This window comes from Balaenoptera physalus (assembly GCF_965194825.1).
Source record: "Balaenoptera physalus genome assembly, chromosome: 1".
Taxonomy (NCBI): Eukaryota; Metazoa; Chordata; class Mammalia; order Artiodactyla; family Balaenopteridae; genus Balaenoptera; species Balaenoptera physalus.
The window spans coordinates 177,191,907-177,479,463 of record NC_138882.1 but is presented as its reverse complement, the minus strand read 5'-3'; the positions used below and the strand labels follow the sequence as shown (position 1 = coordinate 177,479,463).

Genomic DNA, 287,557 nt, shown 5'->3' with positions numbered 1-287,557 from the left:
CAGGCAAATGCCTGATTAAACTCCCTTCTCCTCCATGAAGTCTAAAGTACCTCCGGCTACACCAGCCCTTATGCGTCTCGTTCTCTCCAAAGGTTCCCACATGTGGAACCACAGCCTCTGAACTTCTTCCAGTTTTCTGGAAGACTGACAGTGGCTAATACTATGTAGCACTGCCTACGTGACAGGCACCGGAGTAAACCTCATTTGAATGTTAACTCATTTAATCTTCATGACAACTCTGCTCTTATTCCCAATTTACAGATGAATAAGGTGAGTCCAGATTGGTTATGTAACCTGCCCACAGACACACAACAAGGATGTGTTGAAGCTGGGATACAAGCCCAGGCAGTGTGGCTCTAGGGCTGTGCTGTCCCATAGGGGAGGCTCCAACCACATGTGGCTATTGAGCCCTGGAAGTAAGTTTAGCCTGAACTGAGATGTGCTGTAAGCATCCAATGCACAGCAGGTTTTGAAGGCATGGTATGACACAAAGAATGTAAAATATCACATTAATATTTTTTGCATTGATTACATGATGAAATGGTATTTTAGACATAATGAGTTAAATAAAATAGATCATTAAAATTAATTTCACTTTTCTTGTTACTTCTTGATGTGACTACTCAAAAATTTAAAATTATGTATGTGGCTCATATATATTTCTATTGGACAGTGCTGCTCTAAATTCTGTGCTCAGAAACACTGTGTGGAACTACTGTCTACTTCTTGGGTGAAGCGGGTGGGGCAGGTGAGGAGAGTGGTGATGGTGGTGATGGTGGTGATGGTGATGGTGGTATGTTGATGGTGGTGGTGGCGATGGTGGTGATGGTGACGGTGGTGGTGATGGTGGTGACGGTGGCGATGGGGATGGTGATGGTGGTGGTGGTGATGGTGATTGTGGTGATGGTGGTGATGATGTTGGTGATGGTGATGGTGGTGATGGTGATGGTGGTGGTGATGGTGGTGATGGTGGTGGTGAGGGTGGTGATGGTGATGGTGATGATGGTGATGGTGGTGGTGATGGTGATGGTGATGGTGGTGATGGTAGTAATGGTGATGGTAGTGATAGTGATGGCGATGGTGGTGATGGTGGTGATGATGGTGGTAATGGTGATGGTGGTGATGGTAGTAATGGTGATGGTAGTGATAGTGATGGTGGTGATGGCAATGGTGGTGATGGTGGTAGTGGTGATGTTAGTGATGGTGATGGTGGTGATGGCGATGGTGGTGATGGTGATGATGGTAGTGATGGTGGTGGTGATGGTGATGATGGTGGTGATGGTGATGGTGGTGATGGTGATGGTGATGGTGGTGATGGTGGTAATGGTGATGGTAGTGATGGTGATGGTGGTGATAGCAATGGTGGTGATGGTGGTGATGGTGGTGATGGTGATGGTGGTGGAGGAGGTAAGGACAGTGGGATGGAGGTGATAGTGGGGTGGTGATGGATGAAGCCATCTCATTTATAGCATCTAATATTTTAAAAGAAACATCTGTTTTTCTTAAAAAAACATATCCCTTGTAAAAAACAATTCAAACAATAGAGTGAAAATCTCCCTCTATTCTTTTACTTCAGAGATTGCCAGTGGTTTAATGGGGTGCAATCTTCCAGCCTTTCTGTAAACAGAAACATGAGGAGGATATAAACTTAAAAAATTGATGGTTTGAATTTGTAGCAGCATGGATGGACTCGGAGGGCATTATGCTAAGGGAAATAAGTCAGATAGAGAAAGACAAATACTGTATGATATGACTTATATGTGAGATCTAAAAAATACAACAAACTAGTGAATAGAACAAAAAAGAAGCAGACTCACAGATGTAGAGAACAAACTAGTGGTTACGAGTTGCAGGGTGGAATATAGGGATGGGGGAGGGGGAGGTACATGTTATTGGGTGTAAGATAGGCTCAAGGATGTATTGTACAACATGGGAAATATAGCCAATATTTTGTAATAACTGTAAGTGGAGTGTAAAAATTTTAAAAATTGATGGTTTGATAATATATATGCTGTTCTGTAACCTGGTTTTTTCCCCTCACTTAGCCATATATTGTGTCTATTTTTCTCTATCAGTACAGATGAACTTAATTCATTCTTTTTACCAGCTATATAGTACCATTGCATGGTTCTGTCCAAGTTATTTAACAAGCCCCCTATTAGTGTCTATTTGAGTTGTTTCTAATTTTTACTATTTTAAGCAGTGATACAATGAGTATCTTGTATACCTGGTCTATCTTTGAACTTCTGTGCCAACATTTCTGTAGGATTGATTTGTCAAAGCAGAGCTACTTCACTGAGGTGTCTACACATTTACTATTTTGCTCAGATTGCCAATGGCCCCACAGAAACTACCCTCCAGAACACAGCACATGCAAGTTTCTGCCCCTCGTCGTAGCTTTATCAGCTTTTGCTAGGATGTGTGTAGAGCCTCTCAACTGTCTTCCCACATTCACCCTGCTACCCTCCAGTTTTTCTCCTCACAATAGCCAGAGATCCCTTTTCAAAATACAAATCTGATCATGTCATTGCCTGCCACCTCCCCCAAGAAAGCGACTTTGAGGTCACACTGCCCTTGGGTTAAAGACAGAATCCTTCCAACACCCTAGAAGGCCCTGCAGGATCTGGCCCCCGCCCACCTCCCCAGCTCCTTCTGCTGCAGGTTCCACTCAATCTCTGCAGCCACACTGGTTCTCTTTGAGTGCCCTGCATTCTCTGTGTTCCTTCCCACCTCAGGGCTTTTGCACGAGCTTTATCCTCTGCCTGGAACACCCTTTCCAGCCCTCATTCCACCCCTTCACCTATTTAACTCCTGCTTATCCTCCATCTCCCAGCCCAAATGGCACTTCCTCAGGGAAGCCCTCCCTGATGCACCCCCAGACTAGGGTCTCAGAGGACACCCCACCCCCACTCCTCACTATTGATAAGCGCACATCTGTCTATGTGATTATCCTCCTCTTTGAAGGCCAGAGCCGCTCCCCATGGCACCCCCAGGTCCCAGCACAATGTCTGGCTTCCAGACATTCAGTAAAGATTTGTTGGATTTTTTTTTTTTTTTTTTTACCACGTGCTTGTTCATAAAACCCTAACCCGTATAATGTGTTCTTGTTTGACCCTCCCTGTGACCTTGCAAAGTAAGCAGGGTTTGGAGTATTGTAGCCATTTTACGCAGGAGGAAACTGAGGGTTTTTTTTTTTTAATTAATTAATTAATTTATTTATTTATTTTTGGCTGTGTTGGGTCTTCATTTCTGTGCGAGGGCTTTCTCTAGTTGTGGCAAGCGGGGGCCACTCTTCATCGCGGTGCGCGGGCCTCTCACTATCACGGCCTCTCTTGTTGCGGAGCACAGGCTCCAGACGCGCAGGCTCAGTAGTTGTGGCTCACGGGCCCAGTTGCTCCGCGGCATGTGGGATCTTCCCAGACCAGGGCTCGAACCCGTGTCCCCTGCATTGGCAGGCGGACTCTCAACCACTGCACCGCCAGGGAAGCCCGAAACTGAGGTTTTGAAGAGCAAACGTCTTTGGCTAAGATCCCTCAGCAGGTAAATGATCCGGGCACGGGATTTGAACCCAGCTCTCCCACCGATACTTCTCACACCTCGACTCTCCCGGGGTTCCCAGTCCTTCCTTTACTATCTGCAGAAAATTCCATCTTTTAAAAAAAAAAATTTATTTATTTATTTATTTATTTTTGGCTGCATTGGGTCTTCGTTGCTGCACGCAGGTTTTCTCTAGTTCCAGCGAGGAGGGGCTACTCTTTGTTGTGGCGCGTGGGCTTCTCATTGCGGTGGCTTCTCTTGTTGCGGAGCACAGGCTCTAGGCGCACGGGCTTCGGTAGTTGTGGCACGCAGGCTCAGTAGTTGTGGCATGTGGGCTCTAGAGCGCAGGCTCAGTAGTTGCGGCGCACGTGCTTAGTTGCTCCGCGGCATGTGGGATCTTCCTAGGCCAGGGATTGAACCCATGTCCCCTGCATTGGCAGGCAGATTCTTAACCACTTGCGCCACCAGGGAAGTCCCAGAAAATTACATCTTTATCATTTTTCTTTTGCATCTATTGCTGATCTTCCATCTGGGCTTTCATGGCTCTGAACAATCAGAGAGTCACAGCCAGTGTTAGAGGTGAGGGGATCTTGCAGGTGAGGCTCAGGTGCCTCATTTTCCTCACAACAGAACCAGGGTGCAGAGAGGGCCTGCGACCGGCCTGCCATGACCCCCTCGGAGCTTCTTCATTCCCTAGTGAACAAACACACGCTGAGCACCTGCTCTACCTCAGTGCTAAGGACACGGCAGGGAACGAGACTCAGTCCTTGATCTCAAGTTGCTGACATTCTACAGGGGAAAGACAATCAATAAACCTGATCATTTCAGAATATGAGAGGCTTTATGCATTTTTTTACAGAAAAAAAGGGACAGGGAGTGATTGTCCATGGTGGTTGTAGAGGGTCTCTCCGAGGAGATGAGACATAAATGATGGAAAGGAGGGAGCCATGGGAAGTTCTGCGGGGAGAGCATTCCAGGGAGAGGAGACAACGTAGAAGGCACGGACAGCAGGCCCACATGCTTAGCGCTCAGTGAGCAAGAGTGACGGGGGAGGGAAGGGGGTGTTGATGCAGAAGGAGAGGTGAGCAGGGACCAGATCAGACAGGATCTTGAGGTCGTGGTGAGAAGTGTGGCTTCTATTTCTAGTGTGATGGGAAGCCAGGGGGAAGTTCTGAGCAGTGGAGTCATACAATCTGATTTATAGTCTTACAGTACCACTCTGGTCACAGTGTGCAGATGGACTGTGGAAGGGCAAGGGTGGATGGGAGAGCAGGTTAGAAATGACTGGTGATTCGGACTGGGCTGATGGGGGTGGTAAGGAGTGGTGTCAGATGTGGGGTACATTTTGACAGCACACCTACAGGAGGTGCTGATAGATAGGATGTGGGGCATGAGGGAGAGAAGAATGACTCCTGGACTCTTGCCCTGAACACCACTTGCTGGGCTGCAGAGCCTGGGGAATGATCAGGGATGGGGTGATGATCAGAGTTTGGTTTGGGACAAGTTTGAGATGCTAATGAAACATCCAAGTGGCCCAGTGAGTGGGCAGGTGGATATATGAACCCAGCCTGTGGCGGGGGTCTGAGGAGGTATACACTCGGGAATCATCAGCTTAGAAGCGGGATCAGGGGGGTTACCTGCCTCCTGATTCCTGGCCCAGTCCTTTTGCCACCGTTTCTCTCTCTGTCTGGCCCTGTCTTGCTTTCTCAGCTCCCTGGCAGATCCTCCCAGGAGCAGGCAGCCAAGGTGGGCCTCTGGGGTGACACAGAGCTCTGCCCTCTGTTTTCCCCGCCTGCCCTGGCCCCGTTCCTTTGGCAAACAGCCCTGGGCCTCCTAGGCTGCTGTATTTCAGAAAAGCGTTCCAGTTTGGCAAAGCAAATACAGCTGAGGAGAAAGGCAACACCTTGCAAAATAGCACCAGGCCCCCAAAGGAGAGTTTTCTTGGTCTTTTCTTTAACTTTCTCAACTGGCCTCAAGCCAAGAATGTGTCCTGTATTTTCTTCCTTGGTCCCTCCCCACCACCCACCCCATCCCTGGTGTCTACAATTCCCAGAGTGTTATGTTAATCTCCCATCGTAAGAGTGGGAAATCTTAGAAACAGCCTGGAGGTGCACAGCTGTCCTGGGCCCTCCTCTGCCCTCCCACAAAGCCCTGGGCTTCCAGTGGAATGGTGGGAAGGAGCGTGGGTTCTGAAGTGGGATTTCCTGGATTTCAGTCCTAGCATGACGGCTGTGTAACCTTCGGCAAGTTACTTCCCTCTCTGTGTCTCAGTCTCCTAATCTGTAAAGTGGGGCCAATAATAGTACCACCTGACAGGATTGTCGTGAGGAGTGAATGAGTTAGTATGTGTAAAGCTTAGAATGGTGATGATTATGATTTCCCTGGGCTGGTCAAGATAAAGAATACAGGCCCCAGAGCAGCACTGCCTGAGTTCAAGTCCCAGCTCCATGACTTACCACTTAACCCCTGAGTGCCTTGGGTCCTGTGTAGAGCAGAAATGTCCTCACAGGTGTGGGGGCCTTGTGCAGGTGGTGCAGGTGGAGCCCTTACCAATGCCTGACATGGAGTCCTGAGTGCTCTGTGGATGTTGACTTGATGGAAAATCAGTGCACTTCCTTACCTGGGCTTCCTAAATCTGGCCCAGGCCTCTGACCTCTTCAGCCCAGGCTGAGATCACTCACTGGCAGGCTTCTCTGCCTGGACTCATCCTGATGATGCCTGAAATTCCACCATTATTGCTTCACTTCTTTGGCTGAACACTTTGCCATCATTAAAATACAGATAGCCCAGGAAAGGGTCACCAGTTCCGTCTTCCATCATCTATCACTTGGTGTGAGGACATTTATCAGCCGTTTTCCTGAGAGGGATACGGGAAGGAAAAGCATGCTCTCGCATTGTGCCCCGCCCCTGGGCTTGACCCTCAGGCCCTCCTGTTGCCCTTGAGCGGAGTCCAGGTTCCTTGTCCTGGTCCATGAGCCCTGTCAGGATCTGGTCCGCACCCACCTCTCACTGTGCATGCCCCACATGACCCCTTGGCCAACCTGGATGTCTTCTCACCCAAAATTTGGGCTGTCTGGCCCCAGTGCCTTTGTTCATTCGAGTCCCATCACCAAAATCACTGCCCCCATCTTCCCATCCCCACTCACACTGTTCTTTGGCTCTCTTGGATGGTCTGTGTCAGGGTCTCTGACCCTCAGCGCGCCTGACGTTTGGGATGGGGTAACTCTTTGTTGCAGAGACTGTTCTACAATGTGCGGGACGTATAGCAGCATCCCTGGCTTCTGCCCACTAGGAGACTGTTGCACCTATCCAGCTGTGACAGTCCTAAATGTCTCCAGACATCGCCCAACGTCCCCTGGGGTGGGGTGGGGTGGGGTGGGGTTGAGAACCACTGGCGTATAATGTATGGCAAGGGGCTGGGAGTCGGCTAGACCTTGGGTTCCCATCCCCCTCTGCTCCTGCTAACTGGGGAACTGGGCGGGAACTACCACAGCCTTGGTTTGCTTGGCTGCAAATCGGGCACCAGAGAGCCTGTCTCACAGATGACGTTGTTTTAAACAACTGCTGCAAGGTTACCGTGATAGCTGCTTGAAAAAGTGAAGCTAAAACTCAAATGATGGGGCTTCCCTGGTGGCGCAGCGGTTGAGAATCCGCCTGCCAATGCAGGGCACACGGGTTCGAGTCCTGGTCTGGGAAGATCCCACATGCCGCGGAGCAACTAAGCCCGTGAGCCACAACTACTGAGCCTGCGCATCTGGAGCCTGTGTTCTGCAACGGGAGAGGCCATGATAGTGAGAGGCCCGCGCACCGCGATGAAGAGTGGCCCCCGCTCGCCGCAACTGGAGAAAGCCCTCGCACAGAAACGAAGACCCAACACAGCCAAAAATAAATAAATAAATAAATTTATTTAAAAAGAAAAAAAAAAAAAACTCAAATGACAACCTTGCCATCCGCTCGGACTAAATTCCTCCTCCCAGTTTCCTGATTTCAGGAAATGGCAGCCCTGGGCCTCCACCCTGTACAGGCAGGCCCCCAACTCTAGAGTCTTTCCACACCCCTCATCTGTCCATCAGCAAATGCTTTGGGCACCTCCCAAACCAGCCCCGGTCCAGCCTTCTCCCGACTTCCACTCCTCTCACCCCAAATCTCCACCGTGGGCGTCACAGCAGCCTCTTCACCGGCCTCCCGATTCCACGCCGTCTAATCCGCGGTCCACACAGCAGCCAGCGGGTCCTTCTTCCAGCAAACTCGAGTCAAACCCTAGTTAATCGCAAACTCCGCACCAGGGCCTCTACAGCCTCGCTGGCTGGCCCTGCCTCCCCTCCCCCCTGCCCAGGGGGCACCATCCTCCCTGGTCTCTCCCTGTTCCTCAGACAGAATTGCGACCACCGCTATCTCACCCTGGCCCTGACGCTGATGGACACCCTGCCCGGCCCGTGGGCCTCGGCGCTCACCTGGCCGGCACCTTCGCGCCCATCACACCCCTGCTCCAGCGCCGTCTGGGGGCCTCACCAGACCCCACCTACAGCAACCTTCCCCCCCCTCCCCAGTTACACGTGGTCCCCTTAGCTCACTTTATTCTCTTCACAGCATTTATCAGGATCGGAAACTATGCTCTTTATTTACGTAGAACCTTGCCTATTAATAGTCTTCCCCAACCAGAATGGTTAGCTTCTTGGGAGAGGAGCCATGTTCTGTCCACTGCTGCATCCTCAGGGCCAAAGACAGTACCTGGCACACAGCAGGCATCCGATAAATTCTCGGTGGATATGTGAATCCAGCTGTAGAGTGTTGCCATCTTTAAAATGCAGCTCAGAGGCCACCTGCCCCACCCTATCCCCCCATGGAAGTCATATTTCCCCCCCGTGAGCCTCCAAAGGATCTGTATCTCCCTCCCCTGGCCGAGTCGCTTGGCCCTGTTACTTCTTTATGGAACACGGCCCATTTTCCCAGACCCGCTGTGAGCTGCCGGAGGGCAGGGACTAGGAAAGTCTTATTTCTGTGTCCCCCACAGAGCCTGGCACAAAGAAGCTTCTGAATAAATACATATGGGGACAGTGGGTGCCTAGGGAGGGGCAAGAAGGGTCCTGTCGATTTGCTGATTATTTCTGGAGGTTAGCAGACAAACTTTATCTCCCCTGCTATAGCAGTTTAAAGATGACTGCAAATTCTCTGACATTTCTCCTGTGGAGAGGTGAGGTCGAGGTCCCCTTCCCTTGAACCTGGGTGGGCCTGTGACTGCTTTGACAAACAGAAGACAGCAGAAGCGGTGCCCTTCTAGGTCCTGGCTCAGGCCTTGAGAGACTGCAGCTTCTACTTGCTGGCACGTGGAGTTTTGAGCTGCCGCGTGGACAGGTCTTACTACACTGGCCGGTGAAATGACGCGCAGAGGCTCCAAGACCTTGTGGAGAGGGAGAGCGGCCCAGCTGGGCCCAGCCTTGCGGCAGTCTCCACCCAGCTGCCAGGAATGTGGGTGAAGCTGACGGACCCTTCAGATGAGCCCAGCTGCCAGCTGAATCAAGCAACCTCAGTAATACCATGTGGAGTCAAAGTACTGCCCCGCCAACCCCTGCCTGAATTCCTAACCCACAAAATCATGAGATGTAATAAAATGCTTGTTTTAAACCACTAACTTTGGGAAATTCTCTGGCGGTCTAGCGGTTAGGACTCTCACTGTCAGGGCCCGGGTTTGATCCCTGGTCGGGGAACTAAGATCCTTCAAGGGGTCTGTGATCTATTAGTGAGGTCTGCCATGGGTACAGGCGAGAAGAGGAGGAGCTTCCTGTGCTACACTTTTCATATTCCTGGCAAATTCATGTTGAATACAGCAAGACATGATTTCATTTAATCCTCACAGGTAGGGCTTATCATCTCCATTTTATAAATACGGAAACTGAGGAACAGAAAAGTTACATAGCTTGCCTATTAGTTTACTCAGCTAATAGGGGCAGAGCAGATTCTGGGGCTCCAAAATCCACTAAACAAGGCAAGAACACAGGTGTTTTCTCCCATCTGTCCTGATTGATGGCTGACCCCTCACCCCATCTTCTGTTTGCTAGCCCTCATTCTGGCTTTACTCTGGGGCTGAGGATAGCTGGCACTAAGCCAGCATCACCAGGGCCCCAGAACAGCTGGGTTTCCCCCTCTGTCATGGGAGGCTGGTGCTTAGGTATCTCTAAAGGGTGGAACCATCTAAGTTTGTAAAGAGCTAAGGAAATACCAGTTTCATGGCTCCTGAAACCAGGAAAAGACAAGCACTCCATTCAGGGTTCTTAGCAGTTACGCAAAGCTTTCTTGGGGAATTCAGGAGCCCAGGATGGGGGAGGGTGTGGGAGGGGTTGAGAGCTCAGGCCCAGCTCCACCCCTTCCTTGAGGTGTGATCCTGAACAAGTGATTTCACCATTCTGACTCTCAGTTTTTTCATCTGTCAAGTGGGTATTATTAGACTTACCCTGTGTGGTAATTTTGAAGATAAAGGGATTTAATGTAAGTAAATTCCCAGAGCCATGCTTGGCACACATGGGTGCTTATTAAATATTTCTCGATGAATTAGGGAATGAATAATGAACAGTTGGATAACACTTTACCAAGCTGAGGTGTGTACTCAGTTCTGGATCTCAGCTGGCTGGCTGGCTCCCTGTACCCACTGTGCCTGGCACAGTGTAGGCACCTAATGTGTATTTGCCAAAATAATTCTTCTAAGTCCAACCTAAGGAAGTCGTTTCCAGGCACCAAAAAAAAAAAAAAAAAAAAAAAACCAATACAGTACATTCCAAAGCAGACAGAATTTATTCAGGTGATGATAATACCTACCCTCTTCAGACTCCATATCAGGCAGCCTCATCTGTGAACCAGGAAATAAGCAAACAAAGAGCTCTGAACACACGAAACAGACAGTATAAAGTTCATGCTCCAGTACCTACGACTTTTCTCCTAGAAGTACCCTCTGGTCTTCATTTTTAACCTAGTTACCCTTGGTTTACAAACAAATCCAATAAGCATCACATGGTGGTTTTGAAGCCCACCTTTCTCAGACGAGAAGAAGCAAGCTGGAGATGAAGAAGCCCTCAAAGATGGAGAAGCACTCAGGCAGAAATGATTCCAATGGGAAATTGGGCTTCTCATCCATAAGACAGGAATGATAACGAAATTCAATAATACCCATGATAATGCAAATTCTGGTCAATTGCAGCTGGCAATTGGCTCCAGGTCGCCTGGAAGCTACGACCAGCTAGCTACGCAGACAGCTCTAACTTTGCAACACACAATCTTGCATTTCACATGATTGATTCTAACCCCCACCACCAGCCCATGAGATGGGTTTTATCATCCCCTTACTACAGAGCAGGGTTTCTCAACCTTGGCACTATTGACATTTAGGGATGAATAATTCCTGGTGGGGGCCGTCCTGGGCATTGTGGAATGTTTAGCAGCATCCCTGGCCTCTCCCCACTAGATGCCAGAAGCACCACCCCACCCCTGAGTTGTGACAACCAAAAATGTCTCCAGACATTGCCAAATGCCCCTGGGGCGGAATTGCCCCCGTGGAGAACTTCTGTTAGAGATTTAGGAATTGAGTCTCAGAGAGAGTGAGAGTTCCCCAAGGTCACACAATTCCATGGGCAGCCTAAGCTCTGAGCCCCTAAAAATTATGCCAGGTTACCCCACAGAGACTGTTGTGAGGCTCCAATGAGATCATATCCTGGAATAAAGGTCACAAATAGCTGTTCTTAAGCCATCAGTGACTGACCCGAATCCTTGCAGATGACCTTTGTACTTGGGGATGAATTTCCCTGAGCTGCAACCTTGGCCTCCCTGGCCCTCTCCTCTCCTGCCTTGACAGCATCTGCATCCCTCTGGGCCGCACTCTCTGTGATCTGGACCTGGAGGAGTCTAGGTGGAGCGTTCTCTTGGGGGGTGGAGTGGGGGCCTCTTGCACACAGAGGTAGACAGGGAGCTGGGCATTTACCGAGGTCACTGAACCCAAAGCTGAGGGAGCATGGCATGTGACACAGAGAGCTTAGCAGCGTGACGCTGTCTGTGCTTATTTCCCTCTGATCCCCCCGGCCTTAGTAGCATCTTGTTTAAAGGGTCTCAGCTGTGCTGTGGGGAATGGAGGCGAGAACTCTAAGGCCAGGCTCTAAGCAAACCATCAAAGGGAGCACTATGGTTCTGTCCCCAAGACAGCAGGGATCTGTGAGAGGGTGAGTCTAGAACCACAGGACTTGGAGCTGCCCTGCTCTGTGGCCAACTTTAGAGGCTGTGGGCTTTGGCAGGCAGATTCCTTATAAAACACCGCCCTCCCCCAGATTAGGAGCTAGTTCAGATCTTGAGTGGGAGGGATCTGGGAAGTGTCTGAACACAACTGTACCCTTATGGCTCCATATACACATCACAGCCCCAGGTGAACATTTTAAACAGTTCACTGGGTATGGTGGTCACAGACCCTGGATATTCAGTGCAGCTGCTTTCAAATAGTCAGGTGTTTTATCCCAAATTGTTAAATGATAAAAGTTTTAAAACAGTGATAAGCATGATGTTTTTCTTGATGTGAATTGTCATTCAACAATTCATTAAATAACTGTTTATTGAGCATATCTGTATGATGTATAATATTAGGCACAGCAGTGAATAGAACAGACAAAAATCCATACCCTCACGTAGGTGACAATCTGGTGAGAGAGACGGACAATACCAAGCAAGAAAGTAAAATGGAGGACACGTTGCAGTGATGGTGTTAAGGGGAAAGAATAAAGCAGAGAAGAGTTGGTGAGGGGGGAAGTAACATTTTAAATGAGGGAAATGACAATGAGAAGGTGATTGTTGAGTAAAATCCTGAAGGACATGAGGGTGCCAGCCAAGGGATATGAGGGGAAGAGCATTCCAGGCAGAGGAGACAGCAAGTGCAAAGGCCCTGGGGTGGGAGTGTGCCTGCCTCATAAGAGGACCATCTGGAAGTCTGAGCAGAGTGAGTGAGGGGGAGGGTGGGTGGGTGGGGGCAGAGAGGTGACAGGCCCAGGCCATGTTGTGACCACAGGGTGTGGTAGAGAATCTGAATTTTCCTCTCACTACAGAGGCCATGCTACACAATGTTAACAGTGTTTTTTCCTAGGAAGTAGAATTGTGGGTAATTTGTCTTTACTTTGTGTGTTTGCCTCTTAATATAATGAATATATATTGCTTTTAGAGAAAGAAAGGAAGCCAAATAGCTTTTTAGTTTTAAAAATGTATATTTTTGCTGAGTTTTGTGTTTTCCCCTTGTTTTAAAGCAATTCTTAAGCACACCACAAAATTTAACTTGTATTTTGAAAGATTTTTCACGTAAGTAAAAACCACCTGAAGTCTTTTATGGAATGAAGTGGGTAAAAATAATTGTATTAAGAATACAAAGTAGAGTACACTTATAAGGCAGGAAATATGTTTTCCTCCAATCTAATTATTGAGGGTGTTCCCAGAGTATAAGGAATGCCTAGCAAGGTGAATGGAGCTGGAGAGAGTCTGGGGCAGTGGCTAAGGGCACTGCTGGGAAGCTGGCTGCCATGATCTAGTGCTTATTCCCACTCTGTGACCATGGTAGTTTTCCTAACCACCTGAGGCTCAGTTTTCTCATCTATAAAAAGGGAATAATAATTATGCCAGTATTAGTACAGGAAACAAAAGCCATTCAATGTATATTAAACAAGAGGGATTTAACACAGGGAACGGGGGGCTTACAGAATTGCTGGAAGGACTGAAGGAAAAAGCTCTAGGCTGGAATTCTGGGAACTGTGTCCATAATTGACTCACCAGGAGAGCTATAGCCTCTAAGACCATGTTCAAGCCACACACCCCTAATTGCCAATCACAGGACAGGAAGGCAGATTTTGAAGCCACCATTGCAGTTGCTTCCTGGCACCCATGCTTAAGGGGCACAGAAAACTGCTGCAGAAAACCTCGTATTTCCCCAAACTTTGCTGGCCAGAAGAAAAAACTAAAAGCAGAGGAAAAGGGGATCCTGTCTCTCTTCCACCTGCAAATATCTCACTAGAGCAACTAATTGGCAGAATCTAAGTCATAGCCAGAACCTTAGGTGCAAGGGAGTCTGGGAAATATAGTTTTTAGCTTTCCAACCTTTTCACAAAAGGTGAGGTAGTCTGGGTCCTCTAAGAAGCAGAGGCCAAGACAGAATTAAACATGCAAGGGTGTTTTATTAGGGGAAATGCATGAGGAGAGAAAATAGGTAAAGAGCCAGGTGAGGCCAGGAGAGCTGTCAGGTTGCAAAGCAAGTTGACTCAAGTGAAGGGGAGATGGAGAGAAAGTTGGGTGGAAGCATCTAAGGAAGTTTCAGCAAATCCATCGGAGGATACTTGAACCAACGTTGGTCTACAAAGTAGTTCATGTCTCCAAGGAAGGAGTCTGTCGTAGTATCCCCATTACAGTCAGTCATTAATGGAACCATCCCATGGGGATGGGTTTCAAAGCACTACTGTTGGGGCCCTTAGGCAATTATACTCCCTGTAGTAAGAAGTTTTCTAGGCATGTTCTCATGGCCACCCCAGAATGGTGGAATGGAGGTCAATCCACAGAGCCTACCCTGATAACAATACCTGTTTCCTAGGGTAATTTGAGGATTAAATGAGATAATAGAAGTAAAGCACTTAGAACAGTACTTGCCACAGAGTAAGTGCTCAGCAAATGTTAGGAGCAGGTTGGAGATTGAAAACCAAGGAGGCCCCTTCTGGCCCTCAAGGCCCTCTCTGCCCTCTCAGGGAGACCATGCCAAGCATCCTGGAAACAGATAATGAGAGGCTGCTGTGCTACAGGCAGGGATGGTGTACATGGCTGTACGTCGTCATCAATAGGGACGCCTTTATCATGATACAGGTTCTAGGCCCCACCCTGGAAGTGCTGATTCAGCTGGTGGGAGGTGGGACCTGAACATACAGAGATTGATCATGAGGCCTGGGGTTCTGAGACCAGCCAGGCTTGGGATCCCAGTTGTAGGTGTCAGAGGAAGGCGTGCTTAGCTGGGTAGAGGGTGAGGAAAGGAAGGTAAGAAAGACTTTGAAGAAGAGATGGAGCCTGACTAGGGTCTTGAAGGATGTATAGGAGCTGAAAGTGAAGGAACAGAGGACATTCCAAATGGAGGGAACAGTGCACATGAAGGCAGAGTAGCTTTAAGGACCTCAGGGTGTTTGGGAACCCACAAGGTTTGGTGTGATCAGGTCAAGGGTATTTTTTTCTTTTATTGAACATTTACTAGTGGCCAGGCTCAGTGCTAAGGATTTAACACACTTTACATCACTGAGTCCTCACAACAAGTCTATGAGGTCGGTATTATTATCCCTCTTATTTTGCAGATGAGGCTCAGAGAGGTTGAGTGACTTACCCTAGGTCACAGAGCTATTTTAAGATGAAGTCAAGGTTGGAATCTATTTGTGTCCAAAGCCTGTGCTGTTGACATTCCTGGGAGCAGAGGCTGAAGGAACAGGTAGGCATCTGTTGGGACACATGTGCATGTACAGTGTGGCATCTAGGAACTCAGTCTTTGGTGTCATCAGAAGTGGGTTCAAACTGCCCCTACTGTCTCTGTGGCTTTGGGCAAGTTAGTTAGCCTCTCCAAGCCTTGTTTTCTTCATCTGTAAAATGAGGAAATAATGCCCACCTTAGGGTAGGTCATGAGATGGAATGAGTTATGATATGTAAAGCACCTAACACAGTGCCTGGTTCTTAGTAAGCACATGGTAATTGGGAGCTATTATTATTAACTCATGCAAATGTGTTGGGACTTCAACTTGTAGAAGATGGGGAACCTAGAGGGTTTTAAGCTGGAAGATTGTAAATATCTCGAGAAGGTACATTAGGGAGCAAAGCCCTAAGTTCAAGGAATGCCGCTCAAATGGTGAGTTTTCAGCCACTAAGCAGTGGTCCAGGAGGCTTTGGGGGTAGATGTGATCATGGCAGCACATGGCTTTGTGGGTATTCTGGAAGTCTCACCATGTGGTCAGGTACCCACTGCCTGGTCCATCAGAGAGCAACTTATGTTACTTTGGAAAATCTCAGAATGGGCTTCCTGGGCTGAGCTGGGGGTGAAAGACATCTCATGGTGCCCACTGCTATAATGTTGGGGTCACGACTTTGTAAAGACTCAGTTCCCCAAATATTAGAACAAACACCAAAACGTGACATATATGTATTCCTTGGGTGTTGGAATCATTGAGGATTCCTTTTCATCCCCTTGTGTTTTTGCATGTTTTCCATCCTGAGTTTGTGCTGATTTCTGTTTTTTGAAATAGCAAAATAAGTGTTATTTAAAAGGAAGAAAAGTAGCCCTCGCGTAGGGAGACTGACATACATCTCCTGCAGTAGCCCAGCGAGAAGGACTGATCACAGCCTGCCCCGCCCAGAGCAGTTCCATCAGAACCACCGGGGCTGGCAACTCCTTTGTCCTTATCTGCAAGCCCGTGGTGGAGTGTGTGTGTGTGTGTGTGTGTGTGTGTGTCTGTGTGTCTGTGGTTAGGAGAGCAGTTCTCAGACTTAGTCTCAGGACCAATTTACGCTCTTAAAAATTATTGAGGGGCTTTGCGGGTTATATCCATTGCTAATTTTCAAAATAGAAATTGAACCTGAGACATTTTAGTAATATTTATTTATTAATCCATTCAAAGCAGTGGTTGCCAACCAGGGGCAATTTTGCCTCCCAGGGGGACACTTGGCAATGTCTGGAGACATTTTTGTCTCCCACCGGGGGCTGGGGGTTGCTACTGGCATCTAGCGGGCAGAGGCCAGGGATGGTGCCAGCATTCTACAGTGCACAGGATGGTCCCCACAGCAGAGGATTGCCTGGCCCAAAAGGTCACTGTTGCCAAGGCTGTGAAACCCTAAATTAAAGTAAGGATGATAATATCATTACATGCTAACATAAAAACATATTTTCATAAAAAAAGCAAAATTTTTCCAAATTAAAAAAAATTTAGCGAGAATAGTGGCATTGTTTTAGATTTTTGCAGATCTCTTCCATGTCTGGTTTAACAGAAGATGGCTGGATTCTTGTATCCACAGCTGCATTCACTCTGTTGTAACATCACATGTCATGTAGCTTCTGGAAAATTCCAGAGAATGAGTTTTGTCAGAGAATGAGAATGAAAAAGACAAATAACAACTCAAAACTATTATGAAAATAGTTTTACCTTGTAGACCCCCTCGAAGGGTCTCTGGGACCCCAAGGAGTCCAGAGACCACCTTTTGAGAACTGCTGCTGTAGGCAGACTCTCCCAGACTATTTCCAGAAAGAACCATTGTGATTTGGGTGTGAACACATCTGGCCCGCTGTCCCAGGGGGAGGGCAGTGGGGGAAGGGATTGGTGAAAAGCCAAATGTGTGTTCGGTGCCCCCAAACGCAGCCCCCTTCTCTCACCGCCTTACCGTGTCAGCTGCTAGACCATCATGGTAATTTCTAATGACAGCTCTCACGTTTCACCTCGGGTGAGAAAACAACAGGCCAGACAAGTGGGGATAAAAGGAAAGAGGAGAAAGGGTGGAGGAGGTGGGCTTTGCTGGCTGTTCTGAGGGGCAGAAGGTGGGGGGGTTCTCTGTGGCTTTGAGGTCCCTGCGGGGTGTGGGTGTGTGTGGACGGCCCACGCCTTGGCCTTGCCTGGGAGCCCGGCCCTGCGAGCAGCCGTCGAGGTGGCCCGCCTTGTCTCTGAGTCACCCACCGGAGTTTCACAGGATGCAATAGGCTACTTTTGGGAAGGAGAGAGGGAGCCCCAGCCTCGGAGGCCCAGGTGGGGTGAGCCTCACCCCTTGTCTCAGAAGGAGCCATGAATCCAAGTCAGGAAGCCTGGCTCCCCGGGTCCCCCCTCTGGGCCGCACCCTTCACTGTCCCCACGCCCCCGAGGGGGTGGAGGATTCCAGCTGCCGCTCTATGGGGGCCGAGGAAACAGGAGCCCGAGGGCATTTATGGAGTGCTTGCTGTGTGCGATGGGCTCTGAGCTAATCCCTTCCAGCGCCTGGTGCATTTAACCCTCAAAGTAACCTGCACTGTGGGAGCTGCTATTATTCCCTTTCCATCTGTGAGGATACAAGGCCCAAGGAGGAAATAACTTGTCCACGCGCCAAGCCAGGGACTGGAGCTGGGACTGGTCTAGGTTTCTCTAGATCCACAGCCCAGACTCGTAACCTCTCCTCTCTATAAATCGCTGTGCTAAGAGTCAGGCATTTACTAATGTACCAGATTACTGAACACTGTGCTAGATGCCCCGACACAGATGAATGAAACACTCCCCCGCTCTCCTCCCAGCGGGCCATCTCCTTGGCCGGGATGTGCGGGGTGTGTGAGGGCTGAGCAAGCAAACAGGCGATGGCACCTGGTTGTGCCAACTGCTGTCATGGGGTGAGCAGTGCGAGGGAGCCAGAGGATGTCCTGACCCAGACTGGGGAGGGGGTGGGCAAGGATGGCTTCCTGGAGGAGGTGGCATGTAAGCGAGAGACAAGTTGGGGACCCACAAGCAAGGAGGAGGAGGCTCCGTGGAGGAATAAATAGCATCTTAGGGGCACACAGCTGGTAACCCTGCTCCCCCTTTTGACTCATTACTGGGACACTGCCTCCTAGCCCAGGAGTTCCAGGATTTCTACCACAAGCCCCGTCCCCTGTTTACGTTCTATTTCTGGGGTAAGAACCAGATGGGGCACCAGCTGGGACAGTAACAGCAGCCCCTTCCCCTTTATGGAAGCTGGGGCCAGTGGTGGCGGATGGGGTCTCAGGGTGGCTTCCAGGCCCCAGGGTCAGGAGGTCAAGCCACTTTTAGAAATAAATATTTGTACATGGAGCCTCCTTTCATGCCAGGCACTCACCTAGGCGCTGGACATAAAGTATCTCATTGGAATTTGACAATCTCGTGAGATTCAGGATGAATTTGTTTTAGGTGACAATCTTTTCACTGAAGACCTTACATAATTCCAAACTCGCGGGGTACCAGATCAATGCTGACAAAGCTGTCTCAGGCGTTTTCGTTTACCATCCAAAGTGCACAGCCGTGAGGCTGCGGTGTGAAGAGGTTACAGTTTGCTTGCTCAGCCTGCTGTGAGATCAGGTGGGTTTTGATAAGTTTTTCACGTGGGAAGGAGCCATGTATACTCTTTCATAGTTTTGTGATGTTTTGTTACTATGTCCTTCTATCGCCTAACCTCCTTCTTGGTACCATCACTAACATCATTCTGCAGATGAGGAAACTGAGGTTTTGAGAGATTAAGGAACCAGTCTGGGGTAAATAGCGGAGCTGGAATTGGGGCTCAGGCAGCCGGACCCCCAATCTCCCAATTTTCGCCCTGCTTCTCTTGTTCTAGAAACATCCTTGAATCTGGGAAGGCCTCCTCCTTTCAGCCTGCCTGAGCCACGCCTGGTCTAACTCTTGGATCACTTTTCAAATCTTTCTTTCCTCCAAGAGAGAGCAGCAGTGGAAGAGGGAGAAAAGTGTTTGGAACGTGTTTAAGATTTTCCCAAGTGACTCGGGCTGGGCCCCCAAAGAAAGCCCAGCATGCCTGGGCAAGCCCCCCTGTCTCGGTGGCCCCTTTCCCCAAACAAGGAGATGAGTGTGGTGCCACTTGGGGAGAGAGGGGCTGTAAGTGGGGGGGGGGGGTGCCAGTTGCGGGGGTTGAATAAAAAAATCTTAAAACTGATCAACGGAAGTGAAGTAATTTCTTATTGTTTCAAAATAACTTCTTCCTGTTCCAACACTACCAAGCGTAAAATGGATAGCTAGTGGGAAGCAGCCGCATAGCACAGGGAGATCAGCTCGGTGCTTTGTGACCACCTAGAGGGGTGGGAGAGGGAGGGTGGGAGGGAGGGAGATGCAAGAGGGAAGAGATATGGGAACATATGTATATGTATAACTGATTCACTTTGTTATAAAGCAGAAACTAACACACCATTGTAAAGCAATTAAACTCCAATAAAGATGTTAAAAACAAACAAACAAAAACAAAAAACAAACCAAAAAAAAACCAGGGTTCAAATCTCTGATCTGTAATTTGGGACTCATTTATTAGCTCCCTATTTCTCATCCTGAAAATAAGGATAATTACAATATTAAAAAAAAAAAAGAGTAATAAAGAAAACTTGGAAACTCCTGAGAAGCCCAAAGAAGAAAATGTAAAAACCCACAATCCCATCACTCATGCATAAACACTGTTAGTATTTTGGGTGTGGCTCCTTCCATTCTTTTGTCTCTGCACCTGTCTATATACATATTTATAGTTATAATAAAAATGTATTCATAATAACATTTTATTATTGTCAAAATAATACGTGTTCACCGTAGAATATTTAGAGAGTAGAAAGGAACAAAAGAAGAAAGTAAGAAAAGTTAATCTCGGCTAGTATGACTTTCTAGGTTTTTCTCATTTTTCTTGTGATTGTGTTATAATGAATATTGTTAATAAAAAGGTTTTCAGCATGTAGGCAGGCTTATTTATTTATTTTTTTTAATTTTATTTATTTATTTATTCTATCTATCTATCTATTTATTTATTTATTTATTGGCTGTGTTGGGTCTTCGTTTCTGTGCGAGGGCTTTCTCTAGCTGTGGCAAGCGGGGGCCACTCTTCATCGCGGTGCGCGGGCCTCTCACTGTCGCGGCCTCTCTTGTTGCGCAGCACAGGCTCCAGACGCGCAGGCTCAGTAGTTGTGGCTCACGGGCCTAGTTGCTCCGTGGCATGTGGGATCCTCCCAGACCGGGGCTCGAACCCATGTCCCCTGCATTGGCAGGCAGATTCTCAACCACTGCGCCACCAGGGAAGCCCTAGGCAGGCTTATTGAAATCATTTCTCCAAAGAAACAATTTAAAGATAAAACAAAGTTGTGGATTTTAACTTCTTTCAGGTCACAGAGGCTCTTGAGAATCTGAGAGCTATGGACACACAAAAATGCACGTATAATGTCTTCCTAAAACGTCAGGGGGTCTGCAGACTCTCCAGAGCCCCTGCCTAGGCACGTGGGCCCCAGTTTGAAAATTCCCCAGTTCTTCATGAATTATTATCAAATGAAGAAGGGCTTTCGATTCCCTCAAGCTGAAAGGAAAGTCACACCCAACACCTCTGCTGCCCTTCACCCTCCTCTTTTTCACCTGAATATTTTTTATGGGGGACATTTCAGTTTAGTTGACAGCTTAGGAAGGGGTTTCCACTGGTTTAGTATTTCATTTCTCTTTTAAATGTGAGTTTGATTTTATTTATTCTTTTGGCTGCGTTGGGTCTTTGTTGCTGTGTGCGGGCTTTCTCTAGTTGCGGTGAGTGGGCTTCTCATCGTGGTGACTTCTCTTGTTGCGGAGCACGGGTCCTAGGCGCACAGGCTTCCGTAGTTGTGGCGCATGGGCTCAGTAGTTGTGGCTCACAGGCTCTAGAGCACAGGCTCATTAGTTGTAGTGCACGGGCTTAGTTGCTCCGCGGCATGTGGGATCGTCCTGGACCAGGGATTGAACCTGTGTCCCCTGCATTGGCAGGCGGATTCTTAACCACTGCGCCACCTGGGAAGTCCTAGTATTTCATTTCTTGAAAAAAAAATTTTTTTTTGTTCTTGTTTTGTTTTTAAATAGTCAAGTTTTAGACTGTGATGTAATTTCAAACTTACAGACAAGTAGCGCAAATAGTACCAGGAGCTCCTATACCTTCTGTTTTGTTTTGTTAATTACAAATAATAATAATAATAATATAATATATGCCAGTCGTAACACGTCAAACGATGCCAAAGTGTGTGAAGAAAAAGTTAATAAGCTTCCATTTCCCCCTCCAACACAAGGAATATAAACATTCTCTAAGTCCCTGTTAACATATACATACATGCATATGTATTTACATGGATATGATCCTTTTGCCTTAAAAAAAAACCTCACTTTATATATACAGTATAGTCTCTATGTCTGAGATTTATGCTTTTGTTCCTTGAAGGCCTAGATACAGTTATACGGGGCTGGCTTAATTACTTCCAACCATCAGCAGAAGATGTTCAGAGAAACATGAGGGAAAATGAAATGTAAGCAGAGAATCACGGGAATGACTGGGCAACTTCCAAGGAGTGCGAGTGGAGACATGGCAGCTCAGAGCCCAGCATTCCACAATTTGCTTCTTACATTTAACATTCTTTCTGATCTCTCTCTAGGTCAACTCACGTTGACTTCATTCTTGCTAATAACGTCATACTTTTTCATTGTATTGCTGGGCAGGACTTTCTTCAACCCTTCCCCTATAGGTAGACATCCAGGGTGACTGAAATGGTCACAAGGCCTTATCTCTGTGTGGCTGGCAAATCCCTGGGGCTCAGCTCTCTGGCTTGTTAAAGGCAGCTGGAAGCAGAGCTGGCGTTAGAACCAGACCCTGTAATAGGTACCCCACTGCCCTTTGGAAGCACCAAGAAGATCTTTCTAGTGTGGGCATATGATATAGATTGGGGTAGTGGTGTGTTGGTAAGTGTTTCACAACCAGCTGTCCAGGGGAAAAAGTCTGATTTCTATGCTGTAAAGACTCCCTCCATTGCTGGTTTCAGGCTACCAATCTGATATCAGTAAATGTAGAGTTAGGAAGAAGTGCACACACTGGCTCTTGAGAGCTGGTACCAGATGGCTTGCGCACACTGCTGGATCAGACCAATCAGCCTGTCTCACTGATGAGCTTGACTGTCAGTCACATTCACTCTGGGGTTGTCTATGGACAGCGCTGTGGGTCCGTGTAGCCACTGGGGCAGGGCTGCCTCTTTCTCAGCCTCTGCAAGTCTCCTGACCCGCAGCCCAAGAGACCTGAAGTAAGACTGATAGTCCGTTACCTGTTGGCCACCCTCAATTCCCCTTCAGTAACTCTTTCTTAAAGCTTTTTTTTTTCTTTTTAAATTAATTTATTTTTAATTTATTTTATTTATTTATTTTTTGGCTGTGTTGGGTCTTCGTTTCTGTGCCAGGGCTTTCTCCAGTTGTGGCAAGCGGGGGCCACGCTTCATCGCGGTGCGCGGGCCTCTCACTATCGCGGCCTCTCTTGTTGCGGAGCACAGGCTCCAGACGCGCAGGCTCAGTAGTTGTGGCTCACGGGCCTAGTTGCTCCGCGGCATGTGGGATCTTCCCAGACCAGGGCTCGAACCCGTGTCCCCTGCATTGGCAGGCAGATTCTCAACCACCGCGCCACCAGGGAAGCCCAAGTAACTCTTTCTTAACATCAGAGTTTATATATATGTAATACTTTCTATTTTAAAATAGTTTAAGACTCACAAGAAGTTTCAAAAATAGAGAGTTCCCTTCGTGTTCTTCACCCAGCTTTCCCAATGATAATATCTCACACAACCATAGTACATTGTCAAAACCCGGAAACTGATATTGGTGCAATACTATCAACTCAAAAGTAAGCCTCTTTGGATTTGACAAGTTTTTACATGACACGCACTGTGTGTGTATGTGTATGTGTGTGTGCACGCACACATGCATGCCCCTAGTTCTATGAAATTTTATCACATGTTTAGAGTTTATAACCATCATCCCAATCAGGATACAGAACTTTTCCATCACCACAAAGAAACTTTTAGAGCTTTTTCTAGCAAAACTGTCCAGCACTTTTTGAGTGGAAAGAACATGGGTTTTGAGTGGAATCAGACTCATTATTTTCAAATCCTAGTCTCCCTACTATGTGACCTTGGGGTACATAGCTTAACCTCTCTGAGCCTTACTTTCTTCATTTCCAAAATGTATGGTTGACGTGAGGACTGAATTTAAAAATGATGTTTGAAAGTGTCAGGAATCTTGTAGATGCTCAACAAATGTTAGTTCCCTTTCTGGGTTCAGAGGAGGTTTGGACCCTCGCTCCCGCTGAAGAGTCAGGGACATTAATGAATTCTCCCTTCAAGACCCTGTTTTGCATTTACTGACGTAATATTTGGGGTGTCATCTCCTGGTAGACAAACTCCAAAATCCAAGACATGTGGTCATTTGCTATTTTGGTGAAACTACGATTTGAACCACATGCACAAAGAGGCTGGAGTTGAGGGGAGAGAGAGGTTCATTCAGCTAATAAACCAAGTGAATCACCCAGGATCTGCTTCTTAGCCGTGGCTTTGTTAGCACCTTGCTACTTGTGCTGGCCAAGTAAATGCAAAGAGAGTGAAGAAGTCTAAGAAAGTGAAGATCCCTAGGTTTTAGACACATTCAAGAATTAAACGCCAAACTGAGGAGGAAGTTGGATCTACACGAATAACAACAGCTACTTGCCGGGTACTGTTCTCTGCTTTATTGTGCGACTCCAACGAATCTTTACAACCACCCTTTGAAGTAGGTACTATATTCACCCTCATTTTATAGATGAGGAAAATGAAAGCACAGAGAGATTAAATAACCTGCTCAAGGTCACACAGTGAGTAAGTAATAGAGCCAAAATTTGAATTCAGGCAGTGGGGTTCCAGAGTCCACACCTACAATGACCATCCCCCACCATTCATGTGAACAAGCCCTCCTTGTGAACTCTACAGAAAAAATAAAAAGTTGTTAGAGAAACTATTTCAGCCAGGGTCGCTCCAGTATGCAAAACAAGACAGTTTTGTTGTTCCTAACACACATTTATTTAGTACCTATTACGTGCACACATGTGCCAGAATAGAATGAAGAGGAAAACAGATGTGATTCCTGCCTTCCTGGAGCCCACGATCCAGTGGAGGTGCCAGACACCAATTAAGGAGTCCCGGCAATCAGTCTAAGATCATAAAATTGCCACAGCTGTGGGATGCAGTCCAGAGTGTTCTAAGAGCAAGTGAAGGAAGGTTCTGACCTCGTTGGGAGGGTCATCGTTGAAGAAGAGATAATTGAGCAGAGATCTGAAGGATAAGCAAGAATTATCTAGGCAAAGGGGGAGTTAGGGGGCACCTCTGAGAAAGCATTCCAGGAAGAGGGAACAAGAAGTGCCAAGATCATATGATGGGAAGAAGCAAGGTCTATGGAGGGAGCCATGAAAGGAGCCTGGAAGGCCACGGTGGCAGCAGGAAGTCTTTAAGAGCAGTGGAGAGCCTTTGAAAAAGCTGAAGTGTGTGTGGAGGGGTGTACGGAGGAGCCCCAATCCAACTTATGTGATGTCAAAAATGCACTGAGTCCTGACCACAACCTTACGAGGTGAGCTCTGCTCTCCCCACTCTGAGATGACACGACTGTTGATGTACATATTACAGGAGTACTGATGATCTGGGAAGTTCAGAAAGTCTCCGTGTGTGGCCCTCATCCTGACAGTATTTCTCCACCTCTTCTCATCATAGTCCCTCTTGAAATTTGAAGAAAGCTAGTGGCCACTCTGGTGAAACCCTTGCCACCAGAAAACCGAACCAACACACTTTTGAAAACTTTGCGTACAGTTTTAGGGGGACTCTGAACCTCCTGAGACCCTTGAGACCCCAGGTTAAGAGCCCCTGACCAAATGATCTTTTTTTTTAAAAAAATCTCAAACTCCAGAGGGACAGGGCTAGCAATGATGAATCCAAAACGATGAATTATCAATGAGGGAATTTCAGGCAACAGCCTAGATCCACTCAGAGGAAGAAAGAGTATTGGGACAGTTTCCTCTTGGGAAGTGAGCTCCCAAGTGTCTAGGCTCAAATGAACGAGCTGTGTCATCTATCCATCCACTTCTCAAGTAGTCAAGGGCCTCTACTCTGTACAAGGCCTTGTGCTCAACCCTGGGAACACAGAAATGAATCAGACACAAATCCAGTCCTCGAGGAGACCACAGGACAATGGTGGAGGCAGATCCACCTGTGGGTCATCACTTTGGGGTTAACATTAAAATAAAGGTAATTACAAAATGCCGAGCAAAGCCCAACAACACTTTCCTTGCTTGGGCTCTTAACATATATCTCATAAATGAGAATATGGTGACAAACAAGGGGAGTGCCAAGCAGTGATGAAACTTTATGCCAAGTTGTGGAAGAACTAGTCATATTAGAAGCTTCCTTTGCCCATAAGATGCCTGGGGGTGAGTTGGGAGAGAAAGGCGTCAAGAAACATTGAGTTAAAGGGTTGGAAACCTTTGCATGTCCCTAGGCTGCTGACTGCCTCCTAATGAAAGGCCACAAAGGGTAGGTGTCAGCTTCTCTCTTCCTTGTCCATTGACGGGGGGTCCATCTTATCTGGTGAAAGATTAGCCCCAGATCACCACCTGCAGGAAGTCCAGGGCGCAATCATCAATCGCATCTCAGACCCGCACATGTCAGAGCCAAGAGGGAGGCTGGCCTCAGGGAGTCCCCTGAGCCTTCGCTGCTTCACCTGGGGCCGCAAGCAAGGAGGTGTGAAGTTGAGTAAATGCCTGTTTGCAGTCTGCCCACTTCATCCTCTCTACTCAGCATTCAAGGAGAATCGCAGGCCTTGGGAGATGGGATGGTGGCTGGGAAAGGGAACAGTCCACAGTTCCAATTCTGTCGTGATTTCTACAGTTTGTGCTATGCTGATTTGAGAGCATGTGATTATTCATTGGAGAATAATAACCATTCTTCCTATAGGCCAGGCACTGAGCTGCTTTCATTATCTCAAATAAACGTCTCAAACCTGGGAGGTTGGTGGGGTAAGATCACAGAGCTAGGAAACTGAAGAACAGGAATTTGAAACCAAGTGGACTGACTCCAAGGCTTGTGCTCCTAACCGCTATACTCCCCTGCCTCCTGTTGAGAGAGAGAGACAGATCTTGGAGCACCGGGGGTTCATCCCCAACACTCAGTGATGGCCATAATGGCATCATCCTAAGGAAGCATCTGCTCCATCCTTCCTGCTCCAGAGTTCCAATGTTACTCCATGAAGCTGTCCCAGAGCGTCAGAGCACCCAATCTTCATCTCTTTTGAATCACAGGTCCTTTCTACTTTGTATTCTATTTCTGCAAAAGTCTTTTTCTTTCTCCAAGGCAGTAGATGCTCTTTGTAGACACGGGTCGCTTCTGGATCATCTTAATGGTCTTCTTGGTGCTGGTAACCAACCAAAACGTCCTGTCTAGGCTTCCACTTCTTGAGCATCCGAAGTAATTTCCCCAACCTGGCCCTGGGGTCGGTTGTGCTGCTGGGCACATAAACTCTGTTCCAGGGCCGCGGACAACACCACTCTGGCCAGTGTCTCAGAACTGTGGGCATGAAGTATGGACTCGAGTCCATCTGCAAGGCCAATGGCCCTGAGGAAGTGGCACATTAAGTCAGGGAAGTGAGCTGTGACTCCAGGAGTCCAGAAAGTTCTGGAAAATGGCTTCTGCCGGGCCGTGTCTGGAGGCAAACCGGTCCCTTGGGTGACCCGCAGCCCTGGCTCAGCTGATTGGGTCAAGGCACAGGGAGAGGCGCGTGGGTGCGAGGCTCTGCCCAACAGGAGAGCTCAGTGTTGGACGGTGGTAAGTGGACCCAATCAGAGCTTCCCACGATCAGTACGACCACGCGGGGCACCCTGGGACCGGAAGTTCACATTCGGGGACCCAAAAGGTGGTTCTTCTGGGCCTCCATCTTGTCTCTGGAGGAAGGGGGCACTCCTCCTCATGCTTTCACGTGAGGCCCCTACGAGGTTGTTTCAAGGCTGGTGGCATTTCCCCCCAACCCCCGAGTCTTTCTTTAGTCCAACTTGGAGGTCACAGGTGTGCCCCTTGGTGGCCTTGTCCGGGGAGGTTTGCTATTCCTTTTCCCTGACATGGTCTTTCCTGTGATCATACACAAGCCCCACCTGCTCCAGGAAGCGTCCTAGCACCGCATTCGCTTCTTATAAGAAACGGAGTCCTCTGAGAAGCTGACTTGCACAGAGGCGCACAGCTAGGACAGAACAGCTAGCACTCAGTCCTTGGTCTGTCACCATAGCCTGCTCTTAGCCAGGCACCTGTAGTGTCTCCTGGAAGCGGTCCTGAATCCCATCCTGTTTTGCCCAACCCAGCAGCAGTATCAGCCGTCGTTACTGAGTAGATTTCTCTTAGCTCCAGCTCACAGGCTCAGAGGGGTGAAAGGACTTGCTCAAAATTACCACAGATGAGAGTATCAGAACACAGTTTTGAACTCAGATCTGTATGAATCCAAGATCATAATACGGTATTTGGACTTCAAAGTAAAACTTAGCTTCTCATTAGTGTTTTGTGTTGCTGAATATTTGGCCAGTGTTTGCCTTGGCTCCTCACAAACCTGAAAGAATAGGAAGGGCATGATATCTATATGCTGAGGATTTAACATAGGGCTGAACACACAATAGGTCATAAATATGCGCTGGCTTGGTGAAAGCATTTTCTCTCCACTCTCTGCTTCACTGCATAGTGTCATGATTAGGTCACCCAAGAGACACCACTACCCGCGTATGAATCCATCAATTCCAAAAGAGTGATTGAAGGAGGAACAATGAATGGTCAACCTATTGCTTCATTGGCAGACCTGTGGTGAATTTCCAACCCTTCAAGGCTGTTGGCGGGGCACAGCACATGGGAGAGAGTACAGGCAACTGAAGCAGAAGTAAACAAGTGGGACTACCTCAAACTAAAATGCTTCTGTGCAGCAAAGAGAGCCCATGGGACATAGCCCTTGCTGTGAAACCACTCGTGGTTCCAGAGCAGGAAAAATTCCTTCCTGCCCACCGTGGGAAGGACGGGCTCCCAGGGGCCGAACACCCAGGAGTCGAGGATGTTAATAGGGACAGATGCAGGTGTGGTAGGTGGTCACGAAATTTTCCAGTCCCTTCCCCTCTCCTGGTCCTGTGACCGTCTCCACAGCCAACAACCAGTCATCCTACGTGCTGGAGTTCACAACACGCTTTCACATACGTGAGCCCATCTCTAGCCTCACAGAAATGCCTTGCAGGTAGGCATAGGTGGGAGGTAGCTTGGCCTGGTGAAAGGATTCAAGTTGTAAAGTCCTCAGACCTGGTTCAGATCCCAGCTCCTCCACTTACTAACTTTTAGACTTTAGGAAATTTACTAAACTTCTCTGAATCTGGGCTTCCTTTGTCTGTAAAATGGGGATAAGAATAGTCCCTTCATCATAGGGTGTTGTGGGAATTTGTGTTAAAATTAGGTATGCCTTACACCATGATGATAGAGTCTGTTGCCCATTGGATACATGACTTACCCAAGGTCATCCAGCTCTTAAGTGGCAGATCTGGGGCTCACACTCAGTTCTCCTGGTCCCGCCTCAGGGACAGTACCAGGAGGTGCTTATTATATATTCCAGCCAAGCTGTATAGGATTGGAAAAGGGATTCAGGCCGTCCTTCAGCTTTTATCATGCTTCTCAGGGACAGGAGAAGGCATCAAGCTAGGAAGTAGTTTGGCACTCAGAGGAGGCAGTGTGGGTGCAGGGCAGGTGGAAGGAAGCAGGGACTCCCTATGATGTGCTTGCATCCTTTCCAGCCCCCGCTGCCTAAGGCCTCCTTCCTGCTAGTCTTCTGCCTGGTGCTGGAACTTTCCAGTCTCTTGGTGATTTCCCAAGATGAATGCACCACACCTCAAATAAGCTATTTGCCTAAATGATAGGATGCTCTTGGTTCATCCAATGAATGAATATTTATGAAGTCTCTACAAAACCCTATAATCAGGGCTGGAGGGCGGAGGTGCCAGACAAAAAAAGATCTGGGCCCGCAAGGGTCTTCCAATATAGCAATGGATCCAGGCAGCAGTACTGGGTGGCTGTATTGCTGTCCCCTCCGCCTAATTCCTGGTTCACACACACTAAGGTTCTTTTAAAATCAGTGTCAGTCCCTCTGTTTAACTTGCATGCAGTGGGTGGAGTCTGGCTTCTTTTAGTCCCCAGGGGCTGTCTGGCTGGGTGGGTTTTGAGAGAGCCAAGAGCAGATAGCTATTTAACATTCCCTGGGAGAGGGAAGAATGAATCATAGGTTGTCTTGGGCAGTGAGTGCCAACTGGCCCTGTATCATATCAATACTCGGCAGTGGTAGACTACCAGAGAAGAGGTCACTGCAGCCTCTATGCCCCTGGTTCTCAGGCCCTACCCAGAAGGCAGCTGGCGTTCTGGGAAGGTAAGATGTCAGGCAGAAGCTCGGATGCTTTTGGCCTCGTATTGGAGTCTTCTTGAGCCTATGATCTCCTTTGTTATAGGTTATCACCTCTATGGGATGTGACAAATTTGAGAAAGTGCTATTTTCAAGGCCTCTTTGGCCCACTTTCTTTTTCTTTGCCCCCTTAAAAAGAAATGAGTCATTTTATTATTAAACAAGTAATACACATCTAAACAATTTGGAAAAGGGAAAATGTAAAAAGAAATTTTAAAAACCATATTTAGACCCACCACCCAAAGTCAACCACAAGTTTTAATATATTTTATTTGAATCCCTTTTATAATATCATTTAATAAAGACTCCCTCCCCTTTTCCCTTGACCTGCACCCACTGCCCCAGCGCAATTCTTGAGTATAGGAGAGAGGCCATGGGTCAGATTTTGCCACCAGAGCCACCAAACCCCCAGAGAGGCCCTGAGACCGGCTTTGGCCCAGGAAGTGGGTCAAAAGTCACTGCCTCATTATCCAAATAGTAGCAAAGGCCTGAGATGTTTAATCACCACGCTGAGCTGATAGCATCTTTGCCTCCCAGTGTGACAGGTATCACGGGAGGAGGGGAGGGAACCGAGGGCCTATCTCCAGCCCACACTCCCTTGGGAGGGATAAAGGAGAGGATGCACTCAAACACTTAGCGCAGGACCTGACCCATAGTAAGCGCTCAGTAGGTGGGAGCTGCAATTATTTGTGTTATCAATTATCATTAAAGAAAATTAACTGCTACTGAGGGGGCGCTTTGCTCTGGCTACATCGAGAAAGGATTTGAAGCCCATCGTTTCAAATCTGAGTCCATGTCACACCCCACAGAGGTGACAATAAAGATAAAAAGGAAGGATTGGGTTTGGTGCCAGGCAATCTATAAAATAGAGTGCTGGGCAGCTATTAAAACAATGCAAGGGCTTCCCTGGTGGCGCAGTGGTTGAGAATCCGCCTGCCAATGCAGGGGACACAGGTTCAGTCCCTGGTCCAGGAAGATCCCACATGCCGCAGAGCAGCTAAGCCCATGTGCCACAACTACTGAGCCTGTGCTCTAGAGCCCGTGAGCCACAACTACTGAGCCTATGTGCCGCAACTAATGAAGCCCGCGCGCCTAGAGCCCGTGCTCTGCAACGAGAAGCCACCACAATGAGAAGCCCGCGCACTGCAACGAAGAGTAGCCCCTGCTCACCGCAACTAGAGAAAGCCCGCGTGCAGCAGCGAAGACCCAATGCAGCCAAAAATAAATAAATAAAATTTAAAAAACACAAAAAACCAAAAACCATGTGAGTTGCTGTATTTATTGCCAGCATTTCGACTGCCGTGTTTAAGTGTTCAGGTGTGAAGTCGAGGGGACCTGTGAGCTTCTGTGAGTCACTTATACTCCCAGAGCCTCAGTTCTCTCTCTGTCAAAGTCCTCCCTGTGGGCTTGTTGAATGATTCTATGAGTGCTGGTGTCCCCAGGTCTGGCAATTGAATGAGAATCTCGGGAATAATGATATAAATACAAATCCCTGTATCTCCAGCAAGCCCTCAGGCAGGTCTAATGCAGTGGACGGCAAACCTGCTTTGGGGAACCGTGGAGTCAAGGTTTGTAAATGAGCTTAGCACAGTTCTTGGCATTAGTAAGTGCTCAGTAAATGAGAACGATTGCTGTCACCAGCAGCCTCTGAGCTGTCCTTGAGCTCCCTATTCCTCACATCTGCTGGCTGACTTCATAATTAAGTCTAAATCCATTCAGTGCTCACCATGTCTACTGCCACAACTCTAGCTACTCTAGCGCATGCCACGTGGATTCCTGCACCTGGTTTCCTTGCTTCCTCACTTGGTACCCCCTAGTCTAGTCCTCACCACGCAGCCACAGTAATCCCGTTTTTCAAATGGCTAAAAGCAGATCTTGACACTTAAAACAAAATCCAAACCCTTCTCCATGATTTGCAAGATCTGGCTCCTGCGTGTCTCTCCAACTGTATCGTGATGTCTCACTCAGCTCCAGCCACACTAGCCTTCTTGCTGTTCCTAAAACAGACCAAACTTGTTCTTACCTCAGGACCTTTGCACTTGCTGTTTCCTCTGCTGGATCCAGTCCAAGCCCGGCCCATTCTCATCACTCAAGACTCAGTTCAAATGTCACTTCCTTAAAGAAGGTTTTTATGACCACCTTTTCAAAGGTTGCCCCGACATATTGCATTTTCTTTTTTAAAAATTTTTTATTTTTAAAAAAAATGTTATTGGAGTATAGTTGATTTACAATGTTGTGTTAGTTTCAGTTGTACAGCAAAGTGAATCAGTTATACATATAGATGTATCCACTCTTTTTTAGATTCTTTTCCCATATAGGCCATTACAGAGTATTGAGTAGAGTTCCCTGTGCTATACGGTAGGTCCTTATTAGTTATATATTTTATATATAGTAGTGTGTATATGTTAATCCCAACCTCCTAATTTATCCCTCCCCTGCCCCACCTTTCCCCTTTGGTAACTATAAGTTTGTTTTCTACATCTGTGACTCTATTTGCATTGTTTTCTTTACAGCAGTGGTCCCCAACCTTTTTGGCACCAGGGACCAGTTTCGTGGAAGACAATTTTTCCATGGACCAGGGCGGGGGATGGTTTCGGGATGATTCAAGCGCATTACATTTATTGTGCACTTTATTTCTATTATTATTACATCAACCCCGCCTCAGATCATCAGGCATTACATCCTGGGGGTTGGGGAACACTGCCTTACAGCACTATCTGAAATGAACTTTTAAATTTATTTTACTTTTATTGGTTTATGGCCTGATAACTCCAGTGAGGAAGAGACCTTGTCTATTTTGTTCATTTTTATTCTCAGTGCCTAGAGAAAGGGCCTGGAAAATATTTATGGATATCATAAATATCTTCTTGAATGAATGAAGGTATTGTTACTCTTGTTATTAATATATTAAAATGTCTGTAGTAGGCTAAGGGTAAAATGTGGGTTTCAAAACAGTAGGTCGTGATTCTCCTTTTTCTAAAATTTCATTTCCAAAAGCATATACACACATGCAAAATTATACTTACCCAAATGTATATGTAAATCTACAAGGGGATACATCAAAAAGTTGAGTTTTTTGTTTAGAGTTAAGATGCATGTATTTAAAATCAGAAATAATCTATAAAACAATTTCTATTTTGAACAAAAGAGTGTTTAAAAACTCTTTTTTTTTTAACAAAGAGAGCAACCAAGAGGAAAAAGAGAGGGCTCATTGTACCTAGAACTTGGGCTTACAACATGAACCTCATATTTCACTTCATTTCCAAATTTTTCACTGCCAAGGAGGTATTGAGCTGCCCCAAGACAGCATATGTGTTTGTCCCAGGAGACACAGTCTCTCCTAGTGTTTGGCTCTGGGAGGAATAAAGCATGGGAGGAATCTCGAGGTAAGGGGCATTGTGTATCTTGGTGAATAACATCCTCGCCAGTGACACCGACACATTCTTCAGTGGCTGCTTATCACATTCACCCTCTATAAAAACCCAGGGAGAACATCATATCACAACTCAGCAAAGATATTTTTGCATGCAGCAAAATTAAAGTAACTTAGGTACATTGCCTAATACATGGCACTCTCAGACGCTCCTACGTTGCTGACAGCAGCATCGTGCCAGGCTGCGCTCCAAGCACTTTATATACATTAACTGCTTTAATCCTCATAGTAACCCTATGAGATAGATACTGTTATACAGTATCCCTATTATACTGAAAAAGTTCAGCAACACGTCTAAGCTTGCACAGCTAGCAAATAGTAAAGTTGTGGTTTGAACCTAGGTGGGCTGGCTCTAGCATCCTGCATTCTTCACCACTAAGCAATACCACCCCCTGAACTAGGGGCTTCTGGGGCACTTATGCATCTCTTTCGACTCACGGTGATTTCTTCGTTTCCTGTCCACCCGGATATTTTGACGCTCAACTGCTTTCATCGTTCGAGCCAGCTATGTCCCATGTGGTCCTGTTCTTTATTGAGGCATGGCTGAACACAGCTGGTCCAGTAGGATGAGATGGTAGGAGTGTGGGTTTGGGGGACAGACTGCCTAGTGTTTGAACCCCAGTTCTAGCACTTTTAGCTGTGTAACAAGTTATTTAACTGCTCTGCGCCTCAGTTTCCCCATCTAGGAAATGGGAGAACTTACACCTACCTCTTGTGGGGGCTGTGGAGATTAACTGAGATCACCAGTATGAATGTGCCTGTTCTGATGCCCGGCTCTACTGAGCAGGCACGTGATAAGGACGAGTTCTTCTCTGGGAGCCAAGTCCAGCAGCCATTCACTTATTCAGCTTCCTCTTCCATGGGGAATAATCTTAATACCTATTTCATAGAGTAGTTCTGGTGATTTAATACAATAATGTACGTAGAATGCTTAGCAGGGTACCTGCTACATCCTCCGTACTTAACAAACGTTAGGTACCCTCATTGTCATCATTGTGGTGCTAGCATAACAAGGTCGGTAAGAGAAGGGGCTCTCCAGAGTCACCTCACCTGGATTCTGGGGCAAAATTCCTTCACCTTTCTAAGCCTCGGTTTCCTGGTCTGAGAAATGGGATAATAATAGTACCAAATGTGACAGTGTGTGTAATGCTTTGGCACACTGCCCTGCAATGAAACCCTCAGCTACCGCACTTGCTAATGTATGTTTACCCAGTGCCTACTTGGTCCTAAGGACCCGGTCCTCTGGGGCAGGAGTTGTGCTGATTCTCCACCTGAGGGTCCTTGGCTTGTAGACCACTTGGCCCGTGCCTGCCACACGCTCTACAATAACCGGCTGTCCCCAGGAAAGCCAGCCGGGGCCCTGGCCGAGTGGGCGGGTGGAAGAGATTCTGGCTTGAAGCTCAGGAATGAGCACATCCTGATGATTCTGTGCTTGGCAGACGCTGTTGGAAAGCAGAGGCCTACCTTCAGGGCTGGGCCCTGGCCGAGGTCCAGAGGAAGCCCTTGGTCTTGCCGGTGCCCTGAGCGCGCACCGGCTTTGGGGCTGAACAGAGCTTCCTTTGTGCAGTGACAGCGGCAGGTAGCTATTTCTGGGCGGCAAGTTCCTCACCAAAGGGCAGCCATTGACTTAGTAACTGGGGAACTGCCGGGCTGAGCCAGCTGGGCTCAGGGGCTGTTACTGCACCGAGGGGGGACCCCAGGACCTCACAGCTAGGACCCCTCCACCCCAGGATGTCCGGTCCTCACACAAAGCCTGAGGAGAGATGAGCCAGAAGCAGCACAGGACCAGGTGACAGATGTTATCCCCACAGTGGGCTTTGGAGACTTCGAGGAGGGGAGGATTCTCAGAAACCCCCTGGGGTCCTCAAGCCAGCAAGTCTCAAGTTCATGAAGTCCTCACAGCAACTCTGCCAGGCAAGGATTTTTTTTTTAGTTAATTAATTAATTTATTTATTTATTCATCCCACAAGCCGCTCAGCTTGTGGGATTTTAGTTCCCCGGCCAAGGATTGAACCTGGGCCCTTGGCAGTGAGAGCTAGGAGTCCTAACCGCTGGACCACCAGGGAAGTCCCCAGGCAGGGATTATTATCTCACCTTAGACGATGAAGACATGATTCTCAGAGAGGTTGAAGTTGAGTGGTCCAAGGGTACCCAGCTGACTTCAAAGCCCTCCCTCCTGCCCTGCCTGGTGGTGTTGAAAGAAGAGGAAGACGAAGAGAGCTGGAGTCACTATTTCATCCTACTGAACATTTAGTGAGCATTTACTATGTGACAGGTGCTGAGCCAAGCAATGTATGTGCATTGTCTCATTCAGTCTCAACATTCCCACTCTGAGGTGGGTACATTATCATGCCTCTAACAGATGAGAAAACTGAGACCCATGGAGGTTATTTGTCCCAGGGCACACCACTAGTAAGTGGCAGAATCAGAATTTGGACCTGAATTTCTCTGGCCCCCAAAGCCAGGATCTTTCCTTTCCATTTTCCATTACTCTTCCACATGCTGTAGAACCTGGAAGAATGCATTTCAGACTCAGGGGTGGTGGCTACAGTGGTTGAGGAAGTGATGGGGTGGAGGGTGCTGGGGAAGAGGGGAAGGAATAAAGGCCAGAGGAGGCAGGATAAATGGGGAATTATTACTGTATACTGATTGAAGCAGGTTGGTAACATGGCGAGTCTCTCTAAAACCCATTTTAGTAACGTACTATACACTTACGTACAGAAAAGAGTAATGTACATTATAGAGACGTGTAGCGACCATGAACTTTCACAGATTGAACACTCGCATCAGCACCTAGATGAAGAAGCAGATTTCCAGTGACCCAGACCCCTCATGCCCCTGTCCTGACCACATCTAACCTCATCAATTGATCATATCTATTTTGTTCTTTTGCTAAATGAAACCACACATCATGGATTCTTTTGTGCCTGGCTTCTTTCATGCAACACTATGTTTCCGTAGAGCAAGTGTGTTCTTCAATGTTTTATTTTAAACATTTTCAAACATACAGCAAAATTGAAAGAATTTTACAGTGATACCCACAAATCTGCCACCTCTATTCTGCTATGAACATTTTACTGCACTAGCTTTTCTTACATATAAAGCTATCCCTCTATCCATTCATTAACATGTCTATTTTATTATACATTTCAAACAAAGTTGCAGAATTCAGTTTCCTTCCCCTAAATACTTCAGCATGCCTGTCATTAAAGAGTTTAATGTTTGTTCACAATGTTTGTCTTGTTGATACAAAATTTATATATAATGAAATGCACAAATCTTAAGTGTGCAGTTATTGAGATTTGATAAACGTATACATATGTGGAACTCCCAACCCTATCAAGATACAGAATACTCCCATCACCCCAGAAAGCTCCCTCCTGCCCTATCCAAGTCAATACTTATGCTTACCACCTCCCACTCCCCCACCCCACACCTCTAGGCAACCACTCTTCTGATATTTTTCTACAATAGATTATTTTGCCTATTCTAGAAGTTCATATAAATGGAATCATACAGTATATACTCTTTTGCATAAGGCTGCTTTCACTCAGCTTAATGTTTTTGAGATTCATCTATGCTGTTATACATATCAGTAATTTGCTCCTTTTCATTGGGTAGTATTCTGCTGTAGGAATGTACCACAGTTTGTTTGCCCATTCTCCCACTGATGGATACGTGGGCTGTTCCCAGCTTGGAGCTATTGTGAAGAAGATGCTATGAACACTCTTTTACAAGCTCGCTTGGAAATATATGCTTTTATTTCTCTTGAATAAATACTTAGGAGTGCACTTTGTTATTATAAAAAACTGACATCCTTTTCCAAAGTGATTGATCATTTTCTGTTACCACCAAAAATGAATGAGAGTTCCAGTTGCTCCAATATCTTGTCAACATTTGGTATTGTCAGTCTCTTTAATGTTCCAGATAGGTATGTACTAATATCTCATTGTGGTTTTAAGTTATATTTCCATGAAAAGGTGGATATAGCTCTTTGCCAAGGGTCACAGTTTACCAAGCAGAGTACATGCTCTCTTGCGCAGACCACATCCTGTCCAACTGTACATGGCATCCCTGCTTCCCATCTTCCTGTCTAGTGGGCACAGTGAATAAGAGCCAGCCCTTGAAGTACCATCTTTATTTTAAAGAAAGATAGCATTTATAGTGGTTGAGAATGGCCTCTGCAGTCAGACTGCCTGGATGCAGATCCCAGCCTAACCACATACCAGCTGGGTGGTGATGAGCAAATTACTTAACATTTCTAGCTTGTTCTCTCAGATCTACTCATAGGTTTGTTGTGAAGATTAAGGAGATAATACACATAATATGCTTAGCACAGTGCCTGGCACACAGTAAACACTAGTAAATGTTAGCTGTTTTGTTATTGCTGTATCTGACTAGAAAAGTTATATATGATTATTGTAGAAAACTTAGAAAGTAAATAAAAGTAGAAAGAAGTTTAAAGTCATCCTAACCCCACTACTCAAAAATAACTGTTATTAACACTTGGTGCTTTTTTTTTTTTTTTTAGTATTTCCTGTGTAAAAATTTTTAAAAAACAGTTGACATCATACTCTATGTACAGTTTCATATCCTCTTTCCTATATTTAACTCGACATCATTAACATCTTGCCATGTCATTGCATATTCTTTGAATATTCTACACTTAAAGGGTGTGTAATGTTCCAGCAACAGATGTACCACATTCAGAATGTGTCCTACGTGTGTAAGGTGATAAGGCAGTGAGTTCAGGATCAACGACTCTAGACACAGCCTTGATTACATGGGATATTTCCTTAGGAAATTTTTTTTTTAATATTAATTTATTTATTTTATTTATTTTGGTTGTGTTGGGTCTTCATTTCTGTGCAAGGGCTTTCTCTAGTTGCGGCAAGTGGGGGCCACTCCTCATCGTGGTGCGCGGGCCTCTCACCACCACGGCCTCTCTCGCTGCGGAGCACAGGCTCCAGATGCGCAGGCTCAGCCGTCGTGGCCCACGGGCCCAGCCCGCTCTGCGGCACGTGGGATCCTCCCAGCCGGGGGCACGAACCCGTGTCCCCTGCATTGGCAGGCAGACTCCCAACCACTGCGCCACCAGGGAAGCCCTCCTTAGGAAATTTTTAAAGCCATTGACAAACATTGCCAAGTTGGAGCACCATGTTAAAAACATATCTTTTCACTTTTCCCTGAACATAAATGTATGTGGCAATAAAAAACGAAAAAAAAAATGTTGTAAAGAAAAAAAGTGAGACAATACACGAATGTGAAAAAATACTCTACAATATAGAAAGTAAAAGCCTCTCCTCCCTCTCTTTATAATCCCACTAGTAAAGGACAATCACTTTGACATACACGCTTCCAGACCTTTTTTCCGTACATATACAACCATGGCTGTAAATATACTAACCCAAGGGTATGGGGGTTCTGGATCCTGCCCAAGCCTGCTTCCAGTCCTGACTCTGCCATGTGTAACTGTGTGACCTTGGGCAAGTTAACTAGCCTCACGGGGCCCTGTTTTAAAGGTCTCAGGCTATTGTTTCTGTAGGGATTTTCAAACATCTCCAAGGCCCTCAACCTCCTCAACCCTGGATAGCAAAAGGAAAGTGGATGAGAGCCCATTCTGGAAGCTGGGAGTCACCTGAGCCCCTTGGGCCAGACTTCCCTGCTGAACTGCTTCCCCAGACTCCCCACACCACGGGCAAATTTGGGGCCCCCGAGAATTGCAGCAGCTAGAATGGATTCACCTGGGCAAATGGGAAATTGCACAAATTTCCTATGCAGGTGGGTGGCTTACCGAGTTACCCAATGCTCACCCAGGAGGGTGTGGTTACCTGGGAATAGGTGGGTGTCTGGGCCTCACGTACCACTTAGAGGCCCAATCAAAGTCACCCTGTCCCTGTCGTGGGGGTGGGAGGGATACCACCACTTAGAGCTTCCTCAAAAACACACATCACCCTCTCCAGCCCAGGGAGTCAAGCTGTGCTTGTCACTGTGGCACAGGGGGACAGCTCACCGGACTTCTTTTTTTAATTTAATTTTTACTTTACATTGGAGTATAGTTTATTTACAATGTTGTGTTAGTTTCAGGTGTACAGCAAAGTGATTCAGTTACGCATAAACATATATCCACTCTTTTTCAGATTCTTTTCCCATGTAGGTTATTACAGAATGTTGAGTAGAGTTCCCTGTGCTATACAGTAGGTCCTGCTGATTATCTCTTTTATATATAGTAGTGTGTATCTGTTAATCCCAAACTCCTGATTTATCCTGGACTTTTAAATAAATGTGCAGCAAGTCACACTGAGCAACCCTCACCTCGCTTAGGTCTTCACCAGGAATTGCCAAATGCCGCCTCCAGTTTACTCGCCCAGGATTCCAGTCACATGGGTGTTTTCATTACCTCTCCAAGCTGACCTTATTCAACAACACAAGGAAAATCAATGGTGTGATTAATTATTAATCAGTGGTGTGATGAATTGAACTAAAACCACAAGACACGCCCTGTTTTGTCTGGAGACTCCGCAGAGCTGCCTCCTCCAGGGGGAGGGAACTGGGCCACTTGTTTGGCTTATTTACTTACGTGCACGCATCTGGCCTACTACATCGCATAGTGATTCATTTCAGGACAGGTCCATCGGATGGGCCAGCACCCAAGGTGGAAGCAGGCTGGGAAAGGATGCTGGAATCCGGGAATCAGCTTCCCTGTAACCTCAGCAGCAGAATTCTCCTGTTTTCCATTCACCCTCTCTCTCCTTCATGATGTGTCTCCTCCCCGGAAATCTCATTAACCCTGAAACTTTCTGAACATTTTCCCCAGGTAGATGGGGCTGGCCTTTGGAGGGAGGGGTTACTCAGGTTGAGTTTCCAGGAAAACCCCACGTGCTCAGGATGCATCTGTGGACCCCTGGGAAGGTTACATAACCTCCTCAAGCCTGTTTCCTCATCTGCAAGAGAAGTTTCCGTTTGGGGCGTTGCAGGGTTTCAATAAAATGACACCGTGTGCCAGGCTTGCTTCCGGGCCTTTGCACATGCTGTCCACTCTCCCTGAGACACAGTTCCCCTCTGCCCACCGCAGCCCTAGCCCCTCCACTTGATTGACACCAACAATCTTTCCAGCGGGAGGCAGATGCTATTTCTTCAGAGAACACCCACAGCGTGGTCAGGTGCCCGGTAAAGAGCACCACGGCTCCTCCTACTTGCCCTCCCCAGCCTCATCACCGCTATGACTTAAGTAATGTCCACCTCCTCGGCCCATACTGGGGGTCCCACAGAGCAGGGCTGGGTCTGAGTGGCTCATCCCTCCGTCCCCAGTCCCTGCACGGGTCGGAGGCTCGGTGGGCACTCAGGGAACATCAGAGGCCTTTTCAGAACCACGGCCTGTGGATCTGAAACCTCCGACACCTGCCTGAGGCCCTTAGGCTTGGCATCTTGTGGGATGAAGTTTGGGCGGAGGCCAAGGAGACTGTGGCAGAAGCCTCGGAGTACAGCCTGGGGTGCCTCGTGGCTCTGAGCCCCAGGTTGAGCTCCCCTAGAACTTGGGGTTCAGTCTGTTCCCTGATTCTGTGGTCAGATTAGGGGTGGGCAGGCTCAGACAGGCCAGTTCTGAAGCACAGTCCACCGGGGCGGGCAAACCCTGGGCCTCACCCTGTACCCAGCGCACACGCAGGCTGCTACACGCCTGGTGAAACTCAGAGGGCTGCTTTCCCCATGCAGTTCCACCTTGTGTCCATTCCGAGAGAAAGGAAAGCGCCTGACAGAGAGTGTGGTCCCATCAGGCTCCTGCCCAGAAGGGAAAACACACAGACGCACAGGCTAATAAGCACACACGTGCACACACACACTTGACTCAGAGAAAACTCTGGAGCCAGGCCCAGCCCTCTGCTGTGGTTTTTCACGGGCCCAAATATTTCTCCTCCTTGGGTTATGGGCTGAGGAGGGTGGGAATCCTGATAAACACGGCCCAGGGCCACGGGGACCTGGTTGTCTGTGTGCCCTGGGCAGTTACACTGAGAATAAGAATAATGCCAACAGCATCAGGCCTTTTATCAAAGACTTATTATGTGCCAGGCACTGCGCAAGGCTCTTGGGAGCCAGCAATGAACAAAAGAGGTAAGAAGCTCTGCCCTTGTGCAGCTTATGGTTGGAGAAGACAGCTGATAAATGAACTAAATAAGTACCTTATATAGCGGGTTAGGTGACAAGTCCTACGTAGGAAAATAAAACAGGAAAGAAATGTGGGGCTGGGCAGGGGATGCTGAAAGTCTAAACAGTGTGACCAGGAAAGGCCTCCCTGAGAAGGTGACCCCTCACAGTCTCATGTAACCTTCTTAACAAGCTCTTGAAGTTATTACTATTTCATCCCCATTTTATGGATGAGGGAACTGAGGCTGAGAAGGGAAATGAACTTGCTCTGTGAGGGCAGAGTCGGAATTTGAACCCAGGCCTTCCTGACATCAAAGCCCTAACCTGCCCTGAGAGCCTGCCTGCCGGCCCTGAGGCCCCAGCCTGCCATGCCCCTTGAAGTGCAGGCCTGCAGGACCCGGAGCTGTGTTCAAAATTCCAGCTGCTGTGTTACCTGAAGAGGGCCGGGCATGTGTCTCCAAGTCAGACCTGTTTGGGCTGGACAGCCAGGCCCCTGAAAAAGTTCTTTTGTGCTTTCTCAAAGGGCCTCTCAAGAGGGTTAAACACCCTCACATTAGTGCTAATTTGGGGCTGCCTTTCCTATTCAGCCAGTGACAAAGCCGGGTGTTTGCACAAGGGCCTGAGGAATGGGACCACACGCACTGCCAGGGAGCAGACTCCGTGCCCGCAGCCACCCTGCCCTCCCAGGCACCTGTTTCTCTCTGCAGAGATTCCTCGTCCTCCTGCTCTAGCTCTGCCCCGCCACCATCTGAACAAGCCTTTGTCCCCCCACCCATCCCCGTAAAAACCCGCTGGGGAACAACAGAAGCCCCATGGACAAAGGAGACCGTTGGATCTTGATTCAGTTACGAACCCCCATTGACATGAACCAAAAATGTTTGTCATAACGAAAAATGGAAACAACCTCATTGTGCATCAAAGGGGGAAGTGGTTAAATAAACGAGAGAACATGCACACCAACAGATATTTTAAAAGAGTGAGGCAGATCTGAGGGTACAGAAACACAGAAAGTGCTGCGCAACCTGCTGTTATGTGAAGAAAGAAAACTGCAAAATAATATATATATATAGTGGGCTCTTATTTAGGCTGATTTAAAAACAGTCCCAAGTAGGTGCCTATAGCCTTTGAGATGATTGTAAACACATAGGAGTCTGATGAAGAAGATTTAAATATCATTGCACTTTGGTCAGAAAAATAATAAAAATATGCTATAAATGCTTAAAAATATAGAGGGTCTGAAAAGAATCCATCAAATTGTTAATGGGGAAGGAGCAACTGGCTGCAGGTGGGGATGGAGAAATGAAGGCAGACTTTCAATGTTTTGTTGCATTTTCCTCTGAAAGTTTTAAAATAATGGGAATATATGTGTGTATATATATGTATTTATGTATGAATATATCTGTGTGTGTGTGTGAGAGAAGTACTTTTTTTAAAAATAAATTTATTTATTTTATTTATTTATTTTTGGCTGTGTTGGGTCTTGGTTGCTGCGCGTGGGTTTTCTCTAATTGCTGCGAAGGGGGGATACTCTTTGTTGTGGTGCGCGGGCTTCTCATTGCAGTGGCTTCTGTTGCGGAGCACAGGCTCTAGGCGCGCGGGCTTCAGTAGTTGTGGCACACGGGCTCAGTAGTTGTGGCACACGGGCTCAGTAGCTGTGGCACACGGGCTTAGTTGCTCCGCTGCATGTGAGATCTTCCCGGACCAGGGCTTGAACCCGTGTCCTCTGCATTGGCAGGCGGATTCTCGACCACTGCACCACCAGGGAAACCCGAGAGAAGTACTTCTAATGAAGAACTCCCATTTTGTTATGCGCAGCCAATTCTCGTTATTTGTGACAGTTACATCCTATGACGTTGCCACGAACCAATGAATTGAATGAGACAGTTCTGAACCAGTGATCCTACAGGAAATACAGGGTTAAGTTCCTGTAAGCCTCTGATCACAATATTTTCATCCACTGATTAACATACAACCTTGTTTTGTGTGTTTCCGTTTAAATGCATCTTATTTAATATAAATCGTTGACTCACTAACATCCACCCCAGCCTGTAACTCGTGGCCGATTGAAGCTTCTGACACCTGTGTGTTCTCCGTCAGCCCCCTCACGGCTTTCCTGCTGTAGGACACCGGACAGAACTTCAGCACTATGCTTGGGAGCCATTTTAAACAGCGAAATCAGCAAGAAAGAGCACAAAAATGTGAAAAGCGCAATACCAAATAGCGCACAAAAAGGATCTGTGTTTATTTATTTATTTTTTTCTTTTCCAGCCGCACTGAGTGCTTGTGGGATCTTAGTTCCCCAACCAGGGATTGAACCCGGGGTCCTCGGCAGTGAGAGTGGTGAGTACTAACCACTGGACTGTCAGGGGATTCCCCAGGACCCGTGTTTACAGTATAAGAACTGACATCAGAAGGCAGAGCCACGGCTGGGAATGCGCTGCTGGGCGACTCAGGTTTTTGTCACTTTGTGCATGTCCCAGGATGATCACGAAAGTGCCTTGAGTATTGATTTGGGGATTACAAAGAAAGTTTAGCGAGTAGGCATGTTCACAAATGGGGATTGAGTGTATATACTTCAGCCTTCCTCCCACACCTGGGATCACTCTCATCTTGGGGTTTTTAAGGTTCCATTTGGCTTCTGCAAGCTCCCTGGTGCTCACGCCAGACCACTGGCAGGCTGTGTGATCAACATCTGAGCTCAGTTTCCTCTCCCTTGCAGGGTGGCACATCTGCACACTGCCTAACAGAGTGCCTGACATGTAGCAGGTGCTCAAAAACGGCCACTGTTACCATCACCACCACCGCCCCGTGATGGGCACTGGGGGTTCCACTGAGGTTTGGCAAAGGGCTGTTTACACCAGAACTCCAGGCTGGCATCCTTTCCATGTATTCTTTGTCCCACCTTTCCCTTCTCTGGCTGCACCTACAAAAGCAGACAACAATCTGAATATTGGAACATTGAAGGCAATAAAATTACTTCCTGACACCAGGTTGAATGGGAACTTTTCTCCTTTGAAATGATGGTCCTCTTCTCTTCTCTCCCATCACCTCAGGTGTGACCCTGGGGCTCTGCTCTCTCCTTGGGATTCCCATGAGACTGCTTAGTACAGATCTCACTGGCTTATGGTTAACAGTCAAAAAAAAGCTTCAGGCTCGGAGCCAGGATGGCAACTCACTAGGGCTCGGCTGCTGCTTACTCATCAATATTCCCTGTGCTCAGCACAGATCAGTGCCTCCTGAAAGGCTATCAGTTGAAAAACTAGGGCCCAGGAGTGAACGGAGCTTCCCACTCCAAACCTCCCCCAGTACCAAGTAGAAGGCAAAGAGCATGTGTCAGCGGTGTGTGCTCAAGAAGCAGTATCTCACTTACTGATATTTTCAGCTTAGTCTAGTGTATCTAAACCTCCTAAATGGCCCTAGACAAATTTTTTCACTCTAACGAAACTGTGATTTCATTAGAAATTTCACCCTAATGCAACCTGGGAGAATAATGTAAATTTCAATTTTTAATTTTAAGAAACTTTTAATACTGGAGAGAATAGTCAAGAAACAAAGGGAACAATGGACAGAGTTAGCACTCAAAACATATTTGTGGAGGGGTAGGAAAAGGGAGGAGGCTAAATGCCTGACAACTGGGTGACCGGACAAACTAGCAAATGAACCAATGCATGAATGAAATGGAACCACTGTATCTCCCCCACACCTGACCACGGCTGGAAAGGGAGAGTGGTGAAGTGAGTTGGCCAATATAGAACAGGCATTCGCACAGCAGGTATACTTGCTATGTGACTGGTTCTGTGCTGTGCCTTTTGAATGTATTAACTAACTGAAACCTCAAGCCAATTCTAGGAGATAAGTATTACTGTTCCCGTCTTACAGATGAGCAAACTGAGGCCCCTGAGATGCAAAGCAACTTGCCCAACCTCACAAGGCTGGTTAGCAGGGCAACTGGACTTGAACCCACACGGCTGGCTCCGGAATCTGCCCTCCCAGCCACTACGAGACACTGTCCCTCTGGGCTGTGATGGCTCTGGTCCCTCAGAGACACTCCCAGGAGGCCAACACCCTACCCGGTGGTGTGAGAGAGGGGTTGTGCCCTGCTCAGGATGGTGCCTAGATCCTGCTGCCCAAATCACTGGGTCCGGACTCCTTTGCTGCCTCTTTCCCATTTCTCCACAGTCTGGTTCCAACAGAACTTTTTGCATCTTATCTCCTTCTTCTTCTTTTCCTGCACCGAATGCTGCGTCCCAGCCCGGCTGCTCCCTGGTCACACCCATGAGTTCCTGTCTCTACGCCTATCCTACTGCTGCTCCTGCCCTGGCCCAGAATGTGTTCTGTTGCAATCCTCCCCACGTCTCCAAGCCAAGCTTCGATGCGACCCAGCCCATGAAGCCCTCCTTGGTTGTCCCTGCTGGAATGCATCACACCTTGCCTGCCTTTAGGCGTCAGTAGCTAACTCTTATCATACCCCCAGCTCCCCCCCACCGACCTGGTCCTCTCCCCCTCCGCCCACCATTCCCACCTTAAGAAAGTCTCATTGACCAACAGCCTGCGCTGCACCTTCACACCCCTCCCCGCCCCAGACCTTAAGATGCTGGAGAGCAGGGAGCTTAGACAGCCTCATGCCCTTGTCCCCACAACCTGGCACTGCAACTGACATAGTAAATGAATGTACTTCTAACCTCTTGGATACAATGAGGGTATTAACAGTAAAAGTCGATGACAGTTTAAAAGTCATCTGCTCCATGAGTCCGTGTTCCGCTGCTAGCTGCTAATAACATGCTGGCGTCCCAAAGTCCTTAATTCCAGGACTCCTTAAGGCTCCCTCAGTACACACCACTTTTCATCACGCTTCTGTGCCTTTGCCATGCTGTTCCAATATTTGGAATGTTCTTTCCCATCTCAGTTGCTCAGAGAGAGAATCCAATCCTTGTAAACTTGGTTCAATGTCCCCTCCTCTAAGAAGCCTTCCCTGACCACTCAGGGCCCTCTTTTGCCCCAGAGTGAACCACTTCTTCTTTCGAGTTTCTCTGCACGTCACACCTACCTGGGTGGTTACCAAGCTTGCTGCTGTACTGCAATGGCTATTTCCGTGTGTCTGTCCCCTGATAGCTCTTTGAGGCCAGGAACATGTCACATCATCTCTATGGCCCCAGGACCGAACATGGTAATGTTCAAGCATATTTTGGGGTAGATTTCTCCAAAAGAAAATCTATGTGTATCAGGATAAATTACTACACATGTAGTGCTTAGAACAGTGTCTGGCACATAATAACTGCTACAGACATATGAGCAATTGATACAGCCCAACGGAGCTGTGGTGAGGATTAGATCAGATCATACTTAAAATGTGCCCTGTCCAGAGCCTGGTGTATGGTAAGAGTTCAATTGACAGAAGCTGTTATTTAGTATGAATTTAGCTCAAATTCAGCACGTTACATATGAGCTCTTGGGGGAAAAAAACAAACCTGGACAGAAACTCCAAGGCTTTCGATCTCACTCTGCAGTCTCCTGTGAAAGGGAAGTGGGTGTGTCCTGCCGCCTGACTCAGAGAAGGGCGCCCCCTCCCACCTGGTCCTACCCGTCTTCTTGTGTCTGCCCATCCGTGCGGTGATCAGACTTGACCCTGGAGAGTAGCAAAGATCCTATCACTGCCCCAGGGTGGGGGCTGGCAGGAGGGGTTATAATTATGGGTTTCACTGAAATCGTGGATATAATGAATGCTGCTTTCTGCGGCTCCTCTAAGGGTTCTGTGGGCCCCTCCACGACCCCTCCTGCCTGGGTGCCCCCAGAAGCCGGCACTCCCAGCCCAGCGACTAACTTAACTCACTGTGTGTGCTAAGCACTTTATGTGAAGTATCTCATTTAATGCTCACAAAGGGCATTCTTTTCCCCATTTCACAGATGAGGAAACCGAGGCTCAGGGAGGCAAAGGGGGTGGCCAAGACAGGCTCCAAGGTCTTTTTGACCCTCGGGCCTGTGATCTTAACCTCTACCCCAGTTTGCATCCCAAATGGTACCAAAATCTGGTAGTAATCATACAGTTAAGAAACTGGGCTCTGGACCCCAAGAGCCCTGGGTTTGATTCTTGGCTCTGACCTGTGTCATCCTGGGCAGTCACATCACCTCTCTGAGCCTGGGTTTCCTTCCAGGTTTGTTGTGAGGACTAGCTGAGAAAATGTATGTAAGTGTCCGTAAGTGCCTGGGACAGATGAGGGTTCAGTAAGAGTCGGATAACATTCATTCACTGTCATTGTCGTTGTTAGGCTGCAGAGTCCTGAAATCACCGTCTACATACATACAGACATCAAGGCGTTAAGAAACCTCTTGGTATTAGAGATGCCGCATGTGACATTTCCAATTTTGTCCAGATCCTGAGTCATGAAAAAATGCACTGAGTCCTGGGGTTTCCATTTCGCTTTTATTAAGCCATCAAGTTGTGGGATGTATAGTAAGCAACAGGATCTTGAATGGAAAGCAAATGAAATGGATCCCCCGATTTGCTGTGTGAGTTGCATCCAGTCAATGAACCTCTCCGTTCCTGAGTTTCTCTCTGAGGCTCGTAGTGACCATAGGGTAGAGCCTGGAGCTCTTGGAGGGAAAGGGGTTTTAGAAGCCCTGGGTCATCCTGTCCTTGTTTCCCTTTTCCTGTCACCTGTTTCCGTGATGAATGCCTGGGAGGGGAAGATGTGCAACAGGGAGGAGGAAAGGGAGGGGACTGTTATTTACTGATCTGGGAGCACCTCTTCAAGACAAAGCACAGAGCCTCATGTCTCCTGTGACCCACTTCCCTCTGTGGCCCCGAGCAAGTATCACCCTGGCTCGCGGTGACTATGCTACGATCACCTCCCTCCAACTTACTCACCTCTCCCGGCGAGGCAGGAAGGGAATACCGTGCCTGGCATTGGGCAACGCCAAGGCCCAGGCAGGGCTCCATTAAACCCTGAAATGAACCCTGGGTCCCATCTGCCGGGCCCCATCCCCAAGTGTGCTGAGGCTTCCTAGGTAATTTGTGAGTTTCTTCACTTTGCCTGTTATTATGTTCCTCTTATTAACGAGAGGGCTTAGGACATTCAGGACTTCCTTAATTATGGCTTCCTCCTTCCTGAGCATTCTGTCTTAGGATTTTTGACACTGTACCGGACAACTTGGTCTTTCCACTGGAAACGGCAAGGTGCGGGATGAGAGATGGAGATGCCCGGCTCTTTCCAGTGGGCAGACAGGGAGCTACTTCAGCTCAGGCCCAGATGGGCTCTTGCTCCCAAGGGCCACCAGCCCATCACCACCTGTCCCCGGCGGGCAAACCCCACACACAACCAGAGTGGAACTGGGGAGATTCTGTACACACATTTCTTTTAAAATTCAGAGGCCCAGCACTTGGTCTCTAAAGGTAGTAGAGTTCTATCTGGTTCACTGCTCTTTTGAGCTTCCTGGTTTCTGAGGTAGGTCTGTGGGGCAGCTTTTAACTTTTGAGGCACTTTTCCCTCAATTTCTCTCGGGCTGAGATCGGTGGGGGGAAGGGTTGGAGGTGAGGGGACACAGTCCCAGTGAACAAAAACGCCTTTCTTTTCATTCCATGGCATTCGACACACCAGCACGCTTAATAAAACAGGTGGCAGGCCCGGCGAATCCAGGTGCTGATTCAGCCCTGACACCACTTCCCTTTCATCTTGGGCCTCGACTGTTTAACAGCCGCTTAAGGAGAAGAGATGGAAGAGTTTATCTCCTTAATACGCCATCCTGAAACTGCTGTGTGTAATCGTGCTCGTCTCCCCGGAGGCTGGGGGCATCATTTCTGGTTATATTAGTAATTTATCTGGTGTGTCTAAGAACTATTGATAAGGTCATCCTAAAAAACAACAACAAAGATGAACCATTGATATGGTTTTTTTGGGGGGAAAAAAAGCAAGTTTATGAAATACAGTATCTGGTGTGCAATTCCATTTTTTGGTGGAAAAAAGATCCACTTATGGACAGAAATACAGTTTGGAAGGTTTAAAAGATAGCATTGAATGGTGGTATAATGCGGTTTTTAATTTTTTTAGTTATTTATTGCCTTTGGCAATTTTGAAAAATTTCTCCAACAAACATACATCATTAGAAATTTTCTTAAAAAAAGAGAAACCCACAACCCCCAGGATATCCATGGTTAATCAAACCCAGGCTTAGCTTAAACTGTCTCTCCAACGCAGACAAAAAATCTAGATGTCAGTAGCTAATTTCCACTTTTATCCCTCATTCCTCAATTCAGGCCCACCTCCCCCCAAGCCCGGGGGGTTGAAGCTAATGAGAAATTATCGTTCATCATTTGTGTTTGACTCTGTAGCACATTTTTTCCCCTAGACCTGGCTTCTCCCCATAATGAGAGCTGTCACCGAAGTACGCAGGGGTGGGAACGGCTGTCTTTCCACAGGTCTAAAATGTTTAGTTTCCCCAGCCTCTGCTTTCTCCTGAAAGGCCAGGGATTAGAACTACTGTTCCGTTCTCAGAGGGGGTTTGTTTATAACAATTTTCTGTTTAAACCTGGGTTGAGGCAACCAGAACCTCGAGTGTGGAACCAGCCTTCTCTCTCCCGTCTGTCTGGGGCTGTATCCTCTGCAGAAGCCAGGAACAAGCGAGGCCTCAAAGAGAGGCTTCTGTTACGGTCTCTTCAGCTTTCTCGAAAATGGCCTGCCTCCCCCCTCACCTGAAGTTAAGCCTGGAAAGTCTTGACATCACGTCACTTTAAGGAAGGAGAAGGGCTTATAAAAAAGATCGGGAAGATGACAACCGGTCGTTTGAGAGTAAAACAACATTTTTGGCTGATGAAGCTTGAAAACTGATTTTGAAACCCCAGATCCTAGTTCCCAGGGGAAGGGGAGAAAAAGCCTCCAGGCAGGAGTCAGCTACCGCGGGCCATTGCTCCTCAGCTGTTCCCCAGAGCCTCGCTTCCACTCACGGTCACAAAGCACCGCGGCCCGTGAGAAGGGCCTTCCGAGTGGCCCAGCGCTCCCTTGGGCCTGCTGCCCTGCTGCTGTTTCAGATGACAGGATGCACGCTTCAGAGGGAGGCAACCTCCCAGGAGATTATATTCACCCCAAGGAAGACTTGTGTGAGGAGGGCTTGGGGGAGACAGAGTATTCGAATGCATACCACGTGCACGGTGGGCACTCGATAAATGAACCTTGGAAAGCTGTCGTGAGGAACGTGAACTTTGGAGCTGGTGGATCGGTTCACAGCCCGGTGCTGGCACTGAGACCTGAGCGGTCCTGAGCAAAGGAGAGCTGAATGCCCATGACCTAGGGCTGCTGGGGAGATGAAGTAGGAAAGCTGTCATGCGGTGCAGAAATGAAAGCGTAAAACAATACCTGGCAGCACGAGGGAACTTAGGGAGTGTCAGAACTGTTCTGTATCTTGATTGTGGTGGAGGGCACACAGCGTGATGCATTGTCAAGACCCACAGAACTGCACACCGCAAAGAGTGAAGTGTGCTTGATGTAAATTTTTTAAAAATTGGTTATCTCAAAGATTTCTTCTGGTTTTGACATTCTGTGGATTTCCTCACCTGTAAGACAGAGTTGTTACTGGAAAGGAATGATTAAACTGATATGTTTTTGCATTGTGATGGGAAAAAAATGTGTATTCTTTTATAATTTCATTCTTTCACCTCAGTGTCCTGATACCCGTCTGCCTCTGGTCCCTTTGGGATTTACCCAGGCCAGAGACGGCCAAGGATGCCACTCAGAGCCTCCTGTGGTCACCTGGAGCAGCAATACCTCAGAGCTGCACCGTCCAGTATGGTAGCCCTGGCGTATGTGGCTATTGAGACTTGAAATGTGGCTACTGCTACTGAAGAACTGAATATTAAATTTTACTTAATTTTTAATTAATTTACATTTAAACTTGGAAACCGAATCAGTGTAAAATATTTTCCTATTAAAGACAACTTTATTCAGACAGAGAAAGACAAATATCATATGATATCACTTATATGTGGAATATAAAAAAATGATACAAATGAACTTATTTACAAAACGGCAACTGACTCACAGACTTAGAAAACAAACTTATGGTTACCAAAGGGGAAAGGTGGCAGGGTGCAGGGTGGAGGATAGATTAGAAGGTTGGGATTAACATACACACACTACTATATATAAAATGGATAATCAAAAAGGACCTAGTGTATAGCACAGGGAACTCTACTCAATACTCTGTAATAACCTATACGGGAAAAGAATCTGCAAAAGAATAGATATATGTATATGTATAACTAAATCACTTTGCTATACACTTGAAACTAACACAACATTGTAAATCAAATATATTCCAATATAAAAAAGAAAAAAAGGACAAAAAAAAGACAACTTTATTGCTTTGGTAGGACTACATTTTTATTTTTAATATATTGTATAATTAATTTTAAAAATTGAGATATAATTCCTATATCATTAAATTCACTATTTCAACGTATACAACTCAATGGCTATTCATACATTCGCAAGGTTGTGCAACCATCACCACTAATTCTAGAACATCTCTTCACCCCCAAAAGAAACCCTGTACCTATAAGCAGTCACTCCACAATCCCCCCGACTCCCAGCCCCTGGCAACCATCATCTACTTCCTGTCTCTATGTATTTGCCTATGCTGGACATTTCATATAAATGGAATCATGCAATATATGGTCTTTTGTGTCTGGTTTCTTTCCCTTAGCCTCTGTTTTCAAGGTTTCCTCATGTTGTACTTTATTCCTTTTTAAGGCTGAATAATACTCCATTGTATGAATATACCACCTTTTGTTAATTCACCAATTGGTGGACATCTAGGTTTTTCCACTTTTTGGCCATTAGCCCTTGAAAATGTAGCATCCAAATTGAGATGTGTTATAGTATAAAATATATACCAGATTTCAAAGACTTGTACAAAAAAAAGGAATATAAGATCTCCTCATTAATACTTTGTTTATACTGACTACACATTGAAACTATTTTTAATATGTTGGGTTAAATAAAATATATCATTTTTTTAAAAGAGAGCCTAAGACCAAGGCAGGGGAGGTGTGAGCTGTTGAGGAGGGAGCGGGGCCTGTCCCCCCAGGATCTCGCCCTTCAGTGCCCCCTGCCCAGTGGTGAGCCTGAATGAGGAGCAGGGTGGGCCAGGCAGCAGCAACAGTCACTCTTGGAGTCACCCTGCCTTGGCACCGAGGGGAGCTGCAGAGAGGACAAGTCCAGGCAGGAGGTGGTGAATGATCTCCCCCCTGGGAGGGGAGCCGGGACTGCAATTATTGGACAAAAGGAGTAATTGGAGCGGCCAGTGACAACAGCGGCGTCTCCTTGCATCTGGCCTGTGCCGGCCCACAGAGTTGCTCAAGTCCCCACGAGCCCCTGGGCTCCTCTCCTCGCCTGGGAGCAAGGGCAGCTATGGGAGAGGCTTTTTTCCTCTGGGCACCAGGTGGCTGGCTCCTGAGCAGCCATTGCGAGGCTGGAGCCCAGGCCCTGCTCTGTCACTACCTTGCTGTGTATCCCTGGGCAAGTCCCTTCCACTCTCTGGGCCTTGTCAGAACTGGATTAGATGATTTGGAAGGTGTTTTCCAGCTTTAACTTTTTAGGGCTCTGCAAAAAGTCCTGAGTTAGATGGATGTGAGCTCAGTCCTGGCTTTATCCTTACCAGCTGTGTAACTTCTCTGCTCCTCATTTCCCTGTCTTTAAGATGGAGAAAATAGGGACTTCCCTGGCGGTCCAGTGGTTAAGACTCCGCGCTTCCAATGCAGGGGGCGTGGTTTCGATCCCTGGTCGGAGAACTAAGATCCCTCATGCTGCATGGCGTAGCCAAAAAAAAAAAAAAAAAAGATGGAGAAAATAATTGTTACCTCACAGTAATACTGCAAGTGTTAAATGAAATAGTCATTGCTGACACTTAGCACTCACTATGTACCAAGCACTGTCATAAGTGCTTTGCACGGATGAGTTTATTTAATCTTCCCACCAAACCCTCTAAGGCAGGTCTCATTAGTCCCATTGTCCAAATTCATATAGTGAGGATGCTTCAGAGCAAGGGTTTTGAACCCACAATGCCCAGCTCCAGAGTCTGTTTCCTTATCCGCATGCCAACCTGCCTCCAGCACAGATGGGAAGCATAATAAATCCTCGATAAATGTTGGAAGGGAGAGGAAGGCAGAATCCCATGATTGTTAAAATACCTCTGTTGGAATCACTATTGAGCAGATGAGGACACCAAGCCCCAAAGGATAAGGTGATGTGTCCTGGGCCACCGCCAAAATGGTGACAGTGTGAAACCCGAGTATCCTGGCTCAGAGCTCCCCTAAGTATTTGAAACTGGAGTGGATCTCTAGTTATACATGCAAATCTGCTGGCAGATACAGAGCCCCGGCCCAGGCTGATCTCAGAACTTATCACATGGCTGATTAATATCTGAATATCAGGGCAGTGCTTCCGGAACTGCCTTTGCCTTCCTCTGTGCATAGTCTCTGAATTTCCTCCAGGTACCATTCTTAGTTGTTAGGTTTTGCATTATTAAGAACTGGCTGTTCAGGGCACTTAAAGTCACTCTGTCTTCTGAGACTCAGTTCAGATATTTCGTGAGTGTTTATTATGAATAGAGCATGTACTAGGCATGGGAGCTACACATAGAAGGAACTGCCTCCCTGCCCTGCCCTCTGGGAGTTCCCAGTTGAATCAGACAGATAGAAGAAATCTCCTTGCTCAAGAATAATTGTTTATAGATGGACAAAAATGATAAAAGCCAGTGTTGGTGATGGTAGAGGGAAACAGCCACTCTCATTCCTTGCTGATGGGGAAGGAACTTGGTGCAAACTTGCTGGAGGGCAGTTTGGTAACCGGCATAAAAAATCATAAGATTGTGCCTACCCTAAAACCCCCTGCAATTCTACTTCTTGAAATTGGCCCCAAGGAAATAATGATGGCTGGGCACAAAGATTTAGCCATAGTTAATTTCACGCAGCATTGTTTATAATAATGAAATATTGGATATGACCTAAATATCCATCAGTGGGGGACTGATAAATGAGGTCAGTCTTCCATATAAAGGTCGTCATGGAATATCTGATGTTGGAAAGAGATTCACATTGTTGGCTAGTAGGGGTAAAAAAGCAGGTTACAAACAGTATCTATGGTGTGATGGCACTTTTTTTTTTTTTTTTTGGAAGAATATGCATTTGCTATAATAAGAGCTAACATTTGTTGAGTCACTTTTAGGCATTGTTTCAACCCTATAACATAGATACTCTGTTTAAAATTTAAAACATTTTTTTATATCATAGATGCTCTTTTTATTTTCATTTTACAATTGAGGAAACGAGGCTCAGAAAGTTCAAGAGACTAGCCCACAGGTATATAGCTAGGATTAGAGTCCAGCCAGAGAGGCTGTGCATTTAATTGTGGGGCGATGGTCTTCCTCTAAACAGAATAAAGGGTAGGAAAGAACAATGGTGGTTCTCTTTGGATGGAAAATTATCAGAATTTAATTTTTTTCTTCATTATATTTACCTGCATTTTCATTTTCTCCCCCTCTCAAAGACCAAGGGTTGCTTTTGAAATGAGAAAAATCATTATTTTCTTTCAAAAAACACTGACCTGTTGAATTCTACAAATCAAAGAAACCAAAAGCTTGACCTGTCAAGAGGGTTTTTCCCTGGCAAGTCCTCCACTTGCCAGAGGGTTGTTTCAGGCTGAGGGCAGAAAACCCTAAGTTCTGATCTTTAGAACTGTAATGGGGGAACCTCATCCCCCGCCAGCCCCCCTCAGGCAGAATCCCAAAGGGCAAGGTTCCAGTTGGTGGGTTCCAGTCTTCCCATCAGCCCATGAATTCCAAGGCCTGGACTTCACCAGCAATTCAAAGGTGGGCACTCAGGTCATAGTGGCCCCATTCTTCATATTGCAAGGCTTCCAACCAATCCATTTCAGAATGAGGTAGGCAAGGAGAAGCCCAAAGCAGGTGGCAAAGATACTTAAAAAACAAAAGAAAGATTTTTTTTGTCCCAGATCAGCTAGGGATCCCCTGGAGTCACCCCCACCAGGGAGTTAGCTGACATTTTTTTCCTCTTGGGCTGACTGGCTGCTGTGATGTGTTTATGATGAAAGTATCTGTCACAACAGCTCTTAGAGGACTATAGCCTGTGTTTCCACCCTCTGAGGAAGGGAGGGGTTGGGAGCAGGCCAAAGCACTGTTGGGGGAGGGGGAGGAGGAGGCAGGGAGTTGTAATCATAATAAAAATAGCAAAATGATAATAATAATACGCTCAACAAACATTTACTGAGAACTCACACGTTCTGAGAGGTTTACATGCATTGTCTCATTGAATGAACCCTCCCTTAAAAGCCATGAGGTAGGCACTGTTATTATACCAGTCTCGAAGGTGGGAGAACCCAGGCTGAGTGATATTAAATAACTTGCCCATGGTCATGTTGTGCGGCTGATAAATGGTAAAGTTAGGGTTATAAACCCAAGTCCTCCTCTTGTTAAGTACCCACTTCCTGGAGCTGTGGGAGCCCCCCAAAGCCTTTACATTTCCCAGAAAACATACACACACACACACACACACACACACACACATTTTCAATTTCAGGGAAACTGCTGTTTTCAAGTCTCTTGGCTAGAAAGATGTCACATTTCTCCTGGATTTATGTGATGCCACTTTGGAGACAGTCCAGCTAAATGGCTCTGAGATCAGGCAGTCCTGGGTTTGCATCCTATTTCCAGCACGACACGTTTCTGTGACCTTAGGTCTCAGTATTCTCGGTGTACAATGGAGACTCATAATAATAATACACACACACACACACGCACACACACACACGCATACGATCACATAAAGCTTGGAAACAAAGATACTATTAATTTGCCTGTATTATAATGTAACACAGCTAAACCATTCACATTTGTTATGCATGTTTTTCTGTTTTCAGACTTAATGGCTACTCTGAATTTATCTCATGGGGGTTGTGTGTGTGTGTGTGTGTGCGTGTGTGTATACCTATATATACTTGTGTAAACACATGCATATATATATAATTAAATATATGTGTAAGGAACTTAGCACACAGCTTGGCACACAGTAGGTGCTTAATACATGATAGCCGTTTTTGTTGTTCTTTATTTTTATGAATCTAGCCTCAACTCAATCTCGCAAACATTTGTCAAATACTTGCTGTGTGAGGGTCTTCCATGAATAATTCTCATGGAAGGCTGTCTATGTTGAGTGATGGGCTGCCAGTATAGACAGAGTGCTTTGAGAGAATGACAGACAAAGGAGTGCATTCTTGGCGGGGAGATCTAACTGGTAAGATTTTAATTTTTAGATTAAATTTACAATACAGGGAAATACACAAATCTTAAATGTACAATTCAATGAATTCTGACAAATGTACACACTCATATAACCACCACTGGAGTCAAGATATAGAGTATTTCCATACCTCAAAAGCCCCTTTGCATCCCTTCCAATCAATCCTACTCCTCAAAGGCAACCACAGCTCTGACTGTTGTTTTCCACAATAGATTAGTTTTGCTTATTTTTGATCTTTGTATAAATGGAATCGTTTATAATGTCCTCTTTTTGTGTCTGGCTTTCATTTAACATGGGTTGCGGGTTCTGAACTGAGCCTCGTTGCTAGGATTGAATAAGTATCAGTGGGGGCAGGGGAGGGAATCTGAGGCAAAAAGAATAGCCTGAGAAAAGGCAGGAAGGGAGAAAGACAAACATAATGTGTTTTGAGGGAGGTGCTGTGACTAGAATAAGGGGTACTCAATGGGAAGTAGTAAGAAAGAAGGATGAAAAGGTAGGTTGGAGTTTTACTTTGCAGGGTTTTAAATGCCAGGTCAAGGCATGTGGACTTGATCCTGAAGGAAGCAGGTTGCCACACAGGATTCCTGGACAGAAAAGTGGACTGATGAGATCTGGGTTTTGAGACGATATATACACAGCAGGAAGCATAAAATGGAGTAGGAAGAGTCTGGAGGCCAGGAGACCAATTATTTGATCATTCATTCATTCAGCCAAAAAGTATTTATCTGATTCTGGGCTCTGGACTTTGATTATTCTCCAGTACATTCCATCCCTGGCTCTGGTCCTTGGAATAGGAAGTGAATAAGTGTTGTAAACCCTGTCTGCTGGTTGTTTCAAATTCTACTCCTCCTCTTCCCAAATTCTGAAAAATCCCTGATCTTTTTCTGAAAGTAGCATCCTCATCAAATCTTGTTAACAGAATCTTCAACCCCATTTAGTATGTATTTCTTAAAGACCCTACTGAGCAGACATCACCTTAGATTATTTTGCATGTTAGACTAGCCCAGAGAAATATGAAGGTCAATCTTCTGCTTTGGTGGTGGGCTGGGGGTAGCATTTCTCTAAGTGTGTTTCACAATGGATCACTGGTTCTATGGGTTTTATAGGCATGTGGTGGAGATGGGGGCAGGGGGAGATGATTTCATGGTCATCTCAGTTTGGGAAACCTTGGGTTGAAAAAATAAACAAAACAGGATTCCTAACTGCAGAAATTTTCAGAGACTTGACTTGATAGCTGTACATTGTTAATTTCTAATAAGAGCATCTGGTATGAAGCTTTTCCCAAGTATTTCGATCCCAGAACCTTTTCTGCCTGGAGCATCTTTGGCATTCTTGGGTCTCCCAGAGTGCATTTGTAAGATTCCCTGACATGACTTGAGAGGACTCAGAAGCAGTCTGGGTCCAGGAGAGTTACAGAGCAAACTGCCCAGGAAGGTTGAGCCAGAGCAGGGTAGAGCCCATGGCTGTGAAGAAGAGGGAGCTACTTCCTCAGGAAGGCATAGGGAAAGGAGCAAAGGAAGTGGGCTTGAGCTGGGCCTAGCAGTTACACAGAAGTAGGAAGAGGAAAGAAACTTCCAGCTAGAGAAGGAACTGGCTCAGGGCTAGACTGGAGCCTGGAAAGGACATCCACACTGCAGAATTCTTACAGAAACTTTTTCTTCAAAACTGGCTGCATCTGGACCCTGCATTTGCTGGACAGGAGGAAAAGGTCCATGGTTACTGGCCATTGGACATGACAGTGATCAGGAAAGAGCGTCCCCCATCGCAATATCTATCCCTAGAACCAGCCTCTTTCCCACAGACAGAGGAGCCCTGAGCTGTCAAAGGACTAAAAGATGATCAGGTGGGTCTTCCAGAAAACAGAGTCTGAGATTTCATAAAAGGTGAGCAGATCTCTGCCTGGGCAGACTTCACCAAGAAAGCTTCACTTAAGTTTGCACACTGAAGTCATGGCTGCAGCAGATGTTCTGCAATAACACAAGTCCCAGCACCACCACTTACTCTAAGCAAATCACTTTACTTCTCTGGACCTCAGTTTTCTCACCTGAAAAATTAAAATCATATTTTTTCCCCACAGTGAAGCCAATATTTTTTTTTAAGTAAGATAATGGGTATAAGATGTCTGGTACGCTGTTGGGTACTCAGGGCTTCATAAAAGATACCTCTGTTTGTTAGTTACCACCAATAAATTCCTCTTAGGCCCACTGTCTCTGTAGAGGGAAATTTGTTACGTTAAAATGGTTAAGTGATGTTTTACTATAGAGGGTAAAAACTGGTAGAACGAGTTGAAACCAATTGCTTTTCATTTTCTGCAAATCCCACACATCTCATCCCCCTGCGGGTTCAAACAGAGCATAAGAATAACTCAGTGGGACTCTGCACTAACGGAGACTCACTGGGGAGGGACTCTTGTTCTTAGGGATGCTGCTGAACGCCTCCTCCATTCCCAGCATCTGTCTCCTGCAGGGGGTGGCTCAGACTGCTTGGGGGGCCAAGAAGGGGGGTAGGGTCAGAGGTCACTAGACCAAAAAGAAAGCGTTCTAGTTCCCTGGCGGGGCCTGTTTTACGACAGATCAGAACATTCCCAGGCTCCAGAGGAAACATCCTTCCCTTGTCATAAACTAATCCATTCTGGTAGAGTGAAGGGTGATGCTTGCTCAAGGCACAGAAGGGTAAAATCCCCGGGTATGATGTTGGGGGCTGGCTAGTTCATTGTGACGCTTGCTTTGCTGTCTACACGGAGTCCTGGCTGTGGCTCTAGAAAGCATCTTGGGGTCTTTTTAACAGTTCCTTGGGTCGAGAAGCTTCAGCCTAGAGGCTGCTGGATGGGGTGGCTTTTGAAGATGGTGTCAAGGTCCTGGGATTTGTGAAATGTAGTCTTGGCAGATAAAGTCATCTGGTACTATTTCTTTTTTCCTTTCTTTTTTTTGTACCTTCGAAGTCACAGTTCACAGATCTTACACAGCTAGAAAGAACCCAAGTGACCTTCAAACCCAAAACTTTCATTTCACAGTTGAAGAAACTGTGGCTCAGAGAAGGGAGTTAACTTGCCTAAGGTCAACACAGCCAATGAGCAGCAGAGTTGGAACTCAAACCCCAGTCTCTTGACTCTGGGTCCAGCACTGTCTCCCCCACTGCAAGACCATAGTACTGATAACAACTACGTGCTGGGCACTATATTAAATGCTTCACATGCATTTAATCCTCATAACCACCCTATGAAGTAAATACTATTATTATTCCCATTTTACAGATGAGGAAACAGACTCCGAGACACAAGTTATGAAGTTCAGGGTCCCAGCTAACAAAAAGCTGAGCCAGGTTTTGAACCTGGGTCTAGGGCTCTAGAGACCTGGAGCTTGTCATCACGAACACTAAACTATCTAATGCACAGCAAGTCTTTAAATTGAGAGCTTTAACTTTCAACACCCCAAGCCACCTCATAGGCTTCCGGTAACCCCCAGGGACTGGAGAGTGGAAGAGACTGAAACATAAGCTCCCGAGCTTGTCCCATCCAGACAGGGCTGTGTCTGAGATGCCACTTAGTCCAAATGAAATAGTGTGACCCTCTATTGCCTCATCAATCCAGAGGCCACTAGTAGTTTGGAAATATGTACAAACAGCCAAAGCCATTGGCTAGAGAGTCAAGTCACTGTCATCTGCCTATCAAGACTCTTATCTCCATGGAGATTTCCCTAGGGCCCATCAATGGGTAAAACTGTGGGTATCTGCACATGACCTCGGAGGGTACGAATGACTGAGTTTATTGTGAAAGGGGAGTAGGTTGAGGCTGAAGGAAATCTCTCTTTAGGGAGAGCTGTCAAGCCGTGACTCAGATTTCAAAGGCTCCTGGGCAGAGGGGAACACTTATGCTCACGTCCCCTGTGAGGCTGGGGAACCTGGTGACTAAGTTCCATCACCAGGCACACCTGCCCTGGGCTGAGTGGCAGGAGCAAAGGAAGAGGCAAGAGAGGAACTCACTGTTTCACTGGGGAGGCCAGATAGGCCCATCCCTAATGATAGCAACAATAGCTCACTTTATCAGGACTTAGTGTACAAGAGTGGTGTAAATGTTTGGCATGTGTTACCTCATTTAAAACCCTACAGGGACTTCCCTGGTGGCGCAGTGGTTAAGAATTCACCTGCCAGTGCAGGGGACACGGGTTCGAGCCCTGGTCTGGGAAGATCCCACATGCCTTGGAGCAACTAAGCCCATGCGCCACAACTACTGAGCCTGCGCTCTAGAGCCTGTGAGCCACAACTACTGAGCCCACGTGCCACAACTACTGAAGCCCGTGCGCCTAGTGCCCGTGCTCCACAGAAAGAGAAGCCACCGCAATTGGAAGCCCGCGCACCGCAACCAAGAGTAGCCGCTGCTTGCTGCAACTAGAGAAAGCCTGTACACAGCAACGAAGACCCAAGGCACCAAAAAAAAAAAAAAAACCCTACAAGGTAGGAGTGACTTTAAAGATGAAGAAACTGAGGATCAAAGAGATCAAAGACTTGCCCAAGGTCACAGAGGCAGTAAATGGTAGAGTCAAGATTTGAACTCAAGTAGTTCATCTCCAGAATCTAAGCTCTCAACTAGATGTGCTCTACCGTCTGTGCGTGTGTGCGTGCGTGCGTTTGCATGCGTGTGTGTGTGTGTGTGTGCTGGGGCAGGTGCTCTGCAGTACAGACTCCTGCATCACCTGGAGGGTGAGATTAGAGAACTCTCGTGGAATCCTCCAACACACATGAATCCGTGAAATTCGATAGCAAAAAAGATTTAGCAAAACTCCAGTTGTAGATACAGAAACGAGGAAAGGTTTTCCCCAGTAGAGGGATTTGATGAAGGTTCACCCACCAGGCTTCCTTGTGGGCAGAAAGAGACAGTATTCGTTTCTCTCCACAGCCTGTGGTACACATGCTTGACCAGAGCAGGTCCTCACTAAATTGACTGAATGACTGCTTGTTCAGGCAACAGAAAGTGGTGGTTCGGAAATTGAGCTTTTGAGCCAAACAGCCTGAGTTCAGTTCCCAGCATGGTCACTCTAGGGCCGCGTGACATGATGAGGTTCCTTCGCCTCTAAGCCTGTTTCTACACCTGTAAGACAGAGGTGATGGCTATACCTAAATCTTTGGGCGTTTGTGAGGATTGAGTGGAACAGGGTGGGTAACGTGCTGAGTACAGTCTGGCACATCGTTAAGTATTAAAAAAATGAGAGCTACTCATTAAAGAATACCTTTTTTTTTTTTAAGGCTTTTAAATTAATTAATTTGTTTATTTTTGGCTGCGTTGGGTCTTCGTTGCGGCACACGAGCTTTCTCTAGTTGCGGCAAGCGGGGGCCACTCTTCATCGCGGTGCGCGGGCCTCTCACTATCGCGGCCTCTCTTGTTGCGGAGCACAGGCTCCAGACGCGCAGGCTCAGTAGTTGTGGCTCACGGGCCTAGTTGCTCCGCGGCATGTGGGATCTTCCCAGACCAGGGCTCGAACCCGTGTCCCCTGCATTGGCAGGCCGATTCTCAACCACTGCGCCACCAGGGAAGCCCAAGAATACCTTTTTTTAATAAGTATTAAAAAAATGAATAATGTGTGAACACAGCTGGGTCAAGAAGTGGAGGAGGTTCCAGAGCAATCGGGGAATGCAAGGGGGGAGGTGATGGAGCCAAATAAATGAGCCCAGTCTGGGAGGGAAAGCTGGCCACAGCATGGCACGTGCCCAGGCAGCGTGGGCAGCCTGTCCAGAACACCGGCTGAAAGGTGAGTTGGGGCAAGTGAGGGGCGGTGAATGGTTGGTGACCTGTGAGTGACCGCCTTCCCAAGGGAAGAGCCCGAGGGGCCTGATCCTGGTGTAAGACATGGCTCTTAGGCCCCTCTAGGCCACAGTTTCTAAATCATTCCCCCTTCCCTTCCCCACTGCTTGACCACCTTACCGCAAACTGAGGGACTTCAAATTCTTCTGGGCAGGCCAGCCGTGGATTCAGAAAAACCTTCCCCTGAATGTCCAAGGTCCAAGGTCAAGCACTTAACCTCTGACCACATGGCCTCTGCCTTCCCCAGAAGGTACTGAGCTCAGAAGGCCCTAGCAAATCCCTTCCCCTCCTACCACATCCCCCTCCAGTGAGATCAGATCTAAACAAACACCAGAGGCAGCCTTGGAAGGGAAACCCTTAAGGAAAAGGAAGGGACCTCATGGGTTAATTGTGCCTATTTGAACCTCCCTGAGCCTGAAGCAGGCCACACCCGGCCCATCCGCCCCACCCGACCCCACCTCACTCTAACCTAGGAAGGCAGCCCTGACCCCAGACACTAACTTCTTCCATTCAGCACTGGGGTACCAGGCCCCCTCTGTCCAAGCCAGGCCTTGGACATTTTTCCTCTGTAGTTCCTCAAGGAAATCCTCATCTGAATCCCAAGTCCCCAGTTTGACCCCTTCAGATAGATGAAAGAGAGGGGGAAATACATTTTTAGCCTTGTTGCCAGGGTGGTAGGGATTAACAGGTGTTTCTCAGCGAACCTCTCTTATTTGGAAGTGGGCAGTATCTTGTTTAATGGCCCTTTTCCGATGCAGGCTGATGACGGCCCACAGTAGCAGGTGGGCTACTAGGGCCCGAGGCCAGGTCCCTGGAAAGAGTGGACCTCAGGGGCTGAGCCAGCTGGGTTCTGTTCTTTCCAGTGGGTCTTCTCCTTCCACGATTGAGGCTACATTCTTCCTGGCACCCCTCTCTCTAGCTGCCTCCTGTTCTGTCTGGTTCCTGGCAACAGAGAAAGAATCTCCAGACAGCACTCTGGCTGCTTCTTCCTTCTCAGCTCAGGGATAAGCCTTCTCTGATTTATTACTCTTTAATAACTGTAAATAGTTTCTTTTTTTTTCTCTATTAACGGAAGAAATAATGTCGACAGATAAGCAAAAAGAATAAGCTATAAATCACCCCTGAGCCTATCACCCATGATACTCTCTGGTGTGTATCTTTCCTCTTCTTTCTCTATTCATGTAAATGGATTTTAAAAATAGGAATGGATTAATTTACTAAAGGTAGAGTAAGTGAAAGACTTAAAGTAGGGAATCAGACCCAGGTTCAAGACCAGCTCAGAGACTCCCTGGAAATGACCTTGGGTAAGTCACTTCACTCCTAGGCCTCACTTTCCTCATCTGTAAAATAAGGATAGTAGTACTTACTTCACAGCGTTGTCTTGAGGATTAAATGAGATTAAACAACTGAGCCCGGTGCCTTGCACACAGCAAAGACTCAAAAATGCTAACAATTGTGCTAGGAAGTGTAGGAAGTAATTTCCATGGTGCTAAGGGGCCTTCTGTAGCATCCTTTTGAACCATGACTCAGTATCCAACTACAATTCAAGTATCTTAATTTACTTCACTGAGTCTCTGCTGAAGGGTATTTATATTAATTCTGATTTTTCAGGATTGTAACAATGCTCTGATGCATATCCTTGCAGATAACTCTTTGCACACAGATTATTTGCTTAGGCTAAATTCCTATGAGTGAAACTGTTAGGTCAAAGGATGTGCTAAAATCTAAAGCCAAAGTTTGGACTGATTCACACTCACTCTAGCAAGGAGAGAGCCTGTTTTCTCTCACCCTTGCCAACACCAGGGTTCAGCATCTTTTCTTTCATCTTTATCAACTTGATAAGTGGAAAAAACAAACAAACAAACCCTACTTGTTTGCTTGTTTCCAGGGTTTTCAGACTTTCTCTTGGTTTCTTTAAGGGGAGCTTTCAGGATGACTTGAGACCCCGTGATTCCTCATGTCCTTCCATTCCTCTAGAAGGAATGTAGGTCATGTTATTGGCAGAACTGTGATAAAAATCTAAAGTACAGAGTGTAAAAGGGCCTGGAGGCTGCCCACTCCTCGTCCTGACTCTTCATGAGCACAACTTCCAGGTCCTTCCATGCCTTCAAATCAGGGCTATATTCTCTATGTCTGGTGTGTGGCCTATCCCTCCACTTAAGTCCAGGGACAGGGTAGAGAAGAATATTAGGATGAAACAGAACTTTAGGTGAACATCCAGGATGGTACTTACGGGACCCACAGGATCCATAATGGTGTCTATGGTAACGCTTTATCCCAAATTTGAGGTTCCAATCCAAACTCCTTTGCTTAAATAGGGGTGCTTTCTCTGAACCTCAGTTTATGTATCAAATGGGGCCAGTAATACATTCTGCCCCCACCTCTCTGTGGCCTTATCAGAGGAGATAAAGCATAGGAAAACACCTTGTAAACGGAAAAGAGCTTTACACGTAGAAGGGGCTGTTTCTAAGGGAGGTTGAGTGCTGAGTGCTGTGAGCTAAGCTGTGTATTGAGGCTAGAAATGGGTGGTGGCTGGGGACCCCTTCCTAAGCTGGGTGTTCACCTGTAATACCAGCTACCTACTCCTTGCCACTGGCTCTACATTGAGATCTCATTTAATCCTCAGGTCAGCCCCACTGAGGGATGATGGGGACACTGAAATTTACAGAATTGAGTCACTGGCCCAAAGGTATAGGCTAATAAAAGGGAGGGCAGGGATTCAAACTTTGGAGGTCTTCCCTGTGGGGTGGGGGTAGAAGGCCACACAGCTGATTTGCCCAGAATGTCACTGATCTTGTGTAAATTATACACATTCACTCATTTTTCATTTATTCAACAAATATTTATTGAACGCTTGTTGAGACCTGGGACAGGTGCCATGTGAGATTTATTTTTCCTTGTAGAGTTTCTGCAGTCCAGAAGCTAACAAATCCTTCCCATCTTGCAAGTGTTATCAACCGACCTATCTTTCTTCCCTCCGTCCCTCTTTCCTTCCTTCCTTCCATCCGTCCATCCATCCATCCATACTAGGCTTTGTTCTAAAAAGGAACTCAGGAGGCTGACTGTTTCCATGGCTTTGGGGTCAGGTAGAGGTTGCTTTGATCCTACCTCTGTTACTAAGTAGATAGCCAAGTGACCTTAGATGAGTTACCTCACCTCTCTGATTCTGTTCCTCTTCGGTAAGATGGGGATAATTATGACCACTACTCCATAGGACTCAAGAGAATTACATGATATGCAATAAAGCTCTGGGACTGTGCCTGGCACGTACTAAGGACACTGGGTTATCTCCTATAACCCTCACAGTGATCATTTCACTGAGGAGGAAACGTGGGTAATGAGGAGGTGAAGTTGCTTGTCCAAGGTCTCGGGCAGTTGACTCCAGAGTTACTCCTTCAGTAACCTGGCCAGTCTCCAGGAGTTTGCCAATCTCTGTCTGGGATGAATTATGTGATCCCATAATGCAGGGAGGAGTGAGATAAAGCATCTAAAGACAGTATCATAGAGTAAGTGCTCAGTAAATGATAATAATTCTAATTAAGATCCGATCTGATTCCTGAGCTCACTGCCTAGAGCCTGCAGGTTGGACAGCCCCCCAATCTCTATCCATGGACCTCACAGGGAAGCTCTGGGCAAGGACTGAGTTTTTACTATCTTTATCTCCATCTTTACTCCAGGAAGAATAGGGACAGGATGACCATTTAGTCAAAGGGCATTTATTTTGGTTTAATGACATTTACACTGGGGCTTTGTTTAGAATTTCTAATTACAAAAGCACCATCAATGCAGAAAATTTGGTGGGAGAGGGGAGATAGGGAAACAATTAAAATCCTGTCATTTCGGCACCCACAGAGAAGCACTGTTGACATTTGGGTATTTGTCCGTTCTATATTTTTATATAGGCCAACAAATTTTCATTAAGTTTGGGATAATCATGAAGTGTTTTTTCTTTTTTATAAATTTATTTATTTATTTATTTTTGGCTGCGTTGGGTCTTCGTTGCTGCGTGCGGGCTTTTCTCTAGTTGTGGCGAGCAGCGACTACTCTTCGTAGCAGTGCGTGGGCTTCTCATTGCACTGGCTTCTCTTGTGGGGCCTGGGCTCTAGGTGTGCAGGCTTCAGCAGCTGTGGCTTGTGGGCTCTAGAGCGCAGGTTCAGTAGCTCTGGCGCATGGGCTTAGTTGCTCCGCGGCATGTGGGATCTTCCCAGACCAGGGCTCGAACCCGCATCCCCTGCATTGGCAGGCGGATTCTCAACCACTGCGCCACCAGGGAAGCCCAACCATGAAGTTTTAATGTGTTAGAAAAGGAAGGGCTGTTAGCAGGACCATCATGCCCAATAGTGCAGGTCTCCTGCTGTAAACAGCCCTGTGACTGTGCAGTGCACAACCTTCACAGATGTACAAAGCAGCCCTGGCTCTCAGCACTCACTTAACTCATGGTCCTAACCTTTACTCCTCCCCAACATGCCAAGAATGTCACACTCTTTTGGAACAGTGGCTCACGGGCAGTCATGACCCTGGAAAGCAGAGGGAGGAATGAAGGACTTTGCCATCCTCCAGGGGGGCAGAGTACGATGTCTGGAGGTGGAATATTTCTTTTACAGAAGTAATCTAGAAAAGAAAACCTAGGTGACAGTATGTACCTCTGCCCTTACAGTGATTCACTCATCTTGTCTTATAGAGAGGGAAACCAAGGCTCTGAGAAAAGAGATTTACCCAGTCACACAAGCTGGCAAGCAGCCAGTGGTTGGGCAGAACTTGAACCCAGGATAATTCCTAACTTAGTCTAGTTCTACAAGAGTGGAGGTAGAAAGATGTGGGTTCAAATCTCAACTCTTTCACTTAATTAGCTTTTGCCTTTTTCCAAATCATTTAACCCCTCTGAGTCTCAGTCTCTCTGCCTGTGAAGTGAGGTAACAGCTTCCTCACTGGGTTTAAATGTGAATTAAATGAGGGAAAAAAAGCTTTCCTAACAATTACTGAGTGCTCTGTGCCAGGCGCTGCACAAGGCACTTCACATACATCATCTCATTTAACTCTCACAATAAGCCTATGAGGGGGATACTATTTTTATAACCATTTACAGGTGAGGAAACAGGCTCAGAAAGCTTAAGTCACTTGCCCAACATCACACAGCCAGTAAGTGGTTGGGCTGGGATTTCAACCCAGGTCTGCCAGTCTCAGAGCAATGCTATCGGATGACAGGTAACTCTTAGCACTGTGTTTGCAAAATACAAACATGAAATAAATAGCAGCCATCATTATTTACTATTATTGTGAATATAATTATTATGTCACATATGATTGGATAGTCTCTGTTTTCAATCTCCTCTGCCAAGAAACCAAGAACTGGGCCAATCTGAGAAGGGGAAGAGATGGCAGCCCAGCCAAGCCCTGGCCACGCCCATGCTACAGAGAAGAAGGAGGGGGGCAAGAGCGGGAGCAAAGCCTGGGTAGTGTCTAAAACCTTGGCGGCTTTCAACGAAGGCCTACAACAGGCAGTACCTCCATATTGGGAGGCTTAGCTCCTGCTGGAGGGGTCTGGTGACCTTATAAACTGGCTCATGGTACCCTGCCTACCTATCCCAGACCACTAGTCCCTCCATCTCATCCAGGGTGCCTTCTGGAGCCTTCCATGTGTGGAGACATAGAAACTCTCTGCCCCATGATTTGGGCCTCTGCTGATCTCTGCAGATGGGTGCGGGTGATTAAAGACGCAAGATCCAGAGGTAGAGGGAAAGGACCCATTTTAAAGAGCCCAGCGAGCACAGACACGCTGCCTGGAATCCCAGCCTCCACCTGAGCCCAGCCAGCATGAGTCACCCCCACGGCCCTTTACCTGTGAGTTGCAACACAGCTGACAGAAACTCCACAGCCATTCAGGAGGTGGGCGGACAGGTACACAGACAAGTGTGCCATCCTTTGGGCTACAGTAAGCTTTGCAGTTACAACTGGCACCAAATGGCCCTCCTGCCACCAATAACCCCTGTCGAGTGCTTGGGTACCCAGGCTCTGCTGTCACATCAGATCCCAGCTCTAGCTCGACCACTCCCAGGCCCTGCAGCTTAAGTAACTTATTTAATCATTTCGTACCTCAGTTTCCTCATCTCTAAAACAAGCATAACAGAAGTGCCCATCGCATAGGGTGGTTGTAAGGATTAGATGAGACAATGTACGCAAAGGCTTAGCACAATGCCTGACGCACACGGTACACTGAGTGCCCACCACGTGCCAGACACTGTGGAAGGCGCTGAAGATACAACAGTGAACAAGACAGACAAGGTCTCTGCTCTTATGGAGTTCACACTCTAGAAGAAGGGGAGAAAGACGATAAACAATTAGAAACATGTCCAAAAGTCATAAGGGATTTGCAGAGAACCAAAATTAAGTGGTGGGATACAGTGACTGAATGTCTACTTTAACAAGGGTGGCAGGAGAGGCCTGCTCTGAGGACGTGGCTGCATTAGCAATTATTATTATTATTTACTATTATTTGTCAGGACCCCCTTGGCTATCCCCAACACAGCCTCCAGTGAGAAACCAACCTCTGACAGTTCTCAAACCCGGTACCCCCTTTCCATAGGCCTGACTGCACCCCAAGGGGGCTCCTCTGGATCCTTACTTTACCTTGAAAACCTCCATCAAATTGGCAGGAGTAGCTGAAACCCCGCCTTTCCCTGAGAGAGGAAGAAGTGGGCCAAGGTGAGGCTCCCAGGAACACAGAGCAAAGAGATAATTTGCCAAAAGGGGGGTGGGGGGTGGGGGGAGAACAGAAAGAGAGAGAGGAGAAACAAAAGATACCAAGATTGGCTTAGATTCAATTTCAAATTAATCCTGGTGGAAGCTCTAAAAAAAAGCTCTAGCATTCTCCTGTTTGTGTTTGTGGATCTTCTGGGTTTACCAACCTTGTTTTTTACAGGAGACAGCTCATGGCAATTATTCCACAATTACTTAGTCTAACGGGCATCTGATTTCTCCTGCGTTTCCAACACAGAACGAAGCACTTATTAGAGTTTGTGAAATGACTGGCGAGCTAAGGCTTTGGAGGTGACCGACTTCGACTTTTCCATCCCTTCTGTGCTGGCCGGAGGTATGTGGTTTGCTCACCCCTCATTCAGATCTGTATCACACCAAATAACAGGCTGCCTCCCACCCTACTGCCCCACCCCCCTGCCACCAACACACACCCCCCCAGACTATAAACTCCTCTAAGAGCAGTGACCCTGTCTTTTTGGCCTCTGTCACCTCAGAACCCAGAGTAGGGCCTGGCACACCACAGGTGCTCAATAAATGTCTGCTGAATTGTGGCCACTGACTTCAGCTCAAAGGGAAAGCCAAATTTGCAGTGGGATGACTGAAGATTCAGATCTGGGCTCTGACACTCACTAGCTCATGCCCTTGGGCAAGTCACGTTACCTCTCTGGCTTCCATTTCCTCACCTGTGAAGTGCGTGTATTGGGGAGGAAGAGAGCGTGATAATAACAGCTACCACAGTGGGTCACTGTGAAAGTCAAAAGAAATCACCCGAATAACTGTAGAAGACTATTCAGAAATAAGATGTCGTTATCTTAAAGGGAAGCTCTAGGAAAAAGAAAGGGAACTTCTACAGAGACCCACAGGGGAAGATCTGCTCGCTCCTTTGAGAATTCCCCGGTGGCTGTGAAGTAGCTGATGCTGGGTAGCGGAGGGGCCCAAGGAACTAGCGGGGGTGGGGGGATGTTCCGGGCCATCCACAACACTAACTAGAAAGAGGAATCGAGATTTCCTGCAGCCAAGTATCTGTTTGTCCCTGTACTTTTCCTCTGGCTATCTTCTCTCCAACATTTTTTTCTCCTCCCTCCTCCTTAATCTCCACCCCCCACCCCCTCACCAAGGAAGGAATTGGCCAGCTCCACCCATGGCCCCGCCCCCAGCTCGGCAGGCCAAGAGTTAACAGCTGCACCTGTTGAGGTATACCTGCTGTCGCCGGCACCTGTACCTGTAGCCAATCAGCGCCAGAGCTGCCAGGAACCTACCTGTCAGCAGAATCCCGACACTGAAACCTCAACATAAATCAAACACTTCCCTGGGCAGGGAATGTCTGTGTCAGGCAAGAATTAGAGACGAGCGGTCAGCAGAGCCTCGGTGCCCGGTGCCGATCCATCCGTCAAGCCTGGGAGCAGGAAGATGTCGAATGAACTTGAGTGAGTAAACACCGGTGGATGCCTGGCGCGCTGTGAGCATGGAGGCTGGATGGGGTTTCTAGAAGGGGAAAGAGCAGGGAGGCTGGCGCCAAGATTCACAGAGCAATTTGTAAGGGCAAATGAATGGGCTGACGATCTCATCTTGGCGTGCTGAGGCAAGCCCCGTCTCAAGCTAGAGCTGAGTGTTTCCCTGGGAAAATAATTTTTTTTCCCCTTTCTCTCTCTGCTGAGCAGTTTCGAGCCAGGTAGGGAAACACAGGACTGAAACTGTGAAGGCTTTCAGCACCACTTTCTGATACTGTGAAGGGGGCCTTGGAAATCAGAGACAGCTCCAATCCCATCTAGGGTTTCTATCTTCTTGCCAAAAGGAACTTCTTTGAGGTGGTTCTAAGAACTGTCTTAGGCAGAGAGTTGGGTTTCTCTAAAGGGACTTGTTTGTTGGGTTGGAACAGTCCCAAGTGGGAAGGTGAAGTTGCTGGTTAAACATGTGCACTCTTTAGTCAGCTTGACCTAGGTTCAAATCCAGGCTCCATTCCTCATGGGCTGTGAGATCTTGATTTGGGCAAGTCATTCAACTGACCTGCGCTTCATTTTCCTCATCTAGAAAATGGGTACAAGAATGTTTTGTAGGATTCTTGAGAGAATTAAGTGTGATAAAGGCTGTAAAATGCTTAGCACAGAGCCAAAGTCTGAAGATGCATTCAATAAAATGTGGTTGATTTCACTCAGAGGCGGTTCTAAGGCTGAGGAGGCTGAGATGTGGTTTTCAGTGAGGTCATCTCTATTGCCTGACAGGACACAGGTGCCTTCCTGCCCATATCTGGGATTTAGAATCCCCGCTGGCTGATGATGACTTTCACCATGGACCCCTGGCTTGGGGTCCAGACCTCAGAGAAGGTGGGATGAGGCTGGGATTCTGGGCTGCTGTAGCCTGGGTTTGGGAAGCTGGCAGAAGCCAGGCTTCTAAAATACAGACTATCCTCTTCCTGCCACCCTCAGAGGTGAGTAGGCAGAGTCAAGGATTGAACAATCTTTTTTTCTAGCTACTCCTTAATAGACTGTTTTAAGAACTTGAAGACCTGAGAGTAGAGCAGTTGGTGGGTCCTGACTGCAGACAAGTTTCCATGATACCAGTCAGCTCTTGGATTCTCTGGGGTTAGCTAACTATGTTCATGGTACAATAACTGGGCATCGAATTTCTCTTGAATGGGCTCCCTGGGGCTGATAACGTGTTAACAACTAGGATAAGAACAGGGGCAGTGGAGCCAACACCTGGGTTCAAGTTCCAGCTGCCACTAATTAGCTGTGTGACCTTGGCAAAGTCACTTCACCTGTCTGAATGTCAATTTCCTCATCTGTAAATTGTGGCCATATTGGGACCCCCTTAATGGAGCTGTTGGGGTATCCAGTAACTTTAGACAAGCAATTGACTTAAAGGCTGGTAAGGAGCAATCTAAAATAGCCTTGTTACTTCATACAGAAATAACCAATCAGTGAGTATTTCTGAACCTCTTGCTTTGTATTTTTCCATACTTTGAAAACAAAAAACATCTTCTGATGTGTCTCCATCCCAGTCAGATCTGTTGGTTGAAACAGCAGAGGCTGCGGACAGAAATGTATTCATTGGTGCCCCTTAGGGGGTAAATGTCCTGAAGCTGGGTTACTTGAACAAAAAGGTTTCCTGCATTTCTCCTCCTTAATGATTTGAGTTTGAAGTCAGAACTCCTGACAGTAGAGGATTCTCCGGTTGGGGTGGGGTGAGGGGAACCTGTGCCTGCTGTGTAATTGCTGGCAGACTCTGAAGTCACCACTAAAGATTACAATGACAGCGTCTCAGTGCCTGGGGGCTCAAGTGCCTTTACTGATAAGGGGGGTTGAGGGGTGGAATCCGCTGCTTGGCTTGCAAGTTTTGAGCTCCTGCTGCTGCTGCATTGCCCCCGCCGTGTAGAGTTAAGAGGACTGGTCCTAGCATCCATTCTGATCCCGACAGAATGACCACCTCTTGCTGGGCCTCGGTGTAGTAGGAAAAGCCGGACTTGCACATGACTCTAAATTCTGCCACTTAGCAACTTCAGGATCCCGGTGAATCTGCTTCTCCTCCCTGACCCTCAGTTTCCTCCTCTGTCCAATAAGGACTATAAACACCCACCTGGTCAGGGAAACAGTGAGCTCCCGTATGCAGGCCAGCCGGCCCGGAGGAGAAGCTCCATACACGTGAGCCCTATTACTAGGCCACTTCAAAGGCCGGCGCTTGAAGAGCATGGAGGCCAAGGTGGTGGAGTTAAAAGCCAGCTCGAGGCAGCTGGCGGGTGGAGCGCCCGGGACTTTTATGTGGTCGGGCTGGGAGCATCTGCCAGCCTCCAGGACTCCGCAAACCTCCGGTGCCTCCATCCCGCTGTTCTCGGCGCCTCGGGGGCTAGAGCCGGTCGCAAGGGATCCTGGGGCGGCGAGGGCGCAGGAAGTCGCTGCCGGACGCCCACTTCTCGCGGGAAAAGAGCTTCCAGAGCGGGCGACGGGCCCCAGGCCGGCCGCCATGTTTGGAGTCTCATCTTTAGAGTGCGCGAGGGCTTGCTGGGTGCCCGGCCGGCCCGCGCTGTCCCGTCCAGCCCGTCGAGGATGTGAGGGAATTAAGATTAAGTGATCAGCACGTAGTAGATCTATCGAATGGAGGAGAGAGAGGGAAGTGAGCGAGGCGCGCCAGGATCCCCCTCTGCAGCCCCGCTCGGGCCGCAGTCTGGGCCCCCAGCCGCCGTCTGGAATCCTCTTCCTCCCCGAAATCTTGGAGAGCCGAAGCGGAGGGTGGGAGGGGGACCCGACCCATCCACCGCTCCACCCAAGCTCCGGGAGCGCTGAGCTGCAGACTGCCTGCAGCGCTGAAAGAGTTAACTAGGAACGCCTCCCGCTGTGGTTTTGTGGTCGAAACCATGATTGCCAGGAGCAAATTTTTGTCGTGCACGAGGTGTGTTATTAAAAGTCGGAGCTACGCTGCTGGTGAATGAAAAGTTAAAAATCCTCGTTAAGGCCGGGCTGTAGAACAGGCGGACTGGACCCACAGTCCGAGAGGCCCCTCGACGACCCAAACGGCGGCGGTCCCTGCCACTCGGCCCGCTACCCTCGCCCAGGAGGCCCGGTCGGTGCCTGGAGCCAAGAGGGTCTTCAGGGCTCCACAAAGAGGAGGAGGAGGGGGAGGAAGGGCCGCAGGGCTGAAAACACAAGTAACATACCCGAAGCGCCCTTCGGTTAAAACAAAAATAACAGCCAAGCCTTTGCTTGAGCGCTGAGTCCACATCGGACACAGTGTCCAGTACTTGATAAATACATCACCTCCTGTAACCCTCCCAGCAATCCACTGAAGGATGGGAGTATAAATATAAGGATGAGGGGATTTCAGCTTGCCCCTGGCAATATCTTCCCAACACCTCGCTGAAGAGCTGAGATCTTACCAGGGGCCAAAAGACATCTCGCTGAAGAGCTGAGATCTTACCAGGGGCCAAAAGGAGGCCCACACCAATGTGCTACCCTGCTTCCTACCAGCACAGATGTTGAAAAAAGACTAGGAGATATGCCAGACTGCTGACAATACTTATTTCTGAGCAGAGGAATGCAGGTGAATTCTAGCCTCTGCTTCTAATTTTTCTGTATGTTCCATATTTTATATATTGTGTTTTACAAATCCGTGTTACTTTTGAAATGAGGCAAGGAAGGAAAGAGTCATTATTTTTAAAAGAGAGAATTGTTGGTTCCCCTAATTAAAGAAAAAACGGTGTTCTCGAAGTGTGGTCCTTGGACCAGCATCCTCAGCATCATTACCCGGGAACTCCTTAGAAATGCAAATTCTCAGCCCCACCCCAGACCTACTGAATCAGAAACTCTGGGGGTGGGGTTCAGCAATATGTGTTTTAACAGGCCCTCCAGGTGATTCTGATGCATGTTCAAATTTAAGAAACATCGGCCTAGAAGACCTGGCAGAGGATTGGAAGGCAGGAGATTCCCAGATCCACCGCTGACCTACAGTGTAGTAGCTGAGTCAGCAGGCCGAGAGCTTTGCTATGGGGTCACACCTGTGTTTGAGCCCAGCTCTGCCATGTACGGACTGGGTGACTTTTGGATGAGCTCCTTAACTCTGTAAGTGAGCTCTCTGAGCTCTGTAAGTGTCAGTTTCTGCATATGTAAAATGGTGATAACACCCACCTCACGGCATGTATGAGAATGAAAAGGCACAAGGCCTGACACATAAAATAACTTAGCTCCTTTCCTTCCCTTGTCTTCTCTCCCCTTTCTGGAACTCAGCTTTTCCATTTGTAAAATGGAGCAAATAATCCTGGCTGGCTGCCCCCTTCTTCTATTCCTTTTGCCTCCTTAAAAAGGTCAGAGCAACTGATCTAGTGAAAGTCTTGAAGGGAAATTCTCTCACAAACGTTTGATGTTATTTCACTGGGCCTTCCTAGGAGGTCAGCAAGAATTGGGAACTTTTGAGGGTGGGGACAGCATGATATTTACCTTTGTGTCCCAGTACCCAGCACAGGGCCTATTCAGCGGAGTGAATGAATGAATGAAAGGATGTGGTGCCCTGGGTCTAGAGGTAGATTGCAACTTCTTTCACATCTCAATTGAACAATAGAGGAAAAAAATAGGAAAATTGGACAGGAAACCAAGAGGAGAATATAGCATGAAAGAAAAATTCCCATCGAGGAAGGAATTTTCAAAGGGGAGAAAGTGAGTTTCTGGTATAATTAGAAAATGGCATATGATTAATTTACATGCAGCTAGAGGCTTTGGCTGGAGCCTGACGGCTCTCAGTTAACTTGCCCACCTGGATCCAGATGATGGAGCTGGCAATGCTTGCCCCTCTTTATCTGGGAGTCTCCAAGCATCAGGTCTCCTTCTGCCACTAGTAGAAGGAGAAAGTGAGGCTGTGAGTTGTCATGCAGTTTTCTGGGGGCTACCCCACAAAGTGAGTATTAGTAGTAATAGTTCACGTTATTATGTGCTGGCATTGTGCTCATCACTTTGCCTCCATTATCCCGTTGCATTTTCCAACAGTAATACTTCACAAAGTTCTCAAGATTAAACAAAACGATGACTAGAAATTGTTGGGCCAGCACCTGGCACTTAGTAAGCCCTCAGTGAACAATAGCTATCATAATAACTCTGTGAGGTTAGTGCTCTCATCTTCCCCCATTTTTTTACGGGTCAGAAAATTGAGGCACAGAGAGGTCAAGTTGCATAAAGTCACACAGCTAGTAATAGCAGAGCTGAAACTGGAACCCAGATCAGCATAGCTCTGGGGCCCACCCTGTAACTATTAGTTCACACTGCCTCATTCAAACTGGAGTCATTATAGAGCCATGCCCTAGGCGCTGCCATTTCCCAGCTGAGGCCCCCAAGTGAGCCCCAGCATGTGATAAGGCACATTTCACAACCTGTGCATCCAGAAACCAGATGGGTCACTGTCAAGCACAACAACCCCGGAGCGCTCCTGTCATGCCCAGGGAACACCTTCCATGGGGATGACTGAAAAATGATTCCTCCATGAGCAGCTGTGGCAGGGCCTCCCTGTGGGTAATTAGTGAATGTGATTGATCACTGCTGATGAGGCTGGGTGGCGCACAACAGAGTTTGACAAGTCATTGGGTGTATCTGGGTGTCAACACCCAGCTCAGGCAGCCCCTGGAACTCTTCCTCCTCAGGCTGGAGGGAAGTGGGGCCCAGATCACTGGATCTGTCCTGTGTCAGGCACCTCCTCTGGTGGGGTTTGAGGCTGCCCCCTTGGTGGTGAGTTTTCTTCCCCCATCTGTAAGATTGAGTCAGAGGCCTTACTTTTCCATCTCTGAATTACTGAAATGCCTTTGAGATAAGGTAGTGATTGAGCTGAGTACTGGACAGGAAGCTAGGAGACTTTTGAGTCCCAATCCTGCTCTGTGCTGTGTGTCCTTAGGCAAGTCACACCTGCTCCCAGAGACTAGATTTCTAGGGAATTCTCTGGCGGTCCAGTGGTTAGGACTCGGCTCTTTCAATGCTGAGGGCCTGTGCTCGATCCCTGGTCGGGGAACTAAGATCCCACAAGCTGCGTGACGCAGCCAAAACAAACAAAACTCCAAAAAAAAAAAAAAAAAGACTTGATTTCTAAAGTCTCTTTGCACCCTAACTGGAACCAAAAAAATCTCAACTAGTGGCTGAGACACATTCACTTACTCTCACTGGGAGTTTTAAGTGGCTCAGCCAGAATGCAGTGAGCATTAGGGTCTGAAAGGACTTGGGATGAAACCCTACTTCACCACTCTAGGCACTTCACCACTCCAGGCTTCTGAGGAGGCAGCCTTGTGAAGGTTCTTGATGATGGAAGACAGAGACCTCTGTTCTAGGCCTGGCACCATGAGATGCCAGCTGGGTGGCCTTAGGCAAACCAGTGGCCTTCTCTGTGGCTCATTCTATCCTGCTATCAAATGGGGATAGTCATACCTTCTCTCCCTACCTTACAGGGGCGTTGCAGGATCAGAGGTGATGACAAATGTATGAGAAGCATGTTGAAAACTATAACATGCTATGCAAATGTGAGGGATTATCAAATCTCAGACTTGAGTTTCCTTCTTAATGGGCTGGCCTTCCTTGAAACAAGGCAACATATGCAAAAAACCTGGCTCACACCTGTCACACAGTAGGCAGACAAGCTCTGGGAGCTGTCCCAGGCTTATGCCTTTGTCTTGCCTTTCACCTGGAAAGTCCAAGATCCTCCCCACCCATCTTCACGCCCCTCTCCCCCTCCACCCCTCTTCTCAGCCAACATCTAGCCATTCCCCAAAGTTTAGGCAGGTCAGAAGTCCTCCTGCTTCTTTTCCTTCATAGCCTTCTTCACCTGATAGTAGCTGTCCATTTGTTTTTGTGGTCATGTCTGTCTTGCCTGCCACTAAAATGCAACCTCTATGACAGTAGGGATCTTGTTGTCTTGCCCGCCTAGGACAAAGCCTGGCACATAGTATAATAAATATTGATAAATATTTATTAAAATGAAGCGTAGATGGTTAGGTGGATGGATGCCACCCAGATTTATTGTTTTTTCCCCTCTCTTCTACATCCCTTCTTGGAAACTAGTGGTTGGTGGAAAAGTGACTAGTCATGGAATTAGATTCCAGGAGTCTGGCTTTGTAACTTCCTCAGCCGGTCCCCTGGAACAGGTCACCTAACGTCTCTTTCCTTTGTCTATTTCCTGGTCTGTAAAGTAGCGATAATAACACGTCATATATGTCGGGAGGCTCCAAGAGATAATGAATGTGAAAGTCAAGGCAAGGGGTTATTACAGTGTCTCTTTTGTTTTTGATGTGGAACCTGGTTCACAAACAGGAGGCTTGGAGAGGATGTTAGTTTAAGAACCTCAGGCAGAGTCTCCGCTTTACTTTCATTTGGGGTTTCTAAGAAGATGATGATCATGATGATGATGACGGTGATGATGCCAATTATTTACTAAGCGATGATTCTCTGGCAGGCTCTGGGCCAAGCACATTTCTTATGTTAATGTACTTAATTCTCCCAACAACCCATGAGATTATCCCCACTCTAAAGTAGCCAGCCCTGGTAACTCCATCACGTGACTGTGCTCTAATTTTCTTCACAGCACTAATCACTAACTAAAATTAACTCATTTATCTACTTGTTTACGGTCAGTCTTCCCCAATTAGATTGCAAATCCCAAAGGGAGAAGAGCCTTATCTGTCTTGTTCTTGGCTGATTCCCCAGTGCCCAGAAGAGTCCCTGACTGGCACAGAGAAGATGCTCAATAGACCCATTTAACAGATAAGGAAATAGGCTTGGAGGGGCTAAGTACCTTACCCAAGGACACACAGTTACTCGGGTCTGTCAGGCTATGACCCTGTTGCTCCTTCCTCCCATGGTGCTACAGATTCTTCTGTGCTGCGGCCTGGTGGAGACCTGATGGCTAGAAGGCTGCCCAGAGCCACTTCCTCTCCCTATACCCTCCTCCCCGGTTCCCCTTTCACCTTCTGATGGCTGAGGAGTTTGGCCTTGGACAGGGACACCAACAGAGAGTTTGTGGAGGCCCTCGGGGAAGGTGACCGCATAGGTTGCAGTCAGCTGGTTTCCCCTCTTTGTTCTGGCTCTGTCTCCCATTAGTAGGGCTCACTCCTTCCTGGAACACTTTTCACATCCTCACCCACTGGGCCCTCAACTCTCAATTCTAATCTTTAAGAGAACAGGGAGGCAAAAGTTTTTGGATCAGTATTTGGCACTGAGTCAATGCTAACTAACCTTATCCATAGCCAAGACTTTCTAGAAGCCAAATGCCTAGTCTTGGAACGTGACACTGATTGGTAGCATACTTGGGAACCAGGACTCTAGAGCTCCCAGCGCCTGGCCAGAAACTCTTCCACTCATCACGCTTCCCCACTTAGTCCCTCTTGACTTGTGTGGGTGGCAAATCCCTTTCTGTCTTGCAGTGGAGGATTGGTTCAGTTTATTCCAGGGGAGGGGAATTGCCAGAATAAAAGAGGCATTTAAAAGGAGACTAGCATGGGGTTAGGAGCTGCATCTTGGAGTCCAACAAGTCCAGGTTCAAGGTGAGCCTCTGCCACTTACTAGCTGAGTGACCTTGAGCAGGTAATATCACCTGAGTCTCAACTTCCCCTAAACCTATTGTGCAGAGTAGATATGATGATGCAGAATAATAGGTGGAACAGTGTCTGCCTATGGTAAATTCCTGAGGTATGGTAACTGCTGTGTATCAAGGAATCAGACTTTGGGATCCCAACAGGATGGATTGGAGACCACTGTAGACCAGAAGAACCCCCCAAATGAACAGCAAACATTGCCTGTCCTTTCGTTTCTGATGTGACTTTATCATTGTCTTCTAAAAATTAACTTTTGAATAGGGTAAGATAACTGATAGCTCATCAAAGCTGATAATGGTCATTCCACCAGAGTCAGCAAATTGGGGCTCCAGGCCCAGATCTGCCAGTGATTTGCAGGGTGACCATGTCTTGTACCACGTTGCAAGCCTTTGATGTCTAGCTCCAAGCTGGACCGAGAGCACAATTTTTTTTTTTTGGCATATTACTCCTTTATTAGAAATTATAAATGAGGAATTATTTCAACACCTGAAGACCAAACTACAGCATAAGATTCCATAGGCTCAAGATTTTTGACATTCTGGAAAGAGTGTTCTGTAAAGTATATCCTTTCCGTGGCATGGCAACATCATTCTTTTTGTATTAAGCGCTTGTTGTGTGCCAGAGACAGTTTTAAGCATTTTTCCTGTGATGTTGCACTCAATCCTCACATCCTACATGGTGGGTGCTTTTATTAGACACATTTTATAAACAAGGAACGGTGCTAAGCGCTGGGATTCCTTGTTGACCCAGAGAGTGGTCCACCAGGCCTTTCCCTGCTTCTCCTATGCCCCCTTGGCTTAGGAGTTCCGTGTAGGCTGGGACTGGGAGGGGTTAGGGGCAACCACCTGGGCTTGCTCTGTGAGTTCCTCTAACCCCAGGCCCAGGAGGCAGCTGGGAGGGGCCTTTTCTCACCTCTCCATCTTAAGGCCCTTGATTTATAGAAGCAGAAACTTGAGGTGTGCCTCCCTCTACATGCCCCTGGAGCAGGAAGGTTTCTGTCATCTCTCTTTCCTGTGTGACAGCTCCCTCTCCCTCCCTTTCAGAGCCCAATACCCCACACCCTGGCGCTCAGTGAGATGGGAGACACTGCCCTGGAAGAAGCCCCTGGTTGAGTGCCACTCCCGGCCTGTCTGGCTGTGGCCTGTCTGCTGTTCCCTCTGTGTCTGAGAATGCAGGCTTGAGCCGCGGGGCAGCGGGAGGGCACTTCCTGTGGTGTGATTTGTGACGGTCCTTGCCCACCCACCAGTCTGCCACAGTGCCTGCGATTCCACAACTAGAGCATTTCTCTGTTGTGGTAGGGATTGCCCTCTTGCACTATGGTAAAGCTGTATGGCTTAGTGGAAAATGTGTGGCTTTGGTACTAGACAAGCCTGGGTTTAAATCCTGGTTGTGTCATGGACTAGTTGGGTGATTTGGGGGCATTTTCTTATCTCCTCCGAGTCTTGGGTCTCTCCATCTGTGAACTGCAGCACATGATCCTTACCTCTTAAGTTCTTGTAAGGAGCAGAGCTGATGAGTGGAAAGTGTTCATATATAGTGTAGTAAACGGCAGCTGGCATTACTCCTATGTCTCTAGCATTAGAGAATCTATGAGACTCACCTAGAAAGGGGGGCACCGGGGCACCAGGACACCAGTCTCAGGAGTTCTCTTTTCTCAGCCTGGCTGTCCCCAGCTTCTCACCTACCAGTATCCTTCACACATTCTTTGCTCTAAAGTGAACATAAGCAGGACTTTCCCACCTCTATGCCCTTGCTCATGATTAAGAGCATGTTCTACACCAGTGATTCACAAAGCGTGGTCCCCAAACCACCAGCATCAGCATTACCAGGGAACTTAGGGGTGGGGCCTGGAAATCTGTGTTTTAACAAGCCTTCCGTGTCATTCTGAGGCAGCGAAAGTTTGAGAACACTATTCTATATTACAGCATCATCCTGCTCAAGCTTGAATCCCCTCTGGGCCACTCACTAACCCACTAACTGGGACCTTGGGCAACTCCCTTAACTTCTCGGAGCTTCAGTTTCCTCATGTACAAAATAGGAAAAATAATACTACATGCCTCACAGTGTTGTGGTGAGAATTAAATGAGATAATCCATGAAAAGTGCTTAGCTCAGTGCCTAAAACATGGTCAGTGTTCAATAAAGATTAGACATTATTTTTATCATCATCATCATTAATCTGTATTATGTTCCTATTCCTGGGACACTCGCCCTACATATCTGAGTGATATAATCCCCCGTGCGGAGTGTCCCCAACTAAAATGTCTGCCTCCTCCAAAGAGTCTTTCCTGATCTCTTACCTTTAAGCCTGTGTGGCTTGTATTTGTCCAAGTTCTCAGCGCGGTGCCCAGGTTCTGCCTGCCTAGGGGTGCCCTGCAGCATTCCACTCCAGTTCCTGGCATCTGAGCAGCTGCTTGGGTGCTCTACAATAAATGTTGGTCTGAAATGCCATTTCCCAAGACCAGGTTCTGCCTGTGGGCTTCCTTGCTCGGGCTCTTTCTGTCCCTCACCACACTCTCTAAGTTGAAATGATCTCCAGCCTTCTGTGTCTTTCTCGGTCTTGAGGAGAATTTCATCTGAAGAACTCATGCTGAGTTACCTGGAAATTTTATTCTCTGCAGCTTGTCATTGTTACTTCCCATCCTTGTTACACTAATTCCCCTTGAGTAAGTATCTACCATGGAAGCATTTTATTGAATCTTCTCTGAAGGCTTGCAAGGTTGGGATTACAGTCTTCATGTTGTAGACGAGGGAACTGAGGCCCCAGGTCTATGGCTTCTACGTGGTAACATTTGGTGGTGACCCAAAGCATCTGGCTCCAGAGTGTGGATACATTCTACTGCTCCATCTGCCCAGTGATGACAGAAGAAGCAGTTTCAAGTGTTCAAGGCTGGTAACTCTCTGAATTCCTGGGTGTTGCTCTGAGGCTGACCATTCACGGAACTTCTGCTGGGACAGCCTAAATTTGACCTTCCCTACTTGCCTTTCAGTTTCAGATCCGTACGGCTGCTAAAGAACGACCCAGTTAACTTCCAGAAATTCCCCTACACTAACGAGGATGAGGCCTGGAAGACCTACCTTGAAAATCCCTTGACGGCGGCCACGAAGGCCATGATGAGAGTCAATGGAGACGATGAGAGCGTTGCGGCCCTGAGCTTCCTCTACGATTACTACATGGTACGTTCACCACCTCTGGGCATGCCCCCCTCTAACGGACTGTGTGTCTTCGCTTTCAGGCCTCATGGCTCACTAGCCCACCATGACCACCCCTAACCCCTCACCATGTTCTTTCACACCTCTGGGCCTTTGCACATGCTGTTCCCTCTGCCTGGTACCCTCCCCTTTCCCCTAGCTAAACCGTGCTCTCAGCTTTGGGCCTCAGCTTCAATGTCAGCTCATTCCACCAGAGGCGAGGAAGGCTTTCCGGGGTCTCCCATTCTGTGCCTCCTCTGGGCACCCTCAGCAACCACCATCCTTTTCCTTGAAGCTCTCCTTAGAAACTTGCTGTTTGTGCATTTATTCCTCCATCTCCCCCATGACACTGAGCTCCTGGAGGGCAGGAATCATGTCATGATCATTACTGAGCCCCTAGCACCCCATACTGCCTGCCACACAGTGCTCAATACGTATTGATTGAATGGATCAAGGCCTTGGCCTTACACACCACAGCAATACCCCCAACCTACCATCTTCTTTCTGCCCCTGTACCTTAGGTCATCCCAGTTGCCCTGTCATCCCCCCCTGCCTATTCTAACCCCACCACCTAGAACATGCCTTTTCCTCTTGAATCCATTCCCTTCTTTCAGGACCCTTCCCAAGGCCCACCTTCTCTTGGAAGCCATGCTGCCACATCACCTCTCCCTCTCCTGAGTGTCTCACTATCGTTCATACCCTCGCTGCCATTATATGCATTGTAATACCTCCTGACAGACCATCTTTTATTGTTCTCTAATTGTTTCCTGGGCCTTGGCCTTGACTCTGGGAGACTGTCAGTTCCTGAGAACAAGAATTAGGCACTCTCATATATGATAAGTGTGCTTAAAGCTGTCAGTAACCACAAGTACATTACACACGACATCACCCCTCTTCCAGTGCCTGTGCCAGACATTGCTAATGGATTACAAACTGTATTCTCACTGAGGGTATATGAGGACACAAAATCTTTTTCAACCTAGTAGTCCAGGCAGCCACTACCCATCTGTCTGAATTGTCATATGACAGCAAACTTTCTTGCTCTTCCTAGGCTGGGTTATTTCTCCAAGAGACTTTCCCAGATCTGAGGCTGGGGGACATGAATAGCTAAATATTGTGATAACTGAATCTGAACTTGAAGATTTAAAGCCACCTTGTAAATAAGCCCTCAAATTCACAGGCCCAAGAAGTAGTTTACCTATTCTGCTACACAAAGGAAGGTAAACTCTCTGTAAATTCAGAGGCCAAGGGGGGAAGTGGCCTCAGATATGAGAAAGCCCCAAATTATCTCTCTGGCTTTGGTTCTCATCCTGGAGTGGTATGGTTACCCTACCTTACCTTCTCCCCAGCAGACTGATAACATCCTCATAGCATTTGATGGAAAAGAAATTGGAACTAACTGCCTCAGCCTGGCGACATGGTAGGAGCCAGAATTCTAGGTCTGAGCTTAAACTCCAGCCTGGGATATATAGCTTGAGGTTGGGCCGTAAAATAAAATCTAGCATCATCTCCCCTGGGCAAGAGGCCGTTCCCAGGGCCAGAGTGGTGGGGACAGGCTCTGAAGGGGACGCTTGCAGTGGTTTATTGCAATATAGTGTTCCAGTGAGATACACCTGCCCCCCTCTTCCCATCCCAGAGCATGTTAGATTCAGAGCAGCACTATGTATAGTAAAGACATGATCTAATGGTGTGGAAAGAGCACCAAGTTGGGAGTTCGAGACCTGTTCCTACCACAAGCTGGCAATGTGGCTTTGGGCAATATAGTCCTAGAGGTGACCACTTACCATTTCTTACTGAATGCTGGGCACTGTGCCAGGCACCTTTCCTCATGCTCTTCCACGGGGTGAGACTAAGAACCCAGGCGTTGGAGTCACTAGGCTGGGTCGGAGACCTTGTTCTGGCTTTATTAGCCTTAGGGAGAAATGACCTGGATGCTCTAAGATACAATATTATGACCATAATCATGAAAGGTAACATTTACATAGTCCCCTCCATGTGTCAGGTGCCGGTCTAAACACTCACAACAGTCCCAGGGGTTGGTATCACTATTATTAGTCCTGTTTTACAAATGAGGACAACGAGGTGCAGAAAGGTTAAGGGACTTGCGCAAGATCACACAGCCAACACGTGGCAGATCTAGGAACTAAACCCAAGAGGTCCACACTCCTAACACTAAGATGGCGGAGCCTCTCTTGGCTTCAGTTTCCTCATCCATATAATGGGGATAACATTAGTAGACATCATAGAGTAGGGATTAAATTAGAGGACACAGAGAAGGCACATAGCACAGGGTCCAGTGCATAGGAAGTACTCCATTAAAAAACAGTAAACATTATTTTTATTAATAAATCTTCGCAATCCCCTTGAAGTAGAGTTCATGATCCCGCACTTGACATATGAAGAAACTGAATCTCAGAAAAGCACAGTCATTTATCCAGAGTCACACAGCACTTTTAAGTGGTAAAGCTAGAACTTAAGCTAGGCCTGCTTGACTCCAAATTCCATGATTCCTAACTGCTAATCTTGGGGTACTGCTCCCCACTCTGTAACTTGGGGCTCAGACTAAATGATGGCCTGACAACTTGAAGGACTGGTGGGTTTTCTCCCAGTGACCAAGGTAGCTACCCTGCCTGGCCAAGTCCCCCGGAGGGGGTTGAGGCTCCTAACAGCCAGATCGTACCCAAGAGCCATGCATAAATCCTTCCTTCCTCTCCTCTCAGGGCCCCAAGGAGAAGCGGCTACTGTCCTCCAGCACTGGGGGCCGGAACGACCAAGGAAAGAGGTGAGGCTCGCCGGCGCCACCATCTCTGTCCCTTTGCCCTTCCCCACCCCCACCTCTAGGCCCCTTATCCCCTGGGCACAGGAGGTACAGTCCTTAGGGCCCACCGTACTCTTAGGGGCCCACGAAGGCATTGTAATCTATTTTAAAGTCAGAAGAAAACAATGAATATGATCCAACCTGGGTTATATTTGTATTTATACCAATGCAATTGTAAAAGGTTTTTAAAATATTTTTATGGAGGAAGGGATCTATGAAGGTAAAAGAGACTAGGGCCCACAAAATCATAGTGAGACCTTGCTTGAACACACAGACACACAGACACACAGACACACAGACACACACATCCTAGGTGGCTGCAGGCCATGTGAGCTGGAGTTTACTGAAAACAAACTTCAAAGCCATAGTGGTGGAAAAGCCCTGATGGAAGCTTTTCTGTCCTAGCTCCAAAACCCTCCCTGCAGCCTCAAGGGGAGGGGGCACCTATGTTCCCATATTTCTTTCCCTTGGCTCTCTTGGGCCTCTGCCTGGCATTAGTGCCTCGGGGCACTGATGTTCCTTTTCTTGTAGAAAGCAGCCCAGGCCGTGCTCATGGCCAGATGGGCACTGGAAGGACCCTGCCCCCCTTTCTCCACTTTTCCTTTCCCCGCACTGGGCAGGGCTTCTGCTGGGAAACCTTCTGGTCTCCTCTCTGCCTTCGAGAACATCCAAACTGCTAAGGCAGGCATTGCGACTCTTGCGGCTGGCTCAGGGCCCCTCCACTGCTAGAAACAGTGGGCTTCGGTGCAGGAGACTTTTCTCAAAACTAATTTTTTAAAATGTTGTTAGCTTTTCTGATTATAAAATAATACCTACTTGTTATAAAATATTCAAACTCTGTAGAAATGTATAAAGTAAAAAAGGAAGGAAGGAAGGAAGGGGAGGAGGGAGGAATGAACTGGCGGATTACATAATATATTTGTTCATCTGAAGAAAATTGTTTATAGGTGTATGACAGTTTTAGGGAAATTATGAATAGATAAGTAGAAAATTATAAAATGAAAAAACTCATTAATATCATAATTCCAATAACAACAAAAGTTGTTCTAAGAAAAGTTATAGTAAAATATTTGGCCAGCCAGGAAACAATATTTGTATAATTATAATAATTAAACTATTGTTGTAACTATTTTTAAATTTAGTTTACTTTTTAGAAATAAATTTGGTGTAGTAACAAAATAAATATCCATGCTGGGGCTGGGCATTGAGAAACAGAAGTATGGTGGTGGGAATGGAAGACTGGCACAGTTAAAGGAGAGCACCTGCTGATAATAGAATCATCTTATTATAAGGTCTGTGTGTTCACTCAGTGTCTGATTCTGTGACTCTCTGGGCCTTATGTGTGAAGATAGTCTATCTGGCTCTTTTGACAACCAAGTGAGGACCATATGTAAAAATTCTTTGGATTCTGTAAAATTAAATGCATTAAAGTCACTTATTTTTGCTAAAAAAATAAATAAAGTAAAAAAATAAGTTTCCTGTAATCCTACTTCCCTGCCCCCCTTAATAGTTTGGGGTATATCCTTTCAGACCTTTTTCTCAACGTACATTAACAGTACTCACAAATACCCACTCTTGCCCACACCATGGATGACTCAATACGGTTTTTTTAGTGTGGGGACATTTGACTCTGGATAAGAAATAAATAATTAAACTTTCAGTTTTTTTAATTACCAAGTACTGTAATGGATAAAGCAGACATTTGCCCCCTGAACTCTGAGCCTGTACTTGGTTCCATTCTTGACCCCCTCCTCCCTGCTCATCCCTGTGACACACTGGCTTGCTGCAGTATCTTGTTTCACACATGTTGGTAAGACCTAACATTACATTGGATTAAAGGAGGTCAGTATGTCAGTGTGATGGTCACCCTCCAATCCAGCCAAGGAACCCCCGCCCCTCAGAGAGAAGAGGTGCACCCACTTATCCCTCCTGTCTCTCCTCAGGTACTACCATGGCATGGAATATGAGATGGACCTCACTCCCCTTGAAAGTCCCACGCACCTCATGAAATTCCTGACAGAGAATGTGTCTGGAACCCCAGAGTACCCAGATGTGCTCAAGAAGAATAACCTAATGAGCTTGGAGGGGGCTGCACCCACACCGGGCAAGGCAGCTCTCCTCACCCCAGGCCCCAGCAAGCTGGAAGCTGGCTCTGTGGACGGCTACCTGCTGCCCACCAGTGATGTGTATGATAATGGCTCCCTCAGCTCCTTGTTTGAGAGCATTCATGGGGTGCCTCCCACACAGCGCTGGCAGCCTGACAGCACCTTCAAAGATGACCCACAGGAGGTGAGGGCCCACCCCCATATCCCTCACAGCATCCCTGGGTGTAGTCAAACGTGTACGGATGGAGAGAAGACAGTGAGGCGGTCAGAGCTTTGGAATGCATGGGAGAAAGAGTCCTTGAGCTGAGGCAGGGCTGCCATGTACTGTTGTCCAGGTTGTACACTATTCAACCTTCACAGTTGTATGCAGTGGCCCTGGGCTGAGGTCCCAGCAGAACTGAATGTGGTCATTTATTTTCTCTGGATTGTGTTTCTCTGCAGTCGCTGCTCTTCCCAGATATCCTGAAATCATCCCCGGAACCCCCGTGTCCAGAGGACTATCCCAGCCCCAAGAGGTAAGTCAGCCTCCCTGGACCCTTGGCCACTTGGGCAGTGGGCTGCAGAAAGACCCTACTGTCCCCAGAACAGGCATCGTCAGTGAATGAAAAGAGGGGAGTGAAGGCACATAAAAGAATAGAGTCATTTCTACATCCCTTTCCTGGGCTGTGACAAGGACCTCAGAGCTCAGCACCCTGTTAGAAAACCAGGGTTCTGTTGTCCTAGTCTTCCCTATAACTTTGTCACCCCTCAGGGGTCTCTGGTTTCCACTATTCATTATTCAGGAGGATTGTGGCTCAATAAAGCCATTAAATAGAAACTCTGAAAAAGAGGAAACTGAGTCCCCAGGAAGTAAAGTGATTTACTGAGGTCACATAGTAAGGCCATAGCAGAGCCTCGGGCTTCCTGCCCCACCGCCTTTTGGGATACTCCTGCCTGGGAGCCCAGCCTCACTCTCCTCTCCCTCCTCCCCGCAGTGACTTTGAGTACACCCTGGGCTCCCCTAAAGCCATCCACATCAAATCAGGCGAGTCGCCCATGGCCTACCTCAACAAGGGCCAGTTCTACCCTGTCACCCTGCGGACCCCAGCAGGCGGCAAAGACCTTGCCTTGTCCTCCAGCAAAGTCAAGGTACTTGGGCAGTTGGTGCGGGGGCCGGGTCAGCCCTGCCGGCCAGGGACCCCAGGGAGAGGGTGCTGTTGTGTGACTGCCCATCGCCACGGAGTGGGGGAAACTAAGCCAAAGGGCTGGGCCGCTTGACCCGGGCTCTGGCGAGGGATGAGGCTGCCTGGGCCTCTTCTGAGGCTGGGGGTCACAGTGACTGCTGTGCTTGCAGAGTGTGGTGATGGTGGTCTTCGACAACGAGAAGGGCCCGGTGGAGCAGCTGCGCTTCTGGAAGCACTGGCATTCCCGGCAACCCACCGCCAAGCAGCGGGTCATCGATGTGGGTAAGAGCCCGCCCGAGCCCTCCGTCCCGGTCTCTCTTCCTCTGTCTCACCACAGACACACACACACACACACACACACACACACACACGCACACACACACACCCCCCACTTAGGCCTTGCTTGCTGTGCCCCTTTTTCCCAGCCCCCTCTGACCTCTGCAGGACTTATTTCTGACTCCAGCCGCCTGCCTGGCCCCTGTCTCCAGGTCAAACGCTGTGGGGTTTGCAGGGATTTGCATCTGTTGGCTGGAAGCAATGACCTCTTTTCTGTGTTGCTTTGGGATAAACAGGACCCTGGGGACCCTAGCAGTGTCAGATAAATACACCCCTGGGATGCTGACCTGCTTGTCCCCATCAGGGGGCTTGGCCAATTGAGACACAAATGCATAACAGTGCAGGCAGTGGGTGATTTGGAAGGCTTGAAGCACAGTGCAAGGGCAGTTCTGCCTTGGAAGCCGGAACCTTTGGGCTTTGTCAGAGGGAAGGGGACAGGGGGAAGGCCTTCTGTGTGTGCCACCTTGTCCCAGGCCCCGCGATGAGCGGGAGGCACTGTCCATCCTCAGATCTCCAGGTTCTGGCTCTATCACTCTCTTCCTGGCTGTGTGGCCTGTGTCACCTCCCCTTCCTGGGCCTTGGTTTCTTCCGCTGTCAACTGGAAAAACGGCAGCTGCCCTGCCTGCCTACAGAGCTGTTTCTGCCTTGGAGCCACGTGTACTAGAGAACATAATACAAATAGGGATGATTCAGTGACTTATCTGAGAGGCCAGTTAGTAAAGTGGTTAGGAGCCTGGGTTCAGGAGCCAGACAGAGCCAGGCTCCAGTCCTTACTCTACCTTTTATTAGCTGTGTGACCCTGGGCAAGTGACCAAACTTCTCTGAGCTTTGTTTTCCTCATGTGTAAGCTGAATATTCATAATATTGTTGTGAGGATTAACTGAAGGCTTGCCATATTGTAAGTGTTCAATAAATGACAGTAGTACTATCATTTATTTAATATTACTAGTTCAATACTAGTAGTACTGGTACTACGACTTTTACTATGGCTATTACTACCACTATTACTGCGATTATTACTACTACTACTACTGCTTTGTCTGGGAGATGTCCTAAATCACAATCCCATGAAAAGTATAAGCTCCACCACAAAATCATGAGGGCCCTGGCCTAGTTGGCAAAGTTAAGGAGTCCTCTGGAGTTTGGACAGATCTGCTTCTCAGGCTGGACCTCAGTTTTTCCACCTGTAGCCCAGGGCACAATAACTAATTTCCTCCCTGCATTGAAGCATGGTCCTTGGGGGAGAGGATACAAGTCCCTGCCAAGAACAAGGCCCACCCCCTAAATGACCCCTCCCCATGGGGCCCCCAAATCCCTTCCCTTCTGACTCTCCTTCTGGTCTCCTGTGGTTTCAGCCGACTGCAAAGAAAACTTCAACACCGTGCAACACATCGAGGAGGTGGCCTATAACGCACTGTCCTTTGTGTGGAATGTCAACGAGGAGGCCAAGGTCAGTGCTGGGGGCATGGCCAGAATGGGGCTAGGCTGCCAGGAAGTCCCCATCCTGGGAAAAGGGCTTGCCTCTACCTATGATTGTGGCAGCTGCTCCGATGAGGGCACCAGTGGAGGAGGCAGTATACATAGTGTGAAGAAGCCAGGAACGCTGGGCCCACTTCCCAGCTCTGTGACCTTGGACAGATGTCTTAGCTGAAAATTGGGGTGTAACCATAGCACCAACTGATAGGTTGGCGTGAGGATCAGGTGCGATAAGGAAAAGGTAGAGCACAGCCTGGCACAGAAGCGGTGGCTGTTGTTAATTAATCCAATCCACCTATTTACCAGACAGGAAAACTAAGCCTTGCGCGTGGCCACACAGCAAGCTGCTGCTGACGCCAGGTTTCCTGACTTGTGGGCTAGTGCAGAGAGTTGCAGGAGAAGTGCTTTGGAGTCTGGTAGATGAGGGCTTAAACCCATTACCTCACTTCTTGAGCGCATAGGAAGGGAAGAATAATCTGCCTCTGCCTCCTAGAGTTGTGGTGAAGATCCTACGAGATCACGCACGTCCAAGAGACAGGCACGATGCCAGGCCCATCGGAGAGACCTGAGAAATGGAGCCTCTGGTGATTTTTTTTCACACCAATGATTAAGCCGTTTAGTGCTTGAGACCAGACTTGAACTCACCTGTGCTGCAGTGTCCCTCTGTGTCTTGGTTTTCTGTTTGGACAGGTGGCATCATGGAAAGGGCACTAGTCTGCAAGTTGGGGACTGGGTAACCCTGGGCCTGTCCCTTCACCTACCTGGGCCAGACTTACCCCATCAGACCAAGGTTGGATCCGGCTCTTGGCAAGGGCCTTTCTGGCCTAGAAAAGCTGGGGACCTAATCCCTGTCTCCCTGCCTTGCCTCATGGGGCGGTCCAGGCTGCCTGGAGAAAATGGAGGTGAAGGGGCTCTGAAAACAACAAAGGGAGGCACAAAGGCGAGGGATTATTATTATTCAAACAGACACCAGGGACTGAGGGAGGAGCTGGGGCCTCCAGTTCAGGGAGGGGGGAAATGAGTTTCGTGGGAAGGGAGAGGTGGGTTTCGGTTGGGATTTTCTCACAGCCTCTTAAGCCCCCAGGCTTGGGTCTTTCTCAGGCGTGAGCTGGGTGGGGGCTGCATTAGGGCTGAGCTGGCTGAGGGGGAGGTATGTCTGGCATGCACCTGTGGGCCTGGCCCCCCCCCCAGCCAGGGAAGGAAGGGGGTCTGCTCAGGTACCACACCCCACCCCCACTTGTGCAAGTCAGGGTCATTTCCAAGGGAAATGCCGCAAAGAACAGGGGCCAGCCTGGAGTGGGGTCTGGCCTAGTGTCCCACGGAGGAGTCAGCAGTAAGCAATCGCTAGGTGAGCTTGCCAAGAGATGCCCAACTAAGACTGACCCCAGGCTGCCATCAGCTGCACATAGGCACATGGGTTGAGACTCCAACTGTCCCACTTACAACAACAGTTACAAAATATCCAAGCCCCCTAGATTTTCTACCAGCCTCACAGCCACAAGAGGTAGGTTTAATTGTCCCCATTTTGCAGATAAAGAAACTGAGGCCCGTGAGATTAAAGGACTTATCCAAAGCCACATGGCTTGAGAGGCAGAGGTCTAAGTGGCCCGATGTCCAGGCTCATTCCACCATGCCACCCTGCCCAACTCCCTGTGGAAACGTTAACAAGTCACATCCATGCTCAGAGCCTCAATTTCCTCAGCTGTACAATGGGGGTGACTGGTTCAGCTATGGCTAGAGCTGGTGGTTGCCGCACAAAGGGGCAGTGTCTCACTCTCTGTGGCCCAGGGCCAGCAGGAAAGTGGTCTTCTGGAGCTGGCGGGGAGGGGGATTTGGCCCTTCTCTACCTCCTTGCTCTGAGTTGCAAAGAAATGGGCTCTGGATTTTAAGCTCCTAAAGGACCCTTAGTCTCCCTCCCAGGGCCTTGAGCCTTTGGGCTGCCCTTGGCAATCTAGTGGAAGCTGCATTGTCCACTGATGAAGACCTGAGCTCAAACTCCAGTTCCCTTACACATTCCCTGTGCCGCCTTGGGACAGCTGCCACCCCTCTCTGAGCATCAGTTTCCCCGTCTGTAAAAGAGAGGTGGTGATGTTTGCCTTCCAGGGGCATTGTGAAGTTAAGGGTGCCCACCAGGCACACGGTAGGCTCCATAATTACACAGGGTGGTTATGGGGCAGCAGGCCTGGTGACCTGGGTCAGCTGTTTAGCTAGCTCCCTCATCTGTCCCCAGGTGTTTATCGGCATCAACTGCCTCAGCACAGACTTCTCCTCGCAGAAGGGGGTGAAGGGTGTCCCCCTGAACCTGCAGATTGACACCTACGACTGTGGCTCAGGCACTGAGCGCCTGGTACACCGAGCTGTCTGCCAGATCAAGATCTTTTGTGACAAGGTGGCTGCGGTGGACCCTCTACTGGGCCCTGGGAGGGAGAAGGGCCAGCCCCCACCTGTGCATCCTCCCCAGCCATTCTGGGGGTGTCTGTCTCTGTTTCTTGCTCTCTGAATGTCTCTCCCTGTGTGCTTGTCATTTGTCTTGGTTTCTCTATGGATATTTTCCTCTGCTCTCTGCATTTCTGTCTCTCATCCCTTCCTCTTTCTGAAGATCTCTTTCTAGATCTCTGTAAATAGTTCTCCAGGTTTCTTTTTCTCTGTGTCTGTCTGTCTTTTTCACATTTCTCTTTCTTCTTATCTCTCTCCGAGTCCCTTTCTCTTTTCTGTTTCTCTCTCTGTTCCTCTCTCCCTACACCTCTCTGTCTCTCAATTTCTTCTTTCTCCGTCTTTCTATTTCTCTGTCTCTCATGGTCTACCTGACCTCAGGGCTGGGCTGCACTGGGCTGGGCCGAGTGCTGGTACCTTCCCGTTTCCTGGTCTCACTCTGGGAAGAAAGCAACACCAGAGGGCTGGCCCACATTTAAGAGGCAAAGCAGCCAGCCCCTCCCGAGACCATTGGTGACCCCTTTCCCTCGTCCCCCACAGGGAGCGGAAAGGAAGATGCGGGATGACGAGCGGAAGCAGTTCCGGAGGAAGGTCAAGTGCCCCGACTCCAGCAACAGTGGTCAGTGGGGATGGGTCACAGCGGGGCTGGGCTGGGGTGAAGGGTATCGGAGACTAGAGCGCAGCGGTCGGAGGCATGAATGGAGGGACCTCAAGGCACAATGCCTTCCTTTTCCCATCAGGCGTCAAGGGCTCCCTGCTGTCCGGCTTCAGGGGCAATGAGACCACCTACCTGCGGCCTGAGGCAGACCTGGAAACCCCGCCGGTGCTGTTCATCCCCAACGTGCACTTCTCTGGCCTGCAGCGCCCTGGAGGGGTGAGTGTCTTGGGCTGAGAGAGGGTTGTGGCCCCTGGGTGGGGCTGTCTTAGCACAGACCTGCTACTCGACCATTACAGGCCAATTTAGATGTTGATAGGTCCTGATATCATCAAATTATCTTTACTGAATCCCAGGGGACTAAAAAAATGTATATATGGTCATATAACTTCAGTGACCTTTTCTACTGAAGAGAAGAATGTTAATAAAGAAATGGACTTCATACCCATCGAAGTGTTCACTCCTGGAGCACGCACAGGGCAGGTTTCTAATATCTGAGTCCCAAGTTAGACTGTAGCCGCATCAAAGCTGGGTGGCTAATAATCGTCACAGCAACACTTGTGAGCGCTCACTTTACTCCAGGCGCTGCTCTAAGTGCTTTCCATGCGTTATCTCCTTTAGCCCTCACTACCTCCCTGGGAAGTTGATAATATGATTCTCCCTGGATACATGGCATGGAGATTGAGGCTTTGAGAGCAAAATTACATAGGACGTGGCAGAGCCAGGATTGGGACCCCGGCAACCTGGCTTCAGAAACAGTGCCCGTTACCACGAGTTACACCACCTCTCAACACAGGGAGCCATTTACCAAGCACCTTGACCAGCCAGCGGTGCTGGGCCCAGCCTTTTGCTGCATTGTCTCGTTTCCCCCTCACCTCACCTGGGCAGCCCAGCCCAGCCATCCTTTGAGGTAGAGACTGTTATTCCCACTTTCCAGGCAAGGTCACTCAACAAGTCATTGGCAGAATCAAGACCCCAGAGCCTGTCTGTGAGTTTGCTTTCATACTAAACAATCTGACTGTTGCCTTCCACTGAGCTCCCACCGTTTAGGTGGGAATGTTTGCAGAAATGGCCCTCGGTGTACAGATGTGTTCAGTGCAGTGACTTCAAACAATAAGACAGATTATGGTGCTGAAAGAGCAGCCAGTCCTGAGGTCAGCCCTGGCACACATTCAAAGCCTTCTCTGTGTCCGCCACACAGCCTTCACTGCCCTGAAGTAGTTCTGTGGCCCCCATAGCACAGGAGGCTGCAATAACCCACTCTCTCTCCCCAACCAGAGGCCTCAAGTAGGGAGATGACCACTTGGGCGCAAAGCTCCCTTGTGGGAGGAAGAAGTGGGGCACCAGTGCTTGTACCTGTGAGCCTGAGAGAGGGGACCAGAGGAGTGGGAAGAGCAGAAAGCCCGATTCTGAATCACGGTTCCGCCTCCTGTGGCGTGTTACCCCGGAGACTCTGCCCTCTCGGGGCCTGGGTGCCTACCTCATAGGACTGGTGATGGCTGCACCAGGTAGCACAGTGCCAGGCGCACATGAGGGTTCAAAAAGACTGCCTCTTCCCCTTCCACTTCTTTTGCCTCAGCTCCAGCTACCTAGTTACCAGCTGCAGGACAGTCTGCAGTTCCAGCCCTTCTGGGCATGCTGGGGCTCAGATGGGACTCACTGATTCTGCCACCCTTTCCTTAGCACCTCATGTGTTCACTGAGTCCCGACTCATCCAACCGGGGCTTGGTGCTTCCTTTCAACTCAAGGTCTCAGCTCACTTGAGGGGACACACCGGCGCAGAATGAGCTAGAAAGCCATTGAAACTGCATTCCCCCGTATCTCCCCACAAAGATGGTTCATCCCAGAAACCTCCAGCAGCTGAGGGCTACTCTCATCTTCCTGTATGTGATGGAAAATGTTTTTCTCTCCATTGCAGGCAGTGCCCTCAGCAGGACACGGCACCTCCAACAGGTACGGAGAGAAGCAGCCAAGGGCCTCACCTGCCTGCCTGTCCCCCCTTTACTGCTCGTAAGCTCCCAGCCTGCCCTTCCCTTTGCTGTCCCCCAAGCCAGAGGCCGGGCCCAGAGGAAGCAGCCTTGAGACTCTGCCCCCAACCCCCAAGCTAGACTCATGCTCCTTTCTCACTGAGATTGCCTGAGTTTTTATGGGTTTGTTTTATTTGAAAAGTTGGAGAATCTTTGGCGAGACACCTGCTTGTAAAATGGGAAAGAGAAAGCCTCTGAGATGGTGCAGATTCGGAGAGTAAGGAGGGGCGCTGTGTGGGAGGACTTAGGGGAATCAACCCCGTGTCCCCTCCCTCCACACCCACCAGACTCCAGGAGGCCAAGGCGGGTGGCCAGGGCCCCTTGGCCCTTCAGCCTAGGATGGACCTCCACGTCCTTCCCTCTGTCAGCCACAGTCCCTTCACCTCCTCAAGCGTCAGCTAGAAATCTATCAAAGGAGGCAAATGGCCTCCTGAGGATGAGGCAGACATGAGAAGCGGCATGTAATAGAATCTTTGCAAACGGGAAAGCGCTTCATGAAGACCATGTAGCGTCGGTATCAGTCTCCTCCTTTTTTTTTTTTTTTTTTAGAAGAATAAACCAAAAATTTAGTAAAAGAATCCCACATGTTAAAAATTGGTAAAATGTAAAGAATAACCAGAGTAGGTCAGCCAGGATGATCAGGAAGTCCTCTCTCAAGAAAGAGTGAATTCGGGAGAGCCCCACAGGTGAGTCAGTCTCCTCCTTATAAACAAGAAGTACTTTTCATAAGGTTCTTTCACACCAAATTATATCACTTATTACCTCACGACAGCCCCAGTGAGTCAGGCAAGCAGGGGTTTTTGCTCTATTTTATAGATGAGGAAACTGAGGCTCTAGAGGAAGTGAAATGACTTGCCCAAGGTCACACAGCTTTTAGGAAGCAGAGGCAGGCTGGAAGCTAAGTCTGACTCACTCTAAAATCCACAAGCCTCCCTCCTCCCACTGACTCACGTCCAACTCGATTCTTTCAAAAAAGAATAATACTGATGATGAAACAATAGTCCATATTTATGGAGGGTCTACTGTGTGTCACACACTGTTCTAAGAGCAGCGTGCATTATCTCCTTCAGCCTCACAACTTTATGCAGCACCCTGCTATAGATGCAGACACTGAGGGGCTGTCCCCCTGCTAGGGAGGGGCAGGGCTGGGATTTAAACCCATGCAGTCCAGCTCCAGAACCTGCTCCTGTAACCTCTGTCCCACTGCTTTGTGCCCACCCTCATAGGGTCTTCTTCACCTCTGGGGCCCCTCCGACCCTGGGTTCCTCACAGGCCTCTCCCTGCCATCCCCACAGGCTGCCTCTGAAGCGTACCTGCTCACCCTTCACCGAGGAGTTTGAGCCTCTGCCCTCCAAACAGGCCAAGGAAGATGACCTACAGAGAGGTAGCCTCACTCCCACCCCATCCCACCCCCAGCCCCCCACGAGGCCTCCCCAAAGCCTCAAACTGATTCTGGTCCAGGCAGCCAGGGCAGCGCCCACCCCAGCGGGGAGAGCACGAAGGGCTGCTTTACTCCCTGGAGTTTGGGGCTGGGCCAGGATTTGAGTGGGGGGTGGAGCGGGTAAGGAGGGCATCCAGGGTGCTTAGAGAGACAGCCACGGCACTGGGGGGCTTCTGCCTCTGACCTTGTTTGAACGTGGGAGTCCTGGGGCAGCTGGTAAGGCAACAGGCTCATGATGTTGGGCAGGTCCCCCCCACTTTCTCTAATGGGGGTAGGAGTGGGGTGGGTTTTCAATACCTGGCTTTCTGTCTTTGACACAGTAAGTCTGTGACTTCCTGAGAGAGGGGTGCTGTAGCTGACCATCAGGAAGAAACCAACCAGCAAGTAAGATCAAAAGCTTCCAGCAACCTGGAACTGAGCCTTGCACCCCACTTGGTGTTATATCAATACTGCCCACAACAACTCTGTGAAATAGTGGCTGGGGCTGCCCCCATTTTCCGTCTGGAAAAAATGAGGCTCAATGATATTAAAAGAACTGCTTCAGGGTCACAGAGCTGGCAGGTGGCAGAGCAGGGATTCAAACCCACCAAAACCAGCAAAGTCTGAGCAAGTGTGCGGGGCCTGCAGAGCCAGGTAGGGTGTTTCCCAGCTGGGTACAGACCCTCATTAAGGATTTGCTCTTTTTGCAGAAATCAATGTTAGGTTACAAATAATGTTTTTTAAGATTCTCCCACCCCCAGATGTTTCCTTGCACCACTAAAAGCCACCCTTTGCTTCTCAGTGCTGTTGTACGTGCGGAGAGAGACCGAGGAGGTGTTTGACGCCCTCATGTTGAAGACCCCGGACCTGAAGGGCCTGAGGAGTGCGGTAAGAGGCCTTGTGGGCCCCGCCCTCCCTGGCCACGGCCGCTCTGCCGCTCCCATCTCCCCCCGACTCTTCGCCGTAGAGTTCCGATTTCCCACAGGAAGACTCTGGGAAGGAATACGCTGGAACGCTGGCTTTCTGGTGGCCCATCCGTCCCACCCATCTGAGGGCGCCTGTGGGGCCCGGCTGGTGGAGGTGTGCCTCTGAGATGTTATCTCCCAGCCAGAACCCGGGCTCCACCCTGGGAGTCGCACACACCATAAATCCTCCTTAATCTGATGGCTGCTGTCTGACAGGCCAGAGCTTTTTGTTGGCTTTGCAAACCTGTTTCTATTTTAATGGGAATGAAACCCCAAAAGGCCAGGCCCCAGAGATACCCTTTTTTCTTTCCCAGAGGGCCTCATTCCTCCAGCTTGTGGTTGGACGGGGGGCGCTGGCTGGGGCGGCTGAAGGTGGTGTCTGGGCAAGGAGACCTTCCCCGACCCCCCAAACCGCCAGAGAGCAGGTGAAACAGCCCTGAACAAAATCCACAGCAGCTTTGTGGTTCAGCTAAAAATTGAGCAAACACAGCCTCTGCCGGGGCCAGCTGTGTTTCAAGGTCGAACCACACAGAAAAGCCAGATGGTTCTAAGATGTCAGGTTGGGGAAAGGAAAATGAATCAAGTAATAACATAGCTACCTTTTATTGAAGACCCACTGTGTGTCAGGCATCTTGTCAGGCATGCTGCATTTGCTAGCTCACCATATTCTCTTAACAACCCTGAAAAGTGGGTACTATTAATGATCTCCTCATTTCCCATAAGGAAATAGCCTCCCAGAGGTCAGGTGACTTGCCAAGGTAACTAGAAGTGACAGAGCTGAGGTTCCAGCCCAAGGTCTCTCCACTCGGCTATGTTATCCTGTTCTCTTCACACAGCATCAGCCCTGCTTGGCACCAGCCCCAGGAAGCCGGGCTCACAAAAGGCCATTAATGTCACTAGAATATAGACTCAGAATCTTTGGGTTGGACAGTACCTTAGAGAGTCAGCTCCCCATCTGGTGCCCGAGCTCTCTCCTCAGTGCCTCTTCCAAGTGGGTGCCCACTCTTGACTTGCATACTTCAGGGATGGAGAGCTCATCGCTTGTGGGGCAGCCATACAAAGCAGCTGTCTTTGTACAACATATAGTTAGAAAGCTCCTAAATTCTTGCTTAGACTGACTTGAGATCTTCCTGATAGCCTCTAGCCACATTGCTTGCCATTAAGATTAGTAGTCTAAGAACTTTTCTTGCCTGGAGAGATCTCTGTCAAGGCAGAGACCAGTTGAGGAGATTGATCGGCTCCTCTTCCTGAAAGGCCCAGAGAGGACAACCTCAACCTGAAGCTTGTTGCTTGCGGTTCCCTGCAGCTCCAAGGCAGCCAGTGGTACTAACCAGCAGCCTTTGACCGAGCTTTCCCCAGGGATGGCGCTGGGCCGGGCCCTTGACATAACCGTCTCAATTCCTGTGCAGAACCACCTGTGTGTACATCCCATCATGACACCCATTTTACAAATGAGGAAACTGAGGCTCCATGAAGTAAGGTGACTTGTTCAGAGTTCTGCAACCCCAGGTGGTGGAACTGGGACCAGACCAGTTCTGTCTGCCCCACAGGAGACTTCAGGAGGTCTGGGGAGAAATGGGCTGACTCTGTGTGAGCTCAGCCAGGTTGCTGAGGCCTCTGAGCTGCAATTTCCTCACTTGTAGACTAAGCTCCAATGTTCTGGGATGTGATGGGGGCAGGAAATCTGGGTTCTAGGCTAGGCCTTGGGTGCGTACCTTATCTTCTTCAATCTCAGCATCCTCACCCATCAAATGGGGTAAATAGTTCCTGCTAGAAAGGGTCAGTGTTTGGGTTATCCACCCCTCCCCCCCTCACAGCAGGACAAGAGCATCCCTGTTGCACCACTTCTGAAGTAATAATGACTATTTATTTGAGTACTGACATTTATTTAGTACATACCAGGAACTGTCCTAAGTGTTTTACATAGACCAATTCATTTAATTTTGTCAACAACCCTATGAGCTAGGCACCATTTCCATCTCCACGAGTGGTTTGCACAGCTGGTCAGCTAGCTGGTGAGTGGGGAGCCCTCAGCACTGGAACAATCCAAATGTCTGATGATAGGCAAGGATTGAGGGAAATGGCGGATGACCTTTGTAATAGTTTACAACCACTAAACATGCTGTTGGTCAAGAGTTTGTTGTGATATGGGAAGGCTTATAACATACAATGATAAGTAAAACTATCTACGTGGAATATAAAAATACCCGTGTACATGGCCAAAAGACAGGAAGGAATACACTCAGATGTTATTAGTGTTCATCTCTGGGATACAGGATTATGGATGAGTTATAATTTTCTTCACTGTATTTTTCTACAATATGAGTATATATTACTTTTATAATCAGGAAATTAAAAGTCACGATAGAAAAGACTGATATAAACCCAGTTTTAGCAGCAGATGGTGAATCTCCTGTCATCCTCTTCCAGATCTCTGAGAAGTATGGGTTCCCTGAGGAGAACATTTACAAAGTCTACAAGAAATGCAAGCGGGGGTAAGTGCCCAGCACAGCTCTCCCTCCTCACACCCCCACCCTGCCCCTTTCCCTCTAAAACGTTGGCTCAGGGAGCTCCCAGCAGGTTCGCCCTGCCTGGCAGAGGCCTGCTGCTCGGAGCTGAGCTGTGTCTGTACTTGGCCTTGTGGAGAGGTAGAGGCGATGTGGAGTTGGGGTGGAGAGCGCCCTATCAGGCCAAGGCCACCTGCAGAGACCAGACACTGATCGCTGTTGGGAAGGAAAGGAGTGGGAGACAGATGCAAGGGTCTTCATACACCACCTACTCAGGGGGAGAGGGAAGCACAGGGCCACATGTCAGAAATAACCAAGGTAACCAAGTCATTTGACTATAATGGTAATGATGATAGTGACTGTCATCACTTAACCACCTACTACGTGCCACATACTAGCTAGGTTAAGCTTATCTCATTTAACCATCACGGCCATACCATGAGGTAGATACCATTACGCACATTTTACAGATAGGGGAGTTGAGGCTCAGAGGTGATAAGCAATGTTCAGAGGGGCAGGAACAGTGGAGTAAAGGCACAGAAGCAGAAGGGCCCAGCAAAGTTGCTACCGGCTGAGTCAGAGGGTCCGAGAAAGAAATGGCTGGCGATGAGTCTGGGAAGGGAGTTGTGATTGGACGTCATCTTGGGGGAGCCCAGCCAGGGATGCTCCACAGGCCTCCTCCATCTTCAAGTCTGGATGAGGCAGGAGGGAGTAAAGCTTTACCTTCCAGGGGGCCGGGCAGTGACTGCCACCTGCCACGGGCTCCAGAGGATTAGTGCTAAGGACCACAGTAGCCTTTGCTCTCTGCCCAGGAGATCTCTCCTTGGCAGGGGTGGCATGGGGGGGTGGAGTTGGAGGGCCACGTGGTGACGGCCCTCCCAGGCTACCACCTCCGTCAGAGCCAGCGAGCTGGGCCTCTGCAGCCCTTGCTGCCTAGGTCACTTCACCAGCCCAGCATGGGGGCCCCTGTGCAGTGAGGAATCGTGACTGCCTTTCCCTGCCTAGAGGATCCTGGACTAGGGCCCTGGGAACCACCCCCCCCTCAGCCCCTCCCCGACCCTGAGCAGCTCGGACTGACCCTCCAGCTCCGGGCAGCCTGAGACTAACTCCCGCTACTCTCCGCAGCTCTTCCTGGAAGGTGCTCAGGCTTTGCCCTGTGGCTACTGTCTGTGGCTCTTCTTTCAGGGGACTGCAAAATGAGGCATGTTTTGTACTCAAGCTGAGGGCCCATCCAGTCAGGCCCAGGGGCCACCTCCTTCCTCGCAGACAGGCCTCCTTCCCTCCCCTTTGGCTCCCACCCAGCCTCCCATAGAAGGGCCGGCGGTGGGGGGAAGGCGTGCAGCCCTGCAGCCCCTGGGAAAGGATCGTTTGGTTTTGGTTGTATGAATGTCTAGGGCGCTTTGTGTATTTTTTTCCTTCCAAGTTTCGGTTTCAAACTGGGAACTGGAGCTCACATGCTCTGTGGAGCGGAATCCACCTCATAGCGGAGGGCAGGCTCTGCTTTGCCCAGACAAGCCCAGCCCCACTTCCCCTTTGGTGCCAACGTCCACACCCCCTGGCTGCCACCCCACCTACCACCGCCGTCCTCTCTTACAGATCCCACCTCAGGCTGCGCTGAGGGGCTGGGAAATGCCTTGTGTATGACTGCGTACAAAGATGCCCCGTAGCCCCACTGGCTGAGCTGCAAGTCTTTCCCTTAAGCCCCAGCCAGATAGTTCAACTATAATTATACTAACTTGCATTTGTGGAGCGCTTCCTACACGCCAAGCGCTGGGTTAAATAACTCCCAAGCATCGTCTCGTTGACCATTTGAATTTGGTATGATTATTTCTACAGATGAGGAAACTGGGGTTCGGGATAGTCCCAGGTTACAGAGTTAGTAACTGGCCGGAGGAATCATGGCCTGTCTAAAGCCCATGCCTGCACCCACTATTTTATCTTGCCTCCTGCTTGTTCCCTTAACCGCTAAGCAGTGTGCAAATAAAGGCTGTGGCCAGGCCAGCAGATTGATATTTGCCCAGCTCCATAGCCCAGGGCATCACCCAGCGACCCTTCAGAAGCACCCACACCCCATACACACCCCAGCTATGAAACCTCAGGCCTAGGATTGTCTGCGATGCCTAAATGAGAAGAATCCCCAAAAAAACCTGTTGGGAGAGCAGAGGCAGCCTCATTTGCTGCTTCCCTCATCTGAGGAACAGGAAATTGTAATCACTGGCCTCGTTTATTTTCACAGAACCCTCCAGAAAGTCCTCTGGACAAGGTAGATACAATCAGCTTTACAAGCACCACTGAGTATGCTTGAAAGATTAACAAATACATTGTTTTTGCTGGCGGCTGGCCAGGGGTTCTATGCGAACTAGGACAGAAGACAGCCAGAAGCTGGCAAGTGACAGGAGGCCCACATTCTGGGACAGCTGCTCCTGACAAGCCCCTGCCTCTAGGGCCCGGTTGTCATTGACCTCTGAGAGGAAAGGGTCTGTGGGCCTGTCTGGGGTCCCCTGTGCGCCGGCATGCGCTCTGGGCCTTCTGGGAGGCCCTGCCTGAGAGTAGGCCTTCAAGTTAGTGCACGTAGGGCACTTAGTGCCTGGCACCTAAAGCACTCAGTAAATGCCACTATAGGAGACTAAAAAAAGCACCGACACTGACAAAGCGTCCACCCCTCTGCCCCAACCCTGGTCTCCTCTGGTCTGTTCCCAGCCGGCAGCTCCCAGACAAAGATCCCTCTGTGAAATGAAGGAACTGCACACAGGACCCAAGGAAGCAGGATCTTATAATTAGATGCTGGCGGTCAGCACCCAGGCCTCGGAGCCTGAGCCCAGACCTCCTTCCAGAAGGCAGCAGCTGCTTGATGCTACTGCAGAGACAATTGGACATGGGCCGTAGGCTTCAGCCTACTGCTGTCTCCATTATGCCTCCTGATCTGGGGGATTCGGGGTGGGGGGACAAAGCCACTGCCTCTCCTGGGGTCCCCGGGGAAAGCAGACGGCTGGCTACCTGCCAGGAGTAGTAGTCTGGGATTCTCACCGCCCTCCTTCCTGCCCCACTTAAATAATCTTGCCTCATCTTGAACTCTCCCCAAGCCCTGGATTTTGCCTTCCTTTTATATGCCACTTCCTAACTTATAATTATAGGGTTTTGGGTTTTGTTGTTGTTCTTCTTCTAAAAAAATGATGCAGTGGAAAGAGACAAGAGTCCAGATTCAAATTCCAGTTCTGCCATCTCTTAACTGTGTGATCCCAGGCAAATGACTTTGCTCAGCTACCCCATCTATGAACTGGGGTGATACGGTTATAAGGATCCATTCTCCTGGGCCCTAGTAGATTCAAAACTCCTGGAGGGCGGGACCTAGGATCTCTATGTGGCCCTTGTTTTTGTTTGGAGCAAGGTCTTGAACATGGAAAGACCTCAGCAGATGCTGGTGAAGTGGATGGAGGGGTGGATGGAGGAAAACACCCGCCCCCATTACAAAGAGGAAGCTGCTGTGCTCAGGTCAGGTCACAGCCCGGTGGGTCCTTCACTGGGGAGGCAGCTCCTAGAGGGGTGCCCTTGGCTACACTATGGCTTTGACCCTCTGCAGAGGGCCACACCCACCGAGGCTCTGTCCCTCTCAGGTTGGCCCAGGTCCTTGCCTGAAGACTGTGCGGGGAGAGACAGCCAAGCTCCTCAAGTCCACGATGCCATCGCTGAGATTTCAGCTTCCTGGGGTGAAACTGAGGGGGCCTTGCGTGGCACCTGCCTGTGGATCAGGCAGGCACAGCTGAGTGACACATCGCAGCCTGCTGTTGAACCCAGACCTCACGGGTCCGCCCCCCACACGTCCTGCACTTGAACTCACACGCCGCGTCCGAGGGCTCAGTCTGGCCTGGTGACTAAGGCGCACTGTGCTGGTTGCTCAAAAGTGTCCACACTCGTGTGTGAGGAGAGGCGATCTGGTGCAGTAGGTGGGCGTGGCTGCCAGCAGGCCTGGGTCTGAGTTGGGCTCAGCCACTGGGGAATTGTGTCCTCCCCTGTAAAGTGGGACAGTGAGTGCCCACCTTGTGGGTTGTTATGAGGGTCAGAGAGAAAGTCCAAGAGGTGCCTGAAGTGCTGGGGGCGCCCGATAGGTAGTAACCGTCCCTGTCCCCCTTTACTCAGAGGCCCTGCAGACAAGGGGCCCAGCCCATTCTACGCACGCCTTCTTTTCTCTTCCAGAATCTTGGTCAACATGGACAACAACATCATTCAGCATTACAGCAACCACGTCGCCTTCCTGCTGGACGTGGGGGAGCTTGACGGCAAGATCCAGATCATCCTTCAGGAGCTGTGAGCCCTGAGCCTCCACAGCCGCACACCTCTTGAAGTGGACTCCAGGCGAGGGGCCAGCTGGGAAGTGGCCCCGCGCCACACACAACCTCTCCGCATGCCTCAGTGCTGTTACTTGAATGCCTTCCCTGGGGAAGAGGCCCTCAAGTCACAGACCCACAGACGTCAAGGCCAGGAAGGGACCTGGGAGGTGTCCTGATCCGAACCTTCATCTCGTGCTTGAATCTATTCTCTGAACTTCCGGCCAGAGCCTGCCCAGCCAGAGACAGTGTCATGTTGCTTAACAAGCCCAGCAGGCTCGTTCCTCCTCGGAAGCCCTTCTCTACAGCCCCTCTCCCGCAGGCTGCCGTTCGGATGGGGGAAGTGGACCCGGTCTCCCCAAGCTGACTTGACTCTTCCCGTTCTTGACTCTGCCGTCAACTTCAGACCAATGAATCCTCACCCTTTGGTCAGTTAGTTAACTCGAAAACACTTGATTCTCAGTGCAAATGACTTTTAAAAGACACTCTAGTGGATATACTCTCCTCATAGACGTACTTCCTCAACACTAGACAGCAGCAGAGCCGACCGACTGGAACAAAGTGGCCTCGGTGTAAAACGACCGCCATGCCTGCTCACTACTGTATACATTTCTTATTTACAGTTTTCATTTATGTTTTATATATATATAAGTATATATTGTATATATATGCAACATTTTATATTTTTCATGGATACGTTTTTATCATTTCAAAAAATGTGTATTTCACATTTCTTGGATTTTTTTTTTTTAGCTGTTATTCAGTTATGCATTTTGTATACTCGTATGGTATTTAGTAATAAAATTCTACGTATGTATTACTTCAAATGCTACACTAGTTCCTTTTGTGAAAGTCTTCCAGAAGGAGAGGGTGAAAGTAAACAAGGCCTCTCTCCTTCTCTATCCTGTAAGTGGTTTGCCTCGAACTTGAAGGGTGCTGGTAAGTGCTGGGCCCTGGTGAAGCAGAGGTGCCACCATGGAAGGCGGCTTGTCCTGATGCCCAGCCTGTCCTGTGTGGCCTGTCCTGTGTGGTCCCACAGGCTGAACGTTATGACGTCAGGACCACTGACTCTGGAGAGGAAGAAGTCCCAGGATGCCCTTGCCAAGGACCTCACAGCTGGGGCAGTGGGCAGAGCCCAGGGCCGGGCACCGTGTGACCGCGCTTTCCTGCCAGTTCTGCCCCCATGCTCTCGACCAACTCACTCTTCCTCTTGCCGGCTCCTACCCGCTCACAGACGCGATCCAGCCCTCTCTCCCCGACTCTGAGGTCAGTGACGTCCTGTCGGTAGGTTGGAGGGAGTGTTTACACCGCAGGAATTGACAAATGCTACAAATCATTGCCTTATTGCCCCTAGAGAACAAATGGCAAATCAGAGCTTCCTCCCTCCCTCGTCCCTTCTGGCTGACCAGCACACCACCAGCTCTAGTCCTCAGCTTCTTTGGCTGTAAAATGGGCGCGGTCTACCTGGGTCATCAGGTAGCTGTCATCTTTGGAGCCCCAGGTTTCACCGGTGGGTCTCAAAGGCCCCTACAATGTGGGGGAGGGGACAGCAGGCAGCCCTTGGGTATCCTCCCCAGACTCTGTCATAGCAGCTCTGCTTTCCTTCGTTTACATACTAAGATTTTTCGAATTAACTTTTGTCTGAACTAAACTTAAAAAAGAGAAGTATGAAAACCGTGGATGTCTCCAAGGGCCTTCCGGCTCTGACAGGAGGTCTAGAGTCCTAATTCCCAAGGCCCTGTAGCCAGGACTCAGGTCAGGCAAGTGAAGCCCTAGCCTCAGGCGCAAAATTAAGAGGAGCCAAAGAGCTCAGTAATCAAGTTAAATCACAGTCCGATGCAATGCTTTTGAAATTAAGGCCAAAAAAACCATGATAGAATACCAATACTTTGACGTGAGGGTCAGTATTACTGATGTTTCCCGTGGCCTCTGACTCCCATACAGCTTGCCTGGCACCGCTGGAGCGACCCCCACGGAGCACCCAGAGCTGCTCTGCCCACTCCGGGCCTCGCTGCTACGTCACCCTGGGTGCCGCCTGAGGGTGAAATGGCAGAGCGTATGCAGAGTATCAGCACGTGGCCAGGCACGCAGAGGTGTCCCGCGTCTGTTCGTTTCCTTCCAGAGCCGCCAGAAGCAGGACGGCGGTCTTCTCAACCTTGATTGCACATGGAAATCACCTAGGCAGCTTTTATCCCCACTGCCCAGACCACACCCTGTAGAAATTAAATCAGAATTTCTGGGGTTGGGGCCCAGGCCTCAGTACTTTTAAAGCCCCCCAGGTGATTACAATGTGCACTCAAGGTCGAGAACCACTGCGCTATGGCCGTCGTTCCATAGGCCTTGCTGCCTTTGCAACCTGCCAGTGTCTGGCGGGACTAATGCACACAGGGAACTTTGGGGACCAGTGCAAAGCCTGCTGCCGAGCTCAGGAGTGGGGCCTGCAGCTCCACATCCACCTCCACCCACGGCCTCCAGCCAAGATGCCAGGGCCCATTTCTCTCCCCTCCACACGAACAGACAGCAGATGAGGCCGTCAATGCCTAGGAAGGCCATTTGGACCTCAAGCAAAGAGAGCTCTGAAAGGCTTGAGGAAATTCTGCCCTGCCCTCAGAGAAGGTCGGGGAGCAAAGGGCAGCTCCTGAGCCCGACAGCAGCCATTCCAGGGTTGTCCTTCTCCAAAGAGTGGAAAGGTGAAAGGAGTGAAGGTAAGTCCTTTCTAAACGGGGGTCACTACAAAGGCAGCTGGTGGCTGGAGGAATTGCCATCCCCTGCCTGCAGGTAGCTTTGCACGGTAGACAGCGAGTGAGTGAGGGGAGAAAAGGATGGATGAGGAACGCAGGAGTGAGGGAATGAACAAATAATGAGGAGAAAGAAGGAGGGAGGGAGGGAAGGATAAATAGGTCGACAGGCAGCTGGATGAACACATGGAGGGCCAGATGAATGAGGAACGCAGGAGTGAGGGAATGAACAAATAATGAGGAGAAAGAAGGAGGGAGGGAGGGAAGGATAAATAGGTCGACAGGCAGCTGGATGAACACATGGAGGGCCAGATGAATGAGGAACGCAGGAGTGAGGGAATGAACAAATAATGAGGAGAAAGAAGGAGGGAGGGAGGGAAGGATAAATAGGTCGACAGGCAGCTGGATGAACACATGGAGGGCCAGATGAAGAGTTCAACAATTAGGTGTATTTACTAGACCTTTGCTGCTCTAAGTGTGGTCCACGGACCAGCAGCGTCGGCATCACCTGGGAGCTTGTTAGAAACACACCTAAAACTAATACAACGTTATATTTCAATTATATCTCAATTTAAAAAAAAAAAAAGAAAAAATACGTAGACTCTCGGGCCCCACCCGAGATCTTTTAATAAGATCTCCAAGTGATTTGCATGCACATTCAATTTTGGAAAATACTATCAGTACATCCTAACCCTAACTAGACACTTTGCAATCACACCAAGAATGTTAATAAAGATACCACTGCCCAGACCCTGCCTCAGATCAGAACTTTGAGGGTCGGGCCTGGGCAGTCTCTATAACAGCTCCCGAAGTGATCCTACCATACAGTTGGGGCTTGAGAACCACAGGGCTGGACAGAGCTGTGAGCAGCCTATGACATCTTCAGAGAGGCTGGGTACAACCCAGGCAGACCCTCTGAGCTCAGGGCCTCAGCTCCAGCCGTGTCTTCTATGGAATACCCCGATTCCAACTGGCCAAGAGCAGCCCTGCCATTCTCCTCCCAGAGTCTCCGCTTTCCTGACCCCACTTGGAGGGGTTTCTATAGAGACAGTCCTCACCTGCTGGTGCTCAGCCCAGCTGCCCCAGGGAGGAGCGGCCTGTCTTGTTTTCTATGCAGTCCCTCAAGCGTCTGCCTGCAGTGATCCCAGGGCCGGCTGCTTCCAGCCCAGTGGCCTGCTAAGGTCTCCTAGGGTCAGAAGGACCTAAAAGCCAAGGCTTTCAGGTCTGGCCCTATTGTCAAGAGTCTGGGTTCAAAGAAAGGTGCAGCTTCAAGTGTCAGCCTTAAAGGGGTCTTCCAGAATTTCTAGCACCGAAGTGGACAACTGATGGTTAGCAGAAGAGTTTCCTTTAGCCTGAACAAAAAATTTTTAATTGAAATATGGTTGTTGACATCTCCGATCAAGAAGTTGCACATTTTAAAATTTCCCAGGTTCTTTTGAAAAGTCTGCAGATGTGGCAACAGGTAGCTGGCCTTTAGATGGGCAGCATTCTCAGCTCCTGGACCTCCTCTCGCCTCACCTGTCTTGCTCCCTTGCCTTGCCCACCCAACCCTGCAAGTGCTTGACCTTGAACCTCCAAATTCGGATCCACCTCTTGACCTCTAGGAGAAGCTAAGGACCTGAGCGGACGCAGCACAAGGTGTCCACCTGTAGGTCCAGACCTTGGACGCTCTTGGCGCCGTGCTCCAGGCTGCCTCCCGGTCATCCCAAAGCAGTGGGGCACTTGCGGGAATCTGGTTCACAACAAGGCCAGCTTTGGTGAGAAATGAGAACTCTTTAACTGGACCCGTTGTTCCATCCTTCTCCCTCCCTCTTCCTCACCCGCCCCTCCCTGAAGGGAGAGGCAGTCAGCGGCCAGTTCTGGACTAACAGTCACGGAGGAAAGTCAAAGGAGAAAGCCAAGGGCAAGGGAGGGACACGCGGAGGGGAGGGAGGTGGCACAAGAGGCTTCCACTTACAAAAGCCCAAGACACGTGGATAGTTGGGGAAGGAGGGGGTGTGTGGTTAACTCCAGTTCCTCTTGGTTCTTTGAGAATCTCGTCCTCTTGCTGAGGGGGACCGACTTGGCAGGCCAGAAAGGATCCATTAAAGATCATATGGAACTTGAGCACGAGGTGGGAGGGACGGAGACCAGGCCAGGGAAGGGGAAAGGCCGGGCAAAAGTAAGAACCTGCAGGCGCCCCTCAGCCGCTGTGCCCAGGGCTCTGGCCCCAGAGGGTCCTGCCCACATCCGCCCCTTGTGTGCGGAGCCAACAAATGGATGTGGAGGCCTCTCCTCAAAGTGGGTGAAGAGCTCACGTGACCATGGTGATGCTGCCATGCTCTTCCTAGGGCGAGACACGAAGGCTGAGCTGGGGGCGAGGGCCAGGCAACCCCTTCAGGTCCCTGTCACAGCGCCTGTGGGCCTTCCCGGCTCCTGGAACTCCGGGAGGAGTCTGGAGGTCAAGGCCAGAGCGTGGGAGTGTGCCGGGGCCGCGGCCTTGCGCCGCCCACCCTGTGGCCCCGGAGCCCTGGCTCAGCATCAGGCTTCCAGACGGGGCATCTGCCATCGGCCACCTCCTCCTGGATCCCGAGCTGCATGAGCTCTGAAGGCTGAGGGGAGGCGGGCCAAGCCAGGCCAGAGGGCACGTGGCCAAGTAACCAAGGGGGCTCTGTCAGGTCCTCACTTCTGCTCAGGAATCCACTGGGGTCCGTGGGGTGGGGGTCCACGCTCCAGGGGGCAGCTCAGGACAAGGACAAGCACGGCAGGCCAGCTGTAACACCAGGCTGGGGGCAAGGCCGTCCCAAGTCATCAGCCGTCACACACGAGATGGGCGCTCTCTGAATGACCGTCCGGGGTGCCTGGGGGTAGAGCTGGTGGCCGGGGGGGTCTCCTTGAGCTCAGATGAGGTGACTACAACACTGGGATCCATTTCTTGTCCTCATTGTAGAGAAAGGACTGCTTTCCAGGGAATTCCGGCTTGTATGTGGCTGTGAGAGGAGAAAGAGAGAGTGTTGAGAGGGAAAAGGCCAGTTCTCAAGGTCCTGGCACCCGGCGTCGGAGCGCGTGAGGCCGGCGGGACCCCTGCCCCGGCCCCTGCACCTGACATGTGGGGAGACAGGGGGGAGGGACTGGCCCTAGGTGGTCCGGCTCTGAACTGGCCCAGGCGGGACTCGAACTCCTGCTCCCCACCTTCTTCAACTCACTAACTTTTTTAACAGAAGAAAATTTACAAAAGAGTTTTGTAGGAAATTTGAAAAGAAATGAATAGAGCAATACTCTTATAGAAGCAAGGTGTCAGCTTAATGCGGTTTTGCTTTGATTTAGTTCAGAAATTTCTGGAAAACTGAAAGCCATCACAATAGCAGCCAGGACCACGCAGGGCTTGGGAACCACAACCCGGCGTGGCTGGAAACTCTCGCGTTGATGCTGATTTGTTCACGAGGGCCACGCACGGCCTCCGGTACACCCTCAGGAAGCTGCTGAGGGGTCCAGGTAGACCTGTGCCCACTGGAAGCCAAGAAGGCAGATGTTTGCATGTACTTACTCTGGGAGGCCCTCAGGGAAGCCCACCTTGGCCTAGGTGATCACAGCCGCAGGCCCTGGCCTGCACCTGCACTCCAGGTGCCCGCATGGAGAAGATGCTTGGAGAAAGCTCCTAGAGGGCTGGGCCAAACAGGGTCAGACGAGGATCCGGCTGGTCTCCGGGGTCCTGGCACCACCACTCCATGGGGCATTCGTACATTTGCGGGACCAAGCTGAGTTCTGCCTGGACTGACCAGATGACCTGTAGGTCTTATTGGCTTATCACTACGTTTCCAAGGACAGAGCCATGAGAATGATATTCTCCCTGTCCCGCCTACCTTACGTTTTACTCACCTGTGCGTGTGGAGGGAAGGGGACGCCTCGGGGGGCCAGCGCTGAGCCTCAGTCATCTTTGCCAACGCAGTGTGGGAGCATCCGCGATGCTGATTGAGAGCCTGACTTTCACAGGCCTGGCGGCCACCTCAGCCCTTGCCTTCCCCCTCCCACGCCACCAGCCCATCAGCACACCTGTCATCCCCCAATGCCATAAACCCTGGCCAGTGTCGGGGGTGGTAAATAGCTAGGGGCTCCAAGTAGGCAGGGGAGTGCAGGGACCACCCACTGGAACAAGTCCCTCAGACTATCAGCTCTCAGGCAGATCCTGGGCGTAACTATATGGCTTGAAAGAGCTGCTCGGGTGGAGCCCTGTTTTATTTCGTGACAGACAAGGCGTCGAGGGGAGAGAGTCTGGGCCTCTGCCCTCCACTCACCCTCTGCAGGGCTATGACACCTTGCTCTCCGGGCCTTTCCCATCTGGGAGGTGACCCCGCCAGACTAGACCCGCGATTTAAACATTCTTAAGAACATGAACTTTTTAGACAAAAGCTATGGCTCTTTTCCCCAGAAAATAATATCTGCGTGCTTCAAATCTGCAGACGATTTCAGGGTCACAGACCCCCTGGAGCCCAGCTTTGTGTCTCTTGAAACATTCACAGTCCTCAGTTATAAATCCCTGACCTGGATCATCTCTAAGAGCCCTTTCACCTTAAAAAAATAAATTAAAAAAAAAAAAAAAAAAACCCACCTTTCATACTCTGAAAGTGTAAGCTGAAAAGTCTTCTAGATCCACTCTAACCCCTGTAAACTGTTTGGCAAACAGCCTATAAATCAGTGGTATTTGATGGCCCAGGAATGACAAACAATTCCAGGTTTGGTTTTTACAATCACTGAAAGCAATCCTCTGACCTGGTCCGGGCAGGCCTGGCTGGGACGGCGCCACTGTCCACCGGCTGGTGTTGGACACGAAGGATGCACTGGAGATGAAGTGCTTGGGGGGCCCCGTGTAGTCCACGATCTCATACTGCCCAGGGCCTGGAAGAGGCGGCTTCGGGGGCAGAGGCAAAGGCTGGGCAGAGAAATTTAGGATGGGGTTTCTCCTTCAGAAAAGACAAAAATGGGAAGATGTCACTAAATCAGTCTATTGGAGAAATGGCAGTTTTTCGACATAGCCAGGACCTGCCCAGCGCCCAGCCATTTGCGAGAGGACTGGATGAGGCACTGGGAGACCTGTTTCTTCTTCCGGCTCCACTGCTGGTGATCTGGGGACCCTGGACCCCAGTCTTCCCGCCTGCACAAGGGCGATCATAACGGTACCTACCCCGTAGGCTTGTTTTCAGGGTTAAAGGAGATGACACACCTAAAACACGGTAGTCAGGACAGGGCCCAGCACAAAGTGAGAGCTCAGTACATTTGTCGTTGTGGATGACGGATGTCGTTGAGCTGATCAGGAATGGCAGAAGGCATCGATGCCATGTGCCAACTCTGATCGCTTGGTAGTGCCTGGCTGGAGCTCCATGTAAAGAACTGAGGTCTCGTTTGGGCTCTATGGGAAGAGCATTGGTGAGCCACTTGTGATGTCTGCCATGGCCAGGAAATGGGAAGAGGCATCCCAAATTCCAAGGATTTGCCATCCCAAGACTAGGAGATCTTTAGAGGCCATTCCAGCACTGGCATCTCAGAAACTTATTAAACATCTTTTTGGCAAGGCAGGATGTAGGAGTGGAAAAATACTGGGTTGGAAATCAAGAGACCTCTGAATAACGATCACCACTTAGATTGCAGTTGTTTTCAGGTCTGTCTTCCCCCCTTCAGGAAAGGGAGTCTTTTAAGCCTGTTATTGAGAGAATAAATGAAAGAGAGAACCTGTATTCGAGCCCTCACTCTGTTACTAACTCACTCTGGGACTCAGTCTCCCCATCTGTAAAATGAGGGGGTTGGACATGACAACCTCTGAGGTCCCTTCCAGCTGTGACCTCCCATCTGGCCTTGATTCAGAGAGGTCTGCTGGGTTGCCCAGGAATCCTGGGATTGTTAACGGGAAACGCCCTACCCTCCTGGCCATGCAATAGAAGGGCTGCCCACTTCTGCCTCACATCTGAAGCTTTTTCTAAGGTTTCTCACCAAAATGAAAGAAAGATTTCTCAGAGCCTTGAATGGCCCCAGGAGACTCACCACAGCTCAAAGCCAACCCACCCAAACAGAGGAGGGAACTGGGATGCCCAGCCACCGGAACTCTGCTGCCCTTTGGCCAACACCTTCTGAAGCAGAGGCATTCTTAGACTCGGAGAGCTAGAGGAGACCTAAAGATGTCTTACCCAACATCCTTATTTTGCTTAAGAAGTTGGTGCCCAGAGAGAGAAAGTGAGTCACCCAATGTCACAGAGCAGGTTCGTGGTAATGCCAGCACCGGAACTCAAGTCTTGGTGGCTAGCAAGATGGGGAGGGCATTGTGGCAGAGGAGAATTTTCGAGTTTTAGAGTCACACAGACGTGAGTCTGAATACCAGGCAGCCAAGTCCCTGGACCTCTCTGTTCCTGGCAACAAGGAGCAGTAACACTCACTCCTTATATGCGGGTTCATGACTGGAGAAAAGCTATGTAAGGTGCCTAGCAGAGCGTCCGAACACAGTAAGTGCTCAGTAAAAGCAGGTGTGTTATTACTACGATCCCTTGCAGCACCCCCACCCGCTGCCTGGACGGGCAACGGAGCCTCAGGAAAGTGACGTTAGGGGGCCTCTCACCAGAGTTACCTTGGGGCAGGGTGGACACTCCCACTGCCAGCGGAGGCTGCTGGAGGCTGCCTGCTAGAGGCTCACATCTTGGGATGGAGGAACAGCTGGCTTGGATGTGTATACTTAGGATAAAGGTGTCCACAGGAAAAGGGGGGAAAACGTTGCCTCCTTTCTTTCCCTCCAGTCTGCGTGGAAGAACTGGTTACAGTGTGTGATCCACCACTCTCCCCTTACAAACAAAAGCTGGCGTCTCCTTGTTCCGGCTGCATCGCCCCTTCAGAGCACCTTCAGAAATCTGAACATTGAGAGACAGGCCTGATTCCTGGAAGTTAGAGGCGGAATGAGCCAACCACCGCATGAGCTTACTACTCCATGGGTCCGGGTCGCCCTGAGTCTTTGAGGAAACTGTGAGATGTCTACTCTCCTGACCAGGGGCAGCCTGCAGGGAGCTGGGCCGCGGGGGTCAGCGTCTCACCAGATTCTTGCTGAGAGTGAGTGAGACAGGTCCCTTACCCTCCCCTCCATCCACATGCCCAGGAGAGGCTTGGCCCCACCAGCTCAGCTCCCTGGATATTCGGACAGTGCCAGCCCCGTGTGCAGCTCTGTGCCAGGCACTCTGGGGGGTCCAGACTGTTCTGTGCTAAGACACAGACCCTGAATGCCCCGGAAGGCTTGACAATCCACTGCCAGTGACAATCATGACCGGTGACAACTTACAGGCTTTGCACTCAGACAGACGTGAGTTTGAATCTCTGCTTCCCCATCCACTAGCTGTGCATCCTTAGAAAAGTCTCTTAATCTCCCTAAGCCTCAGTTTCTTTATCTGTAAAACGGTGGATAATAATACCTGCCTTCCAGGGTTGTTATGAAGATTAAGGAGTGCTTTACTGGTACCATTTTTTTTTTTTAACATGAAATGTTAGAATAGAGGTGAGAGAGACTAATTCCAACTGGGTGAATCCAGAAATCTACCCTAGAAGAGGTAACATTTGCTCTGAAAGGTAAGCAGGAATTCTTCGGGTAGAAAAGGTGGAGATGGGGGCATTTCCCACAGAGGAAACAGCAGGGGCAAAAGCCTGGAAGAGGGACAAGCCGTGCTGCATGGGGCCGGGATTGGGGCACAAGGAGCCAGAGGCTAAGCCCCTGGACCGCCTTCAAGCCTCCTTCCACCCGTGAATTCTGGGTTGTTCGTTTGGTTTTCCAACCAACCCCCATTACAGGCCCTGAGGAGGAGCTAAAGGAAAACTCCTACCAGTGGGCTCTCAATGCAGCCTAACTCCCAGGTCACCTCCCAGAAACACCCAGCACAGGGACTTCCCTGGTGGTCCAGTGGTTAGGACTCTGCGCTTTCACTGCTCTGGCCCCAGGTTCGATCCCTGGTTGGGGAACTAAGATCCCGCAAGCTACCCTGTATGACCAAAAGAAAAAAAAAGAAACGACCAGAAATACCCAGCACAGCGTTGTCCAACGACTCCATGCCTTTGCCGTGCTGTTCCTTCTGCCAGGAGCACCTCCTTTCCCTGCCAACTCTGATTCCCTCTTTGCTTCTCACCTCCTCCAGGGAAACTCCCCCGGCCACAATCCTCCCCCTTCCCCGCCTCCCTTCCTGGGCTCCATAGAGGAGCACCGGTTTTGGAGTCAGATGAACCTGGATTCCACCCTCTGCTCTACCACCCGGGAGAGTCTGTGTCCCCTGTAAACTCTATGTAACAATCCTGACCCGTGGGAGAGTTGGAAGATGATGCTGTAGAAAGTCTGTGAAAACTCTGAGCAGGGGGAAGCTGGCCCCTCAATACACTGTAGCCATTCTTCTCTTCTCTGCACAAGACACATTACTTTTCTATGCTTTTTACTTGCCTAGCTCTTTAATGCAGGGGATGGTGTCTTATCCATCACTGAGGCCCTGGTCCCTATTCCCGAGGACATTTGCCTAACTGCAGAGAGAAGCAGAGGGGTTGAAGCAAGTAGGGGAGCCCAGGCATCTGAACCCCACCTGACAGTTTTATCCTCATCCAGGGCTGGTCCTTCCATGTCATCATGGGGCTGGGCAGATCACTGAGGTCAGACTGAATCAAACCCAGGGCAGCCACAGTGCATTGTAACCAGGACTTTTATGAGCCTCATCGCCCAGTGTTAAAAGCCAACCTGGTCCTGCCCCGTGGAAAAAAACATCTGTCAAAGGCTCTGAGTTGGCCACAACTGGATTAAGTTGTGTTTGCAGCTTCCAGTGTGAGCTGTTTGCAAATCACCAAAGAATAATGAATGTCTCAGAGGACTCAGCAGGTCACTTGGGGAGGGCATCTGAGACCCTCGGGACACTCCCAGGCGCAGATTCACTCTGCCTCAGGGATTCCCAGGGTCGGGAGGGATAAAGGGGCAATTTTTTTCTCATCATTAAAGGGCAGCCGATTGCCTCTGGGGTGGAATGCGGTATCTGTTTAACAGGGTAGTGGGTGACAGATTACAGCTGCTTGGGAAGAAGCATCCCATATCTAATTGAAAATCCCAGGGGAACTTTAGGTGGGTCCAACGTAATTACCCAAATTGGAGTGGGGCCGACGGGGCTTGATTCTTCGGCTCTGGCTGTGACAGGACAGCGTGTCTGAGCAAAACCAGTGGTTTAAAAACTCCAGGAAGCAGATCAAGGGTTAGAAAGATGTCAGTGGGTGTTTCACCTCCCTGCTGGCGTGAGTTGGAAGGCAGCACCTAGGAGGAAGTATTCTGATCTCCAAAAGCCCTTCCCCTGACTCACCCTGATCCATTGAGTCATCGCTGTGACGGATGCTGAAGACCTACAGAAGTGAAACCCTGGCTGATAGCCTCCCCCAGAGACCCCCTGGAAGCTGGTAAATCCTCTTAGCTTTTGAGTCAGCAACGTGGCCATAACAAAGAGACACTCTGTGACGTGTTCTTCAGCTGAGGAGCCCAGAAATGGCCACGCCAACAACCCCACAGCCCCTCACAGCATCCGTGCTGCGGGGCCACTCAAGAAACATCAGGTGAGTGCAGAGGGCTCGCTCACACGTTTCGATAAAAGTACAAATCATGCACGTCAAAAGCTTACAGTTTGCCAGACCCGGTGAGTTATGCGGGTCGTCTTTTTTTATCCTTGCAAGCCTGTTGTAAAGCGTGCTTGCCCCAACTCACAGAGGATGAATTTGAATTCCCAGGGAGTTAAGTGACCCCCCCCCCACGCCCCTACCCACAGCCTCCCAGGGCTGGTGAGAGGGGAAGGCGGGAGTTTCAGCAGCCTGACTCCCTGCCTGTGCTAATGCCCTCGGTGCCACGGCCTCTGCAGCCGGTTCCCAGCTCAGGAGGCCAGCAGGGGTCGGTAACACGGCACCAGCGACCCCAGCGAGAATTAACATCTCCCCCGGTTCTCCCTGCATCCTGAAGAAAGCAGCGCCGAAATATCATTTTTGCAAACTGGAACCCCACCCATGAATGGGGAGCCACACACTTCCAAGCAAGAGAAACAAGGGCAGGCCTCACATCCTGTCACATGCGTGTGACACCTGGGCAGCCCGTGCTTCCACAAAAGAAACACTGTGGTGATTCTCAGATTCTCCACCACTGCCCCATGCAGCCCCCGGAGATCTGAGTATGATTAGGCTTGATGTGGACAAAGTCTCAGCATATCGATGGGGAGGAAACAACGCAGACCTTCTCCGGGGCCTGACAACCCCAGGATGGGCCCTCAGGTGCTCCTGCCCCTCTCTTCCCTCCAGGGTCACAGGAAAGGAAACAGAATTTGAATTTGAGAGACTGGAGTTTGGATACTCCTTCAATACTATCATATTTGGCTGTATCTTTTCTTTATATTACATCCCTTTCTCCATCATCCCACATAAACGGATGGATGCTATTTTGGAATAAACAACAGCACACTTTAGTTTTATCTCTTTGCTTTTAAATGAAGTTACAGATTTCTCAACTTCATCCTTTCCATGTCAAGTCAACAATATATACGGGACTTCCTCTGTGGGTCCTGGCTGGCCCCATGTTCACTGCCTCCGTACGCTCTCCGAAGTGACATGGTGAGCAAAGCTGGGGTCACAGAGTGTGAGAAATGGAAAGATTTCCCCTCTTTTCACACATGGAGAAACAAAGGCCCAGGAAGGCGCTGAGAGCAGCCCCAGACTGCAGAGCCTGCCGTGGAGGCTGGGGCACTGTCCACTCACCAGGGTGAACCCAAGTTTAAGAGACACTGGGTTTGACAGGTCTCTTTACTGTGGGCCTTCTCAGAGCCTTTAATAAGCTCATGTATACTGTGATGCACCCAGGGGCAGAGGGATTGTACGCAGTGCTTCCTAGGTTTATTAACCGAGGATCTACCATTCACAAAGCATCACAGAGAGCCAATGCGCCCCAGATACCCCCAGACACACCAGCACTACTGCACTGCTCCCACCAGAAAGCTGGCGCCCTTGGTGGGGGCGGTGTGGTCATGCAACCTTGGGGCCCACACGATCCGGAGTTTTGTGGCACGTTCCTCTGCCTTGCTCTGGAGTTGTTGCCAGGTGAGCCTGAAGGTATGGATGGTGCTCTGTCCACGTGAGCTCCCCCATAGCCCTCAGCACAGCACCAGAAACCTCCAGGGCCTGCTGACTGACAGATGCAAATGCCATAAAATGAGGCTATTTCAAACCACTGGTCCAAACTCGGATGCAGGCCAAATGACACTGCTCTGGGGAAAGCGGTTAAACACCGAGGGTTCCTCACTCTCCTCTCATCGTTTCCCTGAAGAAGCTTCCAGAGTCAGGGTGGGGGCTTGAGCCTCCAAGCCACAAAACAGCTGCATCCGCTATCATCATATATCCTCTCTAGGATATAGAATAATAGCTGCTGTAATAAGAAGAGTGAGAGCTATTTTCAAGCACTTTCTCATCTAATCCTCACAGAACCCCCATGAGATAAGGTTCTTATCTCCACTTAATACATGGAAACATGGAGGCTCAGGGAAGAGAAGTCTCTGCTAGAGACAGAGCTGTGATTCTCGCTCAGGTCTGCTAACTCCAAAGCCCGTCCTCTCTCCCACTCCATTTGGGGGCAGCATAGGGAAAGGTTGTGCGTAGTGGTGCCCAAGCCAACCCGGAGGCAGGAAGTCCCTGACGTTTGGAGAGAGCCTGTTTCTGGAGACTTTCCCGCCCCGGTCCCGAGTCCTGCAGCCTATGAAGGGTCAACCTGCAGAACCCCAGATCCGAAGGGCAGAAGGGACTCAGCGGGTGGACTCCATCTGAGGTCTGAATCCCTTCCCCAGGTCCTGGGTTGGACTCAGCAGGCTCATGTCCTGCGCCTCTCCCTTACCCCTGACCCCTTGCCCTGGGCTGATGGTCCGAGTAGACCCTGTGTTGCCAGCCTCCCCGGGCCACCCAGGCTTCTGACCCCCTGTGGCTATGTGCCCAGCCGGCTGCCTGACCTCTCTGGAGGGTCCCAGGTGGCTATACCCTTAGTCCCAGCCCCGCTGGTCAGCCCTCCCAACAGCCAATCCTGTTGAGAGTGACAGGACGGCTGACCTTAATGGCACTTAGTTCTAGAAGTTCTAGACCCATTTGAGGAATATTAAGCCCTGTGAATTTTTGCGCCCCTGAGGTGAAAGTAACATTAAATGTACAGGAGATTAAAGAAAGTAACACAAATCCCCGTCTTTTAAAATTTGTGTTATTGACTCACTATTTGTACCTACTATATCAAATATATTATTAAAATCAGAAAGCAACTTTCAGATAAATTATCCCCACTTTACTTTACAACCAAGGGCATGCAGGCTCAGAGGGGTTAGCACAGTGCTGATGGTCACACAGCATGAATAGAGCAGAGCTGAGGTTCAAATCTAGCAGGTCTGACCAACTCCAAAGTCTAGGCTTTTAACCTATCAGTACAAAGCTATGAGAGTTTCACCACTTTCGTATATCCTGCCACCCCAGTGGAGATTTTATATTATAAAAGTAGAATAATATCAGCACCAGGAGAGTACAGCAACATGGGGAATGTTGGAAGATCCAAACAGTCCTGAGCCTGAGTCCCAGGGGCATCTCAGGTTAGCTGTGTGGACTTACGCAAGCCTTTCAGCCTCGCTGAGGCCTGGCTTCCTCCTCTATGAAGTAAGAATAATCATTCCTACAATAGTTGTTATGGGGGCTTCCCTGGTGGTGCAGTGGTTGAGAATCCGCCTGCCAATGCAGGGGACACGGGTTCAAGCCCTGGTCTGGGAAGATCCCACATGTCGCGGAGCAACTAAGCCTGTGCGCCACAACTACTGAGCCTGTGCTCTAGACCCCACGAGCCACAACTACTGAGCCCGCGCGCCTAGAGCCCGTGCTCTGCAACAAAGAGAGGCCACCGCAATGAGAAGCCCATGCACCGCAACAAAGAGTAGCTCCTGCTCGCCACAACTAGAGAAAGCCCACGTGCAGCAACAAAGACTCAATGCAGCCAAAAATAAAATAAATTTAAAAAATAAATTAAAAAAAAAAGTTGTTATGATCATTGAAGAAGATGTTAAGTTCCTGGCATGCAGTAGTTACTCAATAAATACTACGTATTCGGGGCTTCCCTGGTGGTGCGGTGGTTAAGAATCCGCCTGCTAATGCAGGGGTCATGAGTTCAACCCCTGGTCCGGGAAGATCCCACATGCCGCGGAGTAACTAAGCCCGTGTGCCACAACTACTGAGCCTGCACTCTAGAGCCCGCAAGCCACAACTACTGAGCCTGCGAGCCACAACTACTGAAGCCCGCACACCTAGAGCCCGTGCTCCACAACAAGAGAAGCCACTGCAGTGAGAAGCCCGTGCACAGCAAGGAAGAGTAGCCCCCACTTGCCACAACTAAAGAAAGCCTGCGTGCAGCAACGAAGACACACACACACGCAAAAAAAAATACTACGTATTCAACAAGTATTTCTTGAGCACCTGCTATGTGTCAGCAAGGGCCCCAGGAGAGCAACTCGGCCTGTGTCTGCCAAGCTGTGACACCCCTTCTTTTTCTCCCCAGGTTCGGGTCCTTCCCCAGAACCACCTTCCAGAAGAAACATCAGGTTGGTCAGGACTCACCGGATAAGAGGCTTTTTCTGAGCTTTGGTGTGACCTTTCGGGTTGTAATAACCGGGTCCTGGGCCTGTTGACGTCAGTGTTAATCCACGGCCAGTTTTTGATTTAAAACAAGACATTAATATCTTCGGCGACTGCTTCACAAGGGATTCGTTGACATTATAATGCCCTGAGCAGAAAGAAATTTTAACACAGAATAAAGAACTCCTCTCAAATAAATAAAAAGCAGTAAGAATACATTTAATGACTATAAGGCAGTATCACTCCAGGATGGTCAAGTAGAAGGGGCCTGGAATAACTGAAAATAACGCTCACCATTTAGAGAACATGTGTATGTGCATCACATATGTAGCTCATTTAATCCTCACGGCAGCCCTGCAAGGTGGGTATTAGCACCTCCATTCTAAACATGAGGAAATAGACTAAGAGATATTCAGGAATTTGCCAAAGGACATTCATCTAACCAGGGCCTAAGCCCAGCTTCCTCCTCCATAAACTAAGGATGATAATTCTTCTAACAACCGGGAGGCTATGGTAGAAAAAGAACATTTTAGGTTCCTGGCACATGGTAGCTGTTTAGTAACTATTATGCAATCAACAAATATTTATTGAGCACCTACTATGTGGACCCAGAACCACCTTTCTCCAAGGTCCATGCTTTCCCACCATGCCTTGTCTCAAGAAACTGTCAGAATATAAGTAATTTGGTTGTGCACAAAGCTTTAAGGAAGAAGAGAATGATCTGAGCTGGGGTAAAGAGGGAGCAGTCTCACCCTAAATAATAAGTAACCCTGTAAATGGGGGCAGGCATTTTGGGGTGCAAAGCGGCAGTACTAGGCAAAGGCCTTCAAGATGCTGCACACTTTGACCCTGGCTTCCTATTACTTGGAAATTAAGGAAATTATTCAACATAATGGAAAAGCTCTAAGCCTAAAGATGTACACAACAGCAGTAGCTACAGTGTGAGAAACGATGAATAGCCCAAAGGTCCAAGTACAAGGGCACAGTTATGGGAAAACAGCCTAATCTGTTGGAATATCAGCCCTGAGGGTGGTACATGCAAAGGCCATGAAGCCTATGGCAATGTTCTCGAAAATAAAGGTGAGTGAGAAAAGTAAAATAGAGCCTAACAGTCTATACTGTATATACTGGGACATCAATGTGCAAATGGATACATGTGAATAAAAATAGGTGGGAACCCAGAAAAGTGGGAAAAACTATATTAATGGTGGTATTGTGGGTGGGAAAAATATTTCAAATTTTCTAAACACTGTAAAGTTAATTTTTTTTAAAAATAAAATCGACTTTTTCATTGCAACAGCACTGAAAACAACAATATGGGACATATTAGCAAGATTTTATTTAAGTGGTAATACTCAATGATGGCAAAGGTGAGGGAAAGCATATTTCTCATAGAAGCAGGAGGATAAATTATCTCTGTGCTGAAGGGCAATTTGGTCACAAATATCAAAAGCCTTAAATATTTTACATACCTTTTGACTTAGCAATTTCACGTTAGGCAATTTATGTGAGGAAATAATCTTGATCGCACACAAGTTGTGAGCTATAAGGATGTTTGCTCCCGCGCTATTTATATGAGTGATCCATTTAAAACAATCTAAATGCCAGCAAGAGGGCATTTGCTCCTTAACTGATGGTACCACCAGATAATGGAATACTATGCATCCATTAACAAAAGATGTTCTAGGAGGATTTTTAATAACATGAAAAGATGGTCCCAATATATGCTTAAGTCAAAAAAACACAAAAAACAGATGTCCAGTCAGCAGCATTTATAATACTGGTATATATCTCTCAAATTACCCTTCTGGGTTTTTTACATATACATATACTTATTTTTTATTTTTATTCCCCCTACCAAAAAAAATAGTTTAAAGCAACGCTTGATTATAAAAATGTTAAAAAGCAGAAGCAAGGGGGAAAGGCATTCATGCTCCCACGGCCCAGAATAAACCAGGGTTGAACTCTGTGCTGTATTTACCCTGGTCTTTCCGTCGTGCACTGGATGCTGTCTCATGGTGTTGGGCCCACAGCGTGGATTCCGTTGTGTCACCCACGTTTTTCAAGTGACACTTTACCGTAGTTGTTTCCCCATGTTCTAATAACTTTTTTTTTTTTTTAAGGAGAAATAGAGAGGAGGACGTTGGGGAAGTGCTTGGCCTTGTGTTTGATGCAGCCAGACTTTAGAAAAGCCAGCCAGCCAATGTGTGAAGGTGAGCATTTTGCCCAGAACTGAAGGCAGACCAGACCCGGCCCTCAGCCCCTGAGCCCGGGGAACTCTGAGCGGGCGGAACACAGCAGGGATGCCAAGCATGGCTCCACATCTGGTTTCTTCCCACAAGGGGGAGAAGCAGAAACCACAGCATTTTTCTGAGAGGTCAAAGCAGATTGTTTCTCTCAGAGAAGCAGATTCCCCAGGCTGTGGCCCCTGGCAAATTTGGGGGATGTGGGGAGAGTTCTGAAGGCACCAGGCATCGAGCTGGATGTAGGGGGGGCCTGGATTCAAATCCAGCAGTGGGACCCTGGACTAGTCACCTGCTTTCTATATGTCATTTTTGCTTGTAAAGTGGGAATATAATAATATTAATAATAACCCACACTCTCTGAGCACATATGTGCCAGGCAACGCTCCATGGAGTTTTGAAAGCTCCTGGCACACAGTAGGAGCTTAAAAGATGCTGGTGCCCACCTCTCCCCTTCCTGCTGTGGTACAAGGGGCCCCTCGGGACCCTCCCAGAGGGAGGAGCTGCCCACTTCCCCAGGCTCTCTGGTGGAACCTCTGGCCAAACCCCAGGGATGCTGGCTTTGTTCTCCTGTATAAACAAACAAGGTGGGGTTTTGCCTGTGGTGATGCAAGGCAGGGAGCTTTAGCCAGGCTTAGCCTCCTAATTAGGGCTGGTTTTGTTATTCAGCCTCAGACTGATCTTCTCAACTTCAATCTGGATTTGCTGAAATCTGACATGCGCTGCGATTTTGTCCACACCCCCATCTGAGAAGCATGATTGCAGAGGTAAACCCTCCCTGCTCCTCCTCTGGGCTCTGGGGCCCAGAGCTCCCTCGGGGGTCTTCTGGACCTGTTTGGGAAGGTCTAGTCTAACCAGTGCTCCTGGAGTATGGACTGCTATGTCACCAGACCCCTCTGGAAAATTTTCACTAAGGCTGGTGCGGGGAGGAGGTCTGAGGGCACAGAACAGGTGCAATGCCTTTCCCCAGCCCAGCGAGGAAAACATCTGCAGGTGAACCCTTGTGTGTTCCTGAATCCCGGAGGCTTCAGAAGTCACACTGGGATGACGGGGTTAAAAGGTTCCTCAGTCAGACACCTCTGGGCTTAGGCCTGCCATTTATTAGCTGTGTGACGCTGAGCAAGTTGCTTCAACTCTCTGGACCTCCATTTCCTCACCTGAAACACAGGACTAAGAGTGTGGCCCTATGAGGACAGACGTGTGAGGACCGCGTGGAAAAACTTAGCACTGAGTAGGTGCTCTGTGAACAGAGCTATTTCCCATCATTTGATGACAGATGATGAAGCCGCTTTGTAGGCATGGGAGGAAAGGAATATTACAGCCGAGTGTCCAAGGATCAAGACGTACTGTGTGCCCCGCCTCCCCCCAGCGCCTGGGATGGCACCTGGGGTATGCGCACGGGCACACTTCTGGCATGAGAAGCCCCTCCCCAGCTGGCTGCCCAAAGCAGGTGCGCTGGGTCTGGAAGGCAGGCCAATGTGATAGGCCGCCCCAGGGTCCATTTCCAGAGCCGGCCGTTCTTCCCCTGAATGGGGAGCCAGTCTTCTCCTCTTTGTACAATACCTGCCTGCACCCCCTCTTCCCCCAATGCCTAACTCCTTCCAAAGAGACTCCCTGTGAAGGAATGGGTGCCCTGATGATCAGATCTGGTACAGGAAGCCTTAGGTCAAGGCCAGTGAGAGGCAGCTGCTTACCTGGGGCAGGTCCTGTTTTAGTAATAGTGAAAAGTCCTCTCTGGGTTTTGGACATGAACCCGGCTCGGGCACAAACGTTGTTTGTCTGTTTGCAGCAAGAGACAGAGGCCTGGGGGGGGAAATAAGCACGCTGTGCTCAGCGTCTTGCCTTTCTTTGTCCTTGTTGTCGTGTCTGGACGAGGGGCACTTTGGGGTTAAAAAAAAAAAACAAATTTAAACGTGTCTTCAGAAAATGAGCGGACGTGAGTGGAAAAGGTCACACTGGCTGTGCCTTCACCTTCACCCCAGCTGGAGTGGGGGAAGAGTTTGTCATCGCCAGCCAGTGTCTGGTGACCCAACACAACACAGAGGACGGTGCCCTGAACCAGTCGGCGGACCTGACTTCTGGGCTCGCTCCCCGCACACAGGGCAGGGCATCCTGCTCAAACGGATTAATTTCTCTGAATTTGAGTTTTCTCGTCTGTAACATGGATCAGATAATCCCTGCTCGACTAGAGGCAGAGTGCTGTTGGGTTGGGGGTAGGGGACAGCCGGTCAACACAAATCATCTGTTTTTTTTTTAAAAGTGTGTAACGTTACACAGGCAAATTATTTTCATTATTTTTTCTACGATTTTCATTCTTTTCGGAACACTTAGTCCTGCATATCCCCACCCTGATTCCTCAGTGCTCAAATAATCCTTCTATACGTGAGGGATTTAGGACATACAAAGAAATTGTGTAGCTTAAGATTATGGTCAGATTTGTAAGCACTGTCTTGACTTTTCTGGGCTGACCAGAAATTTAGAATTTTGGTTGACCCAGGCAATATACATTAGAGAGTGTCCAGTGAGTTCAGAACTCTAAAAATAATTTTGGAAAAAAAAAAAAAGAACCCTGAGATCATTCTTATGATGAATCATAAATATTTTAAAAGCTAATTTGCAGTCAGTCTCCTGTATTCATTAGATAAACGATGCAATAAAAATTGTGCCTGCAATGGCTGGAATATTTACTGAACGAGTGAAACTATTTGCTGGGGCCAGGATGGCTTGATTTTCTGTGCTACTCCTTTGTCAAAAAAAATGTTTCTCGAGAAATGCAGATGGCATTTTGATTTTGTGTTGACAAAGGCGGAGGAATTTAGTTTTTCCCAGGGTCCTAACGGCCAGACTGCCTGCAGAGAGGGCAAACAAAAAGATCAGATGGACCAGGCTAATTACTGGACAGGGGAGAAGAGCCAGGATGCCAGAGAGGAAGTAATAACAGGTACCAAGGGACAGGCTTCCAATAGAGAAGCGGGGGATCGCAGTAAGCAAAGGTAGAGAGGTCTTGACAGCCTCAAAGCACAGTGTGGCTAACAGGATTACCGCATTTCTGCTCCTCGCCAGTTGACTCAACCATTGTTCTCCAGGTCTGAAAAAAGCCTCCTGTAGACAAAACACTACTTCAGCTTTATTCCTCGCCCAGACAGAAAAGCAACAGAAAAAGGGGGCATTTTTGTATACACTGAGTGTGTGTGTCGCTGGAAGATTTCACCATTAGACTAAGAAGAGTCAGCTCCACTGGCAGGTTAAAAAAGAATGAAGCAGATTTATTGTATTCCCATGGGAAAAAACAAATCCCAGATATAATTAAGTAGAAAATGCACGCGTACCGTGGACAGCATAATCCCAAAACCAAGGGAAGGACCAAGGGAGGAAGAGAATATGAACAATATTGCCCCTGGTTTTTGATGTTTGTTTGCAGAGCAGAATGATGAGGGACTTCCACTTTCTGGCTCATGGGTTTCTGTGATGTTCGAAGATATTTTATGATGAGGATGTATTATTTTCAGAGCCACATTAAAACAATAATGAACAAAAACCATGCAAAGTAAAATTGATCTGGTGGCAGAGTCCTGACGTGGGGAATAGTCATTTCTTGATTAACAAAGGAAGTTATTCCTTTGGAGTCATAAACATTTATTGCATGATTACCGCATGCCAGGACCTGAGCTGGGCCTCGGAGATAGGAAGCCAGGGTGAAGGAGCAGTGCGCTGGGGAGGTGAAGGCGTGAAGCACAAACACTACAGTGCCCTTCAGTGGCCCCCGGGAGGATGCAGAGGGGGCGCTCACACGGAGACAGCCTGCACTTGGGTCTGTCTCCCAAGGAACCCAGCCCTCTCTCAGGAATGGCAACAGTGCAATGGCCAAGCACCTTCATTATCACTTGCCTGGACCAGACCTCGACCTCTCTTTTGTTAGCATGACAGCTTCCTAACTGGTTTTTCAAAATCCACCCTTAACCCACACTGCAGTCCGTTCTCCACAGAGCAACTGGAGGGGTCTCTTTTTAAAAGGTACATCAGAAGACATCACTCCACACCTCCTATCCTCCTTCAAGGAGGGCTTCCCAGCACACAGAGAACAAAATTCGAACTCCCTCCTAGGGTCTTTAGGGCCTTGCATGAACTGGTCCCTGCCTATCTGTCTGGCCTCTCCTCGTCCCCTCTCCCCCGAGCCCCCCTAGTTCATTCTACTTTAGATACTTTGGGTTTTTTTGGCTGCGCCACGCGTCTTACAGGATCTTAGTTCCCTGACCAGGGATTGAACAGGGGCCCACGGCAGTGAAAGCGCCGAGTCCTAACCACTGGACCACCAGGGAACTCCCTCTAGCTACCTTCTTACAGTTCCCCACGGGCTAAGGTGTTTGCTGTCCCAGGACCTTTGCACATGCTGTTCCCCCAACTCTGGCTCTTCCCTCAATCCTTGTGTCTCAGTCTGAGGACCTTCTCTGACCGCCCAGTCTAAAGTACATGGTATTGCCAACCTCCACACCCCACACATACTCTCCTTCTCAGGCTCTAACTGTTTGTCTCCCTCAGAGCTGGCCACAGGAATCATTTTGTTTGTCTGTCTCCTAGTTCTCGTCTTGAGTTCCCCACTGGAATCTAAGCTGTATCACTGGTCTGGCACAGAGCAGCCACAGGATTTATGAAGGGAAGCCCGGCAGGGCTGGAACATGGGGACTCTGCTCACTCCCCAGCTTTATACCTCGGCGCCCGCCCGTGCTCAGTGATGCGGGAACAGTCCCTTCAAGCTGGGTAACTTTGGGCAAGTCCCTTCCCCTCTCTGAGCCTCAGCTTCCTCTTCTGTAAATTGAGAATAAGAGAATCCACTTCCCGGGTTCTTGTGAGTATGAAATAAGTGAATACACGACTCTCAGAACAGCACATAGGCCATGAAAAGTGCCTCATCATATCACCATCATTCTTATTTTCAGGCTCTGATTACTCTAGGAGAAGAGTATCTAGAGCTATACTACCCCAAACAGTAGCCACTGGCCACAGGTAGCTATTGAGCTCTGCAAACGTGGCTGGTCCACATTCAGGTGTGCTGCAAGTATAAAATATACGCTGAATTTTAAGGACTTAATAGGAGGGAAAGAATGTAAAACATCTAATTAATAATTTTTATATTGATTAGATATTGCAATATCTTGAATATATTGGGTTAAATAGAATATATAATTAAAACTAATTTCACCTGTTTCTTTTTACTTTTAAATGTAGCTACTAGGAAAACTTAAATGACGTATGTGGCTCTGGTTATACTGATACTCCTTTAGGACCGTGCTGGCCTAGCAGGCACTTATATTGCTTTGAACATGTTATAATTGATTGGATTCATCGTAGAAGGTAGGCAGGATCTTTGTAGTCAGAAAAATAAATATTATTTATAAATATTATAAAAGAAAAAGGAAATTTAAAACTTAGAAGTATTCTAAGACCAAAATATTCTTAAATATGGCGTAATAATATTACTACCTTACGTACAATTCATGTCTTAGGTATTTCAGAGTGTTTTCACATTTGTAGTCTCATATGCTTCTTATAATAACCCTGTAGGGCAAGTATAATTAATTCCCTTTTACAATTGAAACTCAAGAGGTAACGGGGCTTCCCTAAAGACAGTTCTACCAGTTTTCATGTATTGTAGAGTCCTCGTGCACCAGATATTGTGCTAGGTAAGCACTCAGCCTAGACTATCTCATTTAATGTTTGCATTAACACCATGGAGTAGACATATAACCCCACTTTACAGATCAATAAACTGAGTCCTGAAAGGTTAAGAGACTTGCCCAAAGCCATACACAGTTAGAAAATGGCAGAGTTGAGATTTGAACCTAAGTCTGTCTCTTACCTGTTAACCACACCATTCTGCCTCATTGACTACAAAGTGATGGGAAATGGCGAACCACTGCTGTTAAAAAACCCAATTTTCTGATATGGAAAGACAGAAGTTTATTTTCCCTGTAAGAATATAATAGTGTCTGCAGATAAAGTGGTACGTAATATAATCATTGTTACAGATGAGAAAACCGTCCCAGAAAGCTTATGTGATAGGAGTAATTGCAGTAAGTATTTTCCTGGGCAGTGGTCTTCCCACTGTTCCATACTGACCTCTGTGTTGCCCACATTTTTCTCTGGGTTCTGCAAATTCCCTATGAGAGTTTTGCCCAGCCTCATGTAGCCATTGGGTAGTCAGCAAATGCTAACTGGCTTACCAATTGCAGTAAATGCTATTCCCCAAAGCTCCCCCCTTCCTTTCTTTTATTTTAGTAAACCATTAATTCAATATATATTTAAGAAGCATAGGCAGTGTTCTTACATTGTAATGGTTTGGTGCGGGAGTTTCAAATTTGAGAACTTTCACGAAGCTTGGCAACTGGAACATGCTGGAACAGGAATTACTGAAGTCTTTCTTCGAAACAAAACGTGATGGTATAGTGTACGCGTTAGCTGCGGGGTATTTAGAGACGATGGTGTCCAATCGGGCACACTGTGAGGAGAAAGTCAAAGGAATCCACATCATCACGTATCTTATGGCTCCGAAGGACAGATGTCAAAAAGATGGTGCCCAGCACCAGGTCTAAAAACATTTTATAAAAGGTGAAACCCTGGCAGGTAACAATGATAAAATGACCTTGGGCTTTGAGAATTTGCTCTTGGAAAATGCAAGTTCAGACCTGTGTTAACTTCTGTAAACTAACTCTAATTATTCATCTTATGTTTGGGACTTGGCAAAGATAATTCTTCCATAAAAGCATTTCCACCCAATCTCATTTCAGGCCACTTATACTTGACTCATCAGCTGGTGGGTGATTTATATGATGGGACGCTTTAGACTTGCTTCTTCCAACCTTGGTTTTCCTTTGAGTAAAACCCTCACTTTTTGTTTCTAAGTTTAAATAATCCAAATTTCCTAAATAACAAGTTTGCTTCTAACATCTTGAAGGTACAAGGCTCCATAGGGCTTGCCTCCCACCCACACCTCCTATCCACCACCTAATCACTGATTTCATAAAACTCTACGATATTTTTGCTGTTTCAACAGAAACCAATCCTACTCCTTCCAGGAAGCCATGATAAACTATTTTCAGTTAAAAAAACAAACAGAATCAATGTTTGCCAAATGAACAGGGACAAAAGCTATAAAAACTAGGCGATAACATCACCTTACCCTGGGATAGTATGGCAAGTATTGAAGTCTGATAAGACAACAACAAAAAAATTTCATTATTTTATGGTTAAAAGCTTGAGAACATTGCCCTGGGTTTCCTCCACTTGACAGGGGTCAACAAACAAGCACAGAAAGTGGGGGAGGTGTGGGAAGGCATTAGCCCCTCGCCCGACTTCACTCCGTACGTGGCGGCAATGGTTCTCCCCATCTGGTTCATGGACCACCAGTAATGTGGGTGGATGTGCCACCAGAAGCAGGAGTGTTCTTTCCAGAGTCTCAGCTGTCCTGAGTCTAACCTGGGTTCGAGTCCCAGCTCCACCTCCTCCTAACTGTAAGGATTCATTGATGCTGCCAGAAGTAAGGTCACCCCAGCCTTGGACTCACTTTACCTTTGCATTTGGGGCAATAGTTAACCCAGTACTTTGCAGGGGGTGTTGCATTGGACCCTCATGACAACCCTGGGTCGAGGATATTATGATTATCCCCACTTTACAGATGAGGACACTGAACTTCCTCAGCTAGCGAAGTGTTGGAACCAACATTCTCGCCTCCATGAGAGGATATGGATCAGATACCCACTCCGAAGAAGAATGAACCAAGAGGAGTCACAGCAATGTGTTCGCATCTACAAGATGAACAGCTGATAAATGCCTGTGGGAGGTGTTAGTTCTTGAAGAATCACTACCCGAAATCTGCTGTGCCCAACAGGGCAGACACACCTCTGCTCTTTCCTTCTAACTTCCACAGAAGAAGGGTGGCAAGGTCAGACCTTCCTTGGTGCTGCCATTTGTAGCGTGTCTATCCTGAGTCACCCAACAGAGTGGGCAAAGCGTGTTCTTCTAAAGCGCTAGTTCCCAAAGTGTGTTCCTCGGCCTTCCAGGTCTGTGAGATAAGGTTGTGTTGGTGGTAGCGGCAGCAGGGAGAGAGTTCCAGGGTCAAATAAATTTGAGAAGTTTCACACCATGTTCCCATTTTGAAGATTCATAACGCACGTTGGTGTAGTAAATGCTCTGGGAAGGTCTGCAATAAAGAAACCTCTCTAGCTTTGGGTTTTTTTCTTTTAAAAAAAGACTGGGACTTAGTTGCAGCATGCAGGGACTTAGTTGCAGCATGCAGGATCTTCATTGTGGCATGTTTAGTTGCAGTGTGTAAGCTCTTCGTTGCAGCACGTGGACTCCTTAGTTGCAGCATGCATGTGGGATCCAGTTCCCGGACCAGGGATTGAACCCAGGCCCCCTGCATTGGGAGCGCAGAGTCTTACCCACTGGACTACCAGGGAAGTCCCACGTCTAGCTTTGTTTCAACAGCCTTTCCCAACCTTCCTCCATCATAGAATCTTTTGGCTTAAGATACCTACTAACATACTCTTTGGGAAAAACCGTTCTAAAAAATTCCTATTCGAGGCAAAGTTTCATAAAGCATTGCAGTAGAATTAGTCTGAGTCTAGCCGAAGTTGGCAGTCACTCACCAACCCTCCCCGCCCCTTGGCTTTCTTTTCATTGCCAGGCCTCTGGTCTCCAATTTGGCCACATGCTGGCATTTATGAACCTCTCCCCAGCTCTTCCAGAGCCACTGCTGCCACCACACAAATACAGAAAGGCTATGGACACCTCCTCCCGCCTGCCCCATTTAACTTCCTAGCCCGTCCCGTGAATAATTCTGGAGCGAAGCTTTGGAATACAGTCGTGAAGCTCCTCAGATGGTTTGAATTTAGACGGACGGCAGGTCCTCTCAGAAGGCTGGGTGCCCTGTCGCTCCAATAGTCATCGGGAAGCTTTTAAAACGCGTCGACCCACAGAGTCTTTTGGTCAGCCTCGCCCAGAGAGGCACGCTCCTGCTGGCCGTACTAGCTCCGGTAAGGCAGACCTTTCTCTGACGGGGCCTACTTTTAATTCCCTCAGGGAACTGGGATCCGGAAACAAGAGGCACTGAATGTGAAAGGCAGCAAAAGAAGGGGCGGAGGAATGAAATCCTCGTCCAATTTGGGAAGGAACTAGGCGAGATGTGGGGATCTCCTGACAGACTTCCACCAACCACTTAAGGTCCCTTCCCAAGGATATAGGAACTTATGTGTTTGTAAACATAAATAGAAACCCCCATATCCATCACAGCGGGGAGAGGAAGACTGAACAACTCATCTTCTGCCTTCTTTTGGGTTTGGTCTGAATTTTTTAAAGACCTGATTAGATCCTGTCATGCACAGAGCTTCCCTTGGACCCCTTCTTCTCCAGGCGGCCCAACCTCGTCATTTGGAAAGTTACTACATGTAAAGCCTAGCAGGGAATTGATGGTGTGCTCTGATTCAGTGCCTTCTCTGGCACCAGGCAGGAATGGGCAGTGCCACTATTTGGCAACGTCTCAGAGAGAAAACCTAGGTGCTGCAGGAAGTCTTGTTTGTGACTCAGGTGGTGACAATCATAACATTCAACATGTTTATAATGCTCTGCAGTTTCAAAGACTATTTTACTCATTGCAACGTCAATTTGCCCATCGCCTCCAGGGAGTCTCCACTCGATGAGGCAACTGGGACACGGAGGGTGACGTGCTTGAGGTCACATCGAGAACCCACAGCTGAGTCAAGATTGGGTCTTAAGCCCTGTCTCCTGTGCCAGGCCATCGTGAGATGGCACTTCTTTTGCAGATCGCTTTGGAGTCTCTTTACTCTCAGGGCTTGGGACAGAAGGAGAAGTAGAGGCGTGGTTATTCTGTGAACTCACTGGGGGCATGTGCAGCCTCAACGTCTTTGTTAATAAGGAGTTAACTCCAAAGTCGGTTTTCTCCTTGAGTATTCAACCCTGCCAAGCTTGAATTCCAATAAGTGGCTGCATTCAGTGTGTCTTAAATGGTCTCTTTGTGTGTGGTTTTAAAAAAAAAAAAAAAAAAATCAATTCCAGTGTCAGGTATCGTAATACATTTTTGCAAGAGATTATTATAACTTTTAAAGGGACAGACGGCATATGTGTTTTGTTAATGCTGGAGTTTGGGTTTGCTTTCTTTTTCACTTTCCTCCCTCAGCTAGTCTTACCCTACTTTGACCCTTTCCCCTTGTTATATCTATTTTTCTTGCCAACTGATAGATGTTCAAATAAAGACTATCCTTGCCCAGGTCTGGTCAGAGACACTGGAACTTCATTTAGCTACTTGACGGTTGTAGCCTTCCACAAAGATAAAGATCTACATCTTACAAAGGAGAGAAATGGGGAGGAGAGGAATATCACTAAATTACCGGCCTGCTGCCTGTTTTCTTTTAGGTCCCATCAGATTTCTCAGTAACTCGAATAACCCAGTTAGATTAAGCAGTGTAAAAAGTCTTATTAGGGCAAGATGTATAATAATAACTTTTTTCCTGGTTTGCCTAAAAATCTCAAGAAAACATTTGTAAGTCCATTCCACACTGACAAAATTGGTTTTGAATGATCAGGTTCTGAATATTCTTCTAGCTTCTCTTCCCACTCTGGCAACGCATAGCAGTGGGGAAAAAAATTCCTTAAAGACATAGGCTCCAGTTTACCTGCATGAAATTTGAGGAGGCAATTACTCTCCTAATTAGAACCACGGGCCTTTGGAGAGAAGGGACCAGTTGTCCAATGTATGATTATGCAATGAATGAAGGAAAGTACCGAGCAGTTAATGTGCAGAGAAGGGGTTCTCACCACAGAGGGAAAAGTACACGTCCCTTTCTTAGACAACGACACACTGTCAAACACAGGCGACTGGTGAATGACGTTGTAGAACCCAGGACCTGGGATATCATCCTGAAAGGGAAGAAAACGTAGTGTCATTGGGATACTTTCAATTCCATGGTGCTTTTCTGCAAGCTTTACATCCATTAACACTAAGCCTTACTGTGATCCTCTGGGACAGGCAGGGATGCCACCTCGCGGGTGACAGCCTGGCTCCACCAGTTCCCGACCTGCCCAGCCACCATATCAGTCAGCAAGCGCTGGGGCTGGAATTCCAACCCGGCTCTGGGACCCCCCAGGGCCCTTGCTCTTTCCACTGTGCTGTACTGCATTCCAGGAGAATGCTGTTGTTTCTGTGTGCCATTAGAGATATGAGCAGAAAATGCAATCCTGTGTGCGGCAGCGGCTGTGCAGTGTGTGTGTGCAGTGTGTGTGTCAGTGTGGGTTGACTGGGTTCACCAAACCCACGGCGAGGGAAGGGTGACCGATTTCATGTTCACCACACCCCACCTGACTCAGCTTCCTCCCTAGCCTTTCAGAAGAGAAACCAGGGAGTGTTTCTGTTTATAAAGCAAAATGAAACAAAAACAACCCTTCATCCCAAACAAGGCCATTTCTAACTCTCAGACAAAAAGAGGTGGGTTCATGGGGCTCAAGTCCTAAGTGATGCAGGTACGTTAGAGAGGAACAAACAAAAGCTTGATTTCTAAGCTCATTTCTGCCGTTGCAGTTAATTGGGCTTGCGTCTCATTTCCCATGCTAGTTGCCAGGGAGAAGTAAATGTTGACAGAAGTTGGCCAGGTAAGTGACATGAAATGATAAGGATGCCCCGCCGTCTCGAGAGTTTACTGGGTGCCTCCTTGGTGCCAAGAGCTTTTCAAAGGTTGTCTCGTTTAATCCCCCGGTGAGAAAGGGATGCCCCCATTTTATAGATGGAGACACTGAGGCACATAGAGATGAACTTGCCCAAGGTCCCACTGCTGTCAGTGGCAGCACCTGAATTCAGTGCTACAAGATGGTGTATACAAGCCTTTTGCAGTGGGGCTATTATCAGGTCCATTTTAAGGAAAGCGAAGCCCGGAGACGTTGGGGCCGCATCTAGTAAATGGTGAAGTGCAGATTTAAACCCAGGCAGCCTGACTCCAGAGCTTGCTACCTCCAAGATCTGCCACCCAGGCTCCTCCTGTCCCCACCATCCCTACTACCTTCCTCAGAGCAGAGAGAGAGCTCAAGGCACCATCAGGGCCTTCAAGGACTCTCCAGTGTGGCCCAAGCAGTGTGTGATTATGGTTTAATATAAGGGCTATTAACAGGTTCTTCTGTGCTGAATTTTAAATGCAGTGAGCCTTTGAGCCTTGCAGGTGGGGGCAGGGGAGCTGACTCCTGCCTTGTAGGTGATGATGGTCCCTGGTAGACAGAGGGGGAGCTGACTACCAGGAGAGTGAGGCAGGCTGCAGGAGATGCAGACCAACCAGAAGAACCCTAGCATGTGGGTGCGATTTGAGGTGCTACAGGAAGGAACAAGAAAGAGGTTTTTCTAGGGGGCTGTTTGCAGGACTGGCATATGTTTATTAATGGTCACTGCATGCCGGGCACTGTTCTGAGTACTTTATACACACTAGCTCATTTAATCCCCATTTTAAAGATGAGAAGACAGGGCCCAAAGGGATAAGGACCGAGGTCACGCAGCAAGTAACAGAGCCAGAATTTGAACCCAGGCAGTGTGAGGACAGTCTACTCTTGACCACTAAGCCAAACTAACTCTCAGACGAGTGCAGGATAAAATGTGCAGGATAAAAGGAAAAACAATCCCGCTGAGTTTTGAATTAGGATTCTAGCATCAGTGCTGCTACTAGCTAAGTAACCTTGATCTAGTCACCTCGCTAGACCTCAGTTTCCTCATGTGTAAATCGAAGGTGTTGCACTAAATGCCTTCGGGCACCTTTTAGCTTCCAGAGTCCCTACAGTGAGGGAAAGCTGAAGCAGGAAATGTAAACTGCGACTCTTCTAGATTTAAAGAATGAACAGTCTTGGACATCTCCAGCCCCCAGTCTACTGCCACACTCCCAACACCAGCATCAGCCCACAAGAATTTTCTGGGCACCTATATGTGTCTGAGGATCTAGGGTTGCCAGATAAAACACAAGCCTGCAAGGCGGCTCCATCCCACCCTGCCCAGTTCAATGTGAATTTCAGATAAACAACAAAAAGCTATTTTAGTATAAGTAGGTCCCAATCAATATTTGGGATATACTTATACTAAAGTAGTTTGTTATTTATCTGAAATTCTTTTTTTTTTTTAAGGGGTTGGAAGGAAGGCATGATCTTCTTTTTATTTTAATTAATTAATTAATTAATTAATTTATTTATTTATTTTTGGCTGTGTTGGGTCTTCGTTTCTGTGCGAGGGCTTTCTCTAGTTGCGGCAAGCAGGGGCCACTCCATCGCGGTGCGTGGGCCTCTCACTGTCGCGGCCTCTCTTGTTGCGGAGCACAGGCTCCAGACGCGCAGGCTCAGCAGTTGTGGCCCACGGGCCTAGTTGCTCCGCGGCATGTGGGATCTTCCCAGACCAGGGCTCGAACCCGTGTCCCCTGCATTGGCAGGCAGATTCTCAACCACTGCGCCACCAGGGAAGCCCCTATCTGAAATTCTAAATTAAGAATCCTGTATTTTTATCTGCTAAATCTGGCAACCCTACTGGACCTTAATCACATTTTAATTCTACCACATTGCAAACTGTTTTGACTCCAGGACAAATAGGAAGAGAACTGTCACCTCTTAGCCTGGAGGGAGCGCGTGCTGCCTATTTGCTCTTAATGAATATCCAGGAAGGGTCCTCCAGGCAGCAGGATGCTGGGGCTTGCCAGTGGCGGCTCATGAGGGCAACTGTTAAATATTCAGAAATGTTGCTCGTGGTAGCTTGAAATTGACCAGGGTGAGGGGTGGTATTTACACCACAGAGATTGGCCAATGCTCTACATCAGAACTTTCTTTGTGGAGGAGAGAGCTGGTTTACCAGCAAACCACCACCTGCGCTCCACACCAAGTAAGTTTCAAAGCTGCCTAGAGGGAAAGGTCCAGCTGCAGGGAGTTCAAGCTTTCTCCTGCAAAAGCTAGAGGTGGTGGATGGCTCCCTGGGAGGGCAATAAAAGTCCAACCTTTGGCCTCTGGGATAACAGCTCATGTGACTAATGTTACATGAGGTTGATGAGTTCTGGCCTCTCAGCATCTCCCAGAGAGGAGAATCCAAGTCAAAACTGGTGTGAACTCAGCCAGCCCTTGGCTTCTTGGCCGAGACCACCCCAGAAGGCAAAAACCAAATAAACCAACCGAATAAAATGGGTGTGGGGAGGGAGGAGGGAAGAGAACTATTCATTTGAGCTCTGCTGACTGCCTGTTGTGTGTTCTACGGGGAGCTCTGGGCCAGGGCGACACCCGTTGTCCCCTGTGCACGCGAGGACTGAATGAGTCAATGCACGTCCCATCAGCCGCATTACCAGTCCTCAAGTTGCCACAACAGCCTCAAGGGAGCCAGGACCTTCCCTTGGCGGCTAAAGACCCTCAGGGTGAGATGGAGCAAGAGATGATTGGCTGATGTTGCTGCGCAACATTTGGTGGAAATGCACTTTGAGAGCTCTTTTGAAGGATTAAAGTCCCAAATGGGCAGCACGTGCCAAGGGCAGGACACAGATTGACATTCACTTGACCTTGGGATAGGTTTAGAGAGGTCATGAGGAGGAGAGGAAGAGAGGGCGCAGGGCATTGACCCCCTCACCCCAGACAGCTCCTTAGGGTACGGGAGGGCCTGATGTCCACAACCTGGACCCAGTCACATATGCACACAGCCTGGATTTTCTAGTCCCGATTTCATAGATTCTGTCCAATTAAGACTTTCAGGTTTGTCAACCCATTTCCAGGTTGGAAAATGCGGTCTCTGCTGGATCATTGGCCAAAGCCCACAACACTAGAGCTGCCTTTTGACTCTTCAGGGATGCTCCGCCCTGCTTTGGTCTATTTTGGGGGTGGCCAGCTGGGTTCTCAGCAGTGCACGAGATGAATGAAAACTAAGAGTCTGCGGAAGGGCTAGCGGTATATAACAGGAGGAAGACACGCCTGAGGTGGAAACAGAGCCCTGTCTAGTGGTTAACCCACTGGCAAAAGTGCCCAGGAATTTGGGGTTCCTGCGGGAACAAGTTCCTTTTACAAATGCCTCTGGTCTGAGGGTCTCAGGACAATGCATCCATCCACCCTTTTGTCAGGCTGATGTGGCCAAAGTGGTGATAGCATGGGCCAGAAGACAGGAGAGCCAGTGTCTGCCCCCAGGGCACGTCCCCTCCCTGGGCCTCAGCCCCCTCATCTGTGAACCTGCAAAGAGGCAAGTGCGGGTGTGGAGATCTACAGTTTTCAACCCCACTCCGGGCCTCCATGAGGAGCTCAGGGAAAGGGGGCCCGAGTTGGCAGCAAGTCCCCTTTACCCGCTCCACCGACGGGCCTCAGCATGGGATGCTGTCACAGATGGGGCCCCTCTGCTGAGCCCAGGGATTTCGGGGTCACTGAAGCCCTTCTGGTTCAAACTGTCTACAACCCCGAGAAGTGCCCCTTGTAAGACACCCTTCCTCCTTTCTGCTTTCTCCCCTCTCCCCGCCCCAACTCCATACACTAATGTCTGGCATCAAAGTTTCCACGCCTCTGATAGCAGAGGAGAAGGGAGAGGCAGGGAGCGTACTTCAAGCAAGAAAATGACACTTTTTTGTTCAGAATGGGGATCTCAGAGATGAAAGATCCCTGGGTGCCCTCAGGGAGCAACCAGGAAAACTGGGATGAGTTCTCTTGAGGAGATTGTTTCTTAGTGGCCCAGGTGAAGAGCAGGTGTGGGGGAAGCCCAGGGACACTGGCCACCTGGGCAGATGAAAATGGGGACCAGGTCTTTGCCCATCGCTGGCCTGGCTGGGTTGGAAGCACGGTCAGACAAGAGAAGCCAAACCTGCATTCTCAAAGCATCGGTTCACATCAGTATCGTCTCTGAGCACCCGTGCTCCTCTTTTGCAGAGCCCTCCTCTTTGTTAACGCTGGTGTCAGCTCATTAGCAGGCCCTTGAAATCCCCTGAGTGGAATGTGGGCCAAGACTCAATTCACCAAGCACACACTGAAGTCTGCTGTGGGCCAGGGCCCGGGCGGGGGCACCAGGATACAGGCGGTTGGCAGCTTAGATGTTCTAGGAATGGGATGCAGGAGACGCAGCAAAGCAATGCAAGATGGATGGGACAAGTTCTCGTGGCTCGTAGACTTGAGTTGGGATCATTCATTCGACCCACTTTTGAGGGGCTTTGGGGGTCTGGAAAGGACAATGACTGCTGCCCGAGGAGCTCCGGTCGGGTGGAGACAAGATGTGCATGCCCATTACCACCCTGCCAAGCCGAAGGTGCTCGGGCATTCAGGGGAGGGTGTGCCGGCTTCCACCCGGGAGACGCCAGGAAGCAGTGTGGGAGCCTGGAGCTGCTGCCAGGTCGTCCTCACTCGGCCTGACCCTGGCTGTGCCACTTACTTAACCCTCTTTGTGTCTCAGAGTCATTATCTGAAAAGTGGGGATAATAACGGGACTTAGCTCCCAGGGTAATCGATTATGGGGATTAAATGAGTTCATAAAGGCAACATCTTCAAGGGGAGCCTGGCACACCGTCTGTGCCAGCCAAGTGTTTGCGATTTCCACCAGCGTGTCCTGCAGACCCCTGAGGAAGGGGTGCTGATGACTGATATGGAAGAGGTCAGGCTTCTAGAGCAGGAAGGTCGGGCAGACCCCACTGTGGTTCAAACACGCAGCTGAGTGCACATGTGGGGAAATTATCCCCTTGAACATGGCGGTCTCTGCAAACTGAACTTCCTTTCATTGAAAAATCTCTGACATTAAAACATTCATGGGCTTCCCTGGTGGCACAGTGGTTGAGAGTCTGCCTGCCAATGCAGGGGACATGGGTTCGGGCCCTGGTCTGGGAAGATCCCACATGCCGCGGAGCAACTAAGCCTGTGAGCCACAACTACTGAGCCTGCGTGTCTGGAGCTTGTGCTCCGCAACAAGAGAGGCCGCGACAGTGAGAGGCCCGCGCACCGCGATGAAGAGTGGCCCCCGCTCGCTGCAACTAGAGAAATCCCTCGCACAGAAACGAAGACACAACACAGCCAAAAATAAATAAATTTAAAAAAAAATTCATTAAAAAATATCCCTGGTCTGGTGCCTTATCAAGGTAATAAGTGAACCGTATTAACTTTGTACAATTTCACCACAAATTAAACACTGTCCTGCTTACCGCTGGGGAGGGTGGATTTGCTGTCAGGCTATGTCTGAAATTAACATGTATTTTAAAACTGTGCGTCTAGAGGAAAGGGTGTCTGTATCCTACCAGTATCCCTTCATGTGTGCCTGGAAGGGATTAATCAGGTTTAGGATCATGGAATAGTAATCCCTGGCAAGGGCCTACCTATTATAACATCCTTATTTTTAAGATGAGGAAACAGAGATGCAAAGACTTTAAGGGAGTGTCCTTAGTGTTACACAGCTTGGGAAATAGTGACCACAATCCAGGGTGGCATGGGGACAGAATCGGGAGGTGGGGGAGGAAAATATCCCTCGGGTGGCTGGGCTATGCTCGGTACCAGATTAGGCGTGTCTCTTCATGCACCCAGTGTCAGCAGCACATCTGTAAATAACTGTAAAATGTTCAGGCAAGCAGACTTCATTTCTAGCAGCCAAAATTGCCAGTCCGGACACCGAGCTCAGTGAAGGATTCCTCATATGCAGCAGTCAGATTCTCACGGGGAATGTGAGCTGGGCAACGAGGCCCTGAAGTTTCTCTCCAAAGTCAGACTGATAAGGTAAGTGCACATTTCAGAGGGCACTGATTCTCTGTGTTAAAGGTGTGCTAGATGGGTCACAGAACGAATGTGAGGACACAACCAAGTCATGAGATGAGGCGCAGGGTGTGTACGATTAATGTCATAAGAAGGGTGGTGAGACACCAGAGTTTTAAAATCTGCTTTTAATTTGCATTGCCTCACTAAATTATTGGGTGATGTTAAACAGAATTCTTAACTTCTCAATGCCCATTTCTCTCAGGAAGAATGAGAATAATGAGCAGGCAATAAGACATTTTCTTCCTGTTTTTATAGCTTGAAGAACCTAAAAATGTATAATAATCCAAACTGTACATTTCAGATGAGGAAACTGAAGCCCAGAAAAGTCAAGCGATTAGTCTAAACCCAGTCAGCTAGTAACGGAGCAGAACCCAGGCGACAGGGTTTATGGATCCCATGCCCATTCCAAAAAATTCCATACTTATTTACAAAATGCTTTCAAATGCTTAGATGAATGTTTTCACATCGTCAAACCAACGCAACCACGTTTGAAAAGTACTAATCAAATTTCTGAGCTATTTCTCTCTATAGCGGATGCTGCCTATAGCTTTTGCTGGCTGCCACCTTGGTTCCTTCAGCAGAAAAATTTCTGAAAAGTAATAGTCATTTAAAATGCAAACTTTAAACTCCAGACCATTCAGTTTCTGGATTTGAGTCTTCAGAACGTGATCATGTAGAATGGGGCCTACACACACGACATCTTCCCCTATCTTGAGCTTGGTCTGTTTGGCGGAGGCATTTTCAGAAATGCACTCGCTGACTTTCATAGATGGACTTGATGGGTTTGCGGGCCACAGAGGGAGGTGTGGTGCCATGTGTGGACAGAGCATGAGGCTTAGGAGTGAGCTGGGCCTGGGTTTGAGGTCTAATTCTTTCAACGTTGATTCAGCAGATAGTCATGTGGGGCCTCTTATGTGTCAAACCGTGCATTGTGAGACCTCGGGTGGGTCATTTAACTTCCCTAAGCCCGGGTTTCCTCTTCTGTTAAATTAAGGTATAAACCCTTCCTCTTAGCATTGTTCAGAGGATTAGAAATATGGTCTAAAACTGGTTTCACGCATAGTAGGGATCGGTAAATGGTGGCTGTCATTATTTTTATTGGAGGTTGGCTGCAGATATCTGAGAGATGGACAGTATATTATCGGTAAATTGACAAATGGAAAACCAGACAAAAAAGAGACAGAGAGACAGATGGACAGTTAAAACATAGAGAGGAAACTCCTGAGCGGATAGCTTATTTATCACCGTTGGAGAAAACCTACAAGTAATTAAAAATATATGTGTGTGCGTACACACACACTATATTCTTTACTATTTGCATTCTTGGAATCCTAAAATATCAGAAGTGGAGGGAACTTAAACATTCTCTAGCTCAGCGCTCTTGTTTACAAAGGAGGAAACAGGCCAAGGGGCACTGGGCTTGCGGAGGAGTCACCTGCGTTCAGGACCCAGATCTCCCCATCCCCTCTCGCCATCTTGGCGAGGGGATAGGATGAAAAACATTTGTAGAATGCAGCAAAAGGTAACTGACATGATGACTCCTCCAAAAGAATGTTATTCTAAAGGTCCTAGTTAAACGAAAAAAGGAATGAAGATGTTAAAAGACTCTTGCGTCTGCGAGTTGCTTCCGCCCCCTGCTGGTGAGAGGGGAGAACATCAGACCTGGGCTTTCAGCCAGTAGAATTACAGAAGTTAGGTGAGGACCCACCAGGACCCAAGCAGAACGTTCCAGATCAAAGAGAAAAAGAGACACAGATATTTGGGGAAGAGGGTAAGGAAGGGGGAAATGCAGGAACAGTTCTAACACATTGTCAAAGGAAGCTTAAAAAAAGGGGGGGGGGTGTCATCACAAAGGTAATTTTACGTTTATTAGACACGTTTATTTTTCCTTTTATGTTATTTGAAGAAAGTCTTGTTCTTCCTGTCATGTTTTGAGTGAGGTTGGGGGGAGGGAGGAGGAAAGGATTTTTATCTTTTATTCATACGTCTGGGATTTTTGCATTTTTGATTTTTATAGTAATTTTAAAAATACATTTCTTGTTAAAAAATGTTTGGTTTCAGTGTGGCCCCATAAGTCCAGACATGTTTTCCACTGGATTTAATATCTTTCCAGCTCATTCCTACAGCCCAATCAGAGCACACGGCTGGAGAGGGTGCTGCAGCTCCTTGGATGACACTGCCCTCTACTGGTCACAGAGACAGACGCACCAGCCAGACTCACGTGTCTGTCCCCTGAGGCTAAAATCCAGACTAAAAGTAAAGCATCTCTAAGACAACGCCATTACCTTTTTATGGTAAAACCTCTTGGCTTGACTATTAAATCCTTTTTTTTCTGATTCTGGAATTCTGGAAGGCTGATATTTAAAAGGAATGGAGGATTGTGTTGGATACGCAGCAGTAAAACCTAAACAACAAAAATAGAATAAAAAATAGCACAAAACACAGAACTGACGAATGCACAAAACACAGAGCTATCTGTTAACATTTTATTTTAAATGGAATAAAAAGAGAAACTTGCCTGTTGACAAGAGATAAACATGAAACTGAATTTTTTTTTTTTTTAAATACCCTCTTGGTAATTTATTGGTTCCCGCCCCGCCATCCCCACCCCCTCCCAAGCACCTCCAGCTCTTAAACTAGTGAGACTTGGTCACACAGCTGAAGCATAGCATCAAGGGAAGAGGAAGGATCCGACAGGAAAGGCGTTCTTGCCAAGGAGGAAAGGGACACAAAACCATTTGGGGCAGCCTTGGAAGAGAGCCAGGCAGGGGGACAGAGCAAGAGTCCTCACTCATCCTCAGCCCAGAGTCACAGATCAGCGAAGCACCATAAAGATACAGAGAGGTCAGGAAATCCCAGAGCAGAGTGGGGCTTGCTCTCATTCTTCAGGACACAGTGCAACACAAGTGTAAGTTTAGGTTTCTGCTTTGAGCATACTTGGGGTGAAAAAGCAGAAGGGGATCATTTATAGAAAATCAAGTTAAAATTTTATATGTCTGGGTTGTGATGTATAAATGATATACAAACTTCCCCTTTTCCTTCCTTCCACTCCCAATGAATGGTGCAGAGAACCAGAGAAGAGAGAGCTATACAGAGAAAGAGTTCCGGAGACCTGCACTAGGTTGCCCTCAAGTAGTTTCCTGAGTATCAATCAGCCCAGGAATGTGAGAAAACTCCCCAAGGCTGGCGGAAGATTTACCTTAAAAAGTTAGGGTAAACAATACCTGAACACTGGGAACAGAAATAGCTCCTGTTCCCACAAGTCAGAGTGGAAAACCTCATAATTCATGGAACACAAGGAGAATATGCAGAAGGGTTTTGCCTCAGAAATAGGGTAACATTACCCCTAGGCTAAATGCTTCTCTGGTTCCAGCTAACAAAGCTTAAAAGCAAGACTTGAAAAGATCAAACTTCCCAAGTAATTTCACTGCATCCCAGAACAAAGCACAAGAATTCATAGGACTACTAAAATATACAGTACCCAACAGGTAAAAATAACTGGCATTTGATAAAAAATTAATGGGCATACAAAGAAGGGAAAAAATACAATTCACAATGAGGAGAAAATAAATAATCAATCAAATCCAACTCAGAAATGATATAGATGACAGAATACAAGAACATTACATTATTACAATAATAATTGCATTTGATATGTTCAAGAAGCTGGAAAAAAGATTGAACTTATTAAGTAGGTACATGGAAGATATAAAGAAGATCCAAATCAAACTTCTACAGATGAAAACTAAAAAGTCTGAGATTAAAAATACACTAGACACTGCAGAAAAAAGACTAGTGAACTTGAAGACATTGAAATACAAACTGTTCAAAACAAAACACAGAGAGAAAAAGGAATAAAAAATACAGAGTGTCAATGAGCTTTGTGAAAGCTTCAAGGAGCCTAATATACGTTCCAAAGAAGAGAGGTGGGAGAGAGGAAATAGAAAAAAATATTTCAAGAAAAAAGTGGCTGAAATTTTCCAGATTTGATTTAAAAAAACATAAACCTGCAGATCAAAGAAAGGCAGTGAAACTCAAGCACATGAAACAGGAATTTAACTACACCAAGGCACATAATAATCAAATTGCTTTTTGTTTTTATACTTTTTATTTATTTTTTAAAAGTTTTTGGCCTCACCACGTAGCATGTGGGGATCCCAGTTCCCTGACCAGAGATTGAACCTGTGCCCCCTGCAGTGGAAGCACAGAGTCCTAACCACTTCACCACCAGGGAAGTCCCCATCAAATTGCCTTTTAAAAGTGATAGGAAATCATAAAATCAGGCAGAGAAAAAAAGACACATTACACACAAAGCAACAAATACAAGAATAACAGCAGATGACCATCAGAAACAACATCTGTTAAGGCACCAGAAGGGAAAAACTATCGCCCTAAATCCTGTACCCTGTAAAAATATCTCTCAAAGATGAAAGCAAAATAAAGACTTTTGAAGATATACAAAAACTAAAAGAATTAATCACCAGTAACCTGGAACTACAAGAAATGGAGGGAGTCCTTCAGGCAAGAGAAAAATGATACCGGTTGGAAATCTGGATCTACATAAAGGAATGAAGAGCTCTGGAACTAATAAATATGTAGGTAAATGTAAAATGTAGAACCCTGAGTATAAATTGATACATTTAGATATAAACATAAAATTTAAATCATTTTTTAAATAATTGACTATTTAAAGCAAAAATAGTAACACTATTGTGACATTTATAACGTATGTAGAAGTAAGATATTTGACAGCAACAGTGCAAAGGCAAGGAAAGAAAAAATTAAAATATACTGTTGTAAGGTTCTTCTACTATGTGTGAAGTGTAATAATATCACTTGATGGTAGAATGTGATAAAATTAATGATGTATATTATAAACTCTGTAGTACAGATCAGCAAACTTTTTCTACAAAGGGCCATAGCCATAGTAAATATTTAAGGCTTTGCAGGCTATATTGTCTCTGTTGCAACCATTCAGCTCTGCCATTATAGAGTGAAAGAGCCACAGACAACACATAAACAAATAGAGGTAACTATGTTCCAATAAAATTTTATTTATAGAAACAGGCAACAGGTCAGATTAGGCCCAAGGGCCAAAGTTTGCCAACCCTTGCTCTAAAGCAACCACGAAGAAAACACTGCAAAGAGTTATTCCTAAAATGCCAACAAAGTAGACAAAATAGAAACAAAAAAATATTCAATACAAAAGAATTCACAAAATGTAAATAAAGAACAGATGGGACAAATAGAAAGCAAATAGATAGATGGTAGGCTTAAACTCACACACCAATAATCACATTAAATTTAAATGGTCTAAACATCCCAATTACAAGACAGAGATGGTTGGATTGGATAAAAAAGAAAGACCTAACTACATGATGTCTACAAGAAATATACTCAATATAAACCCAGGAATAGGTTAAAAGTAAAAGTATGGGGAAAAGATACACTATGCTATCAAAAGAAAGCTAGGTATTAATATCAGACAAAGCAGATTGCAGAGCAAAAAATATTACCTGCAATAAAGAGGGTAATTTCATAATGATAAAGCGGTCAGTTCCTCAAGAGAATATAACAATTCTAAGCACTGATATACTCAATAACAAGAAATTCAAAATACAGGAAATAAAAACTGATAGAACTGCCCGAAGAAATAGAAGATTCCACAATAATTGTCAGAGATTTCAAAATCCCTCCCTCAATAATTTAAGCAAGTAGATAGAAGATCAATAGACATACACGACTTGAACAATACTATTACCTAACTTGACCTAACTGATATTTATAGAACACTCCACCTATCAATTCTATACAATCTATCCTAGAAAACTGAAGAGAAAAAGAAATTTCCCAAATCATTTTATGAGGCCAGTTACTACCGTGTTACCAAAGCCAGACAGAGTCATTACAGGAGGTGAGAGGGAATCGCTATAGATCATTAACCCTCATAAATATACATGCAGAAATTCTTATAAAAATGTTAGCAAATGAAACTCAACAATACATAAAAAAGATAATACATCATGATCAAATGAGGTTTATCCCAGTGATCCAAAGATAGGTTAACATTTGACGATTAATATAATTCACCATATTGACAAATTAAAAAAGAAAAACTATATGGTCATGTCAATAGAGGCAGAATGGAATCATACAATATGTACTCTTTTTTGTCTGGTTTCTTTCACTGAGCACAGTTATTTTGAGATTCATCCATGTTGTTCAAGTATCAATACTTCATTGTTTTTTATTGCTGAGTAGTATTCCATTGTATAGAAATGTGACACTTTTTTATCCATTGTTGATGAAAATTTGAATTGTTTCTAGATTGGAAGTATTACAAGTAAAGCTATTAACAACATTCAATCCCAACTCTTAAAACGGACATAAGTTTTCATTTCTCTTGGGTAAATACCTAGGAGAGGAATGGTTGGATCATACTTTAACTTTTTTGAGAAACTGCCAAACCCTTCTCCGAAGTTGTTGTATCTTTGTATATCTCCACTATTAGTGTATGAGAGTTATTGTTACTTCACATCCTCAACAACAATGGGCAGTCTTTTTTTTTTTTTAATAAATAAATTTATTTATTTTTGGCTGTGTTGGGTCTGTTGCTGCACGTGGACTTTCTCTAGTTGCGGCAAGCGGGGGCTACTCTTCGTTGGGGTGTGTGGGCTTCTCACTGCGGTGGCTTCTCTTGTTGCGGAGCGCGGACTCTAGGCGTGCGGCCTTCAGTAGTTGTGGCTCATAGGCTCAGTAGTTGTGGCCACGGGCTCTAGAGTGCAGGCTCAGTAGTTGTGGCGCATGGGCTTATTTGGGATCTTCCTGGACCAGGGCTCGAACCCGTGTTCCCTGCATTGGCAGGCGGATTCTTAACCACTGCGCCACCAGGGAAGTCCCATGGGCAGTCTTTTTAATTCCAGCCATCCCATTAGATGTGTAGTGGTATCTCATTGTGACTTTAATTTGCATATCTCTAGTGACTAATGATGTTGAGCATCTCTTCACATGCTATTTGCTACCTGTTTATCTTTTTTTTTTTTTGGTAAAGTGTCTGTTTAGTAAATGGAGAAAGCACTTTGTAAAATTCAGTGTTCTTTTATGATTAAAAGAAAACCCTAGCAAACTAGAAATAGAAGCAAATTTCCTTAATCTGATAAAAGGTATCTATAACAAAAGCCTACACCAAACACGATACTGAAAGCTTTCTCTTGAGATAGAGAACGAAACCAGGTTGACTGCTTTCATATTTCTGTTCAACATTGTACTGAAGAACTTTAACCAGTACATAGGCCAAGAAAAATAAATAAAAATACATAGATCAGAAAGGAAGCAAATAAAGCTGTCATTCATAGACAAGATTGTATATGGAGAAATTTCAAAAGAATCTGTAGATAACCTATTAGAGGTAATAACTGAATTTAGCAATGTCAATATACAAAAATCAATTAATTTTATTTCTATACCAGCAGCAAACAATTAGAAAATGAAATTAAAATAGTACCATTTACAAGAGCATAAAAATCAAATGCCTAGAATAGATATATAGAAGATATGCAAGGCCTCTACATAGAAAACTATAAAACATTATTGAGAAAAATTTAAGAAGACTTAAATAAAAGAAAGGATACACATGGATTGGAGAACTCAGTATTGTAAAGATGTAAATTATCCCCAACTTGACTGCTAGAATCAATGCAATCTAAATCAAAATGACAGTAAAGATTTTTTTAGGACATTAATGTGATGATTCTAAAATTTATATGGAAATTCAGTGTGGCCAAGAGTAGCCAAGATAAACATAGTACATAGTTGAAGGACTTATACTAGAAAAGAAAAAATCTTGTTATAAAGTTACAGTAATTAGAGGTGGTATTTGAACAGCATAAAAAATCCAGAAGCAGACCTGCATATACATAGACATGATTTACAACAATGATAGCACGCGGAGTAGTAGAAAAAGAACGCTCTTTCAATAAATGGTGCTGGGCAATTGGATATACATACTGAAAACAATAGATTTGGACATCTTCATACCATGCACACAAACAATTCCAAGTGAATCGTAGGTCTAGATGTGAAAGGTAAAATAATACAGTTATTAGAAGAAATTATTTTGGGATAGGCAAAGATTTCTTAAATAGGACAGATGTATACACTAACTATAAGGGAAAATATTGATAAAATGGTCTATAGTAAAATCAAGAGCTTCTCTTCATTAGCACACCATTAAGAGAATGTAAAGGAAAGTCACAGTTTGAGGGAAGATATATACTTTACCTATAGCCAACAAACGGATACAGTTCTAGAATGTTTTCAAGAACTCCTAAGAAAAGAAAAACCCAATAGAAAAAATGGGTAAAAAACTGGAACAGTTACCTCTCCAAAGAGAATATCCTAAAAGTCAGCCAACACATGAGAAAGTGCTCAATCTTTTTGATCAAAGGACAATGCAAATTAAAACCCTTATGAGCTGAAAATGTTGGTGAGGATGTGGAGCAACTGGAATGATCATACATTGCTTGTAAGGAAGTAACATTGGCGCACTCACTTTGGAGAACTGGTGGTATCAACTAAGCTGATCATAAACACACCCTATGACCCAGCAATTCTCCTAGGTATAGACCCAAGGAATATATACATATCTGTCCCAAAAGACATGAACAAGGATAGTCATAAAAGCTTTTAGTCATAGTACCTTAAAACAGGAAACAATCCAGATGTCCTTCAATAGTATAATGGATAAACTAATTGTGGTATATTACAACAAAGAATGCTATACCATGTTATGGCAATGAAAATGAACTAATCACTGATACATGAAACATGGAGTTAAATCTCTCAAACATGAGAGAAAAAAGCCTGAGAGAAAAGAGTTCATATTGTATGATTCCAATTTATATAAAGTTCAAAACAGACTAAAGTAATTAATGATATTAGAAGTCAGGATAGCCGTAGTGTTTACATTTGCAGAGAAGGGGGACAATGCCCAGGAAGGGACAAGACAAGGGCTTCTGGGATGCTGTTGTTTATCGCGGGGTCTGAGAAGTGATTCCATAGGTGGTGGTTTCTTTGTGAATATTCATTAAGCTGTACAATTATGATTTGTTTTCTGAATATATATTAAGCTTCAATTTTAAAGTATTAAAGAAAAAGAGAGAGCACTAAATCAAAAGATGGGAGGAAGAAAGAGAGGTCCAGCTGTGGGTTTGAGAGCAGCAGGGACTCTAGAGGCCCACCAGGGAGGTGGTAATACCCCTAAAAGAAAAAGCAGTGGAGTGAGTGAGGATCTTGGAACGAAGTTTCCAGCCTCAGCAATGATTCCCCAAGCCCAGAGGTAGTCCCGGATTAGTACATACTAACAAAACCAAAGGAATACATGGGCTGAGACAGTGGAGCTCTCACCTGTCTGGATGCATGACCCATGATCTGAGTACCTCTCCCCTCCCTCACCCAGACTCCCATCATCACATCACCTTTTTCCACTGAGAAAGATCCAAAACTTGAAATAAGGAGGAATAGCATTTGTGTCAGTAATGGCTGGAGTTTAACTTTCCAACAACCTGGCAGAATGGGGGCTTGGGTTAAGTTTTAGGAAATAAAGTAAGATCTCTTCCTCCTTCTTGCCCCCTTCATCCTTTCTTCTCATAGTTTCTTCCCAATCATCACCCTAGAGGCAGTGGGAGAATGACCAAAGCAATCTATTTGATATACTTAAGAGTGGCCTTGTGGGTATAACCCAGAATTTACTATATTCCCCTAAAATTTGCTCTTACATACTAAAATGAACATATGTCAGGAGCTCTCGTCCCCAAAGACCTCTGTTATAAAATTCACTAGACCTTTCTGTACTTTGTCAGCCTTCCTGGAATATTTTTTGCCAGAGTGTTGGTCTTTTTGCATGGAATTGTCCATCTTAGCAAAGTTCTGTGATATATTCCACGTGTTTGATGAAAAACTTGACTGTGTGTTCTTCTAAGCACCTGAAACAGCAAAATACAGCATTTGTAGGGATCACTTCACAATCTTGGTAAGTATGTTGATTGGGTTCTGTTGTATCTGCAGGATAAACTGAGAAATCTTGTGGGTAGAGGCTGAGATTTACCAAGTTCTACGACCCCAAATCCCAAACACATTGCACTGCTTGTAGTAGGAACTCTGTAAGTGTTCTCTGTTGATGTTGCTTACAGAGCTCTTGTAGGTTTGAATTTTATAAATTTATTTCTACTGAGATAATTTACATACAATATAATTCATCGGTTCAAAGTGTACATTTTTAAGTTTTGGCAAGTGTTTACAATTGTGTAAAATACCACAACAATTAAGATATAAATATATCCATCCCCCCCCCCCACCCCAAAGCTCCCTATGTCTCTTTGCAGTCAATACCCTCCCAACCCTGGCATCTGGAAACCACTGCTTTTCTTTCTGTCACAATAGTTGCCTTTTCTAGAATGTCATATATGTGTAATCATACAGTATATACCGTTTTGTGTCTATTTTTTTTCACTTCGCACAATGCTTTTGAGATTCTTCCATGCGGTAGCATGTGTCAATAATTTGTTCCAGTTGCTACACATTCTCACAAACACATTTGGTAAGTCTTACTAATTTTAGGCATTCCAGTGATTGTATAGTGGTATCTCATTGTCATTTTAATTTGTATATTTTCATGTGCTTATTTGCCATTTGTTTACCTCCTTTGGTGAAGTGTCTGTTCAAATCTTGACTATTTTTTTAAACAATTGGGTTATCTCGCTATTGAGTTATAGAAGTTCTTAATATATTCTGGATACAAGCCCTTTATCATATATGTGTTTTAGAAATATCTGCTCCCAGTCTGAGGCTTACCTTTTCGTTTTCTAACAGTGTCTTTTCAAAAGCAAAAGTTTTAATCTTGATCAGGTCGAATTTATCGATTATTTTTTTTATGGTTTGTGATTCTTTTTTGTCTTGTCTAAGAAATCTTTGCCTAACTCAAGGTCACAAATATTTTCTTCTATGTTTTCTTCTAGAAGTTTTATGCTTTTAGCTATTATGCTTAGGTCTAAGATTCATTCTGAATTAAATTTTTTATTTGGCATGAGATATAGGTCAGGTTTGTTTTATTGCATTTAAATATTCAATTGTTCTAGCACCATTTGTTGAAAAGAATATCCTTTTCTCTATTGAATTATTTTGGCATAGTCATCAAAAGTCCAAGAATTCTGTTCTTTTGACCTATATGTATACCCTTATACCAACAGCGCACTATCTTGGCTTTATAAGTTTTGAAATCAAGGTAGTTGCAACTTTGTTCTTCACTTTCAAAATTATTTTGACTATACTAGTTCTTTTTAAAGTTATTATTATATAAGTTTCAGGAGTACAGAATTGTAATTTGACACCTGTGTATGCTACAAAATGATCACCACCACAGGTCTAGTTACCATCCATCACCATACAGTTGATGCCCTTCACACATTTCACCCACACCCCCAACACACTTCCCCTCTGGGAACCATTGGTACTAGCCCTTATAAGCTCTTTCGAATTACCATGCAATTTATACAACTAGCAGGTCAATTTCTACCAAAAAACCTCTTTGGATTTGAATTGGGATTGCACTGAACCTATAAAACAATTTAGAGAGAATTAATATCTTAACTTTGTCGAGTGTTATGATCCAGTAACGTGGTATATTTCTCCAATTATTTTCAACATTAAGTATGACGATGTTAATTGTAGGTTTTCTTATAAAAGCATTTTATCACTTCCAATCCTAGTTTCTTCAGAGTTTTTAACAAGAACAGGTGTTGAATTTTATCAAATACTTTTTCTGCATCTATGGAAATGATCATATTATTATTCTTTTTGAGTATTCTATGGGATTATATTGATCGATTTTCAAATGTTAAAACAACCTAGTATTTCTGGAATAAATTCTACTTGATCATGATATACTATCAATTTTTTATATTGCTGAATTCAATTTACTAAAGTTTTGTCAAGGATTTTTTTGCATCTGCATTCATGAAAGATATTAGCCTGTAGTTTTCTCTTTTTTGTAATGTCTTTGGTTTTGGTATTAGAGTAATGCTGGCTTCATAAAATGAGTTTCTCTTTTATTTTGTGGAAGAGTTTGTGTAGAATTGGTATTATTTCTTCCTTAACTTTTTTTTTAAATTTTTATTTATTTATATTTTATTTTTGGCTGTGTTGGGTCTTCGTTTCTGTGTGAGGGCTTTCTCCAGTTGCGGCGAGTGGGGGCCACTCTTCATCGCAGTGCACGGGCCTCTCACTATCGTGGCCTCTCTTGCTGTGGAGCACAAGCTCCAGACGCACAGGCTCAGTAGTTGTGGCTCACGGGCCTAGTTGCTCCGCAGCATGTGGGAACCTCCCAGACCAGGGCTCGAACCCGTGTCCCCTGCATTGGCAGGCAGATTCTCAACCACTGTGCCACCAGGGAAGCCCTCTTCCTTAACTTTTTGATGGAATTTATGAGTAAAGCCATTTGGGCCAGGAGTTTTTTCAGTGGGAAGGTTTTTTTAATGACAAACTCCATTTGCATGTTAGATATAGGGTCTTCAGATTATCTATGTCTTCTTGAATGAGCTTTGGTAATTTGTGTCTTTCAAGGAAGATTTTCCATTTCATCTCTGTCATGTAATTTATTGGCATTAGGTTGTTCATAATAGTCCCTTATTATCCTTTATGTCTGTAAGTTCTGTAGTAATGTCCCTCCTTCATTTCTGATATTGGTAATTTGCATCTTATATCTTTTTGTTAAAGATATAAACCTCTGGCTAGAGGTTTATGGATCTTTTCAAAAGAAAACAGCAAGGGGTTTCATTGATTTTTTTCCCATTTCTGTTTTCTATTTCATTTACTTCTACTATTACCATTATTATTTCCTTCTTTCTATTTATTTTAGGCTTTATTTGCTCTTCTTTTTCTAGCTTTTTAAGGTGGAAGCTTAAATCATGGAATTTAGACCTTTCTTCTTTCTTAATATAAGCATTTAATACTGTGAATTTTCCTCTAATCCCTGTTTTAACAGCATCTCATGTATGTTGAAATGTTGTGCCTTCATTTTCTTCCTAAACTAGCTTCTATTTTTCTTATAATATCTTTTGACATATGGTTTATTTGGAAGACTGCTGTTTAATTTCCAAGTAGCTGGAGGGATTTTGAGTTTTTCTGCTCTTATTGGATGGAGGTTTTTTAAAATAAATGTCAATTAGGTCAAATTGGTTGATAATTTTGTTCAAGTCTTTTATATCCTTATTGATTTTCTCTTTATTCATTCTATCAATATGGAGAGAAAAGTGTTGAAATCTCCCACATTATATTATTGTGAATTTGTTTATTTCTTTTTTAAGTTTTGTCAGTTTTTGCTCTATGTATTTTAAAGCACTGTTTGGTTCATGCACATTTATAATTTTTACCTCTTCTTGGTGAATTGAACCCTTTATCACTGTGAAATGCCCCTTTTTATCCCTGGTAATATTCCTTGTTCTGAAGTCTATTTTTTCTGATATTAATATAGTCACTCCAGTTTTCTTTTGACTACTGTTAGCAAACTGTATCTTTTTGCATCCTTTTACTTTTAACCTATCCGTGTCTTTATATTTAAAGTTGGTTTCTGAAAGGTAACATATGCTTGAGTTGGATCTTGGTTTTTTAAAATCTGTTCTGGTTATCTCTTTTTGATTGGAGTGTTTAAAACTTTTACATTTAATGTAAAAATTTATATGGTTGGATTTAAATCTACCATTCTCCTGTTTGATCTTTGTTCCTTTTCTCCTTCATTCTTTTGGATTAAATGAGTATTTCTTATGATTCAATTTTACCTTCATTGCTGATTTATTAGCTATACTTATTTTATTTTTAGCAGTTGCTTTAAGGTTTAGCGTTTACATCTTTAATTTATCACAGTAAAAAAAAACACCACTTCACATATAACGTAAGAACTTTACAATAGTATACTTCCATTTCCCACATTCCATACTTTTTGTTATTTTGAGATACATTTTAGTTCTACATGTATTATGAATCTCACGTTATTATTTTTTTTAAAGACTTGTTTTAATTTTATTCATTTTTTGGCTACATTGGGTCTTTGTTGCTATGTGCGGGCTTTCTCTAGTTGTGGCGAACGGGGACTACTTTGTGTTGTGGTGCACGGGCTTCTCATTGTGGTGGCTTCTCTTGTTGCAGAACTCGGGCTCTAGGCGCGCAGGCTTCAGTAATGCAGCTCAGTAGTTGCAACATGCGGGCCCTAGAGTGCGCGGGCTTCAGTAGTTGCACTGTGTGGGCTCAATAGTTGTGGCGCGCAGTCTCAGTAGTTGTGGCACATGGGCTTAGTTGCTCCACGGCACGTGGGATCTTCCCAGACCAGGGATCGAACTCATGACCCTGCATTGGCTGCCACCAGGGAAGTCCCTCGTGTTATTTTTCATTTAAACAGTCAATCATTTTTTAAGGAGATTAAAATAAGAAAAAATGTATTTTATATTTACCATTGTCAGTGTTCTTTAATTCTTTGGGTTTATCTAAGCTTCTGTCTGGTATCATATTCCTTCTGTCTGCAGAACCTATTTTAACATTTCTTGTAGTGCAAGTCTTCTGATAATGCATTCTCTAGGTTTTTGTTTGCCTAAAATAATCTTTTTTTCTTTCATTTTCTTAGTCATTTTTATTGGTAATAGAATTCTGTGTTGACAGTTTCCCTCCTCTCCCCAACTTTAAAATATATTACTCCATTGTCTCCTAACTTGCATAGTTTATGATGAGTGATCCACTGTAATTCTTATCTTATAGTCCTAATATATCTTTTTTACCCACTATTTTTAAGTTTTTCTGTTTATCACTTTTATTCAGAAATTTGATTTTGATGATGACTGCATCATTTTATTATTTTCTTTATGTTTTTACTATTTGGGATTCATTGAAATTCCTGAATCTGCAGATTTATAGTTTTCATCAAATTTGGAAAATATTCAGCCATTATTTTTTCAAAAAATTTTCAGCCTTTCCCCACCCCAGTTTCTTTCCTGGAGCTACAAGTATACGTATATAGATTACTTAATATTTTCCCACAATCACTGAGATTCTGTTCTTTCCCCTCCCCCCCACTTTCATTTGGGCAGTGTATATTGCCTTCAAGTTCAATGATCTTCTGTAGTTTCTAATCTGCTGTTAATCCCATCTATTATATTTTTATTTCAAATATTGCATGTCTCATCTCTAGAAGTTACATTTGGGTCCTTTTTAAAAATATTTTCCATTTCTATCTTCATTATGTTCATGTTTTCCTTTACATATTTGAGCATGTTTATAATACCTGCTTTAATGTCCTTTTCTACTAATTTTTTTAAAATTTATTTATTTAATTTATTTATTTTTGGCTGCATTGGGTCTTCATTGCTGCACACGGGCTTTCTCTAGTTGCGGTGAGCGGGGGCTACTCTTTATTGCGGTGCGTGGACTTCTCATTGTGGTGGCTTCTCTTGTTACAAAGCACGGGCTCTAGGCATGCAGGCTTCAGTAGTGGTGGCTCAAGGACTCTAGAGCGCAGGCTCAGTAGTTGTGGTGCACGGGCTTAGTTGCTCCACGGCATGTAGGATCTTCCCGGACCAGGGCTCGAACCCGTGTCTCCTGCATTGGCAGGCGGATTCTCAACCACTGCACCACCAGGGAAGCCCCTTTTCTACTAATTTTATGATCTCTGTCATTTCTGGGACTGCTAATATTGACTGCTCTTTCTCTTGGATATGTGTCTTATTTTCCTGTATTTTTCATGTCCAGTAATTTTGTACTGGACACTGGACATTGTGAGTTTTACACTGTTGGGTACTGGATTTTGAAGTATTTCTGTAGAGTGTTGCATTTTTTTTTTCTGGCACAATTTCCAGTAACTTACAGACCCATATGCTCCTTTCCAGCTTTTTAAGCTTTGTTATAGTGAATCCAGAGCAGCTTTTACTCTAGGAATAATTTATCTCCACTACTAAGACATGATATTTCTATAGACTCTGCCCAATCAATCCTCATCTGATACAGTGTCTCTCTATTCTGGTTTATGGGAACATGAAGTAGTCCCAGTTCTGTGTCAGGCCCAGAAATTGTTCAGCCTACTGCTTTCTGGTGGCTCTTTCCCCAGTCTTAGTTTCTTCTCATGCATGTGCCCATCATTCCTCAGCCAAAGACTTGAGGAGAGCTCTCTTCCTATATCTGAACTTTTTATGTGCAGGTCCCTCCCTTATGGTGTTCTACCCTGTAAATTCCAGCCGCTTTGGTCTCCCTGAACTCCGATTTCTATCTCCCCAGCTCAGAAACTGAGGTTTCCCTCACCCTGAACTGTGGCCTAGAAACTGCCCCGAGCACTAAGCTGGAGCAATTGTGGGGCTCACCTTGTTTTTCTTCTCTCAGGGATTACAGTACTGGGCTCCCTGTTGTTCAATGTCTAAAAACCGTGTTTCCTATATTTCTCTGTTTTTTTAGTTGTTAACAGCAGGAGCATGATTTAATTTTCATAGAAGTTAATCTTTCATGAACAGACTTTTTATTTTGCTCACCTTTTTTCCTAAGGAACTTACATCATTTATAAATACTAAGGAATGAAGGATTGAATAAATGATGTTATGCTCTACCAATCCTTTGCTCCTTCAGTATTTACTCTTCACTTTATTCTATCACCCTCACAGCAGCAATTCTCAATCGTTTATGGTGGACAATCTATACTAAAAACTTAATATTTTATATAATTATTGGCAACACACTCAAAGAAATTAAGAAATTAAAAACAACAGAAACAAGTCAATATTGATCATAGCACAATCACTACTCTAGTATAAGAATGTCTTTTAGGATCTATAAAAGCAGCCACTATTCACTTGTCACGTCTCAGTGCAGTGTTGTTGTCTTAGTAATAACCATCTACTTCCCTAGCTGCAATAAAGCTGTTATTTTTTAAATGCATTAGTGTGCTAGAATTATGAGTAATTAGAAGAGATTTAAGCTGCTTATTACAATGGTAATATGTACATATTGTCAAATTTTTGGAAAGATAAATTTAAAAGATTTAAAAAAACAATTCATATTCCTACCACCCAAAGACAACACTATTAATAATGTTTTCCAGCCTTGTTACTGCATACCTGTGAAGCCAGGATGAGAGAAGGTGCAGCCCAGGTGTGAATGGAGCACTGTGCAGATGTGCCTCACTGGTGCACTTGCTTGTATAACTGTTCATGACAGGATGTCAGGGGCCTGGAATCTAAGAAAGAGCAATGAAGATATACTACCTTCCTAATCAACAGCATATGTTTAAGCAGTTCCCAGGTGAGGGCCAGTGCAGTGATCAAGAGTATCCAGTCATCTGTTCAAGGTTAATAGTCCTGGGTTCTGCCACTTAATAGTTCTGATTTGGATGAGTCACTTGACCTTTTAAATCCATTTCCTCCTCCATAAACGGAGATTGGTAACAGTACCTTCCTCTCAAGTTGCTTGTGAGGATCAAATACGATGATCCACAAGTAGTAAATGCTGCCTAGCCTACAGTAGGCTTGTATTAACATTAGATTTTAATACATGAACGGGGATAATATATTAACAGCTTAAAAGAATAGCTGTCATTTCTTGAGCCCCTACACTCCTAAATCCCTTGTATAGAATACTTCACGCAATCCTTACAATAATCCAGTGAGGTATTATCCCCATTTTACAGATGAGAAAACTGAAATTCAGAGGGAGGGGTTAAGTGACTTACTCAAGGTCACACCAGGAGTAAGAGGTGGGATCAGGCTTTGAACCCAGGAAGTCTGACTTCTGCTTGCTCTGAACCACTATAATAACCTCTAAGGCAGCACACACTAAATGTTAACATGCTAAATGTTGACATTTACTATCCTTGAGTGTGTATGGTTGGTTTTTTAAAAATTAGGACATTGCATAGAGTCCTGTGCAATGTACTATGCAAATAGAGTCCTATGCAAATATTGAGGCTGTCTTGAATTTTCACAGGATGCTGGGGGTCCCCAGAACTCAGTTTGAAAATTCCTGAGGCAGTTCACTGTTGGGTAGTTCTAACTGCTAGAAAGTTCCTGTGTGAATCAGCTCAGAATAAGTCTCACTCCTCTTCCATGTTGGTGAGTTTTGAAATGCAGGTCATAGCTTGTAGTGTTTTGTGAAGCTTTTGTTTGTTATGTGCATGTGTATGTGTGCTGGATCACAATATAAAATGCATTTCTTACCATGGGTCACAGTCAAAAAGTTTGAAAGCCACTGTTCTATATGACTATTCTTCAGGTATTTGAAGGCAGCTGTCATAACCCACAACCTAAAGACTAATTCTCTTCTCCACAAGGGACCTCTTCAGCTTCTGCAATACCCTTGTAACATGGGGATTCCTCCTTTCATTATACTGGGTACCATCCTCTGGCCCTGTCACCAGATTCATCTGGGCCTCTCCTCAAATTGCCTTTGGGATGACTTCCTTGACCACTCTCTCTTCAGAAGCACCACCCATCTCTCTCTAGCCTCTGACCCTGTCTAATTTTCTGAAAGCACTTTTCACTACCCAACATGATATTTTATATGTAATATATAAAATATTTTTTTATGATCTTCATCAATAAGATGTTCATCACTGAATCCCCAGTCTGTTTCCTGGCACATAGCAGTTGCTCAATAAATATTTGTGGACTGAATGAATGGATGAATACTAGGAGTAGACACATTTTATCCATAATGTATATAGATGTACTCATAATATTAAATACAACTCTTTCCATTAGGAGCTACATTCTAGAAAGATTTAACTCACAAAACTACAACTGTAGGCATGTTTTCATTCTACCATCTCTATGTTTTAAAAAACCCTTATTACTTATCTTATAGTATTATCACATATTTCATATATTTATGCATGTATTTTACTGTAGTATATCAATATATACTACCTCATGTATACTGTTACCTTTATGTGGAATTTTATGGGACTTGCATGAGTAGTTTTGACTATATGAGATTTTTATTGATTCACTTACAATGCTATGGTGCATGTTGGAAGTATTTTACATTTTTCAAAGCACTCTTGGGTAAATAATCTATTTGATATTTTTCTGAAGCCGAGAAAGTGTGTCGGAGAGCTGGAATAAACTTCCGCTGCCGGTTAGTGACCTCTAGATTCCAATCACAGCCTTTCGTTTCACAGATGGGTAAACCGAAGTCCCGAGCAGGGAAGGAGATGGAGTGGACCTGGGATTAGAATTTAGCTCTTTGTGGCCCACCTGCTGCCAGACGCCCCCAAACGTTTGTACACTCGCCGGAGCTGAGGCAGGGGAGTCAGATGCCCACGCCCCTCACCGGAGCTCTGTGGGGAAGGCATGCCCTGGTTATTATCACCACTTTTCAGGTGGGGACTCTGAGGGCACACCTCCAGGGAGGGGAACCTCCTACAGTGGCTTCTTCCTGCCCTCACGGCACCACCTAGCTCGGCAGCGGAATTCCGCACGCACCGGGCAGGCGGCGGTCTCAGTGGGCGTCCCATGCGGTGCGCCGGGTCCTCCTCCCCACGACCCTGGCATCCGTCCCCCAAAAGGGACATCTTCCTACCTTATCGGGTCCCCCAGGGCTGAATCTGGCCTGTCAACCTCCTTGTCGCTATGGCAACCACAGGCCTAAACATTCTAACTTCCACCTTCTGCCCGCCTCCTGATGAACTCGAGCCAATGGTGTCCTCCGTTTCTTTAGCGTGAAAAGTTGTTGGCCAATGATCATAGGCATTTCAAAAACCGCTGGGAAGCTGCCAGAATTTTAGGGTTCAGGTTAACTACGTCAGGATGGGTGGGGAACCTTAATAGGGCTTATCTAGGCAACCCCCCCAAAATCTTGTGATAGACCCAAAGCCTTAGACTTCTGCTCACCCAGAAATCCTACTTCAAGGAATAAATCTAAAAGAACTAACATTCATCGAAGCCCTGTTTATAAGAGCCAAAGAAAAATGACTGAAACGGGCAGCATACGAGGGCAGCCATGTAGTGTTCCAGGAGCCCCTCTTTACACACTTAAGAGCAATCACAGTGATCTTGTCATTCTCCCTCTTAGAACACTCCAAGGGCTCCCCTTTAAACTTAGGATGAAATCCAAACATCTTCATATAAGCTGTCCCTTGCCCGTCCCGCTCCTCCTTCCCACGCGCCAGAAAAATCTCGCACCAGCCACGCTGTCCTTTGGGCAGTTCCTACAATATGTCAACCTCGTCCTGCTCTCGGGTGTTCCCTCTGAGTTCGCTTGGTGTCAGGGTCTGAACCACAACTGCCTCTTTCTCATCATCGAGGTCTCTGTCCAAATGTCATGTCTTCACCTGTAAAATGGGCATGAGCCCAATGTCTCACTCAGGGGGTTGTTGAGAGGATCTGAAATGAAATGCATGTGAGTGAAAAAGCAGAAGCTCCATGCACGTAATAATTATTTTTTAAATACAACTCATTTTTTTAAAATTTAATTTTTAAATTGAAATATAGTTGCTGTACAATATTATATGTTACAGGTGTACAGAATAGTGATTCACAATTTTTTAAGGTTATACTCCATTTATAGTTATTATAAAATATTGGCTATATTCCCTGTATTGTACAATATATCTTCGGGGCAATTATAATTATTACACTTGTACATTACGGAAGCATTCAAGTGCTGGGCTTACTGGTGGACCTTAAGTATTGCTGAGCTGTGGACGTACCGGGAGGGTTGGTATATTGTGCTGCCAACAGGTGTTCCGGGAGGATAGGCAAGGAGAGATTTTTATGGCCCCGCGGCTTTGGGAGGAACCGGGCCTTGAAAGATGTGTGGGATTTGAATACCTGGTGAGAGCGTGGGGTGGGGGAACAGCAGGAGCAAAGCCCGGGAGGGGGCTCTGAGGATAAGGAGGCAGGACACCTGGCAGGCTGCCCACCTGTAGGGCAGGTGTTGTGAGCAAGTCACCGGAGCTTTCCAGACACAGCCCGAGGAGGGAGCGGAGTTTTGTTCCAACGTCCTTCCTGTGGCCGCTAGAGGGGACCCTCTCCAGGCGAGCGCAAAGCTCCTGCGGGGCGCCGCCTCCTCAAGGCTCTCCCCCTACGCTTCAAGCAAGCTTCTCGGCGGAGCCAATGCCGGAGGTCTGTCCCGCCCACCCCTCCTCGCAGCCACTCGCCTGCGCCAAATGCCCGCCAGCTTTTGACTGGCAGGCGGCCTGGCAAGTCAAATCGCGGCCTTTGAAAGCAAAACACTGCAGCACTGGGGCACCTCTGGGTTGGGGAAGGAATCTAGGAGGCTGTGCCTCCGGGTTGCGCGAAGAGTCTAAGTCATTGCTCAGAAACCTCTGATAGGTGGGCCTTAGCGGAAACGCCGCCGGTGAGTAGTGATTAAGACTAAGGGCGGGGGAAGGGGGACTTGAAGTCACCCTTCATTTCAGGAAAAGCGAATGCATTTGTGATCATCTACCGTAAATATCTTCCTTCTTGTCATTGTGGGTCTCATTGCCTCAGAATGCTTTTTCCATTTTCGCATCGAGGAGAGGGGCATGGATTTGCCTTAATAAAGGTGATGCCAGGCGTTACCAAATCAGGAAGTGAAATAGAGTAACTTCGCCTGAATTGTTCCTATACACGCCGGCTTGGGCGATAGTAGATGGTGGAGTTAGCAGGTGGATGAGAGAAGGCCTTCTTGATCCATGCTGGCCTCTGGAAGTTGCTTCCAGCGCATTGGGTGGGGACTTTAGCGTGTAAGCCTTTAGTGAGACAAAGCCCAGGAAAGGGAAAGCGCTTGGCCTGCAACTGGCACTCAGCAACCGGAAGCTGAATTGGCAGGTGGTGGGAAAGGGCGTGTTTGCGTTGTTTGTTCAGGCAGAGCCAAATTCTATCAGTAGGGTCTAATACAGACCCTACTCTTAGCAGCCACGAGCTGCGTTTCTCTAGGCTGGGAAACCGTACTCTGTGGGTCAGTGAAGTAATTCATTGAGATGAGGGCTGGGGGATGGAGTGGAAGCCATCACCTAGTGAATTATCTTTCCTTTTTTGAGTCAGCGACCCTGTGCTCACTGGTGGCTGTGAGGGCCTCAAAATTAAGGGGTGACTGGCAGCACAGAGTTGGCTCCTTGTCTCTAGGGCATATGTTAGTCCTGGAAAAGTGCTTTGAAGTCAGGAAAAGAGAGTCGCTGGGCAAAGAATGTGTGCCTTATAAGGAAGGGCAACTTGCGGAGAGTTCCTCCAAGGCTTTTAGTCCCAACGGCTACACAGCTGAGGGAGAGTTTTCTGTCTTTGCAGGCCATGATGCCTCAGAGGCCTGGGGTTCCTGAGGCAGAGAGGGAAGCTGCTTTTTCAAAGCGAATTAAATGAGAGTAACCACAGCCGCCACAAAGGAGGGCAAAAAAGAAACCCACCTGGAGGAACCAGCTGATCCAGAGGAGGTTAGTTAGGGGCCTAGATTCCCATCAGCCCCTTGGCACATCCCTGTGGTCTCTCTGACGTGTTGTGGGCGGGGCTGGCTATACGGGCTGTATCTCTGGAGTCGTGGTTGGTTAGGCCTGAGTAAGCCGTTCTCTTCTTGCCCGTGAAGCAGCCACGGTGCACCAGGTGCTTCACAGGCCTGTCTATAGCCAGTCAGCAGGTATGTATGGAGGTCACCGTGCCAGGCTCTGGGCTAGATCTCGGCAGGGAGCAACGGAGCAGGGGATTCAGCAAACTGCTTCCCAGAATTTGTGCTCCAGTGCCCCTTCACCTCCAGGCTGAAAGACTCTAAGAGGATCTCAGAGATCAAGGGAGCCCTGGGCCACCCTTCCTTCCTAAGGCATAAAAGTATAGTGAAGAATAATTACGCTTTTCACAAGATTACAAACAAATATTCGTAGGGCTTTATAGTCAGGGAGGTCTGGTTATGGGATGTGAGTTACAAAGTTGTCTGATGAGTGTACTTCAGGTATATATATACTGAACATATAACCTCATCTAGAGGCAGCAGCAATCATTTAACTTTGAGGCCCTTTGACAAAGTGAGACCTGGGCTACATTGTCTAAGTGCTGCCCCTGTGCTAAGCCCTGCATCTGATGTCTCCTAGATACTGGACTGAGTGTTAGTCCTATAACATAAGACTGTGCTGTTCACACCAGGAACCAGAATTCCAGGGCCTAGGGCTAGATAACAGAAGGAACTGGAAGCTACAGGAAAGATAGGAGGCAGCTTTCTGACACCTTGAGGCACAGCAGAGACTTTGTTTGGCACGCAGTAAGCCCTCAAATATCCCGTTGCTTGAGAGAAAGAAAGGTGTATTCATAGGCAAATTAAATAATTAGACCGGTAATAATAAAATTTATACTAATAATAACTGACATTCATTGACCATTCACTGTGCACACATTTTATATGCATTATTTCACCAAATTCTCATAACAACACATGGGCACGGAATATCCATATTTCACAGCAGAGGAAACTGGCTGAAAAGTTAAATGACTTGGCCAAGGTAAAACAGGTAGCACATGGCGGATCAAAAGTAATTTTAAATATTTTTATATTAAAATAAACATAGACTTTGCAGTAGAATCCAAATTTGTATGATTTTTTTTTTTTTTTTAATATAAGAAGACCTCAAAGAAACCCTTAGCACTTGCAGAAGGTATTTTGGCCATGCTTCCCATAACACTAAGGGCGTACTTCCTCTTTCTCTATTTGGTAGAAAAGCTTGAGATGCCCTGAAAATATCAGTCCAATGAAGCTAATGGGAATTACCGTCATTGCTGGTTTTACTTGAGGCCACATTTTACCCCTGTTCTACAGATGAGGCAACTGAGACTCCCAGAGGCAAAATGATCTGGTCACTTAGGTCTTCCCCCTCCTGGTCCAATGTTGTATCACCTGTGCTAGGCTGACCCTCAGGAGCAGGACAATTCTTCCATCTTCCATGGAGATAACTTTTCCTCTCATTCTTTCTTTCCTGCATCAGAATGTAGATGGTTCCTTTTCTATGGCAGTGGGATTTTTTTCTTTTTTTGGAGTCCTGGAGAAGTAGATGTAGGTAGTGTTCTACTTCTTATGTAGGGGAGCCTATAGAAAAGTAGCATTTAAATTAGGATATGATGGAAGGAAGGAAGCAAAGGAGGCGAGGGAAGGGGTTTTTAAAGGGCTGGGAAAAGGCTTTGAGGTAGGTGAGCCATATCTTTATTTGAGATGATAATGTTTCAGTGTTTCATTGTACATGCATTTTTAATGTTCTTCCCCACCCTCTAGAGCACCACGAGAATCAGGAAACGCATCCCTGCCTGTCTGCCTGGGAAGAGACCTAGAAACTGGCACGTCTTTGTGGGAAGATGAGGAAAAGGCTGTAAATCGGCCAAAAGAGCCTTAAAGTACTCTTTCCGCATGGGAAAGTGATGGCTGGTAGAAGGAGGCGAACCCCACAAGGAAAGATGGCTTAGCAGCAGCTGCAGCTACCGAACCAGGCCCGGTGGGATGTGCCCTTAGACCACCATGGACGGAGCCCACAGAGCAGCCCTGCAGCTGCAGCAGCTCCCGCCCGCGAGCAGTGCTGACCCTGTGAGTGAGGCTTCCTTCTCCTACAAGGCAAGAGCTTTTATTTTTTTGGTTTGGGAATTTTATATTTTTCTAACAAGAAAGTAACACGGTGCAGCATTGGCTAACAGATAGGTCCAGGGTCCGCGTGCCTATCGCTGGCAGAAACAGGCAGACCCTCCAAGCGTACAAGAGAAAGTGTAATCAAAAGAAATGTTCATTAAAATACATAAAAATAGGAAGGTAGAGAAATATTTTAAAAGGAATTCATTCCCACTTAGAAGACTTGATTTTTTAAAAAAAATCACCTGCTCCATTACTCGGAGACAACCTTTGTTCATATTTCTGTATATTTCCTTCCTGTCTTTTTCTGGTATTACAGATTGGGGATCAGATTGTACAGAGAGTTTTGTTTCTTGGTTGTTTCCCTTAACCTTGTTTGTGGACTATTTCCCCACGTCACTGAGTAGTGATTGAAAGCATGCTTTCTGAATGATGCGCAGTAATCTGTTGAGCTGCTGTATCAAAATTTGCTGGAAAGACCTCCTATTGTTGGATGTTTAGGTTGTTTCTAATCTGGGATGACTGTAAATGCTGCAGTGAACATCCCGGAGAGCATGCCCCTTTGCTATCTCTAAGAATTGGATAGCCCTGGAAGAGGCAGTCTCTCCCCAACAAGCGAGGTCACAAATGCCAGTGCATCAAGAATACAGAAAATAGGGCTTCCCTGGTGGCACAGTGGTTGAGAATCTGCCTGCCAATGCAGGGGACACGGGTTCGAGCCCTGGTCTGGGAAGATCCCACATGCCGCGGAGCAACTAGGCCCGTGAGCCACAATTACTGAGCCTGCGCGTCTGGAGCCTGTGCTCCTCAACAAGAGAGGCCGCGATAGTGAGAGGCCCGCGCACCACAATGAAAAGTGGCCCCCACTTGCCGCAACTAGAGAAAGCCCTCGCACAGAAACAAAGACCCAGCACAGCCACAAATAAATAAATAAATAAATAAACGAAGACCCAGCACAGCCACAAATAAATAAATAAATAAGAAGAAGAAGAAGAAGAAGGGATCTATCAATCCCTTTAAAAAAAAAAAAAAAAAAACGAATACAGAAAATATAGTTAATATAATTGCCCTTGTGGGGAATGGATGCCAAGATGAGGTTTCTAATAAGTTTCCATTTTAATCACAAATTTTATTCAGTTACTTATTACAGAAATATCTTCATGCCAGAGCAAAGGTAAATAAGTCATAGTGACTCTATCAAAGAGCTTAAGAATTGAGGTGGCAGACAGGCATGTGAACAAAGGGTGATGAGCTGACCGAAGTACCAGGGGGGATAAAGGGAAGAAGGCTAGGCTTCAAATCCCTACCTGTTCCTAAGTGATTAGACGTAGGGCTTAGGTAACCCTCAGAGCTTCTCTTACAGGTAGGATGGTGGTAGCAACACCTCCCTGCATCCCTCATCCCTCCTCGGCTGCATGGATCAATGAGAAAGCACGTAGCCGAGCGCTAGGCATGCAGGAGGGGCTTGACTCACCGCTTGGCTCAGAAATGTCTCGTGGTTACAAACAGGAACAGATGAAGGTGCATAGAGCAGAGAAAGGAGTAGTTAATTCTGCCTGGGGGAAGGGGAAGGGGTTTCTAAGGGGAAGCTGTCTCTTTCCTCCTTGATTTTAAGGCTATTTTGGTTGCAAGGAATAAAAATCCATTTCAGAGACGCTGAAGGGAAAGGTAAAATTATTATAAGGCTACAGGGTAGCTCATGGAACCCAGGGGCAAGAAGGGCCGTGGGGCTTGAAAGGTGGTAGAACTCTTAATCACACGTTCAAAAGAGGGAGGATCTGATTGGCCCAGCTTGGGTCAGGTGTCTACATTCGTCCAATCAGTAGTGGCTGGGGGTGGGGTCCTCCAGCAAACGTGATGTCTCCACACTGTGGGCTTGTGGCTGATGCACTGTGGGCATCTCCTACCTTTGGGGGAAACATTGAGAGGCCCCAAGTCCACGCTGATCGGGGGATGGCGTTAGAAACAAGCAGTTTGCCCTGAGTTACAGCCCCGCCCTCGCCTTACCCAGCAGGGAATGGATTCTGGTTGTTGGGGGAGGGTGGTCTGTGAGACCAACAGGCTGAGCTGCCCGAGGGGCGGCATCTCTGCGGGTCTCTGACACTGGAGGCTCTGCTTCAGCCTGCAAGAGTCGGGCCTCACTTTCTTCTATTTAGCAAACAGGTCTTTCAACTGAGCACCTGCCATATACGTGCCTATGCTGGGTGGGGCGGGAGCTATGTACGTAATTGAGATATCTCCTCCCTGAAGGAGTCTAGAAGGGTGGCGGGGAAGCCATTTCCACAAGTATCTACCCTTCAGGACAGAATTTGGCACAAAAAGAGAGATTCAGCAGGGTGTTAAGAGCATGGCCTTTGGAATCAGGGAGATCTGGCTTCCAGTCCCAGCTCTATCACTTTGTAGCATTATAACTTAGGGAAAATCATGTAATTCCTCCGCACATCAACATTAAGTTCATCCTATAGGGTGGTTATGAGGATGGCCTGAATTTACAGAAAAGGGAACTGAAGCTGCCTGCACCATCCCCTGTTTTCTGCCTGTGGTAATCCTACCCACCCTTCCAGCTCCAGCTCAAATATCACCTTTTCCATGAAGCCTTTGTCAGTCTTCCTGGCAGGAAAATATAGGTCCTTTATCCACACTTTTATAGCCAATTCACAATTACTATGGTAATCATCATCATAGTAATAGCAACTAACATTTGTTGTGTTCACTGTAACAGGGACTGTGTTAATCCTCACAAAAGTCCCATAAGGTAAGTACTATTATATCCCCATTTTACAAATGAGGAAACTGGCACAGAGATGTTAATTAACTTGCCCAAGACTACACAGTCAATAGGTCATAAAACTGGAATTTGAAACAAGCCTGTGCTCTGCCAAAGCCCTTGGTTTTATCCACCACTTCCTCTTGCCTACATTGTGCCGGGCACTCTGCAAGGCCCCTTCTCTCCCTGGTACTGGCTATTAAGTGTCGAAATAGCAGTCGTGGATAAGGTAATGCCTTACCTGCTGGAGAAGGTAGACGTCAGGGAGCTGGCCTGAAGCCAGGTCACAGGTGTAGCAGAGCCCGTTAGCCAACCTGCTGCATCCCTTGCATTTGAATATAAGTAACCCTCAGAGCAAGCCAGAATGCAGTTTATACTTAACTGTTAGCATTTTAAGCCCAAGGGACTATGAGAGTTCAGTTTAAATAGCAAGTGATGACACTGTCTTGTCTTGTCACTGCAGTATGTAAGTAGATGCTGTTGTTGGCAGATGTAAAGCAGGCGCTGGAACAGGAGATCTGAGCTGAGGTTTCACTTGGATACCAATATCCAAGGTTTCCTGCCTCTGCGACCTTTGGCTGCTTTTCTGCAAACAGTTTCTTTTCTTTCAGAGTTGTAGCTGGTGAAAGATCAATTCTTGGATCAGAGAATATCAGAGCCAGAAGGGTCCTTAGAGCTGTTGCTAATGCTAATGATGATGATAAAAATGAAAACTGTAAAAATAATAATGGTAGCAGCTAGAATTGTTTTAATATTTATTACATGAGGGTTTACAGTCAGCTTCATTTTTCAGAGGGGAAGCTGAGGCTTCAGAGTGATTGCCCTGAAGTCACACAGCAGTAAGTGGCAGAGGCAGGACCCCAGCCCAGGTCTGCTGGTCTTCAAAATCTGTATTGGTATGCTGAAGCAGAGAGGGAAGTGACTTTGGGTCTGCTGCCCCCTTCCCTTGATGGCTGGGTCTGTTGGAGCCATGGCTTGAACCTGCCCCTCAGTGGGAGCACCGGTGTTTCAGTCTGCACCTTTTTGTAAGGCACAGGGTCAGTGATCCCAAGATCGAATCCCTGTCCTGGGTTAGCCGTCCGCATGTACTTATGAGCACTTAACACTTTGAATAACTTTGGTGAAAACCCCCGGGTGGTTCCTCAGCCAAAAGCAGAGCATGCTGGGTCGAGAAGTCTCCCAGCAGTGTCCAGAGCTGGAGGCTCCCGTTGCTGTCCTCCTCCCTCCCTGCCAGTAGACCTGGACACCACCATTTCACAGTTTCCAGTGCTGAGGTTTGGAGGAGGAACTTAATGTCAGGAGCCCTGCTGGTTGTCGCCTCAACTCTGAATTGCCCTCCACCAGGCACTTGAGGGCGGCTGGTAGGTGTGTGTTCAAATTGTGTAACCCCTGGGCTGCTGGCATCTTCCTTGCTTGACTTTAGATGCTCATAAAATTGAACCAAAAAAAAAACAAAAAAAATTGAACCAGTCACCACTTCACAAGGGTTTGGGGCATAATTAGCGTTGACGAAGCCCTTTGAAACCCTTAGATGAAAGGGCGTGAAGTTGTATTGCGCTGTTACTGTGTCTGTAGCCAGTCGTTATGAGTGGAGATTAATATGCTTGAGGTAATGGCTTTTAAAAGAAACTCAGCTTCCTGTGTCATTAGTGGGAATGTAGCCCTTACAAGGTGGGGATCTTTTTTTCTTTATTTTGCCACCTTTGAAGGACACCCCAGAGAATACAGTGGGAGACAGATTCTCATCAGGAAACTGGAAGTCAGACCTCTAGCTAGCTTTAAGTTCTCCCATTCTCACCTTGGACAGGTTATTTAACTACTCTGAGTCTTCCTTCGTTCATCTCTAAACTCCTTCCAACTTGTGTGCTAAAAATAGGACTCATAGTAGTACCCACTTCATAGGGTTATTTGTGGCTCAGAGGTGATGCGTAGAAAGGGCTTAGTGCCATGCCTGACATATATATATAATACCTGTGATATAATATATAAATGCTCCATAAATATTATTATGGTAACCTTTTAACCTCGTTTTTGATGCTTAGGCTGGTTTATCCCTGTGAGCTTCACGATTTCATTTCCTGGTTTCACCCCTCCACAGCCTCCTCCCTGAAACAGCATTGACTTGTCTGTGTGGCCACAGCTGCTTGTTTCCCGTCTTCATCTCTTTACTTCCCCTTGGCGAGTTGTTAGCAACACTGCCGACCTAAATAGACTTAGGAGGCAGTAATCAAGCAAAAAGAGTTCACTTGGGGCTTCCCTGGTGGCGCAGTGGTTGGGGGTCTGCCTGCCGGTGCAGGGGACACGGGTTCGAGCCCTGGTCTGGGAGGATCCCACATGCCGCGGAGCAACTGGGCCCGTGAGCCACAACTACTGAGCCTGCGCGTGTGGAGCCCGTGCTCCGCAACAAGAGAGGCCGCAATAGTGAGAGGCCCGCGCACCGCGATGAAGAGTGGCCCCCGCTTGCCGCAAGGAGAGAAAGCCCTCGCACAGAAACGAAGACCCAACACAGCCATAAATAAATAAATAAATTAAAACCCAAAGTTTAAAAAAGAACAAAGTTGAAGGATTTTCACTACCAGATTTCAAGATTTACTATAAAAAAAAAAAAAGAGTTCATTTGGGATCCAAGAATTACAGTTCAGGGCACATAGATTCAGGTGTCAAGTCGAGGGCTTTTAAAGGTGAAGAAGGGAAGTTTGCATCACAAGGGATTTTCACTGGAGTTGGAGGGAGAATCTAGTCTTGGCTAAGCGTGACTGAGCGCTCAGGCCATCACTGGGGGGCACGGGGGGCAGTTTGGTACTGTGACAAGCTGCAAGTGTTCTTGCAGAGTCCTTAGAGTATTCATGGTTTGGCCTGGTTCAGAAGTTCATGGCTCCAGCCGGTGAGGACATATACAGGGTCCACCTCCTTAATGGCCTCCCAGCCCGATTTCATTTTTTTTTTTTTTAATAAATTTATTTATTTATTTATTTTTGGCTGCATTGGGTCTTCATTGCTGCGCACGGGCTTTCTCTAGTTGCAGCGAGCGGGGGCTACTCTTTGTTGCAGTCCGCGAGCTTCTCACTGCGGTGGCTTCTCTTGTTGCGGAGCGTGGACTCTAGGCGTACGGGCTTCAGTAGTTGTGGCATGCAGGCTCAGTAGCTGTGGCATGTGAGCTTTTGTAGTTGTGGCTCGTGGGCTCTAGAGTGCAGGCTCAGTAGTTGTGGCGCTCGGGCTTAGTTGCTCTGTGGCATGTGGGATCTTCCCGGACCAGGGCTCGAACCCGTGTCCCCTGCATTGTCAGGTGGATTCTTAACCACTGCGCCACCACGGAAGCCCCCCAGCCCTATTTTAAAATCCTGACTTAAATGACTCCATTTTATGTCACATTTCACAGCACATTCTCCAGCAGCCTTGTGGATTCAGTCTCATCAGAGGACAGCTTGGTATCTCTGGGTAATAATAATGTAGTGGCTATCAGTTATAGGTCGAACCATAAGAAACTACCACTTTTGTAGGTCAAAACTGGTTGGATATTGGCAATTTCTATGGTTCACCCTAATTCTTAGTTACTGAGTTAAGTGTTTCTTCCAAATGATCTCAAGAAGTTCATGCACCAGCTCTGACAGAGGGGCACCGTCATCCCAACTAGCAGAAGAGAGCGGAACCGAGGCTTAGTGAAGCAGACCTCAGCGGCCTGCCTACCCTGAACCTGCAGCTGTCCTCTGAACAGCCCCCGCTCAGGTCTCCGTTTCTGCACAGTTCCTGGGGCCTGTTTTCCAGCTCTTCCCTGTCTCCCACTAAGGTGTTAAAGCAGCTTTGAAGTGTTTTTGGAGCAGCAACCAGAGTCTTTGTCTCCTACCTGCTGAAGGCAGTTCCTGCAAAATCACTGCCACTTAAGCTTTGCAACAATTTACTCATTAGTGTAGGTAAACTGAGTTATTAGGCAGAGTGCCTGCCTGGCCCCGAGTTCTTTGCCTCCCATGAGGTTGAGGTCCTTGCTTTCAATCTGTAGGAGCCACATGTAGTGAAGGGCTTCCTTTGAGGTCCTCAAACTTGCCCCTCTAAGGAAACACTGTGTTATTTCCTCACACTTTCTTTTCATTGACATCTAAAACTTAAAACTTTTGATTACAAGTTTAAATATTCACAAAGTATGTAATTCCTGACACATTTAAATTCTTTTTTTTTTTTAACTCTTACACATACTTAACTAAAGCCCCCAGAATATAAAAACCACTTGATCCCTACCATCAGACTTCTGAAAAGACTCTTCTTTAACAGTTGGAAAGTTTACATCATTCCTTTTCCTTCTTGAATTTCTGTTTCCCTTCCATTTCCCCACAGAATTTTATCCCAAAATTGTGTCAGCTTAAAGAAAAACACACAACCTAAGAGTTGTGACTTAAGTTTATTTCAGAGACCTTACTGAGGACTATAGCCTGGGAGACAGACGCTCAGTAGCTCTGAGGAAGCTGTTCTGAAGAGGTTGAGGGGGAAACCAGTTTATACGTATGGGATTTTTGGCTAGGAAATACATGCGGTAAAGTGTACATCTTGGTAAAAGATTACTGCTAGTCACAGAGAAAAGATATCTCAAGTTAATAATTTAGTGCTTTTTTTTTCGTGTGGGAAGATGCAAGAATCTGGGTTCATTAAAATTCTTCCTGAGATGTGCATCTAACTATCTAAGGGGCCTGCTTGTCCAAGCACAGAGCATCCTGTCATTGTCTTAATTTCCGTTCAGAGTGTACTGTTGGTCATCGACTGCAACAAATTACAGCTTAATCCTTGCAGAATTAGGTGGCGAGCAAAAACACTCTTGTTCTTCTTTGTTTATATGTGTCTGTCTTTCAACACTTAAAATTTTTACGGACACCTATCATACTTCTCTACAAGAAAGAATGTAGAGTATGTAACCAAATTTCATTTTTAAAATTTCCTTTGATATAAGGTTCATAGGTATTGATTCAATACAGAATTTTTTATACAATTGAATAAAAGCAATTGATTAATGCAGTATAAATTCTTATCATTATTATTGAACAAAAATAACTTTGTATTAGAAAAATGTATCTGAAAAGATTTGGACTTGATTTTCAATATTCAAGGTAAATATTATTAATTGGTAGAATGAGATAGAGTTTAGCATCAATCCTGTTGCAAGCTTTGGCTAGAAGTGCTGAGCCTCTTCATGTACCCTGAATGGAAGAAGTATTTTTACAGCAGTATCACTGAATTCTTTCAACTCCTTCAAAGTTATGTGCTAAAAATCACATAGTGATAAACTAGTTTTATTGACCTATCAACTAACAATATGATTAGGACCTCATTCATTTTTGTTCAAAGCAACGTACTAGACACACTTCATTTAGAACAGGATTTGTTTTTGCTTTTACAGTTTCTGTGAAGTTTACCAAAAAAGTATGATCAATTATGCCGGTCACTTTTTTCACTTAGAGGCACATTGGGTTAACCTCATATATCCAGAAAGGATTGGGGAAATTGAAATATTATTAATTTTACTACACCTTTGCCCTTACTGTATTGTAATACATATATGTGTACATATATTTTAACTCTAGAATATAATGCAAATATTTACTATAAATATTTGTACATGTATTTATCCCTTGCTTGAATATATTTTTGTCAAAACTTAGAACTGTAGGTGTAACCTAATTAACAAAGCTAGTCTTTATTGTACAAACATCAGTTAAATCAGTCTCTCTGATTTCAGAATATCTTAACAAGGGCCAAGTTATCCCATTCTGATATCTGTCATGCCTTACAGGAATACATATGAGAGAGGGAGAGAAAACAATTCCTAGAATGGGCATTTATCACTAAAGAAATCTCCCAGGAAATAAAATTTCAAAATTCCCCTTGGTTTCTTAGTGGTTTTACAACTTGGGGCAATGTACCAGAGTAAGATTCCACATGAGTGAAGGACAAGCCTTTCTTTGATAAAGTGGGAGGAAGCTACAGAGAAAAGTAAGAAAGGGGAACTATAGGAAGCTAGCAAAGGGCACAGATGGAAATGAGGATATGGTGATTGAATCCCTTAAAACTGTCAGTATCAGCAAAACCTTTGTAGAAGAGAGTCTCTGGGCCCCCCCAATCTGAAGGATATGGCCTTCCAGACCTTGCTACCCTGATTTCTTTTTTAGAGACAGTCCTAATGACATCACTCAGAGCCTCCCTATCATCTCCAAGCCCAAATCCAAACCCTTTGAAGTAGAGAAGCCCCCTCCCAATCTGACCAGCCCACCCCTAAGCCTTATCCCTCTACACTCAGTTTTCTTCTGTCTTCCGTGGACCCTTGCCCCAGCTATATAGAAGCCCTCATTGGTCCTCAGGCTCTCACACACACATCCCCTTTTACCTCTCAGTGCCTTTGAGCCCATTTCCCCCTGGGTCTTGTCCCTCCACATCACCTTCTTTCCATTCCTCAAAGGCACCATGCTCATTCCCACCATGGGGGCTTCCCATGGGATGTAGAATGGCTTTCTCCTCCCCACCCCCATCACTCTGTGTCTTCAGATCTCTCTCTGAAACCATTCTTCAGAGATGCTTCCCTGACTTCCCTTAATCCTGGGTCTCTCACACACTAGATCAGACCTCTGTGCTTCTCCTAGGTAGCTCTAACTGAAGTGTGCTTAAAAATAATCAGGTGTTTAATATATACTACATGAGGACTGGGACAGACCATGGCACATTGACAGTCAGTGCATGGCACACACTAGGCACTGAATAAGTGAATAAGTGTCTGGAATGCTATTCTTCCCTCCTCTGTAAAGTGTCTGTAGTCTGCACTAGCCTAGGAACCTTTGAGTGAAGAACCAATTCCCCAGCCCTTGGTAATAGCTACTAATTATTGAATACCTATCCTGTGTCAGGCATTGTTCTAGAGCTTTAAATATTCCATAGCTTGACATAATAGTTAAGAGCATGGGCTCTAATGTCAGACTACCTGGGTTCCAGTCCTGCTTCATCCACTTACCAGCTACCTCATACCCTCTGTGCCTCAGTTTCCTCACTGTAAAATTAGATAATAATACTACCTACCTTATGGGTTGTTATGAGGATTAAATGAGTTAATATATATGAAGTACTTGGAATAGTACTTGGCATGTAGTAAGTGCTCAATAAATACTGTTGTTTGTCATTATCGCTGTCATGATTATTTCTAATATATACAACAAACCCAGTCTGTCAGTTTCCAAAGGCTGAGCTCTCTCTAGTAGAAGAGCTGGCCAGCCACGTAAAAACAACTCAGGCTGGGACTTCCCTGGTGCCGCAGTGGTTAAGAATCCACCTACCAATGCAGGGGACACGGGTTCGACCCCTGGTCCGGGAAGATCCCACATGCAGCAGAGCAACTAAGCCCATGCGCCACAACCCTTGAGCCTGTGCTCTGGAGCCCGTGGGCCACAACTACTGAGCCCATGTGCTGCCACTACTGAAGCACACGCCCTCTAGGACCCGTGTGCCGCAACTACTGAGCCCACATGCTGCAACTACTGAAGCCTGCACGCCTAGAGCCCATGCTCCGCAACAAGAGAAGCCACCACAATGAGAACCCCATTCACCGCAACGAAGAGTAGCCCTAGCTTCTCTTGTGGCTTCTCTTGTTGTGGAGCATGGGCTGTAGGTACGTGGGCTTCAGTAGTTGCAGCACTCAGGCTCAGTAGTTGCAGCACATGGGCCCTAGAGCACATGGGCTTCAGTAGTTGTGGCGCTTGGGCTCAGTAGTTGCAGCATGTGGGCTCTAGGGCGCGCAGGCTCAGTAGTTGTGGTACATGGGCTTGTTTGCCCCGTGGCATGTGGGGTCTTCCCAGACCAGGGATCGAACCCATGTCTTATGCAGGGAACCTGTGTCCCCTGCATAAGAATCCTGCAGGCAGATTCTTAACCACTGCGCCACCAGGGAAGTCTCAGGAGCAAAGTTTTGTTGTATACTACTGAAATTAAGATGGTAATTATAATCACTAGTATAACCACTAAGAAAATAACTCAAAAATATATAGTAAAAGAAATAACAAGGGAATTAAAATGGTACTCTAGAAAACATATCTATTTAACACAAAAGAAGGCAGTAATGGAGGAATTGAGGAATAAAAAGAGACATAAGACATACACGGGAAAAAATAGCAAAATGACAGAAGTTCTTCCTTATCAGTAATTATAGTAAATGTATATGGATTAAACTCTCTCCAATTAAAAGGCAGAGATTGGTAGAAATGATATTTTAAAAACATGACCCAAGTATATCCTGTCCACAAGAGACACACTTTAGATTTAAAGACACAAATAGGTTGACGGTAAAAAGATGGGAAAAATATTCCATTCACAGTGGAATATTCCAAAAGACAGCTTGAGTGGCTATGCTAACATTGGACAAAATAGACTTTAAGACAGAAATTGTTATGAGAGACTAAGAAGGACATTATATAATGATAAAAGGGTCAATCCATCAAAAAGATATAGCAGTTGTAAAATATATGCACCTAACAGAGCCCCAAAATACATGAAGCAAAAATTGACAGAATTGAAGGAAGAAATAGTTCAACAGTAATAGTTGGACACTTTAATACCACATTTTCAATAATGGATAGAACAACTAGACAGCAGATCAGCAAGGAAATAGAAGACTTGAACACCACCATAAACCAATTAGACCTAACAGACATCTATAGAACACTCCACCCAACAGTAGTAAAATACACCTTCTTCTCAAATGCACATGGAGCAGTCTGTGGGATAGGCCATGTGTTAGGCTACAAAACAAATGTCAAATAATCATATAAGCATGTCCTCTGATCACGGCGGGATGAAATGAGAAATCAATAACAGAAGGAAATTCACAGCAGCAAAGAGGGAAATTCACAAATATGTGAAAATTAACCCATGGTCAATGAAGAAATCACAAGGGAAATTAGAGACAAACTGATCCTAAAATTCTGTGGAGATGCCAGGGACTCCAACTAGCCAATACAATCTTGGGAAAAGAAGAACAAAGTTGGAGGACTCATGCTTCTTGAATTCAAAAATTATTACAAAACTACAGTAATCAAAACAGTGTGGTACTGGCATAAGGACAGACGTACAAATCAGTGGACTACAATATAGAGACCAGAAATAAACCCATACATCTATGGTCAATTGATTGTTGACAAGGGTGCTAAGACCACTCAATAGGAAAAGAATATAAAGTCTTTTCAACAGATGATGCTCGGACAACTGGATATCTACATATAAAAGGATGAAGTTGGACTCCTTCCTCATACCATGTAAAAAAAATTAATTCAAAATGGAGCAAAGATCTAAGAGCTAAAACTATAAAACTCTTGGAAAGAAACATAGGTACAAATTTTTGTGACCTTGGATTAGACAACAATTTTTTAAAATGATGACACCAAAAACCATACAAGAAACAAAAGAAAAAAATAGATAAATTAAACTTAATCAAAATTAAAAACTTTTGTTCATCAAAGCACACTGTCAAGAAAGTAAACTATAACCCTCAAAATAGGAGAAAATATTTGCAAATTGTATATCTGACAAGGGTTTAGTATCCAGACATATAAAGAAATCTTACAACTCAATAATAAAAAGACAACTCAATTTAAAAATAGGCAAAGCATTGCACAACATTGAAAATGTACTAAATGCCACTGAATTGTATACTTTAAGACGATTAATAGTCAACTTTATTATATGTGAATTTTTTAAAATAAGCCAAGGACTTGAATAAGCAGTTCTCCAAAGAAGATAAACAAATGGCCAATATATACCTAAAAAGATGCTCAACATCATTAGTCATTAGGGAAAGGCAAATCAAAACCACAATTAGATACCACTTCACACTCTTTAGAATGGCTATCATAATTTTTTTTTTTTTTTAAGGAAAATAACAAGTGTTGGCAATGATGTGGAGAAATGAGAACCCTTGATTGGTGGGAATGTAATTTGGTGTAGCCACTATAGAAAACAGTTTGGCAGTTCCTCAAAAAGTTAAACATAGAGTTACCATATGACTGAGCAATTCCACTCCTAGTGGAATGTACCCAAGAGAACTGAAAACATATGTTCATACAAAAAGATGTACACAAATGTTCATAGCAACATTCATGATAGACAAAAAGTGGAAATAATTTACATGTAACTGATGAACAGATAAACAAAATACGGTATATCCATATAATGGAATATTATTTGGCCATAATAAAGAATGAAGTACTGGTTCATGCTATAACATATGAACCTTAAGAACATTATGCTGGGGCTTCCCTGGTGGCGCAGTGGTTGAGAATCTGCTTGCCAATGCAGGGGACACGGGTTCGAGCCCTGGTCTGGGAAGATCCCACATGCCGCGGAGCAACTGGGCCCGTGAGCCACAACTACTGAGCCTGAGCGTCTGGAGCCTCTGCTCCTCAACAAGAGAGGCCGCGATAGTGAGCGGCCCGCGCACCGCGATGAAGAGTGGCCCCCACTCGCCGCAACTAGAGAGAGCCCTCGCGCAGAAACGAAGCCCCAACACAGCCAAATATTAAAAAAATAATAAATAAATAATAAATAAATAATTTAAAAAAAAAAAAAGAACATTATGCTAAGTGAAAGAAGCCTGTCACAAAAGACCATATATTGTAGAGTTCCATTTATATGAAATGTCCAGAATAGGCAAATCCATGGAGACAGTGAATAGACTAGTGGTTGCCAGGAAATGAGGGGAGGAGAAACAGGGAATGAATGCTAGTGGGTTTGGGGTTTCTTTGAGGAATGACAGAAATGTTCTGGATTTAGATATCAGTATGGCACAACTTGATGAAATCTGGGCATTTTCAAGATTATGTGGCAACTCTGGCTGTTCGGTGGTTAGGACTTGCGCAGCCAAAAAAAAAAGAAAAAAAAAAGATTATGTGGCAACTCCGGAAATCAGATCCACACCCGGCCCCCTGTTTGTTGTTGCTGCTTGTTGTGGTTTCTTATTGTTTGCTTGGTTAGTGATTTTTCTCAACTTTTTTTGTAAAGTCTGTGTTTTCTGTTGTGTGTGGCCTATCCAAGTCTGTGTCTGTTAGCTTGGTGGTCAGTTTGTGTTTTGATAGTTTCCTTAAACGCCTAGAGCCAAAAAAAGGAAAAAAGAAACAAAAAAACCTCTCCCAGTCTTTGCAGACTGGCTCTGTGCTGGGGCACTACTCCATCGTTTACCAGTCTATTTACAGCTCTGCCTTAACTTTTACTTGCTGTTCTGCCCAGCCTGAAGGCCACATGAGGTGAAGGCTTAGCATCTTCTCAAGTGTTTTTGGAGCACGCATCCAGCCCTGGGTATATGAATAGTCTTGATTCCCCAGGATACACCAGAGCTTTTAAAAGCCCTCTCTCTCTCCACCCCGCACCTCCATATCTTCTTTCCCAACCTCTTCCTGCTCAGGCTTTTCCTTCTGTGTATTGTTCATCCCAGTGCTGTCCCTTGCCTCAGGATGCTGCAGCCAATACTTGTGACTTTAAATTCTTTCAGCAAAAGCATCCCGGAAGCTGACCCCCCAGCCCTGGTACTGCTCCAAGTCAGGCAAAACAAAGGCAAGCCCTTGTGCTGTTCCTTCAGGGAGCTGCCAGACAGGTTGGAATCCACAACCTCAATTTTTTTTTTAATTTTAATTTTATATTGGAGTATAGTTGATTAACAATGTTTTGTTAGTTTCAGGTGTACAGCAAAGTGATTCAGTTATACAAATACAGGTACCTATTCTTCTTCAAATTCTTTTCCCATTTAGATTATTACAGAGTATTGAGCAGAGTTCCCTGTGCTATATAGTAGGTCCTTGTTGGTTATCTATTTTAAATCACAACCACAATTTTTTTTTAAAATTTTTATTTATTTATGGCTGTGTTGGGTCTTCGCTTCTGTGCGAGGGCCCCCTCCAGCTGTGGCAAGCGGGGGCCACCCCTCACCGCGGCGCGCGGGCCCCTCACCACCGCGGCCCCTCCCGTCGTGGAGCACAGGCTCCAGACGCGCAGGCCCAGCAACTGTGGCTCACGGGCCCAGCCACTCCGCGGCACGCGGGATCCTCCCAGACCAGGGCTCGAACCCGTGTCCCCCGCATTGGCAGGCAGACTCTCAACCACTGCGCCACCAGGGAAGCCCCCACAACCACAATTTTTAAAAAATAAGGTCCTTATTGCTCCCTGTGTCCTCATGACTGCCATAGGTCTGGAGTGTAAGGGATGGTTGGCAGGCAATTTAAAATGCCACATTGCTCTCTGACCATAAAGCAACTGCTTCTTTCTTCACCAAGCCTTCCCCTTCTTATTATAAGTTTTTAATTAGACTCCAGAGTTGTAGAAAAGTTGATTCAGTGTTTGCCAGTTCATTCATTGTTTTACTGGAGGGATGTATCCCTGGAGTTCTCTATTCCACGATTTTCAATGGCATCACTTATAACATTGTGAAGATACTACAAAAAAACACTGAATGGTACACTTTAAAAACGTCAAAATGCTGACTTTTATGATTTTTGAATTTGTCTCAATGAAAAAGGTAGTGACACATTAAATAAAAATATTCTGGGTTCATAGAATGGCCTTAAAGAGCATTTAGAGCCAGGCATTAAGATGGGAAGACATTAAAATACCTTAACTGAGCAAAAAAGGGGGGAGATGACCAAGCAGTAGAGTGATCCATACTCAAATCAATGGACGATCAAAGCCACCCACTAGTAAATGTCTGGAATAGAGTCACATCTTGAGTCCCAGCCAAAAATTGCTGGATCGTTAAGCAACGTTGGTCCACTAAGAAAGCACATCAGGGGGCTTCCATGGTGGTGCAGTGGTTGAGAATCTGCCTGCTAATGCAGGGGACACGGGTTCGAGCCCTGGTCTGGGAGGATCCCACGTGCTGCGGAGCAACTAGGCCCGTGAGCCACAACTACTGAGCCTGCGCGTCTGCAGCCTGTGCTCCGCAACAAGAGAGGCCGCGATAGTGAGAGGTCCGCGTACCGCGATGAAGAGTGGCCCCCACTTGCCACAATTAGAGAAAGCCCTCGCACGGAAACGAAGACCCAACACAGCCATAAATAAATTAAAAAAATAAAAAGATGAGAACATTAGTATCCTCAGATTCCTATCCATCTAAAAAAAACAAAAAAACAAAAAGAAAGCACATCAGTTAACTATTGCTGGGTAACAAACCACCTGAAAACCTAAGTAGCTAAAAACAACAACCATTTTACTGCTCACAATTCTATGAGTCAGGAGTCTGGACAGGATCTAAAAGAATTGAAATCAAGATCTCGAAGAGATATTGGCACTCTGTTGTTAATTGCAGCACTATCGACAGAGGTCAAGAAGTGGAAACAACCTAGATGTCCATTGATAAGTGAAGAAAGAAAATGTGGTTTATACTACAATGGAATATTACCCAGCCTTAAAAAAGAAGGAAATCCTGGAACATGCCACCACATGGGTGAACCTTGAGGACATTACGCTAAGTGAAATAAGTGCTAGACTGAATGTGCCTCGCCTCCCCCCCACCCCAAATTCGTGTGTTGAAGTCATAATCCCCAATGTGATGGTATTTGGAGATGCAGACTTTGAGAGGTAATTAGGTTGTGAGGGTGGACCTCATAAATGGGATTAGTGCCATTATAAGAGACAGAAGACAGAGCTCTCTTTCTGTACCATGTAAGGACACAGCAGGAAGGTGTCCATCTGCAGACCAGGAAGAGGCTCTCACCAGGAACAGAATCAGCCAGCACCTTAATCTTAGACTTCTCAGCCTCCAGAACTGTGAGAAATAAATGTCTGTTGAGCCACCAGTCTATCGTATTTGTTATAGCAACCCAAATTGACTAAGGCAATAATCCAGTCACGGAAGGACAGATACTGCGTGATTCCACTTATATGGGGTATCTTAAATAATCAAACCAGTGGGAGGAGACTCTTGAGCAAAGGAGGAGTTGGGAAAGCCCATGCTGGGAAGAGAGGATTCCTATTTGGTTAAAATGATGCATCCCTTTGGTGTTTAGCGGGATAATGCTGGAGGGTGTGTTGAGGACGTAACATAGTGTGGTTTAAATGCTGGGCCACTTACACTTTGACCCAGCAGTCCCACTTCTAAGAATTTATCCCAAGGGAATAATCCTCATAAGTGCACAAAAATGCATGAACTAGAATGTTCGATCACAGCATTGTTTTTAAAAAAGGAAATAGCCTAAGTATCCAATAATACAGAAGCAATGATAGAAAATATGGCACATCCAAATGGTGAGTTATTTGACATTTATTAAAAATGGTGAATTAGATATGCCTATCAAGAGAATGTATTTATAATATCTTAGTTAAAGGAACAGGTTATAAAACAAATTATAATATTATTTTTATAAAAATAAATTAACATTGCCATTGACATCAAAACTCATGGACAGAAAAAAATTTTTACAAAACCCAAAATGTTTGCAGTAACTATCTCTGGGGGTTTTAGAGTGACACATGGCTTTTTATCTTTTTGCGTTATTGTTCTTTTCATTTATATTTCCTAATTATTCTACAGTGAATATACGTTTGGTAATCATTGTATAAAGTTAAAAAAAAAATGCCGTGCTAAGGAATCTGAACCTCATTCTTAAGGTGACGTAAATTAAATTTTTACAAATTAAATAATTAAAAGTGCCCTAAGCAACTTTGCCACTTAAAAGAGTCTCATTGAGACCCCTCTGGGAATAGGAAGACTCCATTGATTAGATGGCAAATAGTATCCCCGCCTGTGTTTTTCTTGTAAATTCTGACTTCTGAACATTGCTTTTCTGTGCAAGACCATACCAAGTCCATACATTAAGGGGACTGGAAGAGCAGATTTAGGCCTTATCAAGTCCTTGTGACTGGAGGACAAAGGATGGTGCTTTCTGGTAGTGTCCCATTGCAGGCCATGTTCTGTAAACCAGCAAGGCAGCCAGAGTAAACTCGGGTAGAAAAATTCCAATAGAGGGTCTGGGGGGGCGTGGCTTTGTGATGGATGTTGTTGGTTTTGTTTTGGGACAACAAACAGTTGGATTCAAATGTGTCCTGGGGCCCCTTGGCTTAGGCCCAGCTCATGTCTGCTCCTGTGAACTTTCCTTACAGGAAAACTTGATCGGCGCCCTCTTGGCGATTTTCGGACACCTTGTGGTCAGCATTGCGCTTAACCTCCAGGTACGTTTCAGTCACCAGCACTGCCTGGGGCAGAGATACAGCCGACAGCCAGGGTATCTGGTGCAGGCCCGGCTGCCTCCTCCCTGGGGGACATTGCCTATTCCATCCCAGGGCTGGGACAATACCTTTTAGGTTGTTCCAGAATCTCCCTTGATTCTTTGCCCCCGCTTCATCCCCCATCACCCCTCAACTATGAAGACAGTGCTCTCCGTTACTTAAAAGTCTCTGGGGGGCGCCTTGGAGCAGCTGCTGTGGACGCCCTGCCCCACAACTCCTCGGCCTAGTTGAGCTCACAGGCAGCTGTGGTTTAGAGCCAGTTGACGACACCATGGGAACTGGCCCCACTGGCTGCAGGTGCAGCTGGGAAGCCAGCTGTGTGTGTTGGGTGCTGGTGGCGGTTGTTAATGCCCCGGGGGCAGCCTTCAACCAGTGGGGGATGGGAGTCAGTGGATAAATGCTCCAGGCCCCCGTCCTTGGGTAGGATGGTTCTGAGGGGGAGTTCACAGGGTTTCTCAGAGGGACTGAGCCCCAGTTGCCCAAAGCACTAACTCACCGTGAAAGCACCCTTCCCTGGTCCTCCTCCCTTCCCTGTCTCACTTTCCCACTCCCTGACTTATGCTTCCTGGAATCACCTCCCAAATCAACTCCCTGCTCCCCAGCCCTTGTTTCAGGGACTGCTTCTGGGAAACCCAGTCCAAGACTTGACACCTGCCAGCAGGACAAATCCCACAACACACTGGCCAACGCTTTCCCCCAGTGCTGCACAGCTTCCAGCTTCAGCGAGCCGCTCTGCCCCTCTGGAGCAGGCACATGAACACGCTGCTTCCACATACGCACATGTGTGTTTCTGTGTGTTTCCGAGGCTGCATGGTCTCTTAGCTCCTTATGTGGTTCCCTCTCTTCTCTCTGCACACCAGCACCTCTGCTTATGCATCTGCTTCCGTGCAGCCCTCATCAAGATCCTCCCCACATGGCAGCCTTGACCCTCTAAGTCAACATGCCTTTCTGGCTTTCCTTAGTCACTGCCTCAGGGTCTGTGTCCCAAGTTCACATGTCCAGAACCAGGAATATTGTCCGTGCTTGGGCCAAGTATCCACCCGAGGGAGGGCAGGGTCCACTAGCACCCACAGGGCTGCCCAGCAGAGCTGCCAGCATTTCTACAGAAAGGAGTGTATCCAAGTGGGCACACTGAACACGGGAACTCCTGGGCATTGCTATTAGAGGGAAAAGTCAACCCAAGGGCCAGGCTAAAGTGGGGGTCCTTAGATCATGGCTCCCACCCCAGACTGCTCGTTGCCTGTGATGTGCATCAGAAATGCACATTTCCAGGCCTCACCCACATCTGCCCGCTGAGGATGAGGCCCAGACACATGTATTTTTTCAAAGCTTCCCAGGGAATTTAAGGCTTCCCAGCCAATTTGAGAACTACTGTCTCAGAATAGCAACCTAAGATTTAGATCACTACTGCTTTACTCTTGTCTGAGTCAGAACTCCAAAAAAACTTGACAGATCTCCCCAAACTATTTTTAAAAGTAGGGGGTGGATTTAGGATTCGTGCATCTTAGCATCTTTTCCCCAGAGATCTGGACAAATCGCATTCTTTCTCGGATTTCTAGAAGTACTGTCACATCCGCCTTGCGGGCTCCAAGGACCCTCGGGCCTATTTCAAGACCAAGACATGGTGGCTGGGCCTGTTCCTGATGCTGCTGGGCGAGCTGGGCGTGTTTGCCTCCTACGCCTTCGCCCCACTCTCGCTGATTGTGCCCCTCAGCGCCGTCTCCGTGATAGGTAAGACCCAGCTCCCACCCCGCCCCTCCCTTGGGACTTGCCCACCTCTGTGAGCAGGTCACCGCCAGGATCAAAGAGACTCACCAAACCAGCTTTTGCTTTGCTAGTAATACCTAACACTTACAAAGGGCTTCATACTCAGCAGGACTTGCTCTAAGCACTTTACAGATAGTGATTCTTCTAATCCTCCTGGCAGCCTTTTGAGGGAGATACTGTTATTATCCCCATTTTACAGATGAGGAAACCGAGGCACAGAGTGGTGAAGTTACTTTCCCCAAATCACACAGCTAGCGAGAAGCAGGGCTAGGATGCAAACTGGCTGTCTGCCTCCAGAATCTGTTTAAGATTGGGAAAGTTTATCAGAATTGCTTTTTATTTCTACTGCAGAAGGAAGATAAACCTTGACACATTCATCCTAACACTGTCAAGATAAACTAAGCTTTCAGAGTTCAGGTATTTCACACCTCTAAGAAATGCACATTCAGCTTATTCTCTGATCTTTTTACATCAACTGATACCATTTTTAAAACATCACTAACGTTCTCATCTGCCATTTTTCTATGATTTCTGTAATCACTGAACCAGTGTTTCAGAACGTTTGAACCAACTGGAAGACAAAGGAGTTTTAATGTCCATGAAGTCACAAATAAAATAGAATTAGAAAAAAAATTCTTTTCTTCTTAAGTAAAAGATGTTAGTAGATTAGTGAACAATAGTTTTTTGTACGTAGGAGCAGGGACAGTGAACTTGCTTTGAAATGTTTCCTTCCATCTTGCTGGTAAGCATTACAGTGCCGAGAAGCTCTTCTCTGCTCTTAAAGGAGAAAATCGTATTCTGAGTCTTAATCCTCCTGGAATTAAGAGGGCCTCTTCAATACCAGGGATGGCATATGCATGGCATTTATGTGCCCCTGCAGTACCCAAGGCAGACATCACTAATCAATCATAGTGAGCCTGGCTGGGCCCTCAGAATTCTCAGAGCTTCAGGCAGTCATTACCAATTACTAGGAGTTGGCAGAGGAGCGGAAATCTATTTGCTTTCCCTGATCCTATTTATTGAAAGCCCCTCTTTTTCTTGATCAGGGTTGGTAAACAGGCAGCCTACAAGGTGACTGAGGTCCTCAGGCATGCTGTGTTCTTTCCCACCCAGTATCGTTTCAGAATATCATTTGAGTGCCTTTAGTTGAGGCAAGTTGTCTGCCGTAGTCTCAGCTTCTCTCTACTGTCTTACATCTGGCCCACTTTCTACATCTGTGTTGTTGCCAAGCCCCAATAGGTATTTAGGTTTGTCCTCTGCCCATTGCCCATCTATCCAAGGGGCTCTCAGAACCTTTATTGACAATGAGGAGTATGTGACTGAATGACTAAGTGCTTTAAATCTTAGTCTTTGAATTTTAATAAGGATCAAATAACCAAATTCTTAAAAATGGGCTGAATTATAATGATGGGACTTCACATATCATCCCCTAGAAATTAAGGGGCTCTTAGAGTTTCTTAAGTTAATATTCAAATAATATTAAAAATAAATATTAAAATAATAATCACCATTTATTGGGTACCTATTACTTATTAGTCACTGTTCCAGGTACTTTAATAATAATAATAATAACTCAGTTATTGAGCATGTACTAAGTGATTTGCATATATTATCTCATTTAATTACCCCTATGACTCTGAGAAGTAGGTATTTTCAGTGATGTGCTGATAAACCAACTCGAGAGAATGGGAGAAGAAAAAGAAAAGAAAGAGGAGGTGGAGGGAGGGAGGGAAGAAGGGAAGGGACAGAAAAGTGGGAAGAAAAAGAAGACCTGATTTTTAATGTTTCTGATGTAAAGGGTATAAATACCCACACTGTCGCTGATTCCAAGCTACCGATGGTTTCCTGACAATTAACCCTCAGCAAGCTGGTGAAGGCTGGATGCAGCACACGATTTCAGAGACTAGGAGACTGACTCTCAGGTGAAGTGACCTACCCAGGTTACCCAGCCAGAGGAGGCAGACCTGAGATAGTAACACAGGTCTGTTCACGGTGAATGCCAGCCCCATCCTTTAGGACAGTCACAAGAAAGTTTGAGTACATCTGCAAACGTGGAAGAGTCAGGGAGTGAAAAGAAAAGAAGCAGGGGGGAAATGTCAGAGGTAGACATTGCCTTCTGAAGGAGCAAGAGCCCTGGCCTCCAGCAGTCCTAGGTTCGAGCCCAGCCTTTCCTTGCCAGCTGCATGGTCTTGAGTGGGTCCTTTCCCTCTCTTAGCTTCAGTGTCCCCATTTTTCACATGGAATCATAACAGTGCCCACCTCAAAGAGCAAACACGCCAGAAATAACTTGTGTAAGTTGCCTGTCACACAGCAAGTATTCAACCCCCGGTGTTCCTGGCCTTGTAGGAAATCCTCAGGGTGGCTCAGAGAGGAGCCTCTGTTTCTAATAACAAGAGACTGAGCTCTTGGGAGCATGAGTGAGAGCTTAGGCAAGCTTCAGTGCAGATGAGCCAACCCAAAGGGCACTGGCGAAGGGACTCCATTTGACTGATGGCAGCCTCAATGCTCTTCTCCCTGTGCTTTTTTTTTTTTTTATAGCCAGCGCCATCATAGGAATCATATTCATCAAAGAAAAATGGAAACCTAAAGACTTTCTGAGTAAGTTCGTGGATTTGAGCTCTGTTCTTAATTTTTATGCTTGTGCTTTTTTTCATTATAAAACCAGCTCACCCCAATTTAGAGATCCTTTGTCTCCTGCTCCCCAGTGTGGTTCTGTATCCCACCCTCATCAGGGTCCTGAGAGCTGGGTTTTTTAATCAATGGTTCCCAAACTTGGCTACACATCAGAACCATCTGTGCAACTTTTTTAAATGGGCTTTCATTTATTCCATTCAATCAATATTTATTGAACATCGACTGCTGGGATTTTAGGAGGCCCAGTAAAAGGCACCCTCTTTCCCTAACTGAGTTTTAAAACAGTGAGAACTAAGCAAGGAAGTCAAATACAGGAGATCAGAAGTTATGCTTTATTACTAATAAAAGCTAGATTAGAACGTGCAGCCACATGAACTTGCTTACACTCTCCCCCAATGCGCTCCAGCCCACAGCTAGACCTTGGGCCAGTCTCCCAAGGAAATATTTGGGTTTACAGAATGGAACACTTATCCTGAATTACTGCCGTACATATCCTGGGGCAGAGAAGGGAGAAAAAAAGATCAGAGCCTGGGTGTTTAAATTATTTCGATAGATTAACTCCATTCGGTCGAGAAATGCAGACCAGTGGGGCAAGAGGCAGAAGTGTCGGTGCATTGGAGCTTCCTCCACATAGAAACCCAAGGAGTGGGGAAGGAGTTACCTACTGAGTGCCACCCTCTGTTGTAGGCGCTGGAGATATAGCAGTAGGACAGATGAGGATCCTACTCTCATGGAGGTTACCGTCTAATGTATATGTGTGTTGGAGGGGAGAACATACAGTAAACAAGTTAACTATACAACTAACTAAATAAAATAATTATAGATCTTAGCGAGTGCTTCAGAGAAAATAGAATGCTTTTTGTTGGGGCACTGGGGATGTGGGGATGCTTTTCCTAGACTGGTCAGGGTTAGACTCTCTGAAGAGGTGGGGCCCAGACCTAACTGATACTAAGGAGGCTACCAATGCCAAGGTCTGTGGGCAGTGTTCCATTTAGAAGGAGCAGCAGGTGCAAAGGCCCTGAGGCAGGGATAAGCTTGGTGTGTCCGGTATCAGTAAGGCCAGTGTAGCTGGAGGGTGATGAGTAAAGGAGGAAGCAGGACATGAGAGCAAGGAAGCATGGAGGAACTGGATGATGCAGGGGCTTACAAGCCACGCTAAGGAGTTAAGGAGTGACATGATGGTGGGTCCAGGCTCTATCCCCAGAGACTTTAAATCTGGGCTGGGGCCTGGGCATTTGCATTCTCATAAAGCTCCCCAGGGTGAAGTATATTAGTCTGCAACTTGCTTTGAAATGTATCCAAAAATAACCTGGCTTGATGAATGAGTGGAGGGGTGAAAAAATGGATCGCGATATGGGATAAAGCAAGTATAATAAAATGTCAATTTAGAATCTAGGTGGTGGGACTATGGGTGCTTACTATTAAAGATTTTTTTTTAATATAAATTTATTTTTATTTATTTATTTTTGGCTGTGTTGGGTCTTCGTTGCTGTGTGCGGGCTTTCTCTAGTTGCGGAGAGCGGGCTTTTATTGCAGTGGCTTCTCTTGTTGTGGAGCACGGGCTCTAGGCATGCAGGCTTCAGTAGTTGCGGCACGTGGGCTCAGTAATTGTAGCTCGCAGGCTCTAGAGCGCAGGCTTAGTAGTTGTGGTGCACGGGCTTAGTTGCTCCACAGCATGTGGGATCTTCCTGGACCAGGGCTCAAACCCGTGTCCCCTGCATTGGCAGGCGGATTCTTAACCACTGCACCACCAGGGAAGTCCTTGTGTCTGAAAGTTTTTAAACACAAAATGTCAGGGAGAAGAAGCTCACAAGATGCTGCAGACACACAGCCACATTTGGGAACCACGGTTCTGAATCATTGGTGTAGAGTAACAGCAAGATTGGGCCAGGAGGTGGAAAAAGAAAAGGATCTTACACTGAAAAAAGCAGAACTACTGCTCAGCAAACAAATGACACCACAAAGACCAAAAGACTCAGAATGATTTGTAGTAATTTTGCTGGGGGAGGGGCGGGGCTGGGCTGGTTCTGAGATCAGTGTAGAGGTTTATGTCCCTTCCAGGGTCATGCTAGGTAGTCCTGGAATGAGAGGCATGCCCTATGTGAATTAGAAAAAGATGCCCCTCTGGGCGTCTGTAGTTCTGTGGGCAAATGCGTTGGTGAGCAGAGCATGAGTTAGATTTTAGCCCTCTTCACTGCCCTTGCGCAGTGAGCAACCTGCACAACTGTACCTGGCTGCCCTGCTTAGAGTTCTATTAAGTACAGCAAACATTCACCCAGTGCTAGACCTTTGCTGGACAACGCAGGCATATTGATGAGTAAGACCTGTCCCTGCCTACGGAGAACTTAAGACAATAGACTTGCCCAGAACTTACCTTGTTGAGTTTACCCATGGTTCATTCATTCACTGAGCAATTGAACAACTGGTTTTTGAACACCTTTTGAGGCCTAGAATGAAAATAAAGGACATTTAATATGGTATCACATTTCCTCGAGATAGTGAAATGAAACAGGTAGAGTTAATTCTATCACAGAAAAATCCAGAAGCCTGTGGTCACAATATGTGCAGCTCAGAACTCACAGCCCTTTTCAGCTTGCCTGGGGCTGGGCTCACTCAACTTCAACCAGAGGCTTTTCACCAACCCCACAGGGTTCAACTGGAGTGTGACAGGACCCTGGGGAAGAGTCAGGAGACTCTGGTCCTTCACCCAGGAGCATGCCTCCTGGGCCACCAACAGTTTCTGTCAGGTCTGAGGAGTAGAGTGTTGATAGTATTTAGATAGTTCTCTTGGGAGTAAGTTAAATAGCCAGTTGGGAGAGGCTGAGACAGTTTTTCAAAGGCATACCGTAGGCTCTGAAGGTTTGCTTTTGAGGTTTTTTTGTTTTTTGTTTTTATCTAGCCCATCTAGCTTTAGAATGTTCCTTGTAAAATGCATATTAAAACCAGAGTGCAATACCAGAACGGCTAAAATGAAGAAAAAATATGCAGTTTTGCTCATACGCTACTGGTGGGAGTGTACATTGGTATAGCCACTTTGGAAAACCATTCGACAGTACCTACTAAACTGGACATCTACATCTCCCGTGACCCAGGAATTCCACTTCTAGTTTTGTACCCAGTAGAACTACATGCATATGTTTTCCAAATGACATGCACAAGAATGTTTGTAGCAACGTGATTTGTTATAACCCAAGACTGGAGACTACTTAAATGCCTATCAACAGTAGAAATGATAAATTGTATCCTATTCACACATGGACCACTGTACAGCAGTGAGAATGAAGAAACTACCACCACATGCCAGGATACAGATGAATCTCACATAGTCTTGCATGAACCCAGACACAAGAAAACGTACTGTACGAATCCATTGATATAAAGTACAAACCCAGGCAAATGGTCAGTGCTGGTAGGAGTCAAAGTGTTGCCCTGGGGGTGGGGGCTAGTGATTGGCAGGGGACACGAGTGGGGATTTGGGGGTCCTACCAATGTTCCCTTTCTCGACCTGGGTGCTAGTTACATGGGTGAGTTCACTTTGTAAGAATTCATCGAGCACTTTTTTGTATGCATGCTATCTTATTAAAAAAATTTTTTAACACTAAATGTATCTTAAAAAAATGACATTCAGGGGACTTCCCTGGCGGCCCAGTGGTTAAGACATCACACTTCCTCTGCAGGGGGCACAGGTTCGATTGCTGGTGGGAGAACCAAGTTCCTGCATGCCTTGAGGTGTGGCCAAAAAAGTAGAAAAAAAAAATGATATTCATGAAAATATTTTTTTTCAAGTAAAGAAAAACCCAAAATTCAAGCAATAGCACGTCCCCATATGTTACCCCAAAGACACATGCTGGCCTGGGGCGGGTGCTTGCAGTAAGCCCTGTGATGACCTCCCCCTCCCTGCAGGGCGCTACATCTTATCCTTCGTTGGCTGCGGTCTGGCCATCGTGGGCACCTACTTGCTGGTGACATTCGCACCCAACAGTCACGAGAAGATGACAGGCGAGAACATCATCAGACATCTTGTGAGCTGGCCTTTTCTCCTGTACATGGTAAGAGAAGCCTCCGGTCCTTCCACCTGAGATGGTGGGGGTGGGGATGGAGTCCTAGAAACCAGAAACCCAAATTCCCAGCAAGACGGCGTTCACGGGAATCATGACGTATTTCACAGCGCGAACACCACGCTCGCAGAGAGCATGTAGTTCCTGGGGAAGTGCTTTTTTTCACTTGTGTCCTGAGTCATGTCTAAAACTGCATGTATAGTATGATAACTTGATTTTTTTAGAGGTATTTGTAGGTCTGTACGTTACCTGTAAAAGATTGGATAGAAAAACAGAAACTCCATCAGTAGTTGTCTCTGGGAGATGGAATTATGATTGTGTTTTTATTTCACCTTCGTCTTTACATATTATCCAAAATTTCTACAGTGAGCATTTAACTGTTATGGTAAGAAAAAAAGTTAAAATTTTCAACAGTTAAAGAATGTTATTTTTTTTTTTTGCCCGCTATCACACAGCTGATAGAAGCTGATAGAAACACGGGAGACACGGCAGACTTTATCTTCTAAACCCCCAACCAGAACTAATCAAGGTTACAAATAGATTACAATTGACTAATTGTAATCTAAATTGATTACAAATAGACTAATCAAGGAAAACATCTAAGGTATTTGATAAAGGTACTGGTGTATTCCTGCTTCCCCGGCACCATGTTAAACACTTTTTAATGTATTATCTATCAACAAAAATAACCAGTAAACGAGGAGTTTTATTTGAGCCAAACTGAGGACTATAGCCTGGGAGACAGCCTCTCAGATAACTCCGAGGAACTGCTCTGGAGAACCATGGTTTTCAGTACAGTTTTATATCTTCTCAGGTCAAAGAACATTAAACAAGTCAGGGATACATTCCTTTAAGGTATAAAACAACAACAACAAAAAACAGATCAGCATGTACACAGCAAGTCGGTTTGTCCTTGGTACCTGGGAAGGGAGTCTTATCATCACAGGGGTACTAGCATTGGCATCCCATGAAGGGAGGCATTTAATATTTATTTATTTATTTATTTTTAATATTTATTTTTAATGTGAACATTCTTTACTTCTGGTCAGTGTACCCTTTTCTTTAATAATTAAAGCAGGTGTACAATGTATGTTTGAAAGGCCACAAATAGGCCGTTTTAGTTAACATAATTTTTTTTTTAATTTCTCCATTTTAATCTTTTTTTTCATATTTATTTATTTACTTGGTTGCACCAGGTCTTAGTTGCGGCAGGCGGGCTCATTAGTTGTGGCATGCAAACTCTAAGCTGCGGCATGCACGTGGGATCTAGTTCCCTGACCAGGGATCGAACCCGGGTCCCCTGCATTGGGAGCTCAGAGTCTCATCCACTGTACCACCGGGGAAGTCCCTGTTAGCATAAAATCTGAGTTAAATCATGTATAAGCCAGAATGACTTCCCTAGACCTCAATGTGTGAAAATTTGTTTCATCACATCTCAGACTCCCTCAATAGTCCTATAACATAGGTGTTTTTCTCCCCATTTTATGGATGAGAAAACTGGATCTCAGGGTTAGCAAACTTGCTGAGAGTCCCGTGAGAGCAGAGCTGGACCTGAAGCCTGCCTGCCTGCCTGGCCTCACGTGTCACCACAGCCTGCTAACGAAGGTGTTCACTGTTTTGCCTTGACTCAAGCAGCCTGGGCCTGCTGCAGAGGCCCCGAACGTCCTTTTTCCTCCGATTGCCCGTGAGGCAGATGATAGATTCCCCCAAGGTTGGGGCTGTGTCATCTCCCTAGCGCCAACCAGCCCCAGCGTTGACCTGTAGGCATGGAGAAGTGTCTGCCGGGCAGAGCCAGAGACCCACCTCTTCAGGAAAAGCTTAACCCCAGAACACAGGCTTCTCTTTCAGAGAGTCCTGGGCTCAAGTCCATTACATACTGTGTAGCCGTAACCAAGGCACTTAGCCGCATGCTCTGCCTCCTTCTCTGTACGTTAACTGGCGGGGTCCCTGCACCCGGGGTGGCTGTCAGGTCCACCCAGCACGTGACAGATGCTCAGTGACCAATTCAGTTTGGCTTCCTCCATCGTCACTGTGAGGCAGTGCTGCCAGCTGGAAAGATTTGGCCAAATCAAATTCAGTAAATATTTATTGAGTGTCTGCTATGTGCCAGACACTGTGAGTATAAAAACTAAACGAGACAGGCTGACAGAACTCATGGTCCATCAGGAAGCACCAACACATATACAGCCATCTCGCGATAGAACGCCAAGTGCTCTCCCAGCGTGCGTTTAAGCATCATGAAGAATGGTGGGGAGATCGGCCACTCCCACCCCCCTGCCCAAATGTGTGCACATCAGTTGGGAATGTTGATGAGTAACTGTACATCTGCTTGATGGCGTATTTTGCAACAATTAAAGATAATTATGACAACTCCATAAAACATGAAAATTGTTTACGGTAACTAACAATGGCCCAGCACAAAACTGCGCTTTGACTGTGATGACAAGTAGATAAAATATGTATTCAGTGTGACAAAGACAGGAAGAAACAGGAAAATGAACGCAGCTGTGTTTTATGGTCTCTAATTCTGAGGAATTTAACAATTTTTTTCTTTTTAAAATGCCCGTTAATGTTTCTGCATTGGTTTTTGTGATAAATGAACTTCGGTAGGAGGTTGGGATAGGCAAACAGAGCTGAGCCATTGCTTTAGTTTTGCTGGGGCTTCACTCCTTGGGAAAGTATTGCCAAATGTCTGGACCTTTAAGGAATAGAAAGGACAAGCTGTTGCTGCAAAGGCGGGGAACTTCTCAAACTGCAGAGTTTTCAAACTTGCTGTTGTCTAGTAAGATTCTACTGATGGAGCACCTTCTGAACGCCAGGCACTGGGCCCCCATCTGCAGGCAGTGTAGCCTAGTGGGAAAGCGCATGGGCCCTGGAGCCAGACTGTCCGGGTTCAAATCCCAGCTCTGCCATTTGCTAGCTTGGGATTCTTCATAGAATTATTACGCTGATTTAGTGAGTTGAGTAAAGATAAAATGCTTAGAATAGAGCCTGGCAGATTTATGAGTTCATTAAGTATAAGCTGTGATTATGGCCCTCTAAGTTAAGAACTCTTATCCCTGTTTCACAAAGGAGGTAACTGAGGTTTAGAGAACTTAAGTGACCTGGCTAAGGTCACACAACTAGTTTAGAAGGAGATCCAAGCTCATAACTGGGCCTCCCTGACTCCAGAAGTCCTCTTTTTTCGACTCTACCAAGCTGCACGCAGTGGAGGCTTGGTTAGCAGGCAAGTGGTGTATCTACTTACATACTTAACCAAAGAGCTCTTCTCCTCAATGGACAAGCAGCTCCCTCTTTGACCAACTCCCAGTTTTAGTGGGGGTTACCATGGAGCAGTGAGATTGGACACCAGCTCAGCCTGATGAATCTTGACCATCCAAGACAGGGTGGACCTGAGGCCAGCACAGCACCCTCAGAGCCTCTCCGCGAGGTGAACTGCTCCTCAGAATTGGGAGTAGAGAGATTCAGCGTTCCCTGCTTTCCTGCAGGATATGTATCAGCGGTTTGGGAAATACTGGATGTTTCAATTCCCTTTCAACTCTGAGGGCCTGTGACTGATGCAATCAGCAGCATAAACTCCAGCCCAGCCCTCCAGGGTCTCCTGGTCTTGCCTGTGGCCCCCGCTGACCTCCCCCCCTTGCTGCTCTCTGTAGCTCGTGGAGATCATTCTCTTCTGCTTGCTGCTGTACTTCTACAAGGAGAGGAACGCCAACAACATTGTTGTGATTCTCCTCTTGGTGGCGTTACTTGGTAAGTGAGGGTCCTGGGGATTGAGTTTTGCCACCACTAAGTAGCACCAAAAGGAAATGTGGGTTTTGTTTACTGAGCTGTGGCATCTGGACCCAGGAGCTGCTGGAGGCCGGCTCAGGCTGGGCCCTCTGCATCGGCGGCTGCAGGAGCCGGGTCCCTGCTAACCGGACGCAGGCCTTGTCAGTTCCATCGTGCTGCTGACGGCATTCGGTGTTCTTGCTCAAATACCGCATCTCCTAAGTGCCAGGAGCGGTGCTGCAAACTGGCTAGAGCAGTGGGCCAGACAGACACCCGTCCCCTCAGGGTGCCACCCATTCGAGAGGGAGGAAATGACAGTAAACGAGTTGACAAATGCATAGATAGTATAAGTTTGGGCAGTGACAATTACAGTGACGAAGAAGAAAGCAGAGTAAGGGTAGGGGTGGGGGGTTAAGTGGTTATTTCAGAGAAGTCAGGGGTGGAACAGGTTCCAACAAGTGAGCCCCTAAGGGTCCATGTAAGACCTATCAGAGGTTAAGACTTAATTCTGGATTCAAAGGCAAGAATTGATTTCGATTTTGCTCTCTTTTTTTTTTTTCCTTTTAAAGGCATGGCTGCAATGGGGGAAATGGCTCCTAAATCAGATTGGGGCAAGGCTCTAACCCCACATAGAGTTAGATTTACCAAGTAGAGCTGTGAGAAGCACCCCTTCTTCCTGCAGAGGGACAGGTGGGTGCGGCCCTGCCGCTACCTCCTAGTGACTGTCCCTGTGTCAGCCACGCCGTCCTCTAAAAATGGGCCTAAGAGAACACCCAGATCTCGGGGGGAGAGGCGATTAAATGAGATGAGCACCGGTCCCCAGTGTGTGTTGTTTCCTTCTGTCCTTCCGACAGCAAGCCCCCATTCCAGCGACAGGCCGTAAAACACACAGATATGTCATCGTAGGACAGGGTTCCATTTTTTTTTTTTTAACAGCTTTACTGAGATATAGTTTACATACCGTAAAGCTCACCTGTTTAAAGTATACAATTCAGTGATTTCTAATATATTCATAGAGGATGCAACCATCATCATAATCGAATTTCAGAACATTTTTGTCACCCCAAAAAGAAACCCTGTGCCCACTAGCAGTCACTCCCCATTTTTCCATCCTCCCAGGCCCTGGCCAGTCACTAATCTACTTTCTGTCTCTATGGACTTGCCTTTCTGGACGTATTACATAAACGGAATCGTACACCATGTGGCTGTTTGTCCCTGGCCTCTTCCACTGAGCATCATGTTGTAGAGGTTCATTCCTGTTGCAGCATGACTCAGTGGTCCGTTCCTTGATGATTTTGTTTGCAAAGTGGATTGGAAGATCACGGTCCCAAAACGTCCTCTCCTGGTGAGTTGGAAGGTCAGAAGGTTCTGAGGCACGTTGGCCAATTCCTTTCTGCCCCCTGCTCACCAACGAGGACAGCCTGGAGAAAGTGCTTGTCTTAACTGCCTGCCGATGTTTGAAAACTGTAGTCTAAGTAGCTGAGGGGCCCAGAAGCCACTGTGTCTGCTGGGCTGTTGGCAGGAGAAGGCAAAATGAGCAGACGCTGAGAAAAATAGGAAAGCAAAACATTTCAGCCAGAACAAGGAACTTCATTTGTACCATACTTGGGAGTTCCTTTTAATTCCTGCTCTGGCAGGGGGATCCAACAGTTTAGAATTAGAAGTTTCTGCAGCACTGGGTAAAGCAGTGGTCTCCGTAGTGAGGTGAGTGTATGGGAAGAAAAAATATTAGAACTGGTATTTATTTTTTATCTCCACCTTTTAAATATATTTCCTACACATGTTTTATGATGTATATACCATATAAGCACAGTGTTACATGACTATAATTTTAAAATAAATAAATGTATATATATTTGAAAAGCATATACATATGCATAAGGGTATGCATTCCAAAACATGTGGAGACCTCTGGTCTAAAGAAATGTTTTTAAAAATACCAGTGAGTAAGCATTTTAAAAGACCGAAAAAACAACACAAAAAACTCCTGAGCTCTGTACACACCACATTTTTCTTGTGATTGCCGTGAGAATGATACTCAAAAGAAGTTCATTTATACATTCGATTGTTTTGACCTTGCATTGTGTTCCAGACACAGTGCTGCCACTCTGGAGTTCAGAGTGAACTCACCACCCTTTCTTGGTAGAGTTTAGAAGGGCGTTTGGAAGTACCCTTCGGGCTTTTGCTTTCCTCTCTGCTTTTACGGGAGGGTGCAAAAGAGCCAATGCCAATAGGATCTTCTCACTGTGTAAATCACTGGCTGGGCTCTGCCCATGTTCCCTGCATCTTGGTCACCTTGTCCTTTGAGTTTATAAACTGTACCCCCCCCCATGTCTCTGAGGCTCCCACACATCCTTGTTAACCTTCTGCAGGCTCAATGACCGTGGTGACAGTGAAGGCTGTGGCCGGGATGCTCGTCTTGTCCATACAGGGGAACCTGCAGCTCGACTACCCCATCTTCTACGTCATGTTCGTGTGCATGGTGGCAACTGCTATCTATCAAGCCGCGTGAGTTGCAGATTCTTTTCCTGCTGGGCCTGCCCACAAAGGTCTCTTCCAGCTTCCGGGCCTGATTACAATTGTTTTTGAAGCTGTAGGGCAGGTAGAACATTCAAATGTTCTGTTGCCAGGGTTTGGCATCCACTGTGGAGAGAGTGGGGTCACTAATTTGCTGAGTTATCACATGGAGGGGTGCCGGGCCGCTTGAAAAGCCTGGAGTGGATGTATTTCTCACTCTGCCTCAAAATGTGAGAACCGCGCAATCAGAGGCAGCCTCGATTCCCATCTGGATCAAGGCAGGTGCCCACTTCCGGGGCCTCAGAAGAAGCTGTGCCGTCCCCGTGAGGCACCTATTTGTCTGCCCGGTGGAAGACAGAAAGTTGTCTCCAACTTTCTTGTCCTCAAGAAATCTTTCCAAGTAGAAGAGCAAGGCGATGGTTTCTGCCTCAGAAGCAGCAGTTCTGAGGGTAGGCCTGGGCCTTGCTCACGTCAGAGATCCGGTGCCCAGCAGGGGGCCTGGGTGAGCATGTGACAAACCTGCGTGGGGACGGAGGGTGGACAGTGCCGGTTTCAGTGTGGTGCCTGGGGCCGGTTCACCCTGGACAGGTCAGGCCCTGGACTCCAGCCGCTGGGGCTCACCATCCACCAGCGGTGCCTGCGGGGAACATAGCGGTGACCGCTGCCACCCGGGCGCCCAGTGTAAGCTGTGCTCTCACTGCCTTCACAGGAACTTGAATTCATTTGGTCCCCACGACAATGATATCATCCTCACTTTGCACGTAAGGAACTGCTGCGCGAGGCCAGGAGCTGGCGGAGCTGAGACTGGAACCCCGGCATCTGTCTCCCTCCCCATCCCACGCCCCTCACCCCTCTGCCCTAGGCCTGCTCCTCAGCTCCTCTAAGACACAGATTCCCCATCTGCAGTGACAATAACAACAGCCCCTACCTAACAGAATCGCAGCAGGCTCTAGTAGGATACAGGATAGCGTCCAGTAAATAGTAGCTTCTTTTATGACTTTTGTTACTATTATTATGCCGATTATGACTATGCTTAGTCCTCCTACAGTGATTCTGGTCATCACCCCTGAGCCCCTGCCCAATGCAAGGCTCTGTGCTGTGCCCTCCAGGGCTTACAAAGATGATCAGGTGCCCCGCCCTCCTCGGGAAGCTTCTCACTCACACATCACACATTCATCGAGGCCTGCTGTGTACCGGGCCCGTGCTGGGCCTTCCACGCACAGAGACGTGGGCGATAGTCACTGAACTCAAGGTGCTCACAGCCCTGGTCCGAGGACAGCCGGGTAAACAGACGATTACAGTTGGGTGGGAAGTGTGTTATGGTGTAAGGAACGTTGCAACAATAACCAAAGTGCTATGCAGAGAATGGACAAAGAATATATTCCTAAATGATGGAGTGTTTATCCTAGGTGGAGAGATTAGGAGTGACTAATTTTCTCTCTCTTTTTCCTATATTTATTGCCGTGACAGTTTAATTAAGAAGAAAATTTGTTTAAAAGAATAATTACAACACGAGGCAGGACGTGATAAGCGCTACAGGAGTTTCTTGGAGTGTTAAGGGACCAGGAATGGCTTTTTAGTGGGTAGGGGATGCAGGGGACACAGAGGTGAGGAGAAGGGCATTGCGGTGATAAGAACTGTGTGGTCAGAGGTGTGGGACGGGGAGAGGGAGGGGCCTCAGGCTGTGTCCAGAGGAAGAATAGGAGCAAAGCGTGGACCCCAGCCCAGGAGATACACAAGGCTGGCATCTTTATAATCCCAAGGAATATTCCTTCATGCCTCATCTTCGTATTTTCAGACCAAGCCTGCGGTCATCGGCTTTCAACTTGGCCTTCCGACATCCCCACAGCCCACTGACCAGAGTGCTTTTGTGTTGAAGGTTTTTAGGTCAAGCCTCACAGATGTACGACTCCTCTCTGATTGCCAGTGTGGGCTACATTCTCTCCACTACCGTGGCTATCACAGCAGGTAAGGGTGTGGTCGCTAGATTTCTGTCTTCTACCTTGACAGCAGGGACATTACCCCAGTGTGGAGGGAAGGGGCGCCACCTCTGTCAGAAGGCCAATTCTGCTGACTTGTTCTGCCCGTCACAGTTGTAGATGGTTTTGTGGGGAGAGTGCAGGATTTAGAGCCAGAGAGGCCTAGGTTTGCACCCCAGCACAGACACGGAGCTGTGTAGCTCTGGGAAAATCACTTCACCTCTGAGCCTCTGTTCCACATTCATAACATGGGAGTAATAATACTTTCCTCCTAGAATTGAAATATGTATAGTCCAAATGTCCCCTACCTTGTACTGCTTGTGTTAGGTTTCTTTAACAGTTTCTACCATCATCTGCTAACTCCACAGCCTCCACTGGCCTAGTGACCACACACTTCTTCTGTATAATTTTTAGAGATCATGAGTATATACATAACACGTGCTCTGTAAGTGATCATCATCATTATTGCATTCCCCTTTTCTTCTACTCCACCCCTCTATTTTTTTTCTTTTTCTTTCTGAGGTGGCTTCAGAGGCTGCAAGCATTATCTCTGTGTGTGTGTGTGTGTGTGTGTGTGTGTCCGTTTTTTTGTTTGTTTGTTTTTAAATGGCAATGGTGACTAAGATTTTCAGGGTAAGAAGACCAGTAAGAACCAGTGTTCCTCCCTTTGAGGAAGGCCCAGCCGGAAAGCCATATATTTCGCACTGCACCTTGGACAAGTGGTGCCCAAACTGGTGTTCACAGAGGTTAGAACAAGAGCGCACACAGCCTGCCAGGGCCTGTGCCGTGAGCGGGACCAGGGATTGAGTGGGACTTGACCCAGAGCAGCCAGAAAGCTAACCTCATGCAGAGATTTAAGTCATGGTCAACAGCTTCGGTCCAGGCAAGATTGAAAGGGATAGAAACACTGTGGTTGAGCCTGCAGTCAGGCAGGGAATCAGGAGCTCCGGGCAGGGTCAGGGTGATGGGGTGTGAAGTGGGTCCAGACAGATGCTGGCTGCAGGGTGAGGGCAGCAGGCCTGTGGCACTGCCACACTGCAGGGTGTGACATCTGCCAGTCTCATGAGGTTAGAAAGCTCTGGCAGCTTAACCACGAAGCCTTGGTCTTCCATCTTAAGAAAGATGGGGGAAAAATGTGGTACATATATACAATGGAATATTACTCAGCCATAAAAAAGAACGAAATAATGCCATTTGCAGCAACGTGAATGGACCTAGAGATTGTCATACTGAGTGAAGTTACATCAGTGAAAGACAAATATCATATGATATCACTTATATGTGGAATCTAAATAAAAGATACAAATGAACTTCTCTACAAAATAGAAAGAGTTACATATGTAGAAAACAAACTTATGGTTACAAGGGGGTAAAGGGGAAGGGAGGAATAAATTGGGAGATTGGGATTGGCATATACACACTACTATATATAAAATAGGTAACTAATAAGGACCTACTGTATAGCACAGGGAACTCTACTCAATACTCTGTAATGGCCTATATGGGAAAAGAATCTAAAAAAGAGTGGATACATGTACATGTATAACTGATTCACTTTGCTGTACACCTGAAACTAACACAACATTGTAAATCAACTGTACTCCTATAAAAACTTAACAAAAAAGAAAAAGAAAGAAAGATGAGGGAGAGGGGTGTGTAAAAACTGGTAAGTCTCTAGTGTAGCTCATAGTGTCGTTTCACTGGGGGAAGCTGGGCAAAGGGTACGTGGGAATTCCGTACTATTTCTGTGCATCTAATATTATCTCAAAATAAAAAGTTAAGAAAAAAAAGATGGAGGTAAGAGGGGCCTAGGTGGGGGAGAAAGAGAAGACAGTCTATTCCCCCCAAATGGCTTTTATTCCATTCTGCTAATTTCTTACTAGGTGCAGTCATAGTATTTTGGACCCCTTTGGTATTCCGTAGGGAAGGGAGCTTCGCCAGATCCTAAACAGACTGGCAGGTGGGTGATTTGAAAACAGCTCACCCGCGTTTTCCATTCTTTGCTGCTCAGGCGCCATCTTCTACCTGGACTTCCTCGGGGAGGACGTGCTACACGTCTGCATGTTTGCACTGGGGTGAGTCCCATCCTGCTCCCTGGCCCCGAATTCCAGGCAGGCTGCCCCTCTCTCCCCACCCCTGCTCCAGCCTCTCAGGCAGTCCCTTAGAGCCAGAGGAGCAGCTGGCAGTGGGAACTTTGTCCCCAGAGGTGAGTGTTTCATTCCCCAAAGGGCTTTACCTTTCCTTTCTTCTCTTTTGGGCTTTAATCTCCTTGTCATTTCGAACACATCACAATTTGACCCATGAAAGATTCTCAACCTCACCTCAGATCAAAGAAATGTATACTGAAGCTAAACAAGATGCCATCATTTTGCAAAAACTAACAGGAGGGGTAACGTCCCATGTTGGCAAAAGACTAGGAGCCCAGCTCTCTGCCACAGTGTGAGAAGTTCTTTAATGTGGGAGGATAATTTGGCAATAACAGTGAAATTTTTAAATGAGCATGCTTCTTGATGCAGCTTTCCATTTCTAATCATTTATCTTGGAAAAGTAAATGATGGACGTAAGGACACATGTATGAGGGTGTTTATTATTTTAAAAATTAATTGTATAAGCAAATAATTGGAAACAACCTAAATGCCCATCAGTAAAATACAGGTTAAAGAAATTACACTATCTTCATATAATTAAGTACCATACTGCCATTTTGAAAAATTGAGGTCAGTCTATTGGTACTGACATAGAACCATGTCTAGGATATGTTGAATGAAAAAAGTTACATTTTTAAAAATGTATAGTATACCCTATGAGCCAGCAATTCCACATCTAGATATAGACCCAAAAGAAATTAGTTATATATATTGACAAAATGACTTGTACATGAATATTTATAGTAGCTTTATTCATAATATGCCCAAACTGGATACAACAGGAGAGTGGAAAACAAGTTCTAATATATTCAGACAATGGATCAGATAATGCATTCAACACAACAATAAAAAAATAATGAACTACTAATACACACAATGAAGTGGATGAATCTTAAAAACACTTATCAGGTGAAAGAAGTCAGACATAGAAGAGTACATGCTGTACTGTTTAACTCACAAGAAGTTGAAGAACAGGCCAATCAATTCTGTGGACGTCAGAACAGTGGTTTCCTCTGGGGAAGGGTCTGCATGAATGGGGAAGGGGCACAGGAAACTTTCTGGGGGTAAGGGATGGAAATGACTTCTCTATTGACCTGGGTGGTGATCCCACGAATGTGTGCACAGGTAGGATTCATCGAGCTCCACGTTTAGGGACTGTGCATTTTATTGCCTGTAAATTATACCTCAGTTTTTAGAAAGTATGCTTGTTTATCTAAGCTCTGGAGAGAAGAAAAAAACAAAAAACGACTCTGGAAGAATAGACACCTATGGTGGGGGCGAGTGCAGGGACTTTCTAATTTTTACTTTCTAATTTTTACTTTCTCTGCTCCTGTATTGATTGAATTTAGGCTCTAAAGAACTTTTTAATTAAACAAAAAAAAAATCTTTAAAGGCAGGGTTCTGAGATGCAGGGTAAGTGGAGGTGAGGGTTTGGCCGAGGATGGCCTGATTTGTTCTGATTGAGGCTTGTGTGGGCTGCACGGGCTGTTATTATTCATCTCGCATCGGCTTCCTGCTGATCCCAGGCCCGGCCGCCTCTCAGGGCCGCTCAGCAGTGAGCCCACCTCTGCAGCCTGCCACCCTGTTTTCCCCTTTTTCCCATTACCCACGTTTGAAAGCATCCCTCCCAACCTCACTCTGGCCTTGTTTCTCTTCTTCATCTGTGTTCACCAGGTGCCTCATCGCATTCTTGGGCGTCTTCTTAATCACACGTAACAGGAAGAAGGCCATTCCCTTTGAGCCCTACATTTCCATGGATGCCATGCCAGGTAACATTCAAATCCAGCTGGCCAGCCCATCCACATAGAATGACTGCTACTTCCTGTTTAAAAAGAGACAACCAGCCTCTGGGTTTGGTGCAGGGAAGGTGTGCTGTGCTATTATGATGTGACTGTCTCTCTTTTTTTTTGTTTCTGTTTTTTGTGGGTTTTTTGGTTTTTGTTTGATCTCAGTTTGCAAAAAAGGAGGCAATGGCTGAGGCACCTTGATTGGTTTTGGGCACATCTTGCCAGTTCTCATGTCAATTTGGGTATCTTTTAAAGACAATCCTGATTCACACTGGTTATAATTATGATCTGCTGCACCAGGCTTCATGCCTGCAAAAGGAAAAATCCATTTCATCTCAGTGGAATGGAATGATCAGAGAGGGGAAGGAAAATAGGATGAATGAAATTCAAATACTATAACCTCACTCCTTAGATTCCAAAAGGGAGTGGATTGTTCTGGAGAGCCTAGTTCCCCAGGGAGCTCAGGGTTCACACTGAGAAGCACAAGTTCAAATGGCAGGAACATAAATGTGTGAATCAGCTGAGTACTGCACAAAAGGGAGTGATGGGGCTTGCAGAGAACTGGAGAGCACTTTCCAGCCTCAAGGGATTCAGATGAGAAAGTTAAGATGTTGGGCAGCCCCATCTAGATTTGCTGACCTAAATTCTATAGGATACTAGCGGCCACTAGCTTTCACTCTTTAACTCAAATTTAATTTTTATTTTAGATATATAAGATGGAACTCTCTCCAAAGCATAGTCTCCCACCCTCCATTAAGACAGTCTTGTGAACAAAAGGCAATCGCAGTGATGGAGTAGAGTACTACTTAATAAAGTACTCGGGAGGCAGGCGTGTTCTCAGGGCTGACCGAGGTGCCCATAATTTAAATGGCCCCAGGGTTTATGTGTCTACTTTTTATATTATTTCCTCATCTCTTGCTATTAAGCTGTTGTCTGTCATTCTTGCTGTTACCAGCCTGCCTGTGTATAGCAGCTCCGTGTCAATCTTCTCATTTGACCCAAGTTGTTTGAATCATGTATAAAATTAAAATAAATAAGCTCTGAGTTGGGGCCTTAAGGTTTCTCCTACGAGTTAAGTGCATGAGCTTTAGTGCATGGACTTTTGAAACATCTAATCTGGCTGCTCAGATGCCTTTTTTGCTTACTTCCTTGTTTCTCGGCTGTGTTCCGGATAGATGAGGGCGCTGGATAGCTGAATTCCAGATAGGTGAGGTGTCAACTCTGTGCAAGTATGTGTATGTACATGTGTGTTTGTGTGTTTATAAACCGTGTATGTGTATACATCTATATAAGTATTTGCATTTGCGTATATACAGATGTGTTTTCTGGTAGAAGATAGAAGGTAACCTAAGGTAATCTTAGGTATCCGCGTTCTGTGATCTGTTTGTGGACGTGGCTCTCGCTTCCTCTTTGTGCCTTGTGACCGGTGGGAAGTTGGAGAAAGGAGACCTGCCCTCGTGCCGTGGCACGACAGGACTTCTGAGTAGGCCTGGCTTCTGTACTTTGAAGCTGAGCATGGGCTTGGAGTTCAGATGACCTGGATTCAAATCCCAGCTCTCAACCACCTACGTGCTGAGTGACCTTGGGCGTGTGCCTGGACCTCCCAAGGCCTCTGACCCTCACTTGTAAATTGGGATTCCTTTTCCCAGGGTAGTGGGATAATATGTTAAAGGCCCCTTGCACAATGTCTGGGACCTGGTAGATGCCTGGTTGAATTTGGTTTCACTTCGTTTTTACTTGAAAAAAGACTTCGAAAATTTCGAACACTTGTTTGACCTGATGCCAGGTAAAACAAGAAGAAGAAAACTCTTAGACAGAGACGCTTTTCCAGCTGCTCGGTTTCCCTGGTCAGCATCAGGACCTTCCTGGCTTTGGGTCTAACCAGATTGATATCTTCACAACTGACTAGTAGCCACGTTTCGAGAGGCATTCAAGTTCCGAAAATTAGCTACACGTCACAATTAGGAGAGGCTTGAAATAATTCTAGCACCTGGAAGACTTCTAGAAAATGAGAAGGAGAAAAACAGTCCCTGACAGCGAGGAGCTGGGCTGGCTCTCACAGCTGGGCCTTGGTGTTCCTGGCTGAACATAGACCATTTCACAGAACATCAACAGCAGACAAGGTCATTCTGGGACTGTGATGGATCAAGACACAAACAGGACCATGCCATTGTCATGTCCAAACACAGACAAACATGAACATGGTCCAAACCATAAAAAGATCAACCATCCCCCTCCCATGAGTGGCTGCTGCTTCTTTACCAATCACAGCTTTAGTCTCCATCTAGTCTTCTTTCCTTCTAGATAACAATCATTAAGATCCCCAGTTATAGAATTATCCCCACTTCCTGACAGCATCTCATCCAAAGCAAAGCCCTGCTTCCTTAAACCCTCCTGAAATCACCTAACACAACCCAAATTCTGTAGTAAGTCCTTTCTAATACCCTCTTACTGAAACAGCTCCCCGTGATGTACATCTCCTTCACTGAAATGAGTCAAGAAACCCAAATTTGTTAGACTATAGGTATATTCCTGGTGGGTTTTGGCTGGGGAACGTTGACAAAGCTAAACCATGCCTGGTAAGCCAACTGTTCTCCCTGAGGAATAGGCATCCCCTCATCTCCTCCCAATTCCCTCCCCAAAATCTAAACCACAGACTCTTAAACTGTACCCTTCAAATTCCCGTCAGCCAAGGCTTGTGTAATGTGGAAGCAAAGGCCCTTCCACAGATGGGGTCTTCCCAGACCATTTGCAGAGTAGATAAGAGCATGGGCTTTGGTGTCAAATCCCAGCTCTGTCTCTCATTAGCTGTGTGTCCTTGAGCAAGTTACTTTACCTCTCTGAATCTCTGTGTTCTTATCTGGAAAAGGAGGATAGTAGCATATTTCTGTCATAGGATTTGGGGGGATTAAGGTCTATAGGGAGCCCACACAGCATTCTGGTTAAGAGTGTGGGCTTTAGAATTTAAACCACCTGAGTCTGCACCCTAGAGCTGCCACTTGCTAGCTTGGCGACCTCAGGCAAGTCCCTTAACTTCCAACTGCCTCATTTTCCTAATCAATAGTTGTGTGAATCAAATGAGATAAAACTTTATAACTATTTAGAACAGTGTCTGCCACCAACTAAATGCTCAGTCTTCATCAGCCATTATCATTATTGCTGTTGTTGTTACTATTACTATTTAAAGCACTTAGCCCAGTGCGTCAGGCATAGGAAGCAGTCAGATGTCAGCTGTTATTATCATCATGGTTTCATGGAAGATAATTTGCATTCAGTTTTTTTATTACTCAACCAGGGGGCAAGAGAATTTGAAGGGTCTTAATTCCCTACCAGGAAAAGAACTGGCCTCAGAGAAGGCCAGGTCCTACTTGGCTAGGGGAATTGTAGAATACATTTAAAGGAATTAATGACTAAAGTCTTTGCCCTCAAATGTAAGTAGAAATCCGACATCAATGTGCCCAGAGGTAATAAGCAAAATTGCTCCTTACTCCATATGTGGATCAGCCATGTTAATGTCAAACCTCTCCCTCTGAGCATCATAATACATGTGTCACCGTCATGTATCCATGACACAAAAGTTATCGTCTTCTCTCAACAGCATCATGAAGTTTTCTGGATCCTGATTTAACTCAGCAAAAAGTGTTGGCATCTACCACGTTCAAAACACAGTGCTGGTTCCACTTGCCCTGTGGCCCGGACATTCCCACCTCATTCTAAGCCAATGGTTTCTTTTGACAGTGGCTGGTCTGTGTGCATATTTCCTGAAGATTCATCCTTTGTTGCTTAGCAACTATAATATTTCTAGTGTATATTTATGGGCGCTCTTTTTTTGTTCAATCCAAACCATTCAGGAGGTTGACAGTGCACATGCTTAGCTCCTGAGCACGGTGATTAGTCTGTGGTGGGATAGAAGAGGATGAGATGCAGCCTCCTTTGGCCCCACTGCATAATGATTTGGGGGAAATGGATTTCATTTCAGGTATGCAGAACATGCATGACAAAGGGATGGCCGTCCAGCCTGACCTCAAAGCTTCTTTTTCCTATGGGGCCCTGGAAAACAATGACAACATTTCTGAGATCTACGCTCCCGCCACACTGCCCATCATGCAGGAAGAACATGGCTCTAGAAGCGCCTCTGGGGTTCCCTATCGCGTCTTGGAACACACCAAGAAGGAGTGAGCCCACCCTGAAGGAGACTCACCTTCTCTCCATTTACAGCTGCTCAAGCCATGCGGTTCAACCCTTAATTCTAAAACTTGCCTTTCAAGTCTTATTTTTTTAATCCAAGAACTCTGTGGACGGGGATCTTGAAAAGCCTTTGTCTCTGGCAAAGGGTAGATTATCTTGGTCCTGGAAGTTTCAGATGATGAGGGTGGGGCTGGGGTGGGGGGCTGAAAGCAGTATTCTAGGCGGGCAGTACAGAGTTCAGCCTCTGCCTGGTTTAGCCCAACGAGATTTGGAAAGCCATTGTCATCCTTGAGGATGGTAGCTGGGTTTCCCCAGTCAGTGACCAAAGGTGGCCACATTCTTTAGAGCTAAAGCAGGGCAGAGATTCTGCCCTTACTTTCCAAATCCACTGAAAGGCTGGAAACCTCCAAATCTAGTCTTCCCTCACCTTATGTGCAGGCCTGATCTCTACCCACCTCCCTCTTGATTCTGTACTTGAGATAACCTTTGTGTCGCCCTCACATGGCATGGTGAACCAGCCCTGGGTGTAACATCCTGCCACTCGCCTGTAAGAAATGCACATCTGCTTTCTGGTGGTCTGTGCCTCCCCAGTGAAAGTGTGCTTGATGTGTTTGTACTGGATCCACTCTGGAAACTAATTTGGTTTTGGTTCTGTGAGCTACTTGGTTGCTTTCTTTCCCCTCAAAGGAACTGAGAAATTAAGAGAAGAAGGGGAAGAATAAAGAAGACAGGAGCAGGGGTGATGAGCCTCCAGCCCATAAAGGGAGAAAAATCCCTTTTCATTTTGCAGGAGGTGATTGCATCACCTGTAGAAGGACGGACAGACAGTCTGGCTGTTGTACGTGTATTTTCCTGCACACCGGCGTCCTCTGGGGAAACCAGGGGTGTTCATTTCAGAGACGGCCTCACTCACCTCTCCTCTCTCCTCTGCTCTATAGATTGACGAACCAAGCTTGAGTCATTGGTTCACTTCCTTGGGGTCGATAGACTCTTCGGGTCCTCATCCCCGTGCACATACATCTGGGAGAAGTAGGCATTCTCAGAAATGGGGCTCTGCTGGCTGGCTGGCTGGCTGCGTACACGATTGTCTTCCCCTAGACTGACTGTATGCTTTTGAGAATGGCAGGTAAAGGTCTGCAAACTTTAATGAAAGTAAGGATCCTCTAGGGAGTTTATTTAAAATACAGATTCCTACACCCCAACCACAGGTACTCTGATTAAGTGGGACTGGGACCGGGCCCAAGAGTCTGCATTCTTAACTGGCAGCACAGGTGATTCTGAGGCAGGTAATCCAAGTATCACACACCTTGAAAGCCTAATAACTGAGAGAGACAGTCTGCTGAAACCCTGACACACCCCTGCTGGAAAGTTGGAATTACCATCCCTTGCTTCCTCTTGGGGGTTCATTTGGCAGGCCAAATAATCCCCATAGGATCCATGGCATTTCTGCATCCAGTGATTACTTCTTAGAACTACACTTCCTGCTTCCCTAGGCAGCCTTGAACTAACCGGCAAGATAACAGTGTTAATAGACCAGTGTTGATAGATCATTAACCTTTATGGATTGTGCTTAATGCTGATTTAGTACCTTGACTTCAAAGCTGATGTCTGTTGCCTGTGATAACCACTTCTGTATTGTGTCTTACATGCCTAAGAAGGCAACAGACAATGACTTTTCTTTTCCTTTAGAATAGGTATCAAAACAATATTTATGAGGCACTTACTATGTGTTAAGCATTTGGACAATGAGTGCTACAAATAAGAAGACCTGGTTTCTGCCCTCCAAGCCAGCCGTGAGAGACACAAATACCTGGTCAACTATGGCAGGAGTGCAATAGCCGACCACAGAAAATGACAGTTATGGAGGTCCTGCTAAAGGTCAGGCCCTGAGCCCAGAACTGGGTATTCAGAATTGGAGATGATTTAGGCTCCACTCATTGATGGGTGGCAAATCTAGCTAAGATTTGGGCAAAGCATAGAAAGTAGAGTGATCACCCCCAGGCAGAGGGGCCAGCATTTGCAAAGACAGAGATGGGTTGAGGCGGGTGGCAAAGGAAGAGCCAGGGTAGGTGATGGGAAATGAGCCTGGAAAGATAAGCAGTGGAGGTAGAATCATGGAGGGACTTGAAGGCCTGGCCAGGGAGTTTAAACATATCCTAGAGAACATGGGAGCCATTGATGGTTCACGGGGAAGAGAATGGCAGGATTCGCACTGATTGGAAAGGAGGCCCTATGCAGTTTGGAGGAAGACTCTGAAGGGGTAATAAAAGTCACTTTTCAAGGTCCGGCTGCACAGCTGCAGGAACAAAACACAAAAGGGGAATTAAAATCCAATTTCGCTGCTATTCACATTTTCCCAGTGATGTTTCTAACGTGGGCCGGGAGGGGGTGTGAGGGCAGAGTGGATAAAGGGAAGGTGAGCGGGGAGGCCATTTAAATGTGTCAAACCCAGGTGATCATTTGGTATCTTATGTGCTCCCAGCCTTACTCTGCCCCCTTCCCTTGGTTTTGTGTTGGGTCTTTTAACCTGGAGTCAGGCAAGAGTGATGAATGGATAAAAGCACATTGTAATCTCAGGTCAGCTGACGATCATGGGTTCAGTGCTACCCAGGAGCTGCCTTCAGGTTTAGGGCAACAGCCCCAGAATTCTGACTCTGTCTTGGGCTGGCATCTCCCAGTCTTTGTCCCTGAGTGTAAATGGACGGTTTGCTGGTGGCAGATAAGCAGCACTTGCTGTTAGGGCGGGGCACAAGGGCATCAGCTTTCCACTCACAGCCCTGACTCTTTATTTTTCTCATGGCTCTCACGTCCCCAAGCCCTCTTGAAGGCTCCAAGCAACAATACGTATCCTGCCGCCATCTCCCTTCTCACAGCCAGTACCTAAGGCAAGGTCACCAAACTTGGGTTTCAGCTTTCCAGTTGTTCTCTAGCTTCCTCTCCCCACCCCACTCTGTTCCCCTCTTCTAAAGGCTGGGATTCTGGGGTCCCTAATCAGATAGTAAAAGCAGTTTTTCACAGATGGGTGCCTGCAGCTTTTGAAGGGAGCTTAGCCCCACTCCACCCACACCCACCCCTCCCACGAAGCTGCAGGTCTGACATGCCATCGCATGAAGCCTCAGGTCATGCGAGGGTTTTGCAGGATGGAATTGACATCTCCATTGCTTTTCTGGTGGAAACGAGGCAGCTTGATGACACAATGTGGAGACAAGATGTCCATCAGGGTAGTGTTGGGGAATCTCTAACCCACAGCCTTGTGAATTCCAAATCTGGTCCAACACTGGCTGACAGGCAAAAAATTTTACTGTGTATTTCTCTGAGAAGCTGTGTAAATAAAGTCACCTTAGAATGTATTCTATGTGGATGCTCACATTTTGTTAATTTAGTGACTAATGTATGGCATGTCTTATTTTTCAAAAAACTGTGTGTGCTATGTGCAAATAGCATTATGAAGTGGTATTTAATTAAAAAGAAAATCCATGTGATGCCTGTTGAGTTTGAGTCTTTTATGTTTGGTTAATACTTTCCAGAGTTATCTACGACAGTGCCGTCCAATAGAACTTTCTGCAACGATGGAAATTCTCCATGTCTGTGCTGCCCAAACGGCAGCCACTATCTACGTGTGGCTATTGAGCACATTAAACATGGTGAGTGCAACCTAGGAATTGGATTTTTAGTTTTATTTAAATTCAATTATCTTAAATATCCACATATAGCTAGTGGCCGCTGTAGAAACCGTGCAGATCTAGAGATGCCCGTGATTGCACTTAAGGCTGAATTAAGCACTTTTTTTCTTCCCTGCAGTGGTGAAGAGTATACACTCGTGGCCACACTGCCTAGGTTTGATTCTTGGCTCTACTACTTATTAGCTGTGTGGTCTTGAACAAGTTGTTTAAACTTTCTGTGCCTCATCTGTAAATCCAGGATAGTAACAGTCACTTCCTAAGGGTTATTACGGGGATCAGGTGAGTTAATAGCTGTAAAGTCTTAGAACTATGTCCGGCATCCCATCAGGACACTGTATGACACTGAAGCGATGGTTTCCGTATTTACTTATTTATTTACTTATTCACTTTGAAATTGTATAATGAACACTTGTGATTTTTCTTAAGTAATTCTAAGCAAATGTGTCTCTCTTCTTTCTAAGTTTCCAATCTACAAAGACAGGTGTGGAATAGAGCTTAAATCTTTATTTATACACACACACACACACAGAATAATGTATACATACTCATACATTTAACAAGCACTTATTATATGCCACACACTATACTAAGAATTCATGTACATCTCAATTCTCCTTTATAACAATTCCATGAGGTAAGTTTTAATATTATCCCCATTTTACAGATGAAGAAACTGAGACTCAGGTCATATAGCTGGTAAATAGCAGAACTGCTATTTGAGCCCAGAACTGCCTGACTCCAAAACCTGAGCTCTTCATCCCTCTGCTGTGCTGCCTTTCCTGGTGTGGTTGAATTTCCATGGGGTAAGTTCACCACACATTAGGATTTCACCTTTATCTGACAAATAAAAAGGATGTACAGTTTCTAAGAAGGATGCAGACTTAAAAGAACAGATGCCCCCCTGCCCCCAGTTCATATGTTGAAATCTAATCCCCAGTGTGATGGTTTTTGGAGGTGGGGTTTTGGGGAGGTGATTAGAACATGAGGTTGGAACCCTCATGAATGGGATTAGTGCCCTTATAAAAGAGACCCCAGAGAATTCACTCATCCCGTCTGTCCGGTGAGAACATGGGAAAAAATACCCTACTATATACTATGATTTCATTGAAACAGGACATCAACACCCAAATAGTAAGGGCAAAATCTCACAACAAAGGATAATCCTTGAAACTGAATAATTTAGCTTTATGAAAAATTTAGGACAGCCTCATTATTTGCCTCATTTTCTTGAAGGCCTGTAAGATGAAACCAGCATTAGGGAACCTAACTTGGTTTGACGCAGCTCAAACTTGGTATTACTTGTGAGGAAAGGGGGGCTAGTTAGCTGTAGACACAGGACTAGAACCGTCTTATGAGCTCTAGTCTGTCCCCTTTCCACTGCATCACTGAGTCCTGCTACATCCTCCATCCTCCATCCACCCCATTCATTGAGTTTTAACTCTGTGCCAGGCCCTGTGCTAAGCACTTTACATCCATTATCGCATTGCATTCTCTCAACAGCCCTGCAAGGAACCTGTTCAATCCCTGTTTTACAAATACAGAAACTGAGGCTCAAAGAAATTCAGTCATTTGGGTGTGTAAGCCACAGAGCCTGGATTCAAACCCAGATATAACTGATTCCAAAGTCTGTATTTTTTTTTTTAAATCCCATCCTTGGTATGTCAATAGACAATACTTCTGTACCTTTACATTCTTTGTTCATTTTTAAGCATAAAATGCAACTTTCTCTGAGTCTGGAGGAGCACAAGAGCATTAGCTTTCAACCTTCACCGTTGCCCTGGGCCAAGGCATCTTTCGTTCCTTTGGTACACTGAGTATATGGTATTTTAGGCAACTATTGTATCAATCAGGGTCCAGTCAGGAGACAGAAACCACGCCAGTTTTTGGAACAGAAATTTTAATATAAAGAATTGGTAACTAGGAATAAAGTTGTTCACTAGGCAACTGAAAGGGTACAGAGAGACCGCTAAGTATCATACAGATAAGACGCAGCTCCCACCCTGAAGGCTGGGGGGGGAAAAAGGAAGAGGTTGGAATGATTACAACATAGGTGCTTGGAGGAGGGGCCCCGCGGCGCTGAAACTCAGAGGAGCTGAAACGGAGGCTGATGCTCTGCCTCAGAGCTTGGAGGAAGACCCTGGAAAACTGGGACCCAGGCCCACGAGCCTCTGGATAAGCCCTGGAGACCACAGATGAAAAAGCCACACCCTCTGAACTTAAGTGGGAGAAAAAAAAATTTAATTATGCCAAAAATATTTGTTAAGAGTTTCCCATTCAATATGGAACCTAAGCACACGCATTCACCTCCTCTCCGTCCCAGAGCGGCTTTGGGCTTAAAGTCAGTAGGTATCAAGAACAAGAGTGCTCTGGGCAGCCATCAGAGGGATTGCTGTGCCGATAGGCACAGAGCAGCTATGCCCCAGTTGAAGCCCTAAGAATTACTCTAAACAGTGGAAGTGACTTGGCTGTAGAGAGCCCACAGTAAGGATACTGGGGCGGGTGGGGGGCGGGGTCAAGATGGAGCTGAAGAAATGAATGGACCTCTAGAATAACCAGGAGGAGAAATAAGGAAAGACAGCCCTGTGCAGGCATGATAGACACTGAAGCTCCCTGCCCCTAGAGTCAGTCTTGCTTATTTTTGCCTGCGTCCCAAGGCAGCCTGCCGGCTCCTCACTCACACACCTGAAGGGGAAGCTGATGGAGAGACCCTGTTCACTTCCTCAGAGACAAAAATTACCCCTCCCACGGAGGGGACCGTAAGCCTTTGAATAAACAAACCCACACGACTGCGAAGGAAACCCACACAACTGCAAAGGAAACCCAGCCAACTCTCTGCAGGAAGCAATATAGCTCTTCATTCATAAGTGGGAGTTGTCCACCGAGAATTACAAGGCATTTGAGGAAATCCAACAACACGAAAGAGAAAGACTAAAATTGTTGAGGTGAAACAAGAATGGCAGGATAGTGTAGTCAAAGCCGGCAATAGTCCACAAGGATTCATTAAATCGTCATCTCTGTTTTTGTGTATGCTTGAAATTTTCACAATAAAAAGTGAAAAAATGGTGTTTTGAGCACTTGTCATGTGCTAAGTATATACATACAGCAATGAAAAAAAGAGAAACTCCATACAAAGGAGACAGAAAACGAAGCAAACAATATAAAGTGTGATGGTTAATATAATTGAGGGACTGATGATGAAATTTCATGGGGCCAGGACTAAGCAGGAAACAAGAGAACCCAGAAGGGGAGACGGAAGCTGTGGACATGGCCCTGAGTGTGGTGGAGAGCAGGCACTGTGTCTCAGCCCCAGAGCCTGGGCTGAGCTGGACAAGGCGGAGACGACTTTTCAGTCCAAACTAGGATATCTGCAGGGCCAGCTACGTAACATCCAGAACCCAGTGCAAAACGAAAGTGCAGGGGCCCAAAAAGTGAGAAAAAGTGCCATTAAAGGGACCATTTTTTACCATTCATTTTTATTTTATGCAATACCCATTTTTAGACACAAATATAAGAGCACTAACTCATATGGAAATCACTGATACGACACAATTCGTATTTCATTGCTTGTACATGAATAGGTATTGTATTCTTACCCAAACAATGGAAATCCTACACAAAACTAACTCAACTGTTTTTATTTCTTAATGGGTATACACATATCCTACCAACATTCTCTGCCTTCAGCATATTGATGAGTAAAGAAATAAAAAGAGAAGGAGCTGTGGGTGGCCTGAGCCTTCCCTTTCCATCTAGGTCATCATTTTCTGCGGAAGTGGTTGTCTGATAGGCTGATACAGGGAAGTAACACGCGTAAGAAGGACATGATGGGGATCCTTGTCCGTTGCCTTCTTCCTGCATTGGAAGAAAGTTTCAGTTGGAATGGAAAGTGTAGCCTCTCCAGAACGTCAGTCCTTCCCCACTCCCACCCCTGCCCCCACTGAATCACAGGCCTAATGGTCACCTAGGATTTGCCTTGAGCACGCCTGATGAGGACGTCAGGAATGCTATGTGCAAAGAATGCTGCACACATGTTGCTTTTAACTCCTCTGCTCACACGCATGTGGCACCCATCAGACCTTGCTGACAAACAGAAAGATGTTCAAAGATAAAATTATAAGAACTTCAAGATGGCAAACGCAGAGCATTAAACCAAGTGTGAGGCCCCTTTGAGTGTGAGGTCGTGTAGGAGTGCACAATTCACACGTGCCTGGAAAGCTGGCTCTGGCTTTCTAGGGGCATTCCCAAGAGCCCCATGTGGTGCCCACTTATGTGGACTCATAGTAGCAAACTGATGGGTCCTCAGGGTGAAAGCTGCTCTGAATCCAGATCAATCTGGGCCTCATCTCATGAACGACAGCAAACTCCTTTTACCGATCTGGGTTTTTGCACTCTTTAATCAATAGAAATTGATGAGGCCAGACAAGGAACTCAGGCAAGGCTTTATCGCTGCAGCACAAGGGAGCAAAAACATGTAACAGGTGTCCTTGCTCACTCCCTGAGGGGGTGACAAGCTGGTCCCTTAAATGGGGTGAAGGTGGGGTGGATCAGTGGATAGGCCAGAAGGGCGGCTTAGGTGGTTTGCCCACCCCCTTGTAGGGATCATGTGTAGTACCCTGCTTTTGCTCCCGGCACCTCAGAAGTGGCAGTTGGGTTTTGGCCTTTTTGTACCTCATTGTTCATATTTTGCCCCAACTGCACATGTGGGCAGTTATTTTTAGTTCCTTATAGTTTCTTGTATTCTGCTGGTTGAGGAGATATTTGTCCAGGTGCAAGTACTGCAACAAAGGGTCCCAGGTCCCAGGTCCCAACCTGTAATAGGAATAGAAGAGAGTTTTACTTGAGCCAAACTGAGGACTATAGCCCGGGAGACAGCCTCTCACATAACTGAGGAACTGCTCTGGAGAACCATGGTTTTCAGCACAATTTTGTATCTTGTCAGGACAAAGAAAACCAAATAAGTCAGGGATACATTCCTTCAAGGTTTAAAAACAAACAGACAAACAGATCAGCACATACACAGCAAGTCAGTATGGCCTTGGCACCTGGGAAGGGAGTCTTATCATCAAAGGAGTACTAGCATTGGCATCCCAGGAAGGGAGGCATTTAATCTTTATTTTTAACATGGACATTCTTTATTTCTGGTCAAGATGTCCTTTTCTTTAATAATTAAAGCGATGTACAATGTTTGTTTGATAGGCCACAAACAGGCTGTGTTAGTTAGCATAAAATCAAGTTAACCTATGTATAAGCCAGAATGACTTCCCCATACCTCAATATGTGAAAATATCTTTCGTTGCTCTTAAAAGGTGTTGGTATCCATTCTGACTGAAATAAATCACAGATTCAAAGAAAGAAAGATTCAAAGAAAGAAAGAAAACAAACTCTACTCTGTGGGCATTTCCAGTATGCTGCTGCCACTTTAAAAACTGAAAAACTGTAAATTCAGAAAATGGTCAAAGCTACCTGGGATACTTTTTTTTCTTCCAGTTTTATTAAGATATAATTGACATACAACACTGTATAAGTTTAAGGTGTACAGCATTATGATTTGACTCACACACATCGGAATGATTATCACAGTAACTTTAGTACACGGGATCCTTTTGAAGTAAAGGAGCAAGGTAGGTGTCTGAGTCAATTCCTCTCAAGTCAAATCACCTAAAGCCGACAGCTTGATTTGTTGGATAAATGTGCTTATCTAATTTACATTTCAACTGTAACCCATTCAATCCAGGCCTCACCAGACCATGACTTTGGCTAATAATACTTTTCCTTTTTATACCCAGATTATTATAGCACAAGCTTCTAATAGCTGGAAATTAACCACTTCAATGTGACATTCTCTTCCCCAGCCCCATCTTCTGCTTTTTTGAGAGATTCTCAGGAAACATTTCAAGTGTACTGGGTGCTCTGTAATATCTCTTGGGTTTTCCTTTCTTAATTACTCCTCTTGCCATGACCTCTGCTCTACCAGCCGCTTTGAGACCATCACTGAGCTGGGTCAGCTGCCCCCTGCTGGTGACCTCCCACTGATATATACTCCCCCTACCCTCCCTGGTCCTTACCGTGGGCCTCCCCCTCCAAAGCATGGGTCAGGCCTCCAGCAGCCCCTGGAAATAGCTTCTTGTGAGCCCACAGGTCCAAACAGAACCTCAGGAACCCTTCACAAGCAGGACTCTCATCTGGTTCCAGGTAGGCCTCCACACCATGGGGCCAGCAGCCCATCCCCTTTCTCCTCCACCAGGTTTCTCTGAGCACCTGAGAACCCAGACCTGACTAATCCCACTGAGCCCTGAAAGAACAAGTCTTTCCTCAAGAATTTGGCTTCGTCAAAAAAAACCCCAACTCAGTGGTCCCTCCCAGAACTGAGGCAACTCAGCCTGGTCCTTTAGACACTGGCAACATCAAGATGAATGCTGGTAGCATTTGAAAACCACTCAGTGGCCACACACATTGTAGTACAACTGTGCACATGATCTCTGGTCTGGTCATTTAGGTGGGGTGTTTTTAGTGTCTTCTAGATCTCCGGTGATGTTGCTCCCTGACTGAAGGAAGATCACATGGCCTGTCCAATAATAGCTAAGAGAAGCACAGAGCAGGACACAGGGAGGCAGCACAGTATCAAGGCTAAGAGTACAGGCTCTGGAGCTTACTTTCTCTGGAACCTTAGGAAAGTACATAACTCCTCCAAACCTCAGTTTCCTCATCTGTAAAATTGGCATGGTAATACTGCCTCCCTTGCAGTTTGTTGTAAGGATGTAATATAGAACAATGCCTGGCACTGAATGACGTCTCAATAACATTAGCTACTGTTATTATTTTTCTTTAAGCTAGGGAGCAGTATAAGTAGAGGCACAGAGCCACAGGCCAAAGTCAAAGAGCTAGGTGCTTAGATTTTGGCTTCTTGCATTGTATTTGGGGCTTGGCCACCTTTGGGAGGCCTTGTGAATAGACATGTATCTCATTCACTCATGAATAGATTTTTACAAGTTTAACCTTATCACCAAGCTTGTGGGTATCTTTTTGAAGACGCCCTTGCACACACAGTTTCTGAAACTACAAAGCTAGTCTCAGTCATACCGAAGGATAAAATATTCCAGTTGCCAAGGTATGCAAATGCAATGGACAGAATGTTTGTGTGACCCCCAAATTCATGTGCTGAGACCCTAATCCCAATGTGATGGTATTTGGAGGCGGGGCCTTTGGGAGGTAATTAGGTCATGAGGGCAGAGCCTTCATGAATGGGATTAGTGCCCTTATAAGAAGAGGCGATGCCAACAAATTGGACAACCTAGAAGAAACGGACAAGTTTCTAGAAACCTACAGCCCACCAAAACTGAATCAAGAAGAAATAAATAATTTGATCAGACCGATCACTAGAAGTGAAATAGACTCTATAATAAAAAAAATTCCCTGCAAAGAAAAGTCCAGGACTGATGGCTTCACTGAGGAATTCTACCAAAACATACAAAGAAGAACTTATACTGATCCTTCTCAAACTCTTCCAAAAGACTGAAGAGGAGGTAACACTTCCAAAGTCATTCTATGAAGCCACCACCCTGATAAAGATACTACCAAAACCAGACAAAGATACTACCAAAAAAAAAATTACAGGCCAATATCTTTGATGAATATAGATGCAAAAATTCTCAACAAAATACTAGCAAGCCAAATCCAACAACACATAAAAAAGATCATAGACCACAATCAGGTTGGGTTCATCCCAGGGTCACAAGGATGGTTCAACATACACAAATCAATCAATGTGATACACCACATCAACAAAGGAAATGACTAAAACCACATGATCATCTCAACAGATGCAGAAAAAGCATTTGATAAAATTCAACATCCATTCATAATAAAAAAAGGAAAAATGTTACCAAAGTGGGTATAGAAGGAACATATCTCAACATAATAAAAGCTATTTATGACAAAACTACAGCCAACATAATACTCAATGGTGAAAAGTTGAAAGCCTTCCCACTAAAATCTGGAACAAGACAAGGATGCCCACTCTCACCACTTCTATTCAACATGATATTGGAAGTCCCAGACAGAGCAATCAGACAAGAAAAAAAAATAAAAGTTATTCAAATTGGAAGGGAAGAGGTAAAATTGTCATTATGTGCAGATGACATGATACTATATATGGAAACCACTAAAGACTCCACACAAAAACTACTAGGACTGACAAACGAATTCAGCAAGGTAGCAAAATACAAGATTAACATGCAGAAATCTGTTGCGTTTCTTTACATTAACAATCAAACATCAGAAAAATCCTTTTTAAAATCACATCAAAAAAGAATAAAATACTTAGGAATAAACCTGACCAAGTAGGTGAAATACTTATACACTGAGAACTATAAAACACTGATAAAAGAAGTTGAAGATGATTTAAAGAAATGGAAAGATATCCCATGCTCTTGCACTGGAAGAATTAATATTGCTAAAATGGCCATACTACCTAAAGCAATCTACAGATTTAATGTGCTTCCTATCAAATTACCCATGAAATTTTTCACACAACTATCGATAGAACAAATAATCCTAAAATTTACATGGAGCCATAAGAGACCCAGAATTGCCAAAGCAATCCTGAAGAAAAAGAACAAGGCTGGAGGCATAACCCTCCCAGACTTCAGACAATACTACAAAGCTACAATAATCAAAACAGCATGGTATTGGCACAAAAACAGACATATGGATCAATGGAACAGAAAAAAGAGCCCAGAAATAGACCCACACACCTATGGTCAATTAATCTTTGACAAAGAAGGCAAGAATATACAATGGAGAAAAGATAATCTCTTCGGCAAGTGGTGTTGGAAAAGCTGGACGGCCACATGTAAATTAATGAAGTTAGAACACACCCTCACACCATACATAAAAATAAACTCAAAATGGCTTAAAGACTTAAATATAAGACAGAACACCATAAAACTCCTAGAAGAGAACACAGGAAAAACATTCTCTGATATAAATCATAGCAATGTTTTCTTAGTTCAGTCTTCCAAGGCAATAATAAATAAAAGCAAAAATAAGCAAATGGGACCTAATCAAACTTATAAGCTTTTGCACAGCAAAGGAAACCATAAACAAAACAAAAAGACAATCTACAGACTGGGAGAAAATATTTGCAAACAATACAACTGACAAGGGCTTAATTTCCAAAATATATAAACAGCTCATACAACTCAATAACAAAACAAACAAACAAACAAAGAAACAGGGCCTCCCTGGTGGTGCAGCAGTTAAGAATCTGCCTGCCAATGCAAGGGACACAGGTTCGAGCCCTGGCCGGGGAGGATCCCACATGCTGCAGAACAACTAAGCCCGTGCGCCACAACTACTGAGCCTGAGCTCTAGAGCCTGCAAGCCACAACTACTGAGCCTACGTGCCACAACTACTGAAGCCTGCGTGCCTAGAGCCCGTGCTCCGCAACAAGAGAAGCCACAACAATGAGAAGCCCTCGCACCACAATGAAGAGTAGCCCCCACTCACCACAACTAGAGAAAGCCTGCACACAGCAATGAAGACCCAACACAACCATAAATTAATTAATTAATTAATTAATTTAAAAAACAAACAAACAAAAAAAAAACCCAATCAAAAAGTGGGCAGAAGATCTAAATAGACATTTCTCCAAAGAAGACACACAGATGGCCAACAAACACATGAAAGAATGCTCAACATCACTAATCATTAGAGAAATGCAAATCAAAACTACAATGAGGTACCACCTCACACTGGTCAGAATGGCTGTAATTAAAAAGTCTACAGATCATAAATGCTGGAGAGGGTGTGGAGAAAAGGGAACCCTCCTGCACTGTTGGTGGGAATGTAAATTGGTGCAGCCACTATGGAAAACAGTATGGAGGTTCCTTAAAAAACTAAAAATAGGGACTTCTCTGGTGGTCCAGTGGTAAAGAATTTGCCTTCCAATGCAGGGGACGTGGGTTCGATCCCTGGTCAGGAAACTAAGATCCCACATGCCGCAGGGCAACTAAGCCCGCACGCTCTAGAGCCCACGCACCTCAACTAAAGAGAAGCCCATGTGCTGCAATGAAAGATCCCGCATGCTGCAACTAAGACCCGATGCAGCCAAATAAATAAATAAATAAAATATTAAAATTAATAAAAAGTAAAATAAAATAAATATTAAAATAAAAACTAAAAATAGAGTTACTATATGACCCAGCAATCCCACTCTTGGGCATATATCCAGAGAAAACCATACTTCGAAAAGATACATGCACCCCAATGTTCATAGCAGCACTATTTACGATAGCCAAAACATGGAAGCAAACTAAATGTCCATCGACAGATGAATGGGTAAAGATGTGGTATATACATACAATGGAATACTACTCAAGCATAAAAAAGAATAAAATAATGCCATTTGCAGCAACGTGGATGGACCTAGAGCTTATCATACTAAGTGAAATAAGTCAGAACAATAAAGACAAATACCATATATCACTTATATGTAGAATCTAAAATATACTTATTTACAAAACAGAAACAGACTCACTGACATAGAAAACAAACTTATGATTACCAAAGGGAAAAGGGAGTAGGGAGAGATGAATTAGGAGTTTGGGATTAGCAGATACAAACGACTGAATATAAAATAGATAAACACCAAGGTGCTACTGTATAGCACAGGGAACTATATTCAATATCTTGTAATGACCTATAATGGAAAAGAATATGTATAACTGAATCACTTCACTGCACACCAGAAACTAACAACAACAAAAAAAGAAGAGGCCAGAGAGCTGGCTTGCTCTCTCTCTGCCATGTGTGGATACACAAGAAGACATCTGTAAACCGCGAAGAAGGCACTCACCAGAACCTGACCGTGATCTTGGACTTCCACCCTCCAGAACTGAGAAATAAATGTCTGTTGTTGATAAGCCGCCCAGCTTATGATATTTTGTTACAGCAACCCAAGCTGATTAAGACAGCATGTCATTAAGATCTTCTCTCAGTTCTAAACCCACACTTCCAGCGGATGGCTTTGGGGTGCCGGGGCTGAAAGCGCCTTTCTGCTTTGCCAGCTGCTCCCGGTGAGGGAGACTGTGAGGCTGCACGAGGAAGAAGGACTTACTCCTTCCTATTTCCCATTCGTACGTACATCACTCGGCAACACTGCTTCACTCTAGCGCAGCAGCAGCTGAATCTGGTTTTGCAGTTCTTTCCAGCACCTGGACAACCAACTTCATAGCAACCCCTCAGAGACATCAGCACCCCTTCCTCAGAGGTCTGGGGCCCAGGCCTGCTGTGCCCTCCTCTTACATATTTAACGTGCTTATTGACATAATTCACATACCATACAATTCACTCATCTAAACTGTACAATTCAATGGTTCTCAGTATATCCATGGGTATGTGCAACCATCACCACCATTAATTTCAGAACATTTTCGTCACCTCTAAAAGAAACCCTGAAAAGAAAATAATAGGTGGACTTTCTCACTTTCTGAGATGGCCCGCACTCTGTCTGTGGAGTGTGTCTCTCTCTAAATAAATCCACTTCTTACCTATCGCTTTGTCTCTCACTGAATTCTTTCTGCGATGAGACATCGAGAACCTGAGCTTCATGAAGTCCTGAAACCAGTTGTTCTACTGGAACTAAGACCCCCACACTCACGTGGAGGATGGCGGCTACCTGCTGAGCACAAGCACTAGACCCCAGACTGTTCAGTACCAGAAGGTTGATGATTAAGATTCCTAAAACACCACACTGTTACTTCACAACCAGTCAATGAGAAGAAAGTCATGAATCCTTCAGCCTTCCCCCCCACCAAATGTTGCCTTTAAAAATGTTCCCCTGAAAGCCATTGGGGAGTTTGGGTCTTTTGAGCATGAGCTGCCTGTTCTCCTTTCTTGGCCCTGAAATAAACCTTTCTCTGCTCCAAAAGAAGAAAAAAAGAAAATAACAGGTGTTGGTGAGGATATGGAGAAACTGGAACCCCGTGCACTGCTAGTGGGAATGTAAAATGATGCAGCCACTGTGGAAAACAGTATGGTGATTTCTCAAAATTTTAAAAATAGAGTTACCATATGATCCAGTAATGCCACTTCTGGGTATATACAAAAAAGAACGGAAAGCAGGGACTCAAACAGATATTTGAATACCCACGTTCACAGCAGCATTATTCATAATAGCCAAAAGATGGAATCAACTCAAGTGTCCATTGACAGGTGGATAAACAAAATGTGGTGTATACATACAACAGAATATTATTCAGCCTTAAAAGGAAGGAAATTCTGACATATCCTGCGATATGGATCAAACTGGAAAACATTATGCTAAGTGAAATAAGGCAGACACAAGAGGACAAATACTGTATGATTCCACTTACATGAGGTACTTAGTCAGATTCATAGAGACAGAAAGCAGGGAATGGTGGCTGCCAGGAATGGGGGGAGGAGGGTGGGGAGTTGACTGGGTAGAGAGATTCAATTTGGAAAGATGAAAAATGTTCTGGAGATGGATGGTGGTGATGGTTGCACAGCAGTGCAAATGTACTTAATGTCACTAAACTGTGTACTTAAAAATGGTTAAAATAGTATACTTTGTTACACACATTTTACCACAATTAAACAAAAAAACCTGCACCCTGTAGCTATCACACTCCCCCCTCGCCCCGCCTCAATATTTCCTATACTCCCTATCCCCACCCTCCCAGCCACTGGCAGCCTCTAAGCTATCTTCTGTCTCTGTAGATTTCTCTGTTTTGGACTTTGACGTGAATGGAATCGTGCAATATGTAGACTAGTGTGACTGGTTTCTTTCACTTAGCATAATGTTTTCACAGTTCATCGAAGTTGTAGCATGTATCTGTGCTTCATTCCTTTTTATGGCTGAATATCCTCTTATCTTCTAAGTTTTAATAATTAAACCTCTTCCGTTGGTTCCTTTCATCCTAGGAATGGGAAGCTGCTTCCTGCAGTTGCTACCTCTGTGATCCCTTTTTTTTTTTACCTGTTTAGTTACTAGTGAATAACTTTATATGTAGGTAACAATTCTTTATATTAAATTCTTTCTGTTCAAATCACTAGTGTGACTTCTGTCTCCTGATCAAACCCTGATAGTCAAGAAAAATCAAGATAATTTGAATTCCTGGGCTATTCATGCAGCTGCCTATTTTTAATGTTCCATTTTCTTCCTTTCTTTTCTGTGCCCCACCCCCTCTCCTGATGATGGTCATCTAGCTCTTATTATCCTCCACCCATCTGCAGCTCAAATTAATCAGGAAATAATATCTCCTCCTAACAAATTCAAGAAATGCAACATTTAAAGAGCGGCTCCTTCCAGTGTGGAGTAGCCCTGCTGCTCTTGAACCCATCTGCAGTGAATTCTACAGCCTCTGAGTCTGCAGGCAAATAGGACTGATTCTTTGTAATTTAGAGGAACATAGCTGGATGAAATCTTACACAGCATCCAGGCTTCAGAAGGCACTGATATACCTCATCTTACAAAAAAGATTGTAAGGAAATATATCAAAATATTGAATAATCTCTAGATCATGGGGTTATAAGTGATTTTAATTTTCTTATTTATCCTTTTGTCTTCAAATTATCCATAAAAACCAAGTCTAGTTTTTATAATGAGAAATTTTAAGTATAAAAAATCGACATCACTCATCTCCCAACCAATGGTGCTGGTAACAAGCTTCCCCGCTTCCCAGCCGGCTCTTGGATCATGTTGTAACTCTCTTCTTTGGGGAATGACTGATTTTCCAGGAAGAGGAGATAAATGAGGGTGTTACCAGGGAGGCTGGGTAATTAAAGCCTCTTCAGGAAAAGGTGTCATCTACAAGGCAAATCCCATAGGAGATCTAGAGTGTGTGGCAGGCCGTGAATTTAAATATCTAATATGCCTGGGTTCTATGAGCCTTTGAGACAGAGAGACCGAGACAGAGACCAATTGGCAGGCAGGTAGGCAGGCTTCCATCTTCAGGCCTCTTCCTTTCTCAGTATGTGTTCTCTCATGAGGTGATCTCTCTCACGATCAGAAGCAGCTCTGTTTCCTCCCTCCCTTTCTCTCTTCCACATTTATTGAGCACCTACTATATACCAGAACCAGATATTGTTATAGGAGCTGGGGATTTATCAGTGAACAGACTACTCCCTGCCCCCATGGAACTAATATTCTAGTAATGGACTTAGGCCATTAAATCAGTAACTGCATAATTATTCTCTTAAATACAACTGTGATAGATGCCATGAAAAGTAGTATAGAGAACTGTGGGTCACTCACAAGGTATATCATTTGGGATTAGGTTTGGCTGCAACATACACCTAACAGTATAGAAGAATATTTCTCTCCCAGGTAAAGGCAGTCTGGATACAGGCAACCCAGGGCTGGTATGGCAGCTCCAGTGTCACAAGGGATCCGAGATCCACATCTTTTGGATCCACCATCCCAGCATGTGGCTTCCATCTTCAAGGTTACCTCCTGGTCCAAAATGGCTGCTGGAGCTCCAGCTATCATATTCATATTGCAGGCTAGAAGAAAGAGGAACAGTAGAAGTGCACAGGGTACCTCTCCCAGCTAAGTCAGCTTCCGTTTGCTCATATCTCACTGGGCAAAATTAATTTATGCCTAGCTGTAAGGGAGGTAACACATTGCTGCCTTGAATAACATTTACTTGTAAACTGGTAATAAACCAACTAATGTTTACTGAGCACCTGTAATGTGTCTAGCTCTTTAGAAAACAACCCTGCAATGCAGATATCATCACTGTCATTCAACAGATTGGAAAAGTGAGGTTCAGTGGGTTTAAAGAAACTGCTCGAAGATTGCACCACCAGTGATGGTGGAGCTGACTTCCTGAAGCCCATGCTCTTTCCATTGTATTTTGCTGCCTTCACACCAGCAACTAAAAAAATGGAGAAGAAAGTTCCTCAGACTTGTCATTGATTATATTTAAAGAAAGGCCACTTTTTTCTATTTAAAGTGCATTGATGCTACACAGCCAATGAAAAGAACTTAGATCTGTATAAAAGCAGGGACATGGTCTGTTTTGTTCACCACTATCTTCTCAATGCCTAGAACAGTGCTGGGCAAATAGTAGAAATCCAGTAAATGTGAATGTTCCCTGAATGTTCTTTTGTTCCCCTTTCCAATCAATCTCCATCCTTCAGATGCAACCACTATTCTGATGCTGATCACCATAGATTAATTTGGCCTTTTATTTAACCTCATGTAAATGGAATCATACATCTATAACTCTCTGGTGTCTGCCTTCTTTTTGCCCAACAATTTTTTGAGATTTATTTATGCTGTTATGTGTATCAGTAGTTTATTCTTTTTATGGCTGTGTAGTAGTCCATTGTTGGAATATACCATAGTTTGCTTATCCATTCTTCTTTTGATGAACATTTATAATATTCCCAGTTTGTGCATATTATGAATGAATAAAGATGTTAAAAGCATTCTTGTACAACTCCTCCCCCTTTTGGGGGATATTTGCTGACATTTTTTGTGAATATATAACTAGGAGTTGAATTTCCGAGTCACAGGGTAGATGTACATTTAGCTTGAAAAACTGGCAAAAGTTCCCAAAAATTGGTTGTCTCCTTTTACATTCCACCAGCAACACTGGAGTGTGAGATGGAGATCTTTTATCATTTCTATTAATTCCATAGCACAAACCTAATAAGGACTTTTTAAAGTATTGACTTTTAAGTCTACTCAGATAAGAATAACAAAATCTGAAATGCAATCATCTGTCTGGAAATTCTCCTCCAAGGTAAGAGGTGAGCTACTCAGGATCTGTAGCCTCATCTGACGGGTTCTACTTGGGTTTTTCAGGACAGTAAAAATGCTTATCAAACTTGGCATAGGTTTCAATGGACTGAGTCACAAGGGATCGATTTCTCTCTCTTTTCTTCTCTGCCTGTAACTCAAACCTCACAATGATGAGGAGGAGAGGGAGGGAGTGTTAGAAATGTAAAACTACGTGAAGTTCATTCATAACAAGCACTTATTATACACTGTGGGCACAATGTAAGAGGGAAGATGTGGAAGATTCCATTCTTGTTCTTAAGTTGCTCACAACCTAGTTGAGAGATATAAGATGGCACCGCTTCCTCTGCCCACCATGTAAAGATTGACGTTGTCCTGGATTCGGCCCTTTGCCCTTTTTGTGTTTCTTTTCCACCTGCTCCTGCGGTGTCATCTCACCTGAGCTAATGATTTCAACTACCCCGCACACCTCCTTCCAAAATCACTATGCTTGGTTTGAGCCCACTCCTAGGCTCCAGACCTGTGTCTTCCAGCTGCTTCTATCCCAACTCCTCTCTCATGCTCATAACTTACATATAATTCATCAGTAAATTTTGTTAACTTTGCCTTTAAATTCCACCAGGAACATACTATTTTTCACCACTTCCTTTCCTATAACCCTTGTCCAAGCAACTGTCATCTCTGGTCTGCCTTATTGTAATAGCTCTACCATAATTCATCAGTAAATTTTGTTAACTTTGCCTTTAAATTCCACCAGGAACATACTATTTTTCACCGCTTCCTTTCCTATAACCCTTGTCCAAGCCACTGTCATCTCTGGTCTGCCTTATTGTAATAGCTCTACCAAATCAGTATTGCTATCTTATCGCCTGTTGCCTGCTCTTAACTCATTTCCCTTTCTTTCGGTAATAAAAACTTGAATTACCTTTGGTGAATGTAACCGTCAGGGTTCCCGCAGAAGGTTAACCTGAGCTGAGTTTGGTAAAGGTTATATACAAATGTGTGGGCAGGGTTGAGGGAAACAAGAAGGAATGATAGGATGAAACTCCGAGGCTGCCAGCAGAAGGGAGCTACTACCACCTCTAGGCCAGGAGAAGGGAGACTCTACCAGAGCTAGGAGAGACCCGTATGAAGAGGGGCACTAGAGAGAAGACTCAGCAGAGAGATATGTGGCCAACATGCAGTGACCCAGAAGGGAAAGGGCCTGCGGAAGGGGCCTTACTTCATCCTCCTCCAATCCTGTGCACGCTTCCAATGTCTTCTATGGATAAATTCAACTGTAAGCCAGAGAATTAGGGACCCATTGAAGCAGTCCACGCTGGTATCTCCTGAGGCACAAATCAGGAAGAAAAAAAATGTAGATAGTAGATAAAGGGACCAAGAGAAAATTTTTGGTCACACAGGAAGCCACCTTTCCCTAATTCTCAGTCCATGAGATTTAAGAGCTACTGACCACACCTTAGCTCCAGAGGTTAGCACATGACCCAGGTCTGGGCTATCAGAATAGTCCACGCCCCTTCTGAAGAGAGTGGCTTAATGATGCACAAGTAACCCAAGTTAGACCAATGAGATGCAGTCCTGGGACTTTTGTTGACAGCACTGAGGAAAAGAAACTCTCTAATGGTAAGGATATGATGTGAAGTTGTTAGCAGCCATTCTGCTATCTCATGGGGAAAGGCAGCCTGAGAAAGAAGTCAACACAAAGGAAAACAGAGTTAAGAAATGGAGATCAAATCCTGATGTCATACTTCTAAGCCCTTAGATCCAGCCATGCTTGAAGCCCACAACTTTTCTGCATTACATGAGGTAATGAATTCCATTTGTTGTTTAATCCAGTTTGAGTGGTATACTGCATGCAAAACAAAAACAAAAACAAAACCTCTTGAATAATATTTAATACTTATCCCAAAGACCAACATAAAGGCACACGTTTATATCTCTAAATATGCCATTATTTCTATGGAATGTCCTTTTCCATATTCTCCACCTAGAAAAATCCTACTCAAATATCCTTATTGCAAAGCCTTCCCTCAGTTTTCCAGGTTGGATTGCTCGATTCTTCCTCTGCTTTGTCAGCACTTTGCAAATGCCTCTATCAGTGTACATATAAAGTTGTGTCATAGTTAGTTGTTTGCTTATCTGTCTCCCCTATCTGTGAGCTCCTGAAGGGGGAGATTTGCGTGGCCCTTACCCATGTAAGCCTAGTACCCAGCACAAGGCCTAAACCCTGAGTTAAAAAGGCTAAACCAGTCTTTTTACTTTAGGACCTCTCAGAGCCATTTCTGTGTTAAGATGCATTAATGGATCCCCATGCAGGGGTACAGAATGCAGCAATTTCCAAATTCATTTGACCTTAAAAACTCAATTTTTGCTGAAGTTGCTGTGTTTGAGAAATTTAGAGAAGAAAAATAACTGCGGTTCTTAGGGTGACCTTAACGCATGAAGTGGCTCTCAATAAATATTTGTTAAGTGAATGAAAGGGAGAACTTGGTGGGGAGCAAGGGGCAGTAGGGTTGGAAGCAACAGAAACAACACAAGCAGTGAACAGGAAACCAGAGGGGTGATCTGTTGGACATATCTCTGTGATGGTGCCAGGTCAATTGTTAAAGAATGACTGGGACCATAATGCAATCCTGTTTCCTTAGTTTAAATCTAACAGAGATTAGATGTATTCTACACACTTTAATCCTTCTTCCTGTCCCATGACCCAGGGGCTAAGTGCCTAACGGCACTGCTTCCTTGATTTTGACCTTCAATTTGCTTCACTTTGCCTCAGAGGGGACTATGTGGGAGATCAGAGCTGATTTTCCTCTAACTGCACACCCTTAAGACACATTCCTTTCCTGTTCTGTGCCTCTGTTTCCCTCTCTGTGAACACAGGCTCCCTTCCAAGCTTGGCTCAGACGCCTTGGGAAAAAAAAAAATTTTTTTTTTTTTTAAATAACCTGACAAAGGAAGCCCCAGTCCTACCACTGTAACTTTGGATAACTCATTGAACAGCTTAGGCCCTTGGTCTTTCTATTTGTAAAAGAAATGGAGGCTTCTGAGAGAATCAAGCAAGACTGTGCGGTGAAAAGTGTTTTGCAAACGGGAAATAAAACATTAGAAATGTAAATATTATTAGGATTGTACATACGATGAAGAAGAGGTGGAGGGAGAGTGGGGGCGGGGGGAGGAGGAGGCGGCGCCTGCAGCAGAAGCCCACCGCGGTTCAGAGCCCAGGACAAGGAGTCAGCACCCGGACGCAACCTATAGCTCAACCACCTAACTAGCTGTCTCGCCTTGGGCAATTAAGCACAGGGAAGCCCTCTTCATCTATAAAAGGAGGATAATAATGTTCGGTTCGCTGGTTGTGAGGTTAAATGAGGTAAATCCTGCAAAGCACGCGTTGCAGTGTACATAGTAACTAGCCCTCAGTAAATGTTCATTATATTCCTACTAACTATTCTTGCCACCGACTGAATGGGACCAAGCATGAAGAGGGGATAAGCCATTCCCGGTCACGGTGCAAGACCAGAAGATCGCCAAAGGTCCCGTCGTCGGGGGCACCTAAAGGCCCCTCCCCAGCTAGACCGCCCAAGCCCCTCACCTGCGCGGAACAAGAAAACCCGGATGCAGGTCAAGTGCGAGCGCACAGCCAGGCTCCCGCCCCGGCCCCAAGGCCGCACGCGAAGGGCGGGGCCGCTTCCTGCCGGCTACTGGGCCCCGCGCGCCCCCGCCGGGCCGTCGACACCGGGCGCCTGCGCCGCGCGCGCTCGCCGGAGGTGGGGCGTGGGGGGCGGGGCGGAGCCGCGCGGGGCCGGGCGTGCGCGCGCGACGCCGACGGCCTCACTCTACAGGACGCGGCTCGCGCCCAGGCCGAGGCGGTCGCTCCCGAGGGCGTCGAGGGCGTGGCGGCTAGGCTCTGGGCAGCGGGCACCTAGCAGACTGTACCCCGGCGGCCGCCCGCGGCGTCTCCCCAAGCGCGGCCCCTCGCGGCGCCCCGTCTCCCGCGTAGCCCGTCCGGCCGTCCCGGCCTCTCCTTGCCTGCCTGCCTGCGGCGGCCACGCGAGCAGGTGAGTCTCCCCTTCGCAGGGTGGGGCCGGCACCCGGCTCTCGGGAGGATGGGGGGCACTGGGTGTGGCAAGTTAAAAAAAGAAACGGTCCGCAGGTGCCCGGGAAGGGTGGGCGCTTCTGTGCCCGAGACCCCAGAGATGCTGCGCCTTTGCCTTCCGGGTCCAGCCCCTCTGGCATCCAGGCTCTTTTCTGACAGCTCTGGGGTCGTGTCTTGGAAAACAAAACCAAGAAAAATGTTCTCTCTCCCAACAGCTGTTTGACTTTTTGAAAAGCTGACAGAGCCAACGTGCTCCTGAAGGCAGAAGGGTGCAGTCCAGGGGCGACCAGAAGTTGGAAGCCCCTCCTTTTTTCTTGCTCTCCTTCCTCCGTGATGCGCGGGGTAACCATCGCATTACCTATTCGATAACTTCTTTAAACTTCTCTGTCTGCTTCCATCTGCTGCCGGGACCAATAGAGCAGTAGTGGTCCGTTTTCAGGTTGCTTCGTCCCAGCTTCCGTGCAAAATCTGATCATCTCCTTCAGGGATTAGGAGTCGAGTGCAGGGAGCAGTTCAGATCTGTGTTGCAGATACAAACTAGGATTATTTAAAGTGATGTTTTAGTGCAGTGCTCAAAGCCAGAAGTATTTGCTCCTTCTTGTTGAAAGTTACCTAGCACACCACATTTATTCGAACTTTTAATAGAAGTCTCTGCATTTCATAGAAGTCTCAGATGTACAATTTCATAAGCGATTGACTTATTTGTAGCTGTGATTACAATAGGATTTAAAGTGATTAATTTTAAGGCTGTTTCATTAGCTCTGATTCAAAATACTAAATTGTAAAAACACACAATACTGAGACTCAGATGTTTGTGTATCAACTAAGTTCATGCTTTTTGGTGGGGATATTATATTGGTTTTCTAGAAATGGATTTTTGATGCAGGAAGACAGTGAAAGGCCTGAAAACTCAGAGCCCCTTCTTTAGCCACGCTGTCAGCTTTATGTTTTACCAGGTTGGCAAAACTTTTCTTTCTTAGCGTGGGAAGAGATTTCAGTGCTTTTCAGGAAAACAAGATTTGTCCCACTATTGAATTGTAACATCTGTAAAGCTTTTAAATGTGTTCATGTTAAGGATTACAAATGAGTACAAATTTTGTATGGTACTAGAGGATATGTTGGTTGAAAGACTTAGGCAAAACATCATGAAAAATAGTGTGATTTGGAAATCTGTTAGGCTGAAGCCTGTGAAATAATGGGAGGTCTAAAGTTCAATACCATTTGTTATTTAGACCCAAAGAACTACAGAAGGTGGAGGTCAGACAGTGGATCTCCACTTTTCCCCTAGAATGTAGAGGTTATAGTGAGAGGAAATGAATTACATACAGCGAAACAAATAGCATCAGTCTTTATATCTCTACTTCAATTATTCTTTAAAACCTGTTATTTTCATTTGTTCTGACAAATGTGAAAAGAGGGCATAGGTCATTGAAACATACGAAATTCAAAAATCTAATTTTCATCTTTACTGTTGCACCATTTTTTTTTCTCACCACAGCTACTAAAAAGTAGTAAGATTCTATCTAAAAGTAGTGAGTGGGGAGGAAGTGGGAGATAGAGGCTTGTAGGATAGCTATTCAGAACCCCCGCATTGACAATGCAGAGGGTTTTTTTTAAAAAAGAAATTTAGTCTAAATTTATAATTTAGATGTTTTTAAAAGGTATTTAGTAGTTCAACATTATCTGTGAGTATTTTCCTCATTTTATATTGAGAGGACAAATGTAATACAAAAAGCCAAGTGACTGTTCCAAGGTTATTCAGCAGGGCACTTGTAGAGCTGGAAATGGGGTATTTGTTTGCTTCCAGTATTGATCAGTAGCATTTTGAGCACATCAAAACATAATAAAGTGCATCTAGCTAAGGTATTTTAAATATGCACCAAGTTGAGAAGCATACTATTTTGAAAAATTATTATTTTTTTAATCCTGGAGGAGGAGGAGGAATTTACCTTTTCCTGATCAGAATTTAAAATGCAAAGTCAAATCCATGTGCTTGACATTTTCCCCTGATGGATTACTTCTGTCACAAGGCTTGTAGCAGAGCAGAGGGTCATGCTACTTGGAGTTTTCCACTCATTTGATATTTCCATGAAGAAACAATTTGCCAGAAGCCAGCCACAGCTACCGTTGTGCTGCAGATGATGCTAAACCCTGATTAGCACAGACCTTTGCCTACAAAAGCTGGTGGATATTGGTTCAGCCCTTTCCAATCAATATCTCCCTGAGTTAGTAAACTGAGGGACAGCTTAGTCTTGTAGGAGTTGCAGTGGGGCAGAGTTAGCGACAACTCCAGTAATATCAGCATAGAAGCTGTGTACTTCTGTAAATTTTTTTCTTTTCCTTAATAAAACCAAACAACTTTTTAAGTACCAGCTGAGTTACCTTATAAGATGATTTCTTTACAGATGTGCTAGGATTGTCTTTTCCAATGGTTGACTCTGATCATATCTCTCTGTTCAAATCTAGCTACATTTATGATGTCAGAAAATTGTGAAATGGTTGACGATGTTGACTTAAGCTTTATCCAAAAAAGTCTCATGGCAGGCCTTTAGCAAGAGAACCATCATATGAAAGACAACATCTCTAATACTGTGTGCACTGAATTACAACATAAAATTCTTTGAGGCCCTTAAAAAGTGCACCATGGCCTTTTTTCAGCTAGCTCTCTGTTTTTAAATCTTTAAATGGTTTCATACTGGAGCTATATTACAACTACCAGTGGTTGCTCTGGAGCTGATTTTATTGATAGATCTGCAACTGAACAGTTTTCTTGAAATGATACAAAGTGTTAGTTTTATTTTTTTAGTTTTATTTTTGTATCCTTTTTGTTGCTTGGAATTAGATCATTTGGGTGTGTATTTTTCTCATTTTGTTATTTTAATATCAGTTCCACCAAAGGTTCTGATATTATTGGGATCCTTTCGACCCAACAATACATTGACATAGATTGTGCCTATGTAAAAATAACTAGTTATTGACCACCAACTATATGCAAAGCATTATTCTGAGCACCCAGCATGTATTCTCTCATTTAATACTTCTAACATCGTTATTGGATAAGGATTATTATTATCATCCCCATTTTATAGTTGAGGAAACAGAAAGGGAGGCAAAGTAATTTACCTAACATAGAATACAGGGGACAGAGTTTAAATCAAGAGGAGTCTGATTATGGAGCCTGAATCTTTCTGAGATATATTTAAATATTGTTCAAACTTGTTTGCAATTACTATGGTATTTCATTAATCCATCCTTTTAAGCTGTATCAAATATACACTACTGTATAAGTGAAGAAAATATAGCAATACTGTAAAGATTATTGAAATATCTTGGGACAAAATGCAAATCATTTAACAATAATGTAAAAAAATTGAAGGGAAAATACCTATAAAGATATTATAGGGAATAACTGACAAAATTTGAAAATCGACTCTGATTTAGATAAAAGTATTATATCAGTGTTAAAGTACTTGGTTTTGATAATTGAACTGTAGATTGTATAAGAAAATGATCTTGTTCTTACACACTGAAGTATTTGAGAGTAAAGGGGGCATACCCTATCTTAGTCTCAATGGTTTGGGGAAAAATGTATAGGTATAAAAATGAGAGAATGATTTTTAAAATAGGCAAAAATGTAAGTAATTGTATACAGGAAAAGGGTACGCAGGAATTCCTTGTACTATTCTTGCAACTTTTCTGTTTGAAATTATATCAAAAGAAAAAGTTACCCCAAAATGAAGGTAGAAAACAGGAAATGAAGGTGTAACATTCTAAGAATTTTTTTTTTTAAGTCAGGTGAAGGATTGTTTCTTGTGCTCTGATTTTTTTTTTTTTAGAGGTTGGAGGAAGGAACTTGAGACAAACAGAAAATCTTATCAAAAATAGCTTGACTTTCTCAAATTTCAAAATCTAGCCATACAGAGCTCCCTAACTCTCCAGCCAGGCCAGGTGTTTTCCTCACCTCTTTTTAATGGGGAGGGGGAGGATAAAGACGTTAGTGTCTCAGAGATAAGAGGTAAAGACAGCCCACTTTTAGTGATACTGAAAGTTAAATTAGGTTGGTTTTATCATTTCCCTGCCTAAAACCTTCAATGCCATGCTAATATTGACTAATTTTTATGTCAGAACTCTGTAACCCTGCTTTCCAGGCAGCCTGGCCCAAACCTACCTTTCTCGCTTTGTTTCGTGCCATCCCCACCAAACCTGGTCCACTCTGGCCGCACCAGATCTCATGATCCTGTGCCTGCTCCTCGTTGTGTCTTCCTGCCTTTGTCCATGAACTGTTGGCTTCGCCGGGAATGCACCCCATTCTTTTCCTGCTGAAATTCTGTTCATCCTTTAAGTCTAACCATAACCTCCTTTGGGGAAGCTGTCTCTAATATCATGCAGGATTAAATTTTCCTTTGTCTGTGCTGCCGTATCAGAGGGGTAAACACAATACTACCTGCTTTCGGTTCAGTAATCCTTATTAAGCATATACTGTGAGCTAGAAACTGTGCCAGGGACTGGGGATTCAAAGGTACTCAAGCTCTGGTAGCTTAGGAGTGATTTGTAAACAAATAATCAAGTAACAGAAATGAACAAAGCTACAGACTCTAGCTGACAACTTAGTCTTAAAGAAAAGATTACAGGGCTTCCCTGGTGGCACAGTGGTTGACGGTCTGCCTGCCAGTGCAGGGGACACGGGTTCAAGCCCTGGTCTGGGGGGATCCCACATGCTGCGGAGCGGCTGGGCCCGTGAGCCACAGCTACTGAGCCTGCGCGTCTGGAGCCTGTGCTCCGCAGCGGGAGAGGCCGCGATAGTGAGAGGCCCGCGCACCGCGATGAGGAGTGGCCCCCGCTCGCCGCAACTGGAGAAGGCCCTTGTACAGAAACGAAGACCCAACACAGCCATAAAAATAAAAAATTTTTTTTTTAAAAATTTAAAAAAAAGAAAAGATTACAATGGAAGTCACAGTGAGATACCATTTTCCCCCCAGCACGCCCCTGTCCAGATCGGAGATTTCCAGCACAATCATCTACTTAAAGGAATAAGTTTTAAACAATTGTAGCACCAGATAGGTATATTCAAAGGAAAGCTAAAAATACAAGTCTAGAACTCAGGAGAGAGAGGTGGAGTTCAGTGTGCACAGGCAGGAAAGACCTGGGGGCAGATGAGAATCTTTCAGGATCCTGTCGTTTTTCAACGCACCATCCCCTCCGATGCCCAAGATTCTGCTCTTGCTTCCCCCTCAATTTCGGTGACATCTTTCCCGGCTTAAGAATTATTGAAGCGAGAGACTGTATTGATATACATGTGTTGTGTGTGTGAACCCCGGGGAAGCAGGAAACAAAGTTGAGAAACACTGGTGGTGGAGTAGTTAAAATGCTTGGGCCTGGATAAAACCACCCAGGAAGAGTAAGATGAAGAAGAGGATGGGGTTGAAACCTCGAAGAGACGTTGTAAAGGGTGAGTAGGGAAAGAGGAGCCAGTGACAAGGGCAGCTGGCAAGGAAGGAGAGCCGGGAAAGACGGAGCCCGGGAAGGGCAGGGGCACAGAGACATCCCAGAAGGAATGGGTAGGCGGTGGGTCCCAAGCTGCAGAGACAGGCAGAGGCCTGGGGTTAGGGCACCACGAAGAGGCTGTTGCCGTCCAGTGGGGGCAGTTTTAGCTGGAGGTGGGGGGGCAGGAGTCCAGCTGCCCTGAATTCAGGGGTGACTGGAGTTCAGGAGACTCCTCTTCCCAGGAAGCTGGTAGGAAAGGGGAAGCAGAGACAGAGGGAGGTAGATCGAGGGGCAGGCAGACTCCAAATAGAAGGTTTTCTTTTTTCAAGATTGGGCCGGGGTGGGGTGGGGAACCTTGAAGAGGTATGTTTGCTGAAGAAGAGGAATGAATGGGTGGAGACGGAGAAATTAAAAATATAGGAGCCAGTTAATGGAACAAGGTCCCTTTGGGGTATTATTGAAGGGAAGAAATTCTTGCTTTGGTGGGATCTCCTTGAGGATAGGAACCATGTTTTTTATTCATCTCATAGCTCCGTGTACCTGGCATGCAGTAGACACTCGGAAAATGTTTCTGAAAACAAGTAAAGATTTTACTTTTTAGAATTAGTCTTTCCTGATTGATATAGTGGAATAACGGGGAAAAAAATCACTATTTTTTCCCATAATTAACATTCTGTACTGTTTTCTATATAAGCAATATATTTGCAACTTCGTGTTCTTTGAGATAAAAGAGAAAATCACAAAGGTAATATTGAGGTAGTAATAATCATGCTTACTTAATTTTTCTGTGCCTGATAAGTATTACTTAAATTCCAGCATCTTGAAATGTGTTATGTTCAAGGCACTCTGCTTGGTGGGTGTGGAGTGCAGTTCATCAGAAGAGAAAAAAATGCACATGAACAGTCCTATAAGACAGACTCTGTTCATTATTTAACAGTGGGACACTATCAGCTCCATGCTTTGGGGTTAAAATTATTGATTTTTAAGCATTCAGAGAAAGGACATTTTAAAAATTGTCTTCTATGTCAGATTTTGCCTGTTGTAAATATTTCTGATATTAGCAAAGACCAACTTTGTATAGAACTTTTGGTTCTGTGTAACTTAGTTCTTCGAGAGTGTATTCAAAAAGAACAAATTGGTTAAAAAAGGTAAAGTCAGCTTATTGCAGACCATATTTTAGCGTGCAGATGGTGAGTGAATCAGTGTGGGTTTTATTCTGCTCTGCCAATTTCAGTGTTGCAGACCTAAATCCCAAACAAATATGCAAAGGCAGTTCTGGTTCACATTTTCCTTCCTACTGCTTGTAAACTGGTGTACATGTTGATAATATTTCATTTCGTATTATTCCCCCAGCTCCATTTCACTAGAAAACTTGCAGCCTTTTTTTCGGAATATGTCGCTGCCAGTGAAATATATTACATAAAGTATGCTAAGCAAAGCAAATTAGTAGGTATAGAATTCATTTATGAGGACTGTAATGAGGTTTAAACTTTGATTGATCTTTCCTGAATAAAATTGCCTCATTTGATGAGTCGCTGTCTTGAGAATTAATTGGAGCGTTATTGGGCCTTCAAAGTCTTACCTCTGTTGTTTTCTTTTTTTTAACAGTAGATGCCTGGTAGACATCCTAGAACTTTAAGAACGGAAAAGACCTGCTTTTAGGGGATAATGCTGAGGGACACTATGAAATCTTGGAATGATAGCCAGTCAGATCTCTGTAGCAGTGACCAAGAAGAAGAAGAAGAGATGATTTTTGGTGAAAATGAAGATGATTTGGAAGAAATGATGGATTTAAGTGATCTGCCTACCTCACTTTTTGCTTGCAGTGTCCATGAAGCTGTGTTTGAGGTGCCAGAGCAGAAGGTAAGCATGTACCCTACCTTTCCCTGCCTTTGGTAGTGTGTTAAATGTGTGAGGGTTCGGGGAAACAGCACGTGGCTGCCCGTTTGCAAAGTTTATTACTGGTCCGTGACAGGTAGAGAAGTGTGCACCAAACTTTAGACATTGCTGGGGCATTTTTATTATGCTTTATGAGACTATCAGTCTGCAACAGATAGGAAATATTTAAAATACAGTCTTTCCCCACAGGCATTTTGAGAAGTACTGGGTTCTAGTGAACTCTGAATCAAGTCCTGTTAAGTTCATCCATTTATTCATGCAGTCATTCATTTTTGGAGCCTGTGGTTAAAGAGAAGCTAAGTGATTTTTAGCCTGGCTTCCTATTACTTGGGAGTAAATTCACAAAAGAAGGAATTATTTTAAGCCTTTTTCTAGGGCTAATTACGTAATTAGGACTATTTATGATTTCATTTTAACAGAGTTGTTAGTATTTCTTGTTTTACTTTCTACAACCTGGCCAGGGCAAAATGATTGAGTTTATTTTTTTAAAAGGTTACTCTTCTTTAGTTCATTCATTATTTAACTGGAAAAAGAGATTGTGTGTGCGCTTTTGGTTCCGTCGTGACCTCACAAAAGCTTGTGGGTCTTAGTCCTACAAAAGTAAAATATTTCTGCCACTGGTATGAATTTTGCATGTTCTAAGACTTTGTTTAAAAATCCTATCATGATCCTTTTAATTTGCTATCTATGCCCTCAAAGTATTTTCCTTCCAGTGACTCTCATGGAGCAGAACTTGATATAGTTTGACTCAGTACGTACTTGAGTGCTCCAGTGTGTAAGGCACTGTACCAGTTGCTTCAGGGAATTTAAACAGCTTCTGCCACAGAGAGTTTACAGTCCTGCAGTGGAGATGATCAGTAATTTGATGTAAGATAGAATACTCGTGCCTTTAGAGACACTTGAAAGTACTGAGGTAACAGAGGAGTAGGATCACAGCCAGCTGGAATGAAAGATCTTACGGGGAGACGACATTGCAGAGGAGCTGTGTGAGTTGGGTAGGAGTTTAGCAGGGAAGGGAAAGGCAATTCCAGCCAGAGGGAACAGAATGAGCGAAAGAGCTGAATCAGGAGAGCGTGGACCGCTTACTGCAGGGAGTAGCGAGCAGTTCTGTGTGGCTGGCACTGAGGTGAGATGTAGCCAAAGTCAAGAGCAATCGGGCTGGAAAGGTGAGTGTGGGGCATCCTGCAGACTCAAGGAACTTGCCCTTCTGTGGTCAGTAGCCTCTGAGCAAAGGAGTGGCAGTCAGAATTACACATTGGGAAGGTCAGCCACAACCTGTGAAGGGCAGAGTGGTGGCAGGAGAGCCAAAAGCAGGGCCCGTTGGGGTGCGCTTGTGGAAACCAGCCTAGAGGTGCAGGAGACCTGGAAGGGGAGCGGGAGAGGGTGGCAGCCGCCAGGTTTTTACTGTTTGGGTTTGTTTTCATTTACAAATGCTATTTTCTTTCCCAAGTTCAGTCACAGTGTAGACATTGTGAAATCATTCTTCCTAGTTTTCTCATACGTTTTAAGAGCTCTAAATTTTCATGTAATAAATAATTACACTGACTTTGTTGTTTGTTGTTGTGAGAAACCACATGTATTGCTAGTTTATCTTAAAATTCGTAAGAATTTTTCAAGAAACCTCACAATCTTATCTGTCCCAGGTTTTTCTTTTTTTACTCTAGCCTAGGGATTTGTTTAACTTGCCGAAGTGATGAATTCTGGTTGGTGTTCAATTTTTCAACCACTTGAGGTTGTATCTAACCTAAATTTATATTGGAAGTCGTATCACCAGAAATTCTAGCAGCAGTTCAGTGGACTTCACATTACATACAGTTCTTAACTCATAGTAAATTTTATATAAAAACCTTCATGATAATATCTGAAGCTGCAGAATATAAAATGTTTATATAATAAAATTATATATGGATCATTAATTGGATATAAAGTGTAGGGAGAATCAAATGTTTTCTTTATAGTTTGCTTCTCACTATCAGTGTCTTATTTTGCTTTCGTTTCTTCTGGAATAACCTGTTTGTGCAGGTCATCCACATACGTGCAAAAAACAAAGCAAAACAAAAACCACATCTGACGGATTATGGGCAGAATAATTCTGATTGCAGTTAAATGCTTTATTTTCAAAAGAATTTTAGTTTTTTCTCCTGGTTTGAAAAGGTTTTTGTCTTGATAATTTTATAATTGTTGGAATGAGCTTTTACCCTCTTCTGAATGGTAGATTTAGTAACACAGGTGCCATTGTCATGTGAAGGTGAATCTTCATTTTAGATTGCTGGATTTGGGCTCTACGTTTTCATCAGTTTTTCTTGAAAATTGCGTGAGGTGGGGGAGGAAGAGTAAAGAATATAGTAAACTGTAAGAAAAATAAACCGAGGAAAAGGCTTATCTCATGATTTCTGTTTCTGCTGCAGCACGGTTGCTAGTTTTTATACATGTGCTCAGCTAATCAGTGGCTCCATCTGGAGCACTGCAGGTTTAGTACCTAATTTTTCTGTAACAGATTGGAATTTGTTCCAGTGTGATTTTATTAACTTGACATTTTTAACCCCAGTTTTCCCTTTCTTAAAATAAGGAAAAATTGAGCAGCCTTCTGGTTTGAACATGAGAGGCCTTCAAAATGCAATTTAGGTTTTTATGATGGGAGAAACTGGAGTGATTCTCCTTTCTGATTTAGGTCTGTGTGTCTGAGGGGACTCAGTAAATGTTGATGCGAAGCAGCATTCCAGATAGGACTGACTTTATAAAGAAACGCATGTGGCTTTTGGATTAGTCTCTTCGCAAAGCACTACCCTTCGCACATGAAACTGTTTCCACTGACCTACTCACCATACGACATTTGATTTATTTTTCTAATGATGATGGTTGGGGTATATTAAGACATCTCTACTTGCTCTCCTGGTCCTGCTTTTTGATCAGTGACACTTAGCATCTAATACAGTTCCCAGTACAGGGCAACACCTGTTAAATGTTTGTTGAATGAATGGATTATGTAAGATGTTTGTGGAGGATTAGTGATACAGAGCTGTGGTAGAGAAACAGACTTATAAGCTGAGTGAGGTTAAGTAGTATGTAGGAGATTTAATCTGAAATTGTGATTTCAGATACACTGGCGCAAATTCTTCTGTGGTCTGTATAATCATATGCATAATATAATCTTTCTGTCGAGCATTTGGTTTCTATACCCTCCATTTAAAGAAGAATAGAAAATATTACTTAAGAAAAATAAATGATATCTGGAAGTTAACTGAAATACCCTGAGTCTCTGGTTTTTAGACCTAATCAATTGTTGAGTGTTTCTAATACAACCTTCAATCCAGGAGAAATAAAGCTTTTGAGGAAAGTGATTTGTTTTAAATTTGAGAATTGAAAAAGGGGATTCAAAGGAAGAATGTTAAAGTGAACTGTATTTTTAACAGTGCCTAGAACATAATATGGTTTCAGTAAATATTTGTTTAATTGAATCTGTAGTGCCATTCTGGCCAAGAATTAGTAAAAATTTAGTTAACTTCGAGGCTAGATTAAACACTAGAGAATCATAGAAGTTTAGAGCTGGAAGAAATCCTAGCCAATTCTCATACAGTAGTTTCAGAGTAACACAGTAATTGAGCTTGCTTTAGAACCCATTTTTCAGTTGTACACTGAAAACTACAAAACATTGCTGAAAGAAATTAAAGACAACACAAATAAATGGAAAGATATTCATATCCATGGACTGGAATACTTAATATTGTTAAGATGTCAGTACTGCCTAAAACAGTGTACGGATTTGGGTGCAATCCCTATCAAAATCCCAAAGATGTTTCCTGCAGAAATAGAAAAACTCATCCTAAAATTCATTGACTCTCAAGAGACCCCCAAATAACCAAAACAATTTTGAAAAAGAACAAAGTTGGAGGACTCACACTTGCTGATTTTAAAACTTAATACAAAGCTGTAGTAATCAAAGCAGTGTGGTACTTACTTGTCATTTATATCTCAATTAAAAAAATAACAAACAGTATGGTACTGGTATAAAGATAGACATATTAACCAATTGAATAGAACAGAGAGTCCAGAAATGAATCCTTGCATATATGGTCAAATGATTTTCAGCAAGGATACCAAGACCATTCAACGGGAAAAGGACAGTCTTTTCAACAAATAATGCTGGGAAAACTGGATATCCACATGCAAAAGAATGAAGTTGGACCCTTACCTTACACCATATACAAAAATTAATTCCAAATAGATCAAAGACCTAAATGTAAGAGCTAAAACTATAAACTCTTAGAAGGAAACATAGAGGGAAAGCTTCTTGACATTGGATTTGGCATTAATTTCTCAGATATGACACCAAAAGCACAGACGACAATAGAAAAAATAGATAAATTGGCCTTTATCAGAATTTAAAACATGTGCAGAGAATATTTTCAAATCGTATATCTGATAAGGGATTAATACCCAGAATATATAAAGAACTCCTAAAATTCAACAACAAAAACCAAATGGGGTATATACAACTAATTGAAAAATGGGCAAAAGATTTGAATAGACATTTCTCCAAAGATGTATAAATGGCCAATAAGCCCATGAAAAGATGCTCAACATCATGAATAATTAGGGAAATACAAATCAAATTCACAATGAGATACTTCACACCCATTATTGACAAGGATATGGAGAAATTGGAACCTTTTATGCATTGCTGGTGGGAACATAAAATGGTATGACTGCTGTGGAAAATGGTATGGCAGTCCTTCAAAGAATTAAGCATAGAATTACCATATGATCCAATGATTTTGCTTCTAGGTATATACACAAAAGAAAGCGGGGACTCCAACAGATATTTGTACACCAATGTTCACAGCAGCATTATTCACAATAGGCAAAAAGTGGAAACAACTCAAACGTCTATCAACGGATAAGTTAATAAACAAAATGCAGTGTATACATACAATGGACTATTATCCAGACTTAAAAACGAATGAAATTCTGATACTGTGGATGAACCTTGAAAGACATTATGCTAAGTGAAATAAGCCAGACACGAGAGGATAAATATTGTATGATTCTACTTACAAGAGACAGAAAGTAGAATGGTGGTTGCCATGGGCTGTGAGAAGTGGGGAATTGGGAGTTACAGCTTAATGGGTACAGAGTTTCAATTTGGGATGATGAAAAGTTCTGAAGGTGGATAGTGGGTATGTACAGCAGTGTGAATATACTTAATGCCACTGAATTGTACACTTAAAAATGGTTAAAATGGTAAATTTTGTGTTTTGTATATTTTACCACACCAAAAAAAATGCAACTCCCCCTTTTTCTTGACTTTATCATTCTTTGTAATATGCTTTTATACATATATAATATATATAAATATGTTCATATGTGTGTGTACTATGTATGTGTATATGTATGGGCACCTCTATTGCCCCACTTTGTATGCTTTTGGCCCACGTTTTCACTCCAGCTGTTGTGAGAGTACTCACCTGTGTGCAGGTGTAACCTCACAGCAGCTGGCCTCCGTGGCACTGTGGCTATCGTGCTCTTTGTCCCAGTGTTTCTCTGCTGACTGTGCACAGATGCTTGTCCGTATCGATGCAGGTGCAGACGTAGCAGTGTGAGGGAGTTAATTAACATCTCACAGGGCAAGCCTTGACCAGTGGGGGGCTGAAGCCAGTGAATAAGTCCCTTCTCCTCTACTCTCCAGCCACCAATTCCTTGGCTTCTGGCTCCTCAAGAGTGCTCCTAGCAGGATCAAGCCCCAGTTGCTCACAGAGGTGACCAGCTTGGTAACACAACCTGGACAGAAGGAGGATGGGCTTTCCCTTCTTCCCTGTTCCCACCTTGTCACATGAGGTCACTTCCCAAAACAAGCTCCCTGTGTGTGCCCTTGCCTTGGCCTCTGCTTTCACAAGGAGCCCAGGGAAGACACAGGTGAATAACTTCCAAGTTTGGTTATTCCTCCTGTGTAAAGGCACTGTCTCAGGCTCTCAAAACAGGGGCAATTTTTAGCTTGTGCAAAAAGGATAAAGACTAATATAAAGAAAAACCACATGCCCACCCAATTTAGCAAATAAAATTTGACTAATAAATTGAACTCCTTTTGTCTTCTCCCAGAGGTGAGCGTTATCCTGAACTCCGTGTTTATCATTTCGCATGCAATTTTAACTTTTTATTAAGTTTAACCATATGAAATTGGTGTATCTGTAGGCCAAAATGGTCAAATACAGGTTTCCCCCTTTCTGCAAAAGTAGAGTGTTTCTGCAAAACCTTTTGTAAGCTGAAATGGTATAAAATGAAGAAGCAATTCCTTAGGGCACATCTTACCAAAGGATGCACAGAATAAATCGAGGTAAAGCACAGATGCTCACAGACACAGTTCAAAGCTAGGGTGGCTTGAGATGCTGAGATGCTAAGGATAGTTCCCCGGGAAGGAGCTTGGTGGTGCCACTCTCACCGCTTGCGGTGTGCACTGCCTCTATAACAGCTGCTGCAAAACAGATGCTGAATGCGATTTTCGCCTTTGTTTTGTAAAAGGGAAACATCCTCTTTGGATTTCTTTCAGTTAGCGAAAACAGCTACTAATATAGGTCTTTTGTAAAAGCAAAGCAGCATAAAGCAAACTTTCAAAAAGTGGTGGATACCTGTATTGGCATTTCTTCTGGTTCAACCTAATACTGTGTGTATGTATGTATACTATTTTTAAATTTTGCTCTGTTTGCAGTTGACATGATTGTCTATTTAGAAAGGAATCTACATAAAAACTCTTAGAACTAATAAGTGAGTTTAAGAAGGTTGTAGGATACAGGGTCAATATACAAAATCAACTATATGTCTCTATACTAGCAGTAAACATTTGGAAATTGAAACTTAAAAAACATTACAGTAGCACCATGAAATACGTAAAGATAAATCCAACAAAATATGTGCAGGATCTGTATGCTGAAAACTATAACACTAATGGAATACATAGAATTTTACATTATTTAAAATTTTCTATAAATGGCATAATTATATGTTTTTTTCTCCATGTTATATTTGTAAGATTTTTGTTTTTTAAATACCATGACTCTCCCTTTTGGCCTGCAAAGTTTTGTGTTTTTTAAAATTAATTAATTAATTAATTAATTTTTGGCTGCATTGGGTCTTCGTTGCCGCGCACGGGCTCTCTCTAGCTGTGGTGAGCAGGGGCTACTCTTCGTTGCGGTATGCGGGCTACTCTTCATTGCGTTACGCGGGCTTCTCATCGTGGTGGCTTCTCTTGTTGCGGAGCACGGGCTCCAGGCGCGCGGGCTTCAGTAGTTGTGGCTCATGGGCTCCAGAGCGCAGGCTCAGTAGTTGTGGTGCAGCTAAGCGCGGGCTTAGTTGCTCCACGGCATGCGAGATCTTCCCGGACCAGGGATCAAACCCATGTCCCCTGCATTGGCAGGCGGATTCTTAACCACTGTGCCACCAGGGAAGTCCCCTATATTTGTAAGATTAATCCATGTTGAGATATGTGTTCAGTGTCCCTTGCTGTATACTGTCCTGTTTTACAAATATACCATTCTTTATTTACCCATTCTAATGTTGGACATTTAGGTTATTTTTGAGATGTTGTTATTGCAACAGTGATGTTGTAAATGTTCTGTATGTGTCCTGAATATGTGAGGGTGAGAGTGGGGGGTCTCCTCGGGGTATGTAAACAGGAATGATGTTGCTGGCTTGTCAGTTTGCACATTTTCACCGTCTTAGTGGAGACTGTCAGATAGTCTCTAAAGTTGTACCTGTTAGCATGCCTACCGGCCATGCAGAAGAGTTCCCATTGTTCCATAGCATCACCAGTACTTTATATTTTCAGAATTGAAAATTCTTGCCAGTCTGGTAGTTAACATTTTTATTCCGTTTTCACACACTTTTGCATAAACTGTAGATGAATGCTTCTCAAATTTATCGCTTAGTGAAGGACCAGGTTTTTCCTCCAAACTGTCACAGATTTGTAAAATGCAATAAGAATGTCACAGCAGTATAAACTTGCTAAAACGTTCCTAGACCCTTTCTCTCAATTTCTATACCAAACCTTGTTGTGGACCAGTAGCAAAGTTCATGGACTAGCGCTGGGTCCTCAGACCATCGCATCAGATGTATAACGTTCAGGAAATTACAAATATAAGATTTTGAAATGGAGAAGCTATCTTCAGTTATCTTCAATTATATTTGTAGCTTCCATTGTAAATACTTTGTCTCAAAAACAAGAGTTAAAAAGGGTCTTAGGTCATTTAGTTAGGTATCCTAATTATCGGCCATATTGAGAGATCACTGAAGAGTCAGGTTAGCTGTCATGTTCTTAGAGACAGTTGGTTTACAGATTCCACGTTCGATCTTGATTTGTGTATTCAGTAAGTGTTCACTGAGCATTGTGCCAGCCACAGTTAAAGTTCTGGGGAGACAGTGGTGAACACAGTGACTCTCCAGCCCTGATGGAACATTAAGGAGATAAAGATATTTAACATGCAAACAAGTGAATCAGAAGTTCAGATAATAACAAGTATTGCTGTGAAGAAAATAAAATAGTGGAGGGGTAGAGAGTGACTTGATGGGTGACAGTTTTTAACTAGAGTGGTTGGGGAACGCCTGTCTGAAGAAGTGACGTTTGAAGTCACTGAATAATGAGAAAGAACCAGTATAATATTTAATACTTCCTATAATTTAATTGAGATTTACCCTAACATAATTTTTAAAATATTTATTTATTTATTTAGGCTGCTCTGGGTCTTAGTTGCGGCACGCGGGATCTTTGTTGCGGCATGTGGGCTTCTTAGTTGCGGCTTGTGGACTTCTTAGTTGTGGCATGGGGGATCTAGTTCCCCGACCAGGGATCAAACCCGGGACCCCTGCATTAGCAGTACAGAGTCTTACCCACTGGACCACCAGGGAAGTCCCCTAACATAATTTAAATAACTTTTCTCTAATGTGTCTATATAGTTGAAATGCCTTATAATTTTCTTTTCTATCTTTCTCAAAACAAATAATGCATTGAAGCTTTTTTTTCCCACTAATCTCAATTTCAGTTGGAAAAGATCTGCCAGTCCCCAAATCAAGGTAGGATTTAAGGTCCTTGGGTTCTAAGAAACGTCTAGATTACCCATGTGTATGTGTTTCTAATCTCTCCGAAGCAAGGTGCTCCCATGGGGGAGGGCGGGATAATTCAGGAGCGAGCGAGCTCCGATAGGCATGTGTGTCGCCTCTATACTGCCTGGCACAGAGCCCAGCTTTTGAGCCTTGCTGTGCATTAAATATGTGATGAATAAAAAACTGGGAAGATTATCTACAGGGTCAGGGTACCAACACTCGCCAGTGTTTATGTTGAGCCCTCCTAAATTAATTTCAGTAACCATGTCTTTTCTGTTTGTTTTATTTTCTTATCTGATTTACATTTCTATTTTTATAAGTTTTATAGGGCATATTATATTGGGATAGCACAACATATCCATAATATGTGTGTGTATGGGTATGTGTGTATGTATATAAATTTAAAAGTAGATAAATAAAGTATATTGGCAGTGCATATTGAAATACTTTTACTGGTTTGGGTGTACAAAGGACTTTTTTCCCAAAACCATTTTAAGAGTAAGTTGCCAGCAATTGTAGCCATCACCCACAATGTTTTAATTTGTATTTGCTACAAACAAGGGCATTCTAAGAGAAGAAACAAAATTCAGGAAATTAACATTGATACATTGTTCTAATTCTCTGAGCCCACTCAAATTTGCCAGTGGTTCCAGTAATGTCCTTTATAACAACAACAAAAATCCAGTCCCTTATCAAGCAGTGCATTCAGTTGTCAGGTCTCTTTCAGTCTGAAACAATTCCTAGTCCTCCCTGCCTTTCAGGATGCTCACACTCTAGGAGATTGCAGGCTGGTCGTTTTGTAGCCCGTCTCTCAGTTTGGGTTTGGCTGATGTTTCTTCAGGGTCAGAGTCAGGTTGTGCACCTTCGGCAGGAACATCATAGAAGTGATGCTGTCCTCTTCTCACATCCATCTTTAACTTGTCCTATTACTGATGAAATTCACTTTGAGCCCTTGATTAAGACAGTGTCTCCCAGGTTTCTGCACTGTCGAGTTATTCTTTTTTTCCTTGTAATTAATAAGTACTTTGTGGGAGTTACTATGAAAGTAAATATCCTGTATCCCTGTCAAGTTTTAAACATATTTACTCATATCAGCAAGTTTCGTGGTTTCCTATTTCATTCATTGGTTATAATCTGTTACTGTCATGATTTTATGCTCACTTTCGTCCCAGGTTTGGCCAGCGCTTGCCCCTTCCAGGTGGTCTCTGTGTCTTTTTGACATGTGCCCATCACTCTTCGGGTACCTCTTTAAACTTTCTAGCATAACAAACTATTCCAGAATTATCTTGTACTCTCCCTGCCCCAGCGCTGGAATCAGCCATTCCTCTGAGGAGCCCTGACTTCTTTCAATGGAGAACAGTCATATTTAGGAACTGAGATGGGAGTTAGCTGTGTGTGCCGTGTGCTCTCGGAGTCTCACTGTTCTTAAGCCTCTGGCACAGAGGTGGGAACTATGTGCATATGAACATATTTGCATACATACCTGTGTTCACACGTATACTTCCAACTCCAGTCCAACACTAAAGAATTGTTTCTAGTTTTCTTCCTTTTCAAATCTGTAACTCCTTTCTCTGACAGAGAGAAAACTAGTTTCCATTATCTTATTATAGTTACTTATTCAATCACTTCTTCTGTATCACCTTAAATTAAATCACCACCCACCCCGTTCCCATGAGGACACCCACCTGTGTTCCAACACCCCATGCCAGGTCCCACCCTGCACCCAGACCCACCACAGGAAAGTCCCCTTCACCCCACCTGGGTTCTGATACTCCCGCGGGTGCCCTCCTTACCCTGCTCGGGATCCAGTGTCCTGTGCTGCCCTCCTGCAGACACATCCCTACCCACTTGGGCTCCGAGCTCCAGGCTGGATTGCCTTCCTGAGCAGGTCCCCTCCTCAGCCTTCTCACGCCATCAGCTGCCCCTTTGCTGGATACCCTACCTCTTGCCCTGCTCTGGGCAGTCTTCCCGCACGGACACCTTCCTCACCCCGCTGAGTTTCAGCGCCCTGTGTTGGGCTCCCCCTGTGTGGGCACACTGTCCTCATCCTTGTTGGGCTCCTGCACCCCATGCTGGGCCTGCCTCCCTCCCCGGTGTCTGCCCCCCCTAACCCACCTGTATCTGACACCCTGCTCCAGGCTGCTGAGGCTCCCTGCTCCCCATCAGCGTGGACACACCAACCTTACTTGGCTACACCTGAAGGCTTCTGAACCGAATGTTCAGGAAGAGGAAGGATGCCGTATTCTTTTTAAAGGAACAAATAATATACTTCCTTCTCAGACTTGTTTCTGACATTCTTTCAAGTTTACATGTCTTTGGAAAGATGGGTCCCTAACTTGAAAAATCACCTGCATTCTCTAATGTCCATGAAGAAAACACCACCAGAAAGGAAATGAACGTCCACCCTGGAATAAATCACACAATCAATATTGTTCCTTGTTTTAGCCTCAATATCTAAGATAGTACCTGACCTTATTGAATGAGTGAGTGGATGAACAGCGAGAAAGAATTTATCAAGACACGTACACACAAAGATCTAGATGGAGACCAAAGAAATAGAACAGAGCTCAAGTTACTGCCAATCCTTAAGCACATGGACAAGCCCGAGAATGAAATGTTTCTTGGTCTTTGTACGTAACTGACCTTGATGAAGAGGAGTCGTGTCTTGCGCCTCCACGTTTTCATGCATACCGTGTTAGCTTCATATCAGCCGTTTCCATTTGTTTTAAGTGGCTTTTCATTCTGTGCAAGCTTGGCGCCATGAATACATACATAGTAAGCAACTCCAAGGCCATCACCCAACAGTTGACTTTATGAAATAGAAAACAAAACAAAAAGACAAAATTAATAAGGAAGATTAAAAGCCACTGGCATGGAAATAGTGTATTTTTTCAGTATGTACAATTCAATTTATTGCTACAATAAAAAAAAAACCCTGCTATCCTCTCCCTCAGTTCAAGTTCAGAAGAATCCTGGGAAGATGGACACTGATTCTGTTAATCAGTGGTTCACTGTATCACCCACTGCAACCGAGTCTCCTGGGAGGGCATGTCTCCTAGGTGACTGCTCCCTCAGCTCGACGCATCTGAATTACACTAAAGGACTGTCAGGAAGGGCAGGTTTTAATTTTCCACTGGCGACCTCCGTGGTACCTGCTCTCTAGTTCATACTGTTATCGCTGTGTATTTACCTCCTTCCTGGGGAATCCACATCACACAGTAGAACAGCTATTTTTGCGACCACAGAATGGCAAATGGATTATTGCAACAGCTCTACCTATTTCTGTTAATAATAGTGATAATACTCCCTATGTATTGTTCTAAGACCTTTAAATGGTCTCTCTTTCTATCACCAATAACCCAATGAAGTGAGTACTTTTACTATCCTCAGTTAATGGATAAGGAAACTGTAGGCACAGCAAAATTGAGTAACTTGCCCAAGGTCACACAGATGTATAATGGAGCCAGGAGTTAAACGCAGACAGCCGAGCTCCAGAGTTCTGTGCTCAGAAGATAAGTGGCTGGTAGAAGCCAGAAGACCTTGCTGAAGTGATCTGTCCAGGCTGTGAATTCCTCCTTAGGTCTTCCTTTTGTGGTCTCATGTTTGAAGAAGTGAAGAGTCTCTGTCACTAGATGCAAAAAGGAGTGTTTTACCCTTGCTAAAGGCCAATGAGCAGAGAGCCTGTGGTCCTCGGGAATGGATGGTGTGTACTCATGTGCCCCTCGCAAATGCAGAGGTGGCTTTTGTACTTGTTCATCAAAGCCAGTGCTCGGTCACTGAAGTCACAGGAGAGATACCACCATGTGGACGACATTGTCCCTGACGGGGCCATCGGACCATCTACAGGCTGGCACGTGCAGTTCTCTCTACTCCAATAGAAGCCTGAGGCTGGATGTGAAGTTCAAGCTGAACCTGAACCTCCCTGAAATTTATTTGAAATTTAAGAAACATCTAAACAATTCATGAGACAAGGAAGAATCATAATGGAAATTAGACTAAAGTATTTAGAATCAAATGATAGTGAAAATAATATATATTAAAACGCGTGGGGACAGCTAAAGTAATACTGAGAAATGTATATTTTTAAAATGCTCATATTAAAAATGAGAAAAGTTGAAAAACTAATGGAGTAAGCATCCATCTTAAGGTGATAGAAACAAAACTCAAAGAAAAGAATAAAGAGCAGGAATTAATGAAATAGGGAATAAACATACATGGAGAGAGCCAGTAGTGTCAGAAAGGTGATTCCCCAAGGAGAAGAGTCATATCTCTCCACTTATATGGGTCTTTAAATTTTTTCAAACTACGTCTTATAGTTTTCAGTGCACAGGGGAAAGGATATTCATTTCAACAATGGGTGCTGGAACAAAGGGATAGCCATATGGGATAAAAAATGAACTTTGACCCTTGTCTCACATACAAAAATTAACTTGAAGTGGATCATAGACCTAAACGTAAGAACTAAGCTATAAAACATCTACAAGAAAGCATAGGAGAAAATCTTAGTGACCTTGGGTATGGCTGAGATTTCCTAAATATGACACAAAAAGCACAAAGGTTTTTTGTGGGTTTTTTTTTTTAATTAATGTAGACTTTAATCAAACAACACCACCTGTGAGATGAAGTTTTTTGCAAGGCTGTATTGAAAAACAGTTGTTCCAGATTTAGTTAGGTTAAACCCCCAAGTAAAAATAAATCTAGTTACAATGATAATAATTAAAACAAAACAAAACTTGCTATTAAAGATACTAATGCCCTAACCTTTATAAAACACAATTTTACTTCACGAAAACAAAATCAAAATGTTCTAAGAATTATAATGATAGTTTTTTGTTTTTTTTCTTTTCATGCTTCACCACCGAGAGTTGGGAAACTATGCATGTGGGCCAGATCCTGTCTGTGCCTGCTGTTTTAAGAACACAAACATGACCATTTTAAAAGTATTGTCTGTGGCTGCTTTCATGCTACAATACAATGACATGAAAAATGGCAGAGTTGAGTACAGTACAGGCAGTTATAGCAGGGACCATATGGCCTACATGTTTTAAAATATCTACTACCAGGCCCTTTACGGAAACTGTTGGAAGGGGTCTGGTGAGAATCACTGAATGTCACAGACAAGTGGGGGCAGTGTGACAACAGGCATCTTCCCAGTGACCTGGTGTCCAGGCACATATTCGGCACTTCGTGAGTACTTAATCCAGTTGTCTATCCTGTGGATCCTGGCGATATGCTCCGCCTATTGGGCAAAAAGAGTGGACTCCTTTAAAAGCAGTTTAACCATGTTCAACGTTGTCAAAGGTAGTGAGGGACCTTTTCGTCTAGATTTGCCTGGAACTGGAAGTGCCCTAGCCATATTGTCTTTTCAATATGAAACGAATAATCAAAAGTTCTGGATGATTATGCTTTTAACACAGTCTAATTACTCTCCCTATTGCATGCATCATTGGAATTTTCACTTCGTAACACTAGCTGGAGGTCTTTTTGATCTATCAGTTTAGAAACCAGATGATCGGACCCATTTTTCATTTCATTTCTCCTGTGTTTTCTATGTATCAAGCGTAGCACCAGGTGCCAGGAGCCACACTGAGCTGTTTCATCTCGTTTTACTTGTCAGGCAGCCACTCCTCCCCTCCATATCGCTGACTTTGCCATAAGCAGGGTTGGAAAACCACTGGCCGTAACAGCAAGGGACTCGGCCCAATGCAAAATTTCACTGCACGATTTTTATAGACAGAAAGATGTGAAGTCACCATCACGCAGGGACAAGTATCTGTAGGGTTATGTGTGTTGGTTCCAATGCGAGTTCTGATGTCAAAGTCACTGATCCTCTTCAGAGGGGTCTTAGGGGAAGGAAATAGCAACAAGCAGCTCTGGGGGTGAAGTAAGACACTTGGGTTTGTGCTTAACTCTCAGAAAGATGTTTAATGAAGAAGTCAATGACACACACCAGGTGAGTGAGCTCTGGTCCTTAGGTGTTTTTCTTCATGTTGCTTTTGGTTCTCAGACATGAAAGTAAACAAAAAGTACAAATCCTTGGGTATAAGACCCTTCCTGCCACTTCCCTTCTGTGAATATATTAGTGATAAATGAGCAACAGAATAAGCATTGTATTAGGGGGAAAAGGAGGATTCTGGGAGAAATGAGACCAGAGGTTCCTTTTGCATCTGTCAGAGTATTTTCTGAACCCTCTAAATCAGACTCTTGCACAGAGGGTGCATACAGCTTATATTTTCATGCTCTGCGGATTAATTTCACAACCAGTATGATATATTTTTAGTAACTTACTCTAGAAGTTACGATATTGAACATTTCACAAGCCCCAGAATATTACATAGTATTTTGACTCCTTTAACTTTGTCCAGACACAAGAAGCCAGACTGTATTTTAGCTGCTGACAAAACTATTTGTGTAAAATAAAAATTTCAAGTGATGTAGCAGTCATAAAGATTATAATGAAACACCAATTTCACCTCCTCATGTACCTCTTTGCAAATGTAAGACAAAGCAGAGTTTTATAATCTTTTAATAGTGCAACAATTGTGGTTTTGGTGCATCGCAAAGGTGGACTTCTTTTAAGGATTTTGTGTGCTTGAAATCATTTTCACTCATTGCAGTGGCTTTAGATGCAGAACTACTCTTCTGGAAGGAGGTTTCTTTTGAAAAGTAGCCTTTCCTCTGAGCATAGCACACACCAAGGCCACAGACAGAAATCACTAAGGCCACAACTACTACAGCTGCTGTGACGCCACTTATGTTGCGATCATCTACTTGCATTCGTTTCCCAGGACACCTGCGATGTCCAGCAGAATTACGGACTTCGCAGGAATATTCTCCACTGTCCAGTTTTGAAACAGTATTAAATTGCAGAGTTCCAGATTTTGTATTCATTGTGTATGAGCTGTTGGCACTTGGGGAGCCAAGTTTTGGATTCTCTAGCAAACGGATGCCATCCTTAAACCACGTGTATTCAGGAGCCGGGTTGCCTTCTTTGTCCTGACATCGCAACTCCACCACAGTTCCACGCAGTGCAGAACTGGGTACTTCACATGATGGAACTGCCGGAGCCACTAATACTTCTAGAGTGAGTGTATCCTCTTCCAGGTTTTGACCTTGTTCAGATGGGGCACTAACTTCACAACGATATTTCCCGGCATCATTTCTCGTAACATTTTTGATCCGTATGCTGAAATCTATCATCTCAGCTCGATCTTTAAAATCTCCTTGAAGAGCCTGTTGATAGTAGACAAAGGAGACACTGTGCCCCAGTTTCTTCCACTCCAATCTGGAGGAAATGGTCTTCTTTGGATATTTGCAGGCTAAAATAACCTCTTGATACTCTATTGCTGTGACTACTTGATTAACTACTTGATTATCTTTTGAGGCAGAGAATCCATAGGCCTTATGATAGTCCAGGGCGACCACCAGGTAGCGCAGCAGCAGCAGGAGGAGGCGGTGGCGGCTCCTCCTCGCCATCTTCGCAGGGTCGGGAGCTGCCGGCTCCTCGGAAGCCGAGGGCCCGGCGGCGGGAGCGAGGGAGGCAGCCCGGGGTGGGGGGCGGGGGCACTGAACTTGTGGGGTTTTTTTAAAGTTATATATTGTCTTTATTTTTTATAGTTATGTGCATTTATACTTGATACATTTCTCTTTTTTTTTTTAACATCTTTTTTGGAGTATAATTGCTTTACAGTGGTGTGTTAGTTTCTGCTTTATAACAAAGTGAATCAGCTATACATATACATATATCCCCATATCTCTTCCCTCTTGTGTCTCCCTCCCTCTCACCCTCCCTATCCCACCCCTCTAGGTGGTCACAAAGCACCGAGCTGATCTCCCTGAAAAAGCACAAAGGTTTTTTTTAAAATCAACACATGGAGTCAACACTTCATCCAAAAACAAAAAACAAAAAAACAAAACAAAAAAACTTGCTTTTCAAAAGGTACTCTTTCAAAATGAAAAAGGAAAGCAAGGACAATATTTGAAAGACATAGACTTGACAAAGGGCTTCTATATAGAATACATAAAAGAACTCTTACAACTTAATAAGAAAGATAGCCCAAGTTAAAAGTGGGAAAAGATTGGAATAGACACTTGACCCAAGAAGTTATAGAGATGGCAAATAAACTTAGGAAAAGGTGCTCAGTATCAGTAGTCATTAGGGAAATGTGAATTAAAACTACAGTGAGATAATACTGTATCCCAGTACAATGGCTGAAGTTAAAAAGACTGACCATACCAAATGTTGGTGAGAATGTGGAACAGCTAGAACTCTTATACACTGTTGGTGTAAATGTAAAATGGTACAATCACTTTGAAAATCAGTTTCTGAAAAGTTGATCATATACTTGTCATACAATTCAGCAATTCCACTCTTAGGTATTCACCCAAAAGAAATAAAATCATATATCTACTCAAAATCTGTACATGAATGTTCATAGCAGCCTTATACCTAATAGTCCAAAACTAGAAACAGCCCAAATGCCCATCAGCAGGTACATGGGTAAACATCCTTACAGTGGAATTCTACTTGACAATAAAAAGGACCACAAAAAACCCAGTAATACGAATCTCAAAATGATTATGCTCAGGGAATACACCTGGACCTCTCCCCCCCGCCCCCCACCAAAAGTACATTTATATAAAATGCTAAAAAATACAGTCTAATCTAGAGTGATAGAAAAAGAGATAGTGGTTACTGGGGTGAGGGGGGGGCACCTCATACACATCTGTTTTATGTAAAGTAAGGACTTAAACATGAAAGGTAAAACCATAAAACTTTGAGAAGACAATCCGGGAGAACATCATTGTGATCTCAGAGTGCAGAAGGATTTCTCAAGACACAACACAAAAGGAAAAAGTGGATACATTTAGTAATGTTCAAATTTTAATATTTATGGTACCTATAATTGACAAAGAATTAGTATCTCGATAGAATTCCCATGACTCAATAAAAAAGGACAACCCAATAGAAAAATCGACAAAAGATATGAACAGATACATCACATTAAGAGGAGCCCCAAATGGCCAGTAAACATGAAAAGAGGTTCAACCTCTTTATTATTCAGAGAAATGTGAATTATAACCAAAATTAGAGCCCATTTCATATTCCCTACTTCACATTGATAAAAATTTAAAGGTCTTTATCAAATGTTGGCATAGATATGATGCAACCAGAACACACATTCACTCTTAGAGAGTAAACTGATATAAACTCTTTGGAAAACTATTTGGCAACATCTGCTAAAGTTAAAGATGTGCCAGTGCTAAGGCCCAGGGATTGCACTTCAGAGAAACTCATGCTTATGGTACCAAGAATGTTCATAGCAGCACTGTAGTAGCAAAAACTGGAGGCAGTTCAGATTCCAGCAGCACTAGAGGAATTGTGGTATGGCTCTACAATGGAATACTATACAGTCATGAAAAGGATGGCTCACAGTTAGTTACACACAGCAACAAGGAAGAATCTTAGGAACAAAAAGCAAGTTACAGAGGAATATGTGCAAAATGATTCAATATTTAAGGATCCATATAAATGTTGTAAAACTATAAAGAAAAGCAAGGGAAAGATAAGCACAAAATTCCAGAAAATGGTTACTTTGAAGCAGGAAAGGAATAGGATGGGGGTAGAAACTCTGGCACACTGCGGACTTCAAAATGATAGTAATGTTTTTGTTCTATAATTGGGAATGTTTTTATGATTTTTATACCTTACATTTATTTTATAATACTTTACATTTGATTTTATAATATGAATCTACACTATATTTAATAAGGTTATTTTTAGAATAAGTGCAAACTGCAGAATTTAGCATATGATTAACAGGATACCTGTTCTTGTATACCTACAAGAAAAAAATGCTTTTTTGGGGAAAAAGGCAAATTATAATGAGTTCTATCCCATTAATTATGTTTAATGACTTAAATTTCCTCTTGGTAAAGGTTTTTCGTTTCTCCCCTCGCCCGCATTCTCTCTGCCTGGCTGCCCCTCGATTTGTAGGAGAGATTTGAAGCACTTTTCACCGTCTATGATGACCAAGTTACGTTTCAGCTGTTTAAAAGCTTTAGAAGAGTCCGAATAAATTTCAGCAAACCTGAAGCAGCAGCACGGGCTCGAATAGAACTCCACGAGACAGACTTCAACGGGAAGAAGCTGAAGCTGTATTTCGCACAGGTACTTCATGGTGCAGACGGCAGTGTTCTCTAAACTTGTTTTCCTCCATCCAGAAATAACTGTCAGTTCTCCATTTTCTCTATTATTATGCCAGAGGTCTTTGATATGAACAATCCCCAAGGAGAAAAATATTTTTTCCTTTATTTTACAGATACATACATTTATTTATTAAGCATATTTGCCGTCCTAACTTTGTTTTGTTTAAACATGAAAAGAGTTTCAACCTCTTTTTTATTCAGTTTAAGGAATTCATTTTTCTGGCAGCTTTTCTCAACTGGGGTTGAGAAGGTTAAGCCCTAACACCTTAAGGTCAGTGAATTAACTTTTCTCCTGTGCATCTAGAATGGCACTCGTGCTGGGACATCCTTGGAAGAAGTGAGAAAGTAGTCTCTGGAATCATTTCCGTGCGCTGTGATTCATATGAGGCACCCCTCTGAAAATGGGGTGAGCAGGGAGGAGGCATGGCACATACGGAAAGACTGTTTTAGACTTTGGAATTGAAAAGGATCCTCTGGGTTGCCAAGAATTGGCTATGCTTATTTCTCGGAAGAATTAGTGAAATAAAGGCATTAGATGATGTGTGTTAAGGGCACTGTTTTATTTTCAACACAGCATTTTTTCCCTTGGTCTTAGCTTTCAAAGTAAAAAAAAAAAATTAAGGGGTTTGTCATCTCATACTCCAAATGAAACCCATATTTGGACTTTTCTTGGTGGAATTGATGGAGATGGTATAACCTAATCTCTTCTAAAACTGGTATTCAGTGCTTAGTACCATTCATTGTTCATTCATCTCTTCACCAATTTATTTTTCTAGTCAACTAATATTTATTGAGCACATAATGCTCTGTGCTGTGCACTGAGTGTTCAGTGGTGAACCAGACAGGCACAGACCCTGACCCAGCCACTGGGAGATGTACTGTTAAAGAGAAATTTTTAATTTTTAAAAATTTTCTCCCAGGAGATGTTCTCCCAAGAGATGTTACAGTTAATGTAAAGATGAAAGTGAAAAAAATAGTCCAGTCAAATTTTGAACATCTCCCTCCCTGCAGGTACAGATGTCCAGCGAAACACAGGACAAATCGTATTTACTGCCCCCGCAGCCGGTCAAACAGTTCCTCATCTCCCCTCCTGCGTCGCCTCCAGTGGGGTGGAAGCAGGGGGAAGACGCGATGCCTGTTATAAATTATGATTTACTCTGTGCTGTTTCCAAATTGGGACCAGGTAACAAACTTCTATCTCTCCTATTTTATTCCCAAAAAACTTTTGTATTAAAGACTGTATTCAGCAATTTGTGTTCTAGCCAACTAGTAACAACATGGTCAGCATGGAGGATAAAGTCACACAAACCTGGGTTCAAATTCTAGCATTTGTTAACTTTGTGATCTTGAGCAAGTTACTTAGCTTCAATTTTCTGAGCCTCTGTTTTCTCATCTAAAATAGGGATCATAATAGCTACCTTTCAACGTGGTTATAAGGATTACATGATATATATGTAATAATTAATCTAACTGCGGTTTTTACCGCTATAAATTCTAGTATATAACAAGTTGTTAGTGAGTATTAGTTGCCATCAAAATAGCAGACAGATGTCACATTGACTAGTATATCAGGGAATTGGTGGTGATACCAAATCATCCCTTCCAGATTCTTCTCCTGTATTTATTTTTCATTTCTTCTTTTCCTTCTCTTTTATTTCTCTCTCTCTCTCATTCCTTTAAAACAATATAAGAAATCGATGCCATTGTTGTTCATACAAGTTGTCCACCTAAGATGATGTTATGTCTTTTATAGGGGATACAAAAGGCATTTTGAGGGGAAATGGCTAGCTGTTGTTTTTAGACATCAGAGCTGTATCTTGGATCTCTGAGGTCCTATAATAACGAGATTGCTGTTGCTGCCCGGAACCTTACAGGTGTCTACCAAGGGAGAACCAGAAACCGTTATGAAATTAAGCAGATGTACTTGTGTTATTCATAGAACAGTAATTAGCACTTACATTTTAATCCCCAAGACCTCCTTACTAGCTAATGTCTTAAAATGCCAAAACTTTTTAAGAACCTTAAAGCATCAATTCTCTAATGCCATAACAAGATGAAGTTCTCTAACATAGGATTTAAAGATTGAAAAACCAATAATGAGCAATGAAAATATGAGTAGAGCAAGAAGTTTCAAGGGACAGAACCCTTCCTTTGCTGTTTACCTCCACAGGAGAGAAATACGAACTTCACGCGGGAACCGAGTCAACACCGAGCGTGGTGGTTCATGTCTGTGAAAGTGAAACTGAAGAGGAAGAGGAAACAAAAACTCCCAAACAGAAAATCACCCAGACAAGGCGCCCTGAACCTCTGACTGCAGCACCGAGCAAGCCCCGGGCCTTCGACTGCACACTGTGAGGCTTTGATTGTGGGGCGAGGCTGCTGCCACCTGGGCTGGGGTGGCGGGGACATGCCTGCCCGTGACCGTGACCGCTGCTCAGCCGAGACGAGGACAGGAGGGAACAGAGCGCCTGCCCTGGGGACAGGGGAGTACAGAGTAGCAGCCGGGTTTACCTGTTCAAAATTTTAACTGATGCTCTGAGCAGCACGTTAAATGAAAGGATTAGCCCCCAACGTGTGGCAACTCTTGACCATTTTTAACAATAGCAAATTAGGAGAATGGCTCCCTCCAGCAACGTTGATTTCCCTGCTTCCGTATAGCATGGGGTACCCCAAAATGAAAACTCTAGTCACTGAGTGCAGTACCATTTTTAAGAACTTAAAAATAATCTTACAATTTTAATAATGTAGTACGGGGTTTTTTTGTAATGGTCTATTGGCTTCCAACTAATCTATTGGTCAAAGGTTCATTGCTCTTCAATATACATGGAATTTTTTGCACAGAAAGAAACCTGACATAGAGAATAATTCATAGAAAATCATTTTTCTCAAGTGTTTTTTCCTTAACTTTGGGGAAGAAATGCCCAATTCCCTTTGACTCTCAGAATCAAGGGATCCAAATCTATATGCACATTGTCCTCATCCCGAAAGTGATACACAGACCCCAGTTTCTGATGTGCCATCCCTCCCGGACACAGAGCTGTTGCTTTGGAAGGCAGGACGTATCCCTTGTGAGCTTGATGACTGTGACCTCAGGTGGCCACTGCACTCTACCATTTGTGACCACGTCCTGGCCTGTAGCTCGGACTGTCTTCAACCACCAGTTGAGTTTTTGTTGTGCGTATTTGTGTGTCATCATTCATAGGCTTTGAATTAGAAAAGGTCATGATAAGATTTTCCATTTTTACATTGTCCATTTAAACATTTTTCAGTTTGATTTGAAAGGAAAGTCACACACATTTTTTTTCTGTGAATTAGGGAAAGATGGGGCAGATGGAGATCGTTTTGTTAATTGGACTTTCTTTTGGGTGAAGTGTTTTTACCCTGGCTGCCAGTTGACATTTTCCCCTAAAATAGAAGTGTTTCCTACTTGTGTTTCAGAGTGTATCGTTGAACCTGCTAAGGTAGGAGCAGACATCTTCTTAACTCTTTGTGGTCCATTTGGACTTTGAGGTCCCTTTTGTAGAAAAGCATCAAAACTAAGAATGCTTTGCTTCAGGTCACGTGGCTCTGCTGAATCTCTGGCCACTCTGAGGTTTTCTTTGTATGGCAAGTGTCTGGGGTTCCCTGGTGTGTCTGTGCAGGGACGTGTGAGTTTGGACTAATAAACCAATATGGCTGCCACAACAAAGAAAGAAAAATGCAGAAATTCAGACTGTGCTGTCTATGCATTTTTGGTAATGTGTTTCTGTGGTCTACATGTTCTTATTATGGTAGAATTTATTTCTAAGGACATAAACTTTATTGCAAAAAATAAAAGTTTTCTATATTTTCCTTGCCCTCAGATACTCTGAGATGATCAACTCTTCTATTTGTATATATCCACCACTGGTAAGCCTCAGTGTAAATTCAGTTGAAACTTGTGATTCTGTAAACAGTTTATTAAACTCATTATTTGGCAGTTTAACTGGCAGCCACTTAATAAATTTACTTTGCAGTTCTAAATTCAGCATTTTGTCACTTTTTCATCTTATCTGGGTGTACTAACTTAGCATTGCAGGACAGACCCTAAGTCAGGAAATGTATGTATTTTCAACATTTGGGAATTTTTGAATTTCCTTTTAGATAATATTTATTTGCCATAATTTTCTAAGTGGTCAAAAGTCATGATGTTTTATTGTTTGGCTTGGCTTTCATGCTCTACCTTCCAATTAAAGAATATTCTATCCCTAACTTAAAACTGTCTTTAAAAAAAAAAAAAACAAAAAACAAAAAAAACTGTCTTTTAAAGTCAAACAATGCAAATTACCTGAATATTTCTTTTTCTCTTTTCTTTCTTTTTTTCCAGTGTTGAATAAATTGAAGAAAAACTTAAACCAAAATTAAATATATATTAAGTAATATATATTTTTATTTAATATATAATTATTTAATATATATTAAACTTTTCCGAACGGAAAACATTAATATTTTCATTCTTTCTAGTATAATGTTTCCACAAGATGAACTCTAAAACAAAAACTACTATATGCCCATTAACTTTTTTTTTTTTAAGTTTTGGCCATGCCCCACGACTTATGGGGCCTTGACCAGGGATAGAACCCAAGCCCTCAGCAGTGAAAGCACCAAGTCCTAACCACTGGATCGCCAGGGAATTCCCTCCCATTGACTTTTAAATATTGTGAAATCAACCAGGATCTCCCCAGGTATTATGAGCTCTGTCTTTTTTTGGCTATTTTGTATCCAGTTCATGTATCCATCTTGTGAGAGATAAGTCTCATGCATCTTTTTCTTTTTTAAGTACCTTCTAATAAGTTTATCTACTTCTTCTTCTTTGAAATTGAGTCATTGCTTAGATTTAACTGATAGTGTAGTAGCTATGTTTTCTTTAGAAATGATAACCTCTTCTTGGGAATCAATTTATTTAGACAGTTATGAGGAAAGAAGATAATGCTTTTTGTTAGGAAAAAACATTTGCAAAGGATAAGAAAATCGTACGACAATAAAAATAGTCGACAGAACCTGTAATGCATGGGCTCTTATGGTCTAGGTTCTTTCAATTTACCGAGCGGATGAAACCGGAAGTTAATCTATTTAAAAGTGTACGCCCCGTGAGCATCTACTAGTTTAAGGTGCTAAGAAGCAGAAATGGTAAGAACAGTTCCCTTGCCTTGGAGAGCTGAAAACCAGGTGAAAGCAAACTAGTCTTTTCACATTCTCCTTCACCAAAATATTATACACTAAAACCTATCAGTAATTAAGAGCCAAATAACAGCTCCTGGGAACTTCTAAGTTCAACATAAAGGTTTTTTTTTTAAATTGAAGTTTAGTTGATTTGCAATGTTTTGTTAATTTCTGCCATACAGCAGAGTGATTCAGTTATACATATATATATATATATTCTTTTTTATATTCTTTTCCGTTATGGTTTATCTCAGGATATTAAATATAGTTCCCTGTGCTGTGCAGTAGGACCTTGTTGTTTATAACATAGAAGTTTAGATAAACATTGTGGTTTACGGGATGTTCAAATCAAAGAGATGCCAGGAGATAGAGTCAGGTTAGCACTTTCATTCTAGAATACGGTTGTTTTTGTTTCCCACTCACAATAATTCTGTCTTTTTAAAATGTTGTGATATAGGGAATTCCCTGGTGGTCCAGTGGTTAGGACTCCGTGCTTCCACTGCAGGGGGCATGGGTTCGATCCCTGGTCAGGGAACTAAGATCCCGCATGCCGTGCAGCAGAGCAAAAAAAAAAAGTTGTGATATAAAGTGAAAAGATTTGATTTCTCAGAATCGCAATTACAGAGCTGAAGATGACTTTGGAAATCATAATCTACTCTTCGTGTTACTCAGATTAGAAAACAGGAGCTGTGACTTGCTGTGAAGCCCACAGAAGGCAGCCCTGGTTCTAGAATTGGCAGTCCCAACTCCCAAGCTAGGGCCTTCTCTAGTTTTTCTCACCTTAGCCTCTTAAAGACACTCAGAGGCAGTGAATCCCAGTCATAAGAAAAGAAACAAACAAACAAAAGGGAAAAAATTCCTTTTCCCCTGATGGGATACAATGAATAAGAAAAATCTTATCTGATGAAGTCAGTGACTTCATAATTTTAATGAATGAATTCGATGTTCCGTGTTTTGTGTCTTTGTTGTCATTGTACCATTGGGTTTGGAATCTACTTAAATAGTGTTTTATCTTGGTAGCAAGGAATTGTGTTGACATTTTATCAATATGTGGGCTTTCCTAGATTTCATAGTAATGAGATTAAAATATAAATAGGCATACTTGAGATGTGTCTCTCTTGAAGCAGAACGAGATCTAATAAGATTTGAAAAGAGCTTGCAGTGGAATGGCACGCTCCCTCAGTGCTTGTAAGATGGAGTTCTGTTAAAGATTGAAGGCTGACCTGTGCTTCAGGTTTCTATATAGACTCTTACAGACTATGGCTTCATTTGTAAAAGGGAAAATCTCACACCTAATTAAGCGTTGGAAAAGGTACAAAATTCTTTGGTTCTTCAGGCTCACTGTCTGCTGGATCTCTCTCTTTTCTCCAGAGTTGTGTACTTCATACCTGCCCTACAGGTGAGCTTGGTCAGTCTTTCTCTTCTTGGCACACTTTCATTTATATCTTCCTGTAGGAAGGGAAATAAATTACTGACAATAAGTGTGACAATATAAAGAAACTAAAGACTTGGAGAAGTAGTTGCCTCCTAGCTGAGGAGGTAAGTCCATGTTGTAGAAACTCGCCTTTTAAAAGGTTAAATAAATTTAAAGAGTAAGATTTGTGAACCTTGTCCAACAATTTGATAAATAACCTGTTTTTTAAACTTCCTTTGAAGTGGGGTCAGCCAGAACATCTTCATTGGAATGCAGTTTTTTTAAATTGCATGGTACAGATGAACCAGTTTGCAGGGCAGAAAGAGAGACCCAGATGTAGAGAACAAACGTATGGACACCAAGGGGGGAAAGTGGGGGGAGATGAATTGGGAGATTGGGATTGACGTGTATACACTGATGTGTATAAAATGGATAACTAATAAGAATCTGCTGTATAAAAAATAAATAAAATTCAAAAAATATCATGAATCGGGGGAAATTGTAAAAATTTGTAGAGTGTTATTATTATTATCAAATATACAAGTAACAAAGCCACTGAAATTTGCAACAACTCCTAGGTTCACTGACCAAAAAAAATTATAAAAATGGTCAAGTTCAAAATAGAAGTTTCCAGCTAGGGTTAAGAACTAACCTTGGACTGAGTCAAAGTGTCTCTGTCCATTTAAACAAAAGTTTAAAGGCCTTTTACTAAATCAGCCATGTGGTCCATCTTGTAAACCTGCATTTCCTTTTGAAACAAAACCACGTTCTGCAGGCGCTTGGAACTCCAGCGTAGCTTTGACTGAATGTCCATTCTTGCCGTAAGGGAAGATATATATCTATGCAGCTAATATGTGTTTTTCTGTATTGTTTTCTGCGTAGTCCCAAATCTTCCTAACTCAAATTGGGGACTGAGGAGAGATGAAGGTGGCTAATCCTGTTATTGTGCCATACTCTTCCCACTGGTTTCTCAGCCAAGTCGGGGCGCCCGTGATTTCATTCCTGCTGTATTATGCATATCCTCCAAGTTTAAGAAACGTTTCTCCACCATTTCACTTCTCTGTTAACTGAACCCAGGAGTTGAATTTGTTATTTTATCTGAACACATGTGTGATCTTGTGTTACATTTTGGGGCACGTTACCTTTCTGGTACTATCGACTGTAGTGAATATTATTGTACTTCAAAAAGCTGGTCAGTAATTCACGTGTGTATTCCACATTTTAGTGTGTTTGAAGTGGCAATTCGTAGTTTGTAGTGCTTTGTTATTTGTCAACTTTGGCTCTTCTGTATTTTGAGGACATTTAAACATTCCTCCTCCTATCAAGGTGATAAAAGCAGAATGTAATTTGGGGGGGAGTCTTTGTGATTAATTGTAACAGTTTTGTTTTTAAAGCTAATAAAGCTAGTTTTTTTTTTAATCCTTTGAACTGAGTTTTCTTAGTAGTATTTTCAATAAGTATCACATTTAGGTAATAACACAAAAGACAGAAAAGTGAAATATTATGTTTGATTCTTTAACTAGATCCCAGCTGGACATTAGTGCTGTGTTTGTGCCCAAGTTAAAGGTGGTGACTCACCGCTGACTCTGGTTTGCGTTCGTCACCAAGAAAAGCTTTTTACCCTGGTTTGTTCCTCAGTTAAAAATGATTTGCTCTGGGAATTCCCTGGCGGTCCATTGGTTGGACTCTGCACTCTCAGTGCCGAGGGCCTGGGTTCAATCCCTGGTCCACAAGCCACGGGGTGTGGCCCCCCAAAAATTTGATTTACTCGTTAAAGGCTTATTTTCTGTCTTGGTTAAAAAAAAAAAAAAAAAAATCTCCAAATCAAAATGTTGAAGCTAAAAATGACTGTAGAGGTTACCTAGTACAGTGATTTTATATATATATATATATATATATACACACACACACCAGTTTTAAGCTGTTGAACTCTGCTCTTTGTTCAGAAAAAGTCTTATGTAAATCCCAGTGTAAAAGTGATTACCAAAAACAAAAGTAAACAGAGCTGCTCCTTTTGAAGGGAGGCAGGGGGTGGGGAGAATGGGGACCCACAGTCCCCTCCAGCCCCTGTGAGAGCTCATGGAACAGTTCAGAGCACTCCACAGGGATCTATTTCAGCAGCCTGCACACCCCTGCCCCCATGCTCCCCACTCACACCTTTACAAGCAAACGGCCCAAGAGACATTGCCAGGTTCACACATCTGGATGGTAGGCCACCTGGGACTAAAATCTCAGTTTCTTGCCCGTCCCAGGTTCTTTCTACCACACTCTCCTACTCTGTTAAACTGAAATCCTTAATTTTTCAGGAGAAGACGTATCACGATTCAGAGGTTCTTAAAATTATTAGTGTTTTTCTTTGTTTTTAAAGAACTAAGCCAGAGTTGGGGACGTTGCCATTGTCACACATGCTTTTGAAGCTGTGTTCTGGGGAGCGGCCTCCAGGTGGCGCTGAGCCTCCAGGTGACCGGGGCCTGGCACTCTTCACTCTAATGTGTTGCACATAATGGCCTTAAAATAAGATCTCACTGGAGCTAAGGATTCCTTGGCTGAAACAGCAAGTTGGAAAACCACTGCAAATAACCTAAAGGTAAAACACTCTTTTAATGCAGGATAGAAAATACAAGAATAAAGGTTTAAGTAATTTACCTCATAAAATTAGACTGAGATAAAAGATTTTAAAAAAGAGAAAAAATAGACTGACTTAAAAGTTAGATTCAACAATGTGTGTATCGGGGTCCTATTATCACCAAGAAACATGTTGGAACAGATACGGGGAGTGAGCAGTAACCCACTATCCTTTGAACGCATCAAAATATGGTTCCAATCTAGAAAGAAAAAAGATTTAAATTCTTAAGCTCATAGGAAAGATCTCAAATCTTGCCAAACTTCCCCTGGTCTTCTGAGACATAGAAGGTATAAATATAAGTAATTCATGGATTAGGTATTTAAATAAGGTGTATCAAAATTCGTTATATATTTGGGAAAAGTTTGTGGTCTGAAATATTTGGAAAAGTTAAACAGCTTCTATATTGCAGTGCTTCTAGGAACTTCTTTTTTTCATCAAGCATGTTATTTATTTATTTATTTTTGGCTGTGTTGGATCTTCGTTGCTGTGCACGGGCTTTCTCTAGTTGCAGCGAGCAGGGGCTGCTCTTCGTTGCAGAGCACGGGCTTTATGTGCACAGGCTTCAGTAGTTGTGTCGCGTGGGCTCAGTAGTTGTGGCTCGCAGGCTCTAGAGCGCAGGCTCAGTAGTTGTGGCACACAGGCTTAGTTGCTCCACGGCATGCGGGATCTTCCCAGACCAGGGCTTGAACCTGTGTCCCCTCACTGGCAGGCGGATTCTTAACCACTGCGCCACTGTGGAAGTCCCACTTCTAGGAACTTTTAAATTTGCACATTCTGAGTCTCCAAGAGGATAATACTGTACTTATCAAGTCTAATAAACTATGGAGCCATTTTGCCCAGAAGTGTTTCATTGCACTGGTGTGCAAAGAACATTTAGAGAAACTTGCTACTGAAATCCTGACTTTAACTTAATCAGTTAAAGGATAGGTTTGCAAATTAAAATTCCTTTATTAATTTCTCTAAACAAGAGTATTATTAGATTGGGGCATCAGAAGGAGCCTTCCTGGTTTAATGAATGGAAAAACCAATGTGATTATTAGACTCTCTAAGGAGGTACAGCAAAGTTGCCAAATATAAGAATTACTTAGAAAAATTGGTAGCATTTCCTTCCACTATCAATAGCCAAACTGTAAGCAATAAGATACCATTCGGGCCAATGCAGGGGACACGGGTTCGAACCCTGGACCGGGAAGGTCCCACATGCCGCGGAGCAACTAAGCACATGCGCCACATATACTGAGCCTGAGCTCTAGAGCCCGCGAGCCACAACTATACTGAGCCCACGTGCCACAACTACTAAAGCCCATGCGCCTAGAGCCCGTGCTCCACAACAAAGAGAAGCTACCGCAGTGAGAAGCCCGCACACCGCAACGAAGAGTAGCCCCTGCTCGCTGCAACCAGAGAAAGCCCATGCACAGCAACGAAGACCCAACGCAGCCATAAATAAATAAATAAATAAATTTATTTTAAAAATAATAATAATAAGATGCCATTCATAATTGCAACAGAACATCAGTGGAAAAAACTTTCAAAGTCTAATAAGAATATGGTTAATTATCTAAGTAATGCTTTTAAATGGGGTAGCAATATTTTAGGAATGTCAGATTTTCTCCAAATTAACCTATAAATTTAGTGAAGTCTCTGTCAAAATTCCAGCTCTATTTTTATAATAAACTCATTAAGCTTATTCTAAAATGTTTTTATGGAAGAATAACAAAACAAATAAGACAACCTTAAAAAGAAATAAATGGAGATATGCCTTACCAAATATTAACCAAAAAGTCAAATGAGATTGGTACAAGAACTGGCAAATAAAGTAAAAAAAAAAAGTAATGGAGACCAGCCCATGTACATATAAGAATTTAATATACAATAAAGTGCCATCATAAATTTATTTTATTTATTTATTTTTGGCTGCATTGTGTCTTCGTTGCTGTGTGCGGGCTTTCTGTAGTTGCAGCGAGCGGGTCCACTCTTTGTTGCTGTGGGTGGGCTTCTCATTGCGGTGGCTTCTCTTGCTGTGGAGCACGGACTCTAGGCGCGCAGGCTTCAGTCGTTGTGGTTCACGGGCTCTAGAGCACACGCTCAGTAGTTGTGGTGCCTGGACTTTGTTGCTCCGCGGCATGTGGGATCTTCCCGGACCAGGGCTCGAACCCATGTCCCCTGCATTGGCAGGCGGATTCTTAACCACTGCGCACCAGGGAAGACCCTAAAGTGCCATCATAAAAAAAAAAAATGGAGAAAGACTGGATTGTCTAGTAAATGGTGTTGGGGAAACTGGCTTAGCATATGTAGGTAAATAAAAATTGGTTCCCATCAAACACCACATACAAAGATGGATTCCAGATGAACTTAAGACCTAAATGTAGAATGTAAAACTATAAATGTAACAACAAATTGTAGGAGAATGCCATTGTGACCCAGAGACTGGAAAAGACTTCATAAAACTTTAAAAGCATTGCTGTAATGTAAGTATAATTTGACTACATTGACATGAATGATTTAGGTTCAGTGAAGACTGCCATGGCCAATGTTGACAGACAATAGGGAGAAGATACTTGCAATCCTAACATGGGATTAATAAAAATTTGGAAATCAAAAGGAAAAGCAGCCCAATAGGAAAACTGGCTAAAGGATACAAACAGCATTGACAAAAACGGAAAAAGTGAGCCTATGAAGAGATACTCCAACCCAGCAATAAGTGTAAATTAAAACAAGATCCCACTTTACACCTATTGGATTCTCAAAAATGTGAAAAGCAAATAACGCCAAGTCTAGCCAGAGGGTGGGGATATAGGAAACCTGATATAATACTGGTGGGAATGGAGACTGTTATTCTGAAGAACTAGCTGGTAGTACTTTGTCATATCAGTAGGAATAAAGTCTCTTGGGGACTTCCCTGCCGGTCCAGTGGTTAGGACTCTGCGCTCCCACTGCAGGGGCCTGGGTTCAATCCCTGATTGGGGAATTAAGATCCCACAAGCCGTGTGGTATGGCCAAAAAAAAAAAGAACCAAGTCTCTGACTCAGCAGTTCTCCTGGAGATATATCTATCCCAAGAGTATCCCAAAGATGTTCTCATGCAGGTCCGTAAGGAGACGTCTTGAAAATGTTCATTGTGCCATTATTTATGGAGGCAAACTGGTGTCCCCAACTGGGAAATTGACACTTTGGAGAACTACACATCAAGAGAGTAACCATGTACACAACAGCATGGATGGGTCTTAAAAACAGAGCTGAGGGCTTCCCTGGTGGCGCAGTGGTTGGGAGTCTGCCTGCCAGTGCAGGGGACACGGGTTTGATCCCTGGTCTGGGAGGATCCCACGTGCCGCGGAGCGATTGGGCCCGTGAGCCACAGCTGCTGAGCCTGCGCGTCTGGAGCCCGTGCTCCGCAGCGGGAGGGGCCGCGATGGTGAGAGGCCCGCGCAGCGCGATGAAGAGTGGCCCCCGCTCGCCGCAGCTGGAGAGGGCCCTCGCACAGAAGCGAAGACCCAGCACAGCCAAAGATAAAATAAATAAATAAATAAATAAAAACCCAAAAAAAAACAGCTGAATGACAAAAGTGAGAGTCAGTGAGATGTATATAACAGTTGCATTACATAAATTAAAATACAAAGACAGTAATCACTATGCAAGAATATATACAAATAAAAAGACATTAAACACATATATACATACATAAGAGGCCTCCTGCATGGATCAATGATGATAATGTGCTGGGAGCTGAGAAGTCTGATTTACTATTAGACTTTACATAACCTTTTTTTTTTTTTTGTCAGTGTTTTTAAATGCCACTTTTTATTGACAGCCATCGAGTGGGGATGAGGTGTGTTTTATGACACTTGGCCAAGGTGATGGTTGGCCCATATTATTTCATATTTTAAAAAAATTTTTATTGGAGTATAGTTGATTTACAACGTTGTGTTAGTTTCAGGTGCACAGCAAAGTGACTCTGTTACACATATACATATATCCACTCTTTTTTAGATTCTTTTCCCATATAGGCCATTACAGAGTATTGAGTAGAGTTCCCTGTGCTATACAGTAGGTCCTTATTAGTTATCTGTTTTATATATAGTAGTGTATATATGTCAATACCAGTCTTCCAACTTCTCTCTCCTCCCACCCTTACCCCCTGGTAACGGTAAGTTTATTTTCTACATCTGTAACTCTGTTTCTGTTTTGTAGATAAGTTCATGTGTACCCTTTTTTTAGATTCCACATAAAAGCAATATCACATGATATTTGTCTTTCTCTGTCTGACTTCACTCAGTATGACAATCTCTGGGTCCATCCATGTTGCTGCAAATGGCATTATTTCATACATAACCTTTATATAGACTTTAAGAAACTACTAATACATACCTCAGTCTCTTTCCTCCCTTGATTCTACATTAAGTTTAAAATTTTTATGTTATTTTTCTTTATTATTGCTCTAGAAGAAAACATTTTGCTGTGATTTGTTTAGGTGAAATGCAGATTTTATTGGAGGTATTTGCCTTTTAGGATAAATATTTCAGAAAAATGTCAGGAATGCCTATTCTGATGCTAGATGTGTATATGTTAATGCTTTCTCCAAGTAAGTTACATAGATTCTTTATTAACTGTACCCCCATATGGATGGAAAAAGATATACCCACCGTTCATGGTTCTCTGAGCTACAGATAAGCATTGCATGTGGTTTGACTCTAGATTCACCATTTCCTTTTGCTTCAAAGAAGTAATCAAGTTATTTCTTGGCCTGGTGCTGCCTTTCTTCCATGTGTTTTGAATAATTGAGATCTTTAATGGAAAATTACACAGTCTTCTGTCCTGAGAGATCTGAGTAGGCCCCCTGGCCCCAGAGCGGGTAATTAGACCACAAATGATTTCTCAGAGGTTGCCTGGGTAAGTCCTGTGAATAAAAGGTCTTTAATGGGCCACATTTACAAGTCTTCTATTTCTTATTTCCTTGATAACTTGAGTCATTTCCTAGACTATTTATTAGAAATTTCTAACAACTGTTGGAAAGTCTAGAATGGAGATTTGTCTCCTTTCCAAATGAGAAGCAGCCCTTGGGCACTGATTGACCAGTGCCACCTGCTAATTCTAATGAATTAGTGGTTTCCTTTGTGAAAGAGACAGAGCTGCCCTCCAACTTGGTTCCAGTCTTCAGTTTCCCTTCACCATCCATACAGGAATGGAGCACCTTAAAATGTGTTTTCCTGGAGAGGGGCTTATGAATTGTTCATGCTGGAATAAAATTAAACTGCAGGCTTAATAAAAACCCATTGAGGAGCACATTAGTTATCTACTACTGCATAATAAATTACTGCAGAATTTAGCATCTTAAAACAACAGAGCATTTATTTATTATCTCACAGTCTCTGAGAGTCAGGAGTCTGGGGCTGTCTGAAGGTGAAGGCTCAGGGTCTCTCAGAAGTTTCCATCGAGTAGTCAGCCTGGGCTGCAGTCACCTGACGGGACTGCAAGACCCGCCTCCGGGCTCACCACAGGGCTGTTGGCCGGAGGCTTTGGTTCCTCACCACAGGGCCTCCCCGTAAGTGCACACAGGGCATGGAAGCTGGCTTTCCCCAGAGTTGAGGGATCAGAGAAAGCACCCAATATGGAGTCTTTTTTTTTTATAAAGTATTTTTATTTTATAAATTTATTTATTTTATGGATTTATTTTTTGACTTTGTTGGGTCTTCATTGCTGCTCACGGGCTTTCTCTAGTTGCGGCGAGCGGGGGCTGCTCTTCGTTGCGGTGCGCGGGCTTCTCGTTGCGGTGCGCGGGCTTCTCTTTGCGGTGTGCAGGCTTCTCATTGCGGTGGCTTCTCTTGTTGCGGAGCACGGGCTCTAGGGTGCGCATGCTCAGTAGCTGTGGCGCACGGGCTTAGTTGCTCCGAGGCATCTGGTATCTTCCAGGACCAGGGCTCGAATCTGTGTCCCCTGCATTGGCAGGCAGATTCTTAACCACTGTGCCACCAGGGAAGCCCCTGGAGTCTTTTTATAACCTAAACTCAGAAGTGCTATCCCATCACTTCTGCCGTATGCTGTTGGTCACACAGACCAAGCCTGGTACCAAATGGGAGGAGAGAAAGGGTGCTCAAGCAATCCTGAGAGGGAAATGTAAAGCTCTAAACACCTAGATTAAGAGAAGGGTAAAGAATTAGATCTTTCCCTTCATCTCTCAGCTCTCCTTACTCTCTCTTTAGTGGTCACTTCATCCCCTCTTATGGCAAAAAGGACTTTCCCCTCAGAGTAGAGAACAAGGCAGTGAACAATTCAGGTAGAAGGAGAACTTTCTAGAGTCCCAACCTAGGGGAGGATTCTTACTGGCTAGGTTGGGTGACATGCCCATACCTGTGGCCAGGTGGTCAAGTTCTTTACCCCAGAAAGGGAAACAGAAGAAGGGCAGACAAAAACACCATGTATGTACTTCAACATACTGATGAGTGTTATAAAGCCTAAAAGGTGACAGCATTTTACCGATTGGTGAATTGGTCAGATTTTAGCAAACTAACAGATAAGCATTGTTTGTTTTTTAATCTGGTATTTATTTTTTACCATCCAACTGATTCCAGGCAAGATATGAAGAGTAAATTTTAAGTGAGTCTTTTTTTTTTTTTTTTTTTTTTTATTTATTTTTGGCTGTGTTGGGTCTTCGTTTCTGTGCATGGGCTTTCTCTAGTTGCGGCGAGCGGGGGCCACTCTTCATCGAGGTGCGCGGGCCTCTCACTGTCGCAGCCTCTCTTGTTGCGGAGCACAGGCTCCAGACTGAGCGCAGGCTCAGTAGTTGTGGCTCACGGGCCTAGTTGCTCCGCGGCATGTGGGATCTTCCCAGACCAGGGCTCGAACCCGTGTCCCCTACATTGGCAGGCAGGTTCTCAACCACTGCGCCACCAGGGAAGCCCTTAAGTGAGTCTTATAAACGTACCCAAAATAACTTGTGATACAGAGGTTTCCGACACAGATCTTCCATGATAATTTACCACAGAAGTTCCTTAGGATCTTGACGTCAAGTGACAGGCAACAACAGTACCACAGTCTTCCATGTTACACTGAGAGACATGTACTCAGAATCCATGAAGAACGTTATTTTATCACTACTCTAAATTTTTGATAGGGTAAGTCACTTTATATTATTTCACCTATTAAATACTTAAAGATCCAGAGAAGGAAACATCACAGCTGTTTTTTGTTTGTTTGTTTGTTTTTAATTAATTAATTAATTTATTTTTGGCTGAGTTGGGTCTTTGTTGCTGCACACGGGCTTTCTCCAGCTGCAGCAAGCGGGAGCTACTCTTTCCTGCAGTGCATGAGCTTCTCATTGTGGTGGCTTCTGTTGTTGCAGAGCACGGGCTCTAGGCACGCGGGCTTCAGTAGTTGAGGCATGCGGGCTCTAGAGCGCAGGCTCAGTAGTTGTGGCACCCGGGCTTATTTGCTGCAAGGCATGTGGGATCTTCCTGGACCAGGGTTCGAACCCGTGTCCCCTGCATTGGCAGGTGGATTCTTAACCACTATGCCACCAGGGAAGCCCTCACAGCTTGTTTTTATTTAGATTTTCTGACTGTATCAAATTTTACTCTAACACTGTATCCTTCCATTCTTTTTTCTCAGTGTAATTTTTATTTACAAGTTTGCAAAACTATTACCAGCATCTAATTCCAGAATGTTTTCATCACCTCTAAAAGAAACCCTGCACCCATAAGTAGTCACTACCCATTCTCTCCTGCCCCCAGCCCTTGGCAACCACTAATTTATTTTCTGTCTTATAGATTTGCCTATTCTGGACATTTCTTATAAATGGAGTCATACAATATGTGGCCTTTTGTGTCTGGCTTGTTTCACTTAGCATGTTTTCAAGGTTCATCCATGTCATAGAATGAATTCTTCATTCCTGTTTGTGGCTGAAAATATTCCATTTAATGGATATAGTACATTTTGTTTATTCATTCACCAGTTGGTGGATTTGGGATATTCCCACTTTTTAGTTATCTATAATGCTCTCATGTACATCCTATACAAGTTTTTGTGGGGACATATGTTTTCCATTCTCTTGGATAGATATACCTGGGAGTGGAATTGCTGGGCCATGTGGTAACTCTGTGTTTAACTTTTCGAGCAAATGCCAGACTGTTTTCCAAAGGTGCACCATTCTACATTCACCCCAGCAGTGTATGAGGGTTCCAGTTCTCACCAACACTCTTTATTAGCTGTCTTTTTTTTTTTTTTTTTTTGGCCGAGCTGTGCAGCATGTGGGATCTTAGTTCCCCACCCAGGGATCGAACCCACGCCCCCTGTACTGGAAGCTCAACATCCCAACCACTGGACCGCCAGGGAAGTCCCTTTAGCTGTCTTTTTGATTTTAGCAATCTGAGTGGGTGTAAAGTGGTGTCTCATTGTGGTTTTGATTTGCATTTCCCTGATGACTAGTGATGTTGAGCACCTTTTCATGTACCTATCATAAGCTATTCGTATATCTTCTTTAGAGAAATGTCTATTCAGCTCTATAATGGATTGAGTAGTGTCCCCCCAAAATTCATGTCCACCTGGAACCTTATGTGGAAATAGGGTCTTTGCAGATGTAATTAAGTCAATGTGAGGTCATACTGGATTAGGGTGGGCTCTGAGTCCAGTTTGACAGGTGTTCTTATAAGAGGAGGGAAATTTGGTCATGGACACACACAAAGAGAATGACATGTGGAGACAGGCAAAGAGACTGGAATGATGTTCCACAAGCCAAGCAATGCCAAGGATTGCCAGCAACCACCAGAAGCTAGGAGAGAGACGCAGATCAGGTTCTCCCTCAGAGCCCCAGTAGGAACCAGCCCTGTCAACACCTTGATTTCAGACTTCTAAAGCTGCTAAGAGTGTGAAAGAATGCATTTCTGTTGTCTTAAGCTATGCCGTTTGTGGAAATTTGTTACAGCCACTGTAGGAAACTAATACAAGCTCCTTTGCCTATTTTTAAATTGGGTTATTTGTGATTTTATTCACAACTTCAACTTATAACCAGAACATACTACATAGGACTTAATTCTTTCCTTACAGTTTAAGTTTTTAACAAGAGTCTGATGTATATCACTAGCTTTAAAAGCAAATTTTTGTATTTTGGTTTTAAAAGGACTATATTTGTGCTTATCTCTTTATGTTTATTTTTTTCCCACTTGTCCTCCTGATACTGACCAAGGTTCTTGGTCAATCAATCTTGGTCCAATCAATAGAAATTGACTAGAGGCCAGACAAGAAATTCAGACAAGGCTTTACTGGGCCTCCTGAAGCTGCAGGAAGGAGTGAAAACAAGTAGCAGGTTCCCTTGCTTGCCCCCTGAGTGGGGGCAAGCTGGTTCCTTATGGGGTGAGGGTAAGCTGGTTCCTTATGGGGTGAGGGTAGGGGTGTGACCAGGGCTCTGGCCAGAGGGGTAGCTTAGGTGGTTTGCCCACCCCTTTGGTGGTGTTGTGTGCAGGGGGCATGCGCAGTACCCTGCTTTTGCTCCCAACACCCTGTTTCGGTTCCTAGCTCTTCAGAAGTGGCAGTTGGGTTTTTTGGTCTTTCTGTATCTTTTTGTCTGTAATCTGCCCCAACTGTGCATGCATGCAGTTATTTTTGGTCCCTTATAGTTTCTTTGTATTTTGTTGCTTGAGGAGAGGTGCATTCAGGTGCAAGCACTGCAGCAAAGGGTCCCAGCTCCCAGCCTGCCTCACTCCTATCCTAGGAATGACTTTAAACACGTGTTATTATATTTGTTAGGAAAAGTCACACGATTTGTAACGAAATGTAAGAGAGAAGAGAGAGAGAGGATGAATGTGGCTGAGCTCCTTTGAGTAAATGCCTTACTCTGTTCTTGGCTCCCTTTCATTCTTCATTCATACAACAAGAATCTATCATATGTCTTCTCAATAGATGACTGAAGCATCTGTTTTGCCCTTGAGCATGCGTTCTAGTGGGGGAAACACTAGAATGCAGACATATAAACAGATATTCACCGTCATTCACAGAGTTAGTTACTGCTATAGACTGAATGTTCATGTCCCTTCAAAATTCATATGTTTAACTACCAAATGTAAAATAGATAGCTAGTGGGAAGCAGCCGCATAGCACAGGGAGATCAGCTCGGTGCTTTGTGTCCACCTAGAGGGGTGGGGTAGGGAGGGTAGGAGGGAGCCACAAGAGGGAGGACATATGGGGATATATGTATACATATAGCTGATTCACTTTGTTATACAGCAGCAACTAACACAACATTGTAAAGCAATTATACTCCAATAAAGATGTTTAAAAAAAAATTCATATGTTTAAATCCTACCCCCCAACACAATGGTATTAAGAGGTGGGTGGGGCCTTTGGGAGGGAATTAGGTTGGGAGGGTGGAGCCCTCATGAATGGGATCAGTGCCCTTATAAAAGAGACCCTAGAGAGCACACTAATCTCTTCCACCATGTGAAGTTACAGCAGAAAGATGGCTGTCTATGAACTAGAAAGCTAGTTTTCACCAGACACCAAAGATTTATGGAATCTGAGTCTTGCTTCAGGGAAAGCAAGATATTTAACCATTATGTATTTTGTGATTATATTTTGATCATAAAAAAGAATGTAGTTAAGAAGTAAAAATAAAAACCATTCCAACAAAAATAATTTTCACTGGAGGGAAATCTAAAAATGTGGCTTTCATGTAACCAGTTTAGGACAGGAAAACCGTTCTTACATATCACCCACAGTGGAAGTATCACTGTAGGTGATAAAACATTCGGAAAATACAGGTAACCTGGAAGAACAGGGGGAAGTCAGGTAAGGAAATATAAAAGAGAAAAGCATATTAATATTTTTTAAAATGTCGTATCCCAATCGCATCTACTGCATTCATGTGACCTTGAATGTGTGCCTTTGCCTAAGTCTGTTTCCTGATGTGTAAAATGCAGATGCAACATCTGCCCCATATCTCAAGGTGTTGTTAGACTCAAGTGAGATGATGTATATGCATGTGCAGAAATTTTATAAATTGCAAAGTGCTGCACATATAAAAAGAATTGTTATGCCTAGATACCAACTCCTTGGAAGCAGAGGACATAGTAATCTTGTGTCTCTCATAGTACCAAACTCAGTTCCTTGCCCCTCATATACTCTCAGTGTGTGCTTACTTAAATGAATCCACATGTGGCTGAGTTAACACATGTGTGTCCTGGAAAAGGTGACCTCCACTTCCCATAGAATAAGTTTAACAAAAGCTAACTCTATACATCAGGAGGAACTTTCTAGAAGCAGTTTGGTAGTTTTCCAGATGCAGCTATTTCTACAGAAATTGTTTTATATTTAGAACTGTAGTCATATATAACTCTAAAGACATGCCTGTATTAGTTAAATCAACAAACTTAAACTAGGTTTAATACCAAAAATTTTCCCAAATCACATGAACCTGAAATTCATTTGGGTTAGTTTCTATTATATTTCTGAGAATTTATATAAGCCCTTAATCTTCTTTAAACCAATTAAATGAAACACTTTTACAAATTAATTTTGGCAATGCCATCCAAAGGTAGAAAACATCACATCTACAAGACACATACCAGACGCAAACAGAGAACCCATAGCTCCTGTCCCAAAATTTCAGCCATGAATCAGGTACAATAACATAAACCCCACAAGTTACAAAAGAGGTTTGATTCAAACTGGATTTCTGGCAGATGGAACAAATCAAGGTCATCTGTTCAGATGGCTAAAGCCCTTTTTACTAATATTTGTGGAGGAAACTTAAGATTTGCATTTCTCCTTGACAAGTCAAGCTCCAAATGACCTTTATCCCGTTTGGGTTTTTTTCTTTTGATAAGTTACCTTCCTGAAATTTGCATTTTTAAATAAATGGCCTGGGGACTTCCCTGGTGGCACAGTGGTTAAGAATCCACCTGCCAATGCAGGGGACACAGGTTCGATCCCTGGTCCAGGAAGATCCCACATGCCACAGAGCATCTAAGCCCATGCGCCACAACTACTGAGCCTGTGCTCTAGAGCCCGCAAGACGCAACTACTGAGCCCGCACGCCACAACTACGAAGCCCACGTGCTTAGAGCCCATGCTCCGCAACAAGAGAAGCCACCGCAATGAGAAGCCTGCATACCGCAACGAAGAGTAGCCCCTGCTCGCTGCAACTAGAGAAAGCCTGCATGCAGCAATGAAGACCCAATGCAGCAAAAATAAATAAAATTTTAAAAATAAATAAAAAAATAAAGAGATGGCTTGAAAAGAGTTCCTGGAGAAGACCAGGTAGAACATTTACATCTCAAAGGCACCGGGAGAGAAATGCAAGCTCCATGTCTTTGATCCATGAAGAGGTTATTTTTGTAGGTGGTGTGACGAATGAGGACGTGGCGGTGCATGATCCGTTTGGGGGTCCTGTTTGTCTGAGGTATGACATTCAGGTCAAGGGGTTTTTGGTTTCTTGTTTGCTGGCTGGCTTGCTTGCTTGTTTGGGTGTTTTGCCTGCAAATGTCCGATGGCCCTCCTCCCACTGGAAGGAGAGGCCATCTTTTTGCTTTTGCACTTTTGCCAAACATATGGGCTTGGGCATATCTTTCTGGGTCTCCATTCTGTTCCACGGGTTGATCCACAAGTCTCTGAGTCTGCCATCATCAATACGTACAAGCCTCTTAAGATAAATAGGGGAGATTTGGGGAGTATTTAAAAAAAAAATTGGTGGGCTTCGAATTGTTTCTGGAGCCACACCTCTGGTCCTGTAAAGACAAGATTTGTAAAACAAGGACAGCTGTTTTTAATTCCTCAAAGAATTAGGTGGCTACCTAAATGATACTAAAGGACTGACGCAACCATCCACTTATGTTTTTCTTTCTCTCTGGGTACATTTAGTTCCCAGATTAAATGCTGTAGACTCTGAGAAATTTTCTGAAACCATCCAGGCAGAGCTAGATGATATGCTCTCTGGTTCTCAAAGCCTTCCTTGACCATCCGAAGAAGTCCAGGTTAGGGCCCCTCCCATTTAATCGCACTGGAGTTCTCACCCAGCAGGCTGTGAGCTCCACTGGGACAGGAATCATGTTTCTCTCATTCATCACCACATTTCCATGGTGCTTGGTACACTGACATAACTTGAAATTGGCAAGTGCTGTTGAATTGGATTGTAATTACCTGCTCATAATTCTGTAGTCAAGACTGTGTCTCTATCCTTAGTGCCTATACTGTGCCTCAGCTCAGTCAGCCCTGGATGAATGCATGGATGGATGATGGATGAATGGATGGATGCCGTGGAAATTCTGAGGGTGGAGAGATCACTGAGATGTGAACTCAGCAAGAAAGTCCTCATGAGAGAGAAAGGATGAGTTAGGCTGTGAAGAAAGAATAAGCCTCACATAAGTAGAGAAAAAGAGGAAAGATCCTGCAGAGAAGAGGAAGACCTAAGCAAAGGAGCAGCAAAAAGCAGATCACTGAATTGGCCTGGACTGGACTTTGTACAGTAAAGGAAACAAGCCTGGGGATGTGGGGGTCAAAGTCTGATTTGCGAAGGATTTGGACTTCACCCTGAGTAAGGTTTTCAGGAAGGGTGGAAGTGAAGAAGAATTGTGCAAGGTGGGGCTGCAGGACAGTTGATCTGGCAGAAGTGGGTGGGATACCCTGAAGTAAGGAGGAGGCAAGGAGCCCAGGTAGGAGCCTTCTGATGGAGTCCAGGTGGTGAGAATCTCTGCAGGGGATCATAGGACCCAGGTTTTGGAGTCAGACAGACCTGGGCTCAGATGCTGATTCACCACTGTGCAATTTAGGACAAGACTCCTAATCCTAACCTCTGTAAACCTTAGTTTCCTCACCTGCAAAATGGGAATAATAAAATACTGCAGTAAGGGTTAATGATAATGAAACAGGAGGGAAGGAGGCAGGGCACAACCTTTGAAAGAAAGACATAGCCCAAGGACATGACATAAACTGATTAGAACCAAATGGGGCCAAGATGGCGGACAAGTCGACTTCCACTAGACCTTGAGCCTCAGTATACGCTCACATCAGCAAGCTAAATGACACACCCGCAGGCGCTATGACAGTTCCAAGACAGACCAGAAGGATCAAAAAGTGGGCGGTGGCCCAATTCCTGGAAATCCCTGCCCCTGTCTAAAATAGCTGGAATACTCCTCCCACTCATTAGCCTATGAAATTACCCACTCCTATAAAAACTGACAACCCCATACCCTGGTACCTTTCTCACCTTCTGAGATGGCCCACACTGTCAAGTATGTTTCTCTCTAAAAAAATCCACTTCTTACCTATCACTTTGTCTCTCACTGAATTCTTTCTGCGATGAGACATCAAGAACCTGAGCTTCGGGTTTCCCTGGTGGCGCAGTGGTTAAGAATCCGCCTGCCAATGCAGGGGTCACGGGTTCAAGCCCTGGTCCGGGAAGATCCCACATGCTGCAGAGCAACTAAACCCATGTGCCACAACTACTGAGCCTGTGCTTTACAGCCCACGAGCCACAACTACTGAAGCCCATGCGCCTAGAGCCCGTGCTCTGCAACAAGAGAAGCCACCGCAATGAGAAGCCTGCACACCGCAACAAAGAGTAGCCCCCGCTCACCGCAACTAGAGAAAGCCTGCACGCAGCAACGAAGACAAAACACAGCCAAAAATAAAAATAAAATAAATTTATTAAAAAAAAAAAAAAAAAAAAAGAACCTGAGCTTCATTAAGTCCTGAAACCAGGTGTGTGATCTCAGTTGGAAGACTGTGGGTTTTGGCTGGGTTCGAGTCCCAGATGCGTGGGTTCAAGTCCTAATCTGAGGTGCACGATTTCAAAAACACTTGTAGATCATCTAATGTAACAGGGAAGAGCCACTTTTGACTCCATGTTGGGTCTGTTTCTTTGACTTTAGCCTTTGCTTTTCGTTGCTTTTGTTATTATAATCATGCATAATGGCCTGCCTCAGGGAACCCTACCCACCTGTGAATGGCTGCGAGAAAGAAGAAATTAACAAATCCCCTCCCCCGAGGCTGGCCATTCCAGGAGATGTTTTGCAAGACTGATGGCCCTTTTTACTTCCTCCTCGCCTCTCCCTCTCTATTCTGCCTTTTTACTTTCCTTCCCTCTCTGATTCTATAAAGGAAACTGGCATCCAGACCCCATAAGATGGTTTTCTTGGGGACCCTAGTCTGCCATCTTCTCGGTCTGCTGGCTTTCCGAATAAAGTCGTATTCCTTGCCTCAACACCTCGCCTCCCAATTTATTGGCCTGTTGTGCAGCAGGCAGAGCGAGCTTGGACTCAGTAACACTAGCAGTGTTCTGGTATCTAATATGCTCTAAATAAGTAATAACATTATTTTGAGTATTTGGTGGCTGCCCTGGTAGGAAGAGAAAAATCAGATCAACTTCTTTACATTATTCTGACTTAAGAGGCAGGATTATTCTCTCTGCTTCTTAAGTCAGAAGAAAAAGACTCTTCCTTGAAGGCTTTATATTTCCTTACAGTACAGAAGCATTAAAGATACCCACTGGGAAAATAACATCTTTGGTTGAAATTTAAACAAAGAACCACCAAGTTTTACAGAAGAGAAACAAAACTTTGACCACATTCTTGCCAAGCGTATTTCTAAGAGCAGCGTCTGACCTCAAAATGCCATTCCACGATCAGTTGTGTAAAAAGAGCTCAAAGGATGCTTTACTTTATTTCCTAAGCCAGCCTCATCCTTGATTGACAGGCGTCCCTCAATTGCTGTTAATAGTTCCGGACAATATTGCCCCACAGCAGATTCCACACTAGGCCATAACACAGTCACGATGTTTTGTGTTCCAATCATTATGGGTCTAATTATTAATTACTGTAATTAATTTGACATTTGTACCTGAGAGTTTTCAAAGCATTTTCACGGTTGTTATCTCCTTTGGTCTTCACAGTAACCCAGAAGGTCAGCCAGGCATGTGTGATTACTGTTTAACAGACAAAAACACAGTTGTTGAGCTCAACAGAAACTCAAGGAAGTGCCTGGGGAAGTCACGGAGAAAAAGAAGAACACAATGTGGATCTTGAGAAGAGGTGAGCACATAGGATAAAGAGGAGAGAGGAATGGCACTCCAGGCTTGGAGGAAAAGGGACCCAGGAGGACAAATTCATGCTTAGGGTACCATCAACCCGTCTAAAAATGGGCTCATCTCAGAGACAGCAGTCAGCTTTGAAATAGCCTGCCTAGGGCATTCGGAAGAAGTTCACAGAGGATATGGTATATGAACAGGAAGGGAAGATTTTAATATATATCATAAGATATATGGTAGACAAAAAAGAAATATAGATAACAAAATGTTCAATAAAAATTAAACAGCTTAATTACATATTATATATAACATAAATATATATTGCATTACACAAAATATACCTTGTGTAATAATATAATCTAGTATCATAATACATAATTATGTGATAGATTATATAAATACATGGATTATGTGTGTATCTTTATATATAACTTTGTACCCCAAAAAGCACATTCTTTTCAAGCATATATCTAATATCACTAATGATTATCAAGTATTAGTCCACAAGGAAATTTTCAACAAATCACAAAAAGCAGAAATCTCATTGTCTTAATTTATTCGGGCTGCTATAACAAAATACCATAGACTGGATGGCTTATAAACAACAGAAATTTATTTCTCACAGTTCTGGAGGCTAAGTCCAACATCAAGTCACCAGCAGATTCAGTGTCTGATGAGAGGCCGCTTCCTGATTCATAGACTTCTATCTTTTCACTGGGTCCTCACACGGTGGGAGGGGCAAGGGATCTCTCTGGGCACTCATTCATAAAGGCATGAGGGGACTTCCCTGGCGGTCCAGTGGTTAAGACTCTGTGCTCTCTGTGCTTCCAATGCAGGGGCATGGGTTCCATCCCTGGTCAGGGAACTAAGATCCCACATGCTGTGTGGTAGGGCCAAAATATATATATATATATAATATATATATTTGTAAAAAATATATATATATATAAATATATATTTGTAATATATATATAATATATATTTGTAAAATGTATATAATATATATTTATAATATATATATTTATTATATATAATATCTTATATATATATATAAAGGCACCAATCCCATTCATGAGGGCTCCACCCTCGTGACCTAGTCACTTCCCAAAGGCTCCACCTCCAAATGATATCACTTTAGGGATTAGATTTCTACATATGAATTTGTGGGGGAGGGGAGACACAAATATTCAATCTTACAGCACCCATGTGCCACATTCATTGACCATAATATAATAAAATTCAAAATTAACCATAAAAGCATAGAAAAACCAATCTAACCACTTGGAGATACAAAACTACACCTCTAAATAGTTCTTTAGTTAAGAGGAAAACAAAACTGTTTTTGGAAATGAACAGTGAGAGTGCCCCCTAGTAAGACATTTGGGATGTGGCCATGGTTGTATTCAGATGAAAATGCATAGTAGCCTTAAGTCCATGTATTAGAAAACAAAAAGAATTAAGTCTAAATAAACAACACATTCAACTCAAGAAGCTAGAAAAAAGAGCAATAAAATGAACCAGAGCTTACAGGAGAAGCAGGAATTTCACAAAGTGGGGTTGGAAGGAACGGCTATCAGGACAGAGGAAACAAAAGCCTAAAGATAGTGTTCAGCATTTGGGGGAGCAAGTGTAGCTGGTTGAAGGGTTGGGTATAAATAGGTGCATAGTAGAAGGTAATGCTGGAGAGATGAGCTAAGGACAACTAAGGCAGGCCCTGAATGCTGACCTAATGACTGTTCTTGATCCTAAAAGCAATGGTGAGCTGGATATTGGAAGGTGGTTCCATCAGCAGTGTGCTAAATGGTTTGGGAATTACTTTGATTTTGTGCCATGGCCTCTGAACTTGGCCATTATAAACTCTTCTGTGTTTTGCATTTGACAAACAGCAAAGGGCATGGTTTGAAAACAAATTTTGGTACATTTCCTGTTTGACCAATGTTATATTTGGGGCACTGCCACCGGCTTCTCAAAGCTGGCTGCTTCCCTGCGATCCCAGCAGCTGTCCTGTTGGATCGTCACTCACTACCTGCCCCAATTTGTGAAATGATTTTTCTCTGAAACAGGCTCTGGTTTCATTGGTCATGGGTTTTTACACTTGACACCTGTGTAGGAAAGAGCCAGTTGAAAGCCCAGGTTCTAACCTGGACTCCTCCTGGCTCCCCAGGTGACCATAAGCAAGTCCCTTTCTCATTGGTGCAGTGGGAAGAGCTGAACTAGGTGACGCAGTCTAAGGAGACGCCTAGAAGAATAACTGGCTCCCCTTAAACTCAGTCTGATGGTATTTAATGGGATGTCAGTTAGGGGGTGGAGGAGAAGCAGGCTGGAGGATTTGTGTGCTTAAAATCTGGAAGGAAATTGGGATTCAGAGTTAAGTTGCTGTGCTTCAAGTTTTGCCTTCCTGGCATCTTGGCCACATCACTTTGTGGCCCTTTTTCTTGTGTGTAAAACAGAGGTAATGATCCTTCCTGCCTCACAGGTTAACCGTAAGAATAAGTGACCAAGGAGTGAAAAAATACTTGGCAAGTGCAGCTGGCCAGTGTCAGAGGTGCCCAAACTTGACCTGACCTGCTGAATCTCCAGACTCTCGCTTCAGCAGAGTGAATGAGCTGTGTGAGCTGTACAAATGCCACAGAAGTAGAGGACATCGTCATTTGACCCACACAGGCTGTTGCAGACTTGCTTCCCCTGTGCTGTGCCCCACTCAGTTCACCTTGTAGAGAGGGACAGAGAGAAGAAGGATGAGGCTCAACCTGAACAATTCTCTAATCCGCCCATCCTGGGAGCAGAACCCCCCCCCCCCGGGACACCAGTCTTTCTAGAAAATTCCACAATGTCCAGGACTGTGGGCAGCCAGGATTCTGTGATCTTTAGCACCCCTGGATGACTGGGTCCTTCCTGCCTAATTCCTCTGGGTGCCTGATAAGTAAATCCCAAAATGGTTTCCTCTCACTGGAATGTTTTGCTTTTCCATCCCAAGGCAGAGCAGTTCCAGGCAAAACGAGAAGCCATTGGCAAATCTTCGGATTGGTCCTGGATATCCTGTAGCCCTACCAAGCGTCTTCTGTCAATCCCCTGCTGGCTGCCTCTCCCTACCATGTCCACAGCTGGGAAAGGCCAAGTCCATTCAAAGGAGAGGGTGCTATAAGTTCATTTTGCAAACAAACACATTTTTATTTTTTTTAAATTTTTATTTATTATTTATTTATTATGTTTATTTTTGGCTGTGTTGGGTCTTCGTTTCTGTGTGAGGGCTTTCTCCAGTTGCGGCGAGCGGGGGCCACTCTTCATCGTGGTGCGCGGGCCTCTCACTATCGCGGCCTCTCTTGTTGCAGAGCAGAGGCTCCAGACGCTCAGGCTCAGTAGTTGTGGCTCACGGGCCCAGTTGCTCCGCGGCATGTGGGATCTTCCCAGACCAGGGCTCGAACCCGTGTCCCCTGCATTGGCAGGCAGATTCTCAACCACTGCGCCACCAGGGAAGCCCAACAAACACATTTTTAAAAATCTGTTTAACATTAAATGCTCTGGGAGGGACTTCCCTGGCGGTCTAGTGGTTAAGACTCCGTGCGTCCAGTGCAGGGGGCACGGGTTCGATCCCCGGTCAGGGAACTAAGATCCCACATGCTGCATGCTTCACAGCACAGCCAAAAAAACCAAACCAAAACAAAACAAAAACCTAAATGCTCTGGGAAATATAAACTCAGGCCTCCAAAACCCAGAACAGAACAGGAGAGATGGGTTGCAAATAGCCAGCTGTGGTGCAAGACAGAATCACAGGTGATGGTTTGGGGACAGACACAGTGCTAGGGCTCCCCAAGAAGAGGGGCCAGACTTTGGCTGGGGGCTTAG

At 45.3% G+C, this 287,557-nt stretch overlaps 4 protein-coding genes, 3 long non-coding RNA genes and 1 pseudogene across 40 annotated transcripts; 4 read left to right on the top strand and 4 right to left on the bottom strand.

Annotated features, from left to right (window-relative positions):
• Positions 1-69,409: 69,409 nt before the first annotated feature.
• On the top strand, positions 69,410-105,262 carry GRHL3 (grainyhead like transcription factor 3). Of its 9 annotated transcripts, none has more exons than XM_082467531.1 (16): positions 69,415-70,390; positions 82,001-82,187; positions 84,923-84,984; positions 86,964-87,309; positions 87,567-87,640; positions 88,100-88,253; positions 88,459-88,570; positions 89,980-90,074; positions 92,331-92,489; positions 93,074-93,152; positions 93,274-93,407; positions 95,107-95,141; positions 96,442-96,599; positions 97,438-97,523; positions 100,031-100,095; positions 104,302-105,262. In XM_082467531.1, the coding sequence occupies exons 1-16, from the start codon at positions 70,374-70,376 to the stop codon at positions 104,414-104,416; spliced, it is 1,878 nt and encodes a 625-aa protein (XP_082323657.1). In that variant the 5' UTR covers positions 69,415-70,373; the 3' UTR covers positions 104,417-105,262. The 9 variants fall into 9 exon arrangements, 7 of the variants coding, with proteins under 7 accessions (XP_082323662.1, XP_082323659.1, XP_082323663.1 ...); XM_082467532.1 differs by having other exon boundaries at positions 69,416-70,390; positions 96,511-96,599; XM_082467534.1 differs by lacking the exon at positions 69,415-70,390 and adding an exon at positions 70,408-73,997.
• Positions 105,263-107,599: 2,337 nt separating this feature from the next.
• Positions 107,600-161,970, bottom strand: STPG1 (sperm tail PG-rich repeat containing 1). Of its 3 annotated transcripts, none has more exons than XM_082464588.1 (9): positions 160,426-161,970; positions 150,669-158,086; positions 143,112-143,230; positions 133,888-133,989; positions 129,383-129,553; positions 124,752-124,860; positions 120,797-120,962; positions 111,920-112,110; positions 107,600-110,918 (listed from the first exon to the last, which is right to left on the bottom strand). In XM_082464588.1, the coding sequence occupies exons 2-9, from the start codon at positions 150,739-150,741 to the stop codon at positions 110,737-110,739; spliced, it is 1,113 nt and encodes a 370-aa protein (XP_082320714.1). In that variant the 5' UTR covers positions 150,742-158,086; positions 160,426-161,970; the 3' UTR covers positions 107,600-110,736. The 3 variants fall into 3 exon arrangements, with proteins under 3 accessions (XP_082320714.1, XP_082320716.1, XP_082320715.1); XM_082464590.1 differs by having other exon boundaries at positions 107,600-110,139; XM_082464589.1 differs by lacking the exon at positions 107,600-110,918 and having other exon boundaries at positions 110,949-112,110.
• On the top strand, positions 138,496-147,395 carry LOC309662212. The gene is made up of 2 exons (XR_014264586.1): positions 138,496-140,787; positions 142,940-147,395. It is a non-coding gene; the product is annotated as an uncharacterized lncRNA (long non-coding RNA).
• A 101-nt stretch (positions 161,971-162,071) lies between the features above and the next one.
• Positions 162,072-211,742, top strand: NIPAL3 (NIPA like domain containing 3). Of its 13 annotated transcripts, XM_082464539.1 has the most exons (14): positions 162,076-162,204; positions 163,116-163,258; positions 165,076-165,408; positions 183,290-183,358; positions 184,975-185,146; positions 187,721-187,780; positions 191,720-191,865; positions 195,528-195,624; positions 198,015-198,150; positions 200,039-200,127; positions 202,150-202,213; positions 203,960-204,054; positions 205,248-205,279; positions 208,052-208,184. In XM_082464539.1, the coding sequence occupies exons 3-13, from the start codon at positions 165,316-165,318 to the stop codon at positions 205,262-205,264; spliced, it is 1,038 nt and encodes a 345-aa protein (XP_082320665.1). In that variant the 5' UTR covers positions 162,076-162,204; positions 163,116-163,258; positions 165,076-165,315; the 3' UTR covers positions 205,265-205,279; positions 208,052-208,184. The 13 variants fall into 13 exon arrangements, 11 of the variants coding, with proteins under 11 accessions (XP_082320664.1, XP_082320666.1, XP_082320674.1 ...); XM_082464538.1 differs by lacking the exon at positions 205,248-205,279 and having other exon boundaries at positions 162,072-162,204; positions 208,052-211,742; XM_082464546.1 differs by lacking the exon at positions 205,248-205,279 and having other exon boundaries at positions 165,076-165,381; positions 208,052-211,742.
• LOC309662221 lies at positions 164,191-178,447 on the bottom strand. Its single transcript, XR_014264595.1, has 2 exons — positions 168,429-178,447; positions 164,191-164,892 (listed from the first exon to the last, which is right to left on the bottom strand). It is a non-coding gene; the product is annotated as an uncharacterized lncRNA (long non-coding RNA).
• A 3,821-nt stretch (positions 211,743-215,563) lies between the features above and the next one.
• On the bottom strand, positions 215,564-231,438 carry LOC309662193. Of its 8 annotated transcripts, none has more exons than XR_014264572.1 (6): positions 231,300-231,432; positions 228,933-229,038; positions 226,220-226,467; positions 216,612-216,752; positions 215,905-216,023; positions 215,564-215,795 (listed from the first exon to the last, which is right to left on the bottom strand). It is a non-coding gene; the product is annotated as an uncharacterized lncRNA (long non-coding RNA). The 8 variants fall into 8 exon arrangements; XR_014264573.1 differs by lacking the exon at positions 226,220-226,467 and adding an exon at positions 217,213-217,268 and having other exon boundaries at positions 231,300-231,430; XR_014264576.1 differs by lacking the exon at positions 226,220-226,467 and adding an exon at positions 229,169-229,392 and having other exon boundaries at positions 231,300-231,403.
• Positions 231,439-231,528: 90 nt separating this feature from the next.
• Positions 231,529-272,191, top strand: RCAN3 (RCAN family member 3). 4 transcript variants are annotated; one of them, XM_082464645.1, is made up of 7 exons: positions 231,529-231,765; positions 232,019-232,145; positions 238,896-239,150; positions 258,274-258,447; positions 259,497-259,668; positions 260,656-260,836; positions 271,921-272,191. In XM_082464645.1, the coding sequence occupies exons 3-7, from the start codon at positions 238,956-238,958 to the stop codon at positions 272,090-272,092; spliced, it is 894 nt and encodes a 297-aa protein (XP_082320771.1). In that variant the 5' UTR covers positions 231,529-231,765; positions 232,019-232,145; positions 238,896-238,955; the 3' UTR covers positions 272,093-272,191. The 4 variants fall into 4 exon arrangements, with proteins under 4 accessions (XP_082320771.1, XP_082320772.1, XP_082320773.1 ...); XM_082464646.1 differs by lacking the exon at positions 232,019-232,145 and having other exon boundaries at positions 238,899-239,150; XM_082464647.1 differs by lacking the exons at positions 232,019-232,145; positions 271,921-272,191 and adding an exon at positions 263,076-266,499 and having other exon boundaries at positions 231,535-231,765.
• On the bottom strand, positions 254,785-258,190 carry LOC309662180 (junctional adhesion molecule B pseudogene; annotated as a pseudogene). Its single transcript has one exon. The product of its transcript is annotated as a junctional adhesion molecule B pseudogene (transcript).
• Positions 272,192-287,557: the final 15,366 nt, after the last annotated feature.

What these genes read in the sequence shown, in the direction of transcription:
- RCAN3 (XM_082464646.1), top strand. Translation starts at nt 238,956, where the DNA reads ATGCTGAGGGACACTATGAAATCTTGGAATGATAGCCAGTCAGATCTC. An exon ending in TGTTTCCAAATTGGGACCAG is followed by an intron (nt 259,669 to 260,655) that starts GTAACAAACTTC and finishes TTACCTCCACAG; the next exon opens with GAGAGAAATACGAACTTCAC. An exon ending in CGGGCCTTCGACTGCACACT is followed by an intron (nt 260,837 to 271,920) that starts GTGAGGCTTTGA and finishes CCCTTTTTTTAG; the next exon opens with ATTCCACATAAAAGCAATAT.
- GRHL3 (XM_082467531.1), top strand. An exon ending in TGTCCTCCAGCAAAGTCAAG is followed by an intron (nt 88,254 to 88,458) that starts GTACTTGGGCAG and finishes CTGTGCTTGCAG; the next exon opens with AGTGTGGTGATGGTGGTCTT. An exon ending in GCCTGCAGCGCCCTGGAGGG is followed by an intron (nt 93,408 to 95,106) that starts GTGAGTGTCTTG and finishes TCTCCATTGCAG; the next exon opens with GCAGTGCCCTCAGCAGGACA.
- NIPAL3 (XM_082464538.1), top strand. Translation starts at nt 165,316, where the DNA reads ATGGACGGAGCCCACAGAGCAGCCCTGCAGCTGCAGCAGCTCCCGCCC. An exon ending in CCTCTTGGTGGCGTTACTTG is followed by an intron (nt 195,625 to 198,014) that starts GTAAGTGAGGGT and finishes AACCTTCTGCAG; the next exon opens with GCTCAATGACCGTGGTGACA. An exon ending in GTCTGCATGTTTGCACTGGG is followed by an intron (nt 202,214 to 203,959) that starts GTGAGTCCCATC and finishes TGTGTTCACCAG; the next exon opens with GTGCCTCATCGCATTCTTGG.
- STPG1 (XM_082464588.1), bottom strand. Translation starts at nt 150,741, where the DNA reads ATGGACAATTCCATGCAAAAAGACCAACACTCTGGCAAAAAATATTCC. An exon ending in CAGAAAAAGCCTCTTATCCG is followed by an intron (nt 112,111 to 120,796) that starts GTGAGTCCTGAC and finishes TCTTTTCTGAAG; the next exon opens with GAGAAACCCCATCCTAAATT. An exon ending in GCCAGGCCTGCCCGGACCAG is followed by an intron (nt 110,919 to 111,919) that starts GTCAGAGGATTG and finishes TGGTCAGTCCAG; the next exon opens with GCAGAACTCAGCTTGGTCCC.